Raw genomic sequence first — 288,358 nt, forward strand, 5'->3', positions numbered from 1 at the left:
TCATTAAAGAATCTACCCAACAGCTCTAAAGCCTTCTGAAGATGTGTGTGCAGATTTTATTAAGAAAATAAAGTTTTCTTAATAACGGCTCTCTTGATCTTCTTGTTACTGCAAGTCTGCTTGACTATGAACTCTTCAATAAGAGCTGACATTTACCCCATGCCCACCGTGCCAGGCGCTGCTTGCTGTAAGTGCAAGACATGGATTATATCACTAGTTCTCATGACGAACGTTTCCTAGTAAGGACCATCATTACCCTGATTTTGCAGATAAAAACCCGAGGCATAGGAAAGTTTATTAGTTTATCCACAGTCATACAGCAAGTGGCAGATCTGGGATTCAAACCCAGGCAGGTTGACATTAAAGTCCACACTCTTAAACAATAGGAGGGCAAAGTCTGTATGGTTCTCAGGGACAAATGCCTCATCTCTTGCACAAGGCAGCCCCTCACAATAAAGTGGCATTGACTGTTTGCTGAGGAGACAGACTTGCCTGGTCTTCTTTCTTTTCTTCTATTTCAGAACATCTATTCCCCTCCCTTCCATTTCATCATTCAATTTAACCAGAAAAAAAGATAACATACAAAGTTGTCTATTATGTGCCAGGTGCTGTGCATGGCAGTGGAGAAACAGAGACATATAATAAGGCAGAGTCTTTGCCCTTGTATGTAAAGGTCATAGCAGGTGAGAAAGACACGTCAGACAAAAAAAGTGTAATACATCTTTGGAAGAGCTACATTCGAAACATTAAAATACAAGGTGGCCCTACAGGTGTCGGAGTGGGTAACCCTCTGGAGAGAGAGTCAAGGGACTTGTGTCTAGAAGGAGTGATAACTGGGCTGGATTTTGAAGGAAAAGGGGGTGGAAAAGGAAATAACTCCAAGGTATAAAGTCACGGCATTGTTTCCCCATTCTGTCCAGCTGAAAAACAGAGATTGAGAGAAATGATGGGGGCCTGTTAGTGGGTGGAGCTCAGGAGATGTTGGCTTGGCACAGCCTTGCTTTCCAGCCAGGAGCAGGACACTCCTCTGAGGGGGACTGAGAGTCGGGGAGCAGCCAGGGTCCTTCTCTCCTTCTGGGGACTCTGAAGACTCCATAAAGTATGGATGGGGGCTTGTTGCTGCCATAGTGGCCAAACTATTAGGAGGCTCTTAGAATGGTCCATAAGAGGAACAAACAGTGGTATGGATTCAGGAGGGAAAAGCGAGCGTTTTAGAATGTCTTAATGAGATGTGGCAGTTTTGACATCACAAAGTTTTGACATATTTTATTTTGGTAATGGTGTTGCTGTTTAACCTCATTGATACGGTTTGCTGTTGTTTTGTTGTTTGCTTTTCTTGGTTAATTCTCTAAATTCCCTTAACTTGAGGTAAGATTTTTAGATTAATCAAATAGTGGAATTAACTTAACCCTCTGGTTATATTTCCAAAAGTTCAGTCAGTACTAAGAAGCCAGGACTGCCTTCTTTTTTATCACCTGTCAGCTACTTGTTTTTAAAATTTATAAATTAAGTAGAGATGGGGTCTCACTGTGCTGATGAGGCTGATCTCGAATTCCTGGCCTCAAGCAGCTCTCCTGCTTTGGCCTCCCAAAGTGTTGGGATGACAGGCATGAGCCCCAGCACTCGGTCCAACTATTCCTTTTCATTTATCTTTTCTTGAACTCTTTCTCAGAACGACAAGAGTTCAGGATCTCTGGTCCTAGATTCAAAATGCTGTGCTGAAATTCTAGAAAATAGAGCTTGATAAAGTGTAGCATGGTTCAGTAATTCTCCAGCAGGAATCTCCCCTGAGCCATGTTCTCTGTTCTACTCATTATCTTCCACAAAGTTCAGGGATGTGTCTAACTGGCCAATGGGAAGCCGCAGCTATGTGCATGCACTAGGAAGAGACGGGATCACTGTTCCTTCAAGATCTGATCATACAAAATCACACAGATGGGAAGGTGAACAACTATATCCCCAACACCCACCCAGCCCATTTAATGATTGGCACTCAGTAAATGTTTGCTAAATGAGTGAACAAACGAAAAAATGAAATGGAAAACAAGAGATCAAGTACACATGGCCAAATAAACTTGAACTTGCTTCAACTGTGTCCCTTCAGACTGGTCTCTTCACGTTGGAGAAACTGAGGCAGCTAAGCTGGCTCATTCATTGTCCAGTCTTCTTAGAGAAGGATATTGGTTCTGTTAATGAAGATGTAAACTCCTGAAATTGAAGCTATTAGAACTCAGCATTTACATATTGAGACCAGCAAAGCAACTCACTCCCAGAGTTGAGTCTTCTATCTGCCTCCAGTCCCCCCAGCCCCACCCCTCCAAGGGCAATCCACTGGAGTTATTGTTCTAAAATAGAAATCTGATTGAAACTCTGCCCAACTGGAAACAAAGGGGGAGTTAGCATTCACCAAGAGCTATGATGTGCCATGGCTATGTTAGGAGTTTATACCTTACCTTGTTTCATCCAAATAACACCTCTGTATGTGAGGTGGACATGATGACCCCATCTTATAGACACAGGCACTGAGACTCAGAGAAGCAAAGTCACTTGTCCTCAGCCACACAGCCAGTAAGTAATGGAACTCAGATTCAAAACCAGGTTTGACTCACTCTAAACCCCCGGAGTTGTTTCTCCTCAGATTGCACTGCCAGAAATCCTTGTCATTACACCACAATGTCCAGAAGCCTTTGTGGGGCTACAGGCCCTTTGTGAGCTGAATCCAACCCATATTTCCAGCCTTATCTCCCTCATGCCATGCTCCTCTCCCTGGGCTCCTGCCACCATCAGTCACAAAGAATTTCAGGAGTGCCATGTTCTCCCAGGTCACAAAAATTTGTAGTATTGTTGTTCTCTCCTGTCTATATACCCGCCCCCTTTCTCCACCTGGCAGACTTCTATTCATCCATCAAGATCCAGCTCAAATATCCCCTCCCTAAGTTTCTCTGATCACTCGCCACCAAGTAGGCAGTTAGTGGCCCCTACCCAAGTCTCCCAGTGCCCTTTGTACCTACTGCCATCACATATAATCCAAGCAGTTCTCTGGTCTCTTCCTGTCTGACATCCTTTTGGCCACAATTTCATGTTTAAGAATCCACTGCAGGCAGATTCTGAGTGCTGCCAGCCCTCTAGCCTTTCTAATTGCTAGGCAGATGCCACCCCCTCTGTGGAAAACACTCACAGTGTTCCCTGCAACGAATTCAGGCAATTGTTTTAAGATGAAATCCTTCCTGGGTGGAATTAACCATCAGGTGAGCTGCGGTTCTATTCTCAGTGCAGTCTGTGAGTGTGTGGTGGCTTTTCTGGTTTTGTGCAAGGCACTATATTCATGGTTTTTTTAAATTATGACTAAGCAGACTCTATGAAATGTATGGGCCATGGAACCTTGACATTAAATAGCCTCACACTATCCCTGCTCGTCCCACTCCTGTTCTATGAATAGTAGACCATACAGACAGCAGGACGAATGAATCAAAAATGACAGCACTTCACCAGGAGACTGAAGCTCAGGATTATGGAACAGCTGGCTGGGGGATTGTGATCTACACACAAGCTACTGCATCATCCATTTTCTGCTGATCTTGTCCTTTTAGCTAGAATATGTGCTACTGTCTACACATCTGATTGAGCTGGTAATAAACATGATAACTACGATTACTAATCTAATAATAAGCAGTTATTAATTGCTTACGGTGTCCCAGCAATTTTCTTATGCCTTCTCATACTATTATCATCATGAGCTTGCAAATATAATGAATTTGTCATTAAAAAACAGGCTCTGGAGTCAGAAAGATATGGATTTAAATCTTGACCTTCTAATTCCTAGCTGTGTGACCCTGGACAAGTCATTCAATGTCTCTAAACCATGTAATTCCATGAGTATGAAATGAGGATAATAAATGTGGTCATGCGGTATAACAACATGTCAGTCAATGAGGAACCAAATATACAACAGTGATCCATGAGCTTATAATGGAGCTGAAAATATATATGTTTTATCTGTATGTATGTTATTTATATAATATGTACATTTTCCATACATATGTTTATATCTGTATAATGTCACACTTAGTGACATCTTGACATTCTGACTCTGTGTAGTCCTATGCAAATGTGTGTATGTTTGTGTCTTAGTTTTTAATAAAAAAGTTTAGAAAGTAAAAAAGAAAAAATTAAAAGTGGAAAAACCTTATAAAATAAAGATATGAAGAAAGAAAATATTTGTACAGCTGTACAATGTGTTTGTGGTTTAAGCTAAGTGCCATTTTTAAAAGTCAAAACGTTTTAAAATTTAAAAAGTTTATAAAGTAAAAAAGTTACAGTAAGAAAGACTAATTTATTATTGAAGAAAGAAAAATATTTCCCTATAAATTTGTTGTAGCCTAAGTGTCCAGTGTTTATAAGGCCTACAGTAGTGTACAGTAATGTCCTAGGCCTTCACACTCACTCACCACTCACCCAGAACAACTTCCAGTCCTGCAGCCTCCATTTGTGGCAAGTGCCCTATATATGTGTATCATTTTTTATCTTTTATGCCATATTTATACTAAGCATTTTCTATGTTTAGTTACACAGAAACTTACCATTGTGTTACAATTGCCTATAGAATTCAGTATAGTAACATGCTGTACAGGTGTGTAGCCTGGGAGCGATAGGCTATTCCACATAGCCCAGGTATGTAGTAGGCTATCACCATGTAGGTTTATTTAAGTACATTCTATGATGTTCATATAATGACAAAATTGCCTAACTATTCTCAGTTACACATCCCTGTCATTAAACAACACGAGTGTACATTCATCACAGTGCAGAAGAACCTAGTAAATGTTTATCATGTTACTATCAGACACCCTTATCATGCAGGATAAAGAAATTGATTCAGAGAGGTTAAGTGGCATGCCTGTGGCTACAAACTAGTAAGTGGCAAAGCTGGGATTTGAGCCCAGGTCTGTCTCTTTACAATAGCATCCTTTCCAGTACAGCAAAGCAATATTGAACAGTCGTTAAGAGTACAGCTGTTTGGGCTCAAATTCTGGCTCTTCCACTCTCAGCTTTGTGATCTTAGGCAAGTTACTTACCTACTTCTTTGTGTCTCAGTCTCTCCATTTGAAAAATGGGTTTTATAGGTTTGTTGTGACAATTAAATGTGTTGATATCTGTACAGCTCTTAGAATAGTGCCTGAAATACAGCAAATGCTATACAAGTGTTTGCTATTAAAATTGACTTTCTTAGTTTTCCAAACATTGGATCTGATTGGACCTTATCACAGTGGTTAGGGTGAATGTTGGTAGAAACTTGGGCAGTTGCTCTGGATGGTTCAGTTCTTTCACTTTTCTAAGATATTTCTCAGGTCCCTAAATCTCCAGGATAATCACCAGTTTCTTCAATTTTTCCTAGTAACACTGTTTTAAAAACTGTTCCCTCCACTAACCATGCTCTAGTTGCCTCATCAACTAGAGAAGGGTTTCTCATGCTTGGCACTATTGACATTTGACCTAAGTAATTCTTTGTCATGGGGAGTGGGGGCTGCCCTGCATACTATAGAATGTTTAGCAAAACCTTTGCATTCTGCCCACTAGATGCCAGTAGCACTCGCTCCAATTGTGACTACCAGAAATGTCTCCAGACATTGCCAATGTCCTGAGGGTCAAAAACACCCCCAGTTGTGAACCATAAGGTGGAGAGCATGGCCACCAAAACTGAAAAAATTCTCCAGATATAGTCTGGGATCTGGATGTGCAACACTGAACGTCTTTTAAGGCAGCTGAAGATTAGCATAGCTCCTTTGACACTGAAGCATCTCCATTCTCCCATTGAACTTGCTGAATGCTAAGACTCCTATGTCTTTTTCACACGAACTGCTACCTGTGTAGATAGATTTCTGGCCTTAAGTGCATCTCTCCCCCAGAAATCTCAACGTGTTAGAGACTGCTTAATAGCCCAGCCAGTACACAATTACTGGGTAATCTTCTCTAAATGCCACCTTCCCTTAGCTCAGAAGCAGGCCCCATTGTCTATTCTTCCATTTCCACCCCTCTATAAGGCCTAATTCAAGTGCCATAGCCTTTAGGAAGTTCTTTCTGATGCTCTGTTAAAATTCTTGTTCTTCGGCTGTCTCTACTGTGCTTTGTTTGAATTCTATGGGCTATTTCTTCCAAAGGACTGTTAGCTCTTTGAGAGCAAGAGCTTTCTCAGGGAATACTACAGTTCCAGCCATCTGCTTAGTGCAAAATCTTTCCCAATGAACGTTCTTTGAATAGAGTTATGTCCTGACCCTACTCATAAATATTACAATATCTTCTTGTGTCCTGGAATATCAACACTCAACCATTCTACTTGGCATTCAATACCTTCCACACACTGTCTCCACTTACCCAGTAAACTAGTCCCTAAACACATCTTCCAACTGGCCAGATCAGTCTGTTGTCATCGAGGAACAGGTTTACTCTTTTTAGCCCACAAAAACTGTTGTCTTAACCCAAAACACCTGCCTCATCTTCGAGCCCTAGTCATCTTCTCAGGCATAGCTCAGTTCATGTTTAGCTGTTTTAGATCCACTTTTGATGAGATAGTAGATAAAATGCAAATGCTATCTTTAAGCACGGCCTTTCCTTTGTTCTCAAAGGCAGACAAGAGGAACGATTGGTATAATCTAACCAGATAGGCATGGGCTCAAATCCCACTTCTGTAGATTTCATAGCACTGTGACTTTGAGAAAATAACTTCACCTTACCACCTCGTTTCCATATCTATACATAAGTATTGTTTGGTCCATTTTGTGATGCTATAACATAGTGCTACAGACCGGGGTGATTTATAGTGAACATAAATATATTTCTCATAGTTCTGGAGGCTGGGAAGTTCAATATCAAGGTTCTGGCATCTGGCAAGGGCATTCTTGCTGCATTATCCCATAGCAGAAGAAGAGAGGGTGAGAGAGAGCAAGAAAGAGAGCAAGAGAGGGCTGAGCTCAATGTTATAACAAATCCACTCCTTTAATAATTACATTAATCTATTCGTGAAGGTAGAAACCTCATGACCTAATCATCTCTTAAGGGTCCCACCTCTCAACACTGTTGTACTGGGGATTAAGTTTCCAACACACAAACTTTGGCCGACACATTTAAAATGTAGAAAGTATCATAGAGGTGCCTGTAGCATAGAGGAGTTGAGAAGAGTGAGATAATGCATGTAAAGTGTTCAGCCTAGAACTTGGAATGTGGTAACCATTCCAGAAACATTCACTATTAAAGCTCGTCCTTGACCAATCCACCTACTATTGATCTTCCTTCTGAATTCCTACAGTCCATAGACTATGTGCCACGTAATGTATTCCTCCATTATACTACTAGCATGGCTTTAGGACTTGGTTATGTCTCTTTAAATAGACTGTTAAAATCCTCTGAGGCTAGAAATTCATTCATTCAACAAATATCTGTTGTGTACTCACTACAAGCATCAGGCTAGGCACTGTGGATGGAAAGTGCACAAATATATCAACTTGGACCCTGACCTCTAGGAATTTACAATTTAGTGGGGAAGACAAGACATGTACAATAAAGAGCTATAATTTAGGTAGATAATGATTAATGTCACTAGGAAAGTATAAGAGGCCAAAGGTACGAAGAATCACTTTTGCCTGGGTGATCAAGAAAGACTCAGGAAATCCGAGCCTTACAGAGATGAGGGCTGGCAAGAGAAGGCTTTATGGGAAAATGGAATAGCTTGAGCAAAAGCATGGAGGTGAGGAGGCAAGAAGCTTATATGGTAAACTGAGTAGTTCAGTGTAACTTGAGCTTGGGGTATGCGAAAGACAGCAGTTGGAGAAGCAGTTAGTGGCAAGAAGGGACCTTAAATATAAGGCTAAAAGAGTTGTACTTAATGAAAATAAGGTAGGGAACAATGGGAGTCTTCATCAAGGAAATAGCCTGCTCAAATTTGTGCAACTGGAAGATAAATGTAGCAGGATGCAGGATGATCATTTATGAGGTCACACGAATAATTCATGTATGATATGCAGGGAGTTAACTCAGAGCAGCAGCTGTGAGAATGGGAAGGGAGGATGGAGTGGGCAAGACCCTGTGAATGTCGGGGAGACATAGATTACTATGTGGTCTTCACTTTGCCCCCTACAGTCTATTCTTCATACGGCAACCAGTGGGACCCTTTGAACTGCATATCAGATCATGTCTGTCCTAGTCGGTTTTCTGTTGCTTATAACAGAATATTGAAAACTGAGTACTTTATAAAGAAAAGGACTTTAGTTTTTACAGTTATGGTGGCTGAAATCCAAGGTCAAGGGTCCACATCTAGTGAAGGCCTTCTTGTTGGTGGGTGCAGGGCATCACAAGGTGAGGGGGCTGTGTGTGTCAGCTAAGACTCTCTTCTTCTTACAAAGCCATGAGTTCCATTCCCATGATAACCTATTAATCTATTAATCCTTTAATTCATTAATCCATGAATAGATTAATCCATTCATAAGGGCAGAGCTCTCATGGCCCAATCACTTCTTAAAAGCCCCACCTCTCAATTCTGCCACACTGGGGATTCAATTTCAACACAAGTTTTGAAGGAGACAAATATTCAAACCATAGGAATGTTGCTTCTCTGACTGAAACCCTCCAAAGGCTTCTCATCACACTTAGAATTAAATTCCAAACCCTTTTCCATACCTTACAGCACAATCCGGAGGTGCTGCTTCTCTGGCCTTGTCTCTTTACTGTCAACCTATCACTCGATGCATTCCCAAGCTACTAACCTCTTTGCTGTTTCTCAAGCATGCTCCCACTTCTGGGCCTTTGCATATGCCATTCCCTCTGCCTGGTATTCTCTTTCCCCAAATATCCACATGGTTTGATTCTTTATCCTGCTCAAAGGTATCTTCTCAAAAAGAACTTCCCTGATGAAAATAAGCAGCATCCCCACCCCATCACTTTCTATTTGCTTTTTATTTGTAGTATTTATTGATTACTAACTGGCATTATAATATACATTGATATTGATGTGTTTGGCCTTGGTCGCCCATACTGGAATGCAAGTGCCATCAGTTTTGGTGCATGCTGTATCCTCAGAAGGAATGAATGAATAAATGAAAGGGGGGGTCAAAGAGACACCAGCATTTCCAATCTGGATAGATGGGAGGCCAGCAGAGCTGCCATGAACCAGGATAGGAAACACAAAAGAAGAAAGAATTTTGAAAAGAAAGATGAAGTCTGTTTCTAACATTTACAGTTGTAGTGCCAGCTGGACATCCCATGGGAGAATCCTAGGAGGTAGCTGGGAAAGGACTGGAATTCTGGTGGGCACTGGGGCTCAGGAATCAATCATAAAGAGCAATTATTCAGCCATGACACTGGCTGGCCAAAAGCATAGACAACCCATCTATGAGTGCATTCGAAATGAGGAAGCAGGCAGGGAAAGAGAGGTTTTTCATTATCCACTCATTGCTCTTGGGAATAAATCCCAAACCCTCTCCATGTTCCCTACAAGACCACACATAATCTAGCCCATTGTCCGTGGCTCTGACTTCATCCCTCCACCATTGTTCCCTGCACTTTAGCTACACTAGTATTCTTTCGGTTTCTTGAATTTGCTAAGTTCCTTCTCACCCCAGAGCCTTCACAGTTTTTCTTCCTTTTCCTGGAAGCCACCACTCCAACTTTACTACTCCTCACTCAGCTAACATGTTTTATCTTGCAGATCTCAGCTTTGAGATGTATCACTTCCCCAAACTGTTCTTCCTTGACTTGCCTTCCCCTATCCCAGCTTCCACCTTGTTATATGCTTTTATAATATGTTGTAAATATGTAAATACACACATGCAGCAGGTAGCTGATAGAGAGAATGTGTATGACTGTTTGATGTCTGCTCTATTAGACCATAAGCTTAAAGGACTAGTGGGCCAGTGACAATGCCTGTGATGTTCACCATTATATCCTGGCAGCTAGCACAGTTGTGGTGTATAATAGATGCTCAATTAAAAAAAAACTGTTCTGTGAGTGAGCTGAAGCAATTACAAGAGAAGCAGGAGGAGAACAAAAAATATATACAATGATATGAAGTCAAGGTGGATTTTTCAAGTAGATCCAGGGCATTGCCACTGTTCAATACTGCAGTTGAACATGGCAGGCTGAAGACCAAGGAAAACCTGCAATCGAAGGGCCTAGAAAATTGTGACTTTAGGAACCCAATTTAAATATGGTGATTAAGGAGGTAGAAGAGGTGTTGAGGAGAGAGTAGGTGGGAGAGAAATAGAATCAGCTAGTATAGACTGCTCTTTCAAGAGATTTGGCAGTAAAATTAAGAGAAGGAGAAGATGAAGGTTGAAATTGTTAGAGTCACCAAAAAGAATTCTTAGGGTGAAGAAGAATTTTACGTTTTCTAAAGTCAAAAAGAAAAGTTTAGCCAAAGGGAATGACAAAACATTCATAAACAAGTAGAAAGCAGTTGATGGGGCAAAGCCCCAAAGAGAAAGGGAATGGAATCTGGGACTCAAATGGAGAAGCTGGGGGTGGGATGGTGGGAAGAAAATTCAGAAATTCGGGGCAGATGCCTCAGCTGCACATGCATCCAGCCATTTAATCCTCTCTACAAATCTCTTTGAGGCTGGTACTATTGTCATCCCCACCTATGGGTGAAAAAGGTGAGGCTTGAAACAGTAAATAAATTGCTCCCAGACATAAAACTGTTTGCTACTTGAGCTCAAATTCAAGCCCAAGACTGTCAGTTTCCAAAATCCATTCTTCCCCCTTACACTTATTGTGCACCGCAAAGGATGAAGTGGAGAAGCTTTACTCCTCTGAGATGGGAAAGAAGGGAGTGTGGTGGAGGGTAGGGAAGTTGAGAGAGCTCCAGTGAGGTGGCTTTCCCTCCACAGTGAAGGAAGAGGCAAAGGCATCTTTGAAAAGTGAAGTCTAGCTGAGAGTGAAAGATTTAGAAGAGATGCTACAGAGAGTGGACAAGAAGCCAGGTGGAGGTGATGAGAGAGTGGCCAAGTCACAGAGACAGTCCTCCCGAAGTTGTAACAGATCCAGATGTCCTGGGTTCCTGAACTTCCCCAGCAATGAGAAAGAGTGGAGAAAATAGAAGGGGTCTGTACAGGTCTGGAAATTGGCAAAAGAGGCAGGGCTGCAGTAGAAAGACAAGAGAGCAAGACAAGGAAGCAGCATCTTGCAATGATTGAATCTGGGCCCAGGGCTGGGCTGATGTTACGAACATTAGGAGAGAAAGGATATTTGATTGTGAAAATTGAGGATTTGAGGCCAGGACATTGGAAGGGTTATCAATATGAGAGTTGGAGCTCTAAAGGGAGACAAAGAGAGGTGGAGAGGTGAAGGCTGTGGACCTGGTGCTAAAATTTTTAAGGACTCCAAAAGAGGAAATGCTGTTTTAGGATAAGGGTAGAATTATGGTCTGTGAGCTAGAGGGAATCCATCAGCTTATTCAGAGGACAGAGGTGAAATATGAGCAGACCCAGTAGAGAACTCTGTGAGGGGAGCGACGTCTTGATAGAGGACTTACCACCTTGAGAAAGTGGCAGCGATGCTTGAGAAGACCCTGAACATCCTGGGGAGTTTGTTCCCGGTGGAAAGCAGTGGCTCTGTGGGTCTTAGAAGTCATGACCAAATTCATAGACGAGAGAGGTGATGGAGGAAGAGATAGATAGGAATGGCCATGTCTGAGCTTGCCCATAGCATGTTGAGTTTAAGTGAAAGGAATTAATTCACTCCAAAAATCATTGTTGAGGATCTACATACTAGAGTAGGAATACAAATGAGACATAGTCACATCCTTAGGGAACATCATTTTACAGAGAAAATAGATTCATAGCTTAGTGATTAGTGTGCAGTTACGTAGCTTGGGCCCAGACTACAGCTTTGCCACTTGACGTACAGTTACTTAAACTCTATGAATCTTCATTTTTTCATTGTAAAATGTAGATAATAATAAAACCCACCTTGGCTGGGCACTGTGGTTCATACCTGTAATCCCAGCACTTGGAGAGGCCAAGGCGGGAGGACCATTTGAGGCAAGGAGTTTGAGACCAGCCTGGTCAACATGATGAGACTCTGTCCCTACAATTTTTTTTTTTTAATTAGCCAGGCATGGTGGCATGCACCAGTAGTCCCAGCTAATCAGGAGGCTGATGTGGGAAGATTGCTTGAGCACAGGAGCTCGAGGCTGCAGTGAGGAGTGATAGCTCCATTGCACTCCAGCCTAGCAGACAGAGCAAGACCCTGTCTCAAACATAAATAAATAAATAAAAATATGACCCACCTCATCAATTTGTTACAAAGATTAAATGAGATAATACATGAAAAGAACTTAGCACGGTGTCTGAAATACAGTTCTCATTAATGTCAGCTATTACTATTCATTAGAATACAGAAGGAGAAGTGTTGAGATACAGAGATGACCAGAGTGCTTTTATAACTAGATGAAATCAGGAGAATACTTCTATCATTTTAGAATGAAGAGGTCTTTTAAAGTAAAACATAAAACTTAAAAGCCAAAAAGCAAAATATGCTCATATTTACTAATATAAAAGTGTGAAGCTTAAAGAAAGTGCATCTTCTATATGAAAAGAGGCATTATCAAGTTAAAAGGCAAGCTAAAACTTTTGGAAAATATGTTCACCCTCTCTAACAGACAAAAGTTTATATTCATCCTATGTTCAAAGTCATTACAATAGTCAAATCTGTAGAGATGAAAAGTAGAATGGTGATTTCCAGGGGCTGGGGAGAGAAAAGATGAGAAGTTACTGTTTAATGGGTATAGAGTCAGCTTTGCACGATGAAAAGCGTTATGGAGATGGATGGTGGTGATGGATGCACAACATTGTGAATGTACTTAATCCCACTGAACTGTACACTTGGAAATGGTTAAGATGGTAACTTTTATGTCAGGTGTATTTTACCACAATGTTTTTTTAAAAAGCCATTGCAAATGAAGAAAAATGAAATTGAACACTCCAATAGAAAAATGATCGATGGATATAAAAATACTTCAAGGATGAAGGACATAAATGGTGGTTAAATATCAAAAACTATCAAGCTCAACAATTGAAAACAGGAAAGTTTTTGACCAATTAGGTAAGACAGATTAACTACAGCAATAATACCCACTCATAGTGTGAGCCTCTGACACTCTTACGCACCATGTGTGGGAGTAGAAATGGGCAGTAGAATGCTTTTTTAGAAGACAATCAGGCTGGAGCTATCAACATATGAAATGAGATGCCATTTGATCCAACAATGCCATTTTTAGAATATATTCCAGGCCGGGAGTTGCGGCTCACTCCCGTAATCCCAGTACTTTGAGAGGAGAGGTAGGTGGATACACTTGAGGCCAGAAGTTCAAGATCGGCCTGGCCAACATGGCGAAACCCCATCTCTTCCAAAAATACAAAATTTAGCTGGACGTGGTGGCACATGCCTGTAATCTTAGCTACTCAGGAGGCTGAGGCACTAGAATTGCTTGAACTGGGAAGGCGGAGGTTGCAGTGAGCTGAGACTGTTCCACTGCACTACAGCCTGGGCGACAGAGTGAGACTCTGTCACGGTGAAACCCCGTCTCTACCAAAAATACAAAAAATTAGCCGGGCGTGGTAGCAGGCGCCTGTAGTCCCGAGGCTGAGACAGGAGAATGGCATGAACCCAGGAGGCAGGGCTTGTAGTGAGCCGAGATCTCACCACTGCACTCCAGCCTGGATGACAGAGCAAAACTCCATCACACACACACACAAAATATATATATATATATATATATATATATACCAGAGAAATAGCCACTGAAATGTATAAAGGTATAAAGGGATTTATACTAGCATTGCTTGAGATTAAAAAAAAAAAAAAGAAGCTACCTAAATAGCCATAAAGAAACAGATTTTTTTAAATGATAGTACAAGCACACAATGAACCAGTAATCAGCCACTGAAAAAGCAAAGTTGCTCTCTCTATTACAACATGAAAAATAAATATGAGAGATAGCAATTGAAAAGTAACACACTAACCGGTATTATCCCGTGATCTGTTTTTCACTTTCTAAAAGTATACAATGGTCCCTTTTTTATTTAAATGAAAAGATTTAGTGTATGCTTATAAATGCAAAGAAAAGAACTCAGTGGTACCTGTGGTCACCTGGAGCCATGAGAATGGAAAGGGAGGCTTTCATTTTTTACTTTATACACCTCTGTGATGTTTGCTCACAGTTTTCTAGGAGCACTTTCTAGTTTTTGTAATAAAAGAAGCAAACATGAGAAAGTTAGGAGAAAATAAAAGTGTTTGTGGAGCCTAGAAGCAGAACTAACTAACATCCTACAAAAAGTGTCAGAATGGGGTGAAAAGCTGTTGTAAGGTGAGGAGGAATGTGCTAAGTGGAGAGGGTGATGAAAGCCCTCCCCAGGCTGAGGGAGGCAGGCACCTTGGAAGCAAGTTCAGGACACCTGTCAGTGGTGGGGACGAACAGGTGTGACCAGGCAGGAGAAGGCACTTAGTTGATGATATCAACTTCCCCCAGTTCCAAGTGGAATGTGGATTTGAAAGAGTACATTCTTTCACCCAAAAGTATTTACTGAGAACTACTATGTGGTATAGAACAAAATCCACATGAACTCTCTTCCTTTCAAATTGCTTTCAGTCTAACGGTAGGGGCACACCAAAAGTTAAATTAAATTTAAATTTAAGTAAGATAAAATTAAATAATTGGCAAGGGCTTTGAAGAAAATACTGACAGTGCTGAAGTGCAGAATATGGGAGATGGGTCCAGGCAGTTATGTTTCAGTTTATATGCACACTATTTTTAAAGCCATTATAGTAGTGAAATTCAGAGATGAAAAGTAGAATGGTGATTGCCAGGGGCTGGGGAGAGGAAATATGAGGAGTTACTCTTTAATGTGTACAGAGTTTTAGCTTTGCAAGATGAAAAGAGTTACGGAGATGGTTAAGGAGATAACTACAACCCTCTGAGGCAGTTTTGTTTAAGCTGAAAGTTGAAGGATGACAAAGCATGCGCTTAATGGAGGCACTGCGGTGAAGGGCAAAGGCTTTCCAGGCAGAGAACACCATGTGCGAACATTGAGAGAGGAAATGTCTGAGAAAGGAAGGAAAGTCAGTGTAACCATTTTCCAAAGCAATATCAGGAATTTGCCTAAGTTGGTATTCCTTTATAGCACCTAGGTTGGCTGAGGGCTGAGGACCTGGAGTGCCCTTCTGCAAACACCTGTTAACTAATGGGCTTTTTGTTTGACATGGCATTAAAATTTTTTACTACATACTAAACCTTGTACCCTAACTTCATTCATGTGTCCTTAGGCATTTCTACTCTGTGTGTTGTGTATCTGTGTGGGCGGGGGGCAGAGGGAGAGACAGAGAATGAAAAACAACGACAGAGAGATGGAGGGAGAGAAAAACAGAGGAGAAGGAGGGAGGGAGAGGGAGACTTGGAGTGCAATTTAGGTACGCTATCTGTTCCTATCTTAAACAATTAAATGCAGAAAACGTGCACCCTGAAACTGTTACTCTTTTGAAACTGAATACCATCAGTGTTGGTGCAAGCCAAATGTTGCTGAAAGTCACATTGAATGCAAAAAGCTGCATGGAGGGAGAGCAGCAGGATTGACCATTGCTGCAATGCAGCTTCTTTTAAACTTTTGGCCATTATATGAATGGCAAAGAGTGTAACAGCTGATGTGTAAACTCTCCTTGATTCAATTAAGATGGAGCAAACACAGCACTCATCCCTGGGGAGCCCACAGTCTAATGGGGAAGATCAAGAGCATGGACCGATCCCATACAAGGTAATAGCTGCTAGAAGAGAGGCACGCATCTAGTGCCATGCAAACACAGATCAGGGAGCAACGAACTCAGCAGGGGTGGGAACAGGACCCAGGAGCACTCCTGCAAAAAGAGGTGAGATGTGGGGGGGCGCACTGCAGGGCTGAGCAGGAGGCAGTCAGTAGGCGATGGGATTCCAGGTAGAAGAAACAGCATGAATAAAGAAAGCAGAGCTAAAAGTACACAATGTTTTCAGGAAATAATGAGCAGGCAAATGTGGTTAGAAGCTCAGGGAGTGGCTGGTAATGAATCTGAAAGTTAGGCAGAAAGTCAAGGAGTGAAGGGCCTTGGATGGCCTATGAAGAATTTTGGAATTTCTGTAGGTGTGTATTCAGGGAGGGTTCCCTCAAAGGCTTTCAGGAGAGGAGGTGATCTGAGAGCTGCGTTTAGAAAGATGACTGACTACTGCGTGACAGATGGACAGAGGGGCAAGTCAGGGCAAGCAGATGAGACAGGATTCTTGTTTAGGACACTGTTCCTCCTCCACCCCACCCTCACCTCAGCCTGGCCTCTGTACACGAATAGGTCTAATGGCGGATCGAGAAAAACACCAGTCAGCTTCCGCTCTTCCTCCATGGCAGGGCCGACCTCGGCACATCCACACTGCGGTTTTCTCTTGGAAGGAAGGATCAGGCTAGCGGGGCAGTGTCCTCATGAGGCCTCGTGCACACCCCTAAATCCTCCGTTAGGAGATGCCTGTAGGCCTGTAGCAGCCGCAGACAGAGCTGAGCCCTGGCTTCAGACTCTTCCCTAGAAGGAGCAATGAGGAAGTTTATCCTCTACCTTCCCAGGAGAGTATCTGCTTGATGCTGGGTTATCTCCTAAACTGAATTTTGATTACTTTGTATTTAAGTTTAGGAACGTCTCTGTCATTTGGGAACTGCTTTTCTGGCTGCAGCTCAACAGTGGCGAACATGGACACTGGGAACAGGCCCAGAGTCCTGAAATGATTAATATCCTGTGTTGTGGGACGTCCAAACGCATGGATAGCCAAAGCATTTAGAGAGCCAGGCTAGGCAGTGCAGTGTGATGGCAGACAAGTCCCTTGAGTTATACGGGGGGAAAGATGCTACAATTCCATACACTAAATCAATGAAATTGAATAAAGGTTCTGAACCAAACCTCCCTGTGGACATTGACTTTCGGGAAATGGCTCGGGGCTGGTTGGTCTGCAGAGCTCTGGCACGGCTTCTCCAGGGAGACTCAGCCGATCCCAGGTTTACCATCTTACACTCTAGACCTGATCCCTCACTTTGACCAGTGGCAGCCCTGATCTCCTGACTGCCACAGATCAATTGCTTTGTTTATCTTATTGTCAGCCTGTTTTGGAAACACTCTCCTAGACTCCTTTCTGACTCATAGGTTAAGGAGCGTGAGTAATTCTTCTGGAACTCACTTGGAACAGGAGGGAACCCTTCCCATTTGATTTCCGGTCCTAAAAAAAGACAAGATAGTTCACACAGGATGCTAATTAGTTTTCCTATTCAACAGTTAGCGTGGCCTAGTCCTGTTTGGAAAGCTGCCTTTTGTGCTGCAGGGTTTAGAAATTTGAATACCTCCAGCTTTTATTCAGAATTTATAAAATGACACCAGAATATCGTTTTGTTGTGATTAGTTTTGCTGCTAAAACTAGGGTTTTTGGTTTTGTTTTGTTTTTTTACAGAGAAAACCCAAATGATTTCTCTTATGAGACATAAAAATGAGGAGAAATGAACAACCAGATTTCTCTTCTACATTGTTCTCGTTTTATTGTTCGTGGATGAAGGTAAACTCTCATTGTCCTCCTGCTGTATTTTTTGGCCTGTCCTTCTAAGCAGTGATGTAAACTCATGAAAGCTTTCACTCCAAATGGGTGTGACTCTCTTTGTAGCCAGAATGGTTTGGCGTTCACTTTCTATAGCAGAAATGGTAAGAAAGTGGCTTTATATTCTTCTGTTTCTAAACTGGCTTAAGAGAGGACCAGCCCCTTTGTAGAAGTCAGATACCTGAGAGCTTTTCAGGTTGCCTATAGGAAGTATTCTAGCTCTGCTGGGGGAAAAACCACGGAGCGCAAGTTCAAACTCTCACCTTAGGGGCAGGGTTACAGGGAGCTTTAACTTTCTACTTTATGCAGTTTTGTACAGTTTGCATTTTTCACAATGAATGTGGAAGACAGGACGAAAAACCAATCAAAGACTGACTATATTTATTTGGAAATCGTTTCTTCATTCATTTTTGTCTTAGCTGCTCTGTGACCTTGGACAAGTTAATTCACCTCTTTGTCCTTCTCTGTAAAATAAAGGTGGCAATACACCCTATATAAGGCTCTTGTGCACTAAAACATCTAATGCACATAAGTACTCATATTGAGTACACATAGTCATGCTCCGTAAGCTTTACTGTTGTTGTTGCATTGTTGATATCGCTCACTGCCAGTACCCAAGACCCCTCTCTGAAGCATGGCTGTTGAGTGGTGCAGAATGTAACTCTCACCCTTTTGATTGCAAGGAAGAATATTAGTCTTAATTAGAAAAACATTATATTGGGAAGATTTGGAAGAGAAAGGCAAACCCACACGTTTACCCACTTTCTCTCCAATCATTTCTTCAGAAAACAGCTGAGAAGGTCACTGTCCACCCCATGCTTCTTCCAAGTGTAAGTCGGATTAGGTTCCCCCTCACTTGAGCCCTCTAAAGGCTTCCAAAGCACTTTGAATAAAGTCAGACTCACCTGCCCTCCTAGTCCCTCCAGATCTGCTTCTACTCACTTCTTTCCTGGCCTATCCACTCTCCTGCCAGCTCATTAAGCTCTGGCACCCGATCAGACCTCATATGGGCAGCCCACCCTCCTATATCCACTGTTCCTCATGGATCTCAGTCTAAATATCACCTCCTCAGAGAGGCCCTTTCTTGTCTGCTCCCTTCATTATCCTGTACACAGCCCTCTGTCTAGTTCACTGTACTTGACAGAAGCTATAACTAGTTTACTTGCTTGTGGGTTTCTCTCACCAGATTGTAGGCTCCAGGAAGGCAAAGAGTAACCTGGACTGGCATGTAGTAAGTGCTTATTAAATACCCCATAGTAAGTGGGCAAGGGGCAGATCTGTGGAAGGAGTAAGAGAAGGAGAGAAGGGAAAGGAACAAAGGAAGGAAGGGAGGGAGGGAGGGAGGAAGGAAGGAAGGAAAGTCTGCAAAGGAAGGAGAGGTTAACTATTCAAGTGGGTGGCTTTAAAAGTCTAATGACTGGTAGAATGTGGTGCTAATGACAGGAACAGTTTGGGAGGGAGAATAAGATTAAAGAGTAGATTGAGAGCTTGGTTCAAACATGTTGCATTAAAGTGAAACTTCCACCAGGCAGAAAGATGCGGGACGAAAACTCAGGACCAGGCCAGCGCTGGAGATGCCAGGTAGAGAGTGATGAAATGGTATTTAGTCTCTCAGAATGGAAGAAACCTTTAAAGGTCAGGGAAGGAAGGAAAAGAGAAGTAGCTTCTGGGAACCAAACCTTTGGGTTCTAGGGAAAATATGATTGCAAAACAGAAATTTAAAGGAATCTGTAAAGAGCAAGATCATGAGTGGAGCCTGAAGCTTAATTTGACCCAGCGTGGGAAACCTCACCCGGGCAGGACATGGACGGATTGACAGATTGCTGTCTCTGTTCAGGGTCAGTGAATGAGAAGGCACATTCAGACAGACAGGAGATGGAAGATGGTGTGAGGTCATGGCTAATGGAGAAGAGGACAGGTTCTGAAGAAGACACCAATATAGTATAAAATGCCTAAGGACACATTGCTCACAGGTTACTGATACCTCTTAGCAGTGTCCTGCCAATTAATGAGCAGGTGATGGCGATGACACCAGGCAAAATTGTGAAGTCAATGGAGTCTTTCTTTCCCTTCAAGGCTTTTTCTGCTTCCATTTGCCCCTTTCTTGCTGCTGGTGGTGTTTCTCAGAGGGACCATGGAGAAGAGAAAACAGTAGGGCCGTGGAGCTGGAGGGCTCTGGGTTTGTATTACCTACTGCCAGCTGGGTGATTGGGAACATTTTCTCTGTGAGCCTTAGTATTGTTAATCTTTCAGGTGAGGATGATAATATCTACCTCCCGGGTAGTTATGAAGATATCAGAAAGCCTCTGAAAAGCCCCTAGCACACAGTCAGTGCTCTGGAAATGTTAATTCTCTTCCTTCCCAAGGACTTTCACTTTCTGCTCCCTTCCATTCTTATCAGAAATTAGTGAAACTACTTCATCTTTTCTAGGAGTATTGGCATTTAAAGCTTTTTATGCACTTGTGAAATGCATTTTTAATTATTCATTCATTCATTCCACAAATGTTTATTGAATACTTACTACGTTTGTGTCCAGTGCTGGGCTAGGTGCTGGGAGCACAAGGGTGAATGCAACAGACACACCACACCTCAAAGCTTGTTAGGGAAATTAGCTTCATTGTTCTAAAGTATATGCAGGAAGGTGCAGCAGTAGTTCCAAACTCCTGCATGCACCAGAATCGCTTGGAGGGCTCTTTAAAACTGATTGCTGGGCCCCATTCAAAGAGTTTCTGGCTCAGTAAATCTGGAGTAGAGTCTAGGAATCTGCATTTCTAACAAGTTCTCAGGTGCTGTTGCTCCTACTGCTCATGGTTCAAGGACCACACTTTGAGAACCATTGAAATAGAGCATTAGGGAGAAAGGGGAATAGGGTATTAGCAGATATTAGTAGAGTATTGTCAGAAGAATCTGGTACCTCTTGTCTTTAAGATATGTTGTTTTCTTTGATAAAGGTAAGCTGGGGTTATTCCAGCTAAGTGCACAAACTCCAGATGTTTTGGAGGTACAGAGGACCTATAGGCACAGCAACCTCAGCTTCCAGATGCAGAGCCCATTTGCTTTCCACCCCAGTTCATCTCTTCTCCCTGTCCTTAAAGTCTCTATTCAAATCAAAGCCTTTTTCTGATGACTTTCCTCACTTTCCCAGACAAATTTTGGCCATTCTCCGCTCCCATCACACTTAATACTTCCCTTTATTATGATAACCATCTCACTGGATTGTAAACTTGTTTATTGACTTATATTCCCTGCTAGCCCAGAAATGCCTTGATAGGTGGAACTATATCTTATATCTCTCAGTATCGCAGTTAAAACTTGAATGTTTATGGACCACTAGACTAACTGATAGGATAAATGGATGTGTTTAATGAGTATCAAATTATATGACATGAGGAAAATCCATCAAAATGATACTGTGTGTAGATACTGAGAATCAGGAGCAAGTGTTCTCTTGTCTGACCAAAATGGGTTGAACTTGTTACTCCACTGATAACCATGTAATCTTGGATCAAATGCCCAATCATTTGGAACTTTCCTTTCATTATTGGTAGAATAAGGACATTAATCTTTGCATGTGTGTGAGGATTAAATGAAATAACGTATATAAAATGTTTAGCATAGTGCTTGGCACATAGAAAATGTGAAATAAAATGTACTATTTGATAAAATAAAGCAAAAGGAAGAATTAAAAAATGAAAACTGGGCTGGAAAAAAGTGACACAGTCAGTTAAAGCTATTTATAATACTTGCTTAATATTCATGTCTAATTACTAAGAAGCAACTTTTTTGCATATCAGTTAATATATGTCAAATTAACTTTGGTAATTATTTTTCCATTAAACTGCGTGTTGTTCTCAAGTCAAGAAGACTGAAGACTAAGTAAAAGCCATTTGAATTGGTGTTTAGGATGTCATTGGTGACTTTTAAAAACTTTTATTCAGGAAAATGGGCATATAGGAGGATAAGGAAAGATTTCAGAGTGTATAACAAGAGGCCACAAATACAGACAACTTTCTTGGGATAAGTATAGCAATACTTAAGAGAGAAAGATAGGCCAGGCACAGTGGCTCACACCTGTAATCCCAGCACTTTGGGAGGCTGAGGAGGGGGGATCATCTGAGGTCAGGCGTTAGAGACCAGCCTGACCAATATGATGAAACCCCATCTCTACTAAAAATACAAAAATTAGCCGGGTGTGGTGGCATGTGCCTGTAACCCCAGCTACTCGGGAGGCTGAGACAGGAGAATGGCTTGAACCCGGGAGGCAGGGTTGTGGTGAGCCGAGATAGTGCCATCGCACTGCAGCCTGGGCAACAAGAGCGAAACTCCGTCTCAAAAAGAGAGAGAGAGAGATAATGGCAACTCTTTGTTGAACAACTTATCTATAGGAACTAAATACTTCCATTGGCATTAGCAACATATACCAGAGTTGAAATGGTTTTAATGCAATGTACCAGGTATTCTTGAATCTGAAGCCCTGCAATTCTTTTCTCTATATTCTATGAAGTAAATGTTCAAATTCACATGTAGCTCATTTTAATGTTTCATTCCAAGGGTGGTTTCTTTACCAATGGATTCCCAAGTGTATTTTTTCAAAGAGCGCTTAAAATGTTTCTACTTTAAAAATGAAGCTTTTTTACAGGATAGCTATTTAAAAATGGGCAACACCCTAGTGAGAGGAAGAGTACTGTTAATAAATTTGATTTTAATGAACCTGGCAGGGCAGAGCAAGCAGGACCCTGCCATTGCTGAATTGGCCTCAAAAACAGTAAAGCACAGGAAATGGGATGACAGCAAATTTCAAAGCACAGCAAAATTCTCATTAATGCTGAACATGGAAATCACACTTCAGCTTAAAATTTGCTGAAACAGAAATAGAAAACAAACAGGAGGCCCTTTGGGTCTTCTTGTGTACAAAAAAAATGAGTGATGGATTATTCTTTAGGATTCTATGACAATCAGTTTTGACTGCTTGTTTTTCAGGGAGCTTTTATCTTCAGATTCATTCTCAAGGTGAGCTCATCTAGTGCATTCTCCCCAGTGTGTTCAAGCGTGCACCAAGGACTATCCTACACACAGAAACTTGAAGAGGAAAGCTTTTCAGCCTTAAAGTAAATAAATAAATAAATAAATAAGGCTTCTGCATTGCAGCTAATGGCCTCTTACAGAGGCTTGCAGAGAATAAACACAGTTTAGAAGCATGGTTAGTAACAAACCCAAAAAAATTAATTATGATTTTTTTGTTCTTTGGTGTGTGTGTGGTTTTTTTAAAAGAGAAAATGCATTTTTCTAGTTCAATCAACTTAATAGACCTTTTCCCTCCTTGCAGAATAAGAAACAATGTGTTTTCAAAGGACTATGGTACTTAATATTTGAAAATCAGATTTTATTTTCTAAACTTGACTAATCTACAACTTTCAAATGTAGTGAGTTACAGACCATCATTTATAAGGTGATCCCTTGGAAGTTTGAGAATACTTTCTAATGGGGAAAAAGTGTTCTTTTCATTGTGTTTTCATATTAACACAAGTCTCGCTAACCCATGAAAGTGTTTAAAAGGACATATAATACCCCCCTTTTTTTTCCTTTGAGATGGAGTTTCACTCTTGTCACCCAGGCTGAGGTGCAATGGTGTGATCTCGGCTCACTGGAAACTCTGCCTCCTGGGTTCAAGCGATTCTCCTGCTTCAGCCTCCAAGTAGCTAGGATTACAGACATGTGCCACAACACCTGGCTATTTTTTAATTTATTTTTAGTAGTGACGGGGTTTCACCATGTTGGCCAGGCTGGGCTTGAACTTCTGACCTCAGGTGATCCGCCGGCCTTGGCCTCCCAACGTGCTGGCATTACAGGAGTGAGCCACTGCGCCTGGCCCAGGACATATAATACCTTTTATTAGTAGGACTATCCTACCTTTTATTAGTAGGAGTAAAAAATAGAACTTTTTACTCCTAAAAAATAGAACTTTTTACTCCTACTAATAAAAGGTATTATATTAAATAAATAGCACTATTTCAGGTTAGAGAAAACACAAACATTACAGCCAAAGCCACCTGAAATCTGAGTTGAATTCTAGGTTAGCTGCTTACCAGATTTGTGATATTGAATGAATAGCTTTACCTCTCTGAACCTCAGTGGCTTCACCCATAAAATGGGGGTAATACCTACATCCCAAAGTTGCTGCTGTGAGGCCAGCACATGGGCTGAGAGCTGCTTCTGGAGTCAGATGTCTGGGTTTGGATTATGGCTCTGCCATTTACTTGCTGGGAGCCATAGGCAGGTTATTTAACTTCTCCACACATCAGTTTCTTCACCTATAAAATAAGAATAACATAGAAACTTACCTCTGGAGTTGTGTCAATTGTGTTGGGTTGAGTCAATATGTATAAAGTGTTTCAAATAATACTTGGCATGTGGTAAGCACCATAAAAGTGTTTGTTTTTATTATTATTATTTTGTTAGGTATGTTTTCTGTCTCAAACAACAATAATGAACTATCCTAAGTTTAAAAATAGATAGATCGATGGAAAGATAAATAAATAGATAATAGTTACCTAGGAAACTGATTTGGTTCATGGTAATTTACCACTATATATAGGAAACAGATTTCATCCCCTAGATTGTGTAAATGAAAACATGGAGAAAGAAGGAAGGATTGTGTCCAGCCAAAACCACAATTTCAGCTGCACATTCACCTGGTTTAGAAAGAATGTCAAGTGTTACCTATTCTTCAGCAAAAGGAAAACAAGCAACAAGTCTCTGCAGCCAGACATAGAAAGCATTGTTTTGAAAAAACTGGAAAGAAGATCTCAGACATGCTTGGGCAAGATTATTATTCTACTGCATTTTAATTGCAATTTCCATACTAAAAATAGTTGCATTAGACTTCATTTATCATTGTTCAATAGCCCCATTTGTGGAATATGAAAATATTTAATGCCTTGCAAATGAAGACAGCTGGATGCTTAAAACCCAGTCTGAAGAATTAGAGAGTCTTACTGTATTATTTTCCCCTGGTACAATGAAATTGCTGTTTGTCTTTCATACTCTCAAGTTCTAAGATTAGGAAAGAGTGAGGGAAAAGGTTTGATTTTAATAGGGAGGTTACCAACTATTTTGGTTTCATCTACTTGGAAAGGTTAACTCCTAAACCTTATAATGGACCATGAATCATGGCCAACCTTCCAAGGTGCCAATATTGCACTCTGCATTAGGGGAAGAGAGTGGAGTAGATAAGGTGGGGATTATGTGAGAAGAGCTGGTTCACTCTAATTTCCAAAGCCTGCTGTCCCTGGGAAGCATGAAATCACCAAGACCATGGCCTCAGGAAAAAAATTATGTTTTCCCCCTTTGGGCCCAGACCAGAGCTCTTGGTTAAGGCATTGACCTGGCGTAGCATGTGGGGTTGTGGTGTTTTAGTGCAGAGGTCCTTTAGCTATGAATGTTCCTGGGCAGCAGAGTGTCTTCCCCAGAAGCAGAGCTTCAAGCTGGAGAATGTCCAAAAAATAAAAATAATACCAAGCACCACTAAAACTGTAAGTTATATTGAATTCCATCTTGAAACTGGAAATTCACAATACAACTCTTGGTATTTCTCTGTCAGTGTATTGAGATTAAAAGGAACTCCAAGGCATAAAAGCAGATCACCCTGGAATTTTCCAGGGATCCCAGCCCAACCAGGGCAAGTCATCTCAAAGGCTGTTCAATTTGAAGGTGGATAACTGGTGACTAACTAAGAAGAAAAAACCAGAATAACATGAAGTGGTGCCAGAAAACACATGAAGTGTTCTGGGACACTTGGCTCTCCTGGTTTCCTTTTAAAATTATTTTTATTTTTATAAACAACTTTGCAGAAAGTTTATCCCATAACCTCTTCAATAAAATGTAATCAGTGAGCTACTGCTAGAATACTTATAACTTTGTCCATATGTACACATCTTATTTACAAAATTTCAGTCACTCTGTATATGATGGGAGTCTTACTTTTCATATTACATTATTTGGCTTTTTTCTATATGGCTTAACTTCATATTTAACATTTTAAAGGATGGCGTTGTATTTTATCCAGCTGATATAACTACTTATTTTCTCAAAAGTGAATAAACTTTCTAGTCCTTATTATTGGACTTCCTGAACAATGACAGCAACAACAACAAAATCAACATTCACACTGTAACTTATGAAAAAGTTTGTTTCTTTTCATACCCAATGAGATACTTGATTTGAACATATTGTCAACTCACTGTGAGGCAGAAAAACATAAAAAATTTTGATAGTTGCAACTTTAAAAATTGGCTAACAAATGATAGAAACAACTCAACTAAAGGAAACAATTTTAAAAATTATTTATTCTTTTGTCTCCCTATATTATGGAATGTGGTGCTTTTTGCTGGAAGTTGGTATGACTATTTGGAAAGCCAAAATGGCTCGATGTGCTGCACTCTGGAATCTCATTGATTGATTGATTGATTGATTCATTCATTCATTCATTCATTGAACTTTTATTGCACACCTACTACCTGCTGGATTCTATTCTAGATGTGAGAGATATGGCAGTACAAATAACCCTCCTCTCACAGACCTTACGGGGGAAAGCATACAATAAATAAATGAATAGACAACAAAATGTCAGATAGTGATATGTGTTGAAAAGAAAATTCAAGAAGGGTAAAATGTGAAATGCAGAGGCTGCTGTAATATTTCAGAAGGGATGGGAGGTTTTCTCTGATGAGGGGGTAATTGAAGCCAGTGCTTAAATCCTATGTGTATCTCTGGAAGGTGATGTCTTGCGTGTGTCCATGCAAGAAGTACAGCTCACTTTTGCATGTCTTTATCATTTTTTATTAATTTGTTCAGACAATATTTGTTCTCATGAATGTGCTACTGCTTTGATAGCTATGGGAGATATAGAAGTGAAATATGCAGGTGTGGCACCTGCCTCACAGAGTTTATGAGAAGACAAGAAATTACAAGTGTGACAGTGCTTTGAAAAAGGAAGTACAAGGTGCTGTTGTGGTAGATTTTTATAGCTGGGAGGTCAGGGAAGGTTTCCCTGAGGAAGTGACCTTTAAGCAGCGAAGCAAGTGTGAGCCAGATTCATGGGTCAAAGGCAATGGAAGTAAGGGAAATTTACAGGCAGAGGGGATCAGTGTGCAATCTTTCTTTTTCTTTCCTTTCTTTCTTTCTTTCTCTTTCTTTCTCCTTCCTTCTTTCTTTTCCTTCTTTTCTTTCTTTCTTTCTTTCTTTTTCTTTCTTTCTCTCTCTCTCTTCTTTCTTTCTTTCTCTCTCTTTCTTTTTTGGCTGTTGACTTTCACCTTTCTCACCTATCCAAATCTTCCAAGGTCTAAGAAGTAATATCACTTGATTATATTTTCTTGCCCTTCTCTGGTAAATGTGCAAATGTATGATTTTGCAGTAGATGAATAAAAGAAAATGTACATGCAGCACAGGAGTCAAAAACAACAATAATAAAAATACAACCCAAACTAATGGACTTTATTCATACTCAAGATTTAGATGGTTTTATTTACAGTAAGTTTTATTGTCAATCTTTTGTTAGCTGGAGTGCTATCAATTTATGACACAGATTTTGGCTCATAAATTTCCCAAAGACCACTTATCAAGCTATAGTCACTTGTGGTTTTGTATTTAACTCAAGTGCATATAATTTTCCATGTCTTTAAAATAAGTTTTATGGCAGAGAGAGAAGCAGCAGCAGGAGGAGATAACATTGAAACCTTATAAGAAAAAAATATGTAAGTTGTATTTCCTGTCTATACCAGCTGATTCTTTGAAACCCAGTGTGGTAATGAAGTAGAGTAGGAAAGCTGTGGGCCAGTCCCATTAGCCTACAGCTTCCAGAGGGCCCTGAGGTTTAAAAATCCCAAAGGATGTTCTTTTCAAAACTGTTTACAGATGAGCCTCAACTTACGATGGGGTTATGTCCCGAAAAACCCATGGCAAGTCAAAAATATTGAAAGTTGAAAATACATTTAATATCCCAATATGCCAATCATAAACTAGAAAAATCGTAACTCAAACCACTGTGAGCCCAGGGCCATCTGTATAATAAAGAAACATTAGGAACTATGTGAACGCTTTCAATGAGAGAGTTTTGCATGAGGTATAGTTTCTCCATACAATAAAAATGCTGCAGCCATTAGACAGCCAGTTGTAGAAGGAGGCTCAATAACAAGAGAGAATGCATGTGATAATTTTTTAAAAGCAAGATGACAAAACTTTGATGGGATAAAAATTACATCAAAAGAGCTGGGTGTGGTGGCATGCCTATAGTCTCAGCCACTTGGGAGGCTGAGGCATGAGAATTGCTCGAGTCTAGAAGTTCGAGTCCAGCCTGGGCAGCATAGCAAGACTCTGTCTCTGAAAAAGAAAAAAATTAGGTCAAAATAGGATATAGTTACAGAAAAAATACATTGATATTTTAATGTGGGTTATATCCGCTTAATGGAATTATAGATTATTTTTATTTTCTTCTTTATGTGTGTGCTTTCCAAATTTTTGATCACAAATGTAAATTGGTTTCATAATCTAAAAAAAAAGCAATAGATGTTCTTGTTCTTCCAAAGAGAAAGGAGAGATTTGAGTAGCAGTCATTCTTACAATGCACACACATCTGTATGCAGGATGAGAGTTTTCCTTAGGTAAATTCTGAGTCTGTAGCTTTTATATGAGTGGAGCAAAGGACCCAGAGCTCACTGCAGAGGATCTAAACAACCTTTGATGCTGGAGATCGTGCTTGGTGATTATAAACTTTTATTTTTAAAATACCAAACGAGAAAGAGAGGGCCAATGAAGTAAGACAATGTTACAAGGAGTAGCTCTTTATAAGGAGTAATTCTATCAATGACAGGTTAAATGACATCACTGCTTACATCTCACCACGCCAGCTGCTGACTTATTAACTGGAATGTGTATATGGTGCATTAATAATGTGGTGTGGGGCCTGCATGCTAGTTGTTCCTTTATTTCGTTTATATGGAGAGTGTGTGTGTGTGCATGTATGAAATCCACCTTTATTTTCATGGCCTCTGGATTTTGTGTTATGCTTAGATGGGCCTTTTAAGATTATAGAACTTCTACTCATATTTTTTTCTAGTGTTTTTATAGGTTTGACTACATGCACTTAAATTCTCTTTTCCTATGGTTTATGTTTTAATGTAAGTACAGGGTAGGGGGCAAATTTTATGTGTTTCCCTATGGCTAGCTAGTTGTTTCAATAGCATTTATTGAAAAATCCATCTTCTTCCCAATCCTTTAAAATTCACTTTATAACTCAATTTTCCTATACTTTGGGTCTATTTCTGGATGCTATGCCTTTTAATTCGTCTATTGGTCTGTTTCTATACCAATACCAGACTATTTTATTACTATAGTTTAATAGTACACTTTGATAATGTATGAGATCAAATTCCCCAGTCTATCCCTTCTTTCCTTTTTCAAAAGCATATTGTAAATTTTTTTGAGCTAATGCATTTCTGAAATGGCTTGCCTGAACACTTCACTTTGCTATACTAACTAGAATGGATTCTTCCTTTCTTTTATATTCTCCAGAAAGTGAACTCTAGTCTGCTCATCCCAGTGAAGCTGGGCAAAATTGATGCCAGTTTTTTGAAGACAGTGTCTATCTGTTCTTCAGAGCTTCTGTTGAGAAGCCATGTGGCCACTGGTGCTTTAGCTTCCTCTAGCCAAACGGAAAAGCCCCTTTCACATCTGAGCACCAAGATCTTTGGAATCTTGGCCATGTCTGCAAGCAAGATCTAGTCTAAAGCCTAATTACACAGTCTAGGACACATTCCAAATGAGGTATTACTGCTCTCCCATTCTGAGCTGCTATGGCCATCCCATTAAAAAAAGAGCCAAGGAAGGTCTTTTCAAAAGCAGCTGAAAAAGCTATAAACACTGGTTAACTCATTAATGCCTGATTTTTTTTTTAATTCCCATTTTTTGTACACCCAGATGTCAACCTTGGTTAACAGATCAAACCATTCACAAATGTCAAATCCCAAAGAAACGCAATCAGAATCTTCCAGAACAGGACTCTGAAGTCTGTATTTTTTAAAACTCCCCAGGTAATTCTAATGGATCCAATCATTGGATCAGAGTCAGGGAAACTACTGTAGATTATACTACTTTATCCTCACTAACTTCATCTGTAAAACAGGAGCAAGAAATATCTATTTCATAGAATTGTTAAGAGTGATACCTAATATGTATCACATCTTGACTGTATGCCAGGCACTGTGTTAAGGGCTTTCCATCTATCATCACATTGAACTCTTATAACAGCCCTATGAAGTAGACACTAGATTATCCCCCTTTTACAGATGAGGAAACTGAGGTACAAAGAGGTTAAGCAATTTGATAAAAGTCATCCAGCTAGCAAGTGTGGAGGGCAAGCATATCAACTGCTAGGGTTAACGTGAGGATTATATTAAATAATGTATTTAAAGCATCTGGTACACAGTAGGTGCAAATAAATGCTCTCTCTTATCTTCCTTTTATCCACATGATTCTACTCATGCCCAGTAAAATTTACATTGAGGACAATATTTTGACCTTAGCAGTGCCCTATGAATTGAAAGTTCAGTATCCTGGAAAGTAGAAAAGAAAAGGGAAGTTAGGTAGTAGTGGAAGGAGGTGTTTGGGATCTCCAACAGAGAGAACCACAAAGAAAGGTGTAATTACACAGGGAAAAACAGGTGCACATGAGGGAAGACAGTTGCTTGGCCACTGAGGGTAGGATAAGGCAGGGTGATAACCTTTAAAAGAGGAAAGCCAGGGTACAAGATGAGAATCTCAGAGGAAGGGAGTCCACAAAGACACCTATTTCAGCCCGCCTCCCACTGCATGGTAATCCAATTCTCACTTGGACATTTTTTGTGACAAGAAACTCAATTAATCAAGGCAGAGGATGCTCTAGCTGTTAGAAAATTGTTCATATTGATTCATTCTAGAGTTTCTACCCACAGGTTCTCCTTCAACCCCTTAAGGCCCTTAAGTATAAGTTTAATTTCTCTTCTATTTGACAGTTCTTCACATATATCAAGACAGTTACCTTGTACCCCTGGGGCAAAACCTTCTGCTTCCTTTAATATTTCCTCATATGACATAGTTTCTAGCCTCTTTACATCCTGGTCCCTCTACTTGTGCATGTAGATAATTTCTTTCTGCCAAGTCTTAATTGCAGACAATACTTCATGTGGGTACTGACCAACACTGGGCAGCACAATAACACCTATCTTGCTTTACATGTCAGACTTCCACTGATGCAGCCTAAGAGCGTTTATTTATTTTGGCAGCCACAATTCACTGTGGACTCAGATTATTTGTCACCTAAGACCCTTTATCTTGCTCCTGTAAGCATCTAAGACACCTCTGCCTCCGGCTGGCTTCACACAGGGTGGGACTCCACATTTACCCCTGTTAGAGTCAGCCCACTGCTCCAATATTGTATGTGGTTTGTGTAACAGCGTCTCTTCCCCTCCTGGCTTTGTGTCATCTGGACATGTGATGCGAATCTTCTGGATTTTCCTTCAGAACACTGATAAAAGTTCTGATGTCTGGACCTGGGAGAGAGGCTTCTGTCATTCTGAGGGTAACTGGTGTGGTATAGAGGCTTTGAAATAAAAAGAAAAAGTCTAGTTTGAATCACGGCTCTGCCACCTACTGTGTGACCTTTGGCCAGCTAGCTAAATTCTGAGTTTCAGTTTCCCCATCTGTAAAATGGGGCAATAAAAGCTTCCTCACAGTGTGGTTATAAAGATTAAGGGAGAACATGAGGGGAAAGTACTTAGCACAGTGTCTGGTACGTAGTAGGTGCTGCTGGAATGCTGACTCCCTGCAATCTTCTTTTCGGTCAACGTCGACTCATCAATCAGCATCTTTAGGTTATGGTTACTTAACCAGTTATTAGTCCAATTAATGATACTAGCATCCAGCCCATATTTCTTCATCTTGTCTATGATATCTTGTCAAGTGCTTCGCTTAAGTCCCACTTACCTAGAGTGATCTCCTCATGAAATGGGGGCAGAGACAAAGGAGCAATAAGATTCCACCTGCGTGTAAACTTCGGAAAAATAGCAAGCTACCGACGGAATTGCTTGACCTCGAAAACAGTCAGCATTCAGACCACAAGCACATATTGGGCACTCCGTGCCTGTCAATGAGCTGGGGATGGGCAATGGTGTTACAGAGATTAAAAAACGCAGTGTCTGTGTTCAAGGAACTTACCAGGCTAGAAGTCTAGAGTCACGGGGGCCAGTCTGGGTAACAGAATTAGGCCAATTTATTTAATTCCATTTGTTCATGTATCCAGCCAACAGATATTTATGGTGCACTTGTTGGGTGCCAGCCCCGCCCCCACCACTCCACCCTACCCCAGCAGGCGCTAAAGGAGAGCTGACATGATGGATAACGAAAAAGAAGACGCTGTCCTTCTATTCAGGGAGTTTAACATCTGGAAGAGCCGGGAGTTCTTTGTGCTAAAGGCCCTCTACAAAGTGCCTGAGATGCAAAAATAAGTCACTTTCTCTGTCCTCTCAGCAACCGAGTCGCATGTCGTTATCAAATTTTTATTTTCTGTAACTGTTTCCTTCCGTCTTGCTCCGTAGACAGCTTTTTGCAGCAGAGAGCGCTGCCGCGGGGCTGGTGTCTACTCTTCAGTAAGTGGTCAAAACCTGGCTACTGGAAGGAAATGCAATGGAATCGCTCCGCGCTCGAGTATTCTCTTTGGAACTACGGGAATGACAGCTCCAGTGGGACACTTGGAGGTCATGATGAACGCAAAGAACGTGAGAACACTTGCAGTCCTCGGGGTGGAAATGCCTTCTAGAAATACTAAGTATCCGTTCTCTCGTTGAGACTTTGGCAAACCAGGGATTTTAGGAAGGGTCTGGCACTCAACGTTCCTAAAATTGGTTTCCTAGATGGAGCCGGAGGGAGAGAGGGAGTCAGGAACTGCTGCTTTTCGTCGGAATGCCCGGAGGGGAGAAGAAGAAGGAGGAGGGGTGAGGGCGGGCGGCCAAACGCCAGCCGGCAGGGGACCCAGAGAAGAGGGACATCCCGGGCGACCCCGAGGAGCGCGGCTTGGGCACCGCAGTGGCCGCGGCTAGTGGGAGACCTGAGGGGAAAGGGAGAGGGCAGGGGCGAGGAACCCAGGGAGCGCGCGCGGATTGGTCCTCTCCTCGGGGCGTGCGCTCCTGTGCGCCAAATGATTGGTGGCAGGAAAGTAGCAGGTAAACCGGCTCCCGCCGCCTCGCCATTGGTCAGCGGCCTCTCTAGCCGCCACACAACTGGCCAGCGGGCTGCCGAGCCGCGCGCGGATTGGCTGGGGGCGGCCGCCGGGACCGGCTCCCTTCGGGCGTTCGGATTGGCTGGCGGGAAGAGGCAGGTATCCGGGCGCTGCGGCTCCTCCATTGGTGGGCGGGGAAGGGGGGTTGGGCACAGCGATTGGTGGGCGGGGGGCCGGGCCTGGGCCGGCGGGGAGCGGATTGGTCGGAAAGTAGGTTAGTGGTGCGACATTTAGGGAAGGCAGAAAGTAGGTCAGGGACGGAGGTGCCTGTTTACCCGCGCCGGACTCACCGCCGCCGCCGCCGCGGGATCCGAGTGCGGGCGCGGGCGCGGGCGCTCCCGGCGAGCCACGGTGAGTGTCAGGCCGGCGGCGGCCAGCGACGCGATCCCGCGCACCCCGTCGGGGGCCGTTAGCACCCTCGCGGGCGCTGCGCCCCTGCCGCCGCCCCGGGGGCAACCCGGCCGCCGAAGAACCCTGCCCGACGTGCCCGCTGCCGGCCTTAAAGGGCCCGTGACCGCTCCCTGCCCCCACCCGGGCCGTGGGGAGGCTGCGCCCCTTAAAGGCGCCGCGCCCGTCCGCCCCCATCCTCCTCGCGGGGGCTGCCGCTGCGGGCTAGGGCAGGCAGAGGTGCTGCAGGAGCCCTTAAAGGGGCCGGGAAAGTGTTCGCTGGAGTACCCACCGCCCTTCCGCGGGCATCGCTACCTGGCGGGGGGAGGGGGCAGCTAGCTGCCTCTTAAAGGGATAGCTCTGCCCTTGGGGGCAGTGACTCGGCCGAAGAGGACTCCTAGATGTGTCCCCGGGAGCTTCGGGGATCCCCGAGGGGACCATGCCTGGTGGCTGCCCCTCAAGGGCGTTGGGCGAACGGTGCCGCGTCTGCCCTTCCTCCCCGCTTCACTTCCCTTTCGGGAGCCCGCGAGGCTGGGTGGGGGCGGGGAGGGCGTCTCCGTCGGGCTTGGGGAGTCCAAGTCCGCCCGCCCCTTCGGCCCTGTAGCCAGGGCTGGCGCTGCACCCGGGAATCCCCGGCCGGCACGGGGCCGACCCCAGCCTGCGAACTTTCGTGGGGCCTGTGCCGTCCAGGTCCTGGGCGGCCCTCAAGGATGCCCCGTGGGTCTGCGGGCAGGTGCGCGTCGGCCTGGGGATGTCGCCCGGAGCCCGGGTGCGGGCCGGCCTTGGAGTCCCAGAGCTCCGCGGAGGGCGCAGCGAGCCTGGCTCCAGCTCCGGGTTTGACAGATGTCAGGGAAGAAAAGGTTCCCGCTCGGCTATTGCCGGGCGTTGACATCCCAGAGAGCTTCCCGTTTGCTTGGAAGAAGACGAGGAAGGTAGAGGTGAACGTCGACCTTGTGGGGCGCATGTTAGCCTCCCCGAGGGGTCGCGAGAGCCGGCAGCGGGGTGAGCTCAGGTGCCCGCCGGCAGGAGCTGGGGAGGGAAGGGGAGTGCTGGACACCGGCGCCTGCTGTCAAGTTCTCGCCGGCCGGTGAGAGACCCGCTGCCGCCGCGCACCCCGCACCTCCTGACCCCTCTCCCCTCTCCGCCTCGGCCCCTTCCCGGTCACCTAGCGTTGTTTTGGCGCTTTGGCGCTTGCGGTCTCTTCCTTCTTCCACCGCTACTCCTCAGCGAGGAATTATTAGCCAAGTTTTCTCACCCAGCTTCCAAAAATCAGATTCCGTATTTGTGAACAAGCTTTTCTTGACACTACCCGTATACCCGTATTTCCAGCATCGTCGTTTTATTAAACATCCATAAAAGCTGCCCCTTAGATGCATTCATTTCCCACGACACCTGCTTGCTTGTCATTTGTCCTTCTGACATCTGCTGTTGTTCACCCCTTTAATCTATTATTAAATGACAACTATTATTTTAATTCTTCTGGTCTCATTGATATCCGGATCTGTGAATTTGGGTTGGTGGAGTTTTTAATTAATGTACCCGTTGAATCATGAGCTTAAAATAATCATTGCTGCTCCTGAGCAGTTTTGAATAATATCATGCTCTCTCTGCTTGCAAGACTTAAAAAAATTCGCTGGTGTTATATTTGATTTCCATATCAATGGAATTCCCAAATATTTTTGAAAATACAAAATTCAGTCTTTCAGTCCATGTTTTGTTACTCAGATCATTTTACTGATAAGTCTTTAACGCAGCTTATAGAACATATTTAGAAGGTTTGGAAATTTCCTGGACAGGATTTGAAATTGCCTGTATCATCTGAAGCTGGTTCTGTAGAAGCATTTTGGTTTTGATTGTAGATGCAGCCAGTGAATGATAACAATAAGTTAAAACTGTAGTTAAATTTGTTCTTTATTCAACCCTCTGAAGAACGAACAGATCTGGTAGAAAAGCACTAACCTGGGAGTTAGGAGCTGGACATCCTGGTTCTAGTTTAGGCTTGGGCTCTCATGGCCGTTCCAGTCGGGGCAAGTTATTAAAGATTTCTAGGTTGTGTTTGCCTCTGATGGAAAGTAAGACGGTTGAACTAGGTGATCTCAAAGGTTCCTCTCTTTTGAAGTTCTGTAAGTCTCTAAATATTTAATACATTTGAATTCAGGTTGGTATTTACCTCCTGGCACCTCCAGAATATCTGAGCTGAAGCCCTATTTTCATAAGAAAGTTAAGCAGATCAACAGATGGTGTTTTGAAGAATCCATTTCAAATGATTTATAAAATGATGACTACTTACGAGTTTGTCTGCTATTTGCAGAAGAGGTTTGCATGCCACAGGGCAGGAAAAGGAAGTGGCCATGTTTTCAGATTTATCCCTTCACACCAACAATCTCTGTGGAATTTATATGCTAAAAGATGGAGAAGCACCATAGAAAGATTTGGCTGTATTAACAAAACTGCATATGAAAAGGTAAAAACTAGATAGTTAATATCTCTCTTTGGTGTAAGGGTTATAATGTATCTGAGCTTTCTTTGTGATTTCATCATCAACTCTCACTGTGGTAGGAAAATCAATATTAAATAAACAGTTTCAGCCCCGTGATTACATGCAGTGATTTTAGGAAGCATCATGATAACTAAAGTAGGTACTTGCAGGGAAGTAAAATATCCTTTCTAGACCTTGAGGTTTCGTTGGGAGCTAGGGACACAGGCATGTTATCCTTCTCCACAGTCTTTTTTCATTGTCACCTTATCACAAGACTCAGATTTATCCCAAATACCCACCTTGTCTTTTCTTCTCCCTCTCATGAAATAAGACCTGCTCTGACTCAACCCCCTCAGCATCTCTTACTTCCCACCCAAAATGTCCTGTCTCTATCCCCATCGTCCCCTCATCTCCTCCCAATTCAGAGAAAGCAAGTGGACCTCTCCTCTGTTCCTTTTCTTGGCCTCTCACCATGGGCAAGTGCCTGGGCTCTGGTGGCAGAAGAATCCATGGCTCAGGTTTGGGCTTTGTGGTCTTGGATGTGTGCTTGACTCCTCTGACCTCAGGTTTCTCCTCTTGGTGTAATGGCAGTGCCTGCCTCGTGGAGTCTGTGTGAGGATTAAGGGAGATGGTGCATGTAAAAGGCCTGGCACACAGGAAGCCTTTCCTTTGTGCCAGCTGCCATTCCTTCTCACCTCTACCCGGGTCCTATCACTAGAATATTATTTGTGCTGTTTGTCCTTAGTCTCCCCTGCCCCACCCTGAAAACCTTAGGCTTGACTTAGGAGAGGAAGGATGGAAGAGGCAGAGTCAGACTTGTGGTGAGCCTGCTGTGTACCAGGCAATTTACATGTGTCTTTACTTGGTACCCTGGGTTCGTAAGCCTCTCTTTCCTCCCTCCTGCCAGCCTCCCCCACTCTCCCATCTCCTGCTCCATTCTTAGTACCTGCCCTCTGGCTTCTCTCGCTACCACCTTTCTTTATATTTCTTCTCAAAGTTTTCTCCAAAACTTTGTCGTGAGTTCCTGGGGCCCATCTGCCCATCCTTATTCCTGAGTGGTTGTTCTTGGCCCCTTTGCAGTATTTCTTTTATTTTTTTAAACATGGTCTCAGTCTTGCCTGGTTGGAGTGCAGTGGTGCAATCGTGGCTCACTGCAGCCTCCCAAGTCTCAGGTAATCCTCCTGCCTCAGCCTCCAGAGTAGCTGAGCCTACAGACACGTGCCATCACACCTGGCTCATTTTTGTATTTTTATTAGAGATGGAGTTTTGCCATGTTGCCCAGGCTGGTCTCAAACTCCTGGGCTCAAGTGACCCACCTGCACTGGCCTCCCAAAGTGCTGGGATTACAGGCGTGAGTCACTGTGCTCAGCCCCTTTGAAGCTTTTACCTCACTTGTTTTTTGTCCTTTGAAATCCTTTCCTCTCTCAGCCTTTGGGTCATGCTGGTTTCTTGATTCTCTTCCTGCACCCCTGTAAAGATAAATGTCTGTCCTAGCTTCTGCTATTCACACTGTCCGTGGCCTGGGGTCCCCTCTCTAGCCCTGACCTGTCTCTCCTGTGTTCTGCTAGCAGGTCCGTTGTGGACATGAATGGCAGCCTGTAATCTGCATTTGTGGTCTCGGAGTTACAGGTTTGCAGACTGCTTGCAAGCACTGTCACATTGAGTCCTCATGACACACTGGAGCCTACATCCCTTCATTCCCCAGGCTGTCCTAAAAGGCAGTTTGGTTGGGTAGTTTAGCATACAGACTCTGGAGCCAGATTTCACATCCTAAGTATTCCCTACTGGCTTCGTGACTTGTGGTCAATTTTCTTTTGCTCTCTATGCCTTGGTGTCCTCATCTATAAAACTGGGATCATAGTAGCCCCTACATCAGAGAGTTGAGGTGTGGATTAAATGAGTTAAAGCATTGGAAAAAGTGTGCCAGTCTATTCATGGCACATTGCAAACACTCAGTGAATGTTGCTGTCAGTCTTGCTGCTCTTCGTTGCCTTGCCGGGGTGCCTTGGCCTGGTTTGTAGTGGTCTCCACATTCAGCCTGCCTGTCTGCCAGACCTTGCCATGTGCCTGGACACTGTAGTCAAGCTGAGGGGCTGTCCATTCCCTGTACCAGCCCTTGGCCCAGTCCATCCCTCAATTTTCACGTGTCCAAATCCTCCTCTGCTTTTAGGACCCAGGGCCTTGGTCCTGCAGCACTATTTCTTCATTTTGTTTTCCTTCCTCCCCACACCTGGCAGCAATGTCCACATTGATTTTTCTCCAATTCTCTTAGGTTCTGCTGCATTCCATATTGTGTTGGGCTGTCTCTGAAAATATCTCACCTGCTCGCTCAGCCTGAGCATTCTGGGAGAAGTTTATCTTGCTTTTTCCAAAATGACAGGCACAGGGAGCCTTTAGGCCATGGTTGTCCAATGCACATTGATCTTGTGGAGGAGGAGATGGGATGGGGTGGGCACTCAGGGACGGAGCAGGTGGAGGGAACAGGATGCACACTGCATAGAGGTGGGGGTGCAACAGGGCCATAAGTGGACATGGCCGTAAGTACTTAGGTCTGCATGGAAGGAGGGTTTGAATTGGGGACTTAACCTCAGGGGGAGATAAGATTGGATAAGGTTTAGTCATCTTTGCTGCAGGGGAACGTTGAGTACTGGCATGTAATGGAGAGTGGTTTTTACCTTAGTATGTGCTGTCCTTTTAAATAGTGTAAACTAATTCTTTATCTAGCCTGGTTAAAGAAGGGGATGGCTGGTCTGCCTAATTTAATATTTGGCTATTGCTCTACCCACTGGGTTTTGTGCATATACTGAATGAAGCATTGGCTTGTATTTATTCCTTCAATCACTGTTTGAAATGTCTGACCTGGGCAAGTTAATTAGCTTCTCTGAGTGCAAAATAGGAATAATAATTATTACGATAATAGCAGCTAACATTTATTGAACACTTTCTATGTGCCAGCACATATGTGAGTCACCTTTGCTTATTAACTCATTTAAACCCCATAACAACTACATGAGGCAGGTACTATTATCCTTACTTCACAAATGAGGTGGTTTTATAAACTGCCCAAGGTCACTCAGCTGTTATGGCTTGGGGCAGAATTTGTGCTGGTGAACTCCAGAGTCTGCCCTGTAACACCCTAGTAGATTCCTACTGGGAGGAAACACCCCGTTATATCCCTTACCTCACTCAGCCGCACCATGCCAGGAGCCTAGTAGGCTGACAGCAATTGGGAACCAGTCTTATTGTTGACAAACATGGTATGAGCCTCTTTTAGAGCGGAGCTGCCTGAAACCCTCCGCATAAGGGATGCGGACCTGGATGCTACCTGAGCAGCAGCTCCAGGGGCTTGTGAACATTCTCCTCACATCCTGTTATGCATGGCTGTCTCTCTGGCCTCCCCCTGCTTTCTCTGCAGCATTGCTCTGACCCAGGCCCCCTGTGGCTCAGCCAGCTCCTCCCCAGGCAGCTCCTTGTGTGAGATGAACCTTTTAACATAACTCACTAACCCCACCTCCCACCCTCATCTAGCCATCTGCAGAGCTCCTCACTGGGGAGGGGACCTTTTCAAAGGTCCCTCACCTTCGTCCTTTTCTCCCTGAAGACCAACGTCCACAACTTTGGTATATCCACAGTGTTGGGGTGTGTGTGTGTGTGTGTGTGTGTGTGTGTGTGTATATATATGTGTGTGTGTATATATATATATATGTGTATATATATATATGTGTGTATATATATATATGTGTATATATATATATGTGTGTATATATATATGTGTATATATATATATATGTGTGTGTATATATATATATATATATATATATATATATATTTTTTTTTTTAATGCCAGTTGTTCCCCAAATACATTTAGATAGTAAGGGACACATTGTTTTATGTCAAGAACCTGTTACATAAAAATGTGTTATATAATGTTCAAATATATACTGCACAGTGAAATTAGATACCACTTTTTTTTTTTCAAAGAATAAAAGGATAATAAACACAGGCCGTCCTGAATATAATTAACCTCAGATTTGGGAGGCATGGAAGGACGTGCCCTGCCCTCAGAGCTCTCGTCCTGAGCTCTGCCTTTCTTGAGTGCGCCGGGAGCAGGATGGATGGGAAGTTGGCCTGAATCTGCCATGGTGTGGTACTGTGAGATGCTCTGGAAATTGTCTTTTTTTTTTGGCGGGGGGTGGGGGATGCCTTCGCATCTTGCTCACTTGTATCTTTCTCACACCTAAGCAGAGGGAAGAAGCTCTTTTTGCCCCCTCGTACTTAGACCACCCAGGTCATCTTTTGACCAGTTTTCTGCTCTGCTCAACTCCTTTCAATCTTCCCAGATGACAGGCCAGCTTTGCCTGCTAAGAACAGCCCTGGTGCCAGTGGCATGCAGGTGGCACCCCTGTGTCCAGTCTTCCAGGCTCTCCAGGGTCTGGTCCTGTTCCTCCTCCCCAGCCCTGCTTCCCCGCTCAACCTCCATTCCCAGCCACAGCCCTGTGCCCGAGGTTCAGTCCTCCTTGCCTCTCCGCTGTCCTCCCTAGGCCACCTCACTTCACACTCTCCCTCTGGCTAGCGGGGTCTTTGCTTAAATTGTTCCCTTGAGGCCTCTCTTCCTTGCCCGTGCCTGCCTTGGATCTCACTTCTCTGTGAGGTACCTCTGATAACATTTGTTCCCTTTGTGTGTGCTCTCCCTTTTGCTCTTGATTGCCAACCATTCATTCGTTCAGAAGCAGGGGTATGTCATAATGAGCAAATTACCATATCATACTGAATCAGGATGGCCAGTTGTCTCATTTTTTAATTGTTTCATGGTTAATTATCTTACGCTCACTTCCCACTCTCCAGTTTCACTCAGTTACTCCGTCAGTGAAGTTTATTGGATGCCTAGCACTGTTGTGGGCACTGAGGATACAGCAGTGAACAAAACAAGGGGCCCGCAGGAGGGGACAGATGATGAATAGTGAAACACGTTCATGCCTTGTTGTGAGAAGTGCTAGGAGTGCTAGGATAGCAAGCAAATAGAGTAAAGCAGTAGCGATGAGGTATGGTGGGAGGGAGGGTACCTTATCTAGATCACAGGGGAGACCTCTCTGAGGAGGTGACATTTGAACTTAGCTTCAGAAAGATCTGGGGGAAAGTATCCCAGGAAGAGAGAACAGCACATGTAAAGGCCCTGGGGTTGAAAGGTGCTTGATATTTTTGAGGAAAGTAAAGGCTAGTGTGACTCGATTATGAGCTGCTTGTGTACAGATGTTTTCTGCCTCTTTTATACTCCCTTTAACCCTGAGCCCAGTGTTAGGAAGGCCTTGTAAATACTTACATACAGAATTATAGCATTTGTCATTGGTTATATATTATAAAATAGTAATTTTATAAAATAATAATTTATCATACCCTGCTTAGAAGGCTTTTAATAAAACATTATATTGCATATAAACAAATTAAGGGTTTGAAGGGTTTTCTTATAAATGCACTCCTAGCATGTTTCACCAAATATTACTGTTTTAATTGTGTTTAGTGCAGAACTTTAGACCTCATAATTCTGCTTCATGTGCACAACCATCTTAAAAACAGGTTTTGTTCCAAAAGTTTATTTGTAAGGCACTAGGTGGAAACTTGGGATAAATTTTTCTATAAGAAACAATGAAGTAAATAGTGATGTAGTTTCTAGGCGAGCCCTCAAAAGCTATTTAGTGGTGACTGTAGCTGAAAACATACTGGTTGGTATCAGCAGTCGTCAAGCCTTCTGCTGGTAGACCCTCCTCTCAGTAGCATTGTACCTCATTTGCTGTTAGCAATCATAGGACCCATTTACCTCAGTCACTTCTCCTACTGTATTTTCAGTCTGTTAAAGTTTTATAGAAGGGATTTTTTACCTTTATACCTTTAAGATTTGGTTGCATGTGTTATAAATGAGACAGTAGTGCAGAGAGTGGGGAAAACTCTGGACTGGGAGCTGGGAGAGGCCTGGGCTCCAGACTGGGCCCAGCCACTGACTGGCTGAGTAAATTTGAGTAAGTTATCCTCTTTGAACTTTGATTTCTCAGGTTCTTCTTGGCTGTAAAATCCTATTGTTTTCTCACCATAGCAGGGAAACGTAGATATACTTCGTTGTTCAAACCTGCCCTCAAATGGCTGCCTCTGATTTCTTCTTGAAGAAGTATATGGCACTCAGCAATGAGGAACTCAAGCAGTTCCCCATGTGCAGAGCTCTGCAGTGACATTCTCAGTAGGAACCTTGATTTTGATCTGCTATCTTTCTTGATGAGTTGAAAGAAATTTTGTCCCAGAACTTTTGGTCCAGATAAGATTTCTGTGTTCTTGGCCAACTTATCTTCCATATAATTATGTAAATTGTTTTTTCTTTTTAACTCTTAGGGATAAAAATGGTGACTCTGGCTTGCCTGCTTATAAAATATAGTTATAAGTGCCCTTAGGGAATGGAATGAGTTTGCAGGAGAGAGCAGAGCTGAAAGAGTGTGGGATCAAAAACAACTTTAAATGTTAAATGCAAAGCTATTTTCAGTACCCTGCTGGAAGAAAAAATTTTTTTCAAGGTTTTAGAGGATAGAAGAGGTTTTTGCTCCAAAGAAGAAAGGAACCTAAGGTTTTGCAGTGGTGAAAAGTACCTGATCCTTTAACCAACTACCACCCTCCCTTCCCACCTCTGAGTTTTGTTTTCGACATCATGAACCACATTTGCCATTTGAGAGGTTTGATATTTAAGTGACGTTAGTGGCAGAGCTCAACTGGCAGTGTTCAAATGACTTAGGTGCAGAGTGCTGTGCTGCAAACTTCCCCAGTGCATTCTAGGGTAAGGGATGCCTCATAGAGAGTGACAGAGCACTTTTAGCTCTGCCTCTATTTGGTCAGTTGTGAATGGTGTGTTCCTTTTTTTCCTTACTTGAAGGCATAGCGAGGAGTTGGTACAAGAAGTTATTGCTTCATGGACTTCACTTTGGAGCTAGAGGGTGGCATTAGACCTAGCCTGCCTTCTTGGATGCTGGAATACCAGTGGCAATGTCATCTCTTGTTCTCTGCTATACCCCTAGCAATGAAAACAGTGTCTGTACAGAAAAGTCTCTCAATAAATACTTGTTTATTCCTTCAAAAAGTGAATTCAGCTTTGGATAAATTTTTAATTTCCTCCACTCTCTAGCAGTATAGGCTTATGAGGTTGGTCTTGCAAGGTACTTTGGAGTTTAGGTTGCCATTTCTTTTTGACATCTGTGTTTTTCTTATTCTTCAGGTTGGTCAGGTATCAGTGTCTTTTACTGATGATGGTTGTCCCTGCCCTGCTGATGTTCATCTTCTGTTATCTTTAATTGGCTCCAAACTGCAGCAAATCTATAGCTGAGCCACATTAACTAAAAGAAAACTTGTTGCATATTTATTTAGGCATAGTACTACACATGTATTTATTCAGTCAACAAATATCTGTGAGTCTATATGCCAAGAATGTTACTAGACCCAAAGGAAGAGCAGAAATTGTTGTTGTGACCAAGGAGCCTGCAGTTTGATTGCCTTGTGGAACATCTTTATGAGCATTGTAGAAGGGAGGAGGCTTCATAGAACTGGTCAGGTTTTCACCTTTAAGGATGGTAGGATTTCGATTCACAGACAAGGTGAGGACAGGTATTTCCAGGAAGTGGCTGAGCGGAAACAGCATAATTAAAAACACAGAAGTAGGAATGGACCAGTTTGCATTCATGGACACAGACTTGTCTAAAATGGAAGGTTCTTAAATAATGGTGGGAATTTAAGTATGGAAGATCACTGAAGGCCCAAACCTGAAGCCATTTTAGACACCTAGTGACTTGCCTAAAGTGACAGCTGATAAGTGGTAGATCCAGGCTTAAAATAAGGCCATGGGAGCTCTCGACCACTGGCACTGGACTTGGCTGTTTCCCAGCAGTCTCTAGATGCAGGATTTGGGTTTGATTGGGGATTTTCTTTTTTCTTTCTTTCTTTCTTTCTTTTTTTTTCTTTTTTTTTTTTTTGTGATGGACACTGAGATTGGGGGTTTTAGAGTCATGAGCTGGAAATAGGCAAGGCTCTATTTAGCCCACTCTTTCATTTTGCAGTTGGGGAAACTCAGTGAGGTTAAGTGGCAAGTCGGAGTTTACCTAGTGAGTCAGAGACTGCTAGGCAATGGATAACCACTGGATTTGTTTTATTATGATTATGATTTTAGTGACATGAAATATTTCTCTCTAAAGCATCAGTCCAGTGTTAGTGTTCCAGTTGGATTGGAGCAATGAAGGACTAAATGCAGCAGAGACCTGACAGGAGGCTGCTAGATGAATCCAGGAAGGAGAGAGAGAAGCCAGAACTGAGAATTAATTGTCAATTATGTTAATCAGCATGGTGTTATCAGTCACCCTTTAGATTTCTAGAGTGCGGTGAACATCTGCCTGTGTGAGTGGCTTTCAAGTGTGTGAATCTGCACTGTACTGTGACCAAGATACCTTAATGAATTCTCCAGACAGAAAGTGCCACTATGGAAGTCGAATGTTTTAAAACAAATGCCCACATTTTCTGGAAAGAGCACCAGATTAGGAGTCAGATGACCTGCATTTTAGGCTGCTTCTGCTGCTTAGTCACCATATAGCCAAAGCAAATCACTTAATGTCTCAAACTGAGCCTGACTCCTTATCTGTGGAACAGGTATAACAATTCCTGTTGAGCCCTTTTCAGTGTATGTGTGATGCTTGTGTGAGCTAAGGAAAGAATAGGCATTTTGAAGCTGTAAAGTTGCTTTCTGGCTGCAGGGAGCAGCAGTGCAGTTTTAATAGTGAAGATGTACTGGCCCTTACAGGAATAGCCTAGGAGAACCAGAAGAAAGTTCCCCTACCTCCAGGGCATGTTTAGGGAATCTGGCGCTGTCCACCAGGTGGGTGCTGATGTGTACTACTTTATTGGATAGGGCCATGTTTTTTGTTTATTTGTTTGTTTTTATTATACTTTAAGTTCTAGGGTACATGTGCACAACACACAGGTTTGTTACATAGGTATACATGTGCCATGTTGGTTTGCTGCACCCATTAACTCATCATTTACATTAGGTATATCTCCTAATGCTATCCCTCTCCCAGCCCCCCAGCCCCTGACAGGCCCCGGAGTGTGATGTTCCCCGCCCCGTGTCCAAGTGTTCTCATTGTTCAGTTCCCACCTATAAGTGAGAACATGCGGTGTTTGGTTTTCTGTCCTTGTGATAGTTTGCTCAGAATGATGGTTTCTAGCTTCATCCATGTCCCTGCAAAGAACATGAACTCATCCTTTTTTATGGCTGCATAGTATTCCATGGTACATGTGTGCCACATTTTCTTAATCCAGTCTGTCATTGATGGACATTTGGGTTGGTTCCAAGTCTTTGCTATTGTGAATAGTGCCACAATAAACATACATATGCATGTGTCTTTATAGTAGCATGATTTATAATCCTTTGGGTATATACCCAGTAATGGGATCACTGGGTCAAATGATATTTCTAGTTCTAGATCCTTGAGGAATCTCCACACTGTATTCCACAATGATTGAACTAGTTTACACTCCCACCAACAGTGTAAAAGCATTCCTATTTCTCCACATCCTCTCCAGCATCTGTTGTTTCCTGACTTTTTAATGATCACCATTCTAACTGGTGTGAGATGGTATCTCATTTTGGTTTTGATTTGCATTTCTCTGATGACCAGTGATGATGAGCATTTTTTTCATGTGTCTGTTGGCTGCATAAATGTCTTCTTTTGAGAAATGTCTGTTCATATCCTTTGGGATAGGGCCATGTTTTAAAGATGATTACATTTCACCCCCGTAAGCCTGGGCATGGACGGAAAAGTTAGGCATGGATAGCCATGTGAATCTATTATCTGTAGACACCTTTCAGGATAGTGACAGGCAGCTGTGAACCAGAAAAACAAGTGTCAGAATCTAGCCAGCTGGCCAGTCTGGCATTCTTGGATGTTTCATCTGTCCTGGGGCATTAGGCAGCGATCCAGAGGAACCTTGATTAGCCTGGGGGATTCATGGCTGAGCCAGCATGCTGTCCAGGTAATACCTGGCTGCAAAGCCTGACTGGAGATCTGCCAAATCTAAATTTCTGCCAGCATTACAAGTGTATATATTATTATTATTATTATTATTATTATTATTATTAATAGCAGTATCTAACCTTGACTACCTACCATATGCCAGCAACTGTGCTAAGTGCTTACATACTTTTTCTCATTCAGTCTTCACAGTATTCATATAAGGTGGGTAATGTCAGTTCTGTTTTCTAGTTAGAGAGACTGAAACTCAGACGAGCTTCAGCTGATACATACTAAGTGTAAAAGCCATGATTCAAACTCAGAACAGTCTCAGTCCAGTGCCCAGCTGCATAACTGCTATGTTCTTCTTTCTCTCTTTTCCTGGTACCTGAAAATACTTCTTGTCTCTGGTTTTGAGGTTTCTGACTGTGTTATTGGTTGATGGATGGGTTGCCACACAGAGGCTCAGCTCAGCACAGCTCTTTTTTCTTCATAGCTTATGACGGACATCCTCCTGGATACTCTGGCTGGTGAGCAAATGGGTGCCAGTGGTGAATGCAGCAGAAAGACTAACTCTTGCCAGCTAGTGCATGTGGGTGAATTTTAAAGACAACAAAAGAAATTTCTGTAGGTCAGTTTTTCAAAGAGTAACTGGTAGCTTGTAGTCTACTTAAAGGCCAAGTTTGATGTTCATCAAAGTCACCCTGTAAAAACCTTTCCAAATGCTGTGATTCTGATAACAATACCATAGAACATTCCTGTGTAATTGACAAGTAGTTTTTACATACAATGTCTTGTTTAGTCATCATCACAACCCTATGAGGGTTTGCAACTACATATAGTTGCAAAGAAGACTGGGAGATATCTTTAGTTGGGAAGCCATGAGTCTAGCAAAATCTCTGTTTTTAAGGGTGGCGAGGGGAGTGAATGAGGGGAGCTAGCAATCTGATGTGTTGTGGTGGTGATGGAAGGGATAAGTAGAGTTTGAAGCTGTTGTCAGTAGAGTTGGGAGGATGCCTCCTAGTCTATGACATCTCCTAGTGTTATGACATCTCCTCTTGTGGACTGGGAAATTGCTTAGAGTTTAAGCAACTGTCCAGGGTTCTACAACTGGTCAGCGGCAGAGGCAGCACTTAAGTATTGCTTTTGTGACTTAATTCACTCTCTATTCAAGTTTCATCTTTGCTTTCTCTATTGAAGTTCTTAAATATTCTGATTCACTGTATTTAGAAGTCGGCAGGAATTATTAAAGTGAACTTCTTTGTGGTATACACTGTTACTGAATCAGAGTAAATAAAAGGTCACATGATTGGTTGTTGTGTTAGGTTTAATTGACGTGTACTCTGTATGATACAGAATACTCACATATCTTTTGTGGGATATCATTGGTCCAACAGCTTTAAAAATCCCAAGGCTTTAATAGATGATAAAACACGGAGTTTGTGTAATTTCTTGAAAAAGTTGGCCATCGAGTTCTTGGTCAGGAACACAAGCTTCAATTGTAACAGTTTCCATGGAGACATTAGCCTTGGCTTGCATCATTTCAGCTTTCAGTGCCTTTCCTAGGAATGGAGTGAACTGCTAAAAGAAGAGCTCTGGTTGTGGTTGTCACTTAGAGCTCTCTCCCCTACTGTTTCTGCTGGAGGCTGATTTGCTTTTCTGGGTCTTCTCAGTTTTTTCTGTGACCTAAGCATAAATTGTCTTTGAGATCCTGGTAATCTCATATTTTAAAAGTTTTCCACAAAAGACAACTGAATGGAACACTTTTTTTTTTCACCCCTTTAAAGTATTTAATTGGCCATCAACGGTGGCTCACGCCTGTAATCCCAGCACTTTGGGAGGTCGAGGCAGGCAGATCACGAGGTCAGGAGATCGAGACCATCCTGCTAGCACGGTGAAACCCCGTCTCTACTAAAAATACAAAAAAAAAATTACCTGGGCGTAGTGGCGGGCGCCTGTAATCCCAGCTCCTCGGGAGGCTGAGGCAGGAGAATGGCGTGAACCTGGGGGGCGGAGCTTGCAGTGAGCCGAGATCGCGCCACTGCACTCCAGCCTGGGCGACAGAGCGAGACTCCATCTCAAAAAAAAAAAAATAAAATAAAATGAAAAATAAAGTATTTAATTGGTGGCAAGGGGCTTTGCTAGAAGAATGGACACCTGGTCTCACTCAAGCTTCTTGTATTAGTTGGGATACCAGGTGAGTCCCTCTGTTAAAGAGACCCACAGGCACAATGGCTGAAACCAGGTAGAAGTTTTCTCTCTCATGTACTAGTCCCTAGTAGATAGTGGTCCAGGCCTAGTATTTTTAACACATGGCTTCCATTTGATGGTTGAAGGTAAAAACTTACCATCTCCCAGAGGAAACACCCAAGGGGGCACACATCCAGTCATTTTTAAGGGAAAGACCCGGAAGCAGCACATTCTCTTTTTCCAGTAGCCGGAATTTGCAACTACATATAGTTGCAAAGAAGACTGGGAGATATCTTTAGTTGGGAAGCAATGAGTCTAGCAAAATCTCTGTTTTTAAGGGTGGCAAGGGGACTGAATGAGGAAAGCTAGCGGTCTGCTGTGTTGTGGTGGCGATGGAAGGGATAAGTAGAGTTTGAAGCTGTTGTCAGTAGAGTTGGGAAGATGCCTGAGTCAAGGGTGAGAATCTAAGCAGGCACACAGAAACCAGGGCATGTGCAGCCATCTAGAGGTCAGGGAAGCTCTTGGCTCTGAAACTAAGCAGTGGGGGGCACCCAGGCATGGAAGGGAATGTGAATTACTCAGAAGACATTAGGTTGTCAGTAAAAGGAAATTCACCAGTGTGACTGAATCAGTAGAAAGAGCACTTAGACTAGGAGTCAGAAGACCTAGGTTTGAGTCCAGCCCTTTTACTTCATAACCTGGGGCAAAAAACTCCCATAAATATTTGCTTTATTATTTAGATAATGGCAATAACAGTGATGGCCTTTCCTGCCTCCCAGGCTTAGTGTGAGACCAAAGGGTGAGGAAGTACTGTGTAGACTGCAGCCCCATGGAGATGTGCACAGTGTCTGCCCAGCCCAGGGCCTGCCATGGGTGTATTTGTTGAATGAAGTGTGAACTATTAAAAGAGTTGGGAAAAATGCATTATACTAAGGAGATCTTAATCCTGGACAGTCTTCTCTACCAGGCAGAAAGGTTCTGCTCTCCACTGGTCAAGGCCTTGGGCCTATGTGTAAAACTGGGTACCTAACAAACACATGGGCAGACGCCTGCAGCTCCTTACTGGGTAGCACATGACACATAGTATGTCCTTGGCAAGGCCATTTGCTCATTCCTCTGTGTAGGTAACCAAGTGCAACAGAAGTGGAGGTATAGCCCATGAATGTGAACTAATCATTTTTAAATGATTTGGTCCATGGGCAGGTTAGAAGATGAAACCTTCCCAAGGCCACCAAAACTTGATTTCTTGCTTGAAAATGATAAGATGCAGTTATAAAATGCTTCTGTTGATTTGGAAAAAATGTGTGACTTGTTCAAAACAATATGTATTAATAGAAAATGTAACATAAATAAGAGGATACAAAAAAGAGCTTAATGTTTCTATCTTCTGGGCCTAGCAATAGTGATTTTTTTTTCCTTTTGGTAGGAAAATGGGGGCTCAGTGGAATAATCAGTTTTATTTCTTTTTCTTTTAACTTCATGAAGGGTTTGTATTGTTCATTTTGTTATTTAATTTGTTCATTTGCTAAGGAAAGAACTTCTTTCTTGGAACTCTGCGGAGTGTTTTTAGATGGACTTTACTGGAAAAAAACAGGAATTGAAATTATATTCACAGTGCGCTCTAAACTCTTTTAAAATCTCATGCATGGATGGAGGAAAATGCACTGAAATATCAATAGTGGTTCTCACCTCATGGAATTAGAGGTGACTTTTATTCTCATCTCCTTCTCTGTGGTTTCCTATTTTTCAACGAGTGTGAATTACTTTTATCATCATGAAAGACCAGTTAAAAATTAATCTCACAAATTAACACTCTCAAGCCAAACCACGAATTTTTGTTTTTCACAACCTGGCTTGGACTATAAACTGTCACACTATCTCAGACCTATGCAGATTCTTTTCTGAGTGAGGCATTGAGGAACTTGTTATAAAGATGATGCTTTCCTTCTGGAAATCAAGAAACAAGCCAAGGGCTTATAATGTGTTAGGAAAGATGTCCTGAGTAACTTTCCTCCTGGAATCTGACTAGCCTTTATTACAGCTACTTAAGGAAATGAGTTTTGTGGGTTCCCTGTTCACTGTGTCACCATTTTTTTCTTTATCCTGTACTCATATGTACCTCAGGGTCCCCAGATTTTCTTATCCTGGGATTGCATGACCTTGTCCTTGGCTCTCTCGGGCCCCTGCCGTTTCCAGTGTTCTCTGTTCATGTTCACAATATTGTTGATTTGGCTGTGGCTTCTTCCCGCAGTGTTCTTGTAGACTGAAGAGAGCACATTGCTGCCCTTGTCCCTGTGCAGCTTCCTCTTCCTCTTTATCATTGCTCAGGTGAGTGGCCTGAGCAGTGCTCCTGGGATGAGGTGAAGAGAAGCAGTCAAGACTGCAGGGAAGGGCTAGGGGTGCTGAGCTGGCCGAGCTTCCCTGGGGGAAGGCACTGGGCCATCTGTCCAGCAGCAGTTGGCCCACAGCTGGCAGGGCAGGCTCAGGAGTGGCTCTTGAAGATGGCTGCTTGGTGTTTGAAGACAGTTCCCAGGGCATGCATTCATTTGTTGAGCACCTTCAATCTGGCAGCCTGTGTTCTAGATGCTGGCTGATGACCAAGGCTGACATGGCTTTGGCTGTCATGGGAGTTTCATTCTAGTGGTAGAGGGAGAGAGAGAGAGACGATGTGGTAGAGGGAGAGAGAGAGAGACGATTAGCAGGGGAATCAATGAAGAAGATAATTACAGGTTGTAAGAACAGCCCCAGAGGAGGTTACAGGTGCCTGTTTGTCGAGAAGTGGGAGGGCCAGAGTTGGGATAGGAACCTATGTCCCTGATTGCAAGGTCTGGCTCCTTCTGTGTCCTCTGGGCTTTCTGGTGGGAAGGGAGGAGGTGGAGGAGACCCCTTGCGAGGGCCGAGCTTCTCCCATTCAGCCAGTCTGGACCAGCCTGGGGCCTTCAGATGGAGATAGCAAAAGTTGAGGGCATAAGCTAGGGACTGGCTCTCTTGGTCACTCCAGTTGCCCATCTCTGTACTTCCCCAGGTGAATAGCCATGTTTTTTAAAGAACACGGAGCAAATTTGCATACAAGAGTCCAGATTTATGCATGCTGCAGCTTTGTCTGAAGGCAAGCTTATATTTTCTCTCCTATTATTTTCAACTTTTAATGAGTTACCAGCATCTCAGTGCCCCTCCAGCAAGGATATTGGGCTGGTGTTTTCAGGGAACAATTTTAATTAACTCCTCCTTGCCTCCCTCTCACCCAGCCACCCCCAGTCCCCTTCCTGGTGGCTCAGAGTCTGGCTTTGGCATGCAATAAGAATATTTTTGCCTTGGTGTTAGCCTTTCTGAAACTCTTGATTACCAGTGCTCACAGGACCTTTCTGCAGCACTGTCTGCTTGGCTGTGGACTACCCAGAGGAGCTTGGTGTCAGGCAAACTTAGGCGATTTCCCTGAGCATCCTTGTTGAGTCTGCCTTTGTACTTCTTTGTCAGGTCTAGAGGCTTGGCCGTTTGTCCTGCTCTTTTGTCCCCTCCTTCTGGGAACCCTCAGGACCCTCACTCCATGGAGACTCAGCACCCTTCCTCCTGCAAACATCAGTGATGGGGCTTTCCCAGCCCTTTCCCCTATCTTCCTTTTCAAAGAACAAAGCCTTTGAAGCTTGTCTCATACCTGTCTGATGCAGTATGGGAATCTGTAAGTTCTTTGCCTCCTGAAGGGGTCTGGGGAATCACTTGGCTTTCAGAGCTTTCCTCGCTCCTCTCCCACCCACAGACCGATTTTAACCAGAGAGTAAGTCATTCATGCTGTGCTTGAATACTCCTTCCAGTCCCACTAGGAAGACTCTTTGTTACTAAATTCTGTTTTCTTGGGAAAGGGGAGCTTATTACTATCTCATTTTGTTGGTTGTTATTACCCTCCTTTAAAAATGTATCTACATACACGCATGTGTGTACCTACATGTTTCTATATTTCCCTTGTGAATGTGGCCCTCAGAGGGCCTGGATTTAAACCCTGGGAGTGGTAGTGACCCTTTGGGAAATGTATACTTTTTGTTCCAAATCTTCTCTGGCTTAAATTTGTGAAGTTTTGTTTCAGCCTTGGTTTCATAGTTTTTCCCAGTTTCCAAGATAAGTTTGGGGCTCACTGTAATCAGCATGTAAAGGAGAATATGGCCATCAGCTCTGCCCCTTAAATTCATAGTCAGACTCAGTGGGGAAGCCGTTCCTGTCCCATCTTGCGCTCGTGGCTCTGTCAGCCTCAGGCAGCTCCTGCACCGTCCTCCTGCCTGTGACAGTGTTGTCAGGAGTTCTTGGTACCTGGGTGCTGCTTGGCCTCAGGGTGCCAGGGCTCCCATGTGGAGTGTGCTTGCTGCAGTCTCTACAGCCCAGGTGTCTCTGCAGCCCTCCTCTTACATAGCCACAGCGTGGTAAAGTACATCCAGTTTGCGCTGTAGTAAGCAATTTTATTAAAAAAATAAGTTTAATATGTAAGTGGTCCCTTAGTTCGTTTGAATGGCTCCCCTCTCTGGCTTTGGTTTGAATGAGCTACACCTGGCTGGAGCCCTGCTGCTCCCCTCAGCATGGAGTCACCTCCCTGTGCTATGGAGGAAAGGAAGAAGTTATTCTTACCTTGGTTTTGAGACAAGACAAGCCTGGAGAAGGCTGTAGGGATGAAGGAGTTGCCCATTTGTCCAGCATCAGTTGAGAGTCTACTGTGTGCCTGGCATCATAGGAAGCCTCTGGAGTGCTGTGAGCAAGAAAATAATACTTGATTTATGTTTTTAAGGGTTCTTCTCGCTGCCTGTGGGCCGGCAGTGAGGAGGACAAGAGCGCAGCAGGGAGATGGGTTAGGAGGCAGTTGCTCCGGTGCAGGGAGCAGTGCCAGCTTGAGGGCTGCTGGTGGGTATTGGTGTGAGGGTGGGCAGGCTGCAGATAGGCCTTCGCCCATTGCCCTTGCCATGTGTCCCCATGTGTCCCCAGGGGAGGCTCTGGGCATCCCAAACTGTGAGCCTGCCCTTTCCCAAGTGTGCTAGGCCCTGCCAAGCTCCTGCTTCATGGCCTATGCTGTTCATTCCATCTGGAATGCTCTCTTCCCCCTGCTTTCCATCCTAGCTGAGTGACATTGGGCAAGTGACCAGATCTCTCTTGAGCCTCAATCTCTTATTCTGTGAAAGAGTGCTCATGGAACCTACTGCATGGGACCATGAGGATAAGACTATAGTTGAGTGTGGTGATTGCAGTAGCCTCCAAAGCTGTCTCCTGCTTCCAATTTCATCCCGCTACTGTGCATTCTTTACACAGCGATCCTGTGACCGAGGGTCAGATCAGGGCAGGCCTCTGCTCAGAATCCTCTCCACAGTAGCTTCCTGTCCCAGTCAGAGGAAAAGCCAAATCTTAGCATGGCCCTCAGAGCTTCCTGGTACTTCTGACCTCATCTCCCACCCCAAGGCCATGGTGTATGGTTGATCATGCTGGGTTCTGCACAGCTCATTGTGGTGCATGTAAGTGGCACTCACTTCCTCCCCAACTTATGCATTGCACAACTTGTGCAGCTGTACATGCTGCTCCTACCTGCGCCTCTCTAGCTCCACTCCAGCCACAGTGGAATCCGTGTTGTTCTTCAAACACACCAGGCATGCTTCCTGTTTAAGCTCTCCCTACTGCCTGCTCCCTTGGCCTGGACCATTCTTCCCCCAGAGGTGTGTATGGCTAGTTAGCTCACCTTCTTCAGGTCTTTTTTCAAATGTCACCCTATTTAAAATTGTTCCATCTGGGTCACTGCCCCCCAAATGTTCCCTTTTTCCCTTGCTCTTTATTTTTCCTCCTAGCACTTATCACCATCTAATATATTATACGTTTTCCTTATTTATTTGGTTTATTTTTATTTATTTATTTATTTCTCAACAGAACATAAGCTTGATGCAGGCAGGCACCAGTGTTAATTTTGTTCACTGCTGTATCCCCAGTGCCTGGATTGGTGCCTGGCAGTAGGGGTTCAGTGATGCATGAGTGAATGAGTTTGGATGCACAAAGGTAAAGTATTGGGTACGGTGCTTAGCACACTGGAAGCACCTAATACATGGATGCCAGTATTTTCATTGTCTCTGTTAACTCTCCAGGCCCTGGCTCAAATGTGGCTTTCTCTGAGCCTTTCTGCAGTCCCTTCTCAGGCTGAATTAAGTCACCACCACCTGTGCTCTGTGTTCCCCTTCATTTTGCCTTCTCTGTCTGCTCGGCATTTATCACACTGCAGTAGTGGGCTTATCTCACACTTTTTCCTGTTCCAATTGCAATTCCTGTGGGGCAAAGACTGGCCTGTTCAGATTTGTATCTCAGGCGGTCTGCGCCCCCAGCTGGCATGTGGTAGGAGCTTAGGAAGTGCTTGCTGCTGGTGGCTGTGGGAGGTGGAAAGAGCTTTTTAATCCATCAGGACCCTTACAAGGGGGACTGGCTCCAGCATCACTGCCGTCTGATGTTTGTGCCCCCTCCCAAGGGGTGTCAAGGGAGAGCTTGGCAACCACTTAAATGAGAGTCTCCAGTGGTATATTTAGAGCAAATTTTGGAGAGAGGAGTCTCTTGGATAACAGCATCTGGGTGACCTGATTGTTTCACATATAAGAGTTTGGCTTTTTGGCTACTCAGGCTTTGAGAGGTTGGGGTCATTCAAGGGAGGCAGTGTAATACCCATGTGTTCAGAGGTGGCTGGGACGAGAGGGTGCAGGAGAAAAGGCTTGAGCTGGCCTGTAAGGGATCTGAGTTGGTGAAGGGAGCACAGCTTCTGGGGGTGGCAGAAGGAATAGGAGAGCTGCCCCTGCCATACCTGGGGAGGGGTGGTTAGGTAGGTGCCTTGGGAGGCATGGTTAGGTAGGTGGTTTGGGGCCATGGGGGGAAAACTGTAATGCCAGGGCAATTACTTTGGCCTCTTGTATTTGGCAGGAGGGGTCCACACTGGGGATTGTGGTGGCGTGAGGGAGAGGGCCCTGGGAGAGAAGCTCTAGAGTCATTTTCTTTTCCAGAGGTGGAGTTGTCTTGGGGACCTGCACGTGGCACGCAGAGCCCATGCTCTCAGGCACCTTTGGGGTGGCAGAGTTTCAACTGAACCAACAGAGGACAAGGGGCTGAGAAGTCGGAGGCCTTGGCTGAGGTGCCCAGTTTCTTGGTTCACTTTCTTTACCTGCCAGGTTAGCAGCAAGTGAGCAAATCCCTCCTGCCTTTGCTCAGCATTAGCCTCAGAGACTTGAGGAGAGCTGGGCCTTCAGGTGGGAGCCTGGTGGCCACACTGGAGAGGACCAAGCTTGACATTGAGTGTCCGAGGGGCTGAAAGTTGTTCGCTCATCCAGAGATGGATTCGTTCTGCAAACATAGGGAAAGTTCCCTTCCCATTCCTCATGGCTGTTTGAGGATGGAATTCCTGCATTGACCTTGGCCTTTCCCTGATCTTGGCCTTTCCCCTGCACTATGGCCTCTCTACTCTTAACATTACGCCCCAGCCCTTTTCCATGGGCCCCTCGTCTTCCCTATGGCCATCTAAAATGGCCGTATAATATTCTATCAAGGGAATGTTTTCAGTAAGCCATGAGCTTGATATGGAGCATTTAGATTGCTTCTAATTTTTGCTCTTTCAGCTAATGCTACATTAAGCCATCTCTGTGTATTATGGAATCATTTCATTAGTTGGCATTTGTCTAGCTAATGGCAATGGCCCAAGATTTAATAGCGAATCAGAATTTCTTTTTTCAAGAAGAATGTCATGAGGATATATAAAAAATTTACTTAAAATGCTAGGAATCATCTATGTTGGGGTTTTCATGAATGAGGAAGCAGGGAAACAGTAACATGAAATTAGTTGTAAGTGAAAGACTGTGTGTATAAAAGTAACTCGTGACTTGTTTGTTCCTGAGTGTGGAGGGGAGCCAATAAATCCTTGGAAGGAGCAATCTACCTGTGAAAATCAAAGAGATCTGTATTCCTGCATCTGATGAAAACATAACAAACAGTGATCTCTTCTTAAGGATATTTTTAGAAATGCCCTAAAACAAGAAAAAGTAAATAAGATTTCCGAGAAAAAACATGTCTCCTTAATTCCAAATGAGCCTCTCTGGAAATGCCATTTAGTAGTGGAAGCAGGTTGTAGACTTGCTGAAAGGATTTGGTTCTTTGGTTATTAGGAAATAACTAGAATGAAATTGACAAACAGACAACACTGACTTGGTCCCCAGTACTGCTTTGAGCCTGAGGTATGTGTTGGCTTTGGAATGATGGGGAAGGCTTCCTCTGACTTGCTGATTTGTTGTAGTTGTTGTTGTTATTGTTTTGAGATGGAGTCTCGTTCTGTCACCAGGCTGGAGTGCAGTGGCGTGATCTTGGCTCACTGCAACTTCTGACTACCTGATTCAAGCGATTCTCCTACCTCTGCCTCCCGAGAGGTGGGATTATAGGCACGTGCCACCACACCCAGTTAATTTTTGTATTTTCAGTAGAAATGGGGTTTCACCATGTTGGCCAGGATGGTCTCAATCTCCTGACCTCATGATCTACCTGCCTCGGCCTCCCAAAGTGTTGGGATTACAGGCATGAGCCACTGCGCCTGGTCTGTTGTTGTTTTTATTGTTTCAGTCTCTGGTGGCTTATTATGTAGACTTGGGCTGTAAGCTTTGCATTTCAGTTTAAACCAGCAAATGTTTACACTATATAAGGTTGCAAGGGCTAAAACTTTAGGGAGAAAGAACCCAGTGCACCCCTGTTTCTGAGAAGCTCATGACCAGGGAGTGGGAAGGATAAAGCAATGTTAAAACCAATGGTTATTCAAGGGAGATTAAGAAGGGGGCCCTGGGAGAGTCAGCTCCATCCTTTTAGAGAAGGGAGGAGTTCTACCTCACTGCTGGGCAGGGTGGGGCTAAGGGGCAGGAGAATCAAGAAAGGTTTTATGGAACTAGTTGCATTTGTCAACATCTTGAAGGACAGGCTGAAATGGAGGCTGGACATTCTCAGCAAAGGTAAAAGGCCTGAGTAGAGGAGATGGAGATGGAAGGACATGGGGCAATGTTTGGGATTTGGCTGAAGAATTGCATGCCTGTAGTAATGGTCATAGTAGCACTTTATGGAGAGTATCAGGTGCCAGGCATGGTTCTAAGAGCTTTATATGTAGTAACTCACTTAATCCATGCAATGAACCAAATGAGGTACTGTTATTATCCCCATTTTACAGATGAGGAAGCTAAGATAAATAGCAAGGAATTAATTGCCCAGGATCACACTGCTGTGGAGCCAAGATCAGACCAAGTTCATCTGGCTCCAGGCTCTGTGCTTACGACCATGAAGCTGTCCTGTCTCTGATTTGGGGAAAGAACAGTCACTAGAATCAGACAGATGGACAGATGCCGTATGTTTAGAGGCTGGGATTATCAACATTCAGGAATGCAGAGGTGGAAAAGAGACCAGAGATGGAGATGAGGGGCATTGGAGAGGTGGGGATGGGAGGAGGGTTTGGTGAGAGCCGTGAAGGGCCACAGGAAGACAGAGCTTTAAGGAGAAGTTTGTCAGTGAGGCCCAGAGCTGCAGACAATCCCAGGAGGTGAGACCTGAGGAATAGGTCTGGGCTGAGGAGAAAGCTGTGAGGGCCTCGGGAGAGGGGCAGCAGGGTGACCCAGGCTGGAGCTGCTGTGGTGTCCTATCCTGGCTGCAGAGTGCTGCGTGTTCCTGGGGGATCATAGCTGTTGATGAGTATCACTGTCCCTGTCCTCTTATCTGTAGAAAGAGGTGAGTGTGACAGAGGGGGCAGGTGAGAGCTGGCACTGCTAATTTGGCAAACCTGGTGACTTTTCTGCAGCCTAATGATTTTTGAAAGCTGTTTGCTATGCTGAGGCACAAGTGTGACTTCCCCCATCTAAATGCTGTGCAATCGCTATTTTCCCTGGAAAATTGGGCCCATGTGGGCTCTGTGTGTGGTTTATTTGAGTTCCATTTTTATAGCCTTATTACCTTGTCCCCATGATGCAAGAGGCCTCTCTCTTTTCTTGAGCTTTGCTGTGAAAATTGTTTCTTAAAAGGCACAAAGTGATCTCTCGTCATCTGGGTGGTGCTCGCTCCACAAGCAGCACTTTTCTCAGACTCCGCACACACTTGTCATCGCCCCTGCCCCCACTTGGCAGGTTCCTCTGATTGTTGGCAATTTACTGAGAACTTTTAGGCAGCTCTTGAAGCTCACTACCTATGTGTTTGTCTTGATTTCTTCCGGAAGAGTTTGTGCATGTAAATATCCATTCAGCCTCTTTCTCTCCGAGATGTTGCCCTGCCACTGACCGTGCTTGGGGCTGAAACCCAGTCTTGTCCTCTGGCCTCGAGCTGATTAACAATAGCAGTCATCATGTACAGAGCCTGAGTGGTTATCAGGCACTAAGCTAAGGGATTTACGTTCGTGATCTTAATTATTCCCAATTTCTTTGAGGTAGGTACTATTACTTCCCCCATTTTACAGATAAAGAAAATGAGCCTTCAAGGGATAGAGTAAGTTACCCCAGGTTACATAGCTAGTACATGGCAGAGCTGGGCTTAAGCGGGCCTTTCTAACCTTAGACTCCATGTGCTCCATTCATTCATTCATTGGCAACAAATGATTGTCTGCAACAGGCTGAGAACTGTTGTAGACCCAGGGTGTACAGCAAAGGGAAAAAAGGCCAAACTCCCACCTTCAGCTTATATTCTAACTTGGGGAGGTAGAGATCATATAATAAATGACATATACATTATGCTATGTGGTAATGAGAACTATGGAGAAAAATGAAGCAAGGAGGTCAGATGGGAAGTGGGAGGATTTTGAGGAGTGGTCAAAGAAGGCCTCATTGAGAGTACAACAAATTGTTAGGTTAACAAACAAACCCCCAAATCTCAGTGTAGCAACACAACAAAACTGCACTTCTCTGCAGAAAAAATTCCAAAGTGGCTGCTCCTGGTTAGCAGGCAGCCTTCCTTGCAGTCATCCAGGGACCTAGACTCCTTTTATCCTGTGTCTCTGCCTTCTTCAAGGGCCTTGGTTTCCTTTGCATTCAAATGCTGGAGCGTGAGGAAGAAGAAGAGAGGGTAGTTTGTGAGGAAGGCTTTATGGACCAGTCTGGAGGAAGCATACCTCCCTCCCACCCACTGGCCAGAATTCAGTCACATGTTCACTCCTGACTGCAAGGGAGGCTGGGAAAGGAAGTCTGGCCATGTGCCGCCTAAAAAAAGGAAGTGGGTTCTGGTGAACTCATGGCATGGTGTGTTGCAGCGAGTGAGGTGAAGAAGTGAGCTATGTGTTTAGCTGGAGGAAGAGCATTTTACACAAAAGGAGCAGCAAGACAAAGGCTGCTGGAATGGAGTGGGGAGGAGAGAAGGAGAGTGGGAGAAGATGAGGGCATGGAGTTGTGGGGGCCAGGCCACTGGGGTCACTGTAAGGATTTGGTTGCCTTGGGAATGACAAGCAGAGCCAGAACATAGAGTTTTGAAGGAGGAACGACAGGATCTGAGGCACGTCTCACAGGGCTCACTCTGGCTGCTGTGTTGAGAGTGGACTGAGGGAGCAAGGGGGATGCAGGGGAGAAGCGGGCGTTTGCGGGTGTTATCCAGGTATGTGACCAGAAGGGCTGGCCCTGAGCCGGGGTGGTAGAGGTGGGGAGAAGCCGTTAGATTTGAGATCAGTTCTGAAGGTGGGCCAGCAACTTTTGCTGTGGGATTGGTAGTGGGGCATGAGAGAAAGAAAGGAGTCAAGATTATTCTGAGGTTTTGGCTTTGCCTAATGAGTATTAGTCTCACTTCCTACCCTCAGAAGCAAGAGGGGAAATTTTTTGGAAAAGGATATCTGAGTGTTCTCTGGGCCCTGACCTGTCCTCCATAACCTCTTTCACTCTGTGATACTTTTTTCAGCACAGATGGGCAATTCCCATTCATGACTAGGCTTTCAGACATGGAGAGGGCACTTGGAGTCCCTCCTGGCACACAGCAGAGGTGAGGCAGCACTGGGAATTGTCTCACTTTGGGGTCTTTGGGTCAAACCTTGGGACCCCTTTAGAGTGACATGGCAGGGACTGAGTGTGCCCTCTAGGGGGGTGAGATATGCCTACTGGAGTCCACTTCCAATGCCTGCCATCTGCAAACACTGGTGAGGCCCTGGCTGAAGGGTAACAACCCACAAAAGTGCACAAAAGGAGGAAGTTCTGGAATGCGAGTTGATGCTGCCAGCGGTCCGGTTGGCTCCTTGCCTTCTGTTCTTTGTGTGTTGACATCAGACCTCTCTACTGCAGACAGGCTGCCCTACCTGAGGGGGCACAGCTGCCAGCAGCCTCAGTTTACAATCCTAGCAAAGGAGGAGAGCCTTTCTCTACATCTAGGTATCAGTTTAAGGGAAAAGCCTCTGTGTTTGAGAGTGGGAGCGGAAACTGTTTCCCACGTACTTCCTTGGCAGTCATGACCTGTCAAGGCTGAAACTGGAGATGGGACTTTTTAATAGACCATGATCTCACTGGGAGCATATGGGGAAGAAAGTTCATCTTAGAGATGGCAGGGCGTGAGCTGTGAAAACAGATAGTGCACACCTACTAGATGCTGGGCCCCCGCTAGGTATTTTATTTCACTGGAGAGCAAAACAATATATCATCCCTGCCCTCATGGCACAGATGGCCTCAAGTGGCTAAACCATAGAATGGCTAGCTGAGAGAAATGATAGTTCTTTCTTTTTTTCTTTACTGATTGCGAATGGGGTTGTATTTTTAATTTTGGTATCCATGTGTTCATTGCTAGTATATAGAAATCCAATTGATTTTTTTGTTTTTATGTTGTATCTTGCATGTTTGCTAAACTCACTAATTAGTCATAGAAATTTTTTTTTGTTTATTCCCCAGGATTTTCTGCATAGACAATTGTATCACTTGCAAATAGGGATTGTTTCATTTCATCTTTTCCAATCTGTATGTTTTTTATTTCTTTTTGTTGCCTGATTGTGTGGCCAGGACTTCTAGTCCTATGTTGAACAAGAGTGCTGGGAGTGCACATCCTTGCCTTGTTCCTAGTCTTGGGGAAAGCATCAGCCTGTCACCATTAAGTGTAAGGTCAGCTGTGGATTTGTTGTAGATGCCACTTGCACTTTGCTGGCATGGTTGTGAGTAGGACTGTGGGTTTTGTGTGTTTGTGTGTGTGTGTGATGTTTGGCTGAAATACAGTGGTTATTATCTACAAGTTTTCTGTCTTGAAACAGGGAGATTTGTTGGGGCATTTTCTCTTTGTGCTCCTTGGCATTTCTGAGTTGCTGGTCTCCTCAGTTCCAAGTCTGAGCTATATGCAGAAAAGGAAATGCAGGAAGCTCACCACTGTGTTGTTCCTTGGATCCTGAGGTCCCAGCTGGTCTGCCTTCTTCAGACTGCCATTTGGAGTCTTCTTATAGTCATCTAGCATAGAATGCCCAGGGGTTTTCATTGTTCTTAGCAGGTGGAATCAGGGAAAGTGCACCTGCTCCATCCTGCTGGGAGTGGAAATGGTTGGGGGAAATTGGAGCGTATAGGTCGGGGCTAGTTTAGATGCAAGGGCTCCGTTCTGTAGGTGCAGGAGGGCCGTGGAGGCTCAGCCCTGACAGCAGTGGGAGGGGGATGGGAAGAGGGGGAGTGGAGAGAGCCTAGGTGGCTGCTGCCTGTGTCCAGGCAGGAGGTCCTGAAGTCCTGAGGTCCTGGCCGTGACAGTAGAACTGCAGCAGAAAGAAGGACAGGAAGTTCCATGAGGACAGTGAGGAAGTGCAAGGAGACCAGGTTGGTCTGAGGTTTCTAGCTAGAGCAGCTAGCTGGTTCTGAGATAACAGAGACAGAGGGAGGGGTCTAAGCGTGGCAGAGGGGTGTATTCTAGGCATTGTAGAGCAGATCTGGAAGACTGGACTTACTGTGCTTCCCCTCAGGGGAGGCTTCACAGAGGAAGTCTGGCTGCTGGGGAAAAATCCAGGGAGTGTGCATTCTGGGCAGAGGAATTCTGGCTGCTGGGTAAAAATCCAGGGAGTGTGCATTCTGGGCAGAGGAAACAACGTGGGAAAAGGCACAGATACAGAAAACGGCGTGATGGGCCTGTTGGGACTCCAGCTAGCTGAGGCATAAGTGGGTAGTTACTGGTTCCATGACTGGGAAGGATGCTGTAGGAGTGCACAAAAGGAAGAAGTTCTGGAATGCGAGTTGATGCTGCCAGCGGTCCAGTTGGCTCCTTGCCTTCTGTTCTTTGTGTGTTGGCATCAGACCTCTCTACTGCAGACAGGCTGCCCTGCCTGAGGGGGCACAGCCACCAGCAGCCTCAGTTTTACAATCCCAGCGAAGGGGGAGAGCCTTTCTCTACATCTAGGTATCAGTTTAAGGGAAAGGCTCTGATTGGCCCAGGTTGGTGATGTGCCTGCCTTTGGACCCGTCACTGTTGCAAGGGAGTGGAGAGTTCTAATCTAGGCCGGATCGTCTGCCCACCCCTGTTGGGGCAACCAGAGTCTTTTAAAGGAGAAGGCAGACAAAATGCATCTGGGGAAGATAAAAAAGACTGTTTACCATGGCTTACTGTAATAGATTTTGAAGAATATGTAGTCTGGCAGTGCAGGAACTCTTCATGGAGATTAAAGCAGGGGACTTGATCAAAGTTAGGTTTTATTAAAATCATTCTGGACACTGTATGGGGTTGTGATTGGAAGTGAATGACAAGAGGTGTCAAGGCGGGTTCGTAGGCCACTGCTTTAGCTCCAAGGAGCACTGATGAGGCCTAAGCTAGCTTAGAATCCTGACTTACTTTGTTTGCACTTCACCTGTAGCGACAGCATCAGTGAGGTGGAGAACAGGGATAGAGTCCTAGAGATGTTAGACAGGCAAGACTTGGTGGCCAGATGGAGGCAAGGAGAAGGGGGTCTTATGGAGGATTCCCCACTGCCACCAAGGGCATAAAGAATGAGTCTCTGGAGGGCTAGCCTTATCTTTGGAAACACTATTAAGTGTTGGCAGACTCGATGTACCTTATTGCTTCTTCAGAAGTGTTAGTGTTGTTGGCTTCTTGTGGTATCCAGCTGGAAAAGGAAGCTGATTGATTGCATTTCCCTCCCTTTAAAGAGCTTCCTTTTTTGAGAAATCAGAAGATAGGTGATACAGTCAGGACTGCCAGTGGAGAAATAGGTTGGGGAGAGGGAGACACTGGCTTGGAGACTCTCCTGCCCCCAGCCTGCCCCGAGGCCCGCGAGTCTGCTTTAGGCACATTCGTCCTTTTGGCATCATCCTTGCTGGGAAGGCTTTTAAGGGATTTAAGGAAAGAAATGACACAATCTGATTCATATTGCACCAGATTTCCTCCTCTGTTCAGAATAGACTATGGGTGGAGGTAGAGTGACTCCAAGAGTAGCAGCAGGGAAGCAGGGCACCAATTAGGAGACTGTCGCAGCAATCTAGGATGGGGACGGTGGAGGTGGTGAGAAATGGTCACATTCTGAATACATTTTGAAGGTAAGAACCAGTTTTAGTGAGGATTAGATGCGGAGTGGGAGAGAAAGGAGATGAAAATGACTCCAAATTTTTGGTCTGGGCAGCTGGAAGAACATTGTCTTAAACTGAGGCGGACACAACGCTGGGAGGAGCACGTCAGGGGTCTGTGTTGGACATGTTTAAGTTTGAGACACCCACCATGTCTTACACAAAGCTCCCATCTACTTCTTACTTGACACAAACAGTTGGATGTACTGGTCAGGAGTTCAGAGCAGGGGTCCAGGCTTGGAGAGAAATCTGAGCATTGTTAGCATGGAGGTGATATGTGTGAATCCAGGAGACTAGTTGAGATCACCAAGGGAGTGACAGAGAAGAGATGAAAACAAGGACTGAACACGCTGACATAAGAGGTGGGGAGATGAGGGAGAATAAGCAAAGATAAGCCAGTGAGGTGGGCGGAAAACCAGGAGAGCTAGAGGGCATGATTAACTGGTGTCAAAGCTGCAAGGTAAGGACTGAGACTTTACCAATGGATGTAGCAAAATGCAAGACAGGCCAAATGCATATGCTGTTGGACCTAAGCTTAACTTTGCAAATAAGTCATAGTTCCTTCCCAGAAGGAGAATATAATTTTGCAAAAAGGGATCATTTAAGATTTATTAAAATAAATCTGAGAAAGATGTGAAGATAGTACCGTAGGAATCCAGCAGAAGGAAACAGTGCTTCTGGCTTTTGTGGGGAGGATTGAGTCAGATTCATTCATACCTTCATTCATTTGTGTGTTCATTCATTTGGCAAAAACTTATTGGGTGCCAGGGGTTGCGGGGAGGAGGGAAGAGAGAGTTGTTATCTAGTGGGTATAGAGTTTCATTTTTGCAGATGAAAAGAGTTCTGGAGATGGCTTGTGGTAATGGTTGAATAAGAATATGAATGTACTTAATACCATTGAACTGTACACTTAAAAATGGTTAAGACTGCAAATTTTATGTGACATGTATTTTCTCACAATTAAAAATGGAGAGAGATTAAATAAAAAACAGAGCACTTTTTGGGGCCCCATCATGAACTTGGTCTGGGATATGATGTTTGAAATGGATGCGCCATCTCAGTAGATGGAGGTAATGTGGAGAAGAGTGGAGGAAGACGTCCAGCTCAGAGGGTTTTGGGAACTATCAGTCCTGTTTGTCTGGATGGTAGGGTCTATCGGGGGAAACCATGCAAGCTGAGACTGCAGCCGGGCCAGTTGGTGCAGGCCCAGCATCCTGGCTGTGGATTTGGGCCTGCCTTCTTAGATTCTGGGAGCCTCTGATGGTTTCTGCCCAGGGGAGTGTCATTCCAAAGGTGTGTATTTAGATTAATTTCATTAGTCCTTCCTGTTAAACCATTGCCTATTAAAAGCAGTGGGGTTGAGGCATTCATTTTTATGGTGAAAATTCTGGCCTAGCAGAATTTTAGATATCCAAGCATGTGTCAATGAAGTGAGTAGGTTATTTTTCCATCCATTTTACAAGTATTTATTGAGGATCATCTAAGTGCCCGTAGTGTTCTAGGCAGTTGGGGGTATGGGACGGGGTGAATTTAACAGGTCTCTTCTCTTAAAAAGCCTACAGTCTAGAGAAACCCCCTCTCCTTCCTAAACAAGAAGTTATGCCACAACGTGCCATGTGTTACCATAGGCATGCCGCCACAGTTCCATGGGTACTGAGAGGAGGGGGTGCCTGGCCTGCCTGGAACACTGGGGAGGCTTACAGGGAAAAACTGTCCAATGGATTTAAAGGACAAGCAGGGATTTTCTAGGCAAAGAAGCAGAATGGGCATCCCAGGAGTATGGTAAATCAAAACTTATTGGGTGCTATGAATTTAAAGCTAAACTTTTATTTCATTGGCTTTTAGGTGGTGCTGGCTAGAGTGTATACGTTTGGACCCAAGCTTAACTTTTCCAATGTGGAATCCTGGGCCTTCATTGGTAAGTTTGTTTGATGCCTTCTTACCAAATTATGCTATCAAGGATTGGTATTTGGAATGAAAGGCAAGGTAGTTATCATTGGCAAGTTCTCTGTGGAGGTTACCAGCCCTGGACCTGGAGAAGCCTGTAGCACAGGCTGAAGGGGTACATAGGAAAAGTGAAATCTCACTGTAGGTTTCTGTGGTAGATGCAGAGAGGGAGGCCAGAGGAGGGGAACCAAGGGGTGCGGGGGATGGATGCAGCGGGCCTTATGGAGAGGTGGAGCTTTGGCTCTGTTTTGAAGGGCAAGCTAGATTGAAAAAAGTCCGGGGAGGAGTGAAAGAAGATTTTCGGGACTTGAGAACATAGAGGTGAGGTGTAAACAAAGTGGGCCTAGCAGCAGTCCCATAGGAGCAAAATCTTCATCGAAAGGAGTCACGGGCAAGAACTGTGGTGGGATCTGCTGGCGTCTGATGATTCTAGTCCATCAGCAAACTTTTTCTGTAGAGGACCAGATGCTAAATATTTTTGGCTTCGTAGGCCATGTGGTCTCTGTCACAGCTACTCCACTCTGCTGTGGTAACATGCAAGCAGCCATAGATAATATGGAAATGAATGGGTGTGGCAGTGTTCCAGTAAAACTTTATTTACAGAAGCAGGTGGTGGGCTGGATTTGGCCTGCGGGATGTAGTTTGCCAACTCCTTTTCTAGACCCTAAATGCCCGGCTAAGGCACATAGACTTTATCCTGAAGGCAGTGGGAAGCCATTGAAGTTATTTTGGATAAAGAAGTGAAGTGGCAGAAGTGATGTTTACATTTTAGGAACATTCATCTGATAGCTGGACAAGAGGCATGGGCCCCTTTTGGAAGGCAGCAGCAGTCATCCAGGCATGAGGTCTTGCGGTGAACAGTAGTGAAAATGGAAGCAAAGGATCAATGGAGGAGATACTGCAAAGGGAGAACCAATAGCGTTTTCAGTCTTCTTAGACTTAAGAGGCAGGAGTCAAAGAGGATGAAAGTTTAAGCTTGCTTGTTTACGGTGGTATCTTTGACAGAAATGTAGATGTTGGGGGTGGAAAGGATAGCTGATGCATCTGGTTTTAGATATGTTGAATTCAAGATAACAGTGGTTCATCCATAAGAAATGTCCAGCAGAGAATTGGAAATGCAGGGCTGAAGCCTGGCCTGAGAAGATTAAGTCTAGAGATGTGGAATGGAAGCCATAGGATTAAACACGGTCTCCCCAAGATGAGCAGTGGGCTGAGCTGTGGGGAATATGCGTAACTGTGGGACGGGAAGACGATGGAAGAGACCCAGAGGCCATGGAGGAGAGTCCCGGGAAGGGAAGAGAATGGGGCAGCAGAGACCAGGGAGAACGGACCTGAAGGGAGGCTGCTGAATTTGTGACAAGGTCTTTGCAGATGGCCTTGAGAAATGTAATGTCACAAGAGGGGAAGGGAAGAGGAAGCCAGGTTACATGGAGTTGGACATAAATGAAGGATAAAGAATTGAGATGTTACAAAAATAGACCGCTCATAGAAGGTTTGGGTAGTAAAAGAAGGGAGACACATAAGATTTAGATACTTGCTTGTCAGAATAACCTTTGCTTTAGCTTTGAGGCAGGCAAAGCATGCTGTGACCAGTTTTCATTTCCTTCTTTGGAGCCAAGCTGTGTTTGGGAGTTTGTGTGTACCTTGGGCTTGTGATTGTGTTCTTATGCTCCCTTTTGAGGTGTGGTGTTCGTAACTCTGCCACAACTTGCACCACGGAATCCAGCCCGTGTTTGGACCCTTGCCATGAGACAAGATGTGATCTGTTGGGGAAGTAGTTGCATTTGTATAAGTTGGAGGAGAAAGTAGAGTGGACCAAAAATTGAAATAAACCTTCTTACTACAGAGTCTATCCAAGTATGGGGACTTGAGGATAATTCCTCCAGTCATGATTTAATTATGTATCAATTTGTGCTCTGAGTATTTTGAGTGTACCTTCTTTGGTTTGAATTCTAAGTAGTTTTTGACTTGGTTTGTGTGAATATAGCAGTTAGAGAGCTGGTAACAAAAGCAACAGTTGTAACTGGTTTAGAGCCATGATTTATTGAACACTCATTATGTACTAAGTCCAGTGCTAAGTGCTATTGTGTATCATCCCATTTCATCTTTGCAATGACCTATGTGGGGGGAATTATTAATAGTATTCTTATTTCAGCCAGAAATAAGTCATAGATGAGTAACTATGCAAGGTTACAAGGGATTTGAACCCGGGTCTGTATAATCCCTGGCTTATGCTGCTTCCTACTTTATCTTGCCTGTGTCTGGAATTTTTCCTCCTACTAATGTAGAAGGACTAGAGATAGATCGAGTCCCTCAGGTTAAATATTCAGAGGCTGTAGTGGGTGTTTCCACTTCTTAGGAGTCTATTGAAAGGGCAGAAGAAGTGTGGGAAGTCTGGAAGAGACTAAGGCCAAACCTCAAACACTTACTTTAACTGTTTCCCCAGATAAAATTTAGTTGAAGGCAGCAGCCTTGGGCTTGGAAAGAAAATAGCGCTAGAAGGCATGAGAGTCAGATTCCAGTCCTAGCATTATGACAATTATAATGTCATTTTTGTTTAAACTCTTGGCATTTCTCTCCAATTACCTCCAGCTTTGAGCTCCAAAGGCAGGCTCCTATTTTGTCTTGTTTTTCACTGTATCCCCAGCATCGTAGCACAGAATCTGGCATGTAGTATGTTATGTACTCACTAATTATTTATTGCTTCGAATGCACCAAGGGACTTGGTACAAGACACTTAGCCTCTCAGGCACTGCTCTTGGCATCATGGTTATAGAGGTGAAACAGGACAAGGTCTCTGCTGTCGTGAAGCAGACGTCTACATGTGTGAGATGTAGAATGTGACGTCAGGTATGATCATGCTCTGAAATAAAAGACAGTGAGACCGGGGTGGAGAGGGAAGGGCCTGTCCAAGAAGTGAGACAGTGAGCTCGTTGGGGGTAAAATCCATAAAATTCCTCTTGGGGTGACTACAGATTGTCAGCTGCGCTGTCAGCACCTTGTTTTAATTGTTTTACTTGGCTGCCATTGCCAATGCCCAGCTGACTGCTCCCTGCAGCGAGAACTCCCACCTCAGGCCTCGCTTTCTTCAGCTCTGCTGAGCGTGCCTCTCCTGGGTCGGCTCCCGGTTCTCCTCCAGCTGCTGAGATTCCAGCCTCCACAGCCTGCTCTGCTGGTTCTCTGTTCTTTGTCCTTAGCTTCTGGTTTGGCTTGGTCCCTTTCACGTCATCCTTAACGTCCTCCCTGGGTGAGCTCATCCACCACTCACCTCTGTCTTGAAGACACCCGGATCTCCATATCCGGTCTGAACCTCCTCCCAGTCCACACTCCTAGTGGTCTGCCCCGAGGGCACCTCAACCTGTCTGTCCCCTCCTGAGTGCCACATGCGTCTTTCTCCCTGTGCTGCCTGCTTGGTCCACGCCCCTCAGTTGCTTCTGCTTCATGAGTCGTCCTGGCCTTGTCTTTTCCCTCATATTCCCTTGGTTACCACATCCTGAAGAGCTCATCTTCTAATTTGTCAACTCAGTTCTTCTCTGTCTCTCCACTCCTGTGTTTAGGATTCATCATTTTGTTCTATGACAGCCTCTTAATTGGTCATCCTGTGTTCATCTTTTTCCTCCCTCATTCCACTGCCCACATTCCTATCAACGTGATCTTTCTAACACATGTCTGATCAGAGCTTTCTTTTGCTTAAAGCTCTCCAAGAGCTCCTCATTGCTTAGAAAATAAAAGCTAACCCCCTTCAGCGGGGCCTGCAGTCTTCTCATCATCTGGCCCTTGGCCCCCTGCAGCTTTTGCTCCCCCACCCCCACCCCACTTTGGGTTTTCCTTTTTCCCTAACTCACATTTCTAACCTCAGCCTAGCTACCAACAGCCATCACCTCCTAGTGCCTTTGCAATGCTGGGCCCTCTCCTGGGAATGGCGTGGTCTCTGTTCACCCTCTTGGGAACTCAACTCCAGTTTCCCCCAAATCTTCAGGACACCATCCTTCCCTACCCAGCACCTCTCCATGACCTGGAAATGACCTTCCTCCTGGCTCCCAGAACACCCTCATGTCTCTCTTGCAAAGCACTTATCGGTGTTACTGTTGATTTACTTACCTGTTATGCTCAGCAACCTGAGCTCCTTAAGGGTGGAGACCACACACACACACACACACACACACACACACACACACACACACTCTGTCTCTCTCTCTCTGTTCCAAGTGCCAGCATAGTTTACCTGGCTCAGGAAGTTTTTGTTGTAAGAGTGAGGAGTGGTCTGTTTGTGCAGCCAAGCAACAGATTCATAATGTGATAAAATGTACCTGAAATGGGAGGTTCATTGGCCATTGGGTTTATTGGGGTGCTCTTCTTGTCAGCTTTGAGTGCAGGACAGGTTGTGTTGGGCTTGAGTTTGTGACGCCTGTTGTGTCTCCCAGCATGCTGAGACCTCAGGAATGTCTCTTCTCTATATTCTTTGCCCCTGACTTTTTATTTTTTTAGCTCTTGTTTTTGATGGACCGATAATAGCAATTCAAAATGAAAAATAATCCATCAAGGAATTCTCAGGAATGAGGTCCACCCACCTTGGTCCTGGATGAATCCCAAATTTCCTAAATAAGCCAGAATATCTATTCTTGCGAACTACTGTCTGACAGCCTTTTTCCCCCTTAATCCAGCTGAGAATGCTTTTCTTGAAGGGTAAGGATACCTAGTGGCCCTTCATGGGGGTGCCTGAGGGCCTCTTTGTCTTCATTTTAAACCTTGTAAAGTCCCCAGTGAATACTGAGGAGTCTAACAAATAGGAAGAAGCTCTGACCCCAGGGGTCCCAAGTCAGCATCTGTACTTTGCATGGGAGCTAGCACAATGCACCTAGCCAATAGCATATAAACTCTCCTGTTTTCATTCAGTGCCTTAAGCTTGTTGCTTGTTGTGTCTTCTTCACTTCCTATCTCTGCCAGAGACCTGAGAAGTTGTGCCAAGAGTGCAGCTTTTATTTGGGGCCTCACAGTAATCTAGGAAAGCTTTTCAGAAGAGAGCCATTCTCAGCACCGAGGTGTCCTGCAGACCAGGACACTCCAGCAGGCTCTTGGAACTGCTTTCCTGGGATGGAAATGCTTGTGATGCTGCCTCCCCTTGTAGGGACTTTCCATATGCTGTTCCCTCAGCCTGGAATGCATTTTTCTCCTGGTTTGCCTAGCTCATGCCTGTTCACCCTTTGGAACTCAGCTGATTGGCCTGCCTCCTCCTCAGAAGCCTCCCCAACCTCCCTGATAAGAAGGCTAGGTCTTGTCCTCACCATTCCCATGCCAGCATCTAGCGCTTATGGACTGCTCACCTTGTGTCAAGTACTGTTAGAATGCTTCATGCGTAGCTACTTTGTATTAGGGGCTTGGTAGATGTTGGCTGAGGTAAGTGTCATCATTGTCCCAAAGACACTGTGTGAGGAAACTGAGGCCTCGACCCATTGAGTAGGTGACAGAGCAGGAGTTTATCCCAGATGCTGGACTGTGGGTTTACGCTCTGACCCTTCTATACGCCACCGTTCCCTCTGCTCCAAGTCCTTGCAGTCTGTCCTTTTCCAGCACTTGTCATGGAGGTCATGACCTCGGTTTGTGTGGTTATTTGATTAATGAATGTTTGTTCCCTCACTGGGCAGCCCTTTTGAGCCCCAGGATGGCAGGAGTACCTAGGACTCTAGGCAGGTGCGCAGCCTGGAGTTGACCGAGAGCATGTGGGACTGCCCACTTGCCCACAGCTGCTTCTTGCCTTTTGCATCACAGGAGGGTGGGCTAGGACCATAAAAGAGCCAGCCCAGGCCTCCCCCTTTCTGGAGCTCACTGAGTGCGTGCATGGGGTTTGGCCGTCACCCTCACTTCCATGGTTCTGCATCAGAACCAGCTGTGCTGAGGAAACATCTGTGCCTTGTTAAGGTCTGTTCCTTCTGCCCACTCCCTTTGCCCTTTTCTCTACCTTACAACCCCTTTGTTGTCCTTCTTCAAGGAAAGGGGCCCCCTTTGTCTCTCAGGGCAGAGCCAGCTGCCCTTCTCCTGGTCCTCTTGATCTGCACACACTCTGAGGATGACTGCCCATGGCAGGTCATGATGGTCCGTCTGCCCTGGACTGTGGTTTCTGTGGCAGAGCAATACTTTGTACAGTCAGGGCCCATGGCCCTACGGAAGGCTGAGGGAGAGCCTGAGGTCATTGCCTTAAGAGAAGCTGCTTCATGGTGCAGTTGGTATGTGTGCATGTGTGTGTGGATGTGTGCTTTTTTCATGCATGATGTTTTTATTTGTGTTATTTATCCCCCTGCTATATCTCCCTCTCTCAGGGGTCTAACATGGAGCTTTGAATAGTAGATACATCATAGCTCTTGGCTAAATACATATTTTCTCCCCCGCTGATCTGAAGGCACCTCCCTTTTCCCCTACCCCTCACTTTGGTACCTTGGTGACTTCACAGGGTTGTTATGACTTCCCAGACCTCATTGAGATTGCAGTGATGTGAAAACCCTACCTAGATTCCAGCCAGCTGGGCAGGGGCCTTGGCAGCAGGGGAAGCCCAGTTCCCTAGGGCAACTCACCAGGCCTCCAGGGCTCTCTAGGGCCAGGCTGGCTGAGCTTCAACTGACTCATACTGTTTTTGACTGGGAAAAATAAAAATTTTAAAATGGCTTCTGACCAAATGGGGAAAGTGGATGTGGGAGGAGGAGAAGGGGGACGTTAGCCACACCCTAGGTACATTTGCCAGCAGCAAACTGAGATGGGCTTAAAGTGTGGCTGGCCTCTAAGACGCCTGCTTCAAAGGGCATTCGGCACACTGGTCTCAGGCTTTGGAGGCCCACCTGCTTCAGAACATCAGCTCCCTGTCTGTCTAGCGTTGTGACTTAAGACAAACCCACCAAGCTCCCTTAGCCTCCATTTTCTCATCTGTAAAATGGGATTGTAATCATTAGAATAACCTTTATAAGGTTCTTGTGAGAGTGGAATGAAGATGTGCTTAGCACCGTGACTGGCGTGTAGAAAGCACCAAATATTTATTATCTGTTAACATTGTTTTTGTTTGTCAAAGTATTATTGTTAATAATAATTATAAGAAGACTTTGGAACAGATATAAAGTCTAAAATGCAGGCTGTGATGAAAGGGAGATGGTATATAAGAAAAGTGCTTTTTGAATTGCACATTATGTCCAGATATTATTATTAGCACAAGTATGTTTATTATTGTTTTGTCTTTGAAAAAAATGCTGGAGCACAATTTTATGATGTTGAGTCTATGTCCTTTGTTGTTTTGTTTTTTGTTTTGGAAAAAGGTTTGTCACATTGGCCTTTATTGGAATCTTGTCCAGTGGATGTATGACCCACATTGGTGACCCTGGGTGCCAAATGCCTGGACAGCACCTGGCAAAGAAGAGCCATTATTTCAATGGTCACTATTGTTTAAAATCGTTATGGTAAACAATACCTGACAGAAGTTCTTAGAGGTTCATTGACAGTAAATTGTGGGCAATGCACTGAGTTATTATTTACTCTAGACCTGAGAAATTCTCCCTCTCCAAGTTTTGTGCCTTGTATAGCTAAATAAATATAAACAATTTCCTTAGAATTTGATACAAACAGCTACCATTGTCTTCACAAGTATGTTAGAAATACTTTCTTAATAGCAACTACTTGACTGTTTTGTTTTTTATCTCCATTCCCTGCCATTACTCTGCCTCTTCCCATCTTTCTGAAATAAAAGTGAGCCAAATTAGCCATTTAAAAAATACGTAGATACTTTCAGGCAGAGGTTGAAAACTGTCTACCCCCTGGCTGCATCTGGCTTGCAGATGTGTTTTGTTCAGCACTCATAGTGTTTTAAGATGTTTAAATTAGTGGCCAACATTTAAAAATGGGTAGATTTTTGAATCAAAATCCAGATTTCCAGCTCTTCATAAAAAATCAAAGGTCTAGTGGGCCTGGGCCCGTCTTCCTTGTGGCAGTGCGGAAGAGTGGTGGTCCCTCCCCTGGGAGCTTGTTTCTCCAGCCTGCCTCCGGCTGGCCCAGCCTCACTGTACCTTTCCATGGCCTGCTTGGCCCCTGTAGGAATAGAGTTTGTAGTCTCTGCTTAATATAACTAATACCCCTTAGATACTGTGTATCAGTTTAGAATTATTTCCACTAGCAACTGTGACCATAGGTAGGAAGGATATTTTACTTGCTAAGTTGTCATTCTTATGATAGCCCAAATGGCTATAATAGTATTTTAGGCTCTTTTGGATTTAATAGAATTACCTTCTCTCCTCTCTGTGGGATTTCCTCATTAACAATTTTTAAAAAGTGTTCAGCAAGGCTTATATAGCAACATAAAATTTTAAATAATGCAGGATATAAATTTCTATAGCTGCTATTGAAGGGGGGTTGCAATCAAGTGAACTGCTTTAATTCAACAATTTATGGTGTTGTAAATTTGAAAAATAAAAGACACTTAGTTTTTTTTTTTTTTTTTTTTTTTTTTCAGAATAAAATAATTAAATAGTTGACCTTTGGCAGAGTCTTTGTTGAAATAGGCAAGGGTTTTGAGCTTCTCAGAACTTGAGACCATTGCCTTCTGGAGTCTTTCCTCAGATGAGTCTGTGCCTCCTTCTAGCTAGTGCACTCTGAGCACTGTGGCCACATCTGGAGGGTGGAGAGGAGACTTAGCTTCCAATGGTGGTCACTCTAGGGGAGGGGGGCCCTTGCAAATACCAAAATTTTTTTAAATTATTATTTTATGAGCTTTTAAAAACTTTTTTGTTTTTGTCATCACAAAAGTAATAAACACTTGTGATAAATTCAGACAACACTGAAGTGCTTTAACATAAGCAACAAAATCTTCTGTGACCTCCCCCAACCTTTTCCAACCATTCCCCAAACATAAGCACTTTTGAGAGTTTGCTTCTTATACTCCTGGACTTTTGCATTTGCTTGTTTCTCTCCACCCCTACCCTTTGCCCTCAACCACGACATAGATACTTTCCCTTTTGTTTTCTAAAGATAGACTGTCCCTGTGCATGGTGTTCTGCAACTTTCTTTTTACAGCTGTCAATTATTATGGTTATTTTTCCAAGTCCATATGTACAGATAAATGTACTTGTTACTTTTAAAAGTTGTACTCCATGTTATGGTTGTATGTTAAGTAAATTTCGTTTTGTATTGATAGACACTCAGGTTGTTTCTGACCTTTTGCCATTGCAGTCATTGCTGCTGTGGAAATTTTTGTGCACACGTGTGAACTTTTGCCTGAGATTTTCTTTGGTATAGATACATAGAAGTAGGACTTTTGGTTTAAATGGTTTGCTGTTTAAAATTTGAATCCATAATGCCAAATTACCCTCCAAAAAGGCTGTACCAATTCATGCTCTTCCTAGGAGCATCCCATTATGGCTTTGCTAATCTAGTTTTTGCTTACACATGTGTAAGAAAGTAAATCTTAAAAGCCTCACAAATAATGCCATCAAAATTACACGTTTATCTTAGAAAAGCATTCAGAATATATGTCTGTAGATTTAATTATATGATTTTTATATCTTGACTTTGATGGTGGTTATCATCCTGCAAGGTGACAAAAAGTTCCCTAAATACTGTACACAATTATTAAATAATTATTAAGGATATCAGTTGTGCCAGGTAGCCTTTGGAAGAATTACAGCCAAATCACAGCTTCCTTTTCCACAGCTCTGCCAGGCTGGCTTGTCTTTCCCACCAAGGGCTGAGCCATTAATACTGAGGCTGGGTCAGCATTTGAAGGGGCCCTGCCAGGGAGTGCCAGGCCTTGGGCCCCAGAGACCTGGGGAGTGGGAGATGGCAAGTGACTGCTGTGAGGCTGAGACAAAGTTTTTGCCTACAACACCCCATGGCTGTTTCCTTTACTGAGCTAGATGAGGAAAGCAAAGGGAAGTGATGGTCCAAGACTTCTGGTGGTCACTTTTGTTCATAGATTTCTCACAGGAGTGCTAACATTTAGGCTCATGTTTACGAAGGTTTGAAACCTTAGCATTTGGGAAGGATCTGCAAATTCTCAGCCAGGGGCCTTAACTGATCACAGGTAGTTGTGAACTCTTGGTCCAGGCTGTATCTCAAGGCTTCTTCTTAGAAGGACAGGTCAGCTTACCACCTGCTAACTGCATGTGAAATTTTGAATTCTGCCTTCTCTAGCTCTCCTCTCTGGCTCTGAGCTGGTATCTGGCATTTGCAAACAGTTTACCCTTTGTTGACTTCTTAGCACTAACCTCACTTTTATGAGTCTGAGTAGACTTGATACCCAGGCCATTTATCCTTTGAGGGTGCCCTCAGCTTCATCAGACCCATGCTGGGCAGTCTGGCATAGTGGTAAGAGGCACTTGGAGCCAGACAGACCTGGGTTCAAATCCTGACATCATCACATTTACTAACAGTGTGACCCTTTGGCTGATGACCTCACCTCTTTGAGCATCAGTGTCTCCTTCTACAAAGTAGGGACAGTAATTCTTTCCCAGGGGTATTTTGAAGGATATACGAATTAATATTTGTCAGGTGCCTCTCAGATGTTCAGCACAAAATAAACAGTGTATAAATATGAGTCCTCTCTTATCTTCCTGCTGTAGAGAGAAAGTTCGTTGGGGATGCTCCAAGTTGGTGGCTACTGGCTGAGGATCCTGGAGTAAGAGGAAGGCTACCATGTAAACCCAGAGATGAATCATGAACAATGTGTATTCTCAGGAGCTTAGTATTTGATATGGGAGCCTAACAAGCAAATAGTGTGTCCAGTAATAGGAACTGATTAATAGAGGAAAGATTAATTAACCTTCTAGGTGGGTGGGGTGGAAAAGTAGGTGGGGTATTGAAGGTTCAACAGGAGTTCGACAGAGAAGATAGACCATAAATAATAAATATACGGCTGTATCCACTAGAGATAAAGTTACATTGTTTTTTATGTACATGTTGACTTCTTTTGGCCTTGCCAATGCACTGATATATTCAAATTCAGCTCCTCTCTTTTTCTCTTCCCTTTTCCCTTCACTCTGCCTTTCCTCCAGCCCTGCCTTGAAATACTCAGCCACTGAAAATTTCTTAAAGAATTTCTTTATACTTTAGTAAGTCCTCAGAGGATACCAGTTCACCCTACTGAGATTTTACAAGAACTTTGGTGTAGCTGGGGTTTTTTTTGCATTCCTTTTTCTACGGTAGATATAAGTTCTTTTGGGTTGCCCATCAATGAACAAACTACCAACCATTTGATGTTTACTGCGTGACTCCTGTATACCAAGCACATGTGCCATTTCACTTAGTCCCCAGAATGTCAGAGCAGCTTTGTGAAATGGGCTGCCCGTTCTTTCTTATGGATGAAGAAACTGAGGCTTAGGTAGGTTAATATACTGAATATTATACATGTAGTGAGTGGGAAAGCCACAGTTCACCTCCAGGGTCTTTTTCTCCCTCTTTGCTGCCTTGCTTGGGGTCCTGCTCATAGTAGGTGGACAGCAGATGTTTGTCTGAACATATGAGAACACTGCCTGCCACGTGCCGGTCAGTTTGATTTGTGCTGCTGGTTTTGTAACCCACATGGGGCAATGACAGCTGCTCAGGTACTTTCCTACCTATTAGTGGGGCCCCAGGGTCACACATCAGTCATAATTGACAAAAAACACAATTTCCCTTTCCTCTCAACTTTTATTTCTAAGGTACTTGTAAGCAGGTAGATTAGATTGTTAACTTTTCATTTTTTGCTTTGTCTCTCTCCTTTAAAGACTATGTGAAAGAATACACAGTGCCCTGAGAGCCTGGCCTGGGAATCAGAAACTTAGATTCCAGCTTCGGTTCTGCTGGTAACTCCTCAGTCATTATGGGTAAATAATATTCCCTCTCCAGAACTACTAGATTGTGTCCTTGGTGCAGTCTGGGGTTCGGGTGGTCCTAGGGACCCTGCCTACTGCATGAACCTGTTATCACCATGTGAGGCTGGAAGGATCTCAGCGTTGGTGTTGGGCAGGCCTGAGTGAGCATCCTGGCTCCTGTACTTCCCAGCTCTGTGACCTCGGGCTAATCACCTGACTCCCTGATGCTTGTTCTTGTCTACGAAGGAGGGCTAAGAGGACCTGCTTCCCAGGATCACTGTCCAGATTGAATGAGAAGGAACGTCGGCTTCCTTCCTTCTGTCTCCAACTCCTGAGTGCACTGGTTTTAGACTAACTGGGTGTTTCTGCAGTTGAAACCAAAACACCTTCATTAGGTACAATGTTCATTATACCTCGCAACACCCTGAGATACTCAACTCTTAGATTTCTTGAAGCTCTTTTTTGTTAAGAAACTCCTCAAAGGAAGATACTCTTCTACCCCATTGAGCTTTATTAGTGCTTCAATGACAGCACCTTATTTTTTCACTTTTTTCCCCCTTGCAGACAGAAGCTGCAGTGTGAATCAGTTTGCATTTATATAATTTCTTTTGCATTTCTTTGCAAAGAGGAAAACTCCATTCATTTAGCAAATGTCCGTCATGCCCAGGCCTTATGTTAGGTGAAGGGATTTGGAGAGAAATAGAGTCACTGACCTCAAGAAGCTTACAGGGAGGAAAGGTGTAAATACATAAAGTGACACATGGGTTTGTCCTGTCACCAAGGTATGCAGTAGATGCTGTGGGAGAAGAGAGGATGACACAGGTTCTCTCTTGGAAGACCTCATAGAGAAGAGGTGACTTGTGAGCAAGTCTTTTTTTTTTTTTTTTTTTTTTTTTTTTTGAGAGAGGGTCTTGCTCTGTCACCCAGGCTGGAGTGCAGTGGCATGATCCTAGCTCACTGCAACTTTGAAATCTTGGGCTTCAAGGGATCTTCCTGCTTCAGCCTCCCAAGTAGCTGGAACTACAGGTATGTGCCACTTGCCTGTCTGATTTTTTTTTTTTTAATTTTTTGTAGAGACAGCGTCTAGCCATGTTGCCCAGGCTGATCTTGAACTCCTGGCCTCCAGTGATCCTCCCACCTTGGCCTCCTAAAGTGCTGGGATTATAGACATGAGCCACTGCACCCAGCCGTTGTGAGCAAGTCTTAAAAGATGAGTAGGAAGGAGTCTGTCAGCTGTAGAAGTAGGAAGGGCCCAGGCAGAAGGAGCACAGGGCAGAGGCTAGAGCCCTGGTAGGAGGTGACACACTGGGTGCATGTCTGGAGCTGGAGCCAAGAGGTGGAGGACCTAAGTGGCTACATCTTGGCAGTCACCCATATATTGGCAAGCCCCAAATCTTTGTAACCAGCCCAGATTGTCTTCCTGAGCCCCCAACTCCCATACCCACTGCCCATTCAGCAGCTAGCTGCATGTTGAAGTGTAGTGGTCTTCCCAGACCTAACATAACTAAACAGAAGTCTTGATTTGTTCCTTCAAAAACAAACAAAAAACTAGCCTTGCTCCTCCTCAGTCTTCCCCATGTTATGAGGTCCCCATCATTTTTACCTGGCTACCCAGGCCTAAAATGTGGGCATCATCTTTGATTCTGCTTCCTCCTGTGTTCTTCACATCATCTGTTTGCAATTCTTTTTTTGTTTGTTTTACTGGTTTTAAAAATTATTTATTTATTGAGACTGAGTCTTGCTTTGTCATCCAGGCTGGAGTGCAATGGTATCATCTTGGCTCACTGCAACCTCCGCCTCCCGGGTTTGAGAAATTCTCGTGCCTCAGCCTCCCGAGTAGCTGGGATTACAGTCGTGCGCTACCACTCCTGGCTAATTTTTGTATTTTCAGTAGAGATGGGGTATCACCATGTTGGCCAGGCTGGTCTCAAACTCCTGACCTCAAGTGATCCACCCGCCTTGGCCTCCCAAAGTGCTGGGATTATAGGCATGAGCCACTGCACCTGGCCAATTTATTTATTTTTAATTAACACATAATAATTGTACATATTTATGGGGTACATAGTGATGTTTCAATACATATAATCTGTAGTAACCAGATCAGAATAATTAACATATCTGTCATTTCAAACATTGCAGTTCTTGACAACTCTTACTGTATGTCCTGGAAGCCACCACTGCTCCTTATTATTAGTTTGTTTCTTTATCAACCAAGCAGGCCAGACCACTGCTCTACCCTCGTTCAAACCTCCACTGTCTTTCAGCAGGTCTCTTGTCAGTTTGCTACATAGGCAAAGAGGTCTTTTAAAAAGCAAATTTGTGTCATTTCCCTGCTCTAAACTCTCCAGCGGCTTTCTGGCATCTTTGGAATGGAATCTAAACATCTCGCCTTGGCCTGCCAGCCCCTCCTGCTCATCTTCTCTGGTCTCATCCCTTGGCACTCTCTGCTCACTCCATTTCAGCTGCCGCATCTTTTCTTACTGTTCCCCCTGTTGTCTCATGGGCTTTGCACTTGCTGTCCTCCGCCTGAGCTGCTCTTCCCCAGACACCGCCTGTCTCACCTTCACTCCACGCTGGCCTCTATTCAAGTGTTCTCCCACCTGTCTGAAAAAGCACCGTTCTGCCCCCTCTCCCCGCTGCTTCAACCATTCTGTCCTACCTCGCTTTGGTTTCTCTCATTAGCACTCATCACTCTCTGACTTTATATGATATGTTTGTTTGTCTTCTTATTTAGTGTTTGTCTTACCCCACAAGAATATAAATCCATGAAGATGGGACCTGGTCTTATCTATTGCATTCAGCACTCTAGGGCCTAAAACAGAGCCTGGCACACAGTGGGTGATCCTGAAACACGAGGTGGGTGGATGGACAAATGACTGAGTTAATGCATGCCTGCATGCAAGCGAAGACTTTGGAGTTTATTTCATAGGCAGTGCAAATCTAGTAGACATCTTTCAGGAGGTGAGTGACGTGGTCAGCACTTTTATTTTAGAAAGCCAGCTGGTGGCAGTGTGGGGGCTGGACTGTAGGAGGGAGGCAGCAGAATTACTTTAGCGGCTGTGAAAATCGTCCAGGAAATTGATGCTGAGTGTTGTGCTAGAGCTGTGGGGATGGAGAAGAGGGGACAGATGACAGGACCTGAAGATCTTTGAGTGTCTTTGATTTCTATTGGGATAACTTGGTATAGTGATTCCTTTATAAGAAAAGCAGGAGGGGACGAACTGGTCCAGGGAGAGACTGTTGACACTCTGTGGTGTTTTTCTCACCAAGAAAACCTAAGCCCTGGGATGCATGTTCTCTGTAGTGGCATTGGCTCTCTGGGGAGTGACTCTGCTGCTCCGCAGCCTCCCCTGTTCCATTTTTTAATAAGAGAATAGTCAAGATGGTGGTGTCAGTGAGTGGGAGTCTTCTTCATGCAGATGGATCCATTGATCTTTGCATACTCCAAGCCACACTAAGTCATTGGTTCTTTTCTCGCAGTGGGTACATTTCACCTTATTTGATTCTGATCTGACAAATGCTGCTTTTTTTCTTTTCTTTTTTTTTCTTTTTTTTTGTTTAAAGAATACCTAGACTGTGCTCAAGTTCCAGGTGGGGTTTACAGATAACTGGGGTTCCAGCATCTCCCTTCTTACAAACACGAACAGGAGCCTTTGCCGTCCTTGGGTCTCAGGGAGGCAGACCGGCAGCAGGCACACATTCCTGGCCCAGGCGTAGCCATGCTGTCTGGTGCTGCCTTTTGAGACCTTTTGTGTGTGTGTGTGTGTGTGTGTGTGTGTGTGTGTGTGGGCTTGAATGATTCCTTCTTTCAAAAATTCAACCCTCTCCAAATTTTGATGAAAACCTTTTCATCTCTGAGTAAGCACATTATTTCCCATCTTGATGAGGTGTGTCCCCTCTGTGTCCCTGAGAGTATGTCATCCCAGCCTTTTAAATTTTATTGTATTTTTTTATTTTTTATTTTTTCATACTAGTCAAGTGCAGTAGTGAGAAGCGGGGAAAGAGTAGAACAAGGGGCCGGGGGCGGTGGCTCACATCTGTAATCCCAGCACTGTGGGAGGCTGAGGTGGGTGGATCATGAGGTCAGGAGATTGATACCATCCTGGCCAACATGATGAAACCCTGTGTCTACTAAAAATACAAAAATTAGCTGGGTGTGGTGGCACACGCCTGTAGTCCCAGCTACTCGGGAGGCTGAGGCAGGAGAATTGTTTGAACCCGGGAGGCAGAGGTTGCAGTTGAGCCGATATCATGCCACCGCACTCCAGCCTGGCAACAGAGCAAGACTCTGTCTAAAAAAAAAAAAAAGAGTAGAACAAGGAGTTTGATCTGTTACAGACTGAACTATCAATGGAGATAACTCACTACCTTCGGACCAGCCTCATCCCAGTCTTTTAAGCCTGGTCCAGAATTCCTAATCCTGCTTGTCAGGCCCTTCAAAGTGAAATGCTGTACCATCTGTATAGCTGGATTCTCACCTCCTACCTCTCCTCTCCCTTCCAAAGGTTCCGATGTCATAGGAATCTACGCTAGAGGGCTTCCTGTGTGCCGGGCACTGTGGTAAGCACTTCACATGCATTCTCTCTAATCCTTACCACTTCGGGGATGTAAGGATTATAATCTTCTTTTTACAGATGAGGAAGCTGAAGCTTGCCACTGCTTAGTAGTTAAGAGTATGGGCTTACAGCCAAACAGACCCTGGATTGATTCTCAACTAGCTGGGGACCTTGGGCATGCTACTTAATTTTTTTAACCTTTTTCACATTTAGAAGATAAAGATAATATATAGAGAGATAATATAGAAGATTATATAGGTATTATATATATATATATCTTCTATATTATGAAGATAATACAGAGTTGTGATAAAAATTAAATGAAATGACCAGACATAGTGGCTCACTGTTGTTTTGTTTTGTTTTGTTTTTTTGAGACAGAGTCTCGCTCTGTCGCCCAGGCTGGAGTGCAGTGGTGCGATCTCGGCTCACTGCAAGCTCTGCTTCCCGGGTTCACGCCAGTCTCCTGCCTCAGCCTCCCGAGTAGCTGGGACTACAGGCGCCCGCCACCACGCCCGGCTAATTTTGTTGTATTTTTAGTAGAGACGGGGTTTCACCGTGTTAGCCAGGATGGTCTCGATCTCCTGACCTCGTGATCCACCCCCCTCAGCCTCCCAAAGTGCTGGGATTACAGGTGTGAGCCACTGCGCCCAGCCCATAGCGGTTCACTCATGTAATCCCAGCACTTTGAGAGGCTGAGGTGGGAGGTCACTTGAGGCCAGGAATTCAAGGCCAGCCTGGGCAACATAGCAAGACCACTTCTCTTTTATGAAAAAAAAAAATTAAGAAAAATAAAAATTAAATGAAATAACATGTAATTTCCTAAGTACATTAAGTACGTGCCTACTATGCGCCGGACATTGTGCTGTCAGCAAATAATAGCTCATCGCAGATGCTGTTATCATCATCATCATCCCAAAGCCACAGATTGAGTCTGTAGGTGAGGCCCTGCCTGGCTCCAAAGATTGTGTTTTTTTCTCCTGTTGCTCCCAAGTTCACCTGTCCCAAACTTTCTAGCCCCTAAGTTTGCTTCCTTGCGCTTTTCTGGTTGTGCCATTTGTCCCTGTCTGGGCAGTGGGCTCAAGCTAAGGCACAGCAGTTTTCCAGTCCCTTTGAGCTACTGACCTCTTTTCTGTCATTGACTGAACAGTTTCCGGTGGCTGAATCGTCTGTGTAAGAGCTTGGACAATTTTTTCTGATTGTTACCATCATCGTGTTTACTGTGAAAGGGCTTCCTGTATAGTTGTTTGTGTTAGCAGCATTGTCTAAATGAAACAAGAGTGGCAACAGAAAGGGTTGGTGAGCAGTCCTAGTCTTTTGGGGTCACAGATCACTTTGTGAGTCTGAAGAAATTTATAGACTCTCTCAAAAAAATAAACGACAAGACAAATACAAGCCCAGCATTTTTCATGAGACGTTTTCCCTGAAGTTGATCTGGAAGGCTATGTGCTCTTTTGTCATTGTGCTACTCCACATTCACAGCCATGAAGGGTGTCATGTTTCTGCAGGGTGTTTGTATTTAAGGGTTGTTGGGCAATTTGGCAACACTATACCTGTTTCATTGATACTATGTGCTATTTGCATTTATTTCCCATATCTGAGATACGTATTCACACATGAGAACTGGCCTGGCCATTTTGATGAGATGTACCTGCTGATTTGCACATAAACACAAGCCATGGCCTGCATCTAGAGGATCGACTGGAGAGGCTTTTTTTTGGCCCAAAACATCAGACTAGTAGGAATTTTATTATGAGTTATAGACTAAAAGGGGGGATAAACTTAGCTTCAGCAGGGTTTAATATTCTCAATTCAGGTAAGTGTAAATCTCTACTTTTCATTTTAAACATTTTTGAAATTTCAGTCTTTAAAAAAATGCTTGTTTTTTTTCCTTCCAAGTTTTAAGGTATGGGTTTGGGAGAAGGCAGATTCCAAACACTTTAACTCTTCGACCTCAGACTTGCTTATGAGCCTCTCTTTGGAACATTTCCAGTGAACCGTGGAGCAAGCCTGCCACATCCAGCAGCCGTAGGCATGATGATCACTGGTGCCGATGGCCCCTCCACTCCCTGCCTGGCTTTTGAGGCCCCGCAGAAAGAAAGGAACAGAATCCTTTCATAAGGAAGGCCCCAGAATCCTTTCTCCTGCTGTAGCTATGCTGCCAGTGTCCTCTGTAGATGGAAATGGAACTTGGATTTTGGGTGCCAGAACTGAATTCATCACAGATAAGATTAGTTGATATAAAGCTGTTTCTGATGAGCAGTTTTTCCTCCAGAGTTTTCATTTTTGCTTTTTCTAAATTATACAAAATAATAGACACTCATTACAAAGGGAGGATCATAATGCTCCATACCTGGTTTTGAATTCCACTTCTATCACTTATTAGATGCAGCCCTGGGCAAAACACACGCCCTCTCTGAGCCTTGATTTTTCTCATTGAATGGGAGATCTAATTATTTTACCTCATAATACTGCTGTAGGGATTGAAGGAGATTGGTATAAATAATGGTTTTCTGAGAGTCTGGTGTGTATTTGCTTTTTTTCAGTTAATATGAATTGAGTACCTACTAAGAGCTGGTCACTGTTCTAGTTGATATGGAACCAGTCAAGAGCAAGACAGAGAGGGTCTCCGCTCTCATGGTGCTCACATTCTAATCAGAGGAGGCACAAGAACACAAGATCACTTCAGTTATTAAGAAATTAGAACCCAGGGGTAGCATGAGAGTCACAGGAAGGACCCCTTTACGTCGGATGGCCAGCAGAACCCTCCCTGAAGAGCTCAATGCTTTGTGACCCCCCCGGTCCCAAGTTTTCCAGGACTCCTACTTTTAAAAACACTGCCCCTCCAAGTATATAGGTCTCAATTTTGAGTTTGGAAAATCTGACCACATATTAGTTCTCTTGTTCATTAATGGGCTTCCCATTTAGAGAGTGAGTTCCTGGGGCAGGAGCCATGTCACAGGACCTTTTGAAGGTCTCAGGGCCAATATGGACGACACTTCTCTTGAACACTCACCCAGTTGGGCTGACATGAAAACCTCATGGTGGGAGGTGGGGGGTGATTAGTTTCCAGCCAGAGCCCATTTTGCTCCATTGCTGCTTTGAACATTCTGGTTTCTAAGGAGCTGGAAGTAGTTTCTCTCAGCGAGAATGTGGCACACTGTCATCTCCTGATTCTCTGCATGCAGTTCTTCAATGGCTTGTTGAGGCTGCGTGGAAGCCCAGAGGTCGGGGCAGTTCCAACTCACACACTGGCATTTGAACGGCAGAGCAGTAAGCCCTACACCTGACATAACTGCATTGCCTTCTTGGGGTACGGTACGGATTTTTAAATGACCATTTCAGCCTGCTGGGCTGGGCAACGGTGATCCAAACTGATGAGTCAGGAAGCCACTGAACAGAAAGGCAGGCTGCATCTGACTCACCTGTCATGTCGATAGTTGACCTCCTTTTGTTTGACCTTGATTTGCTCAGTGCAATTAAAGATGCTGTTGTGAGTGCACTTCTGCTACCTGATTTAAATAAAGTCTAACATGTGACAGCTCAGGGTCTTAAATGCACACACGACTTAGGCAGACGGACAGATGGGTGAGTGGTTAGCCTTTCACTTACCTCTGAATTGTAATTCTATCACAAGGAAAGGGCTTAATTTCAGGAACACGGAGTAATTATTTGAGACTAGATACAATGCCAAAGCAGCAGGCCTTGATTCCTTGCTACAGGGCAGCTTAATCAGGAAATGGCCTAGATGGCCGCCTTTCAAGTAGGTCCTTGCAGTAGCTTGGCAACAGGCACAGGGTCATAATTGGAAGAATTTGGCTGTGAGTGTCTGTGGGTGTTTACAGTGCACTATAGGGCAGGGCTTCTCTTATTTATAGAATATTTTGAGCAACAAGCAGCAGAAGGCTGAAAAGCCACTAAAATCTCGATTTATTTTTAACAAATTCCATTTTTCTCCTCATCCCAGAAGGAGAACTGAGTTATTAAAAAACAGTTAAAAAATACATCATTGCAGAGCATGCCATATCTAATTATGGGGTTGCCAGCATCGGCCTGCAGCCACATTTCAAGGGCTTCGTAAATCAACCATCCATTCAATCTGTGAACTTATATGACTCCTGTTCTCCATTTAGATGTAGAGCGAAATTATTGGCAAGTGGGTGCTGATCAGAAAAAGTTCTTCCCTGTCTAAATTAGGAGATGGGAGGGATAAATATAGAATAGTATACTTATGTTCTCAAAAGGAGATAAAATCATTCTTCATTGTCCATTATACTTAGCTGCACAAACATCCATCCCATTGCACTAAATAGCCACTTTAGAGTTTTCACACATTGCAATGGCAGTTCTGTGCCACTCAAAGGCGCAGTATTGTGATATCTCGCTGAGCCTAAACCTGAGTGATTATTGCTCACGTAGTCATGAAGAGACATAAACCCAGTGCTTTTTTGCCTGTGTTGTCGTAGTGTACTAGAGCTACAAGGTGGGCCTTCAGAGAGACACTAGTTTTAAGTATATCTCATTGTAGGTGGGGAAGCAGAGGCCTAGGCAAGGGAGTGACTTGCCTAGGGTCCCATTAAGAGTCATGGCAGAGGTGGGCTGGGGCGGCAGTCTCTGTGCTTCTCTTGACAGTGCCCTGCTGTGCTCACTGGAGCTACTGTATTAAACAGATACCCTTCAGGGGTTCACAGTCTTAGAAGACACAGGCACGAAGATGGCCAAACAATCAGCCCATGCATAAGCAGACCAAGATATGTGTATATAACAGATTAGTTGAGTGGTAGAGAAAATGAGAGTGGGGAATTTTGGAATCTATTTGGATAGCAAAGCAAAGGTAACATCAGTTGCTCTCTGACCCACTTGGGAAAAGCTTATAGAGATGCTATGAAGTTTTCTAATGGAAAAAGGTGCAGTACATTTGCCATGTGTTAGTGGGAAGGTAAGTATGATGCAGTGGTGGGTGGTAGGAGGCAGTGAAGATAAGTATTGCAACTTTGGAGGAGCCCTGGGAATGGATTGTTGAGGTGATTTCATAGGAATACGAAAGGGAGCATAGGACCAGGGCACAGGCCAGAGACAGGCAATCCCAAGTTCCCTGGAGTACCCTGCCCTTTTCTGGGAAAGCAAGTGGGTGGCATGAGTGCTATGTTCCCAATGCTCTGGCCCCACCCCTGGTAGAAGAATAATAACTGATCATGGTGGGTTTTTTCTGAGCCTCTGTATCTTTGAGTAGCATTCTGGTAGCCAATATCAGTGGACTGGTGCCAGCCTGTGTGGTGAACCTCTATCTCTTTCTTGCCCTGGGCTGCATGTCAGGCACAGTGCCTAAGCCGGAGTGGGCTTTGGGGAGTTACTTCTCTTTCTGAGGCTGGAAGGGGCAGAGGGACGTAGGGAAAACTTTGCTAGGGAGGGCAAACTGTGAAAGCCTCTGGAGAAGTCACCTGTTGGGATACCAAAGGCCAGCGGTTTTAGAGGATGCGAAGAGGCCGGGCGGGGTTGGTCTGGGCCTAAACTAAGGCTGTAGCGGCTAGCATGGAGAGGAACAAGCGACGGGGAGTGATTACGGATGAGGAAGACGTACTAGGATTTGGCTACAGACAGACAACCAACCAGAGAGTAAAAGACAGTGACATGCTAGGATGTGAACCACCTACTACAGAGAAGGTCAGAGGTGGGGAGGGAGGAATCAGGGCTGTGGGCAGATCCAGCAGCTGGGATCCAAAGCTGAAGCCCTTGGGTTATTGAATCCATTCTTTCTGAGAAGAGATGGTTGATCTTCCTGCCCAGGGAGTTCCTAGCCAGACTGGACAGTGGTTCTCAAACATGGTGCCAGGTGTTGTCAGATAGCAAACAATTAGTTTGTACACAGAATGTCCCCAAGGTCACCTACACATATTTGTTTTTCCTAATCTTTGATACCTACAGCCACTTACCTGCTTTCGAGTTCTCAGAGTTGAGAACATATAAATTTGCAGTAACAAGTGCACAGGAAATACTTGGAAAATGGCTGATGAGCTTTAGTTTGGAAATTTCATTTTTTTCTTGGATCTGGATTATAATTTCAGTACAAGCTAGCAATTTTTCTTGTTGGTAAAATAGTTTCTAGTTTTAAAATTATTTCTGTAGTTAATAAAGTTAACACTATTTCATGATGGAGGCTGCCCCAGCTCTGAACCAATTTTCAAAAGGCAGATTCTCCTCTTTCTCTCTCTTATTTCTTGCTCTTGAACATTTCACTGTGTTCTAGCAACTTTTCCTGTGTGTGACTCGGCCAGGAGACTGACTTGAGTAAGATCCAGGTCAAGGGGTTGTGTGGGTGGGTCGGTGGTAAGGAGGTGCTGAAGAACACTAAAACCTTTGCCTGAGAGGAGTCTGGGAAGTAGCCTGCGAACTGGAATGACCCCAGGCTTCCTGTCACGGTCATAGCCCATGGAGTTGGCAGACTTGATCACTCTATATTGTGTGCCCCCAGGTAATGGCATTAGTCATCGATACTGTCTTTTTTTTTTTTTTTTCTTTGAGAGAGAGAGTCTCAGTCTGTCGCCCAGGCTGGAGTGCAGTGGCGTGATCTCAGCTCATTGCAGCCTCTGCCTGCTGGGTTCAAGTGATTCTCCTGCCTCAGTCTCCCAAGTAGCTGGGATTACAGGTACATGCCACCACACCCAGCTAATTTTTGGATTTTTAGTAGAGACGGGGTTTTGCCATGTTGGCCAGGCTGGTCTCGAACTCCTGACCTCGGGTGATCTGCTCACCTCGGCCTCCCAAAGTGCTGGGATTACAGGCGTGATCCACTGCGCCCGGCCAATACTGTCTTTAAATCGTCCAGAGTAAGAAAATGTTGATAGCTTGTTGTCACAGCCCTGTCATTTTACACATTCCCTGAATTATTGTCTGGCACCAGCAGGTGTTCCAGAAACACTTTTGGTTCTTTGAGCCATTACTGGTCATTCCTGTCACCACTGCCACCACCAGATGTGGTTCTGAGAGCATTAAGTAAAAGTTTTGAAGGTTGTGTATGTTAAGACTGGTGCAAAGTCCATCCTCCTTCCTTCGGGCTGATCAGCCACACCCTGGCTATCAGCACTTATTTACTCATTTTCAAAGTGACAGAATGGTCCAGTGGGCAGGGGCATAAGGGGTCACTTCCTCTAACCACCCGCCAGTGCAGGAGGATCCCATCTGCGCAGTGGCTGCCCATGACAGGCAGTTCCCTAGCCCCAGTCGGACATCTCCGCACCAGGCATCCTGCTCCTGCTTTATGGACATCTTTGGCTCTTAAAAATCCTCCTTTATTCTGACCGCAGATCTGCCTTTTGGCAGTGTTTCCTTAGTGACCTAGTTCTGCTTTTTGTGGCAACACAGAACAAAGGTCGGTAGGCATGGCACAATTCCAGCTTAGAAGTTTGAAGGTAGTGCTCATGGACCCACATCCTTTCCCTCTCCACCCACTCTATCTCCCTCCACAAGGTTTATGTTCTCCAGTGCCTTCAGCCATTCTTTCTATGGCATGGCAGTCAGTATTAATCCCAGTAAAGGTAACATGTATCCAGAGAGTGCTTGCCATGGGCCAGGCACTGTTCTAAGCTCCGTACGTGAATTGTCTTATTTATGACTCAAAATCACCATATGAGGTGAGCCCTGTCATCATCCTCATTTTACCAATGAGGCAACTAAGGAACGAGGGCTCACATCTTGTCCCGAGCCATGCAGTCAAGCAGCAGAGCAGAGATTTGGGGCTAGGCAGTGTGACTCCAGAGCCCGTGCTCTTAGTTGTGGTGCAAGACTATCTTACAGCCTTTCCTGCATAGTGCCAAAAATAAGCCCATGGTGCACTAGACTTGGGCTGGCCCTGCTTTAACTTATTTTGCAAGAAATCATTAGACAGGAGCCTTAGTTGAACCATTTTCTGTGAAACCTTCAGAGTTTGTTTTGACAGAACAGACTGCAGGGCAGAGGCATCTGCACTGTCCCCAACAAATGGGTTCATCCTGTAGCTCTGCCAGGCCCCACAGGGTTCATAAAATGGTAGCTTTAGATCAAGGTGACAAATACAGGGCTCTTGATGTTTTTTTTTTTTTTCCTGAACATGGTGCCTGAGCAATAGGTTTCTTGTTTAAAGTGCTTAGTCATGGTTTTATGGCCAGAAAGTAGAAGGAGAGAGGTACCTAAGAATTGCAAAACTGGGTCATCTCTTCAAGTGCCTAATCCAATATTCAGTCTCAGAGAACAACTCCAGCAGTTACGGGGGTGGAAGGATGTGATGACCACCTACCATCCAAAACTGGGATGTAGGTGCCAAATACACATTCTCCTGAAATGATCCCTGGTGCCTCTAGCCAGGCTCTTCCAGGAGTCTAGAGAAAGATGGCCCATGACTTCATCCAGAGTCTTTGCTTCCTGTGCTCTGGGATGCCTGGGCTTTTCTGGCCACAGCCATACACTGACAGGGCCAGAAGGGCTGAGATGCTGGGATTGAACCATCTTTCTCTTTGTGAGTTGCTTTCCAGATAGCACGCATTCCGGTCACTATTTTCCAGAGATTTAAGCAGCAAAGTGAGGGACCCTCGGGCATCGACTCAGAGACCTGGAGGGGAGCAGCTTGAAGCAATGTAAAAAGCACTGGATAAAATCTGGTTCTACCAAAAATAGGGCTATGAGAGTTACCTCACCTCCCTGAAAGGTAATATCTTTATCTGAAAAATGGGGATGATAATACTACTAACCTGGAAGATTGACAGGAGGATTAGATGAGATTCTGCATGGACATAACAGTCCTTGGCATGATGTCTAGCAGTGAAGAAACATAAATATGAGAATAATAACTTCCTTCTTCCTCCGCTGTCTATTCCTTCTCTTATTCTAGTCCTGTCTGCTGTTGGGTTTTGTCTGTTGTTTTGGGTAAATAGCTAACCTCTCTGCCTCTTTTTGTCTGTAGAAATGCTACTGGTTCTGAATGGGTACTTCGCGCCCCCTATAGGACATCGTGGGAATGTGTGTGGGTGATCTGGATGTCACAGTGACCCAGACGAGGCTTTTACTGGGGGAAGAGGGGAAGGCAGGGGTGCTAGATATAATGCTTGGGGAACAAAAGATTGCCCAACATCTGCATAGCTGCCTAATGCTCAGTGCATTCTTGTGGGCAAAACCCTGCTTAAAATTATCTGGGCCTAGAGTCTGACTCCAATTAACACATAAACACAAATAATTTTTGCATGTTTTTAATATATACTGAATTTTCTGCGAACACAGCTACCAAGTATATAAGATTTACCTATTTGTTATGAATAGGTGCAAGCATTTCATATATCTTTCATGATGTTTTCTGGTGTAGCGGTGCCCCAATACTTACATATTGATTTACATGTTGTCTTATTTTTAACTATATTTCCTTTCTTCTTTGTATTACAGTTAGGGCATTATATTGATTATTTTTGGAATTATAAGTGTTGTAAGGTTATATTACTTACAGATTTCAAGAGAGCTAAAGACATATTTAAAATATTTTTATTGCATTTTTGACAATATGAAAGAGCAAGAGAGAGAGAGTGTGTGTGCGTGCATGCATGCACATGCTTACAAATTAGCTAGAAAAATCCTAAGACAGACTTTAAATGAAAAGAAATGGTTTCATAGCTCCTAGAAATGTCCTTTTACATAAGGATATGTAGTAGAAGTCCAAATTTTTAACTGCATTCATTGTCAGAGAAATGAGGTGTTTTGATGTTTCCCCTGTCCCTTTTAGAAAGTATATGATCCTAAAAGAGCCTGAAACAGTTTCCATTGTCATATTTTTTCATTTTTGCAATCTCTATTTTTTTCACTCCTCCCACCTGTGCATATATATATTTAAAAGCGTCCCCATATAGACTTTTAAAGAAAGAAAAGCCAGCCAGGCTCCCCACTCTTTACTAAGTTTGTTTTGATTGTTTTGTGGCCTCTGCCTGCACCTCGGCCTGAGTCAGACTGACTCTGGGAGCTGTGGGCAGGTCCAAGGGAAAGTCAAGGAGGTAATGAGGCTTCTCGTGGGGGCAACTTGTAGGCCAAGTTGGGTGGGTTGAAGTCAGTCTACCAGAAGCTTCCTGCCTCAAGCCTGGGCCTCTACCTGTCCTGAAACCTGAGGGCTCTCCAGTTGGACCACGAGGGTCTGACATCCAGGAGGATCCCCAGGAGAGAGCAACCGTCACTAGGGAATATGCTGCCCAGCACTGACTGTACTGAGCAGCAGTGTTGTGTGCCTGTTGGGTTGATGCCATGGATAGCCAGGCGTTCAGAACTGAACACGACACCTAAAAGGCAAACACGAACTGTGAATGTGCCAGTGTCAGATGCTGCCTTGGTGGTCATGTGTGGGCTGGCAGTAAGCTTTTGGTCCCTTAACACTCGCTGTTGGAAATTTCCCAAGGCTTTCATCTAGGGTAGCTGGTGTGTGATTTCCCTGTCCTTTGTTACTCCTATCTGGAAACTAGTTGAAATCTTTTCTATGATATTGATATAGTTACAGAAAATCTGAATACTTACTACTAAGTTTTATAGTTCTGCTTAGTTCAAAGTAACACAACCTCATAAGAGAAAGTTTGAAACAGGTAGAGAAATTGAAAGATGAAAATCACTACCCATTATCTCAGCCCACAAAGATAGCTACTATCAGCATTTTGGTTTGTTTCCTTTCAGTCCTTTCTGTGTTTATGAAATTTTATTATATAAATAATTCATGTCCAATATAGAAAAAGATGGAAAATTGAGAAATTATAACGTTAAAACAAAACTGACCCATCTCACCAGTTGGAGATGTCTTAATATTCTGGTGAATTTTTTTTTGTCTTTTTTCTATAGACACATAAGAAGACTGGGAAATATTGTGTATATACGTTTGTACCCTTTTTCACCAATGTATATCAATGTATATCAGTTCACTAATGAATACTAATTAAATGAAAATTTATTAAATGTATATCTATTTATATCTATTGATATATTAACAGATGCCAGTGCATATCTATTAAAAGAGTACTATGTAAGAGATGATGTTCTTAAACATAAAATTTAATTTAGGCATGAAATTACTTTGTCAAAAGATATATCAGTTTATATTCAGATATACAGTGTACTGACCTGCCCATTTACCACATCTTCACTAATACTGGTATTATCTTTAAATAGAATCTTTGCTAATATGAGCAGTGAAAGTGGCATATTATCTATTAAATTTTGACGGTTATGAGATTGAGCATGTTTTTGTATACTTACTGGTCTTTGTGTTTCATCTTTTGGGGTTTCCTATTCATAGTCTCTGCTTAGTTTTCCACTGAGGTATTTGCCTTTTTATTGATTTATAAGAGATTTTGTTTTGTTTTAACTCAGAAAAGGTAGTATTGCTTCAGTTGTCACAGAGCTTTGGAGTCAGACAGAGCTGGGTTTGAACCCTGGCTTTCCTACTTGTGAGCTGAGGGATTTCAGGCAATTTATCTGACCCCTCTCACAATTAATTAGTTCTTCTTTGAGAACTAAACGAAACAACACTGACTAGCATGAAAAAAAAGCCTGGTGTGTGGTTTCTGCCAATAGTTTTTGTGTTGTTATTTTTGTTGTGATTCCTGCACTGAGTATTTTCTCAGAAAAATGACCTTGAGCTGTACGACTCATGCCTGTTCAGACCCACAGACACATGATACTCACTATATCCAAAGCTCAGAAAAATGAAACTGAAATCACTGAAGTTTGTGGGTTTTTTTTTTAAATTCTTCTTGCCAGAAGGAGACAAATGAAGGAAAAAAAACAAGCCGATTTCATTTTCATTAAGAGGAATTTGTAGAGTTATTTCTGGGGTCAGGCAGGATACATTCAGACGAACATTTTAGATCTAGGGCTGGGAAGATCCCGAGACTCGTTATAGATTACATCATCTTCCTCCAAGTGCACTTGCCAGGCAAATGGACAAGTGCATTTTAGAAAGGTTTTCAGTTGTTCACGTTTAAACAGAAAGGATCACCTGGCTAACTTTTAGTTAACCCATTGAACAGATGTGCCATTCCCCCAGCCCATTGGTTATTCATGTCCTTGTTACTGGTTTTTGATATCCTTGCCCCGTAGGTGGGAGGAGGGATGGGTATGAGCCTGCCCTGCCCTCTTTCTCCTACTTGGGACAGAGCTGTTGCTTTTATTTGCTGAGTCACTGAAGCAATAGAGCATGTGCAGAGTCCCAGCCTGGAGGTGGGCATATCTGGGTTCCAGTCCCTGCTCTAGCCCTTCTCAGCTGTGTGATCTTGGACAAGTTGCCATACCTCTCTGAGCCTCAGTGTCATCTTCTATGTGATGTCGATGCCTCCCCCAAAAGGTCGTTACGAGGACCAAAGGAGACACGTCAGGGCAGGAACCATCCTAGGCACGTGTTTGATGCTCAGTAAACGGGACGTGGTCAGTGTTCAGAGTTGTGGGGGTGGCAGGTGACTGCTCTGTTTCACCTCCACTCACAGCAACAGGGCCTGTGGTGTCACCTAGACATCTCATAGGCATCCCACACTGAACATGTCCCAAACCAGCAGCTCCTCCCTGGATGGGTGGATGGTGTACAGGGACCTCTTCCTCCAGCTGTCACATGGGGCATGTACCTGGCAAGTGGCTTTGCAGCCCTAGCTGCCCCCTTGGCTGGGGGCCTTTGTGCAGTTCATGGACTGGGAGTCACCCCCATGTCTAGACCGTCAGGAAACCCATTGGCTTTTCCTTTAGAGCATACCAAGAATCAACTTCTCAGAACATAGCAAGAGTTGACTTTTTGTCACCCTGCCGTGGCCACTCAGACTGACTCCTCTTACACCTCACATCCCATTGATCAGCACAGCCCCTGGAAATATGTCTAGAATCCAGCTGCTTCTCATCACCCCCACACCTAATACAGAGGGCTGAGTCATAGCATCTCTTCCCCGGACTGTTGTAGCCGTCTCCTAACTCAGCTTCCTGCCCTGCTTTTACACACACACACACACACACACACACATGGTATCTTCTCACCACTGCAGCCAGACTTAAAACCTAAGAGGGATCATGTCACTCCCCATTTTACTCAGAGTCAAGGCCAAGATCCTTACTGGGGTCTGCAGGCCCCCACACCTGGCCCTCTGACTGCACCCCTACCTTCCTTAGCTGTCTCCTCTCCCTAGCATGCCCCAGGTCGCTGGTCCCCTAGCACTGGGCAGCTCCCTGCGGCCCTGTTCACTAGCTGTCCTCTGCCTGGAACACATCTGTCACCTCTCACCTCCTCCTGTCCAGCCTCCTTGGGGCCTTTCTAACTGCCTCCCTCCTGTGGTCTGCCTCCTCCCCATCTCTGACTTTCCTCCCGAGCACTTACTGCCATCCAGCACCCGACATAACTTACTTGTTTCGTTTGCTTGCCTTCCTCACCAGGAGGTGTGCCAGATGAGGACAAGGATTTTTATATCCCTACCCCCATCTGCAGCACTGCCATGGAGAACAGTGCCTGGCACTTGGATGCCCTCAGTAAATATTTGTTGAGAGACTAATAAGTGATCGTGGGCCAGCATGCCAACAGTGTCTTCGTTATTACAAAATTGTCCCGAATTGAAATTTGGCTACTACAAGCAGTTTGTGGTGGAAATTTACTCAAATTACCAATTCTTTCACTGAAGAAATTACCTGGCATATGTGGGTTCTCAATAAACTGTGTTGGATTGCCTCAAGGCTTTGGGGCAGTGGTAGCCGTCTGAGGCCTCCTTGCCAGTCAACCAAACCCTGTGCTGGGTGGGACATAAGAGATGCCCCCAGCATCCTTAGCTGATGCTACTATGTCACCCCAGAATCCCTGGGGCAGCCCACCCCTCAGCAGCAGCTGTCACCCTGCTGGGTTCCGCTTTTCCTCCTGTGGGCTTCGTCTCCCTAAGGAAATCATTGTCCTTGCTTTCTACATCTTATCTCCCTGAGCAGCTCCAAAATTCTGTTATTCATATCCCACTGACCTTTCTCATTGTCCTAGTCCAAGCTTCTCACAGGAGGAGTTGTCTCTCTGTTTTATATTAAAACAAAGCGGTTGGACTCTTAAAACTCTATTCACTTTTCAGATTCTTTGGAGTCCTCAATGCTTCCTGCTATGAAATGCTGCGCTCTGGAATGCCTTCCAGACCCACCCCCAGGATACCTGTAGCCTTCCCTGCAGCCACTCTCCTCAACTCCCTCCTCGTTCCCAGGGGTCAATGTCCTGGATCTCTCCAGCTTTAAGTTCCTTCATGTCCTCTTGCCACCCCTGCTCTCACCATCTCTGAGTTCTTGTATCCCCAGGATTTCAACCTGAGTTTGCATCTCCTGACATCACTTTTCCCAGCCTTCTCCCTTTTCAACCAGCACAAGGCCATCCACTTCCATGGCCATAGTGGACGCCACTGAGCATGCTAGGTGTTTTCTTCTATTCAACTCATGTGGTCTGCACAACAACCCAGTGCGGGGAATCCACCCCTTTCACAGATGAGGCATCTCTAGCTCCTGGAAGTCACCTAACTTGCCTAGGACATGCAGCTAGTAAGTGGCAGGGCTGGGATTGGAACCCAAGAGGCCCCGCCCTGACCACCATCCTGCCCTGCCTCTCCTCGGGCACCCAGAATCCCCTCACTCTATTGTCAAAACCCACCTTGTCCTGCCTGTCTGGTACCTAGGGGAGAACCCTCAGCCTCTTCTTCTGCTGCCACTTGCTTCCTCTTCTGCCAGGAAGGTCCCACGCCTGGCCAGCCTGCTCTGGAGACACGCCCACTGCCTGGCCTTGCCAGGAGGCTCTGATGCTCTGCAGGCTTCCTGTCCCACGGATCCCTTCCTGCCTGTCCTGGGGTCCCACCACCCCACTTTGTAGTTGGCCTTGCTCTTTATTGTGGTGAAAGGTGCAGGCCATTCCATCCAAGATCCTATAATATTCCTTTTCTCTGCTGTTGAATGTTCTTCCCATTCCCCCCACATTCTCAAAGAAGGCATGTGGCTTTCTTCACTGCGTCTCGGCCTGCCCTGAGTCCAGCCCCTGCTGCCTGGCCCAGCCTGTCTTGTTGGCATCCCCTAAGCCCTAGCCAGAAACACAAGCACCTTTCAGGTGCTCCATCCTAACTCCACCCTCCCTCACACTGGCCTCTCTCCCTTTGCCACCAGATAACAGCAGTGCATTCTTTTGTTTCCTTTAGAACAAGATGCAGATGTTTTCCAGAATTTTCTTCAACTTCAGGCAGTAAGTTTTTTGGTGAAAGGAGTATTACTCCCTGAGTCTGTAGAACCAGGCTCTCTCCTCTTATTCTGTAGCAATTAAAGACAAAGACAGGCAAGAAAACAATGAAAAGAAACAGGAGCCAGGCTGATGCACCTTCATTTAGCTGGTCCTTGAGCATGACTCATTGATCCTTCTTGCTTCCATCAGGGATTGCACCCTGTGCCCTCTTTGAATGCAGGGGCATGTCAAGGCCAAGGGTCAGGAAGAGAGCTTTGGCCTCGCCAGCCTGGTCCCCAGAGTGGAAGTGGCAGGGCAGGAGGGGTGTGGCAGACAGAGCACATATCGCCCCCAGCCTTGCCCCCAGATGTTGAGTGCTGGGTGCCGGAGTGCAGAGGGGAACAAGGCCTGGACCCTGCCTGGGGAGAGGCAGCACCTGGGAGATCTTTGTGGCTTCAGATCCCATGTGGTCCTCCAGGTAAAGCAGAGCATCTCTGGGGTCTAGGCTGGGGGAAAACTCTTGCAAAAAATTCCTGGTTCTGGGACAGAATGCATGGGGTCTGCGTGAGGGGCAGAGGACAGTGCCAGGCCAGTGAGCACGCACTGGGCAAAGGAAGTGGCCAGAGACCACTCATAAGAAAAAGTGGGACATGAACCTCAGAGCCTGGGCTGCTTTCAGAGGAGCCAAGAGCCTGGGAAATAAGCATCTTCTGGTGAGGAAATCAGCAGGGGGAGGGGAGGGTCATACAGGAGGGGACTTTTAATCCTGAATGGCCTTGCAGGGCATGGTTCCCCTAGTGTGCCCCATGGAACCCTTGGCTGTTAGATGTGAGGTGATAAATGGTGTGTGGATGCATACACTTGGGACTCAGACTCTGCTGCCCTTAGACTTTCACCCTCCACAGGGCTGCGTTTAAAGGTCCAAGAAGCCCTGCAGAAGAAAAACCTAACTATTGAACCAGCATTCCCTATACGTATTTGGCCCCTGATTTTTTCCCCCGAATAACATCATTACAATCCTATGGGATTAGTGTTCCATGGCAGAACTTTGGGAAGTGTTTTTTGAAGAATTTGTAAATCCCTGCACCCTCTGGACTGTGCCCATTTCTTAGATTGCATGGAGGCTGTGCTGTACAGTGGAAGGAGTATGGGCTTTAGATGGGACTGGCCTGTGTTTAAATCTGCTTTCCCATTATACAAAATCTCTGATCTTGATCAAGTTACTTACTCTCTCAAACTTAGTTTCCTTATCTGTAAGACAGGGGATGAAACATTAGCTAGTTGTCTTATGAGGCTGTTGTGATGGTTAATGGGAAGATAATAATGACACTTACAGAGGGCTTGTTATGCTCCAGACACCATTCTGAGCACTTTATATATCTCACTTACTTTTCACCACAACTGTGAGGCAGGTAATGTTATCCTTATCCTACAGGTCAGGTCAGGAGACCAATGACACATACAGGCTAAATGTTGTGCCCAACATCACACGGCTGGTAAATGTGGGACCTAAGATTTGAACCCTAGGCACTCATACATGATGGGGTCAGGATTTGAAACTTGACCGTCATCTCCCATCAGAGAACATGCTCTGAATCAGTATGTTCTAAAGGGTCTAGAGCAGTAAAAGCACTAATTGGTATCAGTTCCCTTTTCAGATGGTTCGTGGATATGTTAGGGGGATTGATGGTTCCTGGGACTCCAAGTCATTCTGCAGTCATTAAAATCAGCCCTGTTGAAAGAGTAATCTCCTCGATCTGCTTGCCCACTCAGATGCTCCCATTGTGACCATTTTGTTTGCTCTGCTGCCTCATCCTGGGCCACTTCAATTTGGGTGGCTGCTCAGCGTTCAGGTGGAGTCGGGCCACTTTCCACAGCCATCTCATCTGTGGCCTGTGCCTCCACTTCCAGGACCAAGAGTCCCCCCAGGATGCCCAGTGAGTTGGTAGCTTGTTCTCTTTCTACACCTCAGTGATGGACTTGACAAAGGGTTAAGAAGACATCCCTTTTATCATTCAGCAAACTGAGTGCCTTTACTGAGCTAGATGCATGCCCTGGGGGAACTAGCACTGTTTGGTGACTTAGTTAGACCTCTGAATCCCTCTACCAACCCTCAGTAGCTGTCTGGGAGACTGGGATTCTGTGGACTCTCCTCTATCAACGATATTGGGGGTCTTTTCCACAAAGACCAGCCTGGTTTTGATTGACAAAGTGCCTCAGATTTACAAATCTTACCCCTTGCAGGATCCTCTCAACTGATCAAGCCCCATAGCTCCAAATGCCGTCTCCTTGATTGATGTTTAATTTGGGGATCCACAAGCATCTAGAGCTACCAGTTGAATTTGGGTACCCAAGGGCCACAAATGGGCCCCCCTCACACCCTGACCCCTGACAACCAGCACCTTTGAGACTGAAGTACCACTGCATATAGTGCTGTCCTCTGCTCAGGGCATTCTCCCTACCAGCCAGGCCACCCGGCAAACCCCTGCAACACCTCATAAGACCTCTTCGCTGGTCTCATCTCCTTTTATTAACACCTCCTCAGCACCCCTCCACACACACCCAAGCCCACAAGCAAATCATTTTTTCATCTGTTTTGCTCTTGTACCTTACCTATGCTCCACTAATACAAAAAAAGCACGCCTTCCTCAAGACACTTGACTGCCACCTGCTGGAGAGTTGTCATCATGGCTCAACAAATATCTGCCACTTCTAAACCCCCAGGCACCTCTGGAGTAGGGCAGTGCATTGCTTGTACAGCTGTAAACATGGCCTGCCTGTTGAATTGGTCATGCTGTCATGTACTTATTAAAACACTCGTCTTTCTAACTGGACTGAGGACATCTTGAACGTAAGGACTGCCGATTTCTGTCTTCGTCCCCATTGTGGCTTCTGCTAGGGGCTAGAGAAATGCTTATTGAATGATCCTTGTGCAAACACCTGTTACCTTAGGTTCAGGGCATCTGCTGTCATTCAGTGAAGGTCTTCTAAATCTGTCTGTTGCAAAGCAAGGCTCGCCACAGGCTGTCAGAGTAACCATGGAGGTCGGACAGGACTTGCAGTGGGGACAGGGCCCCATCAGCCTCTCACCTCTGCTCAGAGGCACCACCCTCTGAACAGATCAGAGCATAAACAGGTCAGAGCAATTCAGCATTCATTCCCTCTACAGACATCAGGGCAGGCACCATGTAGTGGAGAGTGGGGCCAGGGGCCATCTGCCATGGCTGTTTGGGCTGGGGAAGGAGAGCAGTACTTCTGGAGCATGTGCTGTGCTCAGGGCCAGCTCCCTGTAGGTAGGTTGTGGGAATGCAGAGGTGGCAACTCAAGCACCCCTGCTGGGGATTCAGAGTTTTGTGGAGAAGTAGATCAGTAAGCACATGGATACCAGATAGGGTTGTCAAGGATGTTGATTCACTGTTGTCCCTATTTTCCTAAGCTCGCCACATCATGGAAGGCTGCTACCCAAGTGACATTCTTGGGCTTCACCAAGTGTTTTAACAGAGCTCCACCCAGCTGTCACACTAGGGGTAACACAGTGGGCCAGAAGGAGAGGCAGGCCTTCCCTGGGGTCCCATTTTAAAAAGGGGGAAGTCCTCTGTTCTTTTACAACACTTGTTTACCCCAAGCCATTCAGCATAGTATTACTTAGGTCCCATACAGAGAACCTTCCAACAGATAGCTCTCCTTGCTCAGGCCTGTCCTGATGAACTCCCTGATATTCTTCCAGGTCTTAAAAGAGTGAGAGCTGAGCATTTCCCTCTCTGCCCTGGCTGCCAGGAAGCTCAGAGATAACTTGTTTGCTCAGTTCCTGTAGCTTTCCTGACCCAGGACTTCTTTTTCTTATAAATTCTCCTTGTTCCTTTTCCAGGAATGCTTGCTTTTTATGTTTTGTTTGTTTATGTTGCTTTTGTCTCTGTATTATACTTTGGGGGGTGGTTTTTGGAGGCAGGATTGGCAGCAGCCATGGTAGTTAGAAGCACCAGCAGTAAAGCTGGACACACCTGGGTTTCATCCCCACTTGCTAGCTGTGTCATTTTAAGTAAGATAAGTTGCCTCTTCAGTTCTCGGTTCCTCACCTTGAAAATTGGGATAATGATCATAATGAATGGATAGGTTATTGTGAAAATTAAACTTGTTTATTGTAAATGCATTGTTTCCTGTTCCTGCTCTTGGATCAGGCTTGATCTGTGGCTGTAGAATCCTAGTCTTAATTTCCTTCTTCCTGCCTGTGTCTGTCAGCATATGATGAGTTGTACAATAGTAGTGACTAGGGGACCAACCATCCCGGTTTGTCTGGGACGGAGGGGTTTCCTGGGATGCAGGACTTTCAGTGCTGAATGGGAAGGTCCCAGGCAAATGGATGAGTCGGTCACCCTGGTAATAAACAACCTCAACATCTCAGTGGCTTACTGTAGCAAAGGTTTATTTCTTCGTTGTGCTACTGTCCATCCAGGGCCTTGGCTAAAGGAGGAGCCTCTATCCCAGGAAATTGACAGTCATGGGCACAGACAGAGGAACACATGTTAAAGGTCCTTTAGAAAGTTGTGGCTGTCACTTCTGCCCTCATTCACTGGTTGGGGCCAGTCACATGGCCAGGCCTGCCACCAGGCTGTGCAGAACCTTCCCACTGGGTGGGACAGCTCAGCCTGGAACACTGATCCACTCTGCCAGGCTCACCTTTCTCTTCTTTTGCATTTTAGGGTGCTGGAGCAGGGACCAGGGAAAGGAGAGAGTCACTTGGTCTGAACTGGGGGTCTTGGATGTGATCATCTTCCTGTAGATGGTCGGTATGGGTTTCTTAAGGGGCAGGGTTCAGCTTCACCCTGCTCTGCTCAGAGGAGCAGCTGTGTCTCCTTTGGACGCCTTCTAGTGGTTGATGCCCTCACCTTTCTCAGCTGCCAAGGCCTCTCTCGACAGGGCAGGCTGGGCTGTGACTTCTCTTCCACCCTCCTTGCTCCTTCCTGTGGAGCCCCTGAGATCCTTTCCCCATGCTCCTGGGTGGAATGGAGGGTGCCCTCTCACATTCTTCCAAGGCATCTTGCGCAAGTCCCTCCATGCCCTGCTTTCTCTGGCGGTCCAGCATGCCTCCATCTCACCTTTGGGACTCTCTAGCTTGGAAGTGGGCACACCTGCAGCCCCTGACTCCAGGACCACAGGCTAGGCTCTCCCCAAAGCATCCTCATCACACACCATGTGGATGGCCAGGTCAGGGCGGCCGTCAGAGCCCACCCTCGGCAAGGATACCCTCTCAAAGGCACCTCTGTTGGCTCAAATCCCTTTTGGAAGTAGCCCAGAAAGAGGCTTTCTTTTTTCTTATCTTTTGTTGTTTTATTTATTGTTCTTGCATCTAAGAACACCTTCTTGGTCAGAAAACAGTTTTCCAGAAATAATGTTAAGTAAGTGTCACAACTGGTTTAGCTCCCTAACCTGGTCTAAGCATATAAGAGAGGCTTTTGAGGCTGGGCGTGGTGGCTCATGCCCATAATCCCAATACTTTGGGAGGCCGAGATGGAGGGATTGCTTGAGTCCAGGAGTCTGGGCAGCATAGTGAGACCTTGTCTCTTCTAAAAATAAAAAATTAGCTACGTATGGTGGCACATGCCTGTAGTCCCAGCTACTTGGGAGGCTGAGGTGGGAAGATCACTTGAGGCCAGGAGTTCTAGGTTGCAGTGAGCTATGATCACACCACTGCACCCTAACCTGGGCAACAGAGTGAGACCCTGTCTCAAAAAAAATAAAAAAGGCTTTTTGATTTTTGTTTTGCAGAAGTACCAAAATCTATATTAGCATTTATTATTTTTATTTCTATAAAGTAAATTTGAGTATTGGGAAAATTGATCAAAATGAGAAATTTCATATGGAGTTTAGTACTTGAAATTTGGATCCTTCATCTAAATTTCAGGGAAGTCAGGGCTGGGCATGGTGGCTCACACCTGTAATCTCAGCATTTTGAGAGGCCGAGATGGGCGGATTGCTTGAGCCCAGGACTTTGAGACCAGCCTGGGCAACAATGCAAAGCCTCCTCTCTACAAAAAATATAAAAACAAGCCAGACATGGTAGTGGTGCATACCTGTAGTCCCAGCTACATGACAAACTGAGGCAGGAGGATAGTTTGAGCCCAGGAGATGGAGATTGCAGTGAGCCGAGATCATGCCATTGCACTCCAGCCTGGGCGACAGAGCAAGACTGTCTCAAAAAATAATTAAATAAGTAAGTAAATTTCAGGGAACTCAGAGAACGAGAAAGGACATGAAATTGTTCATTTATTTAGCATTTGTTGAGTACCACCTGGAGTGAGGCACGAGATCAGGCACAGGAGACGCCTATAAATAAGGCCCTACCTGCCTGAAGCTTATGGGAGGTGGAGGAGACACGCCTACAAGCAGAGAATGGTCACAGGGCGTGAAGGAGCCTGGGCAGGAGCTGCTGCAGGAGAGCCAGGGAGAGAGGATACAGCTCTGAAGGCTTCTCCAGGAGGTGTGCCCACGGGCACAGGAAAGGAAAGCAGGAGTTTATCAGGTGACTGGGTGGTTGAAAGGAGCCACACCTGCAAGAAACGTGGGCCCAGCAGAGGCAGGGTGGTTTTGGGAACTCTTGTCTTTTAGTCTGTCGGGGGGCTTTGGGTAGCAGATGGGAGGGTTGGGCTGAAGACTAAGCAGTGTTTCCTGCTGGGTGGGTTTGAACTTTGTTTGGAAGACTTAGGGGGAACAGTGAAGCTATTGCAGTGGTCTGAGCAAGGGGGTATCCCGCCTCTGACCACAGTGGAGAGGGGATGGGGCTGGAGACGACAGCAGACTGAACAGAGGCAGTGACAAGGATCTGGAGGGAAGTGGCTGGGCCCATCCCTTAGAGGGCTGTGTGGGGGCTGTGGGGTGTGGGAGGAAGAGAGGAAGGAAGCCCAGGGTAGGTTCTGGGTTGCTAATTTGGGGGCTGGGAGGATAGCGTGTGACCTAAACAGAGAATCAGATTTAGATGGAATTACCTATATTAAGCCTGGGGATTTCATATCTATTTGCTGCTGCTTTACCAGTTGAGGCTCAAGAATGAGAAGCACAAAATTTCTGGTCACATTATTTGCATGTGCCCAGACTGGGGTTAACAGAATCGGACAGTGAGCGTTCCTGAATCAGACTGCAATGGGGAATGAATGCCTTGGGAGGCTGGAAGCAGTTGTATTCGCAGATATTCATTTGGAGATCTCTATAGCGATCGAGGCAAAGATACCCCAAAGACTGCAAGAATTAGCCAGTGGAATTTGAAATGCCAAAATTTTTTTTCAGAAAGGTCAGGAAAGCCCCGTTTAAAATCTAAATTTTGCCATCTCAAGGCAGTGCAGGGATGGATTAGGAGGATGTGGGGTGACCCTTTTCTTCCTTTCAGAGCCAGTTTCTGCCAGACACAGGAATCCTCCACATGAGTCATAGGGTGGAGAGGAGACCCCTCAGTCCTTTCAGTAAGGTGGGAGGGCAGTACCGCCCGGTGGCTACCATGAACCCTGTTTCAGAATTTCTTTCTTAACTTCGTGTGTGCCCAGGTGCACTTGAGATTCACTGATGTTTTCTTTAGACCGAGGAGCTCGCTTCAGCAGTTAGTTTCAGGTGTTGGCTCTGCTGGCATTATGCTTCGGCTTAATGTTTTCTGAAGACTTGTTTTCTGTTGTTTTTCATTGTTCTTGTTGTCTGGCTTCAGGCCACTACCTTCAACCTAGCAAGAGCTGAGTGGTGCCTTCAGCAGTGAGGTAGCTTCTGAAGGCCACCACTCTCTTGCTGTGTGACTTTGGCTAGTTTCTCCACCTCTCTGTGCCTCAGTCTCTTCTGTAAAACGGAGAACACAGGAGTATCTCCCTCATAGAGTTACTTTCAGGTTTCAATGAGTTAATCTACATAAAACAATAAGGATAGAGCCTGACACAAAATCACACTCAACAAGTTTTCACAATTATGATTACTTGACCCAGTAGGAGAAATAAAAAACACAACTAACTTCCTTCTAAGGACATGCCCAAGAATCCAGTTTTAGTAACTTTGAAGGCATTGTTTTTCACCGAAAATATCTCCTGCCAGATTTTTTCATGTGTTTGCAGCTTAGCTTTAACAAGGAGCTGAAGGACGGCCAGGCAGCAAGGGGTGGTGAGTGCCGGTAGAGTGTGACGAGCTCGCCCAGCCTTCCTCCCTGTAATTAGGAGTCATGAACCATCTACACCATCTCCCTTAGCTAATAAGAGATTTTTACATTTACTTACCTCAAAGTGACCTGTCTGGGTTTTCTTTTCTTGTGGCCCCCACTGTAGGTTTTTGGAAGAAGCTGACCGCCTGAAAAGAAATTATAAAACATGAAAATCGCTTTGAGGTGACCAAGTCCAGAGGCCCCTAACTCCTCCCAAGCTGGATCTGGGGTGTAAGAACTGTGACTTCAGGTAACAAAGTAGTATCCCCTCCCTGCCCCCTGTGAACTCATGATTCTTGGTAGCTTGCATGGCAGTTCTTCCTTTAGGAAGTGTAGTTTCTTCCAGGAACTCTGAAACTTGGGGTATTCTACCTCATGCGGTTGTTTGGCTGGTCAAAAAAGGGAGTGGGGGATTCTGGAGGTACTTCATGTCTGCTGCATGGCCCAAGGGGGCCAGGGCTCCATAAATCACCAAGACCCTGAGGGCAGGGCTCTGTACTCATTCCTGGCCCTGCTTCTGTAAATGTTAATGACAAAATAACAATGTCACCCACCCAACAGGGTCTTTAATATGATTAAATAATCATGAAATACTTCTTGAAGGATAAATCAGAGAGAATAGCTAGGAAATTTCCAAAAATAAAGAGCAGTAGGAGAGTATTTGTTCTGCTAGCTATTAAAATGTATTCTAAAGCACAGTTGTAAAAACAGTATAGTACTGTGATGGAAATAACTAGATCAGAGGAACAGAGTAGAGAGTCCAGAAATAGGTGATAAATCAATAAAGGTGTATTTCAAGTTAGTGGCAATGGGATGCATGGACTAGCAAATGGTGTTAGAAAAAATCTCCTATCCATTAGAGGGAAATAAGAAATTCCTAAGCTTAGGTAGTATATCAAAATAATTTCCAAATAGCATTAAATTAAAAAAATCATTAAAATCTTAGAAAAAAGAATATTTATATTATTTTGGGTAAGAAAAGACTTAAAACATGTCACTTTTGGTCCCACATACAAATATCGTAAACAAAGTTAAAAAGCAAAAGGGTGGGAAAAGTGTTTACAACATCAATGATGAACAAAGAATTAATATTCTTAGTATACAAATTTATTCGTTCATTCAATATTTATTGAGCACTTAGTATGTACTAGAAAGTATTCTGGGCACTAAGGGCACAAGCAGTAAATAATGTTCCTGTTCTCCTGGTACTTAGACCCTGATGGAGAGGACTGCCAGTGACTATGGTAGATTATTGTAGGTCACATTTTGATAAGGGCTAAGGACAAAACATTACGTAGGTGGCTGGGCTAGGGAGGCTTGGCAGGGTTTGCATTATGTGGATATTCAAGGGGGCTTCACTGATGGAATGACATGTGAAGAAAAAGGGAAAGTCATTGAATGTCGAGCTGATAGCACATTTGCTGTTTTTGGAATGTCGAGCTCATAGGATTTGCTGATGGATTGAATGCGGGTTGTGAAAGAAAGGAGTCAGGGTGGCTTCTAGGTTTGGGGCCTGGCAACCAGAAGGATTGACATAGGAATGACTGAGAGGCTTGGCTTGGAGATAGAGTTTTGGTTATGGATGTTTCAGTTTAACATCTCTCTTGTATATTCAAGTGAGGACGTCAGGGAGGTGGTCGGCCATAAATATCTGTAATTCAGGGTGACATCTAGGCTGGAGATATAAATTTGGGAATTGTTGCAGTGTTGATAGTATTTGAAAGAATGACACTAGCTAGAGCCCCTGGAGAGTGTGTGTAGATACAGAAGAGGGCCCAGGACATCCATGGGACCCTCCCTTAGAGTTGAGGGAGATGGAGCCAGCTAAAGAGAGCAAAAAGGAGTGACCACTGAAATGGAAGGAGTCCCGTGAGAAGGGGGATCTCCCAAGCCAAGAGACAGTGAGAAGGGCGAGGTCAGCTCTCCTCTGGATGTGCTGATGGGCAAGGAGAGAACTGGCCATTGGATCTAGCAGTGAGGAGGTCACTGGTCAACCCAACAAGGGCTGTTTTATGGGAATGATGGGGAGAGAATCTGTTTGGAGTTGGATTATTGAGAATAAGAGGAAAAAAACTGGAGACAGAGAAATGGGACAATAGCTGGAGGAGGATGGTATTCAAGTAAGTTTATTTTTCCCAAGATGGGAGTTACATAACTCTTGTTTTCACCCAAGTGGAAATGATTCAGTAGCGTGGGGAGAGTGGATGGTGCAGGATTGGGCTGGGGTGAGGGTTCTGAAATGGTGGTCTCGAGGAGGTGGGAGAGGTAGAATCCAGGCATGAGCTGGGGAAGGGATCCTAAGTAGGAGCATCTAAGGAGGTGGTAGGTGTGCACCTGCCTCTTTTCTCAGTTCACTAAGAAGCAGAGTCCTCAGCGGAGAATGGAGACTAAGGAGACGATGGAAGTTTGAGGAGAGAGGGCAAAGTATGAAGTCCTTCATAGCAGAATGAGAAAATAAATGGCCAGGGGAATGAAGGATTGCTGGGCGGCATGCAGGCCTCTAAGGGGTATGTTTCTCCAGCCATGTCCTGTTACACAGGTGAACACGGGGTAGGAGGCCATTGTGGTAGAAAAACAGGACATGAGCAGACACAACGTAAGACAGAGAAACGCCTGTAAAGAGAAAAAGCAACATCAGTAATAGCTGAAGAATACAAGTAAAAACAATGAGGTTTTCTTTTTTTCTCTTTAGACTGGCAAGAGCTCTTGTTGGGGATAGAAATTATTGTCGCTTTTCTGGAGCACAGTGTTACAGTATGTTCCAGAATACAACGTGTGTCCCGTTTTGACCTGTCAGTCCCACCTTTAGAAATTTATTCTAAGAAATAATTGCTCAAATGCAAGGAAATATATGCACAAAGATGTTCACCCCAGCAGTGCTTATCAAAGTGAAAAAATGGCAGTCATCTAAACAGGAGGCAGCTGGTTCACTTATCTGTCGGCCTAACAGTGATAGTGGGAAACAGTAGCTCACACTCACCCTCCTGTTTTGCAGATGAGGGAAGTTGGGTCCAGAGAGGGGTAGTGACAGCTCCAGTCCTACTCCACGGAGCTCAGACCCCCTGGCTGTAGGCAGGCACCCTGCCCAACCTCTTCAACTGGGCTTGGAGTCAGAGTCCCTTGCAAGGCACTTGTCAAGCCCTTTTCAAGGGCCGGTTTGCTTAATGCTTTTAAAATACGAGTTCTCAAAATGTTTTGCAAATTTGTTTACAATGTCTTCATTTCATCTCATGGCTTTCCTTGCAAAGGATGCTGACAGTGGGGGGAAAACAGGCCGACTGCCTGGCCGTGATAGAGGGGACCATATTTTCCTGATTCCCAAGTAAGACTTACAGTGGAAGAAAGGATATTTTCTGCTTTCTTACAGTGTTTACAAAAGTCATAACAGGATGTGAGGACTATCTGGCTGCAACATCTGTCACCCCATTGGTCGCCAGAGTTGATTGGGCTGATCTGGCTGGTTAGGCAGGTGTCCCATTCCTCCCTCACCACTCCATGTGCGTCCCTCCCAAAGCTGTATGCTCAGAAAGGATGACCATCCCCGATAGAGGAGGACTGGTCTTTGGTCAAGGGTATATGAGTAGCTGCAATCTTCTGCTAGGGACCCCCAAACAAGCTCTCAAAAGTCATAACAGGAGTACAAAGATAATAAGGAACTTGCATTTATTTGTTTCCTTGATCATATGTTTATTGATTAGAAGAAAATAAAATTAGCAGCCAGCCGTGGTGGCTCACACTTGAAATCTCAGCACTTTGGGAGGCTGAGACGGGCAGATCTCTTGAGGTCCAGAGTTCAAGACCAGCCTGGCCAACATGGTGAAACCCCATCTCTACTAAAAATACAAATATTAGCCAGGTGTGGTGGTGTATGCCTTTAGTCCCAGCTTCCCAGCGTTTTGGATGGCTGAGGCACGAGAGTCACTTGAACCTGGGAGGTGGAGGTGGTAGTGAGCTGAGATTGCACCACTGCACTCCAGCCTGGGTGACAGAGTGAGACTTTGTCTCAAAACAAATAAAAAATAAAAATAAAATAAAATTAGCTTTGTGTGTGGAGAAAAGGGAGGAAAAATAATTAGCATTGTCAGAGAACATCTGGGTTATTTGGTCCCCTCCGTGGGAACTGCCCTGGGTTTTCACTTCTAGAGTTTCTGGTTCTGGTTTAATTTTTCCACGCCACAGCACAGGGACCGAGAAGCTGCTCAGCTTCTCTAGGCTTTTATGTCTTCACCAGAAAAATGAGCGGGTGGGCTTAAATTTCCTACAAAAACTCTTAAAATAAATATGATGCTCTTTCCATTCTATCACATGCCTGTTCTGGGTCCGGGGGTGTGAGAGATGCATTAGTGCTGCTGTAAACCAGCCCCGGGTCTCCCCCCCCGGCCCCCCACCACCAAACCCCCAAGCACCAACCTGGGTTCTCCACCACTTTTGAGAGCTCATCGAAATAAACACACCTTTGTGCCTCTTGTAACAATTCCAGATCATCCAATGGCAGACCAGAGAATGGACATTTCTTCAACCATCAGTGATTTCATGTCCCCGGGCCCCACCGACCTGCTTTCCAGCTCTCTTGGTACCAGTGGTGTGGATTGCAACCGCAAACGGAAAGGCAGCTCCACTGACTACCAGTAAGGCCTTTGGGGCATGTCTTCCTCTTGTTAAACTTGGTGTCAGTTCTCGGGCATGGAACATCTAGCAGCCAGCTACTGTTTCATCCTGGAAAAGGGGATGGGAATAAAAAACCCAACTCTAGGTGGCGACACAGTTGGTTTTTGGCTTTACCTTCCCCTAGTTTGTAAGCAAGAAGGAGCCTTCAGCAGTGCTGAGGCATTTAACTTCCACTTCCTGTCCCCAAAATGTTCTACACCCAGAGAAAAAGAACAGCCTTAAGGCCAAGTTCTGTCTTTTACCCCTTTCTTCGTCTTCTTTCTTTGCTCCTTTGAGCAAGAGGGTTAAGTCTATGGGTGTCATCTCAGGGGGTTCAAAGAGAGCTTTGCCTGAGGGCCTCTCTGAGGAAGACAGCAAGTGTCAGGTGCTTAATGAATGTTTATGGAAGGAATGAGTGGAGGTCCTCTCTGAAAACAATTTAGGAACATTGATGTTGTCCTTAAACATTATTTAAATTAGTATGAACTTGTTATATTAAATAGTATTTTTGTTTATTTTTAGACTTGTTGACTTTTCGTTTGAGTAAGTAAATTTTCACACTTACAGTCATCCCTTCTATATATGTACAAACACCTAGGGAATAAGGCAGTGTAGAATATTCAAAGGCACATTTTGTTTTGCCGAAGCACCTGCGTGGAATCTTACCCAAATGTCCATTTAAGAGGTTTTCTTTTGTTTAATGAGGGAAAATCTCCGAGGAGGTATACCCCCTACAGCAGATGTCCTTTCTGCTGAAGTTCACAGGTCGAATTTGGGGAGCACAATGGCTGGAGGTCAGATGCCCACTAGGAGATGCTATGATTAATATGTAAGTTATCCCAGATGATTAAGACAGCCAACACCCAGGGGCTGGAGAGTGGGTATGAGGGCTGTGAGGGCGTTCTTCCATAGCAGTAACTCCCCAGCAGAAAGACTGCGAGATGTTGGCCACAAACCCTTTGTCTTGAGCAAGCGCTAAGGGAGCCACTGATGTGTTCTAAGGCCTCTGTCATCTGGACCTGTGGGTTCCAGCCTGGTCACCACCCAAGATTTCCCTTGTGGACTCTGGTTTGCTAATCTTCTGTAATTCATGGAGACTCAATTAATTAAGCAACCTTAATCCCTTTCACTATCATTTTAATGTAACTGAAGTCATCTGTGACTGTCAGGCAGAGCTTTTTCTCACCTGAGATTATCACCTGGCCTCAAGGAACAGATAGAATTCTAGACAAAAGGGAGAGGGGAGTTTTTGTCCTTCCGTGCGGCCTGCGTGATCTCTGAACTTTAGAACTAGCTGGGGAAACTCTCTGCCTGTGAGGAACCCCAGGGCGTCTAATTGGGAACACTGTTCTAGAATGCCCATGATATGATCCAGTGCTCCTAGAAACAGCTATTTTTGCCCTTGGGATTACATTGTTTGAAGGGCCATGCTCTCTCCTTTCCTGTGGGATAAAGGAAAAAGGAGAGAGGCCCAGCTGGCAGTCCATGCCCTCCTGATAAATGTATGGATTGGAGAAGGCGGTGAGGGGGATTTGGAACTCCTTCCTCTGGGGATTTCAGTCTGTTTTCTTCTACTGAACCACAGGATGCAACGAAACTTGGTTTTCTGAAGTCTGTGAAAGGGAGGGAGATCCTTGCTGTGACCCCAGGACTTCTGTGGCCCTCAGCCCCACTACGCCCCTCCATCCCAATTCCTAAAATCTAGGGGTTCCCACCTACCTGAGAAGCAGAATATTTGGCAGTAGTGCCTTTGAAAAGCTGCCTGGGGCTCTGCTCAGTACTTTGTTGGTACTTTAATTCCACCCTCCTCACTTCGTCCCTTCCCTGCCAAATAGATATGTATGCACATTTATCTTTGATGCTCAATATGTTTTGCAAACAGAATAAGCTTCATTTATCCAGAATGATGGGGGGGGAGAATGAGAGGTTATATAGATATTTCAATCCTATGGTTAACTAAGCATTTTTATAAACACTACATATTCCCAATTTTCAAACAATCAGAATATGGTAAAATATATGTTAACACACAAACTCTTTTGAGATGATAACTTTTGTTTGATAACCTGAGAAGCTGGTCCAGGTTTTATAGTAAGTTCAAGTTAATTTTCATTTGTTTTACCCTTATTATACATCATTAATTGATACTGTGGCTGTTCGAACTTTATGATTGTTTGGTTTCTGGATAAATGAGAGCCTTCTGTCTTATGATAAGAAGCTCTTCTGTATGTCTTTATTAACATGCAGTCACATTCTCTTTTGTTTTTTCAGAGAAAGCATGGACACAGACAAAGATGACCCTCATGGAAGGTACCATGAACCTAGTAATTTGAACTTCAGCATCCTTATAGCCATTTTCTTTGCACTGTTACACATTCTGTTACTTGGGGCAGCACCCATGTCCTCAACTGGAGATGAGCAAGGAGGCCGTGAGCCTGTGGGCGCTCACTGTGTCCCTCCAACCCCCAGTCCCCTTGTGTGTCTGCAGAGAGATGACAGGATCAGGCAGAAGAAAACAGCAATGTGTAACTTTGCCATTCATCTCCAGAGAATTATGTTTTTATCTTTTGCTTTTTCCTCCCCCCAGGTTAGAATATACAGAACACCAAGGAAGGATAAAAAATGCAAGGTAAGCTTGGACCTTATTTTGTCTACAAAGCATCCTAGTTCTGGTTGCTTAGAGAGCAGCTGAGGAGGCTCTGCATGTTTGGTCCTGTCTAAGAGTTCTGTTGGGCACTGTCACCTCCTTAGGGAATAGGCAGGTAGTGGGCCTTGGCCGAGGTGGCCTTCTGCCCTCCATGCTCTCCATACTGGCTGGCCTTTACTCTTTGCTGTCTAAGCACCTTTAACCTGAAGTGGATTTGAAGGTAGCAGAAATCAATCAAGGCTCAAGTTTTTCCCCAGTCTTCAGCAGAGAACGTCTTCCTGACTGGAGCGCCCTCCGCAGGAGACATGGCTCAGTGATTTGGTTCCTGGGCTGGGACTTGCCTCTGTCAGGGGCCCCTATTGCACTGCGAGTTGCAACTGAATGCACCACATGGGGCATGCTCGGTGTCTCGAGTAGATTCTCTGCCTGGGTCTGTCCTGCCTCCAGCCACACTTGCTGACCTCTTCCCATTGCGTCCTCAGTTCTTCTGCCGTTAGTACCAGGCTGTGTTCTGAGGCTGCGTCATGACAGACTGATACAGGGGGCTGCAGAAATTGGCTGCCCTAAGGCTTCAAGCTCTTCCCTCGGAGGCCAGCCTTAGCAGGAGCTCCCATGGCTCTGTATCTGCGGCAGCTGCAGCAAACTACATTTCCATCGTTGCTGCACCTCCTTAGGAGGACCATCACCAATGGCAGGTGCACATCAGTCAGTGTCACCCTGCCTCAGCGGGAGGAGTGTGACATTCCTCAGAGGAGGCTCCTGGGGACAGATGTAGCATCTGCTGCACCTAGGTGGGGACCTAGTTTTGATCCAAGGATGACGGCGTTGGTTACTGGGTGCCCTAGTCAGTGAGGCTGTGACTGGAAAGAATTGGTGCCCTGCCCAGGTCACATGGCCACACAGCGGGCTCCTCACAGACCTCAGGGACAGCCCACGGGGCTCTGGATGCTCTGTGCTATGAAGCCACCACCTCCCTTCTCTTTCCTTTCACCCCCATTTCAAAATCCAATTTGACAAAGGCTGAGAGGAAAAGAAACGAGGAGAAATGAACAATTCAGTTTACTCTGAAGAGACAATTTTTGTAGCTTTTCTCCTGAATTCTAAAGATGAGGTAAACATAAAAAAATTAATACTGACCTGGCAGTGAGACCATTTTCTTGGAGACTTTAGTTGAAAAGTCTAATTTTAAACATTCTGCAAATTCTAAATTTGCCTTGTCAGATGAACATTGAAAACAGTTACAACTCATTTATTTTTGTCATCTTTTCTTGATGCTTGGTTACATTTTATAAGAAATCGTTTTTCATATTGTTGTTCAGGGAAGCTCACAGTCAGATTGAAAAGCGGCGTCGGGATAAAATGAACAGTTTTATAGATGAATTGGCTTCTTTGGTACCAACATGCAACGCAATGTCCAGGAAATTAGATAAACTTACTGTGCTAAGGATGGCTGTTCAGCACATGAAAACATTAAGAGGTGAGACCCTGGGCTCTATTGTCCTTTATGTCCTTGCCCACAAATGTTACCACCCTTGCCTAGAATGTTCCTATCCCTAAGGCAGATGTTTATTACTTGCAATTATGTAGCCTTCAGTAGTATGCCTTTACTCTTCAGCAACAGCCGTGATGCCAAATGAAGTGATTATTGAGCTTATGTGGGTTTTGACATGCAATTTTGCAGTCACACATTCTCAGAGCATAGAAACTGTGCTTTGCACGTCTCTGTATATGCATGTAATCAGGCTATGTGCCTATCAGAGATGATACTGCTCTGATGTCTCACATCTTGCCTATGTTTGTGCCTGGATCCCATCCTTACAATTATAACACGCAGAAATGTAGGTGCACACAGTGACACAGAAAAGTCAGTTCAAAGATGAAAATTCATCATGGTTCCTTTGAAAAGTGAGTCATGGGTTGTGGGTTCTCGCGACATTTTGTTGTCAGGAATGAACACTGAAGATATTTTCATCTTCCTGGAATTTTCCCGAACCAGATCCACTCTTTGTGAGGGAGGCAGTATTTTCCTTCTTTTCTGAGTGTGGGGAGGGTGAGAAAACATAGGCAGAAAAGTGGAAGTGACTTATCCAAACCACAAGAGAAATCTGAAATATATCAGGCATTTTAGTGAATGCTGTTCCTGGAATTTTCCATAGCTAGTCTTGGACTTTTGGAGGAAATTGGAAAGTGGGCGCTCAGTCAGATCTCTGACCTGCGTGGTAGAAGAATTGCGTCTTTTTATATTTGCACAAGGCCACCAGAAATAAGAAGTAGCTGGTTTTGTCTGACTTTAGATCATTACCCAAAAATATAAATGTTGTATCCTGTGCTGGAAGAATGGCATTTAAAAATTCATATTAGCAAAGATAACATGGGTTAAATTATTATAAACTAATTTCTATTAAATTGGAAAAAAGTGGCAAATCTCAAGTTACAGTAAAGAGCAGGGATAGGGATCAATAGGATGGTTGCAACACGTCCTGTCTCCTTCCCTCCCCATGGTACTTTGAATTGTTACAGATCCATTTCCTTTTATTCCTTCACTATTCTACTCGCTATTCTACAGACTCCAAATCATTTACTGCTGGCATTTTTCTCTGTTAAGTGATTGTTCTCCTGAAAAATGCCAGATTGACAGCCTTTTAAACCTAAGTCTTGTCCCCTTTCAGTCCTGGGAGTGCGAGCTGCATTGACTGAAGCAATGCATTCCTCCACATTGCCACGCTCGTTTAACTCACCCCTGATGAAGAGTAACTCACATTAAATGCCTTCCACAATATATTTACTCAGGGCCTGGAAGACTGAATGGTTTCCCAAGAACATTTAGAGTGGTGATTTGAAGGACTACCAGACAACCCATTTAATACAGATCTTAGGAGGAGGGAACTCTCTGAGGAGCCTCTACCAGTTTACTTCCAGAGCTGCCTTCTTTCTTAGAAGCAGATTGTTAAACTTCCTTCTATTATCTCTTGGTTTTCCCTGTAATGAGAAAAACAGGCTTGTTAGGTCTCCTGTGGGTAACAGTGTTCTCTCTTCCATGGAATTCTCTTTGGCTTACAGGATTCTGTCCAAAGCCAGATCTAGGCTCATCTCAGTTAAGGCCTAAACAATAAAATTTAAATACCAGGTCATAGAGACTAGGCCACTTACAGAAGGTTTGAGGCAGCAAGTTAGAATGAGACATTTTCTGAATATCAAGTATACCAATTCTTTCTCTTTTTGCCCCTAAGGTGCCACCAATCCATACACAGAAGCAAACTACAAACCAACTTTTCTATCAGACGATGAATTGAAACACCTCATTCTCAGGGTATGTTCAATTATGGGATTGTTTTACAACGTTTGTTTTTATAAATTTTCAAGTAAGTACCAGCATGTGGGAATTTGATGTTTCAACACTGAGCTTTTTTTTTTAGGCCTGCTTCCTCTCTCAGGTCCCTCCCTTTATCTTATTGTTTGGACAGGCTTCACATTTCTTCCACAAAACCATTCTCCTCCTCTTTTAACCTCGTCTAGACAAAAATGGAAGGTCTATGCCACCGCAATTTAAAATCAGAAGAGTCAGGATTTGTTAAAAATAAGGGGGATTTGAGAATCACATTTCTGCATGAAGATTTTAGGAAGGGACTGAAACCAACAACAATTGAGAATTTCTCTTCACCTGATTTAACCACTAGCACAAAAAAGTCCACCTAAATCTTTACACCAAAATCTCATCAAAATAACAAAACTGTGGCTCACGCCTATAATCCCAGCACTTTGAGAGGCCAAGACGGGCAGATCACCTGAGGTCGAGTTTGAGACCAGCATGGCCAACATGTTGAAACCCTGTCTCTATTAAATATATAAAAATTAGCTGGGTGTGGTGGCAGATGCCTTCTTGGGAGGCTGAGACATGAGAATTGCTTGAACCTGGGAGGTGGAGGTTGCAGTAAGCTGAGATCACTCCACTGCACTCCAGCTTGGGCAACAGAGTGAGACTCTGTCTCAAAAAACAAACAAACTTACAAAGACTAGTGGTCCAAAAAAGAAAAATAAATGCAAGAGATATATGCTTTCACCTGCTTGACTTGAGTGCTCTCTCTGTCTTGCTAAATCTCTGCTGGGAGATGGTTGAGGTGGCACTATGGGAACCTGTTGTCTTCCATGAAGAATTAGGTCGGCACAAAGCTCTAAGTTGTGTTACTAGGTAAAGTGAGATTAACTTGGGAATTGAAGGGAAAGAAACTGGATTCAGAAACGTGTTCTTGTAGATTGTAAACAGATGAATAGAAAAACGTAACTAAAAGGAAGGATACCCGCTTCCACCTCCCACAAAGTCAGGGCTGACCTTACCTGCACAGCCAACAGAATCTTCCTACCCATCTTTGAGCAGAAGTTTGCAAAGCTCTAGAGTAGAGGGTAGTCCATCTGGAATTTTGCATCATCACTATCCATTTTCAGCTCTCTATAAGCCTGGCCTGTCTGCTCACTCCAGCATTCTCTATTTATCTCCTCATGACGTGCTATCTCAAATTGGAAAGCATTCACCTGCAAGGACCAGAAGACCTGATGAATAAATAGAGTTTAATTTCTCAAGTATAACTGGTCTGGAGTAGGTTATGTTGGGTTGCTGCAGTGGTTCAATGAGGTCAATAGGAACCAGGTTCTTTGTCTTTGCACTCAGCCACACCAAGCTAGCATGCTAGCTTGTTTCCTTAATGTAGCCAGGTACCTTTGCCAGGTCTAAGTAGCCAGACCCACTGTAAAAACAGGGGTAAATGAAGCTCTAGTCTGGCTGTCCTTTTTATCAAGAAAGGATACACCTTCCTGAAAACTCAACAGTGGACTTCAGCTTATTCAAAAGTGTGTCACTTGGTCACGCCTAGCTGCAGGGCAGGGTGCAGAAACAAGTGTTTATAGATTTTCCAGCCTCCCTGGTGGAGACAGGCAAGAGAGAAGGGGCCTGGGAATGGTGTTGGGAATTGGCTTCCCCAACAGTGTTTGCCACACACACTTTCCAGAGCCACATGCATTTGCTCGATTCCTTCCAGAAGTGACTCCCACAACCCAATATAGTGCTTCAACTGTGGTCTGATTGGCCTGAGGTTGAATGGGACTAGTGCCTTCCTTGCCAAAAAAGCCATCTGATTAGTACTGTATCATTTGGGGCAGCTGCAGTACTGCCTCCTCCCCCTTCTCTCCTGAATATGAATTATTGTTAGGTCAGGTTTTTTACATCTTGTATAGGTGCTTTTTTGAACTTAAGATAGGACTTCTCTTTCATTTCTGTCAAAACCTGTTTGTTGAATGGCCCCACAGTCCAGCTTGTCATTAGTGACCCTTGGAATCTTTGTGTGACTTGTAGATCCAATACATGCCTCTGTGCCTTTCATCCTTGTTTATTCATAAATTCAACAAACATTTTTGTTTACTTACTAGATGCATGGCATTGTTCTAGGAACATCCAAATCAATGATAAACACTTTAGGGTGGGACCAGGCTCCCGATCAAGTGAGTGATAGTCTTTTGGCTACCACTCTCAGGACACAGTTATTCAAACACCCAACTTTGCCCACCTCTCCATCCTTTTCGTAAAGATGTCCGTGTTCTCAGAGAGGATTTGCTGAGGTTAAAATATGACCGATGCCTGTAGCATCTCGAGAGCTGCCGTCGGTGCCAGCTTCATGGGCATGTGACCTCTGCAGTTTCACAAGGCCCCATGCTTGGTTTAATGCCCTGTCACCATCTTGAAAACGTAATTTTTGAACAAGGATCCCTGCATTTTCATTTTGTACTGGGCCCCACAAATTATGTAACTGGTCCTGATTCCCATACTGGTAACAGATCTGCAGCTGTAGATGTGATAGGCCTGCCTCTATGCCTTTCATTCTTGCGTATTCATGAATTCAACAAACCCTTTTGTGTACTTACTAGAGGCTTGGCATTGTTCTAGGAACATCCAAATCAATGACATTTTGGGCTGGGGTACAGGCTTGATTATTTTAAGAAAAAGAATCTATGTCTTTATTTCATATATATATATATATATATATATATATATATATATATATGTAAAATAATTATCAAGCAGAGTCCTGTGGATGGACAAATTTAAAAATAAATAAAACAAGCTCCTTTTGCAGTGGCACGTGCTTAATCGTTTTCTTGTTGCTGCTTTTCTTAATAATTTTCTATCAGATACCCATACTTACCAGGGTATGGAACAAGGATTATCATGCTATCTCAGCTAAATACTTCATGTTGGGCTTGTCTCTTCTACTCCCTTGTTTATGCAGCACTCAAGAGTGATCTCTCTTGCCCGATGAAGGTTTTGTCACCTCTCTAGCACGTGTCAGTGGCTGTGAAATACTGTCCAGTCCCTTATCACTTCCAGGGTCCCAGTTCCAGGGACTTGCTTCCACAGAAAGCCAGGTCTACTCAGATGATGTTCAGACAGTTTGGCCGCAGGAGCTGGACTTCTGCTTTTCCTCAGCAATGCAAAATGGACAAACTGCTTTCTTTACTAAGTGCTTTCAAAATATCTTTAATAAAGTGTATGTCAGGGATCAGTCAACTGTATCAGTTTACAATGTCTACGTTAGTCTACTTCCCCATGTTTTGAAAACTAGGCAGACCGTACCAAGGCCTCTGTGTCTTTTATTAACCAGCACCATCTTCCCAAGAGTGACCCTGCCACTGGCTGGCCCCTGTGGCTCTGTGGTGCTGGTAGTGTTCTCACAGCTTCTGCTCCTTAGCTGTCCTTCGGGCCCGGCTCCTTCACAGATGGTCTGCTGGCCAGGGTGCTATGGAGTTGGAATGTCCAGAGCCTCCCCTCGCTGATGCATTCACTGCTTTGGAACCTGCTGGCTTTCCTCTGGAGTACTGAAATAGCTTTACCTGTGTTGTCGGTTCAGGCCTGACCCTGCCCAGCATTACCTCCAGGGTGTCACAGTTCCCTTCTGTCCAGGTACCTTTCAAGCCACATTGCCACATCAATGAAAAGCCTCAAAAACACTTCCATGAGATACAAGATTATCTGCAAGGCAAACGAGGAAGTTTTTAATACCCTATTTGTTGACAGAATGAGGCTTCCAGCAGATGGTGCTTGGAAAGTTACTTCCCCCTCACTGTCATCCCTTGCCCCTGGGCCAGCTTAGGGACCTAACTTAGGAAAGGATCCTCCCCAGCTTCCTTCTGGCTGAGTAGCCTGCCAGGGTCTTAAGCAACAGTGATTCTGTTCCCCTCTCACTCATTTCTTCTGTCCCAGCACAAGTACATGCACCATTCTTTTACCTTCTGGCACATTAATTCATTTCCTAGTTCTTTGAATTAAACCACATCATGAAGGCCCTTTTGTGGAAAAAGAGAACAGTTTCTCTGTATTTTTCCAAAGAGCAGATTAAGGACCAGTGAATAAGGTGAGAAACTAGTCCACTGTGTATTAGAACGAGGGAGGGCTGAGTCATAAGAGCAAGGGCATGACAGAGTGGGGCACACCCTCCTTGTCACCGGAAGACCCCAGCAGGAGTTGAGTGGTTGTATGTCTGGAAGGCAGTGGGTGGGATTCACACAGCCCAAGCTCTCAGGCACTATAGCTTGGGTATTTACCTGCTTCAGTCTCTTTACCAAATGTTGTCCTATCTTAATGGCTGGCTTTATTGGAACATTTAGATTTTTTCCTGTATTTAAACTGAAGAAGGGGTAAGAAGAATCTAAGCGGGGAGTTTTGCTTTTCTGAATGCAAATAGTCCGGCCCTGGATGGAGGGATAACATTTGAGAGTAGTAGTTCTCAGCCCTATGTACATTAGAATCACATTAACGTGGAAGTGGGATGGGTTTAAAAATACCCCAGTGATCAGCCCCATGCCAGACCATCAGCATAAAAACAAAAACAAAAAACACTGCTCCGAATGTTGAGAACCACTGTTTTAGAGAGCTCCCTGTACGTGGAGGTTTTCAAGTTGAAGGCAGATGATGGCTGAGATGTTGGAGAGGGGATTCTTGAAGAGTCCTTCCAAATCTCAGATTCTCTGACTCTCCATAGAGTTGTTATTATTAGAGCAATGAAATATGATTCTCTGGACCATGATACCTTCAAAAGAACACGTGCAAGCTGAATTCTGCTTTGAAATATAACTTACTTTAATTGGACTTTCTTCCTATAATAATTAGATGATATGCAGAAACACACACACACACACACACACACACACACACACACACAATCTTACAGTTCTTCAGAGACGTTTGTTTTCAGCATCCTGCACTCAGGATATCACTGAAACTGTTAGTGTTCCTGTGCTTTGGATGCTTAGAAAGCACATCCTCTATTTGTTATCAGGGTGATTACAAATTATGTTTCCTACAGTATGAGAAATTGATTATCCATTTCTCCTGATTAGGCAGCAGATGGATTTTTGTTTGTCGTAGGATGTGACCGAGGGAAGATACTCTTTGTCTCAGAGTCTGTCTTCAAGATCCTCAACTACAGCCAGGTATTGTTCATGCTCCTGTTGATGGTGGGCAGCCTCACAGCAGTCAGAAGTGTCACTCAATTTTGTCAGAATAATTATAGTATACAAGTCACATGTGAACTTCTTCCAGAAAATTCTTAACTTCTTAACAGATAAATTAATTTAGACTTAGAACAATCTTGTAATATGTTCCGTATTCCCCCCATTGAAAGATCTGACTCTGATCTGATCGATAGCATTATGGCTTTCTTCTATTGCTGCAAAATAAATATCCCACAATATGTGGCAAGGACAGAGGGTAAGAGGCTATCTGACAAGGGAGAAAGGTAGGCAGGTTAACACAATACCAGAGAATACGTCACTTGGAAATCCACTCCATACTGTGTTTGCAGTGCTGTGTCACTTCTTAGCTCTATTGAACCTCAGTTTACTCTAAAAATTAATGATAACTTATAGGATCAAATAAGAGTAACATTTATAAACGCTTCTAGAACAGAACTTTTCACCTATTATGTCCCCCAGAGTTTTTATTCATTTATTCATTCACTCACACACTGGTATTTGCATGGAAGCTTGGTAGGCAGAAGACTTGAAGAATCAAAATGACATTTATGTAAATTAGAATTAATGTAAATTTAATTTTTCCAAAGATTTCTGCTCTTTTTAGTCTCAGAGCAAAGTTATGGAGGAAGTTGCTGTTATCTCTGTTAATAGACAAGGTGACTGAAGCATATGATATGCGTGACTTGCTTGAGAACAGAGAGGCTGAACAGCAGAGCTGGAATCAGAGCCCACCCCTATCTTCTGCCTTCTGAGGTCTTACAGGGGAATTCCAAGATTGTTGCCTTAGAAGAGCATAAACTGTTTATATAATTGAGGGTTTTCCCGTCATGTTATCAAAACCAACCTCCAGATGCCTCCTTCCTGGTGTCAGGCAAAGTGGTTGGACATATGTACAGGTTCACATAGGAAAAGTTTGAGGTCTCATGCACAAAAACACAAAGGCAACATGCAGACTGTGCATGCTTACTTGTTGCATAATTGATTTTCTGCATGCAATTGACTTGTCATGTTTAACATTTCATCTCCCCAGAATGATCTGATTGGTCAGAGTTTGTTTGACTACCTGCATCCTAAAGATATTGCCAAAGTCAAGGAGCAGCTCTCCTCCTCTGACACCGCACCCCGGGAGCGGCTCATAGATGCAAAAAGTGAGTACCAGAGAGGCCTCGCATTTCCTCAGCAGCCCACTCACAGGCAGCCAACCCTGAGTGAGCAGAGGGCGGGTGTGTGTGATGGGCTCAGCCTTTCCAGTCCTACTTCTCTGTCCTCTTTCTGGGGCACCAGAGCTATCTTTGGCTAAATGGAATTATTTATGTTCTTTGGTCTTTTACATAAAAAGAAGAAAAAAATCTCAATGTCCAAATTTATTGAAAAGAAGAGCTATTTAGACTGGATTCTTTCTGATTTTTAGACTTTTCTTTTTTCTTTCAGAATCTAGAAAATCCCAGTTGTATGCTCCTGAGTTTAAAGGGCTAAGTTTGATTTGTTCTCCCAGAACAAATGGGCTCTATTTACCTGAATTGCACACAGGCAGCCTCATAAAAGTAAGAAAACGTCAACTATAAATATGGTGTTTCTTCAACCAAAGTGTTCCTCCTTAGGTTGGCTCCCCCACCTGGCTTTCTTCTTTTGCAGTAGTGGAACCACCATCCACATCGCTCCCTCTGCCCCCAGCTTCCTGCTACTGCACACACTTCTGTGCAAGGCCCCAGTAGCTGTCATCTACTTTAGTCCTGTGGGAGGCTGTACACTCCTACAGTTAAGAATGAGAGAATGAGGACTCTGGCTGGGCGCAGTGGCTCACATCTGTAATCCCAGCACTTCGGGAGGCTGAGGCAGGTGGATCTCTTGAGGTCAGGGGTTTGCAACCAACCTGGCCAACATGGCAAAACCCCGTCTCTACTAATAATACAAAAATTAGACAGGTGTGGTGGTGCGTGCCTGTAATCCAAGCTACTTGGGAGGCTGAGGCAGGAGAGTTTCTTGAATCCAGGAGGTGGGGGTTGCAGTAAGCTGAGATTGTACCACTGACTGCACTCCAGCCTGGGTAACAGAGCAAGACTCTGTCTCAGAAAAAAAAAAAAAAAAAAAAAGAATGAGAACACAAGGGAGATTACTGGGCTCATTCCGGCTCCACCATTCACTAGCTGTGTGACCTTGAGCAAGTTACTTAACCTCTCTCTGTCTCAGTTTTCTCATTTATGGAAGAGTACCTATTTCTTTGGGTTGTTGTGAGGATTGAAAGTGTTAATGTATATAAAGCAGGCAGAACAGTTCCTAGCACATAGTAAGAACAGTATCAGTGTGGCCTAATGTCTTGCTCCCAAGCTGTCCACGTTAATCCCTGGAAAAAAATACCACCAGATAATCTCCTTCAAGTCATCTCTTTCATTACAGCACACCGCTTGTTCCTAAAAGTAAAATGCAGACTTTGGTATCTGTTGTTCTTTATAGTCTAGCCTTGGCTTTTTTAAGTGACCTTAGGAGAAAAATATGAATGGCATTTGGGCCTTGCCTTTGAGGCTCTTAGCATATAGTCAGAGAAATGAGACAGACAGCACCCTGCATAGTAATAGGTACAGCCATAGAAATAGTGCCAGGCATAGAGAACGGATGATTAATTCTCATGTGGGCGCAAGGACAGGCATCACTGAGTAGATGACAACCGAGGTGGGTTTGAAAAGATGAATTAATGTTTGCCAGGTAATGAAGGGAGGAACAAAGAGGAAACAATCTGTGCACAGGTGCAGGGGTGTGGAGCCACATGGCTTGCTTGGTGCTATTGGACAAAACGTGCACGGAGGGGAAGGGCTGAACCATGAAGACCATTTGTTCTGTGGGGACACAGTGAAGAGCTCTGAGTTGGGTGGGGCAGGCTCGGATTGGCATTCTAGGGGAGATCGCAGAGCTGGCAATGTGGGAGGTAGATGGGATGGGAGGAAGCCCAGAAGGAGCCCTGGGCAGTGGCCATTCCTCGGCACACTTGCTCGTGTGATGGCCATGGGTGTGTTTTCCCTCGGCTTCTGTACTGACACCTAGCCAGTGTTTGGTAAGGAGGTGTGCTCCTCAGAATCACCTGGGAGCTTTTCAACATAGTCATGCTCCACCCCCAGAGATTCTAATTTGGTTTTTCCAGACAGCACAGTCCAATAAAAACATAATGCAAACCACAAACATGAGCCACATATATAATTTCATATTTTCTGGTAGCCAGACTTTAAAAAATAAAAATAAATGTAAAATTAACTCCAAAATATTTCAGCATGTAATAATTATAAACAACTAATAAGTTCGTTCACATTCTTTTATTTTTCTATACTGTCTTTGAAATCCTGTGTGTATTTAACACTTACAGCACATTTCAATTCAGAAAAGCCACATTTCAAGTGCTCAGTACCTGCATGCAGCTAGTGGCTAATGCATTGGACAGCACAGATCTAGAATGGGGTCCAGGAATCTGTAGGTTGATCATGCATCCAGGGTATTCTGGCCTACAAGCCAGGTTGAGAACTTAAGGCAGTCCGGCTCCCACCTTGCCTTCCCAATATCCATATCCTACCCATCCTTCAGTGCCAGCCCAAGTTCCTTCTCCTCTGGGAAGCACAGGTTGTCTTTGCCATTTATTTGGCACTAATCATACATCACCCTGTCCTATTATTAATCTTTTCTTGGTGCACCTCCATTTGCCCTTTGTTAGCCATAAGCGTCTATTGGGCAAGAACCCCATACTATATTTCTTTTCATCCCCAGAGTACCTAATCCATTTATTTAGTAGCACACTCTGTGATTTATAAACATTTCCAGACTGACAACACACCTGTCCATGCTGCATCTGTTAAAGCCTAAACTTGGGAGATATTTATCTCATGTCATCATTATAAAACAGTGAGGCAGGCAAGAAAAGGCTTTGCTCAAGGTCACACTCCCCCTCCTGACAGACAACACTGCTCTCAGTTTATCACATTTTGTGTATTGATTTGCAGCTGGACTTCCAGTTAAAACAGATATAACCCCTGGGCCATCTCGATTATGTTCTGGAGCACGACGTTCTTTCTTCTGTAGGATGAAGTGTAACAGGCCTTCAGTAAAGGTTGAAGACAAGGACTTCCCCTCTACCTGCTCAAAGAAAAAAGGTAACAATTTAACAGTCCATTAAAACCCTGTGACAGGTGAAGCATGCTTTCTGCAGCGGAGCTCTCAGCTGGGCGTTGGTTCCATGGTTTCTGGCTGGCCAGAGTGGCAGGTCCCAGGACTGCAGACAGGACCCTGCAGTCCTCCCTATGTGTAGGGCAGTTGGGAGCAGAGGAGAGAGCTGAAAAGCCTGATGGCAGAGATTTGTGGAGAGGCCTCCTCTGTTTAAATTGTGTTTCTTTTAACATGATTGAGGAAGAATACTCTCAGCCACAATCCTAACTGCCTTATGAACAGCCACCAGTCCACCAAAATTACTCTGAGCTCACCAGTGACCTTGATGTTGTTAAATGCGATGAACATTTTTCCTTTGTCTTCCTTCTTGAAGTGTTCTCTTCTCCTGGATTCCATGAAACCACATTCTTCTTCCTCCTCCCCGACCCCCTGCTGCTACAGGCTCTCTTGCTGGCCCCTTTGCTGGCTGCCCCTCTCTGTCCTGGGCTGCATCTCTGTCTGCAGTCTCTCTCTGTTGGTCATGTCATCTACTCCCTCAGCTTTAAATGCCAACAACTTCCACATTCATATTTCCAGCCTAGACTTGTCTTTTGAACTCCAGATTCATAAATATACTGCTTACTAAATCAACCTGCTTTGGATATCTCAGGGGAGTCTCCAACAGGATACGTGCCGAAGTAATCACCTGAGCCTCTCCTCCAGCATAAATGGCACTGCCATTCAGCTGGCTGCTCATGCTAGAAGCCGGGGAGGTGCCCTCACTTCTGCTTCACCACCCCACTCTTCAATCCCGTTAGTTATGAAGTCCTGCCACAATGAGTCCCATCTGCAAAAGTTCTCTGAAATGTTTGTCCCTTTCCATGCTGCCTACTTTCACTCAGCTCCAGGCTGCCCCCAACTCTCACCAGGTCTCATAAAGTGTAGACCCACATGCTCCCCACCCCCAACACAGCAGCCAGGATGATCTTTTTATCAGTCCCCTTTTAAAAACCCTTCAGTGTTCCCTATTGTTCTTGAAGAAAAGCTCAAAATATTTAACGTGACCATGCAGCCCCCGACCCTGCCACTAAGCACATGTGAGCCATGTTGACTTCCTTTGATGCCTCAAGCCCCTTCTGGGCAATGCTTCTGCACATGCTGTCGCTTCCTGGTTGGAATTTCTTCCCTCTCCCCATGAACTCCCTTCACATGGCTCTCTCCAACCTCAGACTGCCTTATGTCTTATAGCACCCTACTGGTTTGCTTTCTAGTGCTTTCTTATACTTGCTGTTATATAGTTATTTGTGCGATTATTTGTTTAAAGTCTGTCTCCCCCACTAGGCTGTAAACTCCACAAGGGCATGTCTGATTTGTTTTTCACTCTATTCCAGTAACCAGCACAGACTCCACGCTTGGCAGACACTCCATAGTGGTTTGCTTGTTGGTGAAGTCTATAGGTGCTCCACATTTAATGTGTCCCAAATCGAACTATCTTTTTTCTCTCTCTCTCTTCTAGTCTGTTTTCTTTCTTCTCTGAGTCAGTGAATGACACCAGCAACCACCCAATCCAGAAAAGTTAGAGTCATCTTCATTTGTTTCTTTCCCTTAAGCCTGATATTCACAGCAAATCCCAACAGTTTGATCTCAGAAATTTCTCCTGCTTTCTTTCTCTGCTCCCTCTCATCTTCACTGCACTGCCATAGTTCAGTCCTCCTAATCTCTTGCTGTATTATAGCCACTGGCCCCTGAATCAGCCTTCCTACTTCTGTTTTCTACTGTCTTCCAGTTCATACGTCACTCTGCTCCTACAGCATCCAAACCACAATTTGATTTTGCTGTTTCTGCACTTAAATACCTGTAGATGCTCTCCATTTCCTGCCTTAAAAAGACAGACCAACATTGGTTAGAAAGTAATCCAAGGCCCTTTTAATCTTCCTCCAACCTGCCTTTCCAATTTGCCCCTCACTCCCAGTACCTCCAATTTCACTTCAACCACACAGAGCTCTTGGCCAGTTCCTATATAGGCTGTGCCTCTGTGCCTGTGTACGTCATCAGCCTTTATACATTCTAGTCCCTCAGCCACTGCTCATCCTTCTTGATCCACCTCCTCTACTGGTTTTTTGGGGGAGCCTTCCTCTCCCTAGGAAGAGTTAGATATTCCTTCCTTGGTGTATGTAATGAATGTCCATGGTATAACTGGCCCTACTTAAGCATTCTGACACTGGATGACAGTTTGTTTCTCTTTCCGTCTGCCCCTTTCATTAGATGCTTACTTCTGGAGAGTGAAGCCTTGATTTTTTTTTATTTTTTGACTCCCTACCTACATCCCATCCCACCATCGGCCGTGTACACCTCCATGGCCCAAACCTAGTGCTGACACTAACCACGAACTTTGCTTTCTAGCAGATCGAAAAAGCTTCTGCACAATCCACAGCACAGGCTATTTGAAAAGCTGGCCACCCACAAAGATGGGGCTGGATGAAGACAACGAACCAGACAATGAGGGGTGTAACCTCAGCTGCCTCGTCGCAATTGGACGACTGCATTCTCATGTAGTTCCACAACCAGTGAACGGGGAAATCAGGGTGAAATCTATGGAATATGTTTCTCGGCACGCGATAGATGGAAAGTTTGTTTTTGTAGACCAGAGGTAAGAGTCTACATACTACCCTTGAGCAATGATGGTAGAGGATTTTCAACCCTGATCTAAAAAGCAGAGAAGACTGGGCCATCAGCTGGCTTTTCTAAGAATGAAGAAAGAAAGAAAAAGCTGGGTGCAGTGGCTCACACCTCAAATCCCAGCACTTTTTGAGGCCAAGGTGGGTGGATCACTTGAGCCCAGGAGTTTGAGACTAGCCTGGGCAACGTGGCAAAACCCTGTCTCAACTAAAAATACAAAAATTAGCCAGGCATGGTGACACATACCTGTAGTCCCATCTACTCTGGAGGCTGAAGCAGGAGGATCAGCTGAGCCTCGGGAGGTCAAGGCTGCAGTGAGCTGTGATTGCACCACTGCACTTCCGCCTGGGCAACAGAGTGAGACCCTGTTTCAAAAAAAAAGAGACAAATGATGAGAGTCTCTGTTAAAAAATGAGATTCAATAGGATATCATCATAAATACAGAGATTTTTCTGTCATTCTTTGGCATATAGAGACAATTAAGTGGGGTGCCTTGATGTCCATGGCTAAAAGAAAAACAGTAGGGATAGCATGCTGTCTGAATCTATGGAATGTTCCAGAACCATTATTGTGATTGAAATTCTTTTGAATCTAGGACTTGGAAGCAATTATTTAGTCCTGAGCTGTCCAATAAAATACTCGTTGGCCATGGTAGCCTCCCATGTGGCTAACGGCACAGACATAGAACATTTCCATCATCACAGAAAGTCTTGTTGGACAGCGTTGATCTAATCCAACCTCCTTATTTTATGGATGAAGAACAGAGGCCAGCCTGGGGACTGGTCTCCTGTAGGATTCACAATTAATTGGTAATAGACCTGGACCAAGGACCCAGGTGTCCCAAATTTACTGCTGCCTACTGCTTTCCCTCAGAATATGCACAGGCTAATAATTTTTCTGGCTACTAGAGACAGCCACAACATGCTGGAAAAAGAGACAGCCTCAGCTGTCTTGTGGCCTCAGCTGCTGCAGCTTCTGGCATTTGGTTGTCCTGATAAAAAGGAGGCAGCAAAAACTAGAAGCCTTGCACTGAGGTTTAGATTTATACCACATTTTAATCTAATTAATGTGGTTCCTTTTTTAAAGACAGATCTCAGTCTGTCACCCAGGCTAGATCTAGTGCAGTGGCGAGATCTTGGCTTACTGTAGCCTTGACCTCCCGGGCTCAAGCAGTCCTCCCACCTCAGCCTCCCAGGTAGCTGTGACCATAGGCATGTGCCACCATACCCAGCTCATTGTTCTGTGTTTTTGGTAAAGACAGGGTTTCACCATGTTGCCCAAGCTAATCTTGAATTCCTGAGCTCAGACAATCTGCCCAACTCGGCCTCCCAAAGTGCTGGGATGACAGGCATGAACCACCATGCCCGACTGGTTGCAATTTTTAAAGCCCCCTCAGATTTGATTTCTTGTGATAATAGTCCCTTTACAAAGGCTTTGCTCTGTTTCCCTCTATTTTTATAGCCTTGATTAAATTCAGATGCCTGAAAAAAAGAGAGAAAGATCCACACAGTGAGCCCTCTGAAAATCCATCCAGCTCTTTTGCCTGCAGCTTTGACCTTGCTCTCATAGGCTGTAGCAGGGTTTATCCATTGCAAAGTTGCAATTAATCATCTGAATGGCTTTTTCTTCTTTAAATATTCCTTTATTCCCTTTTAGGGCAACAGCTATTTTGGCATATTTACCACAAGAACTTCTAGGCACATCGTGTTATGAATATTTTCACCAAGATGACATAGGACATCTTGCAGAATGTCATAGGCAAGGTAAGCTAGGATGTATGAAAGATCTTAAGTTGAAAGTGTCCCCTTGCTTCTAGACTAGTCAACATGACCTTCCAGGGAAATCTGTCCACTGAGGATGTAGAGTCAGCCAGCCTAGGACTCTTCAGGTCAGAACATCTGTGTGAAGAGGAAGCTGATACCTGCAGGCACTGTTTATCCCCCTTGTAGTTGCCCTGTGCTGACTGCATGGCAGTTTCTGAAAGACATCTCTTGTTCAGAGGGTTTTCCCAGACCCTGTAAAGATTTAGTATGGCCCAGACTGATCTGATTCTCTTTTCCATTCAAGCCTGCACTACCTCCTGTGTTTTCTGTCTTGACTAATGCTGTGGCTTCATGTGCAGGCTCCTGAGAGAGACCAACATTGACCCCTTCTTTCACTGTGTCTCCACCAGATCCTGTTCATTCACCTCAGACATGCATTTCCAAAAGTCTACTTTTTACCACCTCTGCCATCACCCTGGTTCAGGCCCTCGTGCCTACTTAGAGACCTGTGATAGACTTCTCAGGGTTTCTCTGATCCCTCTCACCCCCAGTTCATCTTCCATAGTTATCCTATTTATCCCCAGATAGATTGAGCCTGGTAACATCAGCCTGCTTAAAAACCTCCTGCTTTAGACTCAAGCCCAAATGCTTTTGACAGGCAATCAAATGTGAGACCTTCCACCTTCTGGCCCCAGCCCACCTCCTCAGTTTCAGTCCCCATCCCTGCCTGCAGAGGCCTGTGCTCCAGGCACACTGACCTCACTGGCCTCTCCCCAACCAGACCCTGCTGCTCCTCAGGCACTGCTGGGTTCTTCCCTCCCTCCTTCTCTTGGCAAACTCGTGTTCATCCCTCAAGGCTCTGATCTCTTCTCCCTGTATAGCCTTCCCTCACTACTCTTCTTGAGGGCAGGAGTCATAGCCTGTCTCCTCTTGTATCTCCAGTGCCTGGCACATGAGAAGGGCTCATTACATGTTACATGAAAGAATGAGGTTGAATAGGTGAGTAGCCTCTGTTGATTTGGATGTTCTTAGAAATGAGATAAGTTCTATATTGCCCTTGGGCTTTGTGATTGAGATAAAGCATGACATTTTGGACAGTGCCTTCTCATTTGCTGGTGGTCATGTTAGAGCTGATTCCAGTTAGATGTATAACATGCAGTCAGTAATTCCCTAGAGCCTCAATTTTACAGACTATGGAAAATCATGACAGCTTCACAAATGAATTGAAAGGCTCTGAGTTAGACCCTCAGAAACAACCTATTTCCTGAGTGTTGACCACTGCAGTTTCCTTGGCTTACTAAAGAGCGATGTCGTTGGAGCTCAAGTACCTTTAATATTTTGTATTGGATGTCCTGTTTAATACTTTGGTCTGAGAAAACAACAATGTCCATGTTTTCTTTACATTTTCAGTTTTACAGACGAGAGAAAAAATTACAACTAATTGCTATAAATTTAAAATCAAAGATGGTTCTTTTATCACACTACGGAGTCGATGGTTCAGTTTCATGAACCCTTGGACCAAGGAAGTAGAATATATTGTCTCAACTAACACTGTTGTTTTGTAAGTACTTTTCCTATATCTGAAGCTCCCCTTGCTTCAAACAGATGCCTAGGGTTCCTCATCTGGGAAATGGGGTGCAGGCAACATCCAGTATCACATCCTTTAATGCCATCTTGCTAATACCTGTGAAGCCTCAGGACTGGCAGAAGCTAGAAAGGATTGTTAACAAAGGGACAAGCTTCAGGACTTGTACCATGCAGGCCCTGGCTTATGAAACTGCTCCAGGAAATAGCAACATTTCCTTCCAGATAAAGCAGCTAACCTTTGAATTCCACAGGCCCTGCACCCTAGGCATCCACTTGTGCTGCTGTGGAGGAAGGGGTTGGCAATCTATGAAAGGCTCATTCAGGCACTAGCTCACACTGGCCTTGGCTGAGGATGGGGAGGTCTCCATACCTGTCAGGCAGGGGGCCCAAGCACTGGCAGCTGGAATGCCATCTCAAAAGGCTGCTACCTGCTAGATGAGCAGAGGGAGGTGAAGGAGCCTCTCTTTGGCCAGGCCTGCTCCCCACTTTTCCTTCCCCATAGTGTCCAAAACCCCACCTATGGTAAGAGCTGTGTGAGGGGCCGGGGCTAGGTGCACTGCAGGCTGGCAGGAGGAGGTGCTGTAATGATGGCAGTAGGTTACTGCAGCCACCACCTCTGCTGAACTGTGTCCCACACATATTAGGAAGGCCTAGGCAGGCAGTGGGGCCAAAGGCCAGGATGCTATCCATTATATTATCAAACAGTGAGACCTGTTTACCCACTCAGACAGACACTTCATTTTCTGGCCTGTCCAGGTCCAGAGTGGACACCGGACACCTTGGCCAAGTTGAATGGTGCACAGTTCTGAGCAGGCCTGACTCACGTTTCCTTATTGCTGGGATGTTCACAGAGCCAACGTCCTGGAAGGCGGGGACCCAACCTTCCCACAGCTCACAGCATCCCCCCACAGCATGGACAGCATGCTGCCCTCTGGAGAAGGTAACTATGTGCTGCTGGGGCCCTGGGGCTTGCCCGTGGGAAGGTGCTTGTGGTCAAATATCCTCCCCTAAAGTATTCAGGGTCCCCTCCATTCATATTCTGTGGAACAAGGGAGGCCTCGAGGGGATGATGTGCGGATTTCCCCATGAATGCAGAGGACACTGTCATGTCACTTTCTCTGTTGAGCCGGAATACTAGGAGCTCACTGCTGCACTTCCCAAAGCTGCTGGCCCCTGGAAGCCCTTGAGCTCGCAAACTCCCTACTCCCCTTGTGCTTTCCTCCTGTGTTGGCTAGTGGCCATGATGTGAAGTGCTCTTTCGTGACTGTCACTAACTCCTGTGGTTGGCAGGCAGGTGTCTTTCGGCACCAGGGTGTGTACCATACCCACTGGGCTCCCTTCTCAGGCTCAGCCTTGGCCCTGCCCCTGCTGTCCACGCTGGACTCATCCTTCCTGGGACCATCCCCACATGCATGGCTGCAGCCCCCATCGATGACTCCCACATCCACATCTCCTGGCCCAGTCTCTCTCCCGAGCTCCAGATCTGTCTCTCCAAATGCCTCATAGACAGAACCACCTGGAGTCTCAGAGGCACCTGAAATTCAGAATATCCCAAGCTGATTTTCTGCACTCCCCTACCTGATTGGTTGTTTAAGCCAGAAACCTGGCTGTTGTCTCTCCCCCATTATATCTAAACACGGAGTCCTGAACCTTCTATCTCTTAAACTTCGTCACCACTATTGCTATTTCACCCTCCTCATCTGCTGCCTGGATTATTGCAAATCACTTCGCAACTCTAGTCCCCCTCTCCCCACCCCATCCTCCATTGTAGTTCATTCTCCCTGCCGTGGACTTTCTAATAACCCAGTTCTCATTTGTGCCTTTTCTGTGTATCGTCCTTTGGTACTCCTCATTCCCTTGTGGAAACTGTCCAAATTCGTTAGTACGGCATCCAAGAGGCCCCTCATGATCGGATTGGTACCTGCTGCCCCAGTTTCATCTATCATGCTCTCATCATCATTTATGATGAATTCCTTGGAGGAGTCTCCCAAGTTTTAACCTGCCTCAGTGCTCCTGCACGTGTTGGTTGCTGTGCCTGGAATGCTTTCTCCTCCTTACCTCTCTGCCAAGCTAATTCATATTCATCTCTCAAGACTCAGCTCGGGGTTAACTTGCTCCAGAAGCTGCACCTGGCCCCAGATGAGTTGGTTGCCTCGTGCTTGCCTGTCAAACTTACAACATTTTGCTTTAGCCATTGTTCATCTTGTTGGTTTTCCTGTTAAACTGTGAGCTCCTTGAGGGCAGGGACTTGTCTCTGTAACCCTGGCACATACAGTGGTCTTCAATAAACGTTTTTTTTCAGTGCATGAAGGGAAAGAATTAGATGCTGTATGAAGGGAAAAAACTGGCCTCAGATCCTAGAAGGAAACTTGAGCCTTTCCCTGCTGGAATGCCTTTTCCTGACAAGCTGTAGCCCTAAAGTCCCTCAAGGCACAACTCTGATGTTGAACTGCAAATGGATCATGGGATAAACTGGTTTTACTTTAATACATAATAGTATTTCTTCCTCAGTTTTCCCCTTTCCTACTCTCAGATTCCTTTGTTGTAGGTGGCCCAAAGAGGACCCACCCCACTGTTCCAGGGATTCCAGGGGGAACCCGGGCTGGGGCAGGAAAAATAGGCCGAATGATTGCTGAGGAAATCATGGAAATCCACAGGCAAGTAACACCTTCTAGTTCCTCTGTTAAACCAGTGGTTCTCAACCCAGGGAAATTTTTTCCCCCAGGCAATATTTTGCAATGTCAGGAGACATTTTTGGTCTTCACAACTGGGTGGGAGGTTGCTACTTAAACATCCTGTGGATAGAGACCAGGGATGCTGCTTGTTAAACATCCTACAGTAAACAGGACAGTTCCCTCCTCCCCACCCAACAAAGAATTATCCAATCCAAAATGTTAGTAGTGCCTAGATTAAGAAATCCTGCCTTAAATAAAGAAGCTAAACCAAAATAGCCCAGCGCTAAAGAGAATTCTTGAGAAGACTTAACTTTCTTATGGCTCAAGGAGCTTCTCAGTGCGGATAGATGTACCTTTACTTTACAGGAATGCAGGAGTAGAGCTGTGAACTATCAGAGTGATCTGGACCTTAACAAAACATTCACTTTTTTTCAATCAAAGAGCTGCCCAGGATTAGTACTAGAAACCAAGCAGATCAGCTAGTTATTACTAGCTGTCTTGGGAGAGACTTCCTTTCCATATGAAAGAGAAGGAGCTTAGAAGCAGTCCACCTGGGTCTGAGTCCTGGGCCTGTCTCTCTACCTGGCTATGCTGAGACTTACTTAACCTCTTGCTCTCTGTTGATTTAAACCATAAAAAGAAAGCACTATTTCCCAAGAATTGTGTTAGGATTGTGAGGGCACTCAGGAAAGTTCCAGGAACACAGCCTGACATATAGTGAGTGCTTAAAAATTAATTAAATCTGTCTTTAAGAGCAGTCGAGAGGGAAGCAGTTATCATAAGTCTGTCCAAATTTGGGGAATAGAGAAGGTGGTAACCAGATTCTTCAGAACGAAACTTAATGTAACATAAGAAAAGGAAGAAAACACTGCTGCCGCTGGATTCTCTCAGGAGAATTAGAGGCTGGCCTGTTTTCCAATTGGCCATAAAGGGGCTGTTATCCCCCTATAGGTAACACAGCTCTTTTCCAACCCCACAGGATTAGTGGGTGTGACTTCTGCATCAGGAAGGAGACATGAGGGTAGTGTGCAGTGTAATCAGGTTCAAACCCTATACTTTGCATTTGCATACCCTGTATTTTGCTTGAGACCATCCAAGAACAGTATCAAACAGTCCTTGACCTCAAGAATTTTAAAATCTTTTATAAGTCTATTTTCTTTATGATAACAGGAAAAAGGGAGGGTGCATGGGCCAAAGCAAGCAAAAGAGGAAAGATTTGAACTTGGCCTTAGCCAGGGTTTGCAATAAGAGTGGATGTTCCCTCTAGAAAAGCCAGGGCTATTCTTGAGTGGGCATGTGAGTGGCAAATTCAGGGTCAAGAAACAAGCTACCTAACTGGGCAGGCTTTGTGTAGGAAGGAGACACAGAGCTATGATAGGCGATTAAGAAACACAAGAAATGATACTGTGCAGTTTGGAAGAAACCTGTAAGACCCCATTTGTTGTAGGATGCTGAACAAGCATCCAAAGTCTTGTGTTACGCTTTGTGGAAGTTGCATTGGAATAGGGAGAGATGAAGGTGGGCATGTTTGACAACTCAGGAATGAGGCCTTATCCTACAGAGATGACACTGCCAAAAGAGAAATCAATCATCTAAGGTCTAGCGTTTGAAGATGAAATCAGGAATGATGAAACAGCAATTCCAAGATGAGAAACCTGGGAAAATAGTGGTTTCATAGACATAAGTAGAGAAAGGTGGGGGACACTCAGCAATTTTTCCGTAAGCAATTAGCAGCCGTTTGTGCATGCTGAGAATACATGATATGTAGTTGTAAACTGCCGTTAAGAAGCTTCTAATCCAGAAAGAAAACTTGTTCACTCATAAATCTAGAGAACTAGGCAGTACAAGAACCAAAAGACTTCTGGGTGGTGGAGGAGTGGTCTCTGGGTCACCCAAAAGCTACATTCATCCATGTAGGAGCTGAGAGTCCTGTGGTTACACAACTGCCATCACACTCTCCCTAAACTGTAGCTGCAATGCCAAGTGATGGATTCTTTCCTGAGGTCCTTCAGCCTGACAAGTATTTAGGTGGATTTACAGTTCTAAGTCTTCCCTTCTATAAATCTTCTGAGAGATATGCTAGATAAGAAAGGCCTGGACCCATTTTTCATCAACCACTGCCTTCGAAGGCTGCTTTTCCTGTCACTACTACTAGGCTACCTTTTAGACCCTGGTGCCGTCCATGTCCTAAGAGTATTCACTAGCTAAACAGTGTTTGTGGAGAAGGGGACAAATTGTTTTCTGTGGATCAAAGATGGAGGTTGATCTTAGAAGTTCTCCTCCAATTCACCTGGATTCTGTGAGGAAATAAAACTGGCCACTTACTTGAAATTCACCAACTGAATGCAAACTCCAATCCAAGGGCTTTGTCAGTGAGATGCTTGACTCTAGGGACTGCATTCTAGATCAGGTGCCTGTAGAACAAATCCAGCTTGTCATCTGTTTTTGTAAATAAAGTTTTATTGGAACACAGCCACACCGATTCGTATCTGTGGCTGCTTTCAAGCTGCAGAGGCAGAGTTGAGCATTTGTGACAAGACACCATATGGCCTAGAGAGCCTACTATCTGGCCCCTTACAGAAAAAGCTTGCCAAACCCTAATCTAGATCTTCATCCCCTTTCTCACCTTTACCCCTTAACAAAGCACATACACTCCACTGAAAAAAGAAAAGGCAGTGTAATTCTCTTTTCTGACAGGATAAGAGGGTCATCGCCTTCTAGCTGTGGCTCCAGCCCATTGAACATCACGAGTACGCCTCCCCCTGATGCCTCTTCTCCAGGAGGCAAGAAGGTAAGACTGATGATTCTTAGCCTAAGCTAGAGAACCTCTTGCCCAAGATCTGAAATGTTGGGGGTGGGAGTATGGAATTGCAACTGCGATTGCTGAAACAATTTGGACTACTTCCTCCTTGAAGTAAATGCATCTGTGTGAGGCTGGATACAAAGCATACTGGTAGGGCTAGGGAGGCTTGCTGACATCCTCAGAGGCTTTCTTCCATGTGAGTGGAAGAAGGGAGAAAGAATAAGGAATGGGGAACTGTCAGTTCATTTAATTGAGGGAGCAATTCAAGAGTTCCCATGAGGGAAAGATTATTGAGTACCTCACATAGAAAAGTTTCTCATTTTCTGCCAGGAATTTTCAAGGGAGAAAATATTAGTGTCTAGGGCAGGCAATGGAAACAGCAATGCCACCAGCAGTGCTTTGGAAATCAAGCCATGCTTTATAGCTGCAGAATACTTGGGGATCTGCTGCCTGGGGGTTCCATTGGTGTGACAGCATTGGATCCAAGCAGTGGATCAATCACCAGCCCTCATGAAGAGCTTGCTATAAGACTACACTATAAATAGGTTTAGGAACCAGTCATTTGTTTTCATCTTTGCTGGAGAACTTATAAGCCTAGGCCCATCTTAATCGTAAATTATAAATCTGTTTATATTGCCTGATGCCAGTAGAGCTTAGGACAGTTTAAAGGCCATCATTTTGGACACAATGGCTTCCTTTCCCCATCTCCTAAAACAGAGAGAGAGAATATCAGGAATTTCCATAGGCAGGACTCCTAGGGCACAAACCATCAAAAGCAGGGCAAGGATTTTCAAAACTGAGCTCCTCGGAGGTTTGTTCAGGTTACCAAGAGCTGTGGTGTTACCAGGTGGGATGGGCGTGGGGATAGTTGCTAAGGAGAGAGGGTAAGAGTAGAAATCCTGCTTCTACAAGGGCAGCAATACTTCTTTTTTATACAGGAATCTTCTGCAAACATTTCTATTTGAAAAAGCGTTTTGCTCCCCCCAAAAAAGGTTGAAAGTTAACAAATTAATGGGTAAGACTACAAAGTAAGACCTGGGTTCGAAGCTTGGCCTTGCCATGTGCTAGTTATGTGAACTTGTACAACTTTCAAGCCCTAGTTTTCTTTATAATGGAGCTAATAATGGTTAGGGTAGCCAGCATCTTTGCACGAGGTCCTACTGTGAGATAATATATGTGAAAGTGCTTGGCCCAAAATACCACTGACAGATGAAGTCTGAGCTTGGTGTCCCGTGACCCCCGCCCCCCTGCCCACAACACACACACTGCTTGCCAGCTGTCTTCTTAGCTGTTCTTCTGTTATACCTCCAGGTCCTTCCTGCATATTGGATCCACCATCTTCTTAGGGTGGTCTTCCAGTCTCTGCTTCTTAAGTTAACTTTTAGGCACTTGACTTGACTCCTGGTATTACCAAGGATTCTACTTCTTGGTTTTGAAAGGTTATCAGTCCAGTATAGGCTTAAATATTACTCAAAGAACTTTCATATACATTGTCTCATCTCACCTTCACAACATTATAGTGACAAGATCCAGGCTCCTCAGCGTTCGTTTTATAAGTATGGCCCCCAGGCTACAATCCTGGGCTCATGGCTTCCAATTCTTTTCACATCAACAACTACCAGAAATCAAAAGCTGTGCTCTGCATCATAAAGCCCCAGCTATTTTTGAGGCACTTATGAAAATTCTCCCTTTTCTTTGAGAAGAATGGATTATAAAATGGATCTGTGAGAAGAAATTTGGATGTGTTCTCACGAGATGAGTCCTGGGCAGCAGGACTTATAAGAAAAGCAGCTTAAACAAGACAGTTAAAACTGACAGCAGTATTAAATGGTGCACCATACCCAGCCCTTTCCAGTCACTTTCAAATTTGGAAGGTCCAAAAATGAACCATTTAGCCTGCAGTTGTTTGTCAGGATCAAGCTAAAAAGGAAGCCTAAGTGAGCCTCCATAGGTCGCAAGAGAGTACAGACATCCAGAAGCACTAAGGAAAATTCAGATAAAGCAGCAGTTCTACAAATGTCATCTGCAGTCTTTTTCCAGAAAGAGAGGGGGCACAAGATCCTTTTAAGGGTCTGCAAGGTTAAAGCTATTTTCTTAATAACATTAAAACGTTAATTTTTTCCCTGTATTGATAATGTGCACTATTCATACTAAAAGCACGGTTGGGTAAAATTGCTGGCATTTTACAAAAATCAGACAAGTGGCACCAAACTATACTAGTAGTCATTGTATTCTTCACCACCACACACTCACAGTAAAAAAATAGTTTAAAGCCAGTTTCATTTAAGATTGTCCATCATGGCTAGGTGCAGTGGCTCACCCCTGTAATCTCAGCACTCTGGGAAGCTGAGGCAGGCAAACTGCTTGAGTCCAGCAGTTCCAGGCAAGTCTGGGCAACATAGAGAAATCCCATCTCTACTAAAAAATACAAAAAAAATTATCCAGGTGTGGTGGTGTACCTGTAATCCCAGCTACTCCGGGGACTGAGGTGGGAGAATCACCTGAGCCCAGGAGGTTGAGGCTGCAGTGAGCTGAGATTGTGCCACTGTACTCCAGCCTGGGCAACCAGAGTGAGACCCTATCAAGGAGGGAAGGAGGAAAGGAAGGAAGGGAGTGAGGGAGGGAGGGAAAATGTCCATCATTACTTTTATAAAATTCTCAAGCACACATCTTTTTAATGCTCTGTGACAAAATGAGAAGTACACAGAACTTGTGCTGCATACCAAAGTATGATGTTTGTCTCAAAAACTACTTGTGTGATTAAGTTGTGAGTTGAACTAGCTACTATTTTCATTGGACACCATTTTTATTGTATATGGTCATTCGGTTTTGGGTATTTAGAATACTTTTTTTTTGGAAATGAATGAAGTGAACCTGTCACTTTAAGGAAAATGACTGACATTTGTTGCCAATGATAAAATCTGAGCTTTCAAGCAAAAATTGGAATTTTTAGAAAACTTGTCTCTGCTACTTTGACCTTGAGATCTTCCTAAAACTTAAAAAATGTTGTTGATGAGATAGGGAGTATTAATAATAGTGATATTTTGATGCTCTATAATGAAATGTGTCAATATATAGAAGATCTGCATAACTCAGTGAACCAATATTTTGTAACTAAACAATGCAAGGTATTTCAAAATCATGTAAGGGTAAAAGATCCATCCTAAGTGCCAAGATATAAAGAGTACAAAACATTCATTGATATGGTTTCAGATTCCACATTGCAACTCACCTTTAAGAAACTTCTACGTGTCAAGTTTTGAAGTGGTATCAAAAAAGAATACAATTATTTGAAAAGTCTATTAAAATATGCCTCCCTTTTCCAACTACTTATCTGTGGGAGGTTGGATTTCCTTCATATACTTGAATCACAAGACGTATCTAAATAGACTGAATGGAAAAACATATATGAGAATCCAGTTGAAAATTATTAAGCCAGACATTAGATTTGCAAAAATGTAAGATAATACTCTGCCTGGTAATTTTTTGTTACTGTTTTAGAAAATAGTTATTTTTCATTAAAATACTATTCATTATTTATGTTAACATGTAGCGGGTTTATTACATTTAAGAAATCTATTAGTTTTAATTTCAAATACAGTAAATATTGATAAATACAGCCTACATAAGCAAAAGTTCTTTGGAGTCCTCAATGATTTTTTTAAGAGTGTAAAAGGGTCCCTAGACCAAAACGTTGCTGTGGAAATAAAGTAAGTTATAATGCCACCTGCTGGCAAAGCCTGAAATCATTGCTGCTCCTGAAAGCAGCAGCTACCAAACTGTTTCCTCACGTATATCCAGATAGGTCTCAAAGAATGCTCTTCTTTGAGACTCAGCCAGGGGAAGGCAGCTGGGGTGAGTGGGGGAGATTTTGAGACAGAGTTCTCTTACTGAGTAGTAGTAATAATCCTCCCCAGTAGCCTGTCTTAACTTAAACCACAGGTTACTGAAGTTGGCACCTGTAGTATAAGAGATTTACTTCTGTTTTCTTCATTTGACTCCTTGAGCTGTGTCTCTTCACAGCTTGTTAACTCCACTTTTTCTTCTTCAGAAATATCTGTCACTATAAGATGTTTTATTCCCTTATAGGGGAAACGTCTAGCTGGGCTCATTGAAGTTTAGGCATTGGTCCTAAAGAAATATGTGGGCATCATGATTCCAGGCAGTTGAATGCTCTTGGGATTTTATTCAGCCTTTAAGTTGCCTCTGTGGGCTCACTAAAATGGAGAGAAAAGAATAGTTCGGGGGAGAGGTTTTTTCTTACTCTGACCATGTCTGTCTAACAGTTCCTTGTTTGAAATCATCCAATAGAAAACTGAAGCCATTTGAAGCTTCTCCCCACCCCACCCCATGCTTCATTTTCCTTTTGGCATTGCTCATAATACTGATTCAAACTTCACACTTCCCTCCTTTTGTTTGTAGATTTTAAATGGAGGGACTCCAGACATTCCTTCCAGTGGCCTACTATCAGGCCAGGCTCAGGAGAACCCAGGTTATCCATATTCTGATAGTTCTTCTATTCTTGGTAAGTGGCATCATTATTCGTTTCCATTGCAATGAGCTTGCAAAACATCTTACATAAAGTCAATTTTAAGAACTGAACTGTGTGAAACAAGCTAATCCTAGATAAATTTGATAGGAACAGAATAAAAGTTTAAAATTTGTTTAAATCTCTAAAAAGTTGACCAGTATTTGAGTTTTGGTGGAGGTCCAAGTTTGTGCCTGGAACTCAAGAGGAGGCTACAGCTACCTAGACATAGGCTTTCTCCCATGTGGGGCATAATCTCTTCAGAGAGAGAAGGCTAATGAAGGTTCAGAGATAATGCCTAGAAGGGTGATTAGTAAGCATATCAGAAGGTATTAAAAGTCATTAAGTGAAAAGAGTTTGCTTTTCCCATCACATCCATCTTTTTCTCCCCTGGGCTTTCTAGATCTGTTTTTTTCCTAAACTCTCCCTTCCTATTTGCCTTTCTTTTTGTAACTCCTCTTAACTGGTTACATCAGATTATTAAAATAAGCTTGACTCAAATATTTTTAACATTTACTAAATTTTAAGCGCTTTGTACTTATTTCTAAAATGATCATTTGATTCCTTAGAGCTGTCTCTTCACAACGTAACCCCACTTATTTCTTACGTATTTTTAAAAAATTGGTTCTTTCCTCTAAAAAACAGCGATATAAAAAAAGATAGCCATGCAGCCCAAAAAGCAGCATCTCACCCTACCATTAAATGTAACTTTCTTATTAAAAATGTGCTTAGGAATTGCTTACTTAATCTGAAGATGCTTTAAAAAAGAAATCACTGACCAGTCTTTATCTCCTCCCACAGGTGAGAACCCCCACATAGGTATAGACATGATTGACAACGACCAAGGATCAAGTAGTCCCAGTAATGATGAGGCAGCAATGGCTGTCATCATGAGCCTCTTGGAAGCAGATGCTGGACTGGGTGGCCCTGTTGACTTTAGTGACTTGCCATGGCCGCTGTAAACACTACATGTTGCTTTGGCAACAGCTATAGTATCAAAGTGCATTACTGGTGGAGTTTTACAGTCTGTGAAGCTTACTGGATAAGGAGAGAATAGCTTTTATGTACTGACTTCATAAAAGCCATCTCAGAGCCATTGATACAAGTCAATCTTACTATATGTAACTTCAGACAAAGTGGAACTAAGCCTGCTCCAGTGTTTCCTCATCATTGATTATTGGGCTAGCTGTGGATAGCTTGCATTAATTGTATATTTTGGATTCTGTTTGTGTTGAATTTTTTAATCATTGTGCACAGAAGCATCATTGGTAGCTTTTATATGCAAATGGTCATTTCAGATGTATGGTGTTTTTACACTACAAAGAAGTCCCCCATGTGGATATTTCTTATACTAATTGTATCATAAAGCCGTTTATTCTTCCTTGTAAGAATCCTTTACTATAAATATGGGTTAAAGTATAATGTACTAGACAGTTAAATATTTTTAATAAATGTTTCCCTTGTTCTATAAATACTGTTCACATTTCAAATAATTAGAAAAAAAATCCTACGTGTTGCAGGGCTGGATTATAAGTTTCTACAGTGGGTGTTCAAGGATGATCTACGCCAGTAGCATTTGTGGTGCTTTTCTGGCCTTCATAACGATTCTGGGCTTGCATAATTTCCCCATGCTACTAGCTTAGCTGTGTTGTTAAAATAGTTCATTTATAAATTGTTGCAATTTTAATTTATGTGAGAACAAAGATGTTACTGCTTATCCACAAACATCGAATCCTCTGAAATTATAAATTCAAGATTATATTTAACAAATTGGCTTCTCTAATGCTGCACCTCTCTAATACTACTTCAGTTATATAGTAAGTGACCCCAGTCCTAAAGCACCTAAATATTTGATCCCTTCTTGAATTGGACCACAGAATATTTAGAATAGCATTTGCATAAATAATTTGCTAAGCAAAGTAGCATGGTATAATGGAAAAAGCACTGAACTAGTATGAGAAACTGGCTCTGAAACTTAGGGTGACTATATGACCTAGTAAAGTCATTTTGCCCTTCATATCAAGTTGGACTAGAAAATACTCTTTTCAGCTCTAATAAATATTGTTTTGATTTATAGTACATTTTATAATTAGGGAATTTAAATGCCTCATCACACATATAGTAAAAGTTCCTTGAGCTACTATTTCTAATAATACTTACACCACCGAGATGGGAAATTATGAGACTAAAAATCTGGTCAATGTGGTTATAAATTTGGTCAGAAACATTAAAACAATGGAATTTTATTTTGATGAAAAACTCAAGTTTACAATCATTTAGTAAATGAAGAGCAAACACTTCATTTTCCTATCCCATAACTCTTAAGAAAAAAAAAGCATTAGTAAATAAATATCTGTGAACAGATTAAGGGTAAGGCAGACTGGATAATAAACCACCTCTGACATTCACACTCCCTGCATGTGACTCACTCTAAAGGGTGAAATGGCTCTGGAGATAACTGAACTGGTAAGATATGGGCATTAAATCTCATCCTGATCATTCAGATAAGCCCAAGATAAATACTTTTTGCTCATCAAGGGCAGCAAACTATACAAATTGTACTGGAGGAATACTTTGACAGAAGCACTTAAATTATATTGTGCATCACAACTATAAAATGGCTTGAACATTTCCATTTAACCACCATTTATAAAGTGCAACTATATATTACTCTGCATTTTATCTGAGGTGTGATGAATATCAGTCCAAACTGAAAGTACCCCAGCTGCCAATTTCCACCACTTCTGAAAAGACCTAGCTGTGTGAAAAAGGACCATCCCCCATACAAAGAACCAATTTCACAAACCTACTGGTAAACAAATACATTTACAACTGGAACTTCAAAATGCTAGAGTTGTACTCATTTAAAAAAAAACCATTCAGCTACCTTTGGTCTTTAAAAAAGCCTACACTGCAATATCCTAAACATTGTTATGTGCATCTCACAATGAAGAAGAGTGGCCTTGCAGTGCAGAATGAGGAGAGTACAACGTCACTGTGAAGAGTAGCATGCTATGGTTTCAAGGAAGATCAGCATCACAGCATTGGATTCTGTGCATCAGGATCGAGGTCACTGTTGCCAGAAGGGGGATGGATAGGGAGAATATCCAGCTCATCCACTTGTGGAGTTGGATGCATGACTACCAGCTGGTCCTGGGGAATGTCTGCTGCAGCTGCTGCAAGATTGGTGATAGATTTACTCTTTACACACTGAAAGTCTACATGCCGACTCTTTCCTTCTTCCTTCTCCCAGGACATTCGAATAAAGGGTCTTTGGACATAGTTGTAGATCACTTCTGGGCGGCCTCCAGGCCTTTTCTTTACTTTTTCTTTGTAGGTAGGATAACCTGAAAGAAAGAAAGATTTTAAAAACTGAGGAGACACACACAGACCTCTCACCCAATTTCGCCTTAGAAAGCTTTTCTGCTATAGATCCTAAAGAAACAAATTTAAAACAAAGAAGTGAAAACAATATTCCATCCACCTACTCATCAGTTCATGAGCCAGACATGAAAACCCTACTGATGTAATTCATAAAATCTTCTATCATTCTTTCAATTACTCAATATATCAACCATCAAAAAAACATTATTAAAGTAGGAGTATGTTGGAGCAGATCTTGGTCTCTAGCTATGTATCCTTTTTTTTTTTTGACATGGAGTCTCACTTTGTCACCCAGGCTGGAGTGCCATGTGTGACCTTGGTTTACTGCAACCTCTGCTTCCCAGGTTCAAGCAATTCTCCCACCTCAGTCTCCAGAGTAGCGCGGATTACAGGCATGTGCCACCATGCCCGGCTAATTTTTGTGTTTTTAGTAGAGGGGGGGTTTCACCACGTTGCCCAGGCTGGTCTCGAACTCCTGACCTCAAGTGATCTGCCTCGGCCTCCCAAATTGCTGGGATTACAGGCGCAAGCCACCATGCCGGCCTCTAGCTACGTATCCTTATATTCTCGTCACAGGATTACCCGGCCTACAGGCCTGGAATTTAGCCACATTAGCCTGCTAGTTTCCTTAAACCTACATCTCGTCTTTATATTGCTCTGAGTTTTTTCTTTTCTTTTTGTTAAATGAAAAAGCTGTACAGCTGTCCAGGTGGTTCTAGATACTTCTGCATCTAGATCAGCAAGGCCAATATTTTAACCTCCCATATCATTTTAACATTACTACTCCCAACAACCAAGCATTCAATTTACAGTCACATTCCCGAAGCAGCGTTCCCTGATTAATAGTACCTAATATTACCTTCCTCTTTTGGAACATAGTCACTTAAAAGTAAGGACAACCCTAGATTTGAAAAAAAAAATTAGTTATTTACTAGTAAGGCCACTTCTCCAAAGATCAACTGTCCTTAAGAAACTATTATAGACCCCTTCCCTCCTTTCTTCTAGTAAGAATTAACTAGTTTGGGATTGGCAAACATTTTCTGTAAAGGTCCAGAGTAAATACTTCAGGCTTGTAGGCCACATGGTTTCTACTAGAGCTACTTTTCACTCTGCCACTGTAAAGTGAAATCAGCCACAGAGAATACGTAAATGAATGAGCACGTGTATGTTTTTCTTTTTTTTTTTTGGAGATAGAGTCTCTGTCACCCAGGCTGGAATGCAGTGGTGCTGTCTCGGCTCACTGCAACTTCTGTCTTCCGGGTTCAAGAGATTCTCCTGCCTCAGCCTCTCGAGTAGCTGGGACTACAGGCGCCTGCCACCACACCTGGCTAATTTTTGTATTGTTGGTAGAGATGGGGTTTCACCATGTTGGCCAGGATGATCTCAAACTCCCGACCTCCAGTGATCCTCGGCTTCCCATAGTGCTGGGATTACAGGTGTGAGCCACTGCGCCCAGCCACATGTGTATGTTTCAATAAAACTTTATAAAAAAGAGGCAATGAGCTGATTTTGGCCCATAGGCCAAAGTTAGACCATAGTTAGAATCAGAAAAAATAGAATGGTCTCACATAGTAGGGGATCAATTAATGATTACTGCATAAGGGAATGCATGTAGGCATCATTGGTAGCTAGTACAAATAGCCATGTGTGGAGTATGTGTGTATGTGGTGGGGGTGAGATAGGTGCAGCAGGTGAACAAAACTGAAAATCTAAAAACCTGTAGAATGTCTTCATTTCATACTTTTGGTCAATTACCTCTGAAGGCAGCACCAGAAATCAGAAAGGTCTCCATCTCCATTCCCTTGTCCTTGATTCCTCCTGGACTATTAGAAAGACTTTAAAATTCCCATCTCCTTGTATTCTGTCCCCACACAAAATAACCACTCCAGACAAATGTAATCATATTACAATCCTTGCTTAAAAACTACCAATGGTTTCCTCGTGCTTAATTGGAAGGTCTGTACTCCTCAGAATATTATACAAGGCTTTTTTTACAGCCTGGTTCCATATCTACTTACTGTCATCTACTATCATGCTACACTCTAACTCTAGAGTTCTTAAATACACCTGCCATATTAAGCTTTCCCCAAACATGCTTTTACACAAATTGTTCTGCTGCCTCTTCCCTCTCAGCCTCCTGATCCCTGCGCTCCACCTTCTTTTATCCCTGGCAAAAACATTAAGACTCTCCACACAGTTAATCATTCACTTCTTATGCTCCATAGCACTCCCATATGTTAACAATACTTAACAGAACTAAACTGTAACTAAACTGTAATTACCTTTTTGTATGTCTGACTCTCTGACCTAAATAATGAGTTCCTATATGGCTTTGACTTTATGAACAATTTGTTGGTGTATCCTCAGTGCCTAGCATAGTACCTGATACACTGCAGGTGCTAAACAAATATTTGAACAAAGAGTGAATGAACTACCAGGATATGCCAGTTATAAGTAATAACCTCTTCCAATATCCATCTTACTCAACATTTTTTCCTTTAAAAATAAAGTAAAATCAGCCCTTTGGGAGGCCAAGGCAGGCGGATCATGAGGTCAAGAGATCGAGTCCATCCTGACCAACATGGTGAAACCCCATCTCTACTAAAAATACAAAAATTAGCTGGGTGTGGTGGCGTGCGCCTGTAGTCCCAGCTACTCGGGAGGCTGAGACAGGAGAATCACTTGAACCCAGGAGGCGGAGGCTGCAGTGAGCTGAGGTTGCGCCACCGCATTCCAGCCTGGTGACAGAGCGAGACCCTGTCAGATAGATGGATAAATAGATAGACAGAAGACAGACAGACAGACAGACAGGGCAAGCCTGCCCCTGACTTGCAGATTTACCAACCTATTCAGTCAACAGTTAATGGTTTAGCAGCTACTGCATCACAAAATTGTAATGCCAGATCACTACCTTAAGGTGTTTATGGTCTATTGAGAGTCATTAAATTGTTCATAAAGTCAAAGAATATTCCAAAGAGCAAATATACGTACATAAGAGAAAGTGTTAAAGCAATAGTGGAAGCGTAAAGAATTCAGAAGATGAATGAGATTCTAATGGACTAAAATAGAAAAAGCTTCTTGAATGCCTTCCTTAATCTTCATGGATGAGCAAGATTGGGATGGGCAGAAACAAGGGGAGTGCAAGGTAGGCAGACAGAGTATCATTCTAAGGAGAGAATGGCATCAGGTAAGCTAGAGAGGCAGGAACACAGAAGATGGTTTAGGAGACCCTAACACATGTATGACTGGAGCAGAAAGTGTACTGGGAAATAGCTGGAGGTAACATTAGAAGACAGATTATGGTCAAATGGAGGACAGCCATGAGTAAATTCTACTCTTTAATAAAGAGTAAATTATACTCTTTATTAAAAGAGAAGCTCAGATTTTTTTTTTTAGCTTAGTTTGTTCAAATCTTGCAGAGAACAAAATTTTGTATGCAGTTCCAGAAACATGGAATTGGGAAATGAGAGGTTCTGTATATAGGTGAACTTTCAGTGATAAGAGCCAGTCCTACTACTGTCTTGCCATTCCTGCCCAGGATGCAGAGGGTAGAATAATTCACAATCCCATCCAATTAAAGACTTCATTACTTTGCCTCGCATTTCCTATATTCTATGGGAACTGTAATTCCACAATTATTTTAGAGTTTGTTGTCTTAAACTTCAGGTTCTGTTCTAAGTCTCAGCCAATTACTCTGACAGAAGAGAGCTTTCTACTGAGTTCAGGACAAGGACTAATGATGGGAGTTAAGGCCACATCCAATATGGTCTGCTCGATGGGGTAGCAGTAGTCCTAAACTGCCTTAAGAACCCAACCCTAGGAGGTTGAGAGATGTTGTTCCATTAAGGGATAAGTGAAACAAACAAAATGAAAAACCCCAAAGAAGTGCCTTTTGGTGGAATTGTGGTGTGGAGAATGATTTAGGTAAGAATTATTTGTGCTTTCCCACAACACATTTGTGTTTAACAACAGCAATAAACCCAAAAAGCCTGCTTAAAAGTAAGTAGAAGAGGCCTTAGGTAGGCCTGACTATAGCAATCTCTCAATATGAATATGGGACCACAGAGCTAAAATTATTTTTTGAATACTTCCGGCCTTATATTTCACCTTTTCTCACATATCCAAGTTCTCTCTGGTCCTCCTCATGTCTCTTATACACCAACCCAATCTAGCTCCCATAAAAGTCAACACATTTAATATTCTAATAAACTCTTTTTAAGGGACTTGGGATTGGTATGGCAGGGGCATAGAAATGGTGGGGGAGGATAGTAACAAAATGGCTAACTCGGAAATCTCAATTTTTTTTCTGTAATTCCAGGAAAGTCTCAACACTTCTGCTGGGGTTATGACTATTCTACTTATTTTTTCAAGAGGTAAAAGTAATAGACTTGAAAAGAAAATACGGCTATTGGTGTACATATTAGTGGAGAAAGAAAAGAGTGCTTCAGTACATAGAAGCAGTTATTGAAAAAAAGAACAGAAGAGCCTGGTTAGTTACCGTCCTGCCAAAGTCAAGCCCAATATCATAGATTGTAGTACACAGGCAACTAATATTGGCTATTTAAGTGGAAATTTTTTTAATTTTAAATTTTTAATTTTTAAAATTTCTACTTAAAATAATATTTCAAAACCACTCACAGACTCAAATCACACAGACTTGGATTCAAGACCTGGCTCTGCTATTTATTCCCCAAAAAACTTTAATAAGTATTTAACCTTTTAAGCTTTAGCTTCTTTCTCTTAAAAACAGAGATAATGATAGCTAACCAAATAACCTCACTAGGTAGAGGAAAGCTGTTTTACAAAATACCAGCTGATAAATGTAAAAGGAATGATAAATGAGAAAATTATCATTTTGCAATCCTTAATGAAATTACAAATTCAGGCAAAAATTATCAACTAGAATTTAAAATTTTTAGGTAATGATTAGCGGGGAGCTGAACATTCTTAGTGTCAAAATAATACCGCACAAAGGAGCATCTTAATCTTATAATGGAGAGATGAGGTTGTCACCCACAGATATGGTTTGGCTCTGTGTTCCCATCCAAATCTCATTACAAACTGTAATCCCAACGTGTCAGGAGAGGGGCCTGGTGGGAGGTGTTTGAATCATGGCGGCAGTTTCTACCATGCTGTTCTTGTGATAGTGAGTGCTCATGAGATCTGACGGTTTAAAAGTATGTGGCAGTTCCTTCACTCTCTCCTGCCACCATGTGAAGAAGGTCCTTGCTTCCTCTTTGCCTTCTGCCATGATTGTAAGTTTCCTGAGGCCTCCCAGTCATGCTTCCTGTTAAGCCTGCGGAATTGTGCACCAAATAAACCTCTTTGCTTCTTCATAAAAGACCCACTTTCAGGTAGTTCTTTTTATTTTTTTATTATTATTATACTTTAAGTTTTAGGGTACACGTGCACAACGTGCAGGTTTATTACATATTTATACATGTGCCATGTTGGTGTGCTGCACCCATTAACTCGTCATTTAGCATTAGCTATATCTCCTAATGCTATCCCTCCGCCCTCCCCCAACCCCACAACAGTCCCGTGTGTGATGTTGCCCTTCCTGTGTCCATGTGTTCTCATTGTTCAATTCCCACCTATGAGTGAGACCATGCGGTGTTTGGCTTTGTCCTTGCGATAGTTTGCTGAGAATGATGGTTTCCAGCCTCATCCGTGTCCCTACAAAGGACATGAACTCATCATTTTTTATGGCTGCATAGTATTCCATGGTGTGTATGTGCCACATTTTCTTAATCCAGTCTATCATTGTTGGACATTTGGGTTGGTTCCAAGTCTGTGCTATTGTGAATAGTGCCGCAATAAACATACGTGTGCATGTGTCTTTATAGCAGCATGATTTATAGTCCTTTGGGTATATACCCAGTAACGGGATGGCTGGGTCAAATGGTATTTCTAGTTCTAGATCCATGAGGAATCGCCACACCAACTTCCACAATGGTTGAACTAGTTTACAGTCCCACCAACAGTGTAAAAGTGTTCCTATTTCTCCACATCCTCTCCAGCACCTGTTGTTTCCTGACTTTTTAATGATTGCCATTCTAACTGGTGTGAGATGGTATCTCATTGTGGTTTTGATTTGCATTTCTCTGATGGCCAGTGATGATGAGCTTTTTTTCATGTGTTTTTTGGCTGCATAAATGTCTTCCTTTGAGAAGTGTCTGTTCATATCCTTTGCCCACTTTTTGATGGGGTTGTTTTTTTCTTGTAAATTTGTTTGAGTTCATTGTAGATTCTGGATATTAGCCCTTTGTCAGATGAGTAGGTTGCAAAAATTTTCTCCCATCCTGTAGGTTGCCTGTTCACTCTGATGGTGGTTTCTTTTGCTGTGCAGAAGCTCTTTAGTTTAATTGATCCAATTTGTCAATTTTGGCTTTTGTTGCCATTGCTTTTGGTGTTTTAGACATGAAGTCCTTGCCCATGCCTATGTCCTGATTGGTATTGCCTAGGTTTTCTTCTAGGGTTTTTATGGTTTTAGGTCTAACATGTAAGTCTTTAATCCATCTTGAATTAATTTTTGTATAAGGTGTAAGGAAGGGATCCAGTTTCAGCTTTCTACATATGGCTAGCCAGTTTTCCCAGCACCATCTATTAAATAGGGAATCCTTTCGCCATTGCTTGTTTTTGTCAGGTTTGTCAAAGATCAGATAGTTGTAGATATGCGGCGTTATTTCTGAGGGCTCTGTTCTGTTCCATTGGTCTGTATCTCTGTTTTGGTACCAGTACCATGCTGTTTTTGTTACTGCAGCCTTGTAGTATAGTTTGAAGTCAGGTAGCGTGATGCCTCCAGCTTTGTTCTTTTGGCTTAGGATTGACTTGGCAATGCGGGCTCTTTTTTGGTTCCATATGAACTTTAAAGTAGTTTTTTCCAATTCTGTGAAGAAAGTCATTGGTAGCTTGATGGGGATGGCATTGAATCTGTAAATTACCTTGAGCAGTATGGCCATTTTCACGATATTGATTCTTCCTACCCATGAGCATGGAATGTTCTTCCATTTGTTTGTATCCTCTTTTATTTCACTGAGCAGTGGTTTGTAGTTCTCCTTGAAGAGGTCCTTCACATCCCTTGTAAGTTGGATTCCTAGGTATTTTACTCTCTTTGAAGCAATTGTGAATGGGAGTTCACTCATGATTTGGCTCTCTGTTTGTCTGTTATTGGTGTATAAGAATGCTTGTTGAGTTTTGCACATTGATTTTGTATCCTGAGACTTTGCTGAAGTTGCTTATCAGCTTAAGGAGATTTTGGGCTGAGACAATGGGGTTTTCTAGATATACAATCATGTCATCTGCAAACAGGGACAATTTGGCTTCCTCTTTTCCTAACTGAATACCCTTTATTTCCTTCTCCTGCTTAACTGCCCTGGCCAGAACTTCCAACACTATGGTGAATAGTTGTGGTGAGAGAGGGCATCCCTTTCTTGTGCCAGTTTTCAAAGGGAATGCTTCCAGTTTTTGCCCATTCAGTATGATACTGGCTGTGGGTTTGTCATAGATAGCTCTTATTATTTTGAGATACGTTCCATCAATATCTAATTTATTGAGAGTTTTTAGCATGAAGTGTTGTTGAATTTTATCAAAGGCCTTTTCTGCATCTATTGAGATAATCATGTGTTTTTTGTCTTTGGTTCTGTTTATATGCTGGATTACGTTTATTGATTTTTGCATGTGGAACCAGCCTTGCATCCCAGGGATGAAGCCCACTTGATCATGGTGGATAAGCTTTTTGATGTGTTGCTGGATTCGGTTTGCCAGAATTTTATTGAGGAGTTTTGCATCAATGTTCATCAGGGATATTGGTCTAAAATTCTCTTTTCTGGTTGTGTCTCTGCCAGGCTTTGGTATCAGGATGATGCTGGCCTCATAAAATGAGTTAGGAAAGATTCCATCTTTTTCTATTGATTGGAATAGTTTCAGAAGGAATGGTACCAGCTCCTCCTTGTACCTCTGGTAGAATTTGTCTGTGAATCCATCTGGTCATGGACTTTTTTTAGTTGGTAAGCTATTAATTATTGCCTCAATTTCAGAGCCTGTTATTGGTCTATTCAGAGATTCAACTTCTTCCTGGTTTAGTCTTGGGAGAGTGTATGTGTCCAGGAATTTATCCATTTCTTTTAGATTTTCTAGTTTATTTGCATAGAGGTGTTTATAGTATTCTCTGATGGTAGTTTGTATTTCTGTGGGATTGGTGGTGATATCCCTTTTAACATTTTTTATTGCGTCTATTTGATTCTTCTCTCTTTTCTTCTTTGTTTGTCTTGCTAGCAGTCTATCAATTTTGTTGATCCTTTCAAAAAACCAGCTCCTGGATTCATTGATTTTTTGAAGGGTTTTTTGTGTCTCTATCTCCTTCAATTCTGCTCTGATCTTAGTTATTTCTTGCCTTCTGCCAGCTTTTGAATGTGTTTGCTCTTGCTTCTCTAGTTCTTTTAATTGTGATGTTAGGGTGTCAATTTTAGATCTTTCCTGCTTTCTCTTGTGGGCATTTAGTGCTATAAATTTCCCTCTACACACTGCTTTGAATGTGTCCCAGAGATTCTGGTATGTTGTGTCTTTTTTCTCATTGGTTTCAAAGTACAGCTTTATGTCTGCCTTCATTTCGTTATGTACCCAGTAGTCATTCAGGAGAAGGTTGTTCAGTTTCCATGTAGTTGAGTGGTTTTGAGTGAGTTTCTTAATCCTGAGTTCTAGTTGGATTGCACTGTGGTCTAAGAGACAGTTTGTTATAATTTCTGTTCTTTTACATTTGCTGAGGAGTGCTTTACTTCCAACTATGTGGTCAATTTTGGAATAGGTGTGGTGTGGTGCTGAAAAGAATGTATATTCTGTTGATTTGGGGTGGGGAATTCTGTAGATGTCTATTAGGTCTGCTTGGTGCAGAGCTGAGTTCAATTCCTGGATATCCTTGTTAACTTTCTGTCTCATTGATCTGTCTAATGTTGACAGTGGGGTGTTAAAGTCTCCCATTATTATTGTGTGGGAGTCTAAGTCTCTTTGTAGGTCACTCAGGACTTGCTTTATGAATCTGGGTGCTCCTCTATTGGGTGCATATATATTTAGGATAGTTAGCTCTTCTTGTTGAATTGATCCCTTTACCATTATGTAATGGCCTTCTTTGTCTCTTTTGATCTTTGTTGGTTTAAAGTCTGTTTTATCAGAGACTAGGATTGAAACCCCTGCCTTTTTTTGTTTTCCATTTGCTTGGTAGATCTTCCTCCATCCCTTTATTTTGAGCCTATGTGTGTCTCTGCATGTGAGATGGGTCTCCTGAATACAGCACACTGATGGGTCTTGACTCTTTATCCAATTTGCCAGTCTGTGTCTTTTAATTAGAGCATTTAGCCCATTTACATTTAATGTTAATATTGTTATGTGTGAATTTGATCCTGTCATTATGATGTTAGCTGGTTATTTTGTTCATTAGTTGATGCAGTTTCTTCCTAGCCTTGATGGTGTTTACAATTTGGCATGTTTTTGCAGTGGCTGGTACTGGTTGTTCCTTCCCATATTTAGTGCTTCCTTCAGGAGCTCTTGTAGGGCAGGCCTGGTGGTGACAAAATCTCTCAGCATTTGCTTGTCTGTAAAGGATTTTATTTCTCCTTCACTTATGAAGCTTAGTTTGGCTGGATATGAAATTCTGGGTTGAAAATTCTTTTCTTTAAGAATGTTGAATATTGGCCCCCACTCTCTTCTGGCTTGTAGAGTTTCTGCTGAGAGATCAGCTGTTAGTCTGATGGGCTTCCCTTTGTGGGTTACCCGACCTTTCTCTCTGGCTGCCCTTAACATTTTTTCCTTCATTTCAACTTTGGTGAATCTGACAATTACGTGTCTTGGAGTTAGTTGCTCTTCTCGAGGAGTATCTTTGTGGCGTTCTCTGTATTTCCTGAATTTGAATGTTGGCCTTCCTTGCTAGATTGGGGAAGTTCTCCTGGATAATATCCTGCAGAGTGTTTTCCAACTTGGTTCCATTCTCCCCATCACTTTCAGGTACACCAATGAGACGTAGATTTGGTCTTTTCACATAGTCCCATATTTCTTGGAGGCTTTGTTCGTTTCTTTTTATTCTTTTTTCTCTAAACTTCTCTTCACGCTTCATTTCATTCATTTTGTCTTCCATCGCTGATACCCTTTCTTCCAGTTGATCGCATCGGCTACTGAGGCTTGTGCATTCGTCACGTAGTTCTCGTGCCGTGGCTTTCAGCTCCATCAGGTCCTTTAAGAACTTCTCTGCATTGGTTATTCTAGTTAGCCATTCGTCTAATTTTTTTTCAAAGTTTTTAACTTCTTTGCCATTGGATTGAACTTCCTCCTTTAGCTCGGAGTAGTTTGATCTTCTGAAGCCTTCCTCTCTCAACTCGTCAAAGTCATTCTCCATTCAGCTTTGTTCCGTTGCTGGTGAGGAGCTGCATTCCTTTGGAGGAGGAGAGGCGCTCTGATTTTTAGAGTTTCCGGTTTTGCTGCTCTGTTTTTTCCCCATCTTTGTGGTTTTATCTACCTTTGGTCTTTGATGATGGTGACGTACAGATGGGTTTTTGGTGTGGATGTCCTTTCTGTTTGTTAGTTTTCCTTCTAACAGACAGGACCCTCAGCAGCAGGTCTGTTGGAGTTTACTGGAGGTCCACTCCAGACCCTGTTTACCTTGGTATCAGCAGCAGTGCCTACAGAACAGCAGATATTGGTGAACTGCAAATGCTGCTGCCTGATCGTTCCTCTGGAAGTTTTCTCTCAGAGGAGTACCCGGCCGTGTGAGGTGTCAGTCCGCCCCTACTGGGGGGTGCCTCCCAGTTAGGCTACTCGGGGCTCAGGGACCCACTTCAGGAGGCAGTCTGCCCGTTCTCAGATCTCAAGCTGTGTGCTGGGAGAACCACTACTCTCTTCAAAGCTGTCAGACAGGGACATTTAAGTCTGCAGAGGTTATTGCTGTCTTTTGTTTGTCTGTGCCCTGCCCCCAAAGGGGGAGCCTACAGAGGCAGGCAGGCCTCCTTGAGCTGTGGTGGGCTCCACCCAGTTCGAGCTTCCAGGCCGATTTGTTTACCTACTTAAGTCTGAGCAATGGCGGGTGCCCCTCCCCCAGCCTCGCTGCCACCTTGCAGTTTGATCTCAGACTGCTGTGCTAGCAATGAGCAAGGCTCCGTGGGTGTAGGACCCTCAGAGCCAGGTGTGGGATATAATCTCCTGGTGTGCCGTTTGTGAAGCCCGTTGGAAAAGTGCAGTATTAGGGTGGGAGTGACCCGATTTTCCAGGTGCTGTCTGTCACCCCTTTCTTTGACTAGGAAAGGGAATTCCCTGACCCCTTGTGCTTCCCAGGTGAGGCGATGCCTCGCCCTGCTTCGGCTCACGCACGGTGCGCTGCACCCACTGTCCTGCACCCACTGTCCGGCACTCCCCAGTGAGATGAACCTGGTACCTCAGTTGGAAATGCAGAAATCACCCATTTTCTGCGTCGCTCACGCTGGAAGCTGTAGACTGGAGCTGTTCCTATTCGGCCATCTTGGCTCCACCCCCCAGAGGTAGTTCTTTAAAGCCGTGAGAAAACGGACTAATACACGGACTAAGCCTTTAATCTAACTTACAGTTCACAGAAATTACAGAAGAGAGGGACTAAACTGAAGAACACACCAAGGAAATAATAGGGCAAATCCAGAAGTGGGACCTTCTACAAGACAACTGGCCCAGACTCTTCAATAGGACAATATCATAAATAAGGAACTATTCTAGATTGAGAAATTTGACAAAACAAGCAGTTAGTTGTAAGATGTGGTCCCAGATTGAATGTTGGTTTAGAGAAAACAGCTAAAAGGAAATTTGGGGAGACCACTGAGAAATTTTAATATGGATTGATTCAAATAAAGTATTCTTTAATTTTGTTGGGTATGTTAAAATATTTTTAGAGCTGCATATTAAAATATTTAGGAGTGAAATATTATATATCAGATATATATATATTACATTATATATATATACACACACACATATAATGTACTATTTTAAATGAATTTTATATGAGGTTAATAGTAACTAGTACTTGTTATAGGTCCTTACAATTATATGAAAATTCATTTAAGAGTTATGGCCCAATGCTTTAGAGCACTGCTATTATCTCCCTGTGACAGAGAAAGAAGTCCTCACTTTCAGTAACTAATTTACATATAGCTTTTCCATAAATCATTTATTTACTATTTGAGAACCACCTATACCTAGGAACTAGACCACATGTTAGGTATGCAATATGCAACTTGACTTCTCTCAAGGAGCTCACAGTCTATGACCTGAACAGAGTATTATTTAGCAAATTATTCTAACGAATAATTTCACAGAGGTTCCAAGAAGGTTTCAGAGGATTTAAAGGATGGATAATAGTCGCCATGTAGAGAAAGAGGAAGTAGAGTGGGAAGGAAGTAATTTCTAGTAAATAATATTTGATTATCACAACTATCCTCTTGGGAAGGAAATAATTTCTAATAAATAATATTTGATTATCACAACTATCCTCTAAGATATACAGAGTATTACACTCACTACTAAGATAAAGGAAACTGATGCTCAGAAAGGCTGAGGGACTTACCTTAAGACACTTGGCCAGTATACTCCTTATCATGGCCTATAAGACCCTGCATCTTCTGATCCTACTTTATCTCTTCTACTAACTTTCAGACCAACTATATCTCTTCAAATCTCCTCCTCATTTATTATACCAGACATATGTATGTTTTCTGTACCACAAATATAGTAAGCTCATTCCTACCTCAACACTTTTGCACTTGCTATTTTCTCCGTCTAGAACCATTTTTGTCACCAGGCCTCCCCTTGAATGTCTTCTTCTCAGGAGGCCTTCCCTGTCCTCCCAATCTAAAGTAGCTCCCAGTGCCTTCTCTCTAGCTCTAAGACCAAGTAGCTAAATCTCACTGTTTACAAAGTAATGAACTAGGACACTAGACCAATGCTTCATATATCAGCAATTCCACTGCTTTTTAAGCCCAAAGTCTCTGCCCCTTCCCACACAAAAATCCTGTTTCTGGTTATTCTTCCTATATATCTCAGCAGCCCATTACTATTCTCCAACAGTTCAATCAGGTAGGTCAATGATCAACACTATTATCTTCATTATCACCATCACAAACATATACTGCAAACTTACTATGTACTAGGCAGTGTTTTAAGTGTTTTTCATATATTAATTCATTCTATCCTTACAAAAACCTTATAAAGTACTCATTAATGCTCTCATTTTAGAGGAAAGAAACTGAGGCACAGAATTTTTAAGTGCCTTGGCCAAGGTCACAGGATTTGAACATAAGTCACAGGATTTGAATATAAGTAATCTGGCTCCAAAGCTTTTACTCTTTACATTGTCATGTTATATCAATTAAGACACTTTGTTCCTCTTATGGGTATTTTAAAATAAAAGAGGCATCTGATAAAACATTACAGAAAAATTATTTTAATTCATAAAGTAAGCTATCTAAAACTCTGTGCATTTACATAAGATGAAAGAATATTTCATAATTTGTACTTACCTTGAAAATAAGCTATTATCATACTTTAAGACATAAGTAAGCTACTAGTAGTGCTGCTTTTACATGAATTTTAAGGAAGTAATTTTTAATTCTGTTGGGCTTCAATGATCACTACTATGCAAAAAGCCCTGCCAATCCTATGGGAATGTACATATATTCATGTCCACACACACCACATGGGCTTTGTCAAAAATGAATTAGGGCAAACTAGGGCAGAAAAAGACAAATTCATATCTCTATCACTAGAGAATCTTATGGAATAACAATTTCTAATGGCCTTTTATCTGTCTTCTAAGTGCAGCTGATTTTTGTTATTTATAGGTCTACTGCATAAGCATGTGGTAATCATTTGTCAGAGTTTTTCTCAAAGTATTCCAACTGTATTCTAAATAAGATCCAATTGTTTTTAACCTTTTTGTTTTAAAAAGAAAACTAATAGAAAATAATGAAAATGTCTTACCTTCTATTCCCAATCTAATCTTCTTAAGACCCCTCTCCTTCAAAACTGACTTGGCCACATCTCTGTTTTCAATATACTTGAAAAATCTATATAATTTTGTGCTATAAATAACTAGAAACAAAAAGAAAAATATTATTGTATTAAAATTAAAGGATTTAGAGATGAACTTAAATTTATCTTGCTCATCAAAGGGGCCTAACAGTCCTAAAAGCCCAAATAATGGATGCAGTAATGCCAAAGGATGACTAGCCAACATGACAGGGCAGTATTCAGTATAGTTAATGTAGAAGCAAATGTCTACTTAAGTGGAAACAAGAAAAGCTTTGACAACCAATCAGAAAACCCAATCCATAGGAAGAATCTCCTTCTGAAAGAACATCATCTACACATTTATTGGAATGGGATCTGCCCCAAGTTTCAAATAAGAGAATCCAAAGAAGATATCAATATCGCATCATTATCAAGCAAAGTAAAGGACTTTGCTAAGATGTCTACAAGGCCTAGTCTAGAGGCGGAAAAACTGCCTTGTCAAAGAGTACAAAACAGATACATTTTACATTTCATGGATTGAGCAACTATTAATAATTTCCCAAAAGGCAAAGACCCTCCCCACAAACTGTTTTCCATTCAGGCGAACAGCCCCATTTAATACTGATGTTAAAAATGGCAGATTCGAGCAAGTTCTGCCTAGGTTAGTCTGTTTAGAGCAAACTGGCTTTGCAAAGGACAGACATTCCACTGACAACATGTTGAGTCTTCCAAATGTGCTGAGAACTTCAGGGAGTTAGACTGATGGACATTCCTCGCCTTCTCTCTTTCGGGTTGAGTTATCTCCCTTAAAAGGTGAACTGCAAAGGTTTTTTCAAAAAAAGAAAAACACACTCACAAACCAAACATGCTGGTTTAAGAGCCAAAAAAAAGAAAATACGTATATAAACTCTACTCATGGGGTAAATTTGTGATTATTACTACATCCTTAAGATTTACTGGTATTTGAAGATAAAGATTATTTTAGATCTTAGAAAGGACAATATCTGTCATAAAGTCACATATAGAAAAATCAGGCCGAAAGGCTATCTCTAGCTCCTCAAATGAATCTTCTTTATGTTGGATCATCTTGATACAAAATAATACATATTTAGACCACTAAGTAAAAATGTTTTCAGGCCTTTTAAGCTTTAAGATAAAAAACAAGAAAACAAAAATATTGAAGTGAAAAGTTCAACAATGGAAAAGAAAACACCAGGTTTATTATCATTCCTTTATCACTATAATATCATTTCTATCTTCTATGGTTGACTGTACCTTCTTGGGGTCAAACCTTTTGAAAAGTAAAATGTAAGTTATAAGCTTGTTCACTCCTTTTCCTTAACAGAAAATAATTTAGTATACCTCTTTTATTTTTGACAACCTTTCACTTTTCTTGGGTTTTGTTCAACTTTTTATTCCACATATTATAGAAAACCATTGTCAGCAAAGAGCCTAGAACTGAGGAAATAGCAACAGAAATGTCTATTACTACAACTATCCACAAAGGAATCACAACACTCATTTAAGTACATCATGCAAAAGAAATATCTCAATGCAAACTCTGTAAAGTGCTACCATAACTTGTGTTAAAATAATCTTTCAAAAATCTCCTTCGGAAGTTAAAAAGAATGCCATCTGGAGTCTGCTTTGTTTTGATTTTAGAAAAGCATATGTAAAATGGAAAAATCAGAGATAAGGTGTTTTGGTACTTTCTATATTAAACCCTAATCCTTACCAAGTCAACAGACTATATAGTACAGAAGAAGATGCTAGGCTATTTTATTCAATTCCTTGAGTCATTCTTTTTCAATTCTTCCTTATTTATAAAACTGGTCAGAAATACTAATATTGGGCTCATCAAGAAAAAATAACAAAAAAATAAGAAAAAATGTCAGTGATTGTTGCTCAAGATAGGCCATTTTGGTTAGAAATGCCCAAAAGAACTATAATTCTACAAAGCCTTATGAAGGGTCATTGTATCCTTGATGAACATACATGATATTTTAAAAAAGGGTACCTTACAACTTAAAGTTATCCTCAAAATCAATGAGTTAAAGCTTCCAAATTTACGTAAAAAAACTCATTTTTTAAACAAGCTATTTTCATAAAGGAAGTAGTTCTCCTGAATGCTTTTAAATACAAAGAAAAAAAATCTATCAAGTTCCAGAGAGTCAACAAATAACTAACCATGTGTATATGGCATGGGCGGGGCATATTCTTCTGTACAGGGACATATAATAAATACTTTGGGCATTGCGAGCCATGCAGTTTCTGTTACAACTACTCAACTCTGCCACTGTAGCATGAAAGCAGCCATAGGCAATACATAAAACTTAATTTATAAAAATAGGTGATGGGCTGGATTGACCCCCAGGCTGGTCTATGAGAAGAGCTCTTCTTTACATAAACAAGAAATAATTCGTGATGATTCAGGGGAGAGAAAACATGCCAGAGTACGTACTTTGTGAATATTCTTCTCCCATCTGTGGTGGATATTCTTCATCCCAATCAACCACATCATCATCTGTAAGCACCACTATATGACATTCCCGTTCCCCACTCTGGGCACTAGCTACCATGAGAGGGAGGATCATTTCTTCCAGATAAAATTCAAATTGTCTACGAGCACCATCATTTGATAACTCATGCATTAGGGCACCTGAAATGAAATCCACAAAAATATCTTACCAAAACTTTTCCTAAAAAGAGTTCTTTTAGAAATATAGACTCTTATAACAAGAAAGGCCAGGCAGCCTACATAGGCCCCCTCATTTTACACATCATGAAATAACTTGCCTAATATTACAAAACTAATTTGCAAAGTCAGAATTAAAACCCTATCCCTAGCCTAGCGTATTTTTCACTATACCATATTATCTTCCATCAGTATACACAATATGTCTTAAGGTATATCTTAAAGATACTTTTCAGGTTATCCACATAAACTGAAATAGTTCTTATATTCCATTTCCTGCATGCTCTCCTTCTCCAAAAGTTATAAACAGAATTAATATTTCAGTGCAGGTTGAGAGGTGAGCTGAAAAGGGTCAATAGTCTTTAGAATAATGCAGGCAAAAGATCAAGCAAAATACAACATGATGCAGGAATTCCACAGCAAACTTGATACTAGAAGTGAGAGAGCTGAAAGAGACTTCAACCTCCTTAAGCACAGACATAATGAACAACTTCAATTTCCTAAATGCACAGCCACAAACTCACCTGCACTGCTTTTTTCTTTTATTTCTATTTAATGGCAATGTCCTATCTCCCTACTGAAGATGCCAACATCTCAAGAACTACTGCTACTGCATCAGCCTGGAGAGCGAAGTTAAAGAAGCAACCATGGCAACCATACGCATGAGTGAGAGAGAGAGAGAGAGAGAGAGAGAGAAACAGAGAGTGAGCCAGAGAGAGAGACAGTGTGTGTGTGTGTGTGTGTGTGTTTGTGTGTGTGTGTTGTAAAAACTGGAGAACTGGAGAAGGGGTGAAGGAAGACGCTAGAACTCATAACCTACAGTCTCCCAAGGGAGAGCTTTTCCTCCCTACAAGATGTCTCTATAATTATATATTATATAATAAACACTATATAATTAACATATTACAATTAATATAATTGATTAGATAATTAAATAATCTACATTAATATTACTTAGCCATGTCTCTCTCCAGGCTGGCTATTTCCCATTATCATTTTAAAAAGTTATCTTTATAGACAATTACCTATATTTCAACACCTTCTCTCTCCCCAACTTCTGAACCAATTCCAATCTGGCTTCCATTCTCACTATACTACAAAAATGTCTTGCTATGGTCTCCAAATAGCCTTTATATTGTTAAAGACAATAACCATCTTTTGGTCCTGATCTTATTTGACCTCTCAGTTTAATCTCCTACAATGGAACACTCTTTCTTGAAACATACTCACCCCTAAGAATCTCTGATACCATTATCCCTGTTTTTTTCCTCCCACTGGCTATTCTTCCTCAGTAACCTTTGCCAACTCTTTCTCCTCCAGCTGTTCATTAAATACTGGTATTTCTCAGGACAATTTTAAGTTCTTTTCTTCTTTATCCTATGCTGAGAATTCCCAAATTTATTTCTACTAATTCAGTCTTCTGTATTCGAGATGCATTATATTCAGCTGCTTTCTGGAAATTTCCACTTGGATGTAACTTCAGAGGTACGTCAAACTCAATACATCCAAAATTTAACTTACCGTCTCTAACTCTCTCCACGGTATTTTTCAAATCAGTAAATGGCATCACTATCCACTCAAGTTTTCAGAACTATCTCAGCACAGTGCTGGGCATATAATGGGAACTTAAATGTTAGTATACTAAATGAATAAATCCTGGATTTCTCCTTTACCACCTAATTCAAATAATTCCCCAAGTCTTCTTAAACACACCTTGAATTGTGTTATTTCCTTCTTTTGGCACAAAGATAGCTGCAAAATCTCCTAAGCCACATACTTTTCTGCAAGGTGACCTTGACATCTCTTCCCAAAAAGTGGAGTCTAGCTCCCCTCCCCTTTAATTAGACTGGTAATACAAACTTGTTTGTAACCAGAGGAGCATGGCTGAGGAGACAGCACATGACTTTGGAGGCTAAGTCAAAAGAAGCCTTGCAATTTCTGCCTTGGTTTCTGGAATGCTTTTTCTTCAAATGCTTCCTTTCTGAATGCAGCCTCCAGGATTTGAGAAGTTCAAGTCATACGGAGAGAGCACACATAGGTATTCTGTTTGACATTCCTAGCTGAGTCCAGCCTTTCAGTCATCCCAGTCCTGGCACCAGACATGTGAATAAAGCCTCCAGCCTTGTGAGCCACCCCAGCCCATCAATTCTTCACAGATGAGGCCTCAGATATTGTGATACAGCCATAAGCCACCTCTGCTGTGCCCTGTATAAATTCCTGACCCACAGAATAAATGAGAGTAATAAAATGGTTATAGTTTATGCTAAGCTTGGGGTGGCTTATTACACAGCAATAGTTAACCCGACATATTCCATCCTCTTGCCTCCATCCTGGTTCTGTTCATCATTAACTCTCACCCAAATTACTACAAAATCTTTCTGATTACATTCCCCCAACATCTGCTTTTGCCTCTCTGCAATTCATTTTCCCCACAGCAGCCAAATCTAATTGTCTCTCATGACTTGTACTATCCTTAAAATAAATCCTCAACTTGGTACATAAAGCCCTGCTATGTGAAAAAGAATGTTATAGATCAGTGTCTAGAATCAATCCTTTAATACACTTTGTTTAAATATTATCCATATACTGATGACTCCCACTTATATCTAACCCACATTTCTCTGCTGAACTTTAGACATGTATACCCAATGCTCCACTTAACATTTCTACTTGGATATCTAACAGGTATTTCAAACTTAACGTGTTCAAAATCAAGCTTTTAGATTTTTGCTCCTCATGAAGTCTCCCCCATCTCAATTAATGGCAACCTCACACTTCTGGTTAAAGCTCTCCTCTTCTTTCCACTCCACATTCAATTGAAGAGGAAATTCTGGTAATCTGAACATCCCATATACCCAGAATCTGACTACTTCTTAATGCTTCCACTCTAATCCAAGCCCCTACCATCTCATACCTGGACTTTGACAGTGGCTTCCTAATTGATCTATTTGCTTCTAGCACAATTCCCCTTTTGGTCCATTTTTAACACAACAGCCAAAAGTGATTCTTTTAAACCTTAAGTCAGGTCAGGATTATAGCACTGAACAACTCTACACTGACTTCTGTGTGAACAGGGCCCCCATGAAATGGTACAATGTGACAGCCTTACAGATCATATCACTCTTTTGTTCAAACCCGTCCCATATCTTCCAATCTCACTCAGAGTAAAAGCCAAAACATAAAGGCCTTATTTGACCTAGGTGCCTTGTTACCTCTCCGACCACATTTCCCATTACTGACACTCTCACTCACTCCACTCCAACTATCCTGGCCTCTCTGCTGCTCTCAAATATACCAGACAAGCTCCTTCATTGTGTGCATTCACTAGCAACCTCTGCTTGGAATTTAACATTTTTATTTCCAATGAAAGTTTCTCTGGCTCCTCTAAGTAACTTCTTCACTTTTTTCTCCTTGGCACTTATCACTAACATAGCATATATGATTTATTTACTTTGTTTATCACGTTTTTCCCAATAGAGTGTACATTCCATTAGAACAGAAAGTTATGCCTGGTTTGTTCATACTGAATCCCCAAAACTTAGAACAGTGCTTAGTACAGAGTAGAGTCATTAAATATTTGTTTAATTCATAAATTTTGTTTCCTCTTTACCTCTCAGGCCTTATTCCTCACCACTCATATTCCATCCCTCTGCTCTAGCAACATTTGCCTTTTTTTGAGTACCCTAAATATGTCACATTCCTTCCCACTTAAACCTCTGCACACATCATTTCTACTGCTTCTATGGTCAGCTTTCCCTCACTCTTTGCCACTCCTTCAGGTCTCGGCTTTAACGGCACTTAGATAATGATTCTCCACAGACCCTTTGTCATACACTTCTAATAATATCTCATTTCTTCACTGCATTTTTCACAGCTTTTATTACTTGTTAAATGTCTGTCCTCCCAACCAGACTATAAACTCCATAAAGGCAGGGACAATGTCTGTCTTTATTCATCACTATATGTACTATATGCATGAAACTCATAAAAAGCTTGATTAAGAAGGAAGAGGGGACGAAAGGACAAGTTAAATGGTAAACTAGAAATGAATAGTTGATCAGGACACAGAGGCACAAGAATGATACAGTGGACTCTGGGAAGTCGGTGAGGAAGGCTGGGAGGAAGTGAGGGATAAAAGACTACATACTGAGTACAGTGTACGCTGTCCAGGTGATAAGTGCACAAAAATCTCAGAAATAACCACTAAAAACTTATCCATATAACCCAAAACCACCTGTATCCCAAAAACAACTGAAATAAAATTTAAAAAAAATTAAAGTTGACACTTAGAAATTAAAGATAAAAAGGTAGAAATCCCCAGTGTAAAGATAATATTTGAAGCCACAGTGATGAATAGCACCACTTAGAATAAGTGCAGATTCTGTGAGAGAGAAAGTAGCTAACAGTGGAGAACAACCACATTCCAAGGATCAGGAAAAAGGATGCCAAAAAGCCAAAGGAAGGGAGAGTCAAGAAAAAATGAGTAACATCGTAATTAAGCCTAAAAGAAATGTCTTTATTTTTCTTAAGACAGGGTCTTGCTATGTTGCCTAGGATGATTTCGAACCCCTGGGCTCAAGTGCTCCTCCCACCTCAGCCTCTCAAAGTGCTGGGAATATAGACATGAGCCCCACGTCCAGGGAAATGCCTTTAAAGACAGAGATGCCAGAATTCCCATTAAACTTAACATTGTTCAAAATCTTCTAGCCAATTTGACAGGACAAAAAAAAGATATAAAAAGTGTTATTTATAACATAGTCAATTAACTGTGAGGCATATATTAGGATCAACTAAAAAATTATTAGAAACAAACAGGGCTCTATGAGGTGGCTAAATGTACAAAATTCAGTAACTTTATTATAAGTTAGCACTTAGAAAAGTTAAACATATTCTACACACAGCAATAATAAAAACACAAAATATTAACAAGACCAGAGCAGAAACTATATGAAGAAAATGATAAAACTCTACCTAAAGACACAAAAGTGTGAATAAATGGGAAGACACAGCATTTGGAGCTATATGTTAATTCTTCTAAAAAGTTAACTTCAAAGGATTCCAATGAAAAGCTCAAGTTTTTTTTAAAGAGAATGTTTTTGAACGTCTAGAATAGACATAAGTCAGATTTGAGTATGTTTGAGACTGAGGTTTACTACATAGAGAAAGGGAAAGACTGATGATACCAGAGAGGACAACCAGTGGAAGAGGGTCCTAAAAACGCACAAGGGAATACAATAATTTATTAGTTCAGCAAACATTTTGTTGAGTCCTTAGGATGTGCCACACACTATAGACACAAAGTCAAAAAGATACAGTCTCTGTCCTCAAGTCCAAACTAGTTTAATGCCACAAACTGAAAAAGAGTGCCTCAACCAGAGAGAGAGAACATGCAAGCAAATTGTATAATTTCTTCTTAAATTAAGATATAAGCCCAGATATTTTAGTGCAAAGTGCCATTCCAAATATTCAGCAAAGGCATATATTTGCAAGAAAAAAAATTTACTTTTGGATTAAAGTCTACCTACATTTTTACAAGACCACTTCCATCTCTTCAAATTCTATATAGTTTTTTTTTAAAACGTCTTTGAGAATCTCTAAATTTTTAGTAACATATATTACAAGTAATCTAGAAACAACTACAAATATTACTGAAAAGCTAAAAGTCTAGGATAATCATGTTACACATATTTTACATAAAACCCTTACTTTTAATCTGTAACAAATAAAAGATACTTAGTAGTAATGACAAGGTAAACTACGCACAACAAAAGATTGCAGAACTAAGAGATTCACATCATCTGTAAAAAATTCTAGTTTTTTTCTATCTCTGCCAGTCACCAAAATTCAACATTAATTATATAAAGATTAATTTAAATGGTCGTATGAATAGACACAAAACTTGAAATCAGGGATCTATAATGCTCATGGTTTCAACTAAAACTTTTTTTTTTTTTTTGAGATGGAGTTTCACTCTTGTTGCCCATGCTGGAGTGCGATGGCGCAATCTCGGCTCACCACAACCTCCACCTCCCGTGTTCAAGCAATTCTCCTGCCTCAGCCTCCCGAGTAGCTGGAATTACAGGCATGCACCACCACGCCTGGCTAATTTTGTATTTTTAGTAGAGAAGAGGTTTCTCCATGTTGGTCAGGCTGGTCTCGAACTCCCGACCTCAGGTGATCCGACCGCCTCTGCCTCCCAAAGTGCTGAGATTACAGGTGTGAGCCACTGCACCCAGCCCCTAAAATCATTTTTTTAAGATGTGAAAAAACAGCAACTCTGGCCAGGCACAGTGGCTCACACCTGTAATCCCAGCACTTTGGGAGACCGACGCAGGTGCATCATCTGAGCTCAGGAGTTCAAGACCAACCTGGCCAACATAGTGAAACCCTGTCTCTATTAAAACAAAAAAATTAGCCAGGTGTGGTGATGGGTGCCTGTAACCCCAGCTACTGGGGAGGCTAAGGCAGGAGAATCCCTTGAACTCAGGAAGCAGAGGTTGCAGTGAGCTGAGATTGCACCACTGCACTCCAGCCTGGGTGACACAGCGAGACTCCATCTCAAAAACAACAACAACAACAACAACAAAAACCCAGCAACGTTGTTCAAATGTACAGTTGTATGTTCTGGCTGTCTAACAATCTATTGGACAATCTATTGGATCTACTGTATTTCCAAAGTATACCTACTACATCTTTACTCCAGAAACCTCAGCTCTGAGAATTTTTTGTATTACCATGTAGGATGATATCCTGGGCACTATGGAAGATATAAATAATTCCCCAAAACAATACTATCTACTCTTTGTAAATCATTTAGTTCATTCTTTACTACGTATTTCCACTGAACTCTTCCACGATCCTTAGCCCACAATGACTTCCCCTTCCTCTGAACTTCTCCAACCACTTAAGTGTTGGCTTAAGTACCTAAGTCAACATTTGATACTTCTCATACACTATTTTGACTTTTTTGTGCATAATCACATCTTTTCTCAGGGTTGGGAGAAACAATGGGAGTAGGGGTGCTGAAGAAGTAACAATGGGAGTAGGGGTGCTGAAGAAGTAGTGAGAGAAGAATACCAATCAAAGAGTTGGGATTAAAACCTTCTACACACTGCTTTGAGACAATATTTGAAGTTCTTGGATGAAGTCATTTAATCCTATGTATACATGAGGGCTAGACATTCAATCTAGGATCTTTAATGATAGGTATTGTTTTTGAGAATTATTTGTGTTTTCCATAGTGCTCATATTATCACACGTGGTAATACAAAAAATTATAAATTTTTGGATGATGTAATCAAAGAAATGCAGCCAAATGACCACACTTGACCAAAGCCAAGGATCCAAATCTAGGAGATAAAACTGGTAACAAATAAATAATATAGAAAACTGTCTAGGAGGAAATCTGGGTTTGTCAAAAAAGAAAATTATTAAAATTGAAAAAATATTTGGAAAATTGCACAAGGAGATCATCAAGGTCTTTGCAAGCTTTCATTAATAATCTTTGTGGTACTAGAATGCTTTATAATTGAATTAAATACTTTAAGTCTAACTAGGTAAATAGCACTAATTTCAGGCTTTTTGTTCCAATATATTCTAATTCTACAAACCACTTACACACAAAACATCATACTTACTGAGATCTCTACATTTAATAGTGCTATATTCAAAAGAGATACAAAGATAGTCACATGCTTCTCTCAGTTCAGGAATAGATATGCCATCAGGACAACGGATTATTCCTGTTTTATAGTAATCCTGGAAAAAGAAAAGTAAAGAAAGCATAAAATATCTGGAGCATAAGGTAGCCAAAACTTATTATTAAGGAAGGGCTGGTAACATTTTCAGAAACAGTAGAGAACTCTGACATCTCTGAAATGTGGAAGTTTAAACTTAGATGAGACCTCCGTTCACCTAACTACTTTTTCATTTTACCTATAAGGAAAATTCAGGTCCAAATGAATTCACCGACTTAGCCTGTCATAAAATTATTTAAAAGCAAAGGTAAGATTTGAATATAGGGCTCCCTGTTACCTAATTCATGTCTTCTTTATGACATCACACCAATGCATATGTATTTTCCTTCTACAAGTTATATTTCTACGAAACCATCATAAAGTTTTAAACATTTTTTTAAAAAGTAAGGAAATTGAATGATATGTTATCTTAAATACTACCTAGATAATTTAACAAAATGTGAGGTTTTTAGTACAGAATTATAGTCATATTCAAGTATTAAAATATGTAAAATAAGACATACCATTAGATATTCTTCTTTTAATACTACCCTTTGGTGATTCCATATTATGACAAGCAATATTAATTATTTCCAAAATCCACTTAGTAAGTTGTTAAAGGACAACCCCAGAATCACAGATAAGTTACTTCAGAGATGAGTGATAAAAATTCTTTTCAATTCCACAAGGGGAAATATGGACAGCTAAAAAAACACTTTTTCCCCAAAATTAAGACCTGGCTCAGCCAGGTACCATGACTCACGCCTATAATCTCAGAACTTTGGGAGGCCGAGGTAGACAGATCACCTGAGGTCAGAAGTTCAAGACCAGCCTGGCTAACACGGTGAAACCTTCTCTACTAAGAATACAAAAAAATTAGCCGGGTGTGGTGGCAGGCACCTGTAGTCCCAGCTACTCGGGAGGCTGAGGCAGGAGAATGGCATGAACCTGGGAGGCGGAGCTTGCAGTGAGCCGAGATCGCGCCACTGCACTCCAGCCTGGGCGACAGAGCAAGACTCCATCTCAAAATAAAAATAATAAAAAAAAAAAAGAATACAAAAATTAGCCAGGCGTGGTGGTGCACACCTGTAATCCTAGCTACTCAAGAGGCTAAGGCAGGAGAATCACTTGAACTCAGGAGGCAGAGGTTGCAGTGAGCCGAGATCACACCACTCCACTCCAGCCTGGGCGACGGAGCGAGCCTCCATCTCAAACGAAAAAAAAAAAAAAAAAAAAAGAAAAGACCTGTCTCAAGTTTTCCTGAGGTTCCGAACCAAAGTAACCAGTAACACAATTTCTAAGGTTGCTGCATCAATGGAAGTGAAACATCTTCTGGTACTTGTATGAATACTCACCTGATCAAGATCAACTATTTTCCCTATCTGTCTTCCATCACAGCATCCTCCCTTCCCTCAAACTATTTAAGAAAATGGTATTTTCAGGCTGTGGCACAAACGGTCACAAACTATCAATCAAACCTTTTTTTTTTTTTTTTTTTTTTCTGACACAGGGTCTCACTTTGTTACCTAGGCTGGAGTGCAATGGTGTGATCTCAGCTCACTGCAACCTTCGCCTCCTGGCTCAAAAGATCTTCCCACCTCAGCCTCCCAAGTGTTGGAGGCCAAAAGAATGAGGGTGGTGACCAACTCAGTATACCACTGGAGGCTATATGAGCAAACAGCAAACTGTTCTCATGAAAGCAGATTGTTGGCAAACTGACAAACTGCATCTGCCGCCTAAAACGAATGCTGAGGGCAGTCATGCCCCAGGCGCAGTGTTTCTTGTGATTATCTACAGGCACAACTGAAGCCTGTTAGCAATCATGTGAACCTGTGACAAATCAAGCAGCTGACCAACAGCACCTCCTCCCTGCTCCTTCTCCCCAGTAAATACAAAGGGCTGTGGAAGCTCAAGGCCTTTGCTCACTAGAAGCAAGGAGCCCCCTGCCCCTTCTTTTTTTTTTTAGACATATATAACAAAGTTTATTTACTCAGTTTCTTTCTTGACCACTATATTTAATCACACTTTGTACTTTTATAGAATGTTACGTAGTTTGTAAATTATCTAAATATTTTCTTTTATCTTGTCTTTGTTTTCATTTCTGCATTTGTCCCCCTTCATTCAATCCTGTAGTAACTGTCACATCCCAAGTACCTGGAACTACAAGTATGCCACTACACCTAGCTAATTTTTGGAAATATTCTTTTGGTAGAGATGGGGTTTTGCCATGTTGCCCAGGCTGGTCTTGAACTCCTGGACTCAAGCCATCCACCTGCCTTGGTCTCTTAGCGTGCTGGGATTATAGGCATGAACCACCACACCCAGCCTTATGAACCAAAATCGCTGAATTTAAATTACAAGTAGGGACTCTGTGTGATAAAATATTTTTCAAAAAAAAAAACAGTTAAAACCTCAAAAAAAAGTTTTAAAACAAAGACGTCAGCTGGGCACAGTGGCTCACACCTGTAATTCTAGCACTTTGGGAGGCCAAGGCAGGAGGACTGCTTGAGCTCAGGAGTTCAAGATCAGCCTGGGCAACATGGCGAAACCTCATCTCTACTAAAAATACAAAAAAATTAGCTGGGCGTGGTGGCACACACCTATGGTCCCAGCTACTAGGGAGGCTGAGGTGGGATGATCACTTAAACCCAGAAGGTCAAGGCTGCAGTTAGCCGTGATCACACTACTGCACTGCAGCCTTGGCAACACAGTGAGACCCTGTCTGGGGCAAAAAACAACAACAACAACAAAAAAAACCCAATAAAAAACTAAAGATGTTAACAAATACATTTTGGAGATGACTTTTAGATGTTTCTAAGTTTCCACACTGCTAGTTATGTGCAATAAAATAATAGAATCAAGTAGTCATATTCATTCTCAGATAGTAAAAATGATCGATTTACTGTATTTAGGAGAAAGAGAAGTAAATATGACTCCAGAAATGTTACTAAATACCTAATATATGCAAACCTAAGAGATTAATAATCCCCTATCCTATCATCCTGAAGGTCATAAAATTCATTTGCTTATATTGTATTATTTGTATGTACTAAAATAAAGATGAGAGCATGGCATGGTGGCTCAATGCCTATAATCCCAGCACTTTGGGAGGCCGAGGCAGGAGGATCGCTTGAGCCCTGGAGTTCGAGAACAGCCTAGGTAACACTGTGAGACCTCGTCTCTATAAAAAATGAAAACAAAAAAAATTAGCCAGGCATAGTGGTGCATGCCTGTAGTCCCAACTACTCAGGAGGTGTGTGGCAGGAGGATTGCTTGAGCCCGGGAGGTTGAGGCTGCAGTGAGCTATGATTGTGCCACTGCACTCCATCCAGCCTGGGTGAAAGAGCAAGACCCTGTTGCAAAATAAAAATATAAACAAAATAAAATAAAGATGAATTAAATGGTATTTAAGGAAAAACAATACCCTGGAATAACTCCAGAGAGATATTCAAATAGAATTCTGCGTCTAATCCAAGTACCTCCAAGAAGGCGTCTTATGATTAAGTCAATACTCATAAGAAACACTCACCAGAATCGCTCGAAACACAGTGGAACCAATTCCCTCTGCCACCTCATACTCTCCTTTCTCATTGGGTCGTGTAAAGTTATGTTCTCGGCCAGATCCAAACATCCTATGATAGTAAATAATTGAGAAATACGTCAATAGAATACTTCCTTCAAAAGGGAAAATAGATTTCATGTACAAAAGAAAAAAGGAATTATATCATTAAATTTAGTTCAAGAATTTTTATCATTAATTTATTCTGGCAAACATCATAAAAGAAAGAATATTAAAAACATTTTCTTTTTGATGGTAGGGAACACTAGTATAGATTTCCTGTAAGCAACAATAAAATAAACGACAAAATTCAGAAGCTAAAGAGCTTTCCTACCCCTTCTCAGAAAACAACACCAACCAATTAGTCTAGGGAAAAAGATGAGTTTTTAATACCAATTTTACCAGGAAGAAAAAAAAAGGGAAACCAGGTTATCTGTGCTTTTTCCTTAAAACTGCTATTTTCATTGTACAGTTAATGCCATAATGCAGCACATAATAGCAAGCTAAACTGAGACAAAGTGATATGATACAGGACAAGTCAGGTTGTTTTACATTTCACAATCTTAACTATAAATGTAACAAATCCTACTCAAAATTATTAGACTTGCATCCTAGAACTGAAAGACAAGCAATCAAATGCTGGGATAGACAGGAATGAAGAAATAAGACAAGGGCAAGTTTAAGAAAATAAATTTAAAAAGCTCTTATGTAAGAAAATACAAATGACTTTATGATTTTTTCAAGTCATGTTGTTGGCCCTTCAACAGTGGCTGTTTAGAAAAGACACAATTTCCAAAATATGTCCTAAACAATAAAAAATGTATTCTAGTACTCTCCAGAAAATTTAAAAATCATGATTAAAGAAAGGTGAACCTCTAGATCCTATGGTACGGTTGAACTAAGTTTTCTACTCAGTAGTTTCCTAATTCAAATAGTTTTCTCTTTTGTTGTAACACAGAAAACTATGAACAACAAAGCTTTTTCTTTCAAAGTTTCCAAAAAAAAATGCCAGCTGCTTTTTACAGTTCCCATGAATATTAATTTTCATCCCCAAAGACACACTTTAGTCAATCGGCATAAAAAGAAGGCTTTGCTAATTGAAAAAGGAGAAAAAGAAGATACTCTTTCAGGAATCAAATGTCATCATTTAAACTTTTTACAAAAGGGGAAAGCTATTCTTTTCACATCAATATGAACACTTTAAAACGTTTTTTTAAGAAAACATAACAGCCAAAATTTCAAATATCTACTTTTTTATTGTTTCTATATATTATGTAAAAATATAAAGTATCATTAACACTGTCAAGTCATATTCCTGATTTCTGTCGATAATCCTCCCCTATAATACTAAAAATACAAAAAAGCCTATAGTTCAAAGATTTTTTTTCATGATATAAAGCATAGTGTCAATGTTGAAGGAAAATATTTACTCAAAAATGTATGCAATATCACAATGGCAGCATTTATTCTGTATTGAGACAATGATAAATCACACATACACACATTACATATGCAATCTAGTAAAGTACAAGTTTTTATCTCATGTAAACTTCTATTTCATGCCCATGCCCTTTCATTTGATAGTAGTGTGAACAAAGATACTGATTTTGCAATTAAAAGGTACAGTTTGGACATGGTGAAAAATCAAGTCTATATTGTCTATATCCTTCTTAGACTGTGGTTCCCATAACTGCAAACTTTAAATTGATCTATTACTCTGGACCAGCACAAATCAGAAGATGACAATTATCTCCTTCATTTTGCTAACTACTTGTTGACATTCCTTTTTTTTTTTTTTTTTTTTAAAAGTATCTACATCGAACTGACAATTCATGCTGACTTTACAGCTAAACTACCTATTGGGTTTTTTTTCCGCCTTTAAACAATGCTGATTGTTTATATTTTGTGATTGAATGGGAACCCAAGTGCAGGAAACATATTATCATTGCTAAATTCACCTGGTTGGATTCAATTTACAGTCTCAATCTGTAAAGATATTTTAGTATCCTGACTTCAATAACTAATATATTTGCTATTTCTACTGGTACTGCAAAGAACACTAGAAATAAAACCAAGTTCAAGCTCTTACTCTATCACTTTCTAAGCTGTATTAACTTGGGACAAGTAATTTAGCCTCCAAAGCTCAGTTCTTTCATCTGTAAAACAGAAATGTTACATTTCAACAGAGAATTACTGTAAAACTTAAACAAAAAAATAATGGCAGTAAAAGCACATTATAATTAGTAATGCAAATAACTGCAATAATACAAACCTGCCCAACATTGTATTTGGCTGTGCAGTAAAAATGGATGGGTCTACAACAAATCTAGTGTTATCCACTATTAGTGTCACTCGTTCTGACGTTCTTATATTCCGAGCTCCTTCTTTTGCATTTTCATATACAAACACCATCTCCCCAGCTGTCTTACAGCTACCATCTGAACTTGACTGACTACTGTTTCTGCTGCTGTTCCCAGCACTGCTAATGGAACCATTTGGGGATGCTTTTTGAGGACGCGGACTGCTTGGACGAGAGGAACTGTGATCTTTTTCTCGTTCTGAAATAAAGATGTTAGACGAAGTTATGCAAATTTTCTTTTACAAATTCAAGATTTATATATATCTTTTTAAATGTTTGATTTATAAAAGTTGTTTTAAGTCACAGCATTTCTACTTTTCAATTTCAAATAAGATGTTAACAGAACACCATAAACATTCATTTAGTTCCCAGGAATACAACCCAAAACATCAAAATGCTTTCTAAAATCTTTATTTGTAGACTTTTAAAAAAGATGTATAGCTGACTAATGCTAACCCAAACTAACATCAAGACTAAGGAAAATTTTATGTTATTACTCCACTTAAAAATAGAAACCCAAGGAACCGAATATTCTCACAAGTAAAATAAATATGCTTTGAAAGTTATTACAGTAAAAGATTAATAAGAATACCAATTTAAGCTGTCCTAATTACTAAAAGAGATAACACTATTCTGAGAACACAAAGTACAATCTTTAGAATCTCACTACGTTAATAAGGGCATTCTAAAACCAGCAATTTATCTCAAAAAAAGAAGGTCCCCTTTCCCCCACAAAAAAAGAAAGAAATTCACTAAGGGTAGTAAGAAGTATTTTTTTTTAATGATTTTTATGTCTACCAAATAAAGTGGCTTTAGTAGCTTATAATATATTGTTTTCTTCTCATGTTTGTTGAATAAAGCACTGCTACAAATTTTATGATCTATAATTACAGTCTGTAATTTTCATAGGTAGAAAATATTGTTAAAATTCAGAAAATTTTCTTAAGATGTTCTAATAGTCTACAAAAGAAAAATAAAAACCAAGATTTTGTGATATATTTCATTTAGAGACTAGATCACTAAACTTTAAAGGTGACCTAAAAATGTACCTCCATCTCATCACTTTCATCAGCTTTTGCCAAATTCCTCTATGACTCAAACTACTTAGAACACTCTGTACAGCATTATTGATTGTATAATTAGGTTTGACATATCTCCAGAGATACTCTGACACCTCCCTTTTATTGCCTGTTTCTACAATACTGGTAGCATCCCAAAAGCAAAATTTGCTAAAGCAATATTAATAAAATAATTTATTATATCCTGCTATTCTACTCCCAGACACTGACTTTTGCATGTAACAAACTGTCAACTCTAATTTATACTTTTGTTGATGTCTGGCTTATAAGTACAAGTCTGACTTCAAGGATCAACTGAAACATTGACAACTTCTCTCATAATTAGACCCTAATATTAATGATTCTTATTTACAACAGATTATCAGAAACTATTGCTGCATATACTAAGTCAAAGTTTTAATTTGTCCCTTCTGCAGGGGAAAATAAAAATCAGCAAGCTCACATGCTAAGGCACCTCTTCTTCAGCTGGTGTTTTATAGTTATATGTGTTCACCTGGGGTACTAATGTTCATTTATAATACTGAGTAGGAAGGAAGGTGAGCTAGTTACTAACAAAGTAAAACACATCACACCTTTCATCTATTTTTATTATTAAATTTGAGATAATGCCAAAAATCAGAATAAATAACATGATGGCTATTCTACCTTTCAGGTCCTTTGTTAGCATGATAATAACTAAACTCCTATCAATAATTTACTACAAACTATTGCTATATATTTCATAAGACAAAAATTAAATCGAAAACTTTGAAAATCTATATATCACAGTTTCAAAGGCTTTTCAATTACTTATTTTATAAGACTGTCCCAGAGGTTAAAAATTCATGTTAACTTTGCATTTAATTAGCTGTTTTTTCTTTCACACCAAGAACCAAGCTCAACTAAAACAGAAACAACTGAATAGAAGCAGCTAATTTTACTCTGCAGTATTAGGCACAATTCAATGTCATTACTACTTTAAAAAGGTAAATGCATGTTTTTAAGAACTGTTAGGAAGGTTAGTTGATTTTACATACCAACATGGTGCTGTCGTGTTGGAGAAGTCACATTTCTAATACAAGGAGTGAGCTGAGACTCCGTTCTTTCATGAGATGAATCTCGTGATCTGTCACTTGACCTTCGTCTATCTCTTGATCTCTCATGTCCCCCACTAGCACCATGTAGACTCATTTTGGTGTGGTCAACTCCTCCTTTAGCAATACGCGAGGAAGTACTGATAAGTTAGAAAGGAAAATTAACCATAAAAGCAGAACATAAGATTGGAAACATTTTAAAAGAAACACCCAAGTAACAAAAAACTAGTATCTTGAAGTGCAAAAATCAAATGCTACTTTCTAATTCTGAAACCTAATTTACCTCAAACTTGTAGGCTTTAAAAATTCTGGAATAACGTGTCTTTGAAGATCACATACTTGAACTCAGTTTTTTATGAACGAGAAAACTAAAGCTTAGAAAGGTTAACTAACATATGAGTTAGTAGAAGTTGTAGTAATAATAGTAGTAGATCACTCAGATATCTTAAATGTTATTCAGATGTTCTTTTGATTTCCTTCATTGTAGGGGAAGAAGAGAAGGCAAGAGCTTTTGGAACTCTTAAAAAACTGAGGAATGGGGCAGAGAAATTGGTCTCCCTGCCAAACAAAATAAGTCTACATGCTAACTTCAATCAACCAACTTTCAGTTGAGCCTTTTCAAAACACTATGATTTTTTTTTTAAAGTTTTTCTGAAAAGCATTTCTTAGCCAGGCACAGTGAATCACACCTGTAATCCCAACGCTTTGGGAGGCCAATGCGGGTGAATCGCTTGAGGTCAGGAGTTCGAGACCAGCCTGGCCAACATGGCAAAACCCTGTCTCTACTAAAAACACAAAAATCAGCTGGGTGTGGTGGCACACACCTATAATCCCAGCTACTCAGGAGGCTGGGGCACAAGAATCGTCTGGGAGGCGAAGGTTGCGGTGAGCCGAGATCACGCCACTGCACTCCAGCATGGGCAACAGAGCAAGACTCTGTCTCAGGAAAAAAAAAGAAAAAGAAAAGCATTTCTCTGAAAAACCTAACAAACCTACCTACTCTGACTACATAAAGTCACAGAATTTTTAAAACTTTAAAATATCTTATATATAATAAACTTCTCCACCAGAAGTGAATAACTCAGAATGCTGATTAAAACAGTCCAGCTTACAGAATATTTTAACACAATTATGTATTAAGTTACACATACTACATGCACAATGCTATGCTAAATGCCAACAGAAAGAAGCTTCCTCAGGAGCTTGTTTTCTAAGTGTAGCAATAATAGATAAACATGCAGAACTTTAAACAATTCAAGAGTTATCCCAACTTCCAAATATAAAACTACTAAAGAGTTCCCAAATATGTAACTACTAAATGGGTATCAGATAATAAATGCTTTAGGATTTCAAAGAAAAAAGACATTGCTATAGAGTAGCCACTAGTGTATCACTAGTGTCCAGGCCCTGACAAATAGATAAAATTTCAATAATTAGAGTACACTGCAAATAAGAAAACTGATGATAATAAAAATAATAAAGCCAGACCTAAGGCAATTTGGAAATTTACTGTTAGCATATAATATGGTTCAAAAATATTAAAGTTCTTTTTAGAAACAGAAGGAAGTTCATGGCTTTAGAGTAAAATTGTCCTCTAATGCTTATTGCTTGGCATTTTGAATGATCCTTAATATTCTGGAAACTTAGGTTTCTCATTTGTAAAATGTAGATTCTATTTATTTTCTAAGGTGAATAGGTGAATTAAATGAACTATAATAAGTAAGCTGACCAGCAACGTACCTGGCACGACATAATTACTCATGAAATGTTAGTTTATTTAGTTTATGACAGATGAGGATGTTAAAGTTCAAAACTGCAAGACTTGCTCAGGGTCACACAGCATTTAGTAGAAACGCTAATAACACTATAACCTAAGCCTTTTGAGTCATTCCAGTGCCCCTTTCATAATATTATACTGCTCTCCTTTAGCAAAACCACACGAGTTAAAATCTAATCTTCGTGATTCAGAAAACAAAATCTTTCAGTGTCTCCGGGTCATCTCTTTGGTTGATTTTATTAGCTTTAATATTTTTTGTTATTTTGGTGGTTTCTTTCATTATAAAAATCAGTCATCACCTTGCTATAACAGAATACCAGGACAGAAGATAAAGTTGACTTTGTATTTATCCTGAAAGTTACTTCTAAGGAAATAAAGGCAACCTAACAGCCTTTATCAGTTATTTGTTTCTCATCAACCTACAGAGAAAAATTCTACTCCCACCTTCATTCTAGTGAAAAAAAATTAGAGGACAGCTGCATCAATAGAACATAATCTTTTCTTTCAAACAGATCAAAAGATCCTACTGCATTTATGTTTTTAAAAAATCATTAGAGTAGGAATACTGGAATTTCTGGCTTGTTTTCTAAAGTAGGAAAAAAAGGAATCCACATTAAATAGAACAAAGATCATATATAGAAAAAATAACTCTTCAAATTATTCTGGCAGCTAAGTTTTCATCATTTTCAACTATAAGAAAGCACATTATCTAAATGTGAGTCTGGTAATTTAATGGACAAGGTACAAGCACAACAACGAGTAAGACAAATACAAGCTAAATGTTCAGTTTGAGTAAGGGCCAAGCAGACTGAGTAATTAAAAAAGCGTTTTCACCAGACATCCCTGTAGCTGAAAGACTAGACACTGCTAAAACATTGGCTTCATCTCTAAACCACTTAGATTTTAAACGAATTCAAAAGGTGTCATAATACACTTTCATATTTTCTTTTAATTCCCATATAGACTGAACCCTGAATCAGACCTTCAAAATCAGATGTCATGGAAGACAAATTATGTCCTACTATATTTAATTCAATACTTTCAGATTAAGAAATCACTTTAAAGGCAAAAATAGTTAATATGTACAAAAGAAAATGAGGATGAGCAAGTTCAGAGGGGAAAGCTCTGTTTCAGGCTGCATTGAAGAGTTTGAAATTCATGAACTAAGGATAGGTAAGGACATGAAGACTGGATTAGCCCTAATATCTATTTCCAGCCAAGATAGAATAACAAGGGCTGAGTTCATACTCTTGTCTGAAACAACCCAAGAAACCAAACGGAATATAGGAAACAACAGTCTGCAAGACACGGCACATCAGGCAATGAAAGAGAGCAATCATTGAAAAATGGAAAGCGAATGAGATATGCCCAACAATTGTCCCAAATTACTATCTTGAGAGCATTTGCAAAGTAAACACAGAAAGGGGAAACACAAGCAGAACCCAGTGGACTCTGAGTGAAAGACATGGAGCTGAGACATTGGGATAAGAGATGGCTAGAGTTCTAAGGGAAAAGTACCAGAGAGGAGAGTGTAACACAGAGAGAAAACCTCAGAAATTTGCAGAGTCCTCCTTGAGTACTGAGCTGGATACCAGTCACACATGTGAGGACACTATGAAAAGAAGCTGGGGAAAAAAAACAGCTCAAAGGATTAGAGGAAATAGTGCCCAGCACTCATACAGGGTCAGGAATAGGTCCTGTTCCCACTGGTTCAGACTGGAAAGCCTAATAATTTATAGGGCACTGGGAAGAGAATTAGAAGGTTCTAAAATGGGAAATAATTACAACTAGACTGAGCACTGTTCCAGTTCCCCTAATAAATTTTAACATCAAGACCAAAAGGACCACACTGTTTCCCTATAGCTAAATCCTAAAGCAAAGCTCAAGAATATTTATAAGAAATATCAAACACACAAATGAGGTAAAATTTACAATGTATGGCATCCAATCAAAAATTATCAGGCATGCAAAGAAGTGAGAACACATAACCCATGAGGAAAAAAAACATCAAGTGAAATAAAACGTGAACTGACACATACGTTAGAATGAGAAATAAAAACATTAAAAAGTCACTATAACCACAGCCCTCCAAAAAGCAATGTAGAGACATACCAGATTAAAAAAATGCAAATCAAGCTTCCAGAGATAAAAATGTTTACATGTGAGATGAAAAGTATACTAAATGGCCCTTTAAAATGACTATAGTTAACAATAACTTATTATATATTACCAAATGGTTAGAAGAGAGAACTTTGAATGTTCCTGACATTTTTAAAAAATGATAAATGTTTGAGGTGATATACTAATCACCCTGAGTTGCTCACTACACACTGTATACATGTATTGAAATATCACTCAGTACCTCTAAATATGTATAATTATTACATGTTACATGTCAATTAAAAATAACTTTAAAAAAGAAAAGCACACCGAATGGAATTAATGGGAGATTACACATTATAGAAGAAATGATTAACAAATTTGAAGACAACGCAATAGGAAATATTCAAAATAAAAAAGAGAAAACAGAAAAATAAACAGCATGAGTAAGCTGCAGGTTCATTTCAAGTGGCCTAATATAGGTGTAAATGGAGTCCATGAAGGAAGTGGGAAGGAAAAAAGGGAAGTAATATCTGAACTTTCTCCAAATTTGGCAAAAATTACAAACCCACAGATTCAATATGCACAACAAACTCTACAAACACTTTAAAGAAAAAAAATGAAAACAAACCCTGTCAACCTAGGTTTTTCACAGCCAGTAAAAACATCTTTCAAAAATAAGAAGGATCTGCATTGATTTGTCGAAAAAAAATAAGAAAGTACAGACATTTTCAGGCAAAAAAAGACACATGAATTCATCATGAGAAGACCTGCATTGCAAGAAAAGTTAAAAGGGAGTCCTTCAGGCAGAAAAAAAAGCTAATGCCAGATAAAATATGAATCTACACAAAAAAATGAAGACTACTAGAAAAAGTAACTGCATGGAAGAATATAATTTTTTTCTAATTGTTTAAATCTCTATAAAAGATTAAACAATAATGATAATAATATAATATGGGGTTTATAACATATACATATAACTAGAGTAGCACAAAGTCTGGGAGAAAGAAATGCAAGTATACTTTTGTAAGGTTTTTACACCACACAAGAAACAGTATAACATCACTTGAAGGTATACTGTGATAAGTTAAAGATGTATACTGTTAATACTAAAGCAACCACTAATATAAGAAAACAAAAGAAATACAGTTAATATACCAAAAAAGGAGATAAAATAAAATCATAAAAAAGGATTTGGCTAATCCAAGAAGGCAAAGGAAAAAAGGGGTTGGGAGGAAGAAGGAAAAGGAACAAATGGGACAAACGGAAAATAAATAACAGGACAAGACTTAACCTTAACCATGTCAATAATCACATTAAATACAGATAGCCTTAGCCATTTAGATGTAAACTGTCTAAACCATAAAAGGTGAAGATTATCAGATTGGATATAAAAGCTAGATCCCCAGCCTGGCAGATCACTTGAGCCCAGGAGTTCGAGACCAGCCTTTGGCAACGTGGCAAAGCCTCATCTCTACAAAAAATACAAAAATTAGCTGGGTGTGGTGGCACATGCCTGTGGTCCCAGCTACTCAGGAGGCTGAGGTGGGAGGATCACTTGAGCCTCGGAGGTCAAGGCTGCAGTGAGCGGAGATCGCACCACTGCACTACAGCCTGGGCAACAGAGGGAGACCCTGTCTTAAAATAATAATAATAATAATAAGCCAGGTCCAACTATATGCTATATGGTACAAAGAGATTCAATATAAAAGAATGAGGAAAGATACACTATGCTAGCACTAGTTCAAAGAAAGCAAGAGTGGCTATATTAATATCAGACAAAGCAGAGTTCAGAACAAAGAATATCACCAATGTATTTCATAAAGATAAGGGGGTTAATTTATTAAGTGCACATAACAATCCAAATGTTTCTCTGCCTCATGAGAGAGCTTCAAAATACAGGAAGCAAAAACTGATAAAACTATGAGAACTAGACAATTCCACAATTATCATCAGAGATTTCATCACCTCTCTCACAATATTTAACAGAAAAACTACACAGAAAATCAGTAGGGATTGATGAGATTTGAATAACATTATCAACTGACTTGATCTCATTGACATTTACAAAACACCCAAAAAGGGCAGAAAACTCATGCTTTTCATGTGCACACAGAAGAACATTTCTCAAGATAGATCATATTTTGGGCAATAAAACAAGTATCAATAAACTTAAAAGAATTTAATCATACAAAGTATGTTCTCTGATTACAATGGAATTAAAGTAAAATTCAATAACAGAGATACCTAGAAAATTCCCAAATACTTGGAAATTAAATAATATCTTTACCTAAACAACTTACAGAGCAATAAATAAATCAAAAAGGAAATTAGAAAAGTTTGAACTAAAAGAAAGTGGAAAAAACCCCAAGATACCATAATTTGTGGCATGGTATGACATTGTAACAGTACTTAGGGGCAAATTATGGCATTAAATTCCTACATTAGAAAAGAAGAAAGGTCTAAGAAAAATGACATCAGTCAATAAAATTGTTAAACCTCTACCCAGACTGCTTGGGACAAAAATCGAGAAGATACAAACTACCAATGTCAGAAATAAGAGAGGCTACAGATACTAAAATAATAATAAAAGAATATTATAAACAACTTTAAGCCAATAAATTCAACAACTCAGAATGGACAAATTTAAACCTACAAAAAAGCTCACTTAAGAAAAGGTTGAATAGCTCTGTTTACTGAAGAAATTTAATTTGTAGTTTAAAACATTCCTTCCAAGAAAACTCTAGGCTCATATGGCTTCACTGACAAATTCTACCAAGCATTTAAGATAGAAATAATATCACCCCTACACAGCTCTTCCAGAAAATTGATGAGAAGATAGTATTTCCCAACTCATTCTATGAGACCAACATTGCCCAGACACCAATATCTAGAAAATTCCCAAACACTTGGAAATGAAATAATACCTTTACCTAAACAACTCACAGAGCAATAAAGAAATCAAAAAGGAAATTAGAAAATTTTGAACTAAAAGAAAGTGGAAAAAAATATTACAAGAAAATAAAACCACAAATCTTAGAACACAAATATCAATATTCTAAACAAAATTTTAACACATCAAATCCAGCAATACATAAAAAAAGAATAGTAATCAAAGACCAAATGCTCTCCATCTAAAATCAGAAATAAGAATCAGAAATAAGAATGTCTACTGTCACTTTTCTTCAACAATGTACTGAGGATTATAGCCAGTGCAATATGGCAAGAAAAGACATTCAGATTGATTAAGATGTAAAACTGTCTTTATTTGCAGAAAACATGATCATCTATTGTAGGCTCTAGTAAGAAAAAAAGGTTACTAGAACCAATGAGTTCAGCAAGGTTGCAGAATACAAAATCAGTATTTTAAAATGAACTTTATTTCTATATACCAACAATACGCAACCTAAAATTGAAATTTTAAAAACACTACTTACAAATAACACCAAAACCTGAAATACTTAGGGATAAATATGACAAAAGATGTGAAAAACTCACACATTGGCAAAACCTGAAATACTTAGGGATAAATATGACAAAAGATGTGAAAAACTCACACATTGGAAATTATAAAACATTACTGAAATTAAGAAGACCTAAACAAATGGAGAAACCTACCGTCTTTACAAGTCAATTTTCTCCCTAAGTTCATCTACTAGATACAACATAATCCCAATGGAAAACCAAGTAGGCTTGCTTGTCAAGAGTGACAAGCTGATTCCAAAATTCATATGAATACGCAAATGACCTAGAATAGCCTAAATAATTTTTTTAAAAGAACAGTTGGAAGACTAACATGATCTGATTTCAAGACATATTAAAAAACTGTAGTAATGAGTAAAGTGTGCTACTGGCATAATGACAGGCACATAGATCAATGAATCAGAATGAAGACTCCAGAAAAGAACTCACATACATATATATGGACAACTCATTTTCAACAAGGGCTCAAACACAATTCAGGGAAGAAAGAGTTTTTCATCAAATGGTGCTGGAACAAATGAATATACAATAGGTATTTCACTTTCAGCAATTCTAGAGAAAAAAAAAAAAGAACTCTGTGCAATAGTTCCCATCATATGCAAAAGTTAACTCAAAATGGACCACACACCTAAATCTGAAACTTAAAACTACAGAACTTCTAGAAATAAAAAGCCTAATGCATAAAAGAGCAAACCGACAACTGAACTTCATCAAAATTAAAAACTTTTGATCTTCAAAAAACAGTGTTAAGAGAATGAAAAGAGGCTGTGCGCAGTGATTCAAGCCTGTAATCCCAGCACCTTGCGAGGTTGAGGTGGGAGGATGGCTTGAGCCCAGGAGTTCAAGACCAGCCTGGGCAACATAGTGAGACCATTTCTACAAAAAAATTTTTTAAAAATTAGCCAGGAGTGGTGGCAGGCATCTGTGGTTCCGGCTACTTGAGAGGCTGAGGTGGGAGTATTGCTTGAGCCCAGAAGTTTGAGGTTGCAGTGAGTCATGGTCATCATGCTACTGCACTCTAGCCTGGGCAACGAAGCAAGACACTGTTTCAAAAAAATAAATAAATAATAGAGACTAAAAACACAAGCTTCAGACTGGGAGAAAATATTTGCAAATCATGTATCTGATAGAGGACTGATATGTAAACTATATAAAGAACTCTCAAAATAATGGGTAAAAAATTTGAGATATGCAGATGAAAAATAAGTACATGAAATGATAGCGTCACTTGTCATTAAAGAAATGCAAATTAAAATGACACTGTTACATCATTACACATTAGAGTGGCTAAATAAAAAGACTGACTATATCAAGCATTGATGAGTACATGTATGAAATGGAACTCTCATACACTTGTGGTAGGAATGGAAAATGGTACAACCATTTTAGAAACTGTTTCGGAGAAGAGATTGTTTCTTAAGAAATTAAACATACTCTAGCCATATGATTCAGCCATTCCATTATGTATTTACCCAAAAGAAATGAAGACATTATCCATAAAAAAAATTTGTAAACAAACATTCTTAGCAGCTTTATTTGTAACAGCTCAAAACTGGAAAAAACCTAAATGTTTATGAACAAGTGAGAGGATAAACAATTTGCGATATATCCATACAATGGAATACTACTCAACATAAAAAAGAATGATTTACTGACACAAGTTACGACATGAATCAATCTCAAAATAATTACACTGAATAAAAGAAGCCAGATCTCTCTCCACCACAAAAAATAAATTATATAAAATTCTAGGAAACATAGAGTACTGTATAGAGCGACAGAAAACATATTGGTGGTTTCACAAGAAAGGGGTATAGGAGTTCAAAGGGAAGGGTTACAAAGGGCACCAAAGAAGCTTTTGAGTGTGATGTATATGCTCATTATCCTAATTATGGTAAGGTTTTATGGAGATACATACACACACACACACACACACACACACACAGATATATATATATAGCAAATTGTACACCAGAATTGACCTCTTGGCCAAAACACAGCTGCCTGAGAATACCAAAATAGAAAACAACTACTTAGCCATTTTAATTACACTTAAGTAATAAAAGTCATGCCTTTCTTCTTCTAATAGTCCTTTCTTTTCACACTTTTCTTAGCAGAGTGCACTAAATTCCTTCTCTTACCAATCTACATAGATTTTTGCATCCTCTTGTTGTAATATGGTCCATGGTCTCAAGAAACCAAAAGCACTTCTACAATCAGATTAAAAACATCTACCATCACCAACTGATCACCACTTGAAAACTTCACAAACCAACATATACTACCCAGTAAACTTACCACAAAAGCCCAAATTAGAACCCTTAATCATGATCCTCTGAGATCACAATTTTCTTCAACTAAGGAATATCAATCACTTCCAAGCACCTCTAGTTACATAAACAAATCCACCTTAAACACAAAAGAAAATATTTCCATTTTTAAATTTTGCAGCTTTATGACTTAATAATGCTTCTGTTTTCTTTAATACCAACTTTTCACTTTGTTTCAAAATCATGCTTTGAAGCATAAGGTGAATCAACAGGCAGTAAAGTTTCTAAAAACTTTTAAATCTTATTAAAATGGTCACTCTCAGAAGCAAATATCTATTGCTTCTTGGCCTTTTGGCTAAGATCAAGTGTAGAAGCAAATATCTATTCACATCAAACTTTAGAATGCAAATCTGGTATGAACTTCTGCATATGATTTTGTCACCTAATTTGTTTAAAAATTCTAATTACAGCAACAGTTTTCAATGGCAGGCAGGTTCCTAAGAACTGAAGAAAAACATCAGGGCCTTGTTTTGTTCAATGAAACTAGAGACTCCTACAAGGGGAAAAAGTTTATAATACTAATTAATACGTACAGAGTTTTTAAAATCCAACAGTACTGCAAAGTTTATAACAAAATCCAAGCCATTTTTTGAATGGGTAAACTGTAGTACAGCCATACCATAGAATATTATTCAGCAATTAAAAAAAAAACTATTGATATCTGCAACAAATGTGAATGGATCCAAAAGCATTTCGCTGAATGAAAAAACCCAAACCCAAAAGTTTATATGCTATATGATTCCACTTATATAATGTTCTCAAAATGACAAACTTACAGGGATACAGAACCAAATTAGGGGTTGCCAGAGGTCAGAGTTGGAGAGAGGGTGTAACTATAAAGGGGTAGCATAAGAGAATTTCTTTGTGGTGATAGAAGAGTTCTATATCCTGATTGTGGTGGGAGTTACATGAATCTATACATACAATAAAATATCACAGAACCATGTAATAAAAAAAAGATAAAGTGCATGTAAAAACTGATAAAATACAAGAAAGGTCAATAATTTAGTTATTAGTATTGTACTCACGTCAGTTTCCTGGTTCTCATAATGTACTAAAGTTATGTAAGATGTTATCATTGAAGGAGGCTGAGTAGAGTACCTGGGAACTCACTGTACGATTTTTTGTGACATCTTGTAAATCTAAAATTATTTCATAATGAAAATAATTCATATTTTCATTGAATTATATAACAAAAGGAGCAATAAAGTGGAGACAAAAAAACACACAAAACTGTAATAAATTCAGTAACATAAAAAATGTATCCATAAAATAAGGACAGGAATGCTGCAATTTTAAAAAAATTAAAGAATAAGAAAAAGTTCTGAGAAATGCAAAATAATAGCAGAAATTTTTACAAAGTTACTAGAAGGGTTGAAAGAAAATACTGAATATATCCTTAAAAGAACAAAAATGCAAAGAAATGGAAAATAAGACAGCATTAAAAAAGAGAACTAATGAAGGAGGTCAACATTCAATTAATATCTGTTCTAGAGAGAACAGAGAAAATAGAGGGGAGCACATTTTCAAGGAAATAATATAAGAAAAATTTCCAGAAGTAGCTGATATAAGTAGCACTCATATCAGAAAACTGTTGACAAATACACAAAACTGTAATATAAAAAACTATATATAGCTCTGTAAAAAACTATATGTCTCCATAAAAGGCTATATATATGTTTTTGTCCATGTTTCCTGGCTCGTAACTCCTACTGCCCTTGTTATAATGTTGGGGGCACTTTAGGCCTCAGAAAACAGAATCTCTCTCTCTGACCTTCACCTGCCCTCTTTTCATGGCTCCTTTTTCTCTCCAAGGCAGGCCTTAGAAACTAAAAATACATTCTACTCTTCCCCTGCCTTCCTGTAATGGAGCTGACCATAAAGAAATCCCCTGACCTACTTTGCTTATAGGCCATAGGCCCCTCATTTCAGAAGGTGTCCTGTCCCATACCCTGGAGTTTGAGTGTGTTTTTTTTCCACTGACAATACTCCTATCCATTTGAATTAGTCAGACCTCAATAAAGAAGCAATATTTTAAATCCTATTTTTATTCTGGGAGAAAAAATTAGCTGATTTTTTTACTATTCTAACAAATACCAGATCCTCTGTTTCGGTTTTTTAAACTAAAGCTTTTAAATGACTTTATATTAATATATTTTTGAAGCAACTGATTTGCTTTTTATAAGCATCGTTAATGTGTTAAGTCAGGATTTGGCAAACTATGGCTCATGGGCCAAATTCTACCCATTGCCTGATTTTGTAAATAAAGTATTATTGGAACACAGCCATGTCTATTCATGATTACTGTTCATGGCTGTTTTCATGCTACAATGACAAAGTTGAGTGGTTAGGACAGAGACTGTGGCCCACATAGCCAAAAATATTCACTATCCAGCCCTATACAGAAAAAGTTTGCTGACCCCTGTATTAAATGTCAACAACTATAATATAAAAAATGCTATCAAACTTCTAAATAGATTTAATAACAATTTATCTCTCATTTCCTTTTTTTGGTCAATTAGCCTTCTATAAACTTTCTGCTCTTCTGCTTAATATATGGTCAGTTTCCCAAGGAATAAATGCTTAATTATGGAAAAGGGAAGTTCTCAACTGAAGAATTAGTTAAATTCTCAAAGATCACCTGTAAGTCTGTTGTCGGATATATTTTTCCCATAAAAATATTTTAAATGATACTTAAATCCCAGATTACCCCCACAAAGACAACTTCAGCAATAAATATGTATAGCCTAAAAATAGTTTTAATACTATTTCTAAATCCTGACATCTTTCTCTTCTTCCTAAAATCCCATTGCAGCAGCAGCAGCAGCGCCTAAGAGTATCTTTTCAAATTTCAACTGAAGTCACATGAAGACCCAGATACTAACATATGGTGATAAATGTTATAAGGAAAAATAAAGGTAATAAAAAAAGAGTGCCACCGCTTTGAATGGTCAAAGTAGAACTCTCTGAGGGGGAAGTGTCTAAACAAAGACCTAAAAACGTAAGAAATAGAACTATGAAATATAGAAGGGAATAGTAAATGCAAAGGCCCTGTGGTAAGAGTTATCCTTGGCTTTTTCAAGACATTCAAGAAGCCCAGGGTTGCTGGAGCACAGAAAATAAGAACAACCATGTTAAAAAGGTAGAGCTTAGTTAGGCAAGACTAGAACAAGATTATGACAGGCATTGAAGGAATGTTTAAAGGGTTTTGGCTTTTGTTTGAGTGAAATGGGTAGCACTGAAGTGTGAATTAAATGACGTAATTTACATTTTAACAGGATCACTCTAGCTGCAAAGCAAACAATGGGAGAATGGGAGAAAGGAGACAAAGGTAAAACCAGGAGACCATTTCAGATGTTACTGTAAATAATCAGGCGAAAGCTGAAAGTGACTTGGACCAGTGTTATGGCAGAGTTACGTGGTAGAGTGGACTAGACTATATATTTTGAAGAATATGCCTCTGAAATTTACTGATGGATGAAATGTAGGAGGTGAGAGAAAAAGAAGAGTTAAGGATGACTCCATGATTTTGTCCTGAGCAACTGGAAGAATGGAAGTTCCATTTACTGAATGCAAGTGAAAGTGAAAGGACTAGGTTTAGAAATGTAGGTATATCTTAGACATGTTAAAAGTGAGATGCTTATTACACATCTGTGTATATGTAAGTCTGTGTATACTTATGGATACATAAGTCTAAAGTTCAGGGGAAAAGTCTAGGCTAGAAATACAAATTTCGGAGTTGGCAGTCACTACATACTTAGTATTCTCAGCAACTTCCTAGCATGAAAAATTTTTTAAAAATAGCTAGCCACTATTAAAAATTGTTCAAAGCTAAATTAATGGTTGCACAGGTTTATTGTGTATCTACTGAATAGTCATTCATTCAACAAATATTTACTAAATAACTACACTGTGCCAGTTACTGTTCTTGGTACTGTTAATGATTGAGAACAATATTATAATGCATACACAACCAATATTTTTCAAGCAATGCTTTTAAAAAATATAATTTTTTTAAACTTTTGGAGTATAAAAGATATGAAGTACAAATACAAGACTCAGTTTTTAAAATATTTATCAAATGATTGTGAATATTTTAATAAATTACTTTCACAAGACAGATTTTGATAGTCTCGCTCTGTCGCCCAGGCTGGAGTGCAGTGGCGCACTCTCGGCTCACTGCAACCTCCACCTCCCAGGTTCAGGCAATTCTCCTGCCTCAGACTCCCAAGTAGCTGGGACTACAGGTGCCTGCCACCACACCTGGCTAATTTTTTGTATTTTTAGTAGAGATGGGTTTCACCATGTTGGCCAGGCTGATCTTGAACTCCTGACCTTGTGATCTGCCTGCCTCGGCCTCCCAAAGTGCTGGAATTACAGGCGTGAGCCACCACGCCCGGCCACAAAACAGATTTCTAAAGACAAATCACAGCCATCCCACAATCACTCCTTCCAAATGACCTTTGAAAACACAACCTTTTTCTATTAAATTCTCCCCACTATGCCTTTTATTCAATCCTAAGTATCAAAAATAAAAATCTATACTGTAATTAGACTGATGAAATTAAAGACTAAAATGATTTCTATCAGAGGCCCTTTGATGTTATTGTAATTCAGTATGTCTAACTATCCTAAGAAATATCCACAGAAACACAGAACCTAAGTTTAGGAAAAACTGTTTAGAAAATCTAGTCCAAACATGTATCTAATTCCTGAATCTTCATCTACAAAGTGTCCTCGAATTGGCTGACCTACTGCTAATGACAGGGAAGGGGAACTTTTCCCTTTAAAAGTTTCATTCTAGCCTTGGAAAGTTCTGACTCTTAGGCTGTTTTTCCTTCACATTAAGGCTTAAACCTTTTTACCTAACCCAAGTTCAGGGTTTTGGGCCAGGTAATTCTTTGTTGTAAAAAGGCTGTTGTTTGCATTGTAGAATGTTTAGCAGCATCCCTAGCCTCCATCCACCAGTATGCTAGTACTTCCTCCAGCTCCCCAACCAAAATGTCCCTAGACATTGCCAACACCCACTAGAAGACATAATCATCTGGGCTGAAAACCACTGCCTTAGTTCTACCTGCTGGGACCAAATAACAACAACAACAATGCGAACACTTGGGCATTTAGAACAATACTGAGCACCTTAATCCTCAAAACCACCCCAATTTTACAGCTGAGAAAATGGAAACTTAGCGGCTAAGCAAGGTGCCTGAAATCATATAGTTAATTAAGTGCTGGATCTGAACCAAGGGGTTCAATTTCAGAGCTCATGCTCCTAACTTCAAACAAGTCTGACTCAAACCATGTCTAATTACTTTTCAAAGGAAAAGTCTTAAAATATCTGAAGATAGCTCTTATTATGACATTCCTTAATATCCAACCAGAGCTGTCACAAGATTTCTCTGTTTTTTTTTGAGAAAGAGTCTCACTCTGTCATCCAGACTGGAGTGCAGTGGCGTGATCTCTGCTCACTGCAACCTCTGCCTCCTGGGTTCAAGCAATTCTCGTGCCTCAGCCTCTCAACATAGCTGGGATTACAGGCGTGCACCAACATGCCCAGCTAATTTTTGTAATTTTAGTAGAGACAGGGTTTCACCATGTTGTCCAGGCTGGTCTCAAACTCCTGGCCTCAAGCAACCCGCACGCCTCAGCTTCCCCAAGTGCTGGGATTACAGGCGTGAGACATCACGCCCAGCCCAAGATTTCTCTTAAATTCTTAGTTCCTTAAACTGGCAACATACCCAACTTTTTCACATCCTTCCTCTTGAATATTCACAGAACTAAAAATAACAATACTTTGGTATTCAGCAGTTACTCTACTCTTCCATTAATTGAAATGGATTTTTTAGGGGAGGGGTGAGGAAGAAGATGGGAAGCCATATGATACTTTTGTCTTATATCTAGTTTACTGCCAACAGCCACCCTCAGGTCTTTTTCATATGTGATGCTGTAGAGCGATGCTACCTTAATGTATCCTGGTGTTTTTTAGGCCTTACATATATACTCCCAAAAAGTTCATCTAAACTTAGTACAACAACTCAGCCTCAAAAATTATTTTGGAACATTTAGTATATTACCCAAAGCAAAGAACAAAGCCACCTTTCAAGATCAATGAATCTCTGGATGGGATCATTTAAAGTCAGAATTGTGTAAATTAATTATCACAATCAGCTGGTAGCTAACTTATTGTTCCCCCACTTTACTCTCAAGGATATCAAAATGACTTTACCAAAAGCTAAGCTTAAGTCCAAATATATTATAGCGTTGCTAGTCTACTAACTGCATCAGAGAAAAATCTAAGTTGGTCTGGCAATCTAATTTTAACAAACCTATCCCTAATCATTTTTAAACTGTTTTTCTTCAAGTCAGTCATAAATGAGTCCTTTCCATTTTTAATTCCAAAATCTCCTACCTGCTTCAAAATCAAGCCCAGAATCTCCCATCTTTTAGCAGTTCTTTTATTCTCAGAAAACCTTCAAAGATCACAAATAATAACAATAATTTTAAGGTGTTGCATGCAGTTCCTTTTATAAGATGTTTTAAATGGCCCAGAAGACAACTCATTTAATCAGATGAATTCTTTACCTCTATACTCATATTGGCCTTCATGTCCTTCCTATCAATGTTTGTCTTATTTCTATTTCTGTTAGAGGTGGTAGTGGTTTCCTCTTCCACTTTGACAAAGAAGCTTCAAGAGCTAGATTTTTCCCTCTCATTGTCATGCATTATTATTATACTTTCCTTGATTATTATTCTTACATTAAATGTAATATAAGAAACCTTTTTTGGTGGTCTTGACATTTTTCTGAAGTCTCAGTTCATCTGAGCTCTAGTTTTCCTGATTTTTTGTTTATTTTTTATACTTTATGATGGTTATCTTAGCTATTTGCTTTGCTTTAAAAGTAATGTGTATGTCTTTAAAGGGTTCACTGTGTAATCACACTGAAGATCTTTCTCTGTCAGAAAAATAATCAATATTACATTTTTACTTAACTCCTTAAGACATTCTTTCTTTTTGGAGATATTTATGCTGTGAAATCATGCTGATCTTTTCTCTGATCAGTTATCAGAAAAATGCGGATTGGTGAAATAAATTACAAAATATGTATGTACAAAACACTATGTAATCCTTTAAAATTATGCAATAGAAGATCACTTCATGACTAAAGGATGTTCATAATTAAATTTCTTTTTTTTCAAGGATAGGTTACATAACAGCACTACAGTAATGCCTTTTTAAGTGCATATGTGTTATTTTAGATTTTTATATATACACAGAAAAAACAGGTTATATGCCAAAATATTTATTTTTCTTTTTATAATAGAAAAACTTATTTTCATTTTCTTCTATATGTTTTTCTGGGCTTACCAAATTTACCTAATGAGTATGTACCATTTTCACAATAAGACAGACATTATTATCTTAAAAGAATCAGCACAACCTGGGGAAAGTATCCTATAAAGTATAAGATTAAAAGGTCTAGCTTGAGATTCTGCTTTTATAACTCTATTTAATAAGCTGACAAAAACATTTCTGGACCCTAAACCACAAAAAAAGTCAATACAAGATACCACGAACAGAACTATATAAATAAGTCATGACAACCATAAGATGACCATTCAAACTTTTAGAAATTAAATGGGGGAAATTAAAAGAACTTCCTGACACTTCAAGGAAAGAATGTTATAAACCATATAAATACATTAAAAACAAAGTAAATGTAAAATGCTGTATATCCCAAATGTCCAAAAAAATTAAGGATCAGCAGGATAAGGGTAATAAAGAGAGAAGGAAAAAAACCATTAGTCAAAATGTTTTAAATTGTTGTAAAATTTCCTAATAAAGTGAGCAATATCACCTGTTAAGATTTAAAATCTCACAGGAAAAACCATTATCCTTATTTAGAAATTTTGTCTGGTTGAAAATTTATACTCACTAATCCAAAACCTCAGTGGCAGTAGTTAGATCATCTATTCAGTTTCTGGGTTCTTTGACTTGAAAGAAAGTCACTTTAACCAATTAGAGCTTTATCATTTAAGTACATTCAGTTCTGTAAAGTACTATATATAAATGGTTCAGTTAATCCTTAGTTCATTCAAATGTAAAAATATATTCAATTCCTTCTTTAGAAAATTTCAATTATTTCATTTATCTTGAATTTTATTTTCAAATAAATCAAAAATATTATTGCAAAATTACTCTCTCCTTAAATAAATTTTTAATGATATTCATAAAAAACAGTACCAAACACAATGCATTCTCAAGTTACTTGAAATAAAACACAAAGCATCAAACCCACGAAAACAATAAAAACATATTTCATTTATTTTAAGTAACTTGCCATTAAACTGAAAATCAGACATATGATCTTTATCTTTAGTCATGTAAATGATCATAATGAAACAAAGGTCACACATATCCCTCTCAATCTTTCTTTCAAATTCATATATGTAAATAATTATAACCCAGAGATATCATGTAATAAATGAATACACACCTTCCTTTAGTATATGCCAAGGTAGACACACAAAAACAAGAAAAAAATTTTGAAATCAGAGTATAAAGGGACTCTGCTCTTTCAAACAATGAAGCACTGAAAGCCAGGTCAGCATCCTTGGGCATTACTAGGAAACTTTAGCACATCTGATATTTCCATCATCTTCAAGATTCCTCTGAACAATCAGAAAATTCCCCAGTCTCCCCCTACCTCACCTGTCCATAGACTTCCTTTAGCTTCCTCCCTCTACTGTGTAATAATGCTGTTGCAATATTTAGGCTTTAAATATTCAGAGATACAACCCCCTCTACATATTAATTCAGTTTATTTTCTCACAGACACTGACTCAGCCGTGGGTTGTGCAGCACTGACGTTTCTAACAAAACAGCATCGTGTGAGCTGTGATCGTCCCATTTCTCCATCTCTGAGCAGTGATTGGATATTGTAATTGATAGACAGGCATAACAAAACGCAGGAGTTGAGGGCTTAGAGATATGTAGATATGTTGCCAAATGCCATCTGTAAAGCTAATTCTAGCTCTGCCAGCTTGCCAGGGTTTAGAAAACTGGGATACAGCTAACTTTCTTTTTCCTTTCAAAATTTTATTGTGTATCCATTCTGGGCAGTAAAGCTCTTTAAAATCAAAGAGAAAATATTATTGTACTTAATTAAGAATCCACTCAAGAACTATTCTTTAAAGCAACCAAACTTTTGCATTTCTAAACTGCTGCTAGGGCTATGAAGTGACTTAAAAGGGAAACTGGAATGTTCAGACTTTATGCAGTCTCAGGAGAAACGAGCATGCGTACTTCCATGTGGGAATGAAACCTTGCGGCATAGTCTATACTGAATGTATGATGCATTTATCTTTAGTAACCTGAGTGGACTGCAGACCTGAGTTTTATATGGTCATATTCCACCCAATTCAAATATTTAAGAGCTTTTAGTGTATCATCTATCTAGACATTTTAACCTTCTTATACAGAAAAAGTGCTTTTCTTTTTCTTTTTTAAATAGCAAAAGCTCCTCTAATTCATAATTTAAAAAGAAGTTGTCACAAATTCAGGCCAAATACATTTCAACTGAAATGATCTTTAACATCTTCAGCAGGCTACCAAACTGTTCTATATGGATATCATACAAGTATATAACTATGCAACTCTATATATAACTATACAACTACTCACCCAGAAACAAGTTGAGCAACTTATAAACAAATTCAGTAATTTTTAAACTAATTTTAAACCAATTCAGTAAATTTTAAACAAATTCAATCATATAGACCTGCTGAGAGATCATAGGCACCCTAAAAGTCCATCCATGTTCAGACTAGTTTCTTTAACTGTAAACAAATTTTTAAAAGAGATATACATCTACATTCAAAAGAAAGTTTAAAAAAGAAAGCACCTTTTACTGAATATTCCCAACACAAAAAAAGATAAATATTTGAGATGATGGACATGCTACTTACTCTGATACGATCACTATATGATACACATATCACTAGGTACCCCATAAATATACACAATTATGTGCCAATTTTTAAAATTTTTTAATCTTTTGAAAAAAGAAGGAAAATGATCAGAAATAAAATATAATAATTAAATGATTTTTTAAAGTACCTAAAGTTGTTTAGATAGAACAGAAACCATAAGGCAATGCTCTCAAACTCTCAAACCTTAATGGTAAATACACATTAGATAGTAACTGTTGCTGTTACTTTTATAAATCAAATAATTTATTTTTATCCTAGCCAGCAAGGAAAAGTGGGGAAAAAAATCAAAAGTACAAGACGAGAAAAAGTCAGGCTATTCCAAAACATAAATAGAACAAAACAAAACACAAAATTTCAACAAGACAAAATTTAGATTAGCTATAAAAACTAAACAATAAAGTATGCTTATTTCCTTACGTTTATAGATTTAAATCCCCAACTGTTCAAGGTGACAATGTGCCCAATTTAAAAACCATATTTCTCAGTCTCCCTGATCCAGAGATGGCCATATGACATGATTCTAGCCAATGACTGGTTTATAAGCAGATATCTGCTGGAAATTTCTGAGAAATTTAATTTCCTGATATAAATGAAGCCCTTTTCCATTTTTTCCTTCTTGTCTAGAAAGTGAAAATGATATCTGGAACTACAATATCCACCTTGTGATAATGAGAGGAAAGCCAAGAAAATAAGAGATTTCTGACCCTAACATCCTTAAGCCACTAAACATGCACCCGCCATTGCCTATCTCTGGATTTCTTATTTAAAAGAATAATAAACCCCTAACATCAGCCAGTGTTTAGTCTTGTTTTCTTTTACTCAAACATACCTAAATAAAATACACAATATTCAAAAAAGGAATGAGAGTAGGAGAGGCATGATGAAACAAAATCAGCCATGAGTTGGTAACTTCAAGCTGGGTGATGAATACCAGGGGTTCATTACATCTGTTCTATTTTGCATGTATTTAAAATATACCATAATAAATTATGTAAAATTTGAAAAAGAAAACAATGAGAAACTTGTTTATAAATCCCAGCTCTGCTATTTACAAGTTGGATGGTCCTGGGCAAGTTTACTCATTTCGTTTTTTTTCATTTGCCACATGGGAACAATAATACTATCCACAGAGCTCCAACTTCAGATCCAGTCAAGGTAATCTGAAGATCCATGCCAGAAATGTCCTCCATCTACCTAATACTCTAATCATCCAGGATTACCTCAAGTCTCATTTTCACCTACTCAAGCTGATAATTATTCTTTCTCTGAACTCTTATTTTATAACTCATTACCATAGTTTAAGTGCCTTATTGTCCTCTAATAGTTCCATGCGTGGATACTAAACTATTCCATAACAGTGCACTTTTGAATCTCTCCTGAACTGAAGGCAAGTTCTCATTAATACTTGCTATTACTTTTTAAAACCTCTCAGCCAATTAATTTACTATGAATTCAAAAAGTAACACTTTTAAAAAGTCAAATCATACTTTTTAAGTGTCCTAAGTTATATGTTCCTAAGCATATGGGACAGGAGGTCTCTAAAAGTTCTTCCTTGGGCAGATTTTCCATGAATGAGGCTAAAATAAACTCATTTAACAGACTTCATAGTCTTTGCATTAAAAAAAAATCAATTCACTGGTATTTATTTTCTATTTTACTTTAATGTTTTTCACTCAAATAACCCTAAATACTGCTGCAGTCTACCTAAAAAGAGCTCCAATTAGCTGAGTGTGGTGGTAGCGGTGCATGCCTGTAGTCCTAGGTACTCCAGAGGCTGAGGAGGGAGGATTGCTTAAGCCTAGGAAGCAGAGGTTGCAGTAAGTTGAGATGGTGCCACTGCGCTCCAGCCTGACAGAGTGAGAACCCATTTCAAAAAAAAAAAAGAATAAAAACAGCACTAAAAAGTTACTGATGTTACAGCTATCAAGAAGAGCTTTGAGTATTTGTTACTGACAATGAAACAACAATAATGAAAAATGCACTGTTCATTTTTATTAATTTTTCCCACTGTATGTATGTAGCTTTTATAAAATAATGGCTTATTTTCTCCCTTGTCACCTCTTCATTATATAGTGCAGTATTATACCTTAGCAATCTGTTTTTCAGCAGAAAAACAGCAAGAACTAGGATGAATACTATATAATTCACTTGAAAAAAATACACATATATATAACATAGTAGATATAAATACAGCCCCACATTTAATGTGATAAAACCAATACTTTTTTTTTTTTGAGACAGCGTCTCACTCTGTCACCCAGGCTGGAATGCAGTGGCCTACTGTAACCTCCACCTACCAGGTTCAAGGAATTCTCGTGCCTCAACCTCCCAAGCAGCTGGAATTACAGGTGCATGCCACCATTCCCGGCTAATTTTTGTATTTTTAGTACAGACAGGGTTTTGTCACGTTGGCCAGGCTGGTCTCAAACTCCTGACCTCAAGTGATCTGCCTGCCTCGGCCTCCCAAAGTGTTGGGATTACAGACATGAACCACCACACCTGGCAAAACCAACATATCTTTAATCTAAATGACAAAATAATATCCATGAAATAGAGAAAAAGAACAAAAGCCCCAGTTTGGATGCTGACACACACACACACAGAATGAACAAACATAAAAAACCAAAAAAACACTCATACAATTTGGCATGGACTTATAAATTATTAAAAAGTCAACTTAATATTAACATTTTAGACCTCATAACATTAAAAGTCCACAATAAAAGTGAACATATTATCAGGAGACTTAAAAAGTACCAATCACTCAAATTTTCTAGCTATAGTATATAAAGTACCTGAACTATTTCTTTAAAATCACAAAAACGATTTCATTATCACAATATTATGGCTTTTTTTTTTCAAGAAAGCTGGTATTTGTTATCAGTGGTAAGAAGAAATTTATATTCAAGTAAGTTAAATGCTCAATAATATCCCCTAAGTAATATTCATAGAAGATATTGCTTTATGAAAACATGCTTACATACCTGTAATATGTGAGGTTTCTGAGTTGTCAATTAACATCTTAAAATTTCAGATCAAAGTGTACAAAATGAGGCATTCCTCATTAAGTTACACAGCAGAAAATGAAAGTTTTAAAAATAATAGATAGATGGCCTGAAACTTGAAATGAATTTTATTTCACGCAGCAAACTTTAAATAAACCAGTAGAGTCATTCCAGAAAGATTAATTTTTCTCATTAATGAGAAGGATGACAACACAATATAAACTCAGATAGTTAAAAACGTATGAAGCAAACACTGACATAAATCTATATATTATCCTGTGTAAGGTATACAATGTATTTAGAGCACAAAATAAATTCCTATTAGAGAGTTTTAAACACAAAGAACTAACCTGTCATGTGAGAGTCCCCAATTAAGTAAATTATAGCATTTATTCATGGGGTCAACTAGGGAGATTTTCACCATCTTTAGAGACAGAAATAAATATTCAAATACAAATATTAAAAAATTAAAAAGAAATGTTTCTCCAAAAGTTATCTATGGAGACAGATAAACATTCACAACGTTTTGTAAAACAGCCCCCATTCTCTGACAGGAATTGCCACAACCAAATGCAGTAGTATTCTTTACAATCAGTTTTTAGCAGAGCTTTCATATGCGAAATACATATTTTCTACCTACCTTGAATGTTTATAAAGTTTACGAGGTCTACTATGCAATTTCCGATCCCAATTCTCTGGATCACTGGAGTTACCATCATAGGGATGAGGCCGTCCTGCCATCCCACTCCAAGCTTCCTCACACTACTGCTCTGAAAGCACACATGTAGCACCCATAACCTACATAAAAGAGCAGTGTTGACCTTTAAATCTATTCCACGCAGAATAAAATAGTCATAGAATTGTACAGACTTGATATTATTGTGACATATTTTTAAAGTGATGAATAGATTATAAAATACTAACCATACAAATGCCACAAATCAAATTAAAATAAACACCAGGGGTCTTCTTAAGTACTTTTCATTTGATTTGTCTATTAAATCTGCTACCACTATGTAACAGTTTAATAATGTGCTCTTTATATTTAGTAAATATACTTAAACAACTACTGTATAGGTACCTCATGTATCCAAATATCATTATGGTACCAAAAAGGCAAAAACAATTCCACAGAATGATTATTTTAGACACAATTTCACTTGGAACATATTTCCTAATTACTAAAAGTTTAAGATGCTTAGGAAAGCATGTAGTAAAACCAAATAACCAATGTTATTATTTCTTTAATGATTATTCCTTTAACGAAGTTAAAAACTCTGAATAGAAATTTAATTTTTACTCAAAAATAAATGTACGTAAGCATTCTGATGTTTCCTTATAGTGCAATAACCATAAAAATGTTTTATCAATGCAATTCATATACTTTATGCCTTTTCACATGTGAGGCTTGTAACTGCTATTTCTACTATAGTCAAATGAAATGATAAGGAAACTCACTTAACAACAGCTTTACAGAATATCTGAGCTAAACACTTTTAAACCACATTCACTATCCAATTTAATGTTCACAATCACCTTGCAAGGTAGGCATTATGATCCCCATATACAGAATAGAAAGCCTCAGAATTTTAGTAACTTTGCCAAAGATCACAATGCTGCTAAATGGTATTATAAAGAACAAGGATAATTCACTATATAGAATAAAATCTTGATCTCGAAAAATGCTGAGACTAAAGTATTTGTTTGGAAATAGATGATTTGACTTTCAGAAATTGCAGACACCAAAAGAGAAACCAAATGAAGTTAAACAATTTAAACAAAGCTATACAATTTGGACTGGAACTCAGGTTTCCTGACACCCACTCCTGTATACCTTCTATATACTTTTCCAAGCTGGATTTGATGGTGGGAGGTGAGGTAGAGTTGTACATAAAAGTCAAAGGGAAATTCCAAAACTGGGAAAATACTATACTTTCCTGAGTTTTACACAGTATTGCAGTACAAGTTCACAAAGAATGCCAAAGATAAACTCATTAAAATTGTGTTCATATCAAAAATCAGTAGAAAATACATTTTCATTTTAGAGAAACAATTTTACTATAATTTTTTTCTCATAGTACCTTCTTTCTAAAAACAGCTGAAAATTTTATAATAAATGAGCATTTAATATAATAAATACATAAATAAGTAGGTAGATCCATGAGTGAAATAAAAATAAAAGTGGGGGAAAGGAAGAACTGCTGATTCAAATTCTTCCTTTGAATCTATGACTGATGCAAATTCCTGAGCAAATGCCACATAGTTTATTTGCTGAATGCTCCTGGAAAAGGAAGCCTATTTCCTATTTGTTATTTCCTTAAGAATGACTGTATCATAAATCAATCAGGTATTAGATGACTATAAAAACCATGAATTATTTTGAACATAAAAATATGTCAATGTCATCTGAATTTTAGATTATAAAAATAAAAATGTATTCATTACAAAAAAACTTATAAAAAACCTCAATTTTACTTTATGACTAGTTATCTGTACTGAAGAGATGAGGTCAAAGAGAAGAAAATGGGGAGAATGAACAAATCGGAGAAGCAAAGGAGAAAGAAAAAAAGTAGTCACCAAAAGAGATGCAAAAGGTATAAAGATAGTAGAAAGAAACAATGTGAGAAAATAAAGATGTAGAGATTTGGCAGATTCTGTAGAATGAGATTTAGAACAATTTTTCCTTACTCTACATATCCTCAAGTATAAACTATTTCAGGGATTAACCTTTCTTTCTCTTCTTTTCTTTCTTCTTTCTCTTTATCTCTCCTCTTCTTTTTCTTTTTCTTTCTCTCTTTCTTTGAACTCTAGGCCTCAAGTGATCCTCCCACCTCAGCCTCCCAAAGTGGTAGGATTACAGGCATGAGCCATGGCACCCAGCCGTTTCTTTCGAGACAGGGTCTCAATCTGTCACCCAGAGTGGAGTACAATGGTGCAATCATAACTCACTGCAGTCTCCAACTCCTGGGCTCAAATGATCCTCCCACTTCAGCCTCCAGAATATCTGGGAATACAGACTAACATATCTTTGAAGAGCATTTTATCTCTTCCTTTTCCTTAACTATCAGATACTCTTCTGAATAGGATAGCCACAGATGTCCACTGAGGGAAGAATGATCCTAAACCATGGGTGGCAGTGACCAAAAAGCTAACTACAAGGAATAGATAAGCAAGGCAAATTCAGATTCAGATTTTCTACCACTATTACACTGGTTGGTAAACAGGTGGCAGGAGCGAAATTCCCATGTGTTTTCCTAATCAATCCTATTTAATCAGCATGTATTTCACAGCAAGCCATAAGAAAGTAATGAATGTTCAGATAAAGGTGCTCAAAAATCAGCTGAAAAATCATATTCACATTTCATTTGTCAATAAAACTTAGGTATTACCACATGAAAGATTTTTCCCCAGCCCTCACATCCAGTAGTCATAGGGTTACAAGCACACTAAAAAATAAGCGGAATTCAAATTGAGATGTTTGGAAAAACTATGCCTATGTTTGCCTACACAAACATAACGTGTTTTATGTTTGTGTAAAATACACAAAAATGCTAGTGTTTTTAAATTTTATCAATAAGCTAAGTTATAACTGTAAATGGTTGAAAGGCCACTGGCACATATTATATACTATTTTGTAATATCTGATAATCTCTTCAGTTTTAACCATCCTCTGTGCCATTCTCAGTGACAGTATATTTGTCGGATTTCATTCATTCATTCAAGCACTTATAAGCATTTACTACAATATGCCAATATGCAAGGTGCTGAAGTAAGTTAGACATTATTCCTGTACTCAAAAAACTCATCTTAGAAAGGGGAAAAAAGACACCTCTCATGATTCCATATCCTGTATCTCTCTCCCACCTGGAGCACTTCTATTCAAGTTGTACTGTTGCCTCATCCTTCACCCTCATTAAATCTTGGTGTTTATTAGGATTCCATCTTCCTCTCTTCTCTACTTGCTGGTTTGAGAGAGACAGCAAACAAAATAGAAATGAGGACCAAACCCTTGCAAATATCAGGATTTATACACTACATAGAATCTATGTTTGCATTATCACTATCTGAATTATTTAACAGGCACCCCAACTTCAATAGTCAGTCTCATCATCTTGGCCTCTCACATCAATTAATGTCATTTCTATTCATCAAGCTAAAAACTTTGAAGTCATCCTTGACTTCTTTTTCATTTCCCCACACCAAGTCTACTTTAGAATCTTCTTTTGACTCCTTCTCTCCCTTTCATTCATACGAGTGCTGCCTTTATTTAAGCCCTTATCATCTATCAGTAAAAATGTTGGCTGACCTCCTTACCACCATTCAATTCCTTACTAGCTTTGCTGTAATCAGAACGGCCTTCCTAAAAACTGAATGGCTCCTCGTTTCCTATATCTAAACTCCTTACTATAAAAAGGTCCTTCAGAATCTGGCACTTGAATCCCCAATGTCCAGAAAAACTAAAGTTTATTGTTGTTTGGATCTTGTAATCATCAAAAAATAATTACCAGACAACCGAAAATAAAATTCCTGGAAAATATGTCACTATTCATTACTATGTTTAGGCATGATAGAAATAAATTTAAATTCAAAATAATCTAGAAATCATCTGTACAGAGGCTGGAACCACTGGGCCTGTTGGCTAGGGGCAGGCATTCAGGAGACTGCCAAAAGTTAACTGAGAAAAAGATGATGCAATTATTTCCCCTTCTCTTGGACATTCTGTCTAAACAGGAGGTGGGGGTTGGGGGATAGGCAGAATCTTCAAGACTATAGTAACAAAATAAATAATTGCTCCTCGGGACACTATTTCCAGGTAGTATCAATTAATGGTAATGATAAATGGAAGAACAAAACAAAACAAAACAAAGACAATGCACAGTGTATGGAGACCACTTATTCTATTTTCACTATCGAAGTTCTAGGAAGTTTATATATTTTCTCCTACTTAAACCTTAAAACAACTCTATATTATTATCCTGTTTCATATATGAGGAAATCTTAAGAGATAAGATTAAAACCCCAGTCTAACAAAAAGCCCATGTTATTTCCAATGCACCAAGCAAGGTATATAAAAATTGGTACTTTTTTCAAGTCCAAAAGAGTTTAAAGGGAAAAAAAAAAAGAATTGATATTTTTGCTTATTACCAACAATGTGCCTTTTAAACCTCAGCCATCTTGTGGCTTCATCCAGCCTACTAAAATCTTACTCTTAGTCCATTTTCTGTTGCTGTAACAGAATATCTGACACTGCGTAGTTTATAATGAACAGGAATTTATTTAGCTCATGGTTCTGGAGGCTGGAAAGTCCAAAAGCATGTCAGTAGCATGAGGCAAGGGCCTTCATGCTGTGTCATCTATGATAGAAGGTAGAAAGGCAAGAGAACTTGGGTGAGAGAAAACACTAAGGGCTGGGCTCACTTTTATAATAACCAGCTCTCTTGATAACTGACCAACTCCTGAAATTAACTACATTAATCCATTTATTAGGGCTCCACCCTCATGACTCAATCAGCATTTATTAGGCCCTTCCCAGCACTTTTACAATGGGGATAAAGTTTCCAACACATGGATTTTTGGGGACACAGTCAAACCATAGCACACTCTAAATAGTGTCATTACACAACAGCTTTTCTATTAATGTAAAATTATTTTTATCTCTCAAACTTTGTAGACAAAATATTTCAAGTGTAGCCATTACTAGAAAGACCTGATAGATAAGAGAGGGGGAATAGTGAAGAGGATAGAATTACATAGTGATCCCAGAATCAGACGACAAGGGCTGCCTTCAGCTACAGAGGTCCAAATATCCAAATATATGGATGGTAAAGACTGACCAGGAGGAAGCCAAGACGACACCTGAGACAGTTAAATGTCCTAAGATGACATTCTCTATGTGGAAAGGACCAAAAGGAGGAGAGAGAGCCCCAAAGAGCAAATTAATCACTTGATACTGGCAGACAAAAGAGTAAATACCTGAATGTTCACAAAGTTAATTTTGTACTAACGACAAAGAAGGCCTTCAGAGGGGCCTACATGGAGGAAGAATTCTAAGGGCCAGAAACTGAAAGATCACTTGATGAGCTTCTATCCTTAGGAATAAAAGAGAGACTGTATCACTAAAAACACAGAAAATGTATGATATGGATATAACCACCATGAAAATGTTTATAATTTCCTCTTGATTGCTAATCTACTCTAAATTCTCCCATGGAGTGTAACATAAATCCAAAAATTAATTGACAGAGAACTGAACAGTCATTTTTAGCAACATCAAGAACTGAAAGAGCTTGAGGGATTGCAAACTATCACAGATAATAATGTAGGACAAAGAACAGGTGGAAGCAACTTTTAAAAGAAAAGGAGATCAGACAGACGGAAAGAAACTTCTCGCAAACACAGCCAGGTGAAGTGATCATGCACACCTCCAACAGAAAGCAATTATTTAAATCTAGGTATACTATAAAAAACAACTATTTAAAAGCACTTGAAAGTGTCCAAAAGCAGACAGTAGTGAAAGAAGAGCTTACTCTTGAAAAACTACAACTAGAAGCAACAGAATCACGAGTTCAGTTTGAAGTTTTTTTGCTGAGTGGCCTCCCCATCCCTCACAAATATGGTGAAGGAAACCAGGCAGCCACACAGCTCAAAGTGGCAGAGAAAACCTCAGAGCTGAAATTTCAGGTAGATGTAGTGGAAGTGAAAGAAACAAAGAAAAGTGCAGGCCCAAAATCTGAGCATAAACTCTGCTCAAATCCCTGGCTGATAGCTAAAATACACATGTACGGGAGGTAGGGGAGGGACATCAGGTAGCCTGGCAGAAAAAGCAGGCAGAGACCATAGAGAACTCTGCCCTTGAAAGCTGCATGGCATGAGACATGATTTTGATGCTTTCTAAGCTGAATGTATTCCCCAACTGTATACACCTCCAGCAGCAGAAAGCTGAATCCCTTACTGGTTAGGGTATCAGAGGACAAAGACCACCACTAGCAGGTAAAGATTAAGAGGGAATTCCCAGAAGTAAAGAACCCACAGAGAGGGTGAATTCCAAAATGTGAGTACAATCTCTGCCCAAATTCTTGGCTGACCACCAAATTACAGGTGCAGAAAAGCCTTCCCTTTGCCCTGACCCCCAGGAAAACAAGCTAAAAAAGTAAGTAGTTGGAAGAAGTAAGAAATAAGCACAGATGGCAGCTGCTATACACTTCAGGGGAAACAAGTTTGCAGTTTGAATCCAAGCAAGTTAACATTCTCTAAAACAATAACAAAACAACAACAACAAGTCCTCATAAAAATATTACAATGTCCAGGTTTCAACCAAAAATTATAAGACATGCAAAAAATTAAAACAGTAAAAGGCAGAAAACAGAAACTGACTCCAAGTTGGCCCAGATGTTAGATTTAGCAAACAAAGACTTCAAAGCACCTATTATAAATATATTCAAACAATTAAAGAAAAAGCCTATACAAAGAACTAAAAGAAGAGCACTGTCTTGACGACTGACACAAAGGGCATCTCAGTAGAGAGGTGCCAACTGTCAAAAGAAATGGAAATTCAGCTCTAGCTGAAAAGAACAATAACTAGAATGAAAAATTAGATGGGTACAATGGCATATGGAGATAACAAAAAAAACCATCAGGGAACTTGGAAAACAGATCAATAGAAACTACCCAATCCATAGAATAAAGAGCAAGAAAGATTGAAGAAAATTGAAAAGAGATTCAGAGACAGGAGGGACAGTATCTAATAATAAAGGTAGGTAAGTTATTGAATACACACAAAACATGAATGAATCTTAAAAGCATTAGATAAGTGAAAGAAGCCAGACTCAAAGGTTACATACCATATGATTTCATATGTATGAAAGACAAAACTATAAAGACAAAACTATAAAGACAGAGAACAGATCAGCCAGGAGTTAAGGCTGAAGTGATTACACAGGGACAGCACAAAGTAATTTTGGTGAGTGATGAACTATTCTGTACCTTAATTGTGGTAGTGGTAAACACCTGTATGCTTTTATCAAAACTGACAGAACTGTATATCAGAAAGAAATAATTTTATTGCATTTAAATTTTAAAAGAAAAAATCAGCAATGATTTTAATTAATACATAAAAGCAGCATCAAATATATCAGCAAGGCATAATGAAACCACTTTTTGATCAAAAACCCCAATCACACTGTCTCATTACCATAGCAAGCATACTTAATAGCCATCCTTCCACTGCCACAAACGACATACATAAACTTTTGATAAGGAAAACTGGTGAGTTTTCATTTCTACTTCTGCCACAACAGTGAGTAATGAAGACGTTTTAGAATCAGAAAAAAACCTGTATAACTGTGTAAAAGTTTATTAACATTCAAGACCGCAATTTCCTTAAACGTGAAATGAAGAAAATAACACAATTCTCATTATTTAATCTATTATTATTTTAACCATCAAACTGTTAGACAGGATACCTTATATAACACAGTGCTAGGCACAATGCTTACTGTCTTTAGTAGGCAACCTAATATAAATTTTGTGTATATTTTATTAGTTCATTCATGACTAAAAGTTTTAAGATTTTGCTCAGCCCTTGTTTAATTATACATGGTATAATTACACATGGTATAACTACACTAATACACACATATATACATAATGAATACATCTCCTTTCTCTCCCTGACATGATACACAGTATTATTTGTCCTAGAAAAAATCTAGAACCAATCTAAATGTTCATCTAGTTTATCGGTTAAAACTCTGCACAATATATCATGCAACCAGTAAAAATAAGATATATAGATACAGATACAGAAAATATTTCAAAATATATTGTTAAGCTAAAAAGCAAGACACAGATATGCATTATGTAATCCCATATTTACACACAAGAAAAACAAAAACAAAAAAACAGAAAAAAGAAAATTTAAAAATTAAATACACATACACACACACACTCATCCATGCTTGTATATGTTAAGATAAAATGTCTAGAAATATCACATAAAATTAAAACTAGTTGCCTCTGAGAAAATGCTGGAATAAGGAGACTTACTTTTTGTTGTATCCCTTCATACTACTTGAATTTTCTACATATTATTTTCAAAATGATAATATTGAGGAAGGTTTATTAAAAAGTGTTTGGAGGTGATAGTGCTATAGAAATTTTCTTCCTTGTTTAATTTTACTGCTTAAGTGTAGTTTTGTAAATTTTTTTGGATTGCTTAAATATAGTCACTACATATGCATTGATAGAATATGTTTCTGCCACATGTACCCCATTAGACTATAAGATCCTTGAGGGCAAGAACAAAGTATGATTCAGGTTTGTGTCCCCACAGCCTAGCACAATTTGTATGTAAGCTTTTACAAAATGTTAACTACATTAAGAAGAAAGAGGCTGGGTGCGGTGGCTCACACCTGTAATCCCAGCACTTTGGGAGGCCGAGGCAGGTGGATCACGAGGTCAGAAGTTCAAGACCAGCCTGATCAACATGGTGAAACCCCACTGGTACTAAAAATATAAAAATTAGCCAGGCGTGTTGGCGGGCACCTGTAATCCCAGCTACTCAGGAAGCTGAGGCAGAAGAATCGCTTGAACCTGGGAGGTGGAGGTTGCAGTGAGCCAAGATCGCGCCACTGCACTCCAGCCTGGGCAACAGAGCAAGACTCCATCTCAAAAACAAAAACAAAAAAAGAAGAAGAAAGAAACTGAAGGACATTTCACTTAATATAATTTACTAGTGCAGAGGAAATAAGAATTACAAAGATTTATAAGCAGTCTTTAACTTTTAGTTGTCTTAAAAGAATACTGTCATATACCTGTACTCATGTTTTAGTTATTGCAAAGAGCACCAATCATGTGACTCTCACTCTCAAATAAGCAAAAATTATAACAATTCAATTTCTAATGCTCTCAGGAAATACATATCAAGATAGTGGGGATAAAAGACAGAAAATATCACATCCCTGAAAACATTTTTCAAGCTATTACCAAACAAGCCCTAAGTTTCCCCAAAACATTCCTCAAAGATGTGCCTATTTAAATCTCACAGAAGCCCTTTCAATTGTTAAGGCTTGACCTTTTCTGATTTGTTACAGTTAAAACAAGACAAGCTTAGCTGAGAACTTTATTCAGGATATTTTTATAACCAATTGAATTGTAAGTATCTAATTTCACCATATAAAATTAAAGTGGCCAGGTATGGTGGCATGCACCTATAATCCCACCTACTTGGTAGGCTGAGACAGGAGGATTGCTTGAACCCAAGAGTTCAAGGCAAGCCTGGGTAACATAATGAGACCCCCAGGTCTAAAAATAAAAAAATAAATTAAATAAAAATTTTAAAATTAAAAAGATTTTTAAAAATAAAATAAAATTTATTTATTCTTTCATTCAAAATTTATTTATTGAGTACTTAAGCACCTTTCAGGCATTTTGATAACTGCTAGGGAGACTCTAACAAACAGATTTAATAAAACTGCATGGTATTTCCATTAAAAGTAGGATCTGTTGTTTATTTATTTATTTGTATTTAATTATTTATGTATTTAGAGACGGAGCTTTGCTCTTGTTACCCAGGCTGGGGTGCAATGATGCAATCTCAGCTCACTGCAACCTCTGCCTCCCGGGTTCAAGCAATTCTCCTTCCTCAGCCTCCCAAGTAGCTGGGATTACAGGCGTGTGCCACCACACCTGGCTAATTTTGTATTCTTTTTAGTAGAGACAGGGTTTCACCATGTTGTTCAGGCTGGTCTCGAACTCCTGACCTCAAGTGATCTGCCTGCCTTGGCCTCCCAAAGTGCTGGGATTATAGGCATGAGCCACTGCGCCCAGCCCTGTTGTCCACTTAAAGGGTGATCTCTAATTCACCAAGATGTTAAGACTTCCAAAGTCAGCTCAGTCAACCCTTAATGTTCCAGAGGTGATTTGGATATAAAATCTTTGTGCTAATTGATTTTATCACTTTTATAGAATTTCTATTCAAATTTTGCTGACTTCTTAATTAACACATTAACACTTCAATAAATGAAGTGTTATTCATTTGTTTCTTTCCCATCACAAACAGCTCAATAAATGTTTGAAAATCTTTCCATATTTTAAGCATTTACAAAGTACCTACATTACATGATTAGCATTGTTAAGTAACTAGACACTGTTTAGTTTATAGGCTACCTTCTTAAAACTCAAAAGGCATATTTTTTTAATATCCTAAAGAAATAACAATGTTTTAATTTTCTACTATGACCAAAAAGTGTTGACTTCAAAACCAGAAACACCTTAGTTGAAGCAAACCATCTTGACATAATATCAATTAATACAGGCAATGCTCCTGAAGCTGATGCCTAAATCAAAGGAGATTATGGTCAACTCCTAAGAAGCAACACCCTTTAAACAAAGTCAGACAATATTTTAAACAATATTTTTTCCTTCCATGATGCTTTATGTTTTTTCATATAACCTTTATTATGCTGTTCCATTTTGACCTATTCATTATTCCCCTTACCTTCCATTCCTTTCCGATTTTTGTCTATCAGCCATCAATTCAACAGGCTAGTAAAGGCTCTATTAAATATGATTCAAGTTCTAGACTGTAGCACTCACTGCTCAGCGCGACTTTCCATTATCACAACAGTGTGATAATGGAAATGTTCTACGTCTGCACTGTCCGAAAAGTTTAAGGAATCTAAAATTTGCCCTGAGACAAAACACTTGCTCACAAAGAAACATTTTACACATCTTTGTGTCTTGGTACTATAGGTAGCATTCCACTTTAATAAAATTAAAAATGTTGTTATATTCAAAGATCTTTGAATTAAGGTTCATTTCAATAATTGAAAGTCTGTGGTGCATGAATAGACAAACCAACCAATAGAAGAGAATTAAAGGCCCAGAAACAGAGCCCTAAAACATAAAGAACTTCAATATATGATGAAGTGATAGCTCAAGTCATCGAGAAAAGACAGACACTAATAAATGGTATTGGGACAACTGAATAAACATTCAGGAAAACATGAAACTGAATTCGTACCTCATACCACATACAAGGATATACTCCAAATGAAATCAACTATCTAAATGTAAAAACTGGAATCATACAAATACTAGAAAAATTATGGGTGATTTCACTGACAACCGGGAAGGAGAGAAAGCCTTTCCTATTTGCCTACGAAAAACACCACTACTTGCAAAAAGCACAGAAAAAAATAAAGTTTTAAAAACAAGTAATTTTTTTAAAAGGGCTAATTTCATAGTATATAAAGAGTTCCTTAAAGAAGGAAAGAAAAAGACAATTTCTCTTCTCCAAAACAGACAATGCACAAAGAAATGGGCAATCCTCAGAAAAATAAAGGCAAATGGCCTTAAACATAAAAATATGTTCAACCTCACTCATAAAAGAAATGCAAATTAACACCTCCAATTTTGGCCATATACTCTGTTGGTGAAGCTGTGGAGAAGCAGTCTCAATACTGGCATACACTGCCAATGAAAAGTACAAATGAGGGTCTGGCGCAGTGACTCACGCCTATAATCCTAGCATTTTGGGAAGCTGAGGTGGACAGATCACTTGAGCCTAGGAGTTTGAGACCAGCCTGGGCAACATGGTGAAACCCTATCTCTACTAAAAGATACAAAAATTAGCCAAGCATGGTGGCACATGCCTGTAGTCCCAGCTACTTGGGAGGCTGAGGTGGGAGGATCACTTAAGCCTGAGAGGTGAAGGCTGCAGTGAGCGGTGATCATGCCACTGCACTCCAGCCTAGGTGACAGAGTGAGACCCTGTCTCAAAAAAAATTAAATAAATAAATAAATAAAATAAAAAGAAAAACACAGATTATATAACCCTGGTAGAAAGGAATTCTGTAATATCCAACAATACTACACATACACTTACTAGTCCTACTTCAAAGATGATACAACTCCACTAATATTCCATAAAATATTTGTAAATATATTCACTGTGGCATTATTTGTAATGGTAAAAGACTAAAACAATCGGAATGTGCATCAAAAGGAGTTAACTGAATAAACTACATGCATCCACACAATAGAATAACGGATTAATATCCAAAATACATCGTTAGGTTAAACAGCAACAGCAAAAAACAGGTAGGTACAGAACAAGCAGTATTCATTGTACTACCTTTTGTAACATAAAGGGTAAACTTAAAAATATGTACATATATTCAAAGACAAATACACATGTATTTATTTTTGTAAAGAAAACAACTCAAAGTATAAAAAAGACATTAATCAAAATGGTTACCTATATGGGCAGAGTAGGACTGGGGTGAAGGTAATAGGGATGTAATCAAGACTTCTGAGTTCTCTTTCGATATACTTTAGATATTTGAACCACATAATGACTTACATACTCCAAATAAATTAATAAGGGGTGTATGTAATATTCATATGTGTATGTATGTATCTGTGTACACACATATATTTCTGACTGGAAGCAATTATCACTGAGTCATGGGATTATGGTACCATTTTCTTCTTTGCCCTTTGCTAAATGTTCCCAGTTGCATGTAATACCCATTACTTTTACAGTCAGAAAGAAATTACTCCAAATAAATCTATTTTTATAGGAAATTTTTCAAACTACTCATCATAAAACAGTTTCAAAATTAACAGCCATTCAAGCTGAGTGTGGCGGTATGTGCCTATAATCCCAACTACTTGGGAGGCTGGGGTGAGAGGATCACTTGAGCCCAGAAGTTCAAGGTCAGCCTGGACAACATAATGAGACTCCATCTCAAAAAAAAAAAAAAAAAAAAAAACTGTTCCAGTCTACTGTTAAATAATATCATTCACTAGGGAAGCAAAGATGATCAAAGATGCCATACCACTTTAAAATATGGCAGTTTTTCCTTTTCTTAATATGTTGAGTTCAAGTAACACGGACAGCTGTATATATGTATATTTATAAACAATGCACATATACTATCACACCAGTATTATGTATATAGTACACACACACACGAAATGGAAATTTAAAAAGGATACAGTAAAAAATAAATAGAAGTTCTATTGTTTTCTTCATACAGCACAATGAACAAGTTTTTCATATATCCCCAAAAGCACATGCAACCCACTAGGGGGAATCACTGGAACAAACTACTCCAAATCAGGAAACTTGTGGATTTGTATTCTAGTCTCAGCTGTCTTACTGCCTGCCAATATCTTTGATCAAAATCAGTTAAGGGGCTTGATTTGCACTTTAGTTTTCTCTTCCAAAAATTGGAGTATTAATGGTTTTAAAGTTACTTTCAGTATTATGGTTTCATAATCCCACCAGTCTCTCTAATAATTATTCTCTTTTAAAAGAGAAACTCCAACAATTTGGAAAACTAAGTAAGAAACAAGAATGTCTCGCAGTTAACCATCTTACAGGAGGTTATGGTCTTCTCTAAGAAAATTCTAAATGAACAAATGAATAGCTGAAAGAAACAGATCATATCGCTTGCTTTCTTGATGTGAGAAAAATCAAATTCAAGCCTGCATTGTATAAAATAAATTGTCTGAATGAAGTAATTACCTTTGAAACAATCCAGCACTATTTGTATGCCACCCAAAAACAAGAAAATCATAACAACGCTTGTACAATTTTGTACCTAAGATTCTCTGTCAGGTATCTGAGCATTAAAATTTATTTATTTATTTATTTTTTTATTTATTTATTTTTTTTTTTTTTTTGAGACGGAGTCTCGCTCTGTCGCCCAGGCTGGAGTGCAGTGGCGGGATCTCGGCTCACTGCAAGCTCCGCCTCCCGGGTTCACGCCATTCTCCTGCCTCAGCCTCCCAAGTAGCTGGGACTACAGGCGCCCGCCACTACGCCCGGCTAATTTTTTTTGTATTTTTAGTAGAGACGGGGTTTCACCGTTTTAGCCGGGATGGTCTCGATCTCCTGACCTCGTGATCCGCCCGCCTCGGCCTCCCAAAGTGCTGGGATTACAGGCGTGAGCCACCATGCCTGGCTGGCTGATTGCTACATTCTTTAGCAAACTAGGTCTCAGTTTCAAGGATCTCAAAGTAAACCCGAGCAAGATACACTAGGGGAAATGCAACATTGGCTTGAACCCTGATGAAGAATCTATTAAAAAGGGAGAAAAATTTTAATAGTTCTTTCTCCATTAACAGGAGAAGGTAACATCTGTATCTTCCTGACCCGCCTTACTTTCGGTTCAGAATCAACAAAAAATAAAGGATCCAAACAGATGATGGTAAAAATATAACTAAATCCAACGTGCAAAAACCCTTATTACTTCAACTGCAAATTAAACTTACCCAGTTAGAACTGTAGGCATTCCATTTCCTTCTCCCTCATAGTATTAGTAGTCCAGCCTGCTCAGATAAGCCTACCATACAAATGAATAGACAATGTATAGCCTAAGAATTGAGAGTCCCAAAAATTGAATCATAAGGCACTGAACAAAAGTATACTCAATCCCTTCCCTTAGCCTCCCCTGATCCTCCTTTGGGATGGCAACTCAGGGGATGGGAAGAAGCGGAAAGCTATTTCCAAAAAAGAACTTCCTACTTTATGAGTCATGGTAGAAACAAGTAAAGACGAAAATAATGGTTCCCCCTTCAACAAGCACAATCTTCTCAAATATAAAACAAATTCCTCAGAAGTAGTCTTATAACTCTTCAACAGGAGCACCTCACAAACATAATACATATCTCCTCTTCTTTCATTTCCTATTTCAGAGAGAGGCAGAGATTGAATGAACAGATATTAGCCTAGCTTGGCCTGAGATGACTGAGCTAAAATGAAGAAAAGAAAATCTGCAAATTCCCATAGCAGTCCTGATTAAAAACCAGTATTCTATGTAGTCTCTGCACAAGTTATGATAAATTTAGCCACAAAAGGCAGACCTCTTTTTAAAACTGCACAATACACAAATGGGTACTTAATCATTTCATCTTCCTTTTCAAAATTCTCTCCCTTACCTAACTTCCTCTCTCACCCTTATCCCAAGTGAAGACCCCCAACTTGCCCTCTATATGCCTAAAAAACACCTCTTACTTAGCTTTGACCTCTAGCACTCCCATTCCCCATAACCCAACTAGGTATGAATCAGATTATGTGATTAAATTACTTCACATTAATGGGTAAATGAGGCTTAATCCACAAAGGTCAATTCCACACGTCATTAAACTCTACTATGTATAAGGCACTAAGTTTAATCAATTAATATACCTATCCTTCTTACAAGAAAAACTAACACAAATCAATCTTTTAATGAACAATGTAAGGAAGGGGCACAAGAGTGTTTGCTTCACATCACACTTTCTCCACCCAGTTCTTTCCATCCTGTTGCCAAACCCCTCCAATCTCCATCTGGCATGGAATAAAATCCAAGGGATCAGTATTTCTTCCAGTAAGTCAATGCCTAGGAAGACAATGTGGGATAGCACAGCAAACAATAAACATTCAAATCCTGAAATGGACTGTAGAGGGTCTCTTGTATTTAATTTTATATATTAGCTGCAAATACAATAAAGAGCTTCTAAATAATTCAATTTCTGTACAAGATACCTATAAATCAGCTTTGCTCAGAACTCTGAGTTTTTAAACCATAAATACTGAGATGCTTTTTCTTCAGTTATTTCCACAGTTAAAACGTTTATAGTAAATACCAGTTCAAATTGCCCTACTATAACTATACTTAAAGGCTATTAAACTTAACTACTGTTTTCAATTAGATGTGACATTTTTCCCAAGACCCCTTAAGTTTGAAACTCCAAACTTGCTTTAAACCTCCTTTTTTTCCAGTCATAAAATTTATTAATTTTGATTTATAACAGAGCTTCTAAACTGGAGAGGAGAATACAACTATGGACAGGTTTGGATTTGATTCAGTCACATGATATTTTTAATGGTTTTAATTAGTTGTCAATATTTTTAAGACGCAAGACACTGAATGCAAAAATCTAGATTTCCGAGTTCTCTTGAGAATGCTGAAGATGGGGTCCATATTCTTATATAGCACTGATTAGGGGGACCTGAGACTTGGATGTCTCTCTGATAAGGCATAGTGCATTTCCCTCATTTTCATTATCTAACTAGTACCCGAAGGCATGTGAGTTTGTTGCTCATGCTATGGCTTTGAAAGGTGCACAATATTTTCCATATCACTTCCATACTTCCCTAAGTCACCTATTATAAAAAGCCAAAAGCAGACCACAGTGGTTTGCAACTCCATAGTTAATAATTTAAAAAATTCACATGGCTTAGAGGGAGTGAGAAAGAAGAAAATTCAGACTGGTGGAAGGGTAACATAATTACATAGGGTTAGAAGTCTATCTGAAAGCTTTTCTGGGAGTGAGAAAAAAGGTGAACGAACACAAAAACATTGTTGAAACACTAAAAGCTTTCCTGATTGAACACTGTTACTCTCTGGTGGTTCCTTACCACATTCCATGCTTCAGAAACTTCCTTCCTACTTTGTATGTATTAATATAATAGCTGTTAGGTCATACACGCTGAGAAATATTGGGAAAATTTATAAAACACATTTACATCATCAGAAATAATTCTTCTCACACTTTTTTTTTTTTTTTTTTTACCAGTCTTGGTCCACTTTCAAATCCCTTCCCAAGTATTTTCTACTGCTTTCCGCTTTATATTCAAATGACAACTGCAGTCCTGGGTTTCAGGACTGAACTTCAATCCTGGACAGGCTCTCTAATACAGAAACTCTTTTGGCCGTTATGGCTGCATTCTTTATTATATCTCTTATTCCGATTTCCACAGTCTCTTTCATTGAAAATTTATCCCTAACCCCCTCTCTAAAAGATTTTGATCAAATTTGTGTAGTTGGGGGGTTGGGAGGATAGGGGCGGGAAGGAACTCAGTTGTCCAAATACAATTAATATCCTGTGCTGTTTCATTTAGATTGCTAATTTAAATAAAAAGCATGAAAACTCTGCAAGATAATAAATCTTCGTAAAATAATCTTGTTTACTAAGTGCACAAAGCCACAAGCAAGTGAAGCTCTATCTTTCAGCATGTCTGGACTAGTGACTTTTCATCATGGACTCAGAATACTGAGAAAGGAGAAGCAGGAAATCTGTGAGGCCCAGGGACAGTCACACTGGCCCACACTAACAAATTACTAACCGATGTCTCACCTTCCCCCGCCCCATTCCCAAAGATAAGGGTGTCAGGGCACCTGCATCTGAAGAAGAAAGACATCAGAACCTTTTCCGTGCAAGTTTTAAGAAAACAAAGCTTTACCACACGTAAAATGGTTACAACATAAAACCACGCAGCACGTTAGTGGGGTCTCACTCCTCTTCACCCAGAGGGAGGCTGCCCACCACCTTATCCCCTATTGTGATGCGCCTTCCTCAGGATGTCGCTGCGTTCGTCTGAGATGACAGGAAAGGGGCGGGGCACGGGGTTCCTCTGCCCTGGAAAGGGATGAGGGTATCGCCTTCATCCCCGGAGAAAGGCCCCCGGACTCCCAACCCAAAAGCAGCAGCCGCAAAACTCAAGTCTTATCCCGGCCTCTCCTAATTGGGTGCTCGTGGCCGGAGCCCAAAACGCCACCCACGGTACCCGAGCAGGGTCCGGCCGCCCAGACCACCGCCGCAGCAGCCTGGCTCTCACGCCCAGATTCGCCCTCCGCCCCTTTCCTCTTTCGCCCCGGCCAAGCCCAGCCTCCCGCGCCGCCCCCGCCGAGTTCCCCAGCTGAGTCCACTCACTCTCGAACCTGTAGTCCCCCTTCAGTGCCCACACAAGATTGGGGCAAAGGCCGGGGCCAGTGACACCTCCACTTCCTCCTCAGCCAGATCCCTCCGGAGGTGGCTGTGGAGGAAGCCACTGAGGCGGCTGCGCGTAGCGGAGCCGCCCCGGCAGGTTGCAGGCCGGCTCCTCAGCCTCTTACCGCGAGAGCTCACAATGCGAAGAGGCGAGGCCAGCAGCGTTCTCGCGAGAACGGTGCTCTCCGCCCAGGGGTGGGCGGGGCACCGAAGGAGAAGGCAGTTGAGGGCGCGGCGGCCACGGGTGGGATCTCAGGCGCGTGGAGAGGAAGGCGCCGCGCGACCTCTCCTCACAGACATCAGCTCGGGTCAACCGCGGGCCTCGAGCCCGAGTGGCTGAGGGCTGTTACCTTCAAACCTTTGAATCCCACGTTTTCCCCTTGACTTCCTGTCACCGTTAGAGAAAAGTGGACAGCGTCTCGGTCACAGAGTTGGAGAAATAGTGCAGGGACTCTTCAGGGAGAGCGTTTTCCTCATCAAAGCAAACTGCAAAATCGCTTCTGCCGGCGTGGACCTGATGAGAGTCGGTCGTCGTGAGGGACACCCTCTGTTCCCTAACGTCCCCCGCTGCTTATTTTTAAACGCTCGGTTGGCGGGAACCCCTGTGCCAGCTGAAACTCCTTCAGTTTGGCCGCCTAGGAAACACCGAGAGTCACCTACATGGGCTGGCTGGGCAATAAAAACGGGAAAAAATGTAAAAGACACAGTCTCCGCCTTCGAAGCTTACACCCCCGGGGCAAGACCTACAGGAAAATAGATAATCCCATTATTCTCTGATAAAAGCCGAGCTGCTTGCCATGAGCTCTGGGAGCAGACGGGGAGGCCTTGTTGAGAAAGCCTTCACCTGGGAGTGACAATTGCGCTGAATCTTAAGCATAAGTAAGTTCTCCAGTTTAGGGAAGAGAGGGAAGGGCATTGCAAGGAGAGGAAGCAAAGAGGAAGAGGACCTGGTTTGAGTAATTGGGTATGAAAACAGATATTGCAGCAAGAACTTTGTTGAAAAACCTTTAACCACTGTTTAGTTCGGATGAGAACATTCCCAGGCTCCTACGTGTGATACGCAAAGTATTTTCCAAATCAGTGTTTATGCTAAGAAGATGAGCAGTTGAGCTGGACAATTATAAGATAACTTCATCTTTCTCCTGTAAGGACACTTAAATATCAGAAACCTAAGAGAAACGGGTTATTGTCGTAATTCACTAAGTTATTATAGCCAACATTTTGCTAAATTGGAAATTGCCAATAATTTCAAGTTGTCTACATAAGAGCAATCTAATAGGAATTTTGTGATACAGTTTCTCAGAGAAACTCTGAGAAAATTCTCAGGCAAAAAACAAAAACGTCATCAGTCCTGATTTATTATCAAAATTTTCTCCTATAAGCTCTGCTCAGAAGAAGTCATTCTGTAGTCCAAGTTAGGGCTAATGAGGAGCCATACTCTTACATCAAAATAGAAGCTGTCCTTTTCTAAAGAAAGACTCTGGTATTTTGCTGTAGTTTCCACTCACCTTCCTTTGGACACATTATTTTCATATTACATATAAAAATATGTATACTATATGAAAAATACTATGTATACTATAGTTTTATTTGGCTTACCATACTCTCCCTACGAATAAGCCCAACACTTAGGAGGAAAACAAAAAAGTTATTCTAACCCTGCTGATACGGTTTGGATCTATGTCCCCACCTGACCTCTCATGTGGAATTGTAATCCCCAGTGTTGGAGGTCGTTGGATCATGGGGGCAGATTTCCCTGTTTTTGCCATTCTGGTGATAGTGAGTTCTGGTGAAATCTGTTCTTTAAAAGTGTGTGGCGCCCCCCCACCCCCGCCCCACTCCTCCCACCATATAAGACGTGCCTGCTGTACCTTGGCTTTCTGCCATGATTGTAAGCTTCCTGAGGCCTCCCCAGAAGCCCAGCAGAAGCCGTCGGACTTCCTGTACAGCCTGCGGAGCCGTGAGCCAGTTAAACCTCTTTGTTTTATAGCAGTGCAAGAATGGACTAATGCACCTGCCATAGGCCAATTGGGTGTTCTGTTAAGCATAATTTCACATCAAGTTCTTGGAATTTTCCAGGAAGCATTAGAAGAATCATATGAATGAAAGACTTCAGGCAAAATATGGAAACTTTGTTCCATGCTGGAATCTGTTCAAACCATCATATCCTACTTGGATGGGTCCTGGAGCTCATTTCATTCTGCTGTTCTTCAAAAACAAAAGAGAATGGGAGTTGGGAGAAAATAGAAAATCGAATAAAGTTTCTACTGTTCTTTGCTTTAAAAGAAAATTAATCGGCCGGGTTCGGAGGCTCGCGCCTGTAATCCCAGCATTTTGAAAGGTCGAGGCGGGCAGATCACGGGGTCAGGAGATCCAGACCATCCTGGCTAACATGGTGAAACCCCGTCTCTACTAAAAATACAGAAAATTACCCGGGGGTGGTGGCAGGCGCTTGTGGTCCCAGCTACTTGGGAGGCTGAGGCAGGAGAATGGTGTGAATCCGGGAAGCGGAGCTTGCAGTGAGCAGAGCTTGTGCCACTGCACTCCAGCCTGGGCGACAGAGCGAGACTCCGTTTCAAAAAAAAAAAAAGAGATAATTAACCTTTCAAATATTAAGGTAGTAGCACAGTAGCACTGGTAACAGTTATACATTTGGTAGGTAATGCCATAGATTTAGATAATCACAAATCTGCTCTACACGATAATTTGTAAATGCTAGCTGACTGCATAGGCTAAGGTTCAGAACTTTAATGAAAGTCTTTCTTCCACACACCAAAGAGGTCCATACAGAAAGAGAAGTTTCATATAGTAGCAGTGAACAAACAAGGTCGTTTGGTAGTTTGTGTTATAGCATGCTAAGGCAATATTGTTTCAAAGCAGATAAGACCACAGACCCAGAATCCTATTTAATTTTTAAAACCTGGAATTTCTTTGTACTACTAAGTTTGAGCACTGCCATCTAATGGCAGGAACAGGAAAATCACATACACGCAAAAATAACTCGATCCCTATTCAGCAAATACATTTATTAATCAAGCCCCTGTGTAAGAATACCAGAAGAGCTGGGCACTGTGGCACGTGCCTATAATCTCAGCACTTTGGGAGGCGGGAGGATCACTTGACAGGAGTTCGAGACTAGCCTGGGCAACATAGCAAGACTTCTCTACAAAACTGAAAAAAATAAAAATACTAAGAGATACAGATAGTATTATACATATTCTGACAAAATGAGATGTATAATTAAATAACAAAAGGAAAACAAGTTAGGTCAAAGATAGAAATAGTGTGTTATGGGAGGACAGAGATGAAGATTACTCTTTTTTTTTTTTCTTTTTTGAGATGGAGTCTCGCTCTGTTGCCCGGGCTGGAGTGCAGTAGTGCAATCTTGGCTCACTGCAACCTCTGCCTCCCTGGTTCAAGCAATTCTCCTGCCTCAGCATCCCGAGTAGCTGGGATTACAGGCATGTGCCACCACGCCCGCCTAAATTTTTGTATTTTTAGTAGAGATGGGGGTTTCACTGTGCTGGCCAGGCTGGTCTCGAACTCCTGACCTCAGGTGATCCACCTGCCTTGGCCTCCCAAAGTGCCGGGATTACAGGCGTGAGCCACCGCACCCAGACATAAGATTACTTATTTTTATTTTTTCTTTTTCTTTTTTTTTTTTTTTAAGAACACCACCTTTAAGGAGAGCTAGCTTGTAAGCTCCTTTTTTCAGGGGCATGGGCCTTCTCATTATCACTTCAATGGGAGAGAGCTGATGTATTCCAAGCAGGGTAGAATTTAAGCTAAGCAAATGAAAGAGTCTTAGGCCAAGGAAGGTAAGACGTTTCTGTAAGCTTTGCCAATTGATTTTGTATTTTCCATTTGTGCATCCCACCAGTCTGGAAGACTGAGGGTAGTATACACAATGGAAATGCTAATTCATCTCATCTCAATCAGCTTTCACCACACAACATTTCTATAAACATTTTATAAACTCATAATTTTTTTCAATTTTCTTTCTTTCCTCAATTTTCTATATCCATTCAGTTTTATCGTTTTTTAAATCTCTTCAACTTAAAACAACCTTTAAAAACCTCTGGACAAAATTACTTTCTTTTTAACAAAAAAACATATTCTCATGCCTCCTTCATAATCCTTTCTACCAAAAATTCATCCTATTTTTCTTATACACTCTGTATACACAATTGTTTCTCTTATATCTAGTAATTTTAATTACATTTGTTAATTACAATTTTAACTCTTAGTAACCTTAATTTCTAGTGAAAAACCTAGAAAGTAATTTCAAACTGTTTTATATCAGTAGTTGTAGATAAATTTTTTAATTAACATATAAATATAATTAGTTTTTCTATACCACATAAAAACAAGATGCTAAAATATACAAACTTAAACTTATGTTTAGAGATTAATAGTTCAGTATTTTAACTTAGAAATAATATTTCAGTATTTTAACTTAGAAGTGACTCTGACATCTTATGCTTATCTATTAATTTAATACAGCATAACTTTAAAATAACACAGGAATTCTCTCTAATGTCTTCCCCAGTCATCCTGGGTCCCAAGTACCCACATGGCAACGAGGATGGCTGTAAAGGGTGGAGCTCATCTGGGTCCTGAATTTACATACCAGGTCTAGAGCTTAGGAGAGAGGGCAGAGCTATGAAGAGGATGCCTGGAGGGTCCGACCCTACCCAACATAACCAGGAGGCATAGCTTGGCCAGGGAGGATACGTTGGGTTTGCCCTACACCTGACAGCCTAGACACTGTGGACATATGTATGTCTTCAGGCTTCACCAGGGCCACTTGTCTAGATCCCAGAATCTAAAGGCTCAAACCAAAGATATAAGCTCACAGTAAGATGTGTTCAAGGCTTCAGGGAAGCCCAACAGCCAGCCCTCAGAGCTTTGGCTCCAAGACAAATCAAACATCAAAAATATCACAGAAATGGCCAGGCATAGCATGGCCATTATAAGCTTATGCTTATATGACTTATGCTTATAATCCCAGCATTTTGGGAGGCAAAAGTGGAAGCATCACTTGAGTCCAGGTTTTGAGGCCAGCCTAGGCAAAATAGGGATACCCTGTCTCTACAAAAAATTTAAAAATTAGCCAGGCATGGTGACACACACCTGTAGTTCTAGCTACTTGGGTGGCTGAGGCAGGAGGATTGCTTGAGCACAGGAGTTCAAGGCTGTAGTGAGCTATGATTGTGCCACTGCACTCCAGCCCAGGCAACAGAGTAGGACCCTGTCTCAAAAAAAAAAAGAAAGAAAGAAAAGAAAAAAAATTCACAGAAGCAACAGTTTTTTTGTATGTGTCTTTTTTTTTTTTTTTTTTTATAGAGACAAAGTTTCACTATGTTGCCCAGGCTGTTATCAAACTTCCTGGCTCAAGCCATCCTCCTGCCTTGACCTCCCAAAGTGCTGAGATTATAGGTGCTAACCACAGTGTTTGGTCACCAAACTCTGTTACCTTAAGACATCTAGTGGAAACAGTATAAATATGTCTCACCAAGAGACCTAGGTGAAAATGTCTGAATTATATTTAATACAATTCTGAAGAAATTCTAATTTTATTTTACCAACATTTTAAAAACTAGTTTTAATTACCAGTGATTACTAAAGTCACGTGAACTTCAAAAGCATTTGGGCTTATTTGCTTAATAAGTGCTCATTTATTCATAAATCAATTTGGCACCATGTAGACAATATACAAACATAGGCATGTACCCATTGAGGAGAGCAAAATCACGTGGTGATCATTGAACAGGCCCCGGAGACAAAAACTCCTTATCTGAGGAATTTAGAAGGGAGCAAAGACCACCTGGTGACTATCAAGCAGGCCATCCGGAGGCAAAACTCCTTATCTAGGGAAAATCAGAAGTAATTAAACTTCCCTGGTAGCTAAAGTCGGCATGTGGTTCCAGGTCTCTTTCAACTTTTATAAGTAACTAAAATTCCTATATATCTCTGGAATGCCATGTGGAAACTCATTTTACAACCCTACGCTCCTGCCTTATGGTCCATAAATTCTCCATACGCTCCCGCCTTAAGGTCCACAAATTCTCCAGTGAAAAATCCACCACAGCACGCTCAGTCCTCTCACTGAGGCTTCCCACTGCACTCCTCTGCCACATTCTAATAAACTTTCCTTTTTCAAACCTATACTGGTGCCGATCTTTTTACCGACCTGAGATTCAAACTCCTCCCAATTCCAGGGCTCTGACACCTTGCCTGGCATCTTGACCATATGGGGACTTTACTGAGATTTCTCCCTTCTTTGTCCTCCTGCTTCCCTCAGTGGTCTGGTTCTTCACTTGGGAACCAAAGGCCCTTGGCCAAGGCTGAGATCCTGAAGCCCTAGAGAAGGGATACTTATACTTTGTTGCTGTCCTTAGGGGTGACGGACTAGCCAGGGTTCTTTTCTGTTTTTGGACTGCCAGTGAGCCAGCTTGAATACTCGTTGGCAATTGAGGGTTTCCGGCTGAGGGCCCTCCCTTGTATTATGTGAACTGATGATACCCGATGGCATAACTAAAGAGCGAATTTGCTATTACCCGTCAGGGTGGCAAGTCCACTTTTAACACTCTGTAAATTGTGCCTTGGAAATGAGCAGCAGTGATCTGAACACTGCACAGACACACTCTACAGGTTGCCGACCCACTTTTGCATTTAACTTCATCACAGGCACCTCATCCCAAGTTACGGGTGAGTTCTTCACATTAGGCTTGAGCTGACCACTCAAACAAGGGAACAGTTGTACTGGTCATCCAGGAAAGGGTAGGCCCTCTATTTGTGGTGGGACACCCCTGAATAGAGTGAGTCGAAGGGAAAAGGGACGTCCAAATCCCTCAGGGAAGCCTCGGGGATCTTGTAGTCCCTTACCAAAACCCAACATGGGTTCAATTTATTCTTTAATTCATTCCTTCTTGCCATTAGGTTTCAGTCTTAAAAATTGGTCCCATTTTAACCCACAAACTCTCAAAAAAAAAAGTGTATAATTCTCTTTTATAATCAGGGGTCCCATACCTCTGACCTGATGTTCAGGTCTTTTTAGCTTTATCCCAAAACCCAAAATTACATAAAAATCATCGTGTATGCTTCCAAGGAAGTTCCTCTCTCCCTGATTCTGATGTCTTAGATGATCGTTTCTTTTGTCTATCACACTCTCCTCAGAATGTTCCCCCTGCACTTACACCCTCTTCATCTGTTCCATCCCCCAATCAACTTCCACCATATGCAATACTTTATCCTCCTCACATACTCACACAGGAGTCGCATATGCCACTAGTAGTACAGAGTCCTCAGAAAATCCCAAAAATATTTTGCCTCTCTGCAAGGTAGCAAATGGAGATTTGGGAACAACGCAAGTTCATTTTTCTTTTCCAATGTCTGATCTTTCACAAATTCAATCCAAGTTGAGTTCATTTAGCCAGGATCCCTCTAAGTTCATTCAGAAATTTCAGGCTTTAACTATTGCCTTTGATTTAACCTGGCAAGATATATTCGTGTTATTAACTAGTTGTTCTCATGAAGAAAAATCATGTATATAAAAATTTTTGCAATCTATCCATCTGACAAAGGTCTAATGTCCAGAATCTACAAGGAACTTAAACAAATTTACGAGAAAAAAACAAACAACCCCATCAAAAAGTGGGCAAAGGGTATGAACAGACACTTCTCAAAAGAAGACATTTATGAGGTCAACAAACATATGAAAAAAAGCTAATTATCACTGGTCATTAAAGAAATGCAAATCAAAACCACAATGAGATATCATCTCACACCAGTTAGAATGGTGATCTTTAAAAAGTCTGGAAACAACAGATGCTGGCAAGGATGCAGAGAAATAGAAATGCTTTTACACTGTTGGTGGGAGTGTAAATTAGTTCATCCATTGTGGAAGACAGTGTGGCAACTCCTCAAGGATCTAGAACCAGAAATACCATTTGACCCAGCAATCCCATTACTAGGTATATACCCAAAGGATTATAAATCATTCTACTATAAAGACACATGCACATGTATGTTTATTGCAGCACTATTTACAATAGCAAAGACTTGGAGCCAACCCAAATGCCCATCAATGATAGACTGGATAAAGAAAATGTGGCACATATACACCATGGAATAATATGCAGCCATAAAGAAGAATGTCCTTTGCAGGGACATGGACGAAGCTGGAAACCTTCATTCTCAACAAACTAACACAGGAACAGAAAACCAAACACTGCATGTTCTCACTCATAAGTAAGAGCTGAGCAATGAGAACACATGGACACAGGGAGGGGAACATCACACACCAGGGCCTGTTGGGGGGTGGGGCAAAAGGAGAGGGAGAGCATTAGGACAAATATCTAATGCATGCAGGGCTTAAAACCTAGATGACGGGTTGATAGGTGCAGCAAACCACCATGGCACATGTATACCTATGTAAAAAACCTGCACGTTCTGCACATGTATCCCGGAACTTAAAGTAAAATAAAAAAAAAATTGATAAACTTCTAAAAAAAAAAAAGAAAAAGAAAAATCATGCATATGGTCTTAGCTCAAGCTTGGGCAGATGAAGCTCATGCTTGTAATCTTAATGATAACAAAGCTGGGGCAGAAGCTGTCCACGACACAGAACCCAGCTGGCAGTACCAGGATGCCAATGCCAGCCCAAACAGAGGTGGGGCAGATTAGATTATATGATAACTTGCTTGTTGGAAGGAATGAAAAAGGCTGTAATAAAACCTGTTAATTTTTCTAAAGTATGAGAAATCACCCAGGAGCCATGAGAATCCTGCCCTTTTCCAAGCTAGACTGGTGGAGGCTATGAATAAATAAACAAATTTAGACACTGAAAACCCTAAGGGCCAATCCATTCTGGCCATACATTTTATAAGTCAGGCTTCCCGAGACATCAGACAAAAACTCCCAAAATTAGATAAAGGTCCACAAACTCCCTTTCTTACATTGTTAAATACAGCCTTTAAGGTTTTCAGTAACTGCGAGGAAACATCAAAAATAAAAAAGGCTCAATTGGAGGAGGAAAAATGCTGTTGTCATGCTAATTACATGGTGGCAGCATTGGCGCATTCTTTCTCCTTAGCTAACAACCCCAAGGCTTGTCCCTATAATACTAATAGTATGGAGGCCTGTCATCGCTGCAGAAATCCAGGACACTGGAGTAGAGAATGTCCCAAACCTCTGGCTTACAAGCTGCTTTCAGGACCCTGTCTTCATTTCAAACAAGAGGGCCATTGGAAGAGCGATTGTCCCTCTTTCCCTCATGAGATGGGACCACCTCTTCTTTCTGTGCTGTCATAGCCACAACCTTGCCAACCTACCTGATGAGAAATTCCTGCAGAACGAGGACTAGGGCAAGGGCAAGGACAAGCACCTCTAACACTATTCCTGGGTTATGCTCAAGACTTTGAAAGTCATCCTCTAGATGACTGATGGGGCTGTGAGGCTATCCAGGCCCCTGTCTTTTCCACTTCTATGGATGAGCCTCAGATAAATCTGATCGTGGCTGAACAAGAAATAATGTTCCTCATAGATACAGGGTCCAACTTTAAACATTTATTGTAACCCAATGTGCCAGTCCTCCATTTCCCTCATGGGTATTGAAGGAAAACCCCAATGTAGCTGTTTCACACTGCCACTCCCTTGCAAAATGGAAAACTCATCCTTTAACTACTCCTTTTAGTCCTGCCAAGCTGCCCTGTTCCATTATTGGGTCATGACTTACTCACAAAATTACAAGCGAATTTACAGTTATAACCTCACCTTCTAGCTGTATTAACTCACACTTCACCAAAAGAGCCACTGCAGTCAATAGAACCTCACATTCTAAAACAAATGCCATTTGAGGTTTGGAATACATCTGCTCCTGGCCGCTCAATATCAGCTGTTTCTGTCATCATTCAGCTTAAAAATCCCAATGAGTTCCTCAGAATCCCCCAATATCCTTGAAACCAGAAGCATGAAAATAGTTAAAGCCTGAAATGACAAAATTTTTAGCCCATGGATTACTGAGCTCATGCAACTCACCTTGCAACACTCCTATTTGAGCTGTAAGTAAACCAGATGGCTCCTGCCAACTAGTACAGGACCTTAGAATAATTAATGAAGCTGTTATTCCTATTCATCCTATCGTCCCAAACCCTTACACCCTTTGTAGATAAATTCCATCTACCACAGCTTGGTTTACTGTACTTGATCTTAAGAACACCTTTTCCTGCATTCCTATATACCCAGATAGCTATTTTTTTTTTTTTTTTTTTTGCCTTTGAAAGGCAAAACCCAGATACTCAAATAACTCAACAGTTAACTTGGACAGTTCTGTGCCAGGGATTCAGAGATAACCCCCGCCTTTTTGGACAGGCCCTAGCTAAAGACCTGTCCACCCTGCAGCCTCTCCCAGATAGCAATATACTCCAGTATGTGGATGACCTACTAATCTGTAGTCCTACCAAGGCTGTTTCAGACCAAAATACAGTATTTGTAACTAAACAAATTTGCTAACTGTGGGTACAAAGAAGTTTCTTCCAAAGTACAAATATCTGCACAAAGCATTCAATTTTGGGGTCTTAGTTTAACCCCCAGTACAATGAGCCTTTCTAGTGCCAGTAAAGATCTTACCTTAAAATGACAACCCCTGTAACTAAACAATAGCTTTGGTCCTTTTTGGGTATGTCTGGGTTTTGCAGAATATGGATTCCTTCCTTCAGAATAATAACAAAACCTTCATATGAAGCCCTCAAGGGAACTGAGGAACAACCTCTCTTAGGGACTAATGACATGAAGCATGCTCTAAACACTTTAAAACAGGCTTTAATCTCAGCCCAGCCTTAGCCCTAAAAGATCTGACTAAGTTCTTGCTTTTGTATGTACATGAATGAAGGGGAATTGCTTTGGGTGTCTTAGCCCAAAATCTGGGGCCCTCTAAGTGCCCTATAACATATTTTTCAAAATTTTAGACTTGATTTCCCAGGGATGGCCCCCTGCTTTGAAGCTTTAGCATCAGTGGCCCTCTTAGTCCAAAAAAGCCTCAAGCTATATTACTTGCCCCTCCTGGAATCTTACGGTTTTGTAGCACCACCAATAATTATTTAATCCATGTTCAAGCTTTGGCCCTGTGCCACCTTGATAATTCTCTTCATTATGGTGATTGTATTTTGGGAACAATAGCTCCCACCCAAATCACTGTCTTGAACATAACTCCAATTCAGAATTTCATTCTAGAAAAAAAGGGCCCTAGGATTTAATGTGGCCACAGTTGTGGGAACTGTCTCACTCTTGCCACTTGGAGGTTTTACTTACCATGAAATCACACTACAAGAACTTACCGCCTCCCTTGACATAGCCTTAGCAAAAACTGGCACAAGTATATCAGCGATAGAAAAGTCTTTAGACTCACTAGGAGGAATGGTTTTTTGTAATGGACAAGCTCAAAATTACCTCCTAGCTGAACAAAGAGGAATCTGTGCTGTCATCAACAAAACTTGTTGCACCTACATTAATGTATCTGAAAAAATGGAAACTGATACACACACTTTTCCAAAGTAACCAAGACTGGACCAAAACCTTTATTGAAATCACATGGCTTCTTCCATTCTTTAGACCTGTATTCCTTGTCATTCTTCTTTTAATATTTTGTCTCTGCCTTTTTATTGCTCTCATTAAGTTTATATCTTCCAGATCACAAAGATTCCACCTATAATGGCTATGCAATATCAATACCAGCCCGCAACAGCAACTTCCACTTATATGGGGTCTCTTGACGGAATCTGGTCTTCCCCCATGAACGAGTTTTTCATAGCCCCTCATTCCTTTCATGACAAAGAGCAGAAAAGGGAAAAATGCAACTTATCCCTACATTTTGCCTCAGTTTCTTCTTTTAGTTCAACAAGATATTGTAGGATTTCCTACTTAGTTTAGCTAAGAGCCAGGTCCTTGTCACACGGCCAATATTAGCCTCGCAGACACTTTGAAGGGTGAGAATAGTGGAATTCATTGGGCAAAAAGGAAAAAATGAGAAACAGGGACTCTCCACACAGCCAAAGTCCCTGTTAGTGTGCTTCCCACCTCACAGATTGAATTCCAGGTTCCACCCAGGAAGAGGAGGGGCCAGACTCCACCCAACTGCAAAAGGCACGAACTTCTGTGACTCCACCCCAGTGTGCATTCCTCTCAGTGCACAGGCTGGTTGGAGTTTCTCTGGGGACCCCTTCCCACCTGGCTGTCTCAAAAAGAAATGTTTGTAAATTATATGAAGGACTTATATAAGAATATATAAAGAACTCAACTCCATAATAAATAAGAAGACAAAAGAGTACAATTAAAGAGTGGCAAAAGACTTGCACAGACACTTCTATGAAGACATATAAATGAATTATAAACATAGGAAAAGGTGCTCAAAGTTCTTAGTCATTAAGTAAATGTAAATTAAAACCACAATGAGATACCAATACACATGCACAAGAATGGCTATCATAAAAAATGAGGGCCGGGCGCAGTCGCTCATGCCCGTAATCCCAGCACTTTGGGAGGCCGAGGCGGGTGGATCACGAGGTCAGGAGATCAAGACCATCCGGGCCAACACAGTGAAACCCCGTCTCTATTAAAAATACAAAAAAATTAGCCGAGCGTGTCAGCAGGCACCTGTAGTCCCAGCTACTGAGGAGGCTGAGGCACGAGAATCACTTGAACCCAGGAGGTGGAGGTTGCAGTGAGTGGAATTCACACCACTGCACTCCAGCATGAGTAACAGAGATAGACTGTCTCTAAAAAAAAAAGAAAAAGAAAAAAAAATCAAGTGTGGTTACGTGACTATATTATAGTTCATGGAATGTTAAGAGATAATGTCACCTTTTCCAGGCCTGGCCCATAACACCTTCACACAAGTATTCTTACATTTTTCAATTCCAGCTAACTGGACTGGAAACAACCCCAGTGTTACATGGTAGAAATAGAATTCCTGGTCATCCTGTTGACCTGTTTGCCTGCCTGGGAATATAACATTCCAGTAATTTTTGTTTGTTTGTTTTTTGAGACAGAGTCTCACTCACTCTGTCCCCCAGGCTGGAGTGCAGTGGCATGATCTCAGCTCACTACAATCTCCACCTCCCAGGTTCTCCTGCCTCCTGAGTAGCTGGGATTACAGACGCATACCACCATGCCCAGCTAATTTTTGTATTTTTAGTAGAGATGTGGTTCACCATGTTGGCCAGGCTGGTCTCAAACTCCTGACCTCAAGTGATCCACCCACATCAGCCTCCCAAAGTGTTGGGATTATAGGCGTGAGCCACTGCGCCTGGCTCCAGTAATGTTATATGAACAAGAAATAAACTTCTATTCAATTTAAGTGAATATACATTTGGGATGTATTTGTTATAGCAATTTGTTCACCCTAATGAACTCAGAAATGAATACCTTTAAATGGGATTCTGACTAGCAAAAATTTAAAAATAGAGAGATGGGGCTTAGCCAGATGGATGGTAATATCACAAGGTGAAAAGACAGCCTACGTTTTTCGAAGGCAAACATTTGAAAAGCTAGTATCAGACCATTCAATCTAATCATATACCCGTTAATTAGACTGAATAGTCTAATACTAGCTTTTCAATATAAAATAACCAAGGAGTATATATATACACATATACACACACTATTTATTAAATAGTGTGTATTTATTAAATGGTTAAATTTGAAATCTTTAAAAGGCATATACGTGTGTATATATATATATATATATATACACACACACATATACACACACCCTTTGATTAGATTATATATGTATAGGTATACTATTTATACATATGAAATCTATATGTATATATAAAATCTACACAGATTTTATATATAGATAATAGAAAGACTAATGATAAAAGTAAAATGGGGATGAATTGGGGGATGTGATAGAGAAAGGTCTTACAAGAAATTTTTGTACTGGCAATATTGTATTTCATAATCTCAGTGGTGAGTAATGGAAGTTAATTCTATTTTTTTCTTAAAAATTTGCATATATGTTTTATGCAGGCTTCTATATGTACAATAAATTTTACTGTTTAAAAAAGTAAAAACATATCGATATTAAGTAGGTTCTATCCCAGGCATGTAAATATATTTAACTTATCACATTGAGCTAAAAGTAAAACATTGCATGTGTTTGGAAAATCATTTTATAAAGTTTAATTCCCTTTTATTATCTCAAATGAACTCTTGGAAAACTAGTTGTAAAAGGGAATGTCATCAATGTGTTAATGGACTTTCTCTTCTTGAGAAATTATGGACACATTCCTATTAAGGTAAAGAATATGATAAGGAAGCTCAACATCATCACTCATTAACAAGAACTTAGAGGTACTGAATAATGCCATAAGAATTGAAAAAAAGGTGTAATCAGAGGGGAAAAAAGAGAAAAAAGTATCACTATTTGAGATTATATGATTATCTACATGTATAACAAGCTTAATCAAAAGACAAACTATTAGAATTAATAAGAGAGTCCAGCAGGGTTGTTGGATGTAAGATAAAAGTAGAAAAATGAACAATGTTCCTGTATACCAAAAATAACTAAATAGAAAATGTAATTAACATTTAGATACTTTTCATAATAACCACACAATAAACTACATAGTATTCAGCAATTAACGAAGGCTATGTAAGATCTTTCCAGAGAAAATTTGAACTATTTAAAAGGCATAAAATGAGATCAGAATAAATGAAGACCCTTACAGTATCAATGAATAGGATGATATAATAAAGATGACAATTCCTCCTAACACAAATTTATAATTTTAATACAATCCCAATCAAAATTGCAATTGGCTTTTTTTAGAAGAGAGCTCAGTTGATTGTAAAATTTATATGGGAGAACAGACGTCTATAAAGAAGGATGTGTGCATGTGTGTACACTTAATTTATATTACTTGAACAAATACATCATTAGAACAGAATAAACAAAGAGAGCTCAAATATAAACCTATATTTGTGACATCAGCAAGATGGCAGAATAGGAAGTTCCAGCCCTCATTGCCTCACAGAAACATTTATTTAACAATGATATAGGGAGACTTTATGAGGCTTAAAAATGCCTTTATGAGAATTCCAGAATCCAGTTGAGAAGAATTGTAGTACCCTAGAGCAGCACAAAACTGAGAATAGCTATGTTGAAATGGTGGCCATAGCAGAAAAACACAAAAAAGAATTGACATGTCCCATTTAACTTAAACTATTCAAAGATCCCTGCTTGACGCCCTGCAAACACAACTTCTGCTTCACCTGCCTCAGGCAGTTGGAGAGGGAGAACTAGCATGTCCTTTCACTTGTTCCCAGTGTCTTGACATCTCTTGGATCCAGAGGATCTAGACCAATATGGCCCTGGGGAAGCTAGTGGCTGAGATCACAGTGATGACACTTGTGACACTTGTGCTGAGCATGTTCTGCATGGAGTTCTATGAAAAGATGAGTCTGAATGTGGCCACAAGTAATAACCTCCTCATATTTTCTAATGACCTGTGGAGCCTCTTATGGAGATATGTCCAGATGAGACCACCAGAGAATGCCAAGACATTAATCTCTGTTCCTCCTGTCCTAGGGTCCTCGTGCTTCACCTCTGGCTGACATTATTAGGAGTTGAAAGTGGGAGAAATAAAAAGATGGATTGCGGGTGTTTGCAGAGAATCTGCATTTCATGAAGAACCTTTCCTAGTATCATCAGATCTCTGGTTCTGAGTGGTGAGCCTCAAGAGCGTATGTGAAGTCACTGCTAGCACAGAAACTAGGACGGTTCTCCATGTGAGCCCAAACTTAGAAGTGGGGATTTTCCTGGACTGTGACCTGAAAACCATTTCATTTTTCAACACGTCTGATAGTTTCCATTTATTCACCTTCACAATATGTCTATCTTGGAGCCTCTATTTTCACTCTTTGGACCTGGGATCCCAAGAGAGGGTGAGAACATGCAACACATGAAGATCTGTACCAAGGAAGGTATCGATGTCATAATTTGACCACAGTCCTCTCAGGGAGCCAGGAAAAGAGGAATATGCAGGATGAAACTGTCAGATCATACACTTTCATCTTTTTTGACATTACCAGGAGTTTATAAGTTTGAGAAACCATTTGTTTTACTAAAAAGGAAGCTTTAAGATTAGAATTGCAAAAATAAACAATTGATTTTAAAACCTAACTTAATTGTAAATACTGGTCTTTGCTCAAGATAAAATTGGACCAAACCCAAGAGGCCCACAGTGTGAGGGCTAGTTTTGTTTCTCCTCTTGTGTGTTTCCCAGGGCTACCTCCGTGAACTGCTGCTTCCTCATGTAACCAAGAACTTGTTTCTGAAGAGTGCCTAGGTTGTCTGTTCATAGGCTCAACCCCCGTGGACTTGAGAAGGAAGGTTTCCTGTGTATGCCCCACATGGGGAGGAGAATCACAGGGCTGGAGATATTCAGAGGGACATGGTGTCCAAGGATTAAGTTGGGAAATGAAGGAAAAGTCCAGGAAGAGTCATTTGTTGGCATGAACTGAAAGTTGATTCAAAGAGCACAATAAGGCAAATTTTCAGCCTCTTTTCCCTCAAAATTAAATAAAATAAAAAATAGACCTATGTTTAACCCAAGAACCTAAGGTATGATTTTTAAAATGTCTCCATAAAGCCATGGGGAAATAATGGATTGTTTCACAGATGGTGTTTGGGATACTGACTGTCCATATGAAAAAGTCAATAAAACGCAAACATAGCATTTTAGCATACACAAGACTAGTCTTCAGAAGAATAACTACCTTAAAGTGAAAGGTAGATCCAGCTCTAAGATGGCTGAATAGGAACAGCTCCAGTCTACAGCTCCCAGCATGAGCGACGCAGAAGATGGGTGATTTCTGCATTTCCAACTGAGGTACTGGGTTCATCTCATTGGGACTGGTTAGACAGTGGTTGCAGCCCATGGAGTGTGAGCTGAAACAGAGTGGGGCATCACCTCACCTAGGAAGTGCAAGGGGTCAGGGAATTCCCTTTCCTAGCCAAGCAAAGCCATGACAGATGGTACCTGGAAAATCGGGACACTCCTGCCATAATACTGCGCTTTTCCAATGGTCTTAGCAAATGGCACACCAGAAGATTATATCCCATGCCTGGCTCGGTGGGCCCGACGCCCACGGAGCCTTGCTCACTGCTAGCACAGCAGTCCAAGATCGAACTGCCAGTCAGCAGCGAGGCTGGGGGAGGAGCATCCACCTTTGCTGAGGCTTGACTAGGTAAACAATGTGGCTGGGAAGCTCGGACTGGGTGGAGCCCACTGCAGCTCAAGGAGAACTCCCTGCCTCTGCAAACTCCACCTCTGGGGGCAGAGCATAGCTGAACAAAAGGCAGCAGAAACTTCTGCAGACTTAAACATCCCTGTTTGACAGCTTTGAAGAGAACAGTGGTTCCCTTAGCATGGAGTTTGAGATCTGAGAATGGACAGACTGCCTCCTCAACTGGGTCCCTGACCCACAAGTAGCCTAACTGGGAGACACCTCCCAGTAGGGGCCGACTGACACCTCATACAGCTTGATGCCTCTCTGAGACAAAGCTTCCAGAGGAAGGATCAGGTAGCAACATTTGCTGTTCTGCAATATTTGCTGTTCTGCAATATTTGCTGTCCTGCAGCCTCTGCTGGTGCTACCCAGGCAAACAGGGTCTGGAGTGGACCTCCAGCAAACTCCAACAGACTTGAAGCTGAGGGTCCTGACTGTTAGAAGGGAAACTAACAAACAGAAAGGAATAGCATCAACAGAAAGGACATCCACACCAAAACCCCATCTGTAGGTCACCATCATCAAAGACCAAAGGCAGATAAAACCACAAAGATGGGGAGAAACCAGAGCAGAAAACCTGAGAACTCTAAAAACCAGACTGTCTCTTCTCTTCCAAAGGATTGCAGCTCCTTGCCAGCAACGGAGCAAAGCTAGACGGAGAATGACTTTGACAAGTTGACAGAAGTAGGCTTCAGAAGATCAGAAATAACAAACTTCTCCAAGCTAAAGGAGGATGTTTGAACCCCATCACAAGGAAGCTAAAAACGTTGAAAAAAGATTAGAAGAATGGCTAACTAGAATAAGCAGTGTAGAGAAGACCTTAAATGACCTGATGGAGCTGAAAACCATGGCACGAGAACTACATGACAAATGCACAAGCTTCAGAGCCGATTCAATCAACTGGAAGAAAGGGTATCAGTGATTGAAGATGAAATAAATGAAATGAAGCGAGAAGAGAAGTTTAGAGAAAAAAGAGTAAAAAGAAATGAACAAGACCTCCAAGAAATATGGGACTATGTGAAAAGACCAAATTGACGTTTGATTGGTGTACCTGAAAGTGATGGGGAGAATGGAACCAAGTTGGAAAACACTCTGCAGGATATTATCCAGGAGAACTTCCCCAACCTAGCAAGGCAGGCCAACATTCAAATTTAGGAAATACAGAGAACACCACAAAGATACTCCTCCAGAAGAGCAGCCCCAAGAAACATAATTGTCAGATTCACCAAGGTTGAAATGAAGGAAAAAATGTTAAGGGCAGCAAGAAAGAAAGGTCAGGTTACCCACAAAGTGAAGCCCATCAGACTAACAGCGGATCTGTCAGCAAAAACTCTACAAGCCAGAAGAGAGTGGGGGCCAATATTCAACATTCTTAAAGAAAATAATTTTCAACCCAGAATTTCATATCCAGCCAAACTAAGCTTCATAATTGAAGGAGAAATAAAATCCTTTATAGACAAGCAAATGGTGAGAGATTTTGTCACCACCAGGCCTGCCTTACAAGAGCTCCTGAAGGAAGCACTAAACATGGGAAGGAACAACCAGTACCAGCCACTGCAAAAACATGCCAAATTGTAAAGACCATTGATGCTCTGAAGAAACTGCACCAACTAATGGGCAAAATAACCAGCTAACGTCATAATGACAGGATCAAATTCACACATAACAATATTAACCTTAAATGTAAATGAGCTAAATGCCCCAATTAAAAGACACAGACTGGCAAATTGGATAAAGAGTCAAGACCCATCAGTGTGCTGTATTCAGGAGACCCATCTCACATGCAAAGACACACATAGGCTCAGAATAAAGGGATGGAGGAAGATCTACCAAGCAAATGGAAAACAAAACAAAGCAAAAAAGCAGGGGTTTCAATCCTAGTCTGTGATAAAATAGACTTTAAACCAACAAAGATCAAAAGAGACAAAGAAGGCCATTACATAATGGTAAAGAGATGAATTCAACAAGAAGAGCTATTTTAAATATATATGCACCCAATACAGGAGCACCCAGATTCATAAAGCAAGTCCTTAAAGACCTACAAAGAGACTTAGACTCCCACACAATAATAATGGGAGACTTTAACACCTCACTGTCAACATTAGACAGATCAATGAGACAGAAAGTTAACAAGGATATCCAGGAATTGAACTCAGCTCTGCACCAAGCAGACCTAATAGACATCTACAGAACTCTCCACCCCAAATCAGCAGAATACAATTCTTCTCAGCACCACATCACACTTATTCCAAAATTGACCACATAGTTGGAAGTAAAGCACTCCTCAGCAAATGTAAAAGAATAGAAATCTTAACAAACTCTCTCTCAGACCATAGTGCAATCAAATTAGAAGTCAGGATTAAGAAACTCACTCAAAACAGCACAACTACATGGAAACTGAACAACCTGCTCCTGAATGACTACTGGGTAAATAATGAAATTAAGGCAGAAATAAATATGTTCTTTGAAACTAATGAGAACAAAAACACAATGTACCAGAATTTCTGAGACACAGCTAAAGCACTGTTTAGAGGGAAGTTTATAGCACTAAATGCCCACAGGAGAAAATGGGAAAAATCTATCATTGACACCCTAACATCACAATTAAAAGAAATAGAGAAGCAAGAACAAATTCAAAAGGTGGCAGAAAGCAAGAAATAACTAAGATCAGAGCAGAACTGAAGGAGACAGAGACACAAAAAATCCTTCAAAAAAATCAATGAATCTGGGAGCTGGTTTTTTGAAAACATCAACAAAATTGATAGACAGCTAGCAAGACTAATAAAGAAGAAAAGAGAAAAGAATCATATAGACACAATAAAAAACGATAAAGGGGATATCACCACCAATCCCACAGAAAACAAACTACCATCAGAGAATACTATAAACACCTATATGTGAATAACCTAGAAAATCTAGAAGAAATGGATAAATTCCTGGACACATACGCCCTCCCAAGACTAAACCAGGAAGAAGTTGAATCCCTGAATAGACCAATAACAGGCTCTGAAATTGAGGCAATAATTAATAGCCTACCAAACAAAAAAAGTCCAGGACCAGATGGATTCACAGCCTAATTCTACCAGAGGTACAAAGAGGAGTTGGTACCATTCCTTCTGAAACTATGCCAATCAATAGAAAAAGAAGGAATCCTTCCTAACTCATTTTATGAGGCCAGCATCATCCTGATACCAAAGCCTGGCAGAGGCACAATGAAAAAAGAGAATTTTAGGCCAACATCCGTGATGAACATCAATGCAAAAATCCCAATAAAATACTGGCAAACCAAATCCAGCAGCACATCCAAAAGCTTATCCACCATGATCAAGTGGGCTTCATCCTTGGGATGCAAGGCTGCTTCAACATATGCAAATCAATAAACATAATCCATTATATAAACAGAACCAAAGACAAAAACCACATGATTATCTTAATAGATGGAACCAAAAAAGTGCCCGCATTGCCAAGATAATCCTAAGCAAAAAGAACAAAGCTGGAGGCATCACACTACCTGACTTCAAACTATACTACAAGGCTACAGTAACCAAAACAGCACGGTACTGGTACCAAAACAGAGATATAGGCCAATGGAACAGAACGAGAGCCCTCAGAAATAATACCACACATCTGCAACCATCTGATCTTTGACAAACCTGACAAAAACAAGAAATGAGGAAAGGATTCCCTATTTAATAAATGGTGCTGGGAAAAGTGGCTAGCCATATGTAGAAAGATGAAACTGGATCCCTTCCTTTCACCTTGTAAAAAAATTAATTAAAGATGGATTAAAGACTTAAATGTTAGACCTAAAACCATAAAAATCCTAGAAGAAAACCTAGGCAATACCACTCAGGACATAGGCACGGGCAAGGACTTCATGACTAAAACACCAAAAGCAATGGCAACAAAAGCCAAAATTGATAAATGTGATCTAATTAAACTAAAGAGCTTCTGTACAGCAAAAGAAACTATCATCAGAGTGAACTGGCAACCTACAGAATGGGAGAAAATTTTTGCAATCTACCTATCTGACAAAGGGCTAATATCCAGAATCTACAAAGAACTTAAACAAATTTACAAGAGAAAAGTCAAATGACCCAATCAAAAAGCGGGTGAAGGATATAAACAGACACTTCTCAAAAGAAGACATTTATGCAGCCAAAAAACACATGAAAAAATGCTCATCATCACTGGCCATCAGAGAAATGCAAATCAAAATCACAATGAGACACCATCTCACACCAGTTAGAATGGCAATCATTAAAAAGTCAGGAAACAACAGGTGCTGGAGAGGGTGTGGAGAAATAGGAACAGTTTTACACTGTTGGTGGGAGTGTAAATTAGTTCAACCATTGTGGAAGACAGTGTGGCGATTCCTCATGGATCTAGAACTGGAAATACCATTTGACCCAGCATCCCATTACTGGGTACATACCCAAAGGATTATAAATCATGCTAGTATAAGGACACATGCACACGTATGTTTATTGCAGCACTATTCACAATAGCAAAGACTTGGAAACAACCCAAATGTCCATCAATGATAGACTAGATTAAGAAAATGTGGCACATATACACCCTGGAATACTATGCAGCCATAAAAAGGATGAGTTCATGTTCTTTGTAGGGACATGAATGAAGCTGGAAACCATCATTCTGAACAAACCGTCGCAAGGTCAGAAAACCAAATACCACATGTTCTCACTCATAGGTGGGAATTGAACAATGAAAACACTTGTGAGAGGTGAAGCCCGCTTGGCTTCTTGTTCTGTAGGGACTTGGAGAACTTTTCTGTCTACCTAGAGGATTGTAAACACACCAATCAGTGCTCTGAGTCTAGTTAAAGGTTTGTAAATGCATCAATCAGCACTCGGTAAAAACACACCAATCAGCGCTCTATGTCTAGCTAAAGGTTTGTAAACGCACCAATCAGCACTCTGTAAAAACGCACCAATCAGCACTCTGTAAAATGGACCAATCAGCACTCTGTAAAATGGACCCATCAGCAGGATGTGGGTGGGGCCAAATAAGGGAATAAAAGCTAGCCACCTGAGCCAGGAGGGGCAGCCAGCAGTGGCAACCAGCTGGGGTCTCCTTCCATGCTGTGGAAGCTTTGTTCTTTTGCTCTTCACAATAAATCTTGCTGCTGCTCATTCTTTGGGTCCACACCACCTTTAAGAGCTGTGCCACTCACTGGGAAGGTCTGCAGCTTCATTCCTGAAGTCAGCGAGACCACAAACCTACCAGAAGGAAGAAACTCTGGACACATCTGAACATCTGAAGGAACAAACTCTGGACACACCACCTTTAAGAGCTGTAACACTCACCATGAGGGTCTGTGGTTTCATTCTTGAAGTCAGCAAGACCAAGAACCCACTGGAAGGAACTAATTCTGGAGATACCTGGACACAGGGTGGGGAATATCACACATCGGTTCCTGTCGTGGGGTCGGGGGAGAGGGGAGGGATAGCATTAGGAGAAATATCTAATGTTAAATGACGAGTTAATGGGTGCAGCACACCAACATGGCATTGTATACATATGTAACAAACCTGCATGTTGTGCACATGTACCCTAGAACTTAAAGTATAATTAAAAAAAAATAAGAAAAAAACAAAGTGAAAGGTAAAACTCTAAAGCAGATGTAAGAGGTAACTTTGTGGCCTAGGGCTGGGGAAATACTTCTTCAACAAGACTCCTGAAAAATACAAACAATAAAGTGAAAAATTGATATATCTGAGTTCATCGAAATTAACTATAAAGACGGCAGCTGTGGTGCTGGTGGCGACGCAGTTGCTGCAGGGATCGGGTTCTCGGGGCTGCCCGCGGCTAAGGTGAGCCACAGGTGAGCCAGGCCTTGGCCTGGGACTGGGGCAGCTGGAGTCTTTCCAGAGGCTCTATCTTTGGGTTCTGCAGGCTCATGTCCTCAGGCAGGCTCACCCCTGGAGACACCAGCCTCATCCCAGAGGCGATGGGGGTGCTTCCCAGCTTTGCATCTCCACCCCTGGCTCACAGTCCCATTTGTCTCTCCTCTCCTCCTTGGCTACTGGGTACTATCCTGCCCTCACCTCTTCAGCAGAGGCCATGTCTCATCTCTCTGCCTCTGCCCCACTCTCCTTTGGCATTTTTCCCTTGTGTCCAGAATTTGTGGGTTCTTGGTCTCACTGACTTCAAGAATGAAGCCGGGGACCCTTGTGGTGAGTGCTACAGTTCTTAAAGTTGGTGTGTCCGGAGTTTGTTCCTTCAGATGTTCAGATGTGTCTGGAGTTTCTTCCTTCCGGTGGGTTTGTGGTCTCACTGACTTCAAGAGTGAAGCCGCGGACCCTTGTGGTGAGTGTTACAGCTCTTAAAAGCAGTGCATCTGGATTTGTTCATTCCTTCCAGTGGGTTCGTGGTGTCACTGGCTTCAGGAGTGAAGCTGCAGACCTTCATGGTGAGTGTTACAGCTCATAAAGTTAGTGCGGACCCAAAGAGTGAGCAGCAGCAAGATTTATTGCAAAGAGCGAAAGAACCAAGCTTTCATAGCATGGAAGGGGACCCGAATGGGTTGCCGCTGCTGGCTCGGGTGGCCTGCTTATATTCCCTTATCTGGCCCCACCCAAATCCTACTGATTGGTACATTTTACAGAGAGCTGGTCCATTTTACAGAGAGCTGATTGGTCCGTTTTGACAGGGTGCTGATTGGTGCGTTTACAAACCTCTAGCTAGACACAGAGTGCTGATTGGTGCGTTTACAATCCTTTAGCTAGACACAAAAGTTCTCCAAGTCCCCACCCGACCCAGAAGCCGGCTGGTTTCACCTCTCAATGGCTCCAGCCGCTGCCTCTCCCTGCACACCTCCTCGCCAGCAGAGGGAGCCCGCTCCAGCCTTGGCAAGCCCCAGAGAGGGGCCGCCACAGTGCAGCCGCGGGCTGAAGGGCTCCTCAAGCACGGCCAGACTGGAGGCGGAGAGCGAGTGAGGGCTGCTAGTACATTGTCACCTCTCACCCTCAGAAGGCTGAGCTGGTGGGGGCTGAGTTCTGTTACGTGTGACAGCAACGTCTAGGCCAAGCTTGTCCAACTTGCGGCCCACCAGCTGCATACAACTCTGGACGGCTTTGAATGCAGCCCAACACAAATTCGTAAACTTTCTTAAAACATAGTGCGTTTTTTTTGTTTTTTTTTTTTTGTTTTTTTAAGCTCATCAGCTATCATTAACGTCAGTGTATTTTACGTGTGGCCAAAGGCAATTCTTCCATTGTGGCCCAGGGAAACCAAACTGAAAGATTGGACGCTCCTGGTCTAGGCTCTCGATTGCTGAACTCGTTTCCTCTCAGCTGTTGATTCCCGACATTTGAGGACTTTTTCTGTCCCCTCTGCTCTTCCTGCCCAAGAGGCAATATCTGCCTTTCCCCACAAGGGTGCGTTCATTCAGGCAACAGGTATGTATTACCCTTCACTACATAATGAGCACTACTTCAGGGGTATGGAGGTGACCAGAGAGAGTTGCTGCCCACAGGAAATGGAGACAGACAATAGTGTGAACAAAATATTGCCAATCATGAAAATGGTTTGAAGTAAATAAGCAGAGTTTAGTGGCAGAAAATAGTAGGAAAGCCTAGACAGACTGAGTGATAGCCCCTCGTCAAGGTGACATTTAAGCCAAGAGATGAAGAATGAAAGAAGGGGAGGCCACATGAAAAAGGCAAGCCCTGGAATAGTGAGAACAGAAGCTTTGGAGGTGATGAGCCCGGTGTGTTCTGGGAATTGATGAAAGAGTCGGAGTGACTGGGACCCGTAGGGGTGGGAGGTTCAGGAAATGAGTGTGGAGAAAGAGACACAAGGCCTTCAAAGCAGATTAATAAGGGGTGTGGCTTCCACCTAGACTTCAGTGACACTGCTAAATGGCAGAGCTGTTCTAAGTGTTTTATCTGTATGAACTGTGCTTCAGTGAGTTTTGGTTGTAAGCCCTGTTTTACAGAGATGGCAATTAATTAATTAAGACCCAACGTACTGAATCAGCTTGCCTCAGGGTCCCTTGGCTGAGCCAGGATCACTCCTCTATGTTGTCTTTCAAGATATGTAGAAAGAAATCCTTTAGAAAGGCAAATGTCGATTTCTAATGCAGACAAAACATAACTAACTGCACTAAGTGGTCATCATAGGCTCAGTTGTCTCAATTTTGTGGTACTGGGTCAGTTTCTCTGTTTTAGGTTTGGATTCCCTGCATACAGACACTTTAGAAGTGATGGCACCTCTCCCAACATCCCCATGCCCCACTTCTGTCTTACCTGGAGTACCTAAGCTTGTTTTTCCTACAGTCAATGGACAGGCAAAGTTTGAAACCAAAGTTACTATGTTGGATAATGGGCTTTGTGTGGCATCTTAAAATAAGTTTGGAAGCTTTTATATGGCAGGAAGTAAATACTTTTGCTAATATTGTGGGTGGTCTCCTTGTTTTAACATGTACATGCTTTAGCTGACTCTCAGTTGCAATTAACGTGTCAATTATGAATTGTACTCTGAGTAGATGTATGCTAGAAAATCCAAAAACTTAGTAACCAAAATATCAACAGTGGTCATTTTTGTTGGTGGCATTTAGGATGGGTTCCCTCTTCCCCCCACTTTTAAAAATCCTTTCTGTAATTCTAAAAGTTTTCTACCACAGACATGAAGTGTATGGCTTCATAAATGTTGACCTACGTATATACCTGTGAAGCCACCATTACAATGAAGATAATGAGTATATCCGTCACCCTCATATAATTAAATCTGGTTATTAAGTCATTGACAATTTTAAAAGGTATCTCTTGACTAAATCTTATTTTGAACATCTGATTTAACCTGCGAATTTTCTTTATATTACTAGTTCTTATTAATTCAGGATCAAGATACAAAGCAAAATATCATGGTGAAATTGCGCACTCTTTGGAAAGTTGGCATTTTCAGTCAGTTGTCTAATTTGTAGTTTTTGAGACAATACTATAGAAAGATGTTTCAAGTTTTTCTTTTTTAGAATGGTTATTTTAATACATTATTAAGTTGCTAAGTTAATGCTAATAAAAGACCTTTAAGTTTTAAAAAAAAGCATAGAAAGAGTTAGCAAATACATGACACACTGGGAGAAAATATTTGTGGCATTTAAAACCAACACGGGGCCGTGTGCGATGGCTCACGCCTGTAATCTCAACACTTTGGGAGGGGGAGGCAGGAGGATCACTTGAGCCCAGGAGTTCAAGACCAGCTGAGCAACATAGTGGGACCTCATTTCTACAAAAAAATTTAAAATTAGCTGTGCACAGTGGTGTGCACCTATAGTCCCAGCTACTTGGGAGGCTGAGGTAGGAGGATCACTTGAGCCTGAGAGTTTGAGGCTGCAGTGAGCCGTGATTGCACCACTGTACTCCAGCCTGGGTAACACAGTGAGGCTGCTCTGTCTCATAAGTAAATAAATAAATACATAAACAAACAAAACCAACAAGGAATTTGCATTAGAATATACAAAGAATTCAAAATCAACAGGGCCAGAAAACTAATAGAAAAATGGCAAAGGATATAAATAAGCAGTTCACACTCAAATGACCAACATGTAGAGATAATACCAATCTCACTAATAATCAGAGGTACACAAATTAAACCAATGAGCTACCACCTGACGTCAATATGGCAAAACTTTTTATAAAGGCATATCATTCCAAACTGGAGGTGGAAATAAGGAAACAGGAATGCTTAGCCTACTGGAAGGAGTATAAACTGTGCTTGTGAAACTCATTTATGTCTGTCTTATGATTCTACTTCTGGATAACGATCCCAAAGAAATTCTCACACAGTTCCATAAGAGGACATATTCAAGAATACTCACCGTGCCATTTCTCTACCAGGGAGTCAGAGACACTGTCCACTCCACCTTCTAGTGTGTATTCCTCTATTACATAGGTTGGCAAGTTAAAAACTACATTTTCCAGACACCTCTGCCGCTAAGGTTCAGCAAATCATATGCATTCTTGTGAGAAAGGGAAGGCAGAAGTAAGGTAATCTGCCACTTCTCCCTTTCTGCTGGCAAGCATTGTTGTGGACCGGTTTGATTTTACTGTACTAGTGTTAGCAAACGTTACAATGACAAGGCACTGACAGATGTCAATAGGCAGAATGCTGGACATCCGTTTTGCTGGGGTGGATGGTAGAGGTGTAGTGTGTTTCTGGAACAGCAGCTGCCTCCTGATCAGGGCAGTCTCAGGATAATAGTCAAGGCAGCTACTGCTATTAGAAGAGAGAATCGCTCCCTCAGTGACTTTGAGTCTTTCCTAGATTGTTTCCTTCAGCATTCTCTATGATTCTGTAATGCATCCCTTTCTATTTAAAGTTAATTTTCTTTGCATTTAAACTACAGTTTGATTGATTCCACCAGAATGCAAGAAATTTGTTAATATTCTTCTGTTCTACATTTTACAAAGTTCACTTACCGTTAAACTTCCATCTCAATTGTTCATTCTATCAGGCAAGTCTACTCTCTCTGTATCTCACAGTATTTTGTATTTGTATTGTAATTACTTGCTTACCTATCTGTCTTTCTCCATTAGAAAATGAACTCTTTGAGGCCAGAGATGGAATCTTATTCATTTTTGTAATCCTGGCTCTTAGCATTACAGCCATCTTCCCTCCCAACTAAGGGCCTTTGCATATGCTATACCACCTGCCTGGGAAACCCTCCTACTTCTTTTCATCTAGTTAACTCTTAGTCATGTTTCTTATTCAGCTGGATCATCTTGAGATTGAACTATACTGTTCAGTATAGTAGTCACTAACTGTATGTGGCTATTTCCATTTTTTATTTTATAATTTTATTTAAATTAATTTTAAATTAAATTTAAAATTTAAAATCATTCAAATTGACGAAGGGATTGAAAATAAAAATAAGTAAATAAAAATCAATCATCAGTCACACTACCCACATTTTACATAAATGAACATGTGGCTACCATATTGGACAGCACAGAATACAGAACATTTCTGTCATCACAGAAAGTTCTGTTGGACAGCACTGATCTAAGTACATTAGGGCTCTGTATTTTACACTCCAATATTTTGTGCTGTGCTTACATAGCACTTATCAAACTAAATTATGAATTAATAATATCTGTCTTCTCTGTTAAATCTTAGGCCGCATGTAGACAGAAACCATGTCTGTTTTGTTTGCCATTGTATGCCAGTGCCTAAGACAGTACACGACAAACAATAAACACTAAATAGATATTTGTCAAATGACAAATGAATGAATGAAATTATCTTCTAATAGATACAAACATTCTATTTCTTGCAATTTTGCGTCCAGATTAGAACTATGATTAGTGGGTTTTTATGTAGGGGCAAATACTTTTTCAAGTTTCGGACCACTTTATGCCCCCTTTTTTTGCTGAGCATTTTATTTCCTTTCCTGAAACCAAAAGGACAACAGTATTGAGCTAGTGAAGATTTGGAAACCTAATACTTTGGTAATACTAAAACGTTGATGTTCAAAATATCCAAATGTGAAACACATGACTAAAAAAATACTTTGTATTGTTCTACCTAGTCATGATCAATGTAAACATGTGGGTATCAGTGATAACCAAAAAGATATACTTGCAATGAGTGAGAAATACTTCATTTATTTAGACTTATGATCATTACATTTTTGTTTTACATTTTAAGGTAGAAGAGAGGTTTAAAAGTGCAATTTTATTCTTTTATAAATTATGCAATAACATACTTTAAAAAGAATAAACAATAGAAAAGATAATTAAAATAACTCAAATGAATAAAAGTGGAATCAGAATAATCAATTAAAATTGCAGTTATCATGGCTAGTGATGGATTACATGTAGTTTGTTATATCAGAAATATTGGCACTTGGAAATCTTAATAGAGCTTTGAATTAGCAGCATGTATTGTTGCCCTACACTGTCTAGAGCAGAACTCTGACAATATCTGTTTTCATTTTCACTGGGATTTAGCTTTAGTTAATACATTCACATCAGCTTTGTCTGCCTCTCCAAGACTTTTTTCATGGCTCTCAACCAAGACATTGTCTTCCTTTTTTCGGGGCCTCTGGGAACCAGCATCTCTGGGAGCTAGAGGAGCTCCAAGGGCAACAAAATTGTGCACATCCTGCAGCTTCTTACGCAGCCATTCTACTCTCTCCATCGAGTTCAGATGTTTTCCCAGGTTATGCATAAGCTGTATTTCACTCACAGATCTCTTCCTGGGAAGAAGAGAAACAGAGAGGGCCACTTCCCATTAGCTCCCCACTTCGAAATGATAAAGTCAACATTAAAAATCCAATTCCAAGGCAAAACAGTACTTACTTAACAGATTTCCCATCCGATTTTGTAAGAAAACAAATTGCCAACATGACAATCATAACTTTAGCCATGTCTTTTGCAGGTATCATCTTCACTAAAAGGACAAGCAAAATGGAGGTATTTTAAAATATTTTTAATATTCCAAACTATAGTACACAGAATGCAATACTAACTAATTGGGTTGGTTTTCACGAGAAGCTTTTGGAATCAACCTCTTTATTTTATGGATACATTAGTATACATTATATATACACATAATTTAACTTATAAATTAGTTTTATGCTCCTAACTATCTTTTGGAGATTTCTTGTGCAAGTTTTATTTATTTATTTATTTATTTATTTTTATTTATTTTTTTAGAATGCAATTTTTTATTGTTTTCTAAATCTATTTGTACACTTAATATGCTAGTATTAATTTCACAAACAGTATAAAGAATGTACTCCAATGATATTAAGCGGCAACTACTCACCTGAAAAAGAAAACATTGTCTCTGAAATAATTCCTAATTATACAATTTTGCAAACTAATAAGCACTATAAATATTAAAATGTTAAGACTTCAATGTATAATGTCAATAACATCCTGCCTTTTTAAAATTGCTTAAAACATTTGTTAAAGATCATGCAAAATAAACACTGTATTAAAATGCTAGATTACACTCAAACATCAAGGCAATGAAACACAAAAGAGCAACTATTTAGCACAATGACTGGCCAAGTAAATAACTTAATCAGCATATTAATAAAAATCCACTGAGTGATAAACATCAAAAATGTAACACTGAATCTAGATAATCACGCATCTGCGATCTCACCATCTACCGTCCTAACTGTGACTTGGGGTAAACTGCCAGAATTCATTCTGCATAAATGAGCTATGTTAAAATGTTAGCAACATTTCATTGCATGATGACAGAGTACATTTCTAGTCCACACAGTACTTCAACGTGATCATTCTCTTAACTCAGCTAATAACTAATGGAAAGTACAGTTTTACAGTCATACCACTTATGTATATACATATATTTTACCCTTGCTTTGTTACATGTTTTTAAATTTTTTTTAAAAAAGTATTTCCTTTCTTATGATCCTCCCCCAGAATTAACATGCTGACTTAGGAAAAGACGAAGTAGATAAAGTCTATCCTAGTATAGAGAGCAATGGTTTACTTTTACCTAATTAAATATTTCCTTGTCATTTATCAATTGTCACTGACCTTTTTTATGTAATTATTTCCTCATTCACTCATCTATAAATATTTATTAGTGCCTGTTGTTACCCATGTCTCCTTGATTTTCCAGAAAAATAATTCATGTTTTTTTTTTCTTCTCATTGCTAAGCTCACTTAGAAAAATTAGGCACCATTTAAAAGACTTGGAGAACAGACCAGCGTGGCTTCTTGGGCACAGCTGGATGGTGCTGGAAGCCAGGCCTGGGATTTGGAGAGAAGAGTCTCCAACAGATAAACCCACGGAGGTCACCAGCCCTCCCTGCATCTACTCTCCTAACAGCTCAGGATGGCCCTGTTACACTACTGCCAGCCCTGGTGACTCGCTTTCTTAGCAATTTTTAAAGCCCTCTTCATTATGTACTTCCTACTTAAAATTCAGAACCTCTGTGATAAGCAATGCCTCTGTCATACAGAATGCTGGATCTCAGTTTACTGAGCCTCTCCCTGTAGTGTCACAGGCTGTGCACTCACCTAGATGAGCCCCTAAGAGCAGGGTTTGCTTCTGCTTCATCTAATGCCACATCTTCCCTCAAATGTGTGGTCACCAAATGTTCTGCAAAAAGGGTCTCTAGCTTTTTACTTTTCTTTTTGGCAAATTAAGCCCTTTAAAATACTTCTGACCTATCTTTATACTCAGATCTCACCTCATCTCAAGTTTTATGGGGTAATGCGCCAGTGAAAGGTACAGTGGTATTAGTGAGTTCTGAAGCTTCTAATTACATAGACAATAGAGGCTGGCTGGTGAGCCATGCTTCTCATGCTCCCTTCTGTCACACTGCAGAAATCTTAAGCTACAAGAGGAATGAAAGAGCCTATTTTTGAGAAATCCCCCCGCACTGCATTTTATGTTGATTATACCTAAATGTTTATAACTTGCTTGAAAATGCCTAATTTTCTTCATAGTGTAAATTGTTAACACTATTTACGTAGCAAATCCTTTTCTTAAGTAACCTTCATTTCAGGCATTGTAATAACCATAAATACCAAACTAATAGGTGCTAATCTAGAGATTTTCACTAAATTAATTCACATTTCTCCTAGCATTAAAAATAATGTGTCAAAGCATTTAAAAATCATCTGATTAATTACTTGTGATATGGATTTCGAGCTTTATCTCTGAATGGAATGCTTGTTTGTAGCTTATTTCTTCAACTTATTTTATTAACAATTATCTTTTAATATAACTTTTGTCTCTTTCCTCGTTTCACATCAGTATAGGATATTCTTGCCTTAATCTGCATTTCAGTACTTGCAAAGGCTGTTATTATAGAAGTGCTTTTCCTTAATGCTCAGTGTACTACCTTTTAACATACACATAGAGTAGTTATGTACTCCTATTTTACAGGGAAACTGCATCATTTAGAAATAGCATAGGAAATACTGTTTTCAGAATACAGCTGTCATTTATGTAAAGGAAATAAATATTTACTAGTCAAACTGGGCTTATCCAACTTTAGTATACAGATTGGGCTCTTTATGAGCCATAAAATAAATAATCTAGATAAGAATACTCTGCAGGAAAAACAGAATATTAACTCCACTTAATAAATTTATAAAGATTATTTAAATCAGAACTATTCATTCACCATCAACCTGTTTTATTTCAAAATTTTGACACCGATACTATTATATTAAAGCATAGCATGCCAAATTTTAATGATTTTTTGTTGTAATTTCAGATGAGGTTTTAAAAGGCAAGGTATCTCAGAAGACTTTAATCAAAAAGGATTTTGTGATTTGAGTAGCATTAATTTATTTTGTATGTGGCATTTTATATTAAACATAACTCAAACTTCTTAGCATTTTACCTTGAAGAAACAACATGGTATTTGTAGAAATGGTACACATTAAATAATAACTTGATTATCAAAATCTCATGAGATTCAGAAGTGAATTTTTAAGTTTACTTACCATACAATGTCTTAGAACAAGATCTTCGTTCAGGTATGTTAGTAGCTGATGCTGAGTAAACTAAAGACAACTGATGAATTGGACTGCAGACCCCTTAAATGGTGACTTTTATATATAGGTCTTCTGCTTACCAAGAGAGGCTCTTTTATTGTTACAGATGATGTCACTCCCAATTCTCTGGATCTCAACTATAGGTTCAAAGCAGCACATACACACACCCATTGGGCGGTGCACACTCTTCTTAAGTTTCAGATAATTGGATACTAAAAGGAAAACAGCATTTGGCTTGACAAGGGGCTTATGCAAAGACTTTTAACAAATACAGAATTATACCATCGAGAAAAATTCTATGTGGATTAATGAATCTGAATTTATACTGTAAAAAGACTGATTTCAAAGGTTTATGATAAAGTCATTATCTTACTTGAAAATAAAACCCAAAAATAAGTGTATTTGTTATAACCGTACTGTTGGTACAGTTTTTATGGTAATAAATCATAAATGTTAGGCTTACTTTACAAGCCATTTTCAACCAATCCATGTCACTTCTGGTCATCTTTCAAAAAACAGATATAGCCCTTTTCTTAAAGGAAGTGTTAAGAATAATTTGAGAAAATGCTCTTAGTACATAATTACTTTAAAAGCTTCAAAAGTGAAATTATTTTAAAATTTATTTAACTTATATTTTATTTGTGCATCTTAATCTATAATAATAACATTTGATAAGCACTAACTGCATGCCTAACTACATATATTATCCCACTAGATCTTCACAGCAGTCCTTTAAAGTTAGTACTTAAAGTACTAAAGTTAAGTGCTTATCCCCATTTTTACATGAGGAAACTTAGGCTTGGAAAGCAGAAAAGATGGAATTCAACAAAGGTCTTTATGACACCAGATTCTTACTACCTCAGTTTCTGCCTAGAAATACAGCCCTTCTTTGAACTCCAGTCTTCTTGACTTTAATTTGCAAAGTCATCTGAAAACACAGCAAAAGCTCTTTGCAACATTTTCCCCTAGGGGTTAGGTCTTTATTCTCATGTTCCCTAAGGGATGATGAGAGCCTGCTCCAAAACCTATTGGAGGCATGATGCTGCCACATGTCTGACTTCAAATATTCCTCCAGCAATATTTTCCTGGTCCACCTGTCAAAACACCCTGAATGTCTTTGATATATCTAGGACTCCTTTAGACAGCTTTGCCTTCCCACCAAAGATCCGGTGCCAGAGTGGGATCAGTTCTCTCAGCTCTGGTCCCATCCTGGCTTCATGTCATCCTTTTTCCTACTAGCCATTGTCAAGGTTTGACTCTACCTTAGGTAAGAGCCAGTACAAATTTGAATAGTAACCGTATGGAGTTTATAATGAGAGATATATACTAGTCCTGTCCTAGGAGATTCTCCACTCTGGGTTAACCTCACTTAGAGTGTTGCTCCAGGCTCCATTTTAGAAGCAGTAGAAACAAATGGGAACATACACTGAGGATATCAATCAGTTTGGTGAAAATGTTGAAAACTATAACATGAGAAGTAGTTGAATGAAACTAGAAAAGTCTGAGGAAAAAAAGACGGGATGACTTTATAGCTGTGTTTAATTATTTATAGGGTTACCATAAGGAAGAAGGAGTATTCTCTGTGGTTTAAGAAGGAAGGGCTGGGTTCATTGGGTTTAACTTGGACATTATAATTGTCAAAATAAGGAATCAAGTACCTTCTCAAATAGTGATTTCTCCATCACTGAGAATATTCAAGTAGAAGGTAGATGAGCATTTATCAGGCATACTATAGAGATTCATACATAGAAGAAAGTTGAACTAGATAACCAAGAGGTCTCTTTTAACTGTAAAAATCTGTTGTCTTGATCTTTTTAAAGACCTCTTCTGATGCAAACTCTACATGTGATGTTTGTGTGTCATTTTTCTGCTATACTCTGTTGAGAAGAAGAATTGGAAATACAGATGGTTTTTCTTTTTTCTTTGAGATAGGATCTCACTCTGTCACTCAGACTGGAGTGGTGCAGTGGTATGGACATGGCAGCCTCAACTTTCGGGGCTCAAGCAGTCCTTCCACCTCAGCCTTCTGAGTAGTGGGGGCTATAGGCACACAGCACCACAACCAGCTAATTTTTAAATTTTTGTGGAGGCAGAGTGTAGCTAAATTGCCCAGGCTGTCCTTGGCTCAAGCAGTCCTCCCACCTCTCGCTCCCAAAGTGCTGGGATTACAGGCATGAGCCACCACACCCAGCCACTAATGGATTTTTATTTTTTAACTTTTAAGTTCAGGGGTACATGTACAGGCCTGTTATATAGGTAAACTCATGTCGTGGAGGTTTATTGTACTAATTATATCATGACCCAGGTATTAAGCCTAGTGCCCATTAGTTATTTTTCCTGATCCTCCGCCTCCTTCCACTCTCCATCCTTCAGTAAGCCCCAGTGTGTGTGGTTCCCTTCTTTGTGTCCATGTGTTCTCATCTTTTAGCTCCCAATTATAAGTGAGACCATGAGATATTTGGTTTTCTGTTCCTATGTTAGTTTGCTAAGGATAGTGGCCTCTAGCTCCATCTTGTTCTTTTTTATGGCTGCCTAGTATTCCATGGTATGTAGGCACCACGTATTCTTTATCCAGTCTACCACTGTTGGGCATTTAGGTTGATTGCATGTCTTTGCTATTGTGAATAGTGCTATAATGAACATACGCATGCATATGTCTTTATTATAGAATGATTTATATTCCTTTGAGTATATACCCAGTAATGGGATTGCTGGATCAAATTGTAGTTTTGCTTTTAGTCTTTGAGGGATCGCCACACTGTTTTCCACAATTGTTGAACTAATTTACACTCCCACTAACAGTGTATAAATGTTCCTTTTTCTCCACAACCTCACCCATACCTGTTATTTTTTGGCTTTTTGATAACAGCCATTCTGACTGGTGTGAGATGGTGGCTCGTTATGGTTTTGATTTGCATTTCTCTGATGATCAGTGATGTTGAGCTTTTTTCCATACGCTTGTTGGCCACATGTATGTCTTATTTTGAAAAATGTCTGTTCATGTCCTTTACCCACTTTTTAATGGGGTTGTTTGTTTCTTGTAAATTTGTTTAATTTATAGATGTTGGATATTAGGCCTTTGTCAGATGCATAGTTTGCAAAAATTTTCTCCCATTCTGTAGGTTGTCTCTTTACTCTGTTGATAGTTTCTTTTGCTGTGCAGAAGCTCTTTAGTTTAATTATATCTCATTTGTTAATTTTTGCTTTCATTGCCATTGCTTTTGGCATCTTCTTCATGAAATCTTTGCTCATTCCTATGTCTATAACAGTATTGCCAATGTTGTCTTCCAGGGTTTTTATAGTTTCGGATCTTTAATCCATCTTGAGTTAATTTTTGTATATAGTGTAAGGAACAGGTCCAGTTTCAATCTTCTGCATACACAAATGGTTTTATAAACACATTTTTTGCATTGTTATTATAAAGCCATGCTTAATATTCTGATTTGGAGATTTTTCCCGCTTTGGGTAAGTTTAATGTAATTGACAGCCTTCTAGGAGTGATGCAATTATCACTTTCTTGTTCTTCTTTCTCTTACACTTATTTATAGAATAAATTGTCATACCAAGGCAACCACATTATTAAACTAGTTTTACAGAAAAATAAAGCAAATAGTTCAGACAGTGGTCACTCATTTGTTCACTCAAAAAAATGCGTTGAATACTATCTGCCAGGGGCTGTATTAATCACTGGATAATTGAGACATAATCAATGCCTTGAAATTTAACACATAATTATAATATAATGTGATAGGTATTATAATAGGGGTATGAACAAAGACTTATAAAAGCACAGAAGAGGAAGTGACAATTTCCCTAAAGTTGTTGGAAGCTGTTTTACTGAAAAGCTGAACTGTCCTGACAGGTGATTGTGTTTTCCATCAGAGAAGGTAAGAAAGGACAGAGGGAACTGCATGCGCACAGGCATGCAGGCAATGAAGACTGAATAGACGCAGTGGCTCACACTTGTAATCTCAGCACTTTGGGAGGCCAAGGCAAGGGGATTGCTTGAGTTTAGGAGTTTGAGACCAGCCTGGGCAACATAGCAAGACCTCATCTCTCCTAAAAGTTAAAAAAAAAATCAGCAGGATGTGGTGGTGCACACCTGTAGTCTCAGATACTCAGGAGGCTGAGATGGGAGGATCACCCAAACCTGGAAGATGGAGGCTGCAGTGAACTCTGATCATGCCACTGTACTCCAGCCTGGGCGACAGAGTGAGACCCTGTCTCAAAAAAAAAAAAAAAAAAAGACTGAATATTGAGTATATGCTTGTGGATGGAGAGGGAAAATGGGGAAATGGATGATGACTCCAAAGAAGTAAGATTTGGGTACAATTTTGGAAGATTATTGTGTGAATGCCAAGGAGTTTTGTCTTGCAGTCCTCTCTAAACTCTAAATGTGTGCATGAGTAATATTGTTGTGTCCTTCAAATTTTTCAAAGGACTACTTGACCTTCCCACAAAGCAGTAATATAGCTGCCAAGACTTGATATATAGTTTATCTGAACCATCACGTTCTGGACCTGCAGGTATTAGATAGAAGGAAATCACTTAGGAGGACAGGGTTAGGGGATATGTGGGCACAAGAGACTGATGACACCGTGACAGAGAAGAGCTGAGCACAGCTTTTTGCTTTGAAAACGTCAGCTTTTCTTAGCATTCTAAAGTACTGAAGCTAGGGTCAAACAATCTAATGTATTCCTCACATTTGGGAAGGACAAAATACCATGTGTTGTGCCCTGTTCCCTTATGGAAGGTTTAAGTTAAGACGGATACTTTTTCCTTCTGTTTGCTCAATAGGAATTAGTACAGCTTTGGGAATTTGACATCAACAAGCTTCCAGGGCTGAAAAATCCAGCTACATCTCTCTAATTCCATGTTTTGTGAACAGATTGGATAATTTCTACTCCCTTTTTTTAAAAAAAAAAAACAAATTTACTGAGGTTCAATTGATATACAAAGAACTGTTCATATTTAATGTGTACAATGTGATGAGTTTGGACATACATGTTATCCCTGTGATACCATCACCACAATTAAGGTAATAGACATAGCCAGCACTTCTCAAAGTTTCCTTGTCGTTTAGAAGAACACAACATGAGACCTACCTTCTTAAATTTTGAAGTTCACAATGCAGTATTATTAGGTATAAACACTATATTGTATAGCAGATCTCTAGAACTTATTCTGAATAGTGTCTATCTTAATGGTTGAGTCATTCTTTTGCTCCAAGCCCCTCTGTGCAATGAGTTACTGAGCTCCTTATTATTATTATTATTAATTTTTTTGAGACAAGGTCTCAATCTGTCACCCAGGCTGGAGTGCAGTGGTGTGATCTCAGCTCACTGCAACCTCTGCCTCCAAGGCTCAAGGGATCCTCCTACCTCAGCAGCCTGAGTAGCTGGGTCCACAGGAGCATGCCACCATGCCAAGCTAATTTTTGTATTTTTGGAAGAGACGGAGTTTCACCACATTGCCCAGGCTGGTCTCTGCCTCCTGGGGTCAAGTGATCCACTCGCCTCGGCCTCCCAAAGTGCTGAGATTACAGGCGTGAGCCACTGTACTCAGCCAACCAAGCTCCTTTTGATCTGTCAGAAAAAACTTTCCTCTCTGCTTCCTTTCACCAGCCCTAAACTTGTTTATAGTTAGAGGCAATGAACAAAATGCTTAAAGTGACTTAGCACATAATAAATGATTAATATTCCAAGTATTTATGATAGTATTCTGTTCCTTATTTTTCTTTCTCTAGAATTTTTATTGATGGACGCTGTGATTGTGGTTCTCTAATAGGCAGCATTTAGAAGGCCACTGATCTCTATATATTCATGTTATAAACTCTGGGATCCATTATATCTGAGTAGCTCCTCGAAGTTAAAATGTGTAGCCACATTCACAAATACAATATTACTTGTTGTTTTTTGTGTGTTCTGTCAGTGAACATCTAACCCTGCATGAGTTTTCAGCTTTCTACATGTTTATATGGATTGGGGGAGTGTTAAGATGATATGCAATGTTTCCACGATCAGAAAGAGGCATCTCTAGAGGCAGGGACTGAAGGAAATAGCGAGTTACTGGATGCCTGGGATGAGACTGTCTTTCTAAATACAGTAAGGAATGTCTCTGTCTTGTCACAGAGCAAACCTAGAGAGTCACTTATGGACTTATGGAAACCTTTAGATCTTTATTTAATTGAAAAGGTTTTAGTTGCCTGTGCAAAGTTCTCTGTTTCTTAAAAAAAGAGAGGGAAAGAAGTAGACACAATTGAGTCATCACTTTTTGAATCATAAGAAAGCCATAGCAATTTAATTGAGAAGTAAAGTCTCAAATTTTCTGTGGCCCTTTCCAGTGAAGTAACCAGACCACTAATATTATTATTATTATTATTATTGTTAACTTGTCACCCAAGCTAGACTGCAGGGTCATGAACATGAGCTAACTGTAACCTCAAACTTCTGGACTTAAGCAATCCTCCCACCTTAGCCTCTTAAGTCCTAGTAGCTAGCCTCCTAGCTACTAGTAAGCCTCCTAGCTACTCCTAAGCCTCCTAGTAGCTATGCTTGTGCTATCACATCCAGCTAATTTTTTTTGTAGGTACAGGGTCTCCCCATGTTGCCTGGGCTAGTCTTGAACTCCTGGCCTCACGTGATCCTCTTGCCTTGGCCTCCTAAAGTGCTTGGATTACAGGTGTGAGTCAATGCACCTGGCCCAACACTTTTGATTCTAAATATTCTCTTTTATTGTCCCATAAATGTAGTTATACTGGTTAGACCAAGTGTTTCAATTCAGGGTTCATACTCTATTAGTTCCTGCCAGAAAAAAGAATAGTATAAAAAATTTTTTGAAGTTTAGATAATATGGTCTCCTCAGTTAATGTGGATCTTACTCTGGATTACATAGATAGCTTTCTGCTCTACTCTTTCTTTATCTTTGATAGAATATCATGATGATGCAATTTATGATACAACAGCAAAACAAGAAAATAAAATGTCTTGTACATCCCTTATCCAGTGTTCAGCTGGAGCAAATAGGCTATGTACTTGATTCTTCCCTTTATGTTTTTGAAATAGTGTGGGAAAATAGTGGGGCATGGGGTATTGTTTTCCCATTAGTGAAGCTCTAAGTCAAATGATCTGGGTTCTCAGACTCCAGTTCAGGAATGCCAACACTGCAATTTACATTATGGTTTTCATCTAATATGGTAAAGTTTCACTGAGCACTTACAGTCAACCAGGCAAGATTTCCCTGCTCATAATCTTTGTGAGTTTTGTTTTTATGTGATTTTTTAAAAAATTTATGACATCTTAACTTTTCATAGTTTAAAATTCCACATCTCAAAATAGAATACTGCCTTCCCTCATTTGATGAGCTTTCAGATACGAGCTATCATATGTGAAAATGCTTTGCATATAATTGACATTCAAAAAATGCTGGTTGAATCTAAATCTGAAAGTGTCCCTTATCTCTTCCCTCAGGTGAGTCCATCTCACTCTAGGAGTTCCTAGTAATAAGCATAGAGAGTGCTGAGCAACTTGGCCCAATCTGGTCTCTGCCTCCCAGATTTGTGAGTCCAGCTCCCTGAAGTGCAAAGAATTCTGAGGCAGTAGGCAGTTATGATGTTCATAAAATCCATGCTGTGTTTGCTAATTGCACAAGGAGTTGTTGTAAAACTTAAACTAAAGCTAAGTATATCTTTGTTCTTCTGGTAGCAATATGTACTAAGCGTGATTAGAGAGTGGACTCTTATTCAAGTTAACAAACCAACAAGCAGCCCCAGAAGCTGTGTTGTTCTTACATCCACTTGGCAGCACTGTGCAGTGGAAACACTCAGGATCTGGAAGCAGACAATGTGGGTAGTTTGTAGCTGTGATACTTATCAGCTGCACAACCCAAGATAAGTCATTTTACATAGCAGAACTTCAATTTCCACAGAAAAATAGGTATAAACTATCCCCCTAGACTTTGTGAGGATCATGTAGAATAATGTATATCCAAGTACTTTGTCAACAGTATCAATGGTACTGATTAGAATCTCAATAATAATAACAGTCTATGTGAATCCTGTTAAGATGATGTAATTCAACTTTGTAGCTTTCTGTGTCTCTGTTGCTGATTGCATGACATTTCAAATAACATTTCAGAGCTGTTCTAAAAGTTAATGCTAGAATGCTATTGACTTTATCTTTCAACAATGGAAAGAATCTTCAGCATGGCCTAACTCAATACATTGTTCAGAAGAATGCCCTAATGGATGCAAAGAGAGGCATGAAGATGAGATTCTCTATTTTCTCTCCAGGGACAGTTTCCTAATGTTTAGGGCAACAATGAAGTATGTAAAAGTAGCTGTAAAATTTAATTCAAACACACTCATGCAGTTGGTTATTTTATGTAATCAACTGAAGGGAAGGTCATAGTAGAAAGAGCACTAGATTTGGAATCAGAAGACCTGAGTTCAAATCCTGGCATTACAAGGGTTGCTGGATTTAGCAAATGAAAGCACAAGACACCCAGTTAAATTTGAATTATTTATTTCCTAAGCATATGTACACTGAGATAAAAAAATATTGCATGGGACCTACTTATACTAGAAATATTTGTTGTTTATCTGAAATAAATTATAAGTATCTAAATTACATGCTTCTCTTTTACATTATTTTTTCCTGATGATTTGGCTCTTCTTAACAGTTCCTATTTTGCAGAATTTGTTTCAAGATTTTTTGCAGTTGTAGTTTATCTTCCAGAGAGTGCAATATGGAAAGGGGAAACAAAGAGTAACTTTATAGTGGAGATACTTGACAAACCCTACTTCAGCCAGATGATCAAGTCAACATCAACAATGATAAATAGTGTTGATAGAATATATCCTTGATATTATGTGATGAAAATGGCACTTTACCTCTGCAATTTTCCTCCCCAAGGCAAATTAGAATCTGCCATATTTTTCTCATGATTAGACCAGGATAATCATGAGAAATATAAGTCCCTGTTAGACTTATATCCCTGGTCTAATCATGAGAAAAACAAGGCAAATTCTAATTGAGGGGCATTCTACAATATCCTTAAAACTGTCAAGCTGCCAAAACCAAGGACAGCCTGAGAAACTGTCACAGTCAAGAGGAGCCTAAGGCAATGAGACAACTAAGTGTAAAATAGCACTTTGGATGGGATCCTCGAACATAAAAAGACAATAGGAAAAAACTAAGGAAATCTGAACAAACTATGGTCTTTAGTTAATAAAAACATATCAATGTTAGCAATACTTAATAAAATCAATAAAGTTAAATAATATTAACAAATTACCAATAAATTAATAAAGTTTATATCAATGTTATAATAAAAATATTCATTGGTTTATTATAACAAAGGTACCATACTACTACTGTAAGATGGGTTTTTTTTTGTTTTTTATTTTTTATTTTTTTGAGATGGAGTCTTGCTCTGTCACCCAGGCTGGAGTGCAGTGGCACAATCTCAGCTCACTGCAATCTCTGCCTCCTAGGTTCAAGCAGTTCTCCTGCCTCAGCCTCCTGGGTAGCTGGGATTACAGGCATGCATCACCACGCCTGGCTAATTTTTGTATTTTCAGTAGAGATGGGGTTTCACCATGTCGGCCAGGCTGGTCTTGAACTCCTGACCTCATGTAATCCGCCCATCTCAGCCTCCCAAAGTGCTGGGATTACAGGCGTGAGCCACCACACCTGGGCATCAGATGTTAATAATAGGGGAAACTATCAGTAGGGAGGCTATGGGGTGGGCATATGGGAACTCTCTGTACTATCTGCTAAAATACTCTGCAAATCTAATATCCTTCTGGAAAATAAAGTCTGTTCATTTAAGAAAAGTCATGGAGATATAGCAGACAAAAAGAAATAAATAAGTGAAGCTCTCAGCAAAAAGAAAAAGTTTAGGAATTTAATTGAGAAGTAGAGCATTTGATACAGCAAAATTAAGAGTCAAGTAAGATTGTTTTGATCATCTACTGGCAATTTCCACAACACTTTATATTATACTTTGTCTTACCTGGTTCTCACCAGGTATCTTTGAGGTAAATATTATTTCTGTCTTATAAATGAGAGGCTTAAACTTGGACTTCTGAAGTTTTTGGTTCAAGTTTAGTCAACTAGTAAGGGGCAAGGCCAAATTTAAATCTATGCATCTGGACTTACATCTTTTTCTTTAATATCATACTGCAAAGAATAAAGGTCAATAGAAAGGAAACAGAGAATTCAATCCAGGGCATACTTGCTGAGGTCAAGGCCCTGTTTTGAGAGGTATGGGATTATAGAGAAGGTTAGGCATAGACTGTGACCTGGAGGAATGTATGTTCTAGTGGTGGAGACAGACAAGTATGATTTATAATAACGCCAGATCCATTAGAGTGGGGAGGTGGAACAGATGTGGCACAAGCTTATGGTGGGGCTATAATGATGTGCTCTCACAAGCTTTTGGCTGTCGGTGGTAAGAAGTTGCAAGGTCAGATCCCTACACCTATGTGCAATCTCTGCAGATTAGAAGATTACTTCTTTATGCCTGAGAGAGTATTGAAGGATGGGCATCTCAATTTCTTTTCAGATGTAAGTAAGATGACACATATGAATGATAAAGCTGACAATCTTTTATCTAGTATAAAGGTCTCTATCTATAGTTTTCAACCGTAAATGCTTTCCTTGCCACTAAATAGTTTAGTTGACAATCTGATACTAAGTTTGGATTCAGCAAAAGACCCATATGTTTCATTAACCAAAGTGCAATTATATAGTACTAGTCATACTCACAGAGCAGTTGCTATATGCTAGAAACTGTTCTAAGTGCTTTATAAATATTATCTCTTTAATCTTTACAGCAACCCTGAGGTAGATCTATTTTAACCCATTTTACAACTGAAGAAACTGAAGCATAAATAAGTTAAAGACATGTCTAGGGTTATCCAACTAGTAAGTGGCAGGGACCTGGTTTGAACAGAGGCAGTGTGACTCCAGAACCCATGCTTTTGATAATTATGGAATACTGTCCAGACATGTACCCCCATAGACACACACTGGAACAGTATATTAAAGTATGTTTACTTATATGATAACTTAGATTTGAGAAAATATAGTTTCTCTCATCTGTAAAATTTTTTGTATCTTCTCAAGCTTCCCAAGTGCTAGTTAGCAGCAGAATAAGAAGTTCTATATTTGGTTTAATTTAAAAAATGAGTTCAATTATACTCCATTACTGTATTAGTTCATTTTTGCACTTCTAAATCTAGCAGAAGGCAAGAAATAACTAAGTTCAGAGCAGAACTGGAGGAAATAGAGACACAAAAAACCCTTCAAAAAATTAATGAATCCAGGAGCTGGTTTTTTGAAAGGATCAACAAAATTGATAGACCGCTAGCAAGACTAATAAAGAAAAAAAGAGAGAAGAATCTAATAGACGCAATAAAAAATGATAAAGGGGATATCACCACTGATCCCACAGAAATACAAACTACCATCAGAGAATACTACAAACACCTCTACGCAAATAAACTAGAAAATCTAGAAGAAATGGATAAATTCCTCAACACATACACTCTCCCAAGACTAAACCAGGAAGAAGTTGAATCTCTGAATAGACCAATAACAGGAGCTGAAATTGTGGCAATAATCAATAGCTTACCAACCAAAAAGAGTCCAGGACCAGATGGATTCACAGCTGAATTCTACCAGAGGTACAAGGAGGAACTGGTACCATTCCTTCTGAAACTATTCCAATCAATAGAAAAAGAGGGAATCCTCCCTAACTCATTTTATGAGGCCAGCATCATTCTGATTCCAAAGCCAGGCAGAGACACAACCAAAAAAGAGAATTTTAGACCAATATCCTTGATGAACATTGATGTAAAAATCCTCAATAAAATACTGGCAAACCGAATCCAGCAGCACATCAAAAAGCTTATCGACCATGATCAAGTGGGCTTCATCCCTGGGATGCAAGGCTGGTTCAAGATACGCAAATCAATAAATGTAATCCAGCATATAAACAGAGCCAAAGACAAAAACCACATGATTATCTCAATAGATGCAGAAAAAGCCTTTGACAAAATTCAACAACCCTTCATGCTAAAAACTCTCAATAAATTAGGTATTGATGGGACGTATTTCAAAATAATAAGAGCTATCTATGACACACCCACAGCCAATATCATACTGAATGGGCAAAAACTGGAAGCATTCCCTTTGAAAACTGGCACAAGACAGGGATGCCCTCTCTCACCACTCCTATTCAACATAGTGTTGGAAGTTCTGGCCAGGGCAATTAGGCCAGAGAAGGAAATAAAGGGTATTCAATTAGGAAAAGAGGAAGTCAAATTGTCCCTGTTTGCAGACGACATTATTGTATATCTAGAAAACCCCATTGTCTCAGCCCAAAATCTCCTTAAGCTGATAAGCAACTTCAGCAAAGTCTCAGGATACAAAATCAATGTACAAAAATCACAAGCATTCTTATACAACAGCAACAGACAAACAGAGAGCCAAATCATGAGTGAACTCCCATTCACAATTGCTTCAAAGAGAATAAAATACCTAGGAATCCAACTTACAAGGGATGTGAAGGACCTCTTCAAGGAGAACTACAAACCACTGCTTGAGGAAATAAAAGAGGATACAAACAAATGGAAGAACATTCCATGCTCATGGGTAGGAAGAATCAATATCGTGAAAATGGCCATACTGCCCAAGGTAATTTACAGATTCAATGCCATCCCCATCAAGCTACCTATGCCTTTCTTCACAGAATTGGAAAAAACTACTTTAAAGTTCATATGGAACCAAAAAAGAGCCCACATCGCCAAGTCAATCCTAAGCCAAAAGAACAAAGCTGGAGGCATCACACTACCTGACTTCAAACTATACTACAAGGCTACAGTAACCAAAACAGCACGGTACTGGTACCAAAACACAGATATAGATCAATGGAACAGAACAGAGCCCTCAGAAATAACGCCGCATATCTACAACTAGCTGATCTTTGACAAACCTGAGAAAAACAAGCAATGGGGAAAGGATTCCCTATTTAATAAATGGTGCTGGGAAAACTGGCTAGCCATATGTAGAAAGCTGAAACTGGATCCCTTCCTTACACCTTATACAAAAATCAATTCAAGATGGATTAAAGACTTAAACGTTAGACCTAAAACCATAAAAACCCTAGAAGAAAACCTAGGCATTACCATTCAGGACATAGGCATGGGCAAGGACTTCATGTCTAAAACACCAAAAGCAATGGCAACAAAAGCCAAAATTGACAAATGGAATCTAATTAAACTAAAGAGCTTCTGCACAGCAAAAGAAACTACCATCAGAGTGAACAGGCAACTGACAAAATGGGAGAAAATTTTCGCAACCTACTCATCTGACAAAGGGCTAATATCCAGAATCTACAATGAACTCAAACAAATTTACAAGAAAAAAACAAACAACCCCATCAAAAAGTGGGCGAAGGATATGAACAGACACTTCTCAAAAGAAGACATTTATGCAGCCAAAAAACACATGAAAAAAATGCTCATCATCACTGGCCATCAGAGAAATGCAAATCAAAACCACAATGAGATACCATCTCACACCAGTTAGAATGGCAATCATTAAAAAGTCAGGAAACAACAGGTGCTGGGGAGGATGTGGAGAAATAGGAACACTTTTACACTGTTGGTGGGACTGTAAACTAGTTCAGCCATTGTGGAAGTCAGTGTGGCGATTCCTCAGGGATCTAGAACTGGAAATACCATTTGACCCAGCCATCCCATTACTGGGTTTATACCCAAAGGAGTATAAATCATGCTGCTATAAAGACACATGCACACATATGTTTATTGTGGCATTATTCACAATAGCAAAGACTTGGAACCAACCCAAATGTCCAACAATGATAGACTGGATTAAGAAAATGTGGCACATATACACCATGGAATACTATGCAGCCATAAAAAATGATGAGTTCATGTCCTTTGTAGGGACATGGATGAAATTGGAAAACATCATTCTCAGTAAACTATCGCAAGAACAAAAACCCAAACACCGCATATTCTCACTCATAGGTGGGAATTGAACAATGATATCACATGGACACAGGAAGGGGAATATCACACTCTGGGGACTGTTGTGGGGTGGGGGGAGGGGGGAGGGATAGCATTGGGAGATATACCTAATGCTAGATGACGAGTTAGTGGGTGCAGTGCACCAGCATGGCACAAGTATACATATGTAACTAACCTGCACAATGTGCACATGTACCCTAAAACTTAAACTATAATAAAAAAAAATTAAAAAAAAATAAAAAGATAAAAAAAAGAAATACCTGAGACTGGGTAATTTATATAAAAAAAGAGATTTAATTGGCTCGCAGTTCTGCAGGCTGTATAGGAGGCACAGCAGCTTCTGCTTTTTGGGAGGCCTCAGGAATCTTCCAGTCATGGTGGAAGGCAAAGGAGAAACAAGGCAGGAGCCAGGAACAAGAGAGAGTTTGGGAGAGGGGTGGGAACGCTACACACTTTAAAACAACCAGCTGTCTTGAGGACTCACTCACTATCACAAGGACAACACCAAGGGAAGATGATGATAAACCATTCATGAAAACTCTGCCCCCATGATCTAGTCATCTGCCACCAGGCCCCACCTCCAACACTGGGGATTACAGTTCAACATGAGATTTGGGTGTGGACACACATTCAAACCATATCAATCACCAAGTGGGATTTAATGCTGGAATGCAAGGACAGTTCAACAGACAAAAATCAATTAATGTAATACCCAACATTAGCAGAATGAGGGGAAAAAAGTTACATGATCATCTCAATTGATGCAGAGAAAACATTTCACAAAATTCGATGCCCTTTCATGATAAAAACACTCAACAAACTAGAATTAGAATAAAACTATATCAACATAAAATAAAGACCATATATGAAAAACCTACAGCTAACATCATTTTTTAAGACACATTTTTTTCTCTAATATCGGCAACAAAACAAGGATACCCACTCTTCACGATTTCTATTCAACATAGTACTGGCAATCCTAACCAGATTAATTAGTCAAGAAAAAGAAATAAAAGGCATCCAAGCTGAAAAAAAATGAGGTTATCTCACTTCTCAGATGACATGATCTTATAGTTAAAAAACCCTGAAGGTTCCACACACAAAAAATAAGACTAATAAACAAATTCAACAAGTTTGCAGCATGCAAAATCAACACAAACAGTTGCACTTCTTTACATCAATAATGAATAATCTGAAAAGGAAATTAAGAAAACAATCCCATTAACAAAAGCATTAAAAGAAATAAATGCTATTGAACTTACAGTGATCACTACAAGCAATGAATTTACAGTGACAACTACAAAACATGACTGAAAGAAATTAAATACATCAATATATGGAAAGGTATTCTGTGTGCATGAATTTGAAGACTTAATACTAATATTAGGAAGTCAATACTACCCAAAGCAATCTACAGATTAAATGCAACATCTATCAAAATCCCAATGATTTTTTTTGCAGAAATAGAAAAATTTATCCTAAAATTTATGTAAAATCTCTGGGACCCTGAATGTCCAATACAAGTTTTTCCTTATTTTATTTTATTTTATTTTATTTTATTTTATTTTATTTTAGGTTTGGAGCTACATGTGCAAGTTTATTACAGGGGTATATTGTGTGATGCTGAGGTTTGGGCTTCTATTGATCCCATCACCCATATGATTAACACAGTACTCAACAATTAGTTTTTCAGCCCTTGCCTCCCTCTCTCCCAGCTTTTGAAGTCCCCACTATCTATTGTCCCCATCCTTATGTCTGTATGTACCCAATGTTTAGCTTCCACTTATAAGTGAGAATAGGTGATATTTGGTTTTCTGGTTTCTGCATTCATTCGCTTAGGATAATGGCCTGCAGCTACATCCATGTTGCTGCAAAGGAAATTATTTCATTCTTTTTTATGTCTATGTAGTATTTTATGATGTATATATACCACATTTTCAAAATACAATCCACCATTGATGGGCACCTAGGTTGTTTTCATTTCTTTGCTATTGCGAGTAGTGCTGCAGTAAATATATGAGTGAAAGTGTCTTTTTGGTAGAACAGTTTATTTTTCCTTTGGGTATATATCCAGTAATGGGATTGCTGGGTCATGTGGTTGTTCTGTTTTTAGTTCTTTGAGAAATCTCCAAATTGCTTTTCACAGTGGCTGAACTAATTTACATTCCCACAAACAGTGTATAAGCATTCCCTTTTCTCCACAGCCTCACCAACATCCGTTATTTTTTTAATTTTGGTAATAGCTATTCTGATTGGTGTGAGTTGGTATCTCATTATGGTTTTGTTTCGCATTTCTCTGATGATTAGTGGTGTTGAGCATTTTTCATGTTTGTTGTATGTCTTTTGAGAAGTGTCTGTTCATGTTCTTTGTCCACTTTTTAATGTTTTTTTTCTTGTTGATTTGTTTAAGTTCTTTATAGATGCTGGATATTAAACTTTTGTCAGATGCATAGTTTGCAAAAACTTTCTTCCACTGTATAAGTAGTCTGTTTAATCTGTTGATAGTTTCTTTTGCTGTGCTGAAGCTCTTTAGTTTAATTAGGCCTCCATTGTCAATTTTTGTTTTTGTTGCATTTGCTTTTGAGGACTTAGTCATAAATTCATTGCCTATGCTGATGTCCAGAAGAGTATTTCCTAGGTTTTCTTCTAGGATTTTTATAGTTTGAGGTCCTACATTTAAGTCTTTAATCCATCCTGAGTTAATTTTTGTAAGAGGTAGGGATTAATTTCAATCCTCTGCATATGGTTAGCCAGTTTTCCCAGCACCATTTATTGATAGGGATTTTTTTTGCCATTGTTTATTTTTGTTGACTTCATTGAAGATCAGTTGGTTGTAAGTGTGTAGCTTTATTTCAGGATTCTTTATTCTGTTCCATTGGTCTATGTGTCTGTTTTTACACTAGTACCTTTCTGTTTTGTTTACTGTAGCCTTGTAGTATAGTTTTAAGTCAGATAATATGATGCTGCTGGCTTTATTCTTTTTACTTAGGATTGCTTTGGCTATTCAGGCTCTTTTTTATTTTCATGTGAATTTTAGAATACTTTTTTTTCTAATTATGTGAAAAATTCTGTTGGTAATTTAATAGGAACAGCATCAAATCTGTAGATTGCTTTGGATAGTATGGGCATTTTAATGACATTGATTCTTGGAATCCATGAGCATGGAATGTTTTTCCATTTGTTTGTGTCATCTGTGATTTCCTTCAGCAGCGTTTTGTAGTTCTTCTTGTAGAGATCTTTCACCTTCTTGGTTAGATATATTCCTAGGTATTTTATCCTTTTTGTGGCTATTGTAAATGAAATTGTATTCTTGATTTGGCTCTCAGCTTGAGATTTATTGGTGTATAGCCATGCTGTTAATTTTCGTACATTGATTTTGTACCCTGAAACTTTACTGAAGTTTTTAACAGGTCTAGGTGTCTTTTGGTGAAGTCTTTAGGGTTTTCTAGGTATATAATTATATTGTCAGTAAAGAGAGATAATTTGACCTCTGCTTTTCCTATTTGGTTGCCTTTTATGATTTTTCCTTGTCTGATTGCTCTTGCTAGGACTTACAGTTCTATGTTGAATAGGAATGGTGAGAGTGGGCATCCTTGTCTTATTCCAGTTCTTAGGGGGAATGCTTCCAGGTTTTGCCCATTCAGTATGATACTGGCTGTGAGTTTTTCATAAATGGCTCTTATTATTTTGATGTACATTCCTTCAATGCCTAGTTTATTGAGGGTTTTTATAATGAAAGAATGTTGGATTTTATTGAAAGCTTTTTCTGTGTCTATTGAGATGATCATGTAGTTTTGTTTTTAATTCTGTTCATGTGTGAATCACATTTATTGATTTGTGTATGTTGAACCTATCTTGCATCCCAGGAATAAAGCCCACTTGATCGTGGTAAATTAACTTTTTGATGTGCTGCTGGATTCAGTTTGTTAGTATTTTGTTGAGTATTTTCACATCTATGTTCATTGGGAATATTGGCCTACAGTTTTCTTTTTTGTTTTGTTTTCTTTGCCAGATTTTGGTATCAGGATGATGTTGGCTTAGTGGAATGAGTTAGGGAAGAGTTCTTCCTCCTTGATTTTTTTGGAATAGTTTCAGTAGGATTGGTATCAGTTCTCTGTATGTCTGATAGGATTCAACTATGAATCCATCTAGTCCAGGCATTTTTTTTTTGGGTGGTAGATTCTTTATTACCAAAATAATCTTGAAAAAGATAAGAAAATGTGGCACATATACACCATGGAATACTATGCAGCCATAAAAAATGATGAGTTCATGTCCTTTGTAGGGACATGGATGAAATTGGAAACCATCATTCTCAGTAAACTATCACAAGAACAAAAAACCAAACACCGCATATTCTCACTCATAGGTGGGAATTGAACAATGAGATCACATGGACACAGGAAGGGGAATATCACACTCTGGGGACTGTGGTGGGGAGGGGGGAGGGGGGAGGGATAGCATTGGGAGATATACCTAATGCTAGAGGACGAGTTAGTGGGTGCAGTGCACCAGCTTGGCACATGTATACATATGAAACTAACCTGCACAATGTGCACATGTACCCTAAAACTTAAAGTATAATTAAAAAATAATAATAATAATAATAATAGTAATAATAAAAAAAAAAGAAAAAGAAGAATGAAGTTGGAATTCACAACTTACTTCGGAGCCATAGTAAATATTAGCACAGTGTGGTACTGGCATAAAGAAAGACATACAGATCAATGGAATAGAATAGAGACCCCAGAAATAAACCCTTTCATATGTGGTCAAATGATTTTTGACAGTGATGCAAGACCATTCTATGGGGAAAAGATCATCTTTTCGCCAGTGTCGAGAAAACAGAATAACCACATGTAAACAACAACAGTAAGACAGAGCCAAGTATCTGTTCTGAGACTTGGGTTTCTCCCTTGGCCACTTGGCAAATACCTGCTCATTTCCAAGATCTGGCCTAAATGTAACATTTTCTGTGATGCCTGCCAAAGTATTGACCACTGGGATATTCCCAAGACACTTTATACTCATCTCTTACCAAAGCTCTGAAAGTGGCAGCCAAGGATGGAATCCAATCCAGGGCTCTTTCCATCACCCCAGTACCTCTCACATTCACTTCTAAGCTATGGCACTAGCAGGCTGACTCACCAGTGAAACTCAAAACAGGGAACTAATGGAGGCTTGGAGATTGACTTTTCAGGAAGGCACTAAGCTATATGATAGTGGTTTTGAGTGCTGTGGCCATCTCTATACAGACTTAAAGAATTCCCTTCAATCAGCCCTTACATTATCTGAAATGCAGAAGAGGGATTGACTATTTAAGTGTTTAGGAGCTATGGGATATAAGCAGCAATGAACAATATCATGTTTCTCTGAACCAGGTACTATGCAGATTTCTCTTGGGTCTTCTGTGGCAAATTCCATTCATCTACCAATTGCCCTCTGTTCTCACCAAACTCCAAGCCATTACTTTTAGGACCAATGAAAAGTACTTCAGATCTCTTTCACATTAACCTCCTGCTGTATACATACATATATGCTCAGTTTTGCACTATTAAGTGTAGAAGTAATATATTAATTGAGCAGCACTGAATAAACCTCCTCAAAAGATTTGAGATATGAGTACAATTTTCTTCAAAGATATCATTCTCACAATATCTCTTCTTCTATACTTCTTTATAGTATAGAAGTGGGTAAGAAGGTTCAAGAGTCATGAAATGGATTTTCTCATTTCCTTTGCAAATTCTGTCCGTGAAGATTTATTTTGCACAAATTTTGATGCCTGTACTTAGCACCTTGGTGCAAACTGAGACAGGAGGGACTCTATCTAATATGATGTTATACTGTATGTTTTAGTTATCTAATGCTGCATTGTAAGTTACCCCAAAACTTGATGGCTTAAAACAAGTAATAATTATTTATTAATTTTTATGGTTTCTCTGGTCAGGAATTCAGAAGTGGCTTAAAAGGTCATTTTTGTCTTAGGCCTCTTGTGTAGTTGCAGTCAAAATGTTGGCTGGGCTATAGTCATCTGAAGTCTTGACTGGGGCCGGAGGATCCACTTCCAAAGTGATTCACTCACAAACCTGGCAAGTGGATGCCAGCTATTGATGAAGGGTCTCAGTTCCTCACTACATGGGTCTCTCCTCCATGAGGCATGGGCTTCTTCATAATATGATGAGGTGAGTGGTGTCCAAAGACAAGCAACCTGAAAAAGAATTGCCAAGTAAAAACCATACCCTTTCTTTTTTAAAAACAACTTTATTGATAGGTAATTTATAATTCATCAATTTAAAGTATACAATGAAATGTTTCTCAGTATATTCATGGAGTTGTGCAACCACTACCACAATCTAATTTTAGAACACTTTAATTGTCCCCTAAAAAAAGTCTCCATACCTATTAGTTGTCACACCCCATACTTTCTCCACCCTCTTCCTTAAGCCCTAGGCAATCACTAATCTACTTTTTGTCTCTATGGATTTGCCTACTTTGGATATTTTAAATGGAATTATACAATATTTGGTCTTTTGTAACTGGCTTCTTTCACTTAGCATATTTCCAATGTTTATCCATGTTATAGGAGGTATTGATATATAATTTCCTTTTAATGCCAAATAATATTCCATTGTATGGCTATACAACATTTTATTTATCCATTCATCAGTTGATGAAAATTTGAATTATTTCTACTTTTTGGCTATTATGAATATGCTGGTATGAACATTCATGTACAAGTTCTTGAGTGGAAATATGTTTTCAAATCTCTTTGGTATATACCTAGTGGAGTAGAATTGCTGGATCATAAGGTGACTATATGTTAAGCATTTTAAGGAGCTGTCAAACTGTTTTCTAAAGCAGCTGCAACATTTACACTCCCACCAACAATGTATGAGGGTCTAATTTTTCCACCTCTTCACCAACACTTATTATTGTCTACCTTTCTGATTACCACCATTCTAGTGGGTATGAAATGGTGCCTCATGGTTTCAATTTGCATGTCTCTGATGACTAATGACCTTGAGCCTCTTTTCATATCCTTATTGGTCACTTGTTTATCTTCTTTAGAGAAATTCCTGTTTGAATCCTTTGCCTATTTTAAAAACTTGAATTGTTTGTTTGTTTGTTTGTTTATTTATTTATTTTAGATGGAGTCTTACTCTGTCACCCAGGCTGCAGTGCAGTGGCACCATCTTGGCTCACTGCAACCTCTGCCTCCTGGGTTCAAGTGATTCTCTTGCCTCAGCCTCCCGAGTAGCTTGGATTACAGGCATCACCACCACACCCAGCTAATTTTTGTATTTTTAGTAGAGATGGGGTTTCACCATTTTGGCCAGGCTGGTCTCAAACTCCAGACCTCAGGTGATCCATGACTTGGCCCCCCAAAGTGCTGGGATTACAGGTGAACCACCATGCCCAGCATTATTTTTGAATTAAAAGAATTCTTAATATATTCTGGATACAGGTCCCTTATAGAGGCATAATTTGCAAAAAGTGTCTTCCATTGTGTGGGTTGTTACTTTACTTTCTTGATGGTTTTGTGTGCAACACGAGTTTTAAATTTTAATGTAATTCAGTTTGTTCATTTTTTAAAAATTGCTTGTGTTTTTGATGTCTTATCTAAGAAATCACTGCCTAACCTATAAAAATTTACTTTTATATTTTCTTCTAAGAGTTTTATAGTTTTGGCTCTTACAGTTAGGCCTTTGACCCATGTTGAGTTAATTTTTGTGTATGGCATGAGACAGTGGAAACTGTGTCCTTTTTATGTCCTAGCTTTGAGAACCACATAGTATCATTTCCACTCTGATCCATTGGTTGGACAAGTCCCTGCCCAAGTTTAAGTGGAGGAAACATAGAGCCCATCTCTTGTGGGGAGAATATCATTCAAGGGTAAGTGAGATGGATAAAGATACAGATGTGTCTGTCTTTGGAAAGTATAATTTGTAGCACTACTAATACGGTCATTTATGTTTCTTAATATTTAGAGATATTATAAGTGAAATGTCTAGAGACATTTGTTTGAGTTCTGACTCTTCTCCTCACAATTTGATATTAACTCAAGAAATACCAAGTTAGGATAATAATGCCTATCTTTTAGAGTTGCAGTTATAATCAAATTAAGACAACATATATGAAAATCCCTAGTACAGTGTCAGTTACAGAGATAGCAATGGGTAAGGTATTTTGATATGATTTGGCTGTGTCCCCACCGAAATATCATCTTGAATTGTAGTTTCCATAATCTGCACATGTCATGGGAGGGAACCAGTGGGAGGTAATTGAATCATGGGGGCAGTTACCCTTATGCTGTTCTCATGGTAGTGAGTGAGTTCTCATGAGATCTGATGGTTTTATAAGGGGCTTTCCTCCCTTTGCTCAGCAATTCTCCTTCCTGCCGCCATGTGTGAAGAAGAATGTGTTTGCTTCTCATTTCACCATGATTGTAATTTTCCTGGGGCCTCCAAACCCTGTGGAACTATGAGTCAATTAAATCTCTTTCCTTTATAAGTTACCCAGTCTTGGATATGTCTTTATAGCAACCTGAGAAAAGATTAATACATATATGAACCAGCAATTCACAGAAGATGAAAATTAAATGGCTCTTAAGCATATGAAAAGATGCTCAACCTCACTCATAGTAAGATAAATTTAAACTAAAATTACACTGAGATACTACTTCTCACCTACTGGCAAAAATCTAAGAGGTTGACAACACAGTCTATTGGCAAGACTCTGAAAGGACAAGGTCTTTTATACTTGGCTGGTGGGAATTGCTGGTACACTTGCTATGGAAGGGAATAATGCAAAATTACATTTGAATTTACCTTTTGACCCACCCATCCCACTTCTAAGACTATCTGATATGATTTGCCTGTGTACCCACCCACATCTCATCTTGAATTGTAGCTCCCACAATTCTCCCGTGTTGTGGGAGAGACCCAGTGGGAGGTAATTGAATCATGGGGGTGGGTCTTTCCCATGCTGTTCTTGTGATAGTTAGTAAGTCTCACAAGATCTCATGGTTTTTATAAAGGGGAGTTTCCCTGCCCAAGTTTCTCTTCTCTTGTCTGCCACCATGTGAGATGTGCCTTTCGCCTTCCACTATGATTGTGAGGCCTTCCCTGCCACATAGAACTATGAGTCCATTAAACTTCTCTTCTTTGTAAATTGCCCAGTCTCAGGTATGTCTTTTTCAGCACCATGAAAACAAACTAATACATTCTCCAAAAGCTACACTGGCAAAAACCACAAACCCACTTCTGTATATTATTATATGTATGTACTACTATGCATTATTATTCATACTATTAATAGCACAAGATTGAAAACACCCAAAATGTACATGAATGGGAGGCTGGCTGAGTAAACCATGACATACTATGGAACAAGGAAGATTCCCTATACATGGATCTGGAGAGAGATCCAGAATATAGTGCTAAGTGAAAAAAAAAAAAAGATGTAGAACAATATATTCTAACTTTGTCTGAGAAAGTAAAAGAAATAAGAACGTACATGCATATTTAATTATATTTTCTAAAAAACATAAGGATAAAGCAGGCATTAAAAAAACAAAGGTTACCTACAGAAAACTGAAACTGGACCCCTTCCTTACACCTTATACGAAAATTAACTTAAGATGGATTAAAGACTTAAATGTAAAACCCAAAACCATAAAAACCCTACAAGAAAACCTAGGCAATACCATTCAGGACATAGGCATGGGCAAAGACTTCATGATGAAAACACCAAAAGTAATTGCAGCAAAAGCCAAAGTTGACAAATGGGATCTAATTAAACTAAAGGGCTTCTGCCCAGCAAAAGAAACTATTATCAGATGAACAGGCAACCTACAGAATGGGATAACATTTTTGCAATCTAACCACTTGACAAAGGTCTAATATCCAGAATTTACAAGGAACTTAAACAAATTTACAGGAAAAAAACAAACAACCCTATCAAAAAGTGGGCAAAGGATATGAAAAGACACCTCTCAAAAGAAAACATTTACACGGCCAACAAACATATGAAAAAAAAACTCAATATCACTGATCGTTAGAGAAATGAAAATCAAAACCACAATGCAGTACCATTTCATGCCAGTCAATATGGCAATTATTAAAAAGTCAAGAAACAATAGTTGCTGGTGAGGTTGTGGAGAAATAGGAACACTTTTACATTGCTGGTGGGAATGTAAATTAGTTCAACCATTGTGGAAGACAGTATGGCGATTCCTCAAGGATCTAGAACCAGAAATACCATTTGATCCAGCAAGCCCATTACTGGGTATATACCATAGGAAATATACCAAAGGAATATAAATCATTCTACTATAAAGACACATGCACATGTATGTTTATTGCAACACTACTTACAATAGCAAACTCATGGAACCAACACAAATGCCCATCAATGATAGACTGAATAAAGAAAATGTGGTACATATGCACCATGGAATACCACACAGCCATAAAAAGGAATGAGATCATGTCCTTTGCAGGGACATGGATGAAGCTGAAAGCTATCATCCTTAGCAAGCTAACACAGGAACAGAAAACCAACACTGCATGTTGTCACTCATAAGTGGGAGCTGAACAATGAGAACACATGGACACAGGGAGCGGAGCAACACACACCAGGGCCTGCTGGAGTGGGAGGTGAGGAGAGGGAACTTAGAGGAGGAGTCACTAGGTGCAACAAACCACCATGGCACATATATACCTATATAACAAACCTGCACATTCTGCACATGTATCCCAGAACTTACAGTAAAATAAAATAAAGATAAAGATTACTACTAAGAAAAGAGAGAAAAGGGGTAGAAGGGAAAGTGATGGAAATTGAACCCTGAATATATTTTGTTATAATGACATCATTGTTATGTAAGAAAATGTCCATAGTTTTTGGAGATGGATAATGAAGTATAGAGGGGAAAACTGACAGGAGGTTTAGAGTTGTTATTTCCCCAGAAAAAGGGAGTGAGGTGGGATGGGCAGGATGGACTGATGCAAGTGTGGCAGAATATTGATAATTATCTGGATGCTATTTATATTGAGCTGCATATACTACTCTCTCTTACATGTGTTGAAAAATTTTAATATTTCACTTAAAAATAATCTGTGATATAATTTTAAAATGCTGAAAAACTTACTTAAAACCTTTTGACAGTTTTTACCTGCATACAGCCCAAGCCTATATCAATCTGAATGCAAAACATTCTATTGGTTCTGTTTCTCTGGAGAACCCTGCCTAATACAAGGATTATCATCTGCCCTTGAAGACGTGCTGCTACTACCCCTCTATCATGGGGCAGTGAGTGAAGGAAACACACTCTTTCTTTTTCTTTTTTTTTTTCTGTTGTTTTTTGTTTGAGATGGAGTCTCGCTCTGTCGCCCAGGCTGGAGTGCAGTGGTGCGATCTCGGCTCACTGCAAGCTCCGCCTCCCAGGTTCACGCCATTCTCCTGCCTCAGCCTCTCCAGCAGCTGGGACTACAGGCGCACGCCGCCATGCCTGGCTAATTTTTTTTTTTTTTTTTTTTTGTATTTTTAGTAGAGACAGGGTTTCACTGTGTTAGCCAGGATGGTCTCTATCTCCTGACCTTGTGATCCACCCTCCTCAGCCTCCCAAGGTGCTGGGATTACAGGCGTGAGCCACCGCGCCCAGCCGACAAACTCTTTCTTTAATTGGTGATGGACAGAAAGGAGAATAGAGAAAATAATGTACACTTGTTGCTAAATGTTATTACTCAGCATCTTTAGACCCAGCCTCAGATCCATACCGTCAAGGTCCTAGAAGGATGCCACCTGCCTAGCCACTACTTCACCACTTTCTGAGTGGTGCCACCTTATCGCTTGCAAAAGAAAACATCTTGAGCACTTCACCTGTCTTGAATTTAAAATTGCACCTCTGATGAAGCAGTTTGCATGGCTATTGCTCTAGTCCTTATTTTCTGTTCCAGGATCAGCATCTTTCCAGGCTGACAGGATGAGCAAGAGTACAAATATCCACTTCATTCAGGAGAAACTCCTTCTATTGTCCACAGAGGGATTCTCATAAAGAATGGCCCATGAAAGTACAATCTCATCAGATCAATATTTCAACATCAGCACAGTTGAGTTATTTATTCAGATCATCTGTAGACATCAACAGTTTAGTTCCAGGTAAAGTTTAGGACCTTATATTTTGGTACATTTTTCAGATTTTCAGATCTCTTGGAGTAAAGACACACTCTCATATATTCATAAGAACAAAAAATAAAGCTGTTTAAATTCAATTAAAGAAAAGAAAAATTTTCCCTAAATAAGCAAAAATTCTGCAGATAAGTACTCCCAAAACATACATCAAATTTACATAATCAGACAGAAAACTGAGGTACTTCATGCAAAACATCTGCTTTCAGATTGTTTCCATTTTCTCCAAGAACAATGGATGGGTATTGGACATACATTGATATAGATATAGATGTTTATTTGTAATAAAAATCTTCAAGTGGTTTTCTCAAAATCAAGTAAGATCTTCCTCGAAGACAAAACAAATCTTCATATTTTATTTTAAAAAACTGCTTTAAGCTAGAAAAGTACACATATTTGACTTCTATTCATGAAAGTTTAAAAAAAACTCTTGGGGATTAAAATATTCTTGAGTAAATGAATGACTGGATGAATTGAATTGAATTAACTGAAATCTTATTGAATATCAATTATATGCAAGGCACTGAACCAGGTGATTGGTACACTACTGGAAAAAGAGAAACAAATATGCTACTTGCCCTCCTGGGACAGCAGCCTAGTGGAGAATATAGGCAACAAATGAACACTCAAATGCAAATTGTGATGAGCAAAATGGATGAAATGAACTTGATGCTAAGATAGAGAATAAAGATATATGTGGAGGGGATGATATCTTCTTTAAATAAGATGTCATGGAGGGCCTCTCTGTGGTCATGCCTTTTAAACCAAGATTGAAAATTGAGATGGAGACAGATATGTTGAACTGGGGGAGGCACGAGTGTGGAGGCCCTCCTCCTCCAGTGTGCATAAAACTGAAAGAAGGTGTTTAAAGATGAGAGAAGAGAGGAGAAGCTGGGTTAACTCATGTAGGACACTATAAAGGGTTTAGATTCTACATTGAGTGCAATAGGGGAGCCAGACAGGATTTTAAATAGGGCAGAGATGAGGGTTGGCAGATATGATTAAATTTACAATTTCAAAAAATTAGTCTGCCTACTATGTGGAGCATAGATAGGAAGGGCACAATGGAGAGAGTCCAGGAGACCAGTTAGGAGGTTCTCTCAGGTGAGAGATGAGGGTCAGTTCATGTGAGAAATGAAGGTGACTTGGCCTAGGATGGTGGTATGGAGAGTTGATCTGTAGGTGGAACTAGATGTGAAGGGTAAGAAAAAGATAAAAATCAAGGGCTGTTTGCTGCTCCTGTCTTCAGGGCACTGATGTAAAGGCTTCTTTCTGTGAATGTGTGTCCTCTTGGCCTTAGATTCAATGACACTTACAGAATATGATCAAGTGCATATTTTAAAATCTGCAATTCCCCTAGAAGCTAACTAGAAAATGTAGTTGCTTTCCTTAACCATTATACATCATAACATTTATCCCTACTAGGCAGTAGTCTTAAATATCTTGCTTGCTGGCACTAAGGTCTATTCATTTTTATAGTTTGAAACACTTGGCCTTCTATGAGAACAAGGTTGATGACCAATATGTTGAATTAAATAAGAGAAATTAAATATTCTCAAAGTCAGCAAGTCAACCCTGGGATAATGGTTTCCGAATTTGGGAGTAGCCAAAAAGTCATTAAGAGACAGATATAATAATAATTCTACTTAAAGGCATGATATGGCCATAAATTAGTAAGTGATTTTCTTTCATGGCTCATAAACTGACTGAAAAGGCTATTCCTAGAGAGGGTTACTGCCTCCTTAGACTCTTGAATCCACACATCAAGCTGAATGTGCTCATTCATTGAGCACTTACAATACTTATGGTACTACCTGAGCACTAAAGATATAAAGCTGGAAAAATATGGCCCTTGAGAAGAGTAAGATGACTCCTATATGATTCATTCATAGCAATCTATACTTTCTCTATTAAAGCATATATCTGACTTTATTATAATTTCTTATTGGTCTGTCTTGCATTAAACAAGACGTGTATTCCGTGAAAGCAGAGATGTGTATTTTTTGTTCCTCATTGTATCCCTTGCCTCTAGCAGTGCCTGGTATGTGGTAGGTAGAGAGGACATTTGCCTTTGTCTACCCATCCTTCCTCCCACTTCTTTGCTAAACCAACCCTCTTTCCAGTGAAGCACCCACTCGACATGATTTGATTGGCTCTGACTCCATCTGTCTTGCAAAACAGTTGCTCACATCAGAGTTCTCCCTGGAACAGTACAGTCAGAGCTTTAGGGGAAAAGGTCTTTCTTTTGGGGTTACCCAAGATTCATATGAATGTGCTACTGGCAGCCATCATGCCTGCCACGTGGATGCTATTGGTGCCTCACCCAGAGCTCCTTCACCAAGCAGATTAGCACAATACTCCCCCATCCCATAGCACTCAGCTCTTGACTGATGGGAAGCAGGTGCAAAAGGCAGACCCCTTTGCCTCAAGGTAGGATAAACTATGTGTATAGTTTATGCTCCAGATCTCCCCATGGGAAAAGGCTGAAAGTAGTCTCCAGCTGAGACAGCATCGTTGCTTAGGTTTCTTTCCCTGTCCTATCCTGTTTCCGTCATGCACCTTTTCCTGAAAGTGTTCCTTTAATAAATCATTGTCATAAGAATCCCTGTCTCAGGCTCTATTTCTAGGGAACTTAACCCAATCAGCCTGAAATTTCATCATGTTTTTCCTTGCGTTTTTTAGTTAGGTGAGTGAGTTTGTTTAAGCTACTTGAATTTTAGTTTCTGTTATTTGCATCTTAGAGTCCCGGCATTAAGCAGAATTCTATAAATATTTGTTGAATAAGTATATTAATTTATAAAGAAAGTGGAAAAATTGGTGAGATCGAAAACATGGTGAGCTGGTTTGTTTAATCTATTTGGATTGGGTTTCTGCCATTTGCATCTTGAAGAGTTCTGACATTCAGCAGGCATTCTATATATGTTTGCTGAATAAGTATATTGAATTATAAATAGAGTGAAATGAAAATATAGATGAGGATGTAATGAATTCCATCTAGTGTTTTAAGGAGAAATCATAATTTACATTTATTTGAGCCCATACTTATTCATAAGTATAAATAGCAGACCAGCAGGAGGATGAGTAGTGGGGGCATTCTAGGCCAAAGGAATCTTTGTAAGAACAAAGGTTTGGCAATGTTAAAGTACACAGTGTTTGAGAAAAAATTGAGTTGTTCTACATCGGTAGAGTGAAGAGGTTAAAAAAAAAAGAAAAGGAAAAAAAAAACTATTTTGTTGAATCAGCAAGTCTATGTGATTGTATAGGACAGAAAGTAAACCATCACTTCCATGTCTTACCAAGGTCATGAACTGATGCTGACAGGTGGGCTCTTAAAGAAGGTACAAGATGTACAGGTAACACTGACGTATTTGAGATGCAATGGCAAAGAGATAGCAGCCATTGTAATCAAGCTGTGACTGTTAGTCATGGTCACAGAAAATCAGGGTAAAGATCTGCTGAGGCTTACTGATTCTGAAGGGTGTTGCATGTGTTCTACAACACATGGGAGCTCAGTGTACACACATCAGTCTCTCTCTCTTTTTTTTTTTTTTGAGATGGAATCTTACTCTGTCATTCAGGGTAGAGTGCAGTGGTATGTGATCTCAGCTCACTGCAACCTCTGCCTCCCGTGTTCAAGTGAGTCTCGTGCCTCAGCCTCCAAAGTAGCTGGAATTACAGGTGCATGCCACCACACCTAGCTAATTTTTGTATTTTTAGTAGAGACGGGGTTTCACCATATTGGCCAGGCTAGTCTCAAACTCCTGACCTTAAGTGATCCACCTGTCTCGGCCTCCCAAAGTACTGGGATTACAGGCATGTGCCACGGCACCCAGCGTCCCATCAGTCTCCTTTATATCACTTTGTCCTGATCTGCTTCACCTGGGTAATGCAAGAGCTGGCCTGTCTAAGGGAAACTAAATCTATTCGGGTTATGTTAAGCCATCACCAAAGTCATTAGTTATTTGTAGAAAGCAATATTTATCCAGTATTATTCATATTGATTTCTCATAATAATGCCTACTCCCAAAATGTATAATATTAACCTATATTTATATGGCCAGATGCTTTCATGTGAATTATTCTATTCAGTTTTCACAACTATTCAACAAAGATAAAAGAAGTTTAAACTTTGCCAAAGTAACCAGGCTTTGAACCATGTCTTCTCTCTTCAAGTTCATGCCTCCTTCTACTACCTCGGGAGTAGTCTCATGGTGGTCCCTATGGCCACTCAAAAAATATTTGCTAAGATGAGCTGAAACAGCAACATTAGTTGTTGGTTCTTGTATCTCTGTGCTCTTCAAAATAATGGCCTTCTTCATCAGACACTTGCCTCACACTCAAGGAACCAAGTTTTCCTTGACAGTAAGCCCTCTTTTTCAGCTGCTTCTCTTGCTGAAAGACCCTGACCTTTATCCTAAATGCGTATTGATATTGCCATTTGGGTATTTTCTAGGCATGTCAAACTTAAAATGTCTAAATAGAATGCTTGATTTTTTTTTTGCCTATATATTCTCGTTTTCTCTGACTCTTCATCATTTCAGCAAATGGTGCTACTATCCAGTGAGTTATTAAAGCTGGAAACTTGAATGTAAACCAGTTAATTCACTTCCAAAGTATATAGTCTGTTCACACCTATTTATTTATTTTTCTTTCTTTTTTCTTTCTCTTTTTAAAATGGAGATAGGGTCTCACTGTGTTGCCAAGGCTGGTCTCAAACTCCTGTGTTCAAGTGATCCTCCCACTTCAGCCTCCCGGTAACTGAGACTACAGGTATGTGCCACTATGCCTGGCTTTCTCCATTTATTTCCACTAGTGCCATTGTCGTCAAAGACACCCTTCTTTCATTTTGGCAGCTGGAGTAACCTCCTAACTAGACTTCCTGATTCTACTTTTATTTGCCCTATATGCCAAACCCATTCTACGCACATCGGCCAGAGTCAGTTTTTAAAAATGTAGATCAGATTACAACAGCCTTTAGTTTAAAATCATTTAATGGCTTTCTACTGGACTTTGGGTAAATCAGCTATTGAGTAACCCTGTGACACATTGCCTGCTTACCTGTCCTTAGTATACTCTGGTCACATTAGCTTTCTATCAGTTGCTAGGGTACATTTAGCTCTTTCTTGCCTCAGGGATTTTGCCATTGTACATTCTCTGTTTCGAATGCTCTTGATGGGGCAAATTCTCCCTTATTCTTCATGACTTGACACAATTTTAACTCTTCAAAGAGGCTTTCTGTGAAACTCTTGTCTCAAGTAGTTGTTTCTGGTCTTCTGAATTATGGTACATTTTGCTTTTCTTTATAGCAATCTGCAATTATTTTCTATAATTATTTTATTATTTAGGAAATTCCTTATACTACATCTCTAATGAAATAAAGTGAACTTCACAAAGGCAGAGAGTGGCATTGTCTGGTGTTGAGTATATCATTAATTCTTGGCATGCAGTAGGCCCTTAAGAAATATTCTTTAAATGAATAAATAATTGATCTACCATCTAATGGAGAATACTGTGAGATCCAGTATTTATCCTTGCCCTCATGCCATTAAGGTGACTACTCACCTAGCCCAGGTCAGATAGAAAGTGTAGCAGAAGGTAGGGGATTACAGAAAAGGAACCACCTATCAGTCTTGTTGTAGTGGAAACACTACAGGATTTAGAGTTAAAAGAACTGCATTCTAATTCACCTGGGCTGCTTGGAAGAACCTCTAAACTTTCTGAGCCTCAATTCCCTCATGTGTGAGAACAGGGATCATGAGGGCCAGGCACGGTGGCTCACACCTGTAATCCCAGCAGTCTGGGAGGCCAAGGCAGGTGGATTGCTTGAGTTAAGGAATTCAAGACCAGCGTGGGCAACATAGGGAGACCCCCTTTCTACAACAAATAAAAAATTAGCTGGGTGTGGTGGTGTGTGCCTGTAGTCCCAGCTACTTGGGAGGCTGAGATGGGAGGATCACCTGAGTCCAGGAAGTAGAGACTGCAGTGAGCTGAGATCAGGCCACTGCACTCAAGTCTGGGTGAGAGAGTGAGACCCTGTCTCAAAAAACCCACAAAAAACAACAAGAAAAAACATGTATCATGTTGCATCTTAGCATTCCTAGCTTCTGTACCCGCAATGCCTGGAACATAAGAGATACTAAAACTATGAACTAATAACATTCTAATACTAACTTTTTTGTGATGATTAACTGATATATATATCAGGTTTTTTTGTGATGATTAACTGATATATATATCAATTATATATGTATGTATATGACATATATATGCATATGTCATATATATGCATATATATGATATATATGTCAGTTTCAGATACATGATAAATCTCCTTAAATGCCTACGTCATAGAAGTTAGAGTCGAATAAATTTAAAGAACATTGCCCATTCAAAGCAACTCTGAAGAAGAACAAAGTTAGAGGACTCATTCTTTGTGATTTCAAAACTTGTGGCAAAGCTATAATAATCAAGAGAGTGTGATACTGCCATAAGACTACATGTATAGATCAACCCGTTATCTACATTAGGTACTTCTAATGTGGTCCGTCTCCTTGTCTGCCACCTCCCTGGCAGGCCCCGGTGTGTGATGTTCCCCTCCCTGTGTTCATGTGTTCTCATTGGTCAACTCCTACTTATGAATGAGAACATGCAGTGCTTGGTTTTCTGTTCCTGTGTTAGTTTGCTGAGAATGATGGTTTCCAGCTTCATCCATGTCCCTCCAAAGGACATGAACTCATCCTTTTTTATGGCTGCATAGTATTTCACGGTGTATGTGTGCCACATTTTTTTAATCCAGTCTATCATTGATGGGCATTTGGGTTGGTTCCAAGTCTTTGCTATTGTGAATAGTGCTGCAATAAACATACGTGTGTGTATCTTTATAGTAGAATGATTTATATTCATTTGCGTATATACCCAGTAATGGGATTGCTGGGTCAAATGGTATTTCTGGTTCTAGATCCTTGAGGAATCGCCACACTGTCTTCCACAATGGTTGAACTTCCACGTCAACCATTGTCTTCCACAATGGTTGAACTTCCACGTCAACCATTGTCTTCCACAATGGTTGAACTAATTTACAGTCCCACCAACAGTGTAAAAGCGTTCCTATTTCTCCACATCCTCTCTAGCATCTGTTGTTTCGTGACTTTAACGATCGGCATTCTAACTGGTGTGAGATGGTATCTCACTGTGGATTTGATTTGCATTTCTCTAATGACCAGTGATGATGAGCTTTTTCTCATATGTTTGTTGGCCGCATAAATGTCCTCTTTTGAGAAGTGTCTGTTTATATCCTTTGTGCACTTTTTGATGGGGTTATTTGTTTTTCTCTTGCAAATTTGTTCCTTGTAGATTCTGGATATTAGCTCTTTGTCAGATGGATAGATTGCAAAAATTTTCTCCCATTCTGTAAGTTGCCTGTTCATCTGATGATAGTTTCTTTTGCTGTGCAGAAGCCCTTTGGTTGAATTAGATCCCATTTGTCAATTTTGGCTTTTGTTGCAATTGCTTTTGGTGTCTTAGTCATGAAGTCTTTGCCCATTCCTGTGTCCTGAATGGTATTGCCTAGGTTTTCTTCTAGGGTTTTTATGGTTTTAGGTCTTACGTTTACATCATTAATCCATCTTGGGTTAATTTTTGGATAAGATGTAAGGAAAGGGTCTAGTTTCAGTTTTCTGCATATGGCTAGCCAGTTCTCCCAATACTATTTATTAAATATGTAATTCTTTTCCCATTTCTTCTTTTTGTCAGGTTTGTCAAAGATCAGATGGTTGTAGATGTGTGGTGCAATTTCTGAGGCCTCTGTTTTGTTCCATTGGTCTATATATCTGTTTTGGTACTAGTACGATGCTGTTTTGCTTACTGTAGCCTTATAGTATAGTTTGAAGTCAGGTAGCATGATACCTCCAGCTTAGTAGTTTTTGCTTAGGATTGTCTTGGTTATATGGGCTCTTTTTTGGTTCCATATGAAATTTAAAGTAGTTTTTCCTAATTCTGTGAAGAAAGTCAATGGTAGCTTGATGGGAATAGCATTGAATCTATAAATTATTTTCAGTAGTATGGCCATTTTCACAATATTGATTCTTCCTATCCATGAGCATGAAATGTTTTTCCATTTGTTTGTGTCCTCTCTTATTTCCTTGCGCAGTAGTTTGTAGTTCTCCTTGAAGAGGTACTTCACATCTTTTGTAAGTTGTATACCTAAGTATTTTATTCTGTTTGTAGCAATTGTGAATGGGAGTTCACTAATGATTTGGCTCTCTGTTTGTCTACTATTAGTGCATAGGAATGCTTGTGATTTTTGCACATTGATTTTGTATCCTGAGACTTTGCTGAAGTTACTTATCAGCTTAAGGAATTTTTGGGCTGAGACAATGGGGTTTTCTAAATATACAATCATGTCATTTTGCAAACAGAGACAATTTGACTTCCTCTTTTGCTGTTTGAATACCCTTTATTTCTTTCTCTTGCCTGATTGCCCTGGCCAGAACTTCCAACACTATGTTGAATGGGAGTGGTGAGAGAGGGCATTCTTGTCTTCTGCCAGTTTTCAAAGGGAATGCTTCCAGCTTTTGCCCATTCAGTATGATATTGGCTGTGGGTTTGTCATAAATATTATTATTTTGATATATGTTCCGTCATTGCCTACTTTATTGAGTGTTTTTAGCATGAAGTGTTGTTGAATTTTATCAAAGACCTTTACTGCATCTATTGAGATAATAATGTGGTTTTTGTCAGTGGTTCTGTTTATGTGATGGATTACGTTTATTGATTTGCGTTTGTTGAACCAGCCTTGCATCGCAGGGATGAAGCCGACTTGATTGTAGTGGATAAGCTTTTTGATGTGCTGCTGGATTCAGTTTGCCAGTATTTTATTGAGGATTTTCACAACAATGTTCATCAGGGATATTGGCCTGAAATATTCTTTTCTTCTTGTATCTCTGCCAGGTTTTGGTATCAGGATGATGCTGGCCTCATAAAATGAGTTAGGGAGGAGTCCTTCTTTTTCTATTGTTTGGAATAGTTTCAGAAGGAATGGTACCATTTCCTCTTTGTATCTCTGGTAGAATTTGGCTGCGAATCCACCTGGAACTGGGCTTTTTGTAGTTGATAGGCTATTAATTACTGCCTCAATTTCAGAACTTGTTATTGGTCTATTCAGGGATTTGACTTTTTCCTGGTTTAGTCTTGGGAGGTTGTATGTGTCCAGGAATTTATCCATTTATTCTAGATTTTCTAGTTTATTTGTGTAGAGATATTTATAGTATTCTCTGATGGTAGTTTGTATTTGTGTGGGATGAGTGGTGATATCCCTTTTATTATTTTTTTGTGTCTATTTGAGTCTTCTCTCTTTTCTTCTTTGTTAGTCTGGCCAGAAGTCTATTTTGTTAATCTTTTCAAAAAATCAGCTCCTGGATTCATTGATTTTTTGAAGGGTTGTTCATGTCTCTATCTCCTTCAGTTCTGCTCTGATCTTAGATATTTCTTGTCTTCTGTTAGCTTTTGAATTTGTTTTCTCTTGCTTCTCTAGTTCTTTTAATTGTGATGTTAGGGTGTTGATGTTAGATTTCTCCCATTTTCTCCTGTGGGCATTTAGTGCTATAAATTTCCCTCTAAACAATGCTTTAGCTGTGTCTCAGAAATTCTGGTACGTTGTGTCTTTGTTCTCGTTAGTTTCAAAGAAGATATTTATTTCTGCCTTAATTTCATCATTTACCCAGTAGTCATTCAGGAGCAGGTTGTTTGGTTTCTATGTAGTTGTGCGGTTTTGAGTGAGTTTCTTAATTCTGAGCTCTAACTTGATTGCACTGTGGTCTAAGAGACTGTTTGTTATGATTTCTGTTCTTTTACATTTGCTGAGGAGTGTTTTACTTCCAATTATGTGGTCTGTTTTAAAATAAGTGCTATGTGATGCTGAAAAGAATGCATATTCTGTTGATTTTGGGGGGAGTATTCAGTAGATGTCTATAAGGTCTGCTTGGCCCAGAGCTGAGTTCAAGTCCTGAATATTCTTGTTAATTTTCTGTCTCATTGATCTGTCTAATATTGACAGTGGGGTGTTAAAGTCTCCCACTATTATTGTGTGGGAGTCTAAGTCTCTTTGTAGGTCTCTAAGAACTTGCTTTATGATTCTGGTTGCTCCTGTATTGGGTGCATATATATTTAGGATAGTTAGCTCTTCTTGTTGCATTGATCTCTTTACCATTATGTAATGCCCTTCTTCGTCTTTTTTTATCTTTGTTGGTTTAAAGTGTGTTTTATTAGAGACTAGGATTGCAACTCCTGCTTTTTTTGGGTTTTCATTTGCTTTGTAAATATTCCTCCATCCCTTTATTGTGAGCCTATGTGTAGCTCATATGAGATGAGTCTCCTGAATACAGCACACCAATGGGTCTTGACTCTTTATCCAATTTGCCAGTCTGTGTCTTTTAATTGGGGCATTTACATTTAAGCTTAATATTGTTATGTGTTAATTTGATCCTGTCATCATAATGCTAGCTGGTTATTTTGCACATTAGTTGATGCAGCTTCTTCATAGTGTCATTTGTCTTTATATTTTGGTATGTTTTTGCAGTGGCTGGTACCAGTTTTTCCTTTCTGTATTTAGTGCTTCCTCAGGAGCTCTTGTAAGGCAGGCCTGTTGGTGACAAAAATCCCTCAATATTTGCTTGTCTGTAAAGGATTTTATTTCTCCTTCGCTTATGAAGCTTAGTTTGGCTGCATATGAAATTCTGGGTTGAAAATTCTTTTCTTTAAGAATGTTGAATATTGGC

The 288,358-nt window shown here is 40.9% G+C and overlaps 3 protein-coding genes, 1 long non-coding RNA gene and 2 pseudogenes across 67 annotated transcripts, besides 33 other annotated features; 3 read left to right on the forward strand and 3 right to left on the reverse strand.

Annotated features, from left to right (window-relative positions):
* Positions 16,368–17,567: an enhancer, noted in NCBI's record as "P300/CBP strongly-dependent group 1 enhancer chr11:13282544-13283743 (GRCh37/hg19 assembly coordinates)". NCBI's record gives its function as "activates an origin of replication core promoter dependent on BRD2, BRD4, P300/CBP, MED14 and CDK7 cofactors, with strong dependence on P300/CBP, by STARR-seq in HCT116 cells {active_cell/tissue: HCT116}" and the evidence as "EXISTENCE:reporter gene assay evidence [ECO:0000049][PMID:35650434]".
* On the forward strand, positions 32,023–142,637 carry BMAL1 (basic helix-loop-helix ARNT like 1). Of its 48 annotated transcripts, XM_047426953.1 has the most exons (22): positions 33,161–33,294; positions 65,358–65,430; positions 81,784–81,838; positions 97,005–97,048; positions 98,798–98,961; positions 105,316–105,441; positions 109,672–109,819; positions 112,110–112,148; positions 112,426–112,467; positions 113,805–113,962; positions 115,716–115,795; positions 120,871–120,963; positions 122,036–122,153; positions 124,989–125,138; positions 127,534–127,780; positions 129,466–129,572; positions 130,983–131,133; positions 132,011–132,099; positions 133,693–133,816; positions 136,532–136,625; positions 141,060–141,162; positions 141,967–142,637. In XM_047426953.1, the coding sequence occupies exons 7-22, from the start codon at positions 109,680–109,682 to the stop codon at positions 142,125–142,127; spliced, it is 1,896 nt and encodes a 631-aa protein (XP_047282909.1). In that variant the 5' UTR covers positions 33,161–33,294; positions 65,358–65,430; positions 81,784–81,838; positions 97,005–97,048; positions 98,798–98,961; positions 105,316–105,441; positions 109,672–109,679; the 3' UTR covers positions 142,128–142,637. The 48 variants fall into 48 exon arrangements, 41 of the variants coding, with proteins under 41 accessions (NP_001338733.1, XP_016873227.1, XP_016873228.1 ...); NR_147789.2 differs by lacking the exons at positions 81,784–81,838; positions 97,005–97,048; positions 98,798–98,961 and adding exons at positions 110,597–110,667; positions 139,851–140,095 and having other exon boundaries at positions 127,537–127,780; positions 133,708–133,816; XM_047426952.1 differs by lacking the exon at positions 98,798–98,961.
* Positions 32,762–33,411: a silencer, noted in NCBI's record as "silent region_3165". NCBI's record gives its function as "represses an Ori minimal core promoter by ATAC-STARR-seq in GM12878 lymphoblastoid cells {active_cell/tissue: GM12878}" and the evidence as "EXISTENCE:reporter gene assay evidence [ECO:0000049][PMID:35858748]".
* Positions 33,482–33,551: a silencer, noted in NCBI's record as "silent region_3166". NCBI's record gives its function as "represses an Ori minimal core promoter by ATAC-STARR-seq in GM12878 lymphoblastoid cells {active_cell/tissue: GM12878}" and the evidence as "EXISTENCE:reporter gene assay evidence [ECO:0000049][PMID:35858748]".
* Positions 33,832–34,171: a silencer, noted in NCBI's record as "silent region_3167". NCBI's record gives its function as "represses an Ori minimal core promoter by ATAC-STARR-seq in GM12878 lymphoblastoid cells {active_cell/tissue: GM12878}" and the evidence as "EXISTENCE:reporter gene assay evidence [ECO:0000049][PMID:35858748]".
* Positions 89,033–89,327: a silencer, noted in NCBI's record as "tiled region #3016; HepG2 Repressive DNase matched - State 8:EnhW". NCBI's record gives its function as "represses a minimal TATA promoter and a strong SV40 promoter by Sharpr-MPRA in HepG2 cells {active_cell/tissue: HepG2}" and the evidence as "EXISTENCE:reporter gene assay evidence [ECO:0000049][PMID:27701403]".
* Positions 93,635–93,804: an enhancer, noted in NCBI's record as "active region_4463". NCBI's record gives its function as "activates an Ori minimal core promoter by ATAC-STARR-seq in GM12878 lymphoblastoid cells {active_cell/tissue: GM12878}" and the evidence as "EXISTENCE:reporter gene assay evidence [ECO:0000049][PMID:35858748]".
* Positions 96,647–97,147: an enhancer, noted in NCBI's record as "H3K27ac hESC enhancer chr11:13362823-13363323 (GRCh37/hg19 assembly coordinates)". NCBI's record gives its function as "activates a minimal SCP1, AML or CMV promoter by ChIP-STARR-seq in naive H9 embryonic stem cells {active_cell/tissue: H9 hESC(naive)}" and the evidence as "EXISTENCE:reporter gene assay evidence [ECO:0000049][PMID:30033119]".
* Positions 98,835–98,884: an enhancer, noted in NCBI's record as "active region_4464". NCBI's record gives its function as "activates an Ori minimal core promoter by ATAC-STARR-seq in GM12878 lymphoblastoid cells {active_cell/tissue: GM12878}" and the evidence as "EXISTENCE:reporter gene assay evidence [ECO:0000049][PMID:35858748]".
* On the forward strand, positions 108,579–108,894 carry RN7SKP151 (RN7SK pseudogene 151; annotated as a pseudogene).
* Positions 109,827–115,330, reverse strand: LOC124902636 (uncharacterized). Of its 2 annotated transcripts, none has more exons than XR_007062601.1 (3): positions 115,245–115,330; positions 111,558–111,662; positions 109,827–109,907 (listed from the first exon to the last, which is right to left on the reverse strand). It is a non-coding gene; the product is annotated as an uncharacterized LOC124902636 (long non-coding RNA). The 2 variants fall into 2 exon arrangements; XR_007062600.1 differs by lacking the exon at positions 115,245–115,330 and adding an exon at positions 113,623–113,711.
* Positions 113,165–113,729: an enhancer, noted in NCBI's record as "H3K27ac-H3K4me1 hESC enhancer chr11:13379341-13379905 (GRCh37/hg19 assembly coordinates)". NCBI's record gives its function as "activates a minimal SCP1, AML or CMV promoter by ChIP-STARR-seq in primed H9 embryonic stem cells {active_cell/tissue: H9 hESC(primed)}" and the evidence as "EXISTENCE:reporter gene assay evidence [ECO:0000049][PMID:30033119]".
* Positions 119,515–120,275: an enhancer, noted in NCBI's record as "NANOG-H3K27ac-H3K4me1 hESC enhancer chr11:13385691-13386451 (GRCh37/hg19 assembly coordinates)". NCBI's record gives its function as "activates a minimal SCP1, AML or CMV promoter by ChIP-STARR-seq in naive H9 embryonic stem cells {active_cell/tissue: H9 hESC(naive)}" and the evidence as "EXISTENCE:reporter gene assay evidence [ECO:0000049][PMID:30033119]".
* A 741-nt stretch (positions 142,638–143,378) lies between the features above and the next one.
* On the reverse strand, positions 143,379–218,593 carry BTBD10 (BTB domain containing 10). Of its 15 annotated transcripts, none has more exons than XM_024448712.2 (10): positions 218,471–218,593; positions 200,395–200,552; positions 177,013–177,209; positions 174,831–175,116; positions 172,529–172,631; positions 168,901–169,021; positions 161,030–161,227; positions 159,282–159,386; positions 158,539–158,649; positions 143,379–144,512 (listed from the first exon to the last, which is right to left on the reverse strand). In XM_024448712.2, exons 2-10 carry the CDS (start codon positions 200,493–200,495, stop codon positions 144,202–144,204), a joined length of 1,533 nt encoding a protein of 510 aa, XP_024304480.1. In that variant the 5' UTR covers positions 200,496–200,552; positions 218,471–218,593; the 3' UTR covers positions 143,379–144,201. The 15 variants fall into 15 exon arrangements, with proteins under 15 accessions (XP_024304480.1, XP_016873895.1, XP_047283650.1 ...); XM_017018406.3 differs by having other exon boundaries at positions 218,463–218,593; XM_047427694.1 differs by lacking the exon at positions 218,471–218,593 and adding an exon at positions 217,993–218,283.
* LOC124902846 (uncharacterized) lies at positions 187,035–187,180 on the forward strand (annotated as a pseudogene).
* Positions 218,773–218,962: an enhancer, noted in NCBI's record as "active region_4465". NCBI's record gives its function as "activates an Ori minimal core promoter by ATAC-STARR-seq in GM12878 lymphoblastoid cells {active_cell/tissue: GM12878}" and the evidence as "EXISTENCE:reporter gene assay evidence [ECO:0000049][PMID:35858748]".
* Positions 227,294–227,859: an enhancer, noted in NCBI's record as "OCT4-NANOG hESC enhancer chr11:13493470-13494035 (GRCh37/hg19 assembly coordinates)". NCBI's record gives its function as "activates a minimal SCP1, AML or CMV promoter by ChIP-STARR-seq in naive and primed H9 embryonic stem cells {active_cell/tissue: H9 hESC(naive and primed)}" and the evidence as "EXISTENCE:reporter gene assay evidence [ECO:0000049][PMID:30033119]".
* Positions 247,425–251,552, reverse strand: PTH (parathyroid hormone). Of its 2 annotated transcripts, none has more exons than NM_001316352.2 (3): positions 251,413–251,552; positions 248,141–248,231; positions 247,425–248,037 (listed from the first exon to the last, which is right to left on the reverse strand). In NM_001316352.2, the coding sequence occupies exons 1-3, from the start codon at positions 251,501–251,503 to the stop codon at positions 247,776–247,778; spliced, it is 444 nt and encodes a 147-aa protein (NP_001303281.1). In that variant the 5' UTR covers positions 251,504–251,552; the 3' UTR covers positions 247,425–247,775. The 2 variants fall into 2 exon arrangements, with proteins under 2 accessions (NP_001303281.1, NP_000306.1); NM_000315.4 differs by lacking the exon at positions 251,413–251,552 and adding an exon at positions 251,282–251,368.
* Positions 251,301–252,051: a promoter, noted in NCBI's record as "BglII fragment". NCBI's record gives its function as "downregulated by vitamin D and calcium" and the evidence as "EXISTENCE:reporter gene assay evidence [ECO:0000049][PMID:3785180]".
* Positions 251,301–252,374: a biological region, named in NCBI's record as "PTH promoter region". NCBI's record gives its function as "regulatory_interactions: LOC106736470 | PTH".
* Positions 251,313–252,372: a promoter, noted in NCBI's record as "-1006 promoter fragment". NCBI's record gives the evidence for it as "EXISTENCE:reporter gene assay evidence [ECO:0000049][PMID:20558332]".
* Positions 251,365–251,527: a promoter, noted in NCBI's record as "AflII/PstI fragment". NCBI's record gives its function as "contains cAMP response element; activated by cAMP" and the evidence as "EXISTENCE:reporter gene assay evidence [ECO:0000049][PMID:1977134]".
* Positions 251,433–251,444: a response element, noted in NCBI's record as "nVDRE". NCBI's record gives its function as "mediates downregulation by vitamin D" and the evidence as "EXISTENCE:reporter gene assay evidence [ECO:0000049][PMID:17095575]".
* Positions 251,433–251,444: a protein binding site, noted in NCBI's record as "nVDRE". NCBI's record gives its function as "important for downregulation in response to vitamin D" and the evidence as "EXISTENCE:protein binding evidence [ECO:0000024][PMID:17095575]".
* Positions 251,464–251,486: a protein binding site, noted in NCBI's record as "VDRE". NCBI's record gives its function as "competes with Vdr/Rxr association at adjacent site; positive regulation of promoter activity" and the evidence as "EXISTENCE:protein binding evidence [ECO:0000024][PMID:15297458]".
* Positions 251,468–251,492: a protein binding site, noted in NCBI's record as "p15 probe for PTH DRE". NCBI's record gives its function as "downregulates promoter activity" and the evidence as "EXISTENCE:protein binding evidence [ECO:0000024][PMID:1325645]".
* Positions 251,497–251,515: a protein binding site. NCBI's record gives its function as "positive regulation of promoter activity" and the evidence as "EXISTENCE:protein binding evidence [ECO:0000024][PMID:15001549]".
* Positions 251,497–251,515: a protein binding site. NCBI's record gives its function as "positive regulation of promoter activity" and the evidence as "EXISTENCE:protein binding evidence [ECO:0000024][PMID:15001549]".
* Positions 251,742–251,763: an enhancer, noted in NCBI's record as "site B". NCBI's record gives its function as "promotes activity of basal promoter" and the evidence as "EXISTENCE:reporter gene assay evidence [ECO:0000049][PMID:20558332]".
* Positions 251,742–251,763: a protein binding site, noted in NCBI's record as "site B". NCBI's record gives its function as "positive regulation of promoter activity" and the evidence as "EXISTENCE:protein binding evidence [ECO:0000024][PMID:20558332]".
* Positions 252,354–252,374: a protein binding site, noted in NCBI's record as "site A". NCBI's record gives the evidence for it as "EXISTENCE:protein binding evidence [ECO:0000024][PMID:20558332]".
* Positions 254,688–255,853: a silencer, noted in NCBI's record as "AvaII fragment". NCBI's record gives its function as "negative regulator of PTH promoter" and the evidence as "EXISTENCE:reporter gene assay evidence [ECO:0000049][PMID:1939213]".
* Positions 254,689–254,789: a silencer, noted in NCBI's record as "Element 1 (pcW10 fragment)". NCBI's record gives the evidence for it as "EXISTENCE:reporter gene assay evidence [ECO:0000049][PMID:1939213]".
* Positions 254,702–254,711: a response element, noted in NCBI's record as "nCARE-A or nCARE1". NCBI's record gives its function as "negative calcium response element" and the evidence as "EXISTENCE:reporter gene assay evidence [ECO:0000049][PMID:7961715]".
* Positions 254,703–254,720: a protein binding site, noted in NCBI's record as "oligo A". NCBI's record gives its function as "calcium-mediated suppression of expression" and the evidence as "EXISTENCE:protein binding evidence [ECO:0000024][PMID:7961715, PMID:8621488]".
* Positions 255,279–255,560: a mobile genetic element.
* Positions 255,523–255,640: a silencer, noted in NCBI's record as "Element 2 (pcR9 fragment)". NCBI's record gives the evidence for it as "EXISTENCE:reporter gene assay evidence [ECO:0000049][PMID:1939213]".
* Positions 255,541–255,564: a protein binding site, noted in NCBI's record as "oligo B". NCBI's record gives the evidence for it as "EXISTENCE:protein binding evidence [ECO:0000024][PMID:7961715]".
* Positions 255,546–255,560: a response element, noted in NCBI's record as "nCaRE-B or nCARE2". NCBI's record gives its function as "negative calcium response element" and the evidence as "EXISTENCE:reporter gene assay evidence [ECO:0000049][PMID:7961715]".

This window comes from Homo sapiens, chromosome 11 (assembly GCF_000001405.40).
Source record: "Homo sapiens chromosome 11, GRCh38.p14 Primary Assembly".
In the NCBI taxonomy this organism is placed as follows: domain Eukaryota; kingdom Metazoa; phylum Chordata; class Mammalia; order Primates; family Hominidae; genus Homo; species Homo sapiens.

Coding starts and splice junctions, on each gene's coding strand:
- BMAL1 (XM_017017738.3), top strand. CDS start 32,396: ATGACAGCTCCAGTGGGACACTTGGAGGTCATGATGAACGCAAAGAAC. Junction 32,444..65,357: donor TCATGATGAACGCAAAGAAC/GTGAGAACACTT, acceptor ATTGGCTTTTAG/GTGGTGCTGGCTAGAGTGTA. Junction 112,149..112,425: donor AAAGATGACCCTCATGGAAG/GTACCATGAACC, acceptor TCCTCCCCCCAG/GTTAGAATATACAGAACACC.
- BTBD10 (XM_017018405.2), bottom strand. CDS start 195,379: ATGCCCAAGGATGCTGACCTGGCTTTCAGTGCTTCATTGTTTGAAAGA. Junction 172,632..174,830: donor CCAAATACAATGTTGGGCAG/GTTTGTATTATT, acceptor TTACTATCATAG/GATGTTTGGATCTGGCCGAG. Junction 159,387..161,029: donor GGGAGAAGAATATTCACAAA/GTACGTACTCTG, acceptor AAACCTTTGCAG/TTCACCTTTTAAGGGAGATA.
- PTH (NM_001316352.2), bottom strand. CDS start 251,503: ATGGGTGTGTGTATGTGCTGCTTTGAACCTATAGTTGAGATCCAGAGA. Junction 248,232..251,412: donor CAATAAAAGAGCCTCTCTTG/GTAAGCAGAAGA, acceptor TTGTCCTTTTAG/TGAAGATGATACCTGCAAAA. Junction 248,038..248,140: donor TCGGATGGGAAATCTGTTAA/GTAAGTACTGTT, acceptor TCTTCTTCCCAG/GAAGAGATCTGTGAGTGAAA.